Here is a 288,358-nt window from a genome sequence, read left to right as displayed (position 1 = left end):
CAAAAAATTACAAATGGTTGAAACAATTGATACTAGATGGAGGTTAGAACACAGGCAAACTAGAAGCAGACCATAACCAAGATGAGAAAGTGAGCATATTTTTCATGACTAACTAGACTAAGCGACACAACATATGAAATATCACAGTTAAGCAGATTCTATTTTAATCATTCAACAGAATTTGATGGTCCTCTAACCCACATGTCCCATGGTCAGTAAACCACACTTCAATCAATAATTAGGTTTAATGTTTTGAATTTTCAACAAATGAGCTTCCTTCAATGTTGTGGGCCTTGTGATTGAGGCTACATTTGTTACCTATGCAAGGTAGCAACCAATTTCAAATGTATTTACACAGACTTAATCAAAGAACTTCATTGTAAGAGTTTCTCATTGGGATACATTTTGCAATCACTTGCATGATTTGGTGTCTTCAAAACTTGTTCTTGTGTGCACGTGTGTATTATGTTTTCAAAAAATTGCCAGTTCTATGCTAGTAGTAGTTTCTTCTCACATATGTAACAAAATGGTACCACAAAGTATTCCATCTATATCGATAATTATGTTGGTATATGAACATCTTTCTGCAACTACATTCCTATTGGGTTTGAATGAAAATTGCATGCGGTAGCCACCACAAAGTGGATTTCCTCGTGATATCCAAATGAAAAGTAATTGACATTAGTGATTGTGCATGTGTTGATTTTATGGAAATAAATAATTTTTTCAGTTTTAAATAGGATCCAACCAAGGGTCTATAAAATATTTTGTTTTTTGACTCTCAAAAGTTCCATTTTTTTTTTTATTTCATGTTAATGTTAGGATTAAGTTTTTGCATGCTGACAACCTATGTCTTTAGGACATAACCTTTTTTCCCCTTAACCATATTAAATTAGTATTTTTTGTGTCAATTTGTATATTTTTAACAAATACAGTTTACTACATGTAGATTTTAGATATTTTTCTGTAAAGTTTTGCATTAATTATTCATACTCATGATTCTATATTAGAAAAAAATGCAATTTTCATATCAAGTACAAAGTGAGGTGGGTTGTATAAAAGCCTTGGCTTTCGACATTACAACTTCTTGTAATGGCTTTGTGTTGGGTCTTGTAACAACTACATGTTTCCTAAAAGGTGAGTTGTTGTGTCTATTTTGATTGCTGATAAATCCAATTTTTTTTGTATAATTCATTTACTTATGGTTAGTATTATTGGAACAATGACAAGTGGTGGATTTAAACATGTTTTGGTTATTGGAGCAGATGCTCTTTCTAGATATGTTGATTGGACAGACCGGAGCTCTTGTGTTCTTTTCGGGGATGGAGCTGGTGTTGTGTTGTTACAGGTAGACATCCTTTTTTAGCCTTGCAAATTAAATTACCTTTACAAAAGTCTCACTGCTTTGACTACAATAGCTCCTAGATTTAGTAATCCCTCTCTTTGTTAAACATGATTTTATACCTTTCTATTTATATGTAAACTAAAAACTTCTTAAGTATTTGACATATCCTTTCAAGTGTTGGTATTTTTACCTTGTTGTCGCTATAATCTTACACACTGGAATACATAATTAGATGTTATATTGATTAGCTCATTGTGGTTGTCACAATAACTGTTAGGGCTGAAACATCAACCATTTTGAAATAATGGCTACTTGCATAGCCTGCACAATTTGCATGATGACAAACTTATAGTTTTCAAAGCTCTTTTCTAAATCTATTTTCTTGAGCAAATTTGTCTTTTTACTTTAGGTACTGTAGATTGCCACTGTGTGACATATGCTATGATATAATTGCCTGGATAAATAGACAGAAGTGTTGTACAACATAGTCTTTTTTAAATATAAAGAAACAGTATTTCCAAATACAAAGTTTATTAATTAAGAACTTAGAATTATTTGTTAATTTATGATTAAATTTCGGTAGGGGATTTTGTGTACGCTGATATTGTGTTGTCTCTTTGGTTTCTATCAGGTAAAAATGGTTAATAAGGAATGTGTTCTTGAGCAGCAGGCACACATATTATTCTATTATTGATAGGAAACTCCATGATTTTCAGGCATGGCAACAAAATCTCAGATGTCAATGGGATATCTAAAGTCCATGTTGGATGATTTAATACTAGTGATGATTTTGATTCCTTTTTAGATAAAGAATGTCACGAGTCAAATTCAAATAAACAGAAGCAGCTCAAGAATGAAGGTGAAGCTATTGCTTTCTGTCCAAGTCAATTTCTTTTATTTGTTGGTTGTTGTTATGTTTTGAGTGCGGACTTGTGAAATTCCAAATTGCATGTTGGTTTATGTAAAGGGAATATATATATAAAAAAAAAATTATCATATGTCGTTCATGGTTTTCGGAGATCCATGTTACATTTGCACAGAAGTTTAGATATCATTCAGATATCTAAATGCCAAACAACAACAACATTGAGATTTTTCTTTCACTCAACCTATAACATATTGCATCTGTCTTCATCAATGTTCTTCTTCCATATGCTATTCACTTATGACATTTCCTTTGCAATATTTGGTGCATTTGCTAGTTATAGGTCATTTATAGATTATAAATGTCTTCAGAGTTTCACTTCTAATTGAGTATTCAACTAAACATATTGATTCTTTTATACATAATTATTTTTCCCTCCACCCACTTTTCATAACTTCCATAACCATTAGGCAGGGAATTGCAACTTCGATGTTGCTTTGCTTATTTAGTAAAATATTGCCGAGACTTCAATTTATTGAAAGTTTTAGAATTTACAATTTATGAAGTTTCAAGGTCTAATTTTTAAAAGTCTAATGCTTTAAAGGGTGCTAGCTCAATGGAAGAGCACTTGCTTCACAAGAAGGAGGTTGGTTGTTTAATTCCATCATGCCCTGACATCCGTATGGAATAGAAACTATCAATTTTTGGTGACGGAGGCTCTTTTGACCGTCACTAATGAGCTTTGGCGACATTTTTTGACCCTCACCAAAATATGAAATGGTGACGGTCAACGAACGCCACCATATATACGCATAAATAGTGACAGCCATCAAAGGTCCGTAACCATAAATCGTTGTTGTTGATATGAAATGGTGACGGTCGATGTTCGTCATTATAGTCATTATTCGTGACAGACCTTGAATGTCACCACAACACCTATACTTCTGGCAATGCGGCTTTTGGTGACGGTCATCGAATGTCACCATATATATGCACTAATAGTGACGGCCATGGAAGATCCATCACAATAAATCATTGTTGTTCATATGAAATGGTGACGGTCACTATCCGTCATTATAATCAATATTCGTGACGGACCTTGAATGTCACCATAACACTTATACTTTTGGTGATGCCACATTTGGTGACGTTCATTTTTTGGTGATGGAGGTTATGTTATGTCACCATTGCTCATATGAAATGGTGATGGTCGCTATCTGTCATTATAATTCATTATTGGTGACAAACTTTGAATGTCACTACAACACCTATACTTTTGGCGACTCCACCTTTGGTGACGTTTAGTTTTTGGTGACGAAGGCTATGGTCCATCACCATTGCTCATATGAAATGGTGACAGTTGCTATCCATCATTATAAATCATTATTGCTGACAGACTTTGAATGTCACTACAACACCTATACTTTTGGTGACGTTCAATTTTTGGTGACGAAAGCTCTTTTGATCGTCACCAATGAGCTTATGGTGACATTTTCCCCCCCTTATCAAAGTCATTTTTTCTTGTAGTATCATTTGGTGTGGGAGTCTGATCCGGTATAATGGCCTGATTGCCATTGTCTTAAGGATTTGCCTCAACTCTTGCTTGTCAGCATAGGAGAGTGGTTTGATTTGTCTTCGAGAAGTGAGGTTCGCGTGCCTGGTGAGTGTAAGTGTACTTGCGTTAATGGTTCTTTCACTGTGAGGGGGAAAAGGTGAAGGTGAGTTCCAGCTTGAAAGGGACCAGTCCCAACTCGGCTAGGAACACGCAACACAAAGGACATACACAGCTTCTGGTAGAGTAGTCCACTCGGATGCGGAAATCACAACATACAAGGTAAGATAACACGTACAGCACTCACGGATCAGTCCGAGACGAGTGCAATAGTTGTTACAGCAAGGTTCATGTTAAAGGTTTTTCTGATGTCCGATAGAGCAATCGACACGGACATGACAAAATTAACAGCATATACAACACATTTCCATTAATAGATTATGCATTACAACAAATGAATCAATTCAGATGTAGAACACATGGTTAAAGCAACATGCATTACAAGTGTTAAAGATCAGTCTTACAACAAATACAATACATGTGCGAAAACGTGTTGGCCATTTGACAGGCTTTTGAATTAAGTGAAAATTCCAAGATGCATCGTTACACCATACATCACTAACCCCGTCAGCGGGGCATTGGAACCACTACTTACTCCTCAAAGAAAATATTACAGACTCTCTTGGCTATGTGGGAGGAGCTGAGGTGAAAAGTCCTTTCATGTACAAATGAGTGGGGTATTTATAGCCAAGGGTCAAACTGACCCTTGTGGCTGTTCGACTACCCTCATAACCATTCGACTTCCATGACTTTCCTACTTACACGACTCTATGTTCACAAGTGGGTCTCTTGGACTTCCACATTACATCACATTGATTGAAAATAAGCCCATAGTGGAGATGTGGGCAACATGACTCATGACTTGACTTGACATGACTTGAAAAGATAATGACGGTACATTCGTGCTACTACTGGAGTGCATGCCGAGCTATAGTGCTGCTACGTGATGGATGTCTTCATGGTGAATAATAGCTTCACTTCTGCATGGCGAAGTGCGCGGAGTCTTCGATGGTCCTTGGTTCGCTTAATGCAGCTTTAGCATGTTCTTCCTTGCTTTTATATTGGAAGGCTTGACAGGGTCACTTGTTCATGAAGGTGCATGTTCGTCACGTTTGTCGGCTTCGCATGCTTTGCTCGTTCATCCGTTGGTGAACCTGTCCATCTACATGTGCTCCCTGTTCATCTCGTTCATCGCCTTGACATGTTTTGTTGGTGTACCTGTAGTAACTCATGATGAGATGACATCAAATCCAAAACCTCCTAGTCTACCATGACACATGATCATTCAAATGCAAGTGACCGGGAGAGGCAATAGGGTTGCGATGTAGGATGATGGCTTCGGGCAACTATTGATGAAAATTGTGCAAGAGTCACTGAGAGATGGATACATGCGATCTGAGTTGACAATGACTGACTACAAGGTCTAGCTCGGCTAGGAGGTAAAAATGCGCAAACTTTGGGAGGAATAGTCTGGGCTGCTGGAGGGAAAGGTAGGCGTGCTCTGCGCATTTTACGGAACGAACTGTTGGGAGGGGCTAGATAGCCAAATTTGTGCAATTTTCCAAAGGAACGGGCCGGGCCGCATGAGGGGTTAGTAGGGAGGGATTACGCAATTTTTCTGGGGAACTTCCGAGGAGACTGGAAGCCAGATCAGTGCAATTCGCAAAGGGAACTGCCAGTTGGCTACTGGGGTCACTAGCAGCCATATTTGTGCAATTCCCAGAGGGAAATGCCAGTTGGCTCCTGGATCACTAGTAGCCAGATTTGCGCAATTCCTAGAGGGAACTACGAGTTGGCTGTTGGGGTCACTGGCAACCAGACTTGTGCAATTCCTAAAGGGAATTGCCAGTCTGCTACTGGGAGCTGCTGGCTGGGAAAATTGCATTAAGGCCAGGAGGTCGGCTTGCTGATCATCTCTGCGCAATTTCAAAGTTGAGCTGACTGATGGGCAGTGGGAGGCCTTCTCATGAGCACTACACAATTTCTGAGATGAACAGTCGGTCGACTATCCGAGTGGCCAGCATGAGTGTTGATTGAATTGCTTGCGGGTAGCACAGCTTGAAAGAACTAGCTTGGTGCTTTTATGTTGTTCTGGTTGACAGTCAATCGAGTCAAAAGCAGGGTGATGGTCCGGCTATCAGTGAGGAGTCTGGTCGTCAGAACTTCAGCAAAAATGACTAAGTGTGTGAATAGTCGAAAGATGCATAGGTGATCATACGGACACACACTCGCATGACTTGACGACGAAACGACCAAACCATCCAGACACACATGTTCAACATGACTGACCGATGGTGTAAGTGACAAGCGCAAAACTCGTGATTGATCGTTCATGATCGAGACAACGCTTGCGCGATAGTGAATATGACTCTGTGTGTGAGTGCGACAGATGCCTTCATGGCGAACACAACAAACACATACGAAGCAAATACTTTGAGCATAACCAGAAAACGGTTGCAAGCATGACTTAGACATCAACATGCAGAGACTTGAGTGCAATAAACAAGCAAGGTGAATGTAAATATTTGCACGAGCTCACAGAGTGAACCCTAGTGTGTGCATTCATCAAGTGAAACTCTCCAAGGGAGGCTCTGAAATTGGTGCAAGCCAAAATTTTGTAGAGTGTTTGTAGCTGCTACAACACTTGGTGACACACTGGTAGAACTAGAGTTTCTCTGTTTCAGTTCATTGCTAGCACAGGCCTTGGTCTTTCAGGAAGTATTGAATCGTTGTGCAGGTTACTTCAGTTTCCCCACTTACCCCGTGGACATACATGGTTCACCCTTTGCAAGCTCAGTCAAACACAATCAAAATTGCAGCTTAGATTTCAGTGTTTCAAATCTAGGAAGGGTATTTTAGTTCGCAAGTTGAAGATTTTCAGAGTGTAAGCTTTCATCTCTGGTATTGCTCCGCTGCCAGCGGGCCTGTACAGTACCCTGGCAAAGTCACGCATGAACACACACATTGCTCCACTACAAGCGAGCCTAGTCAGTACCCCGGTGGAGTTGAATGCTTCACCTCTCTGTGCAGGAAGCCTTTCTCTTCTTTCGCCACTGTATTTTTTTTTAAGAGATATGTGCATAGGCAATTATTTATTTTTGGGGCGGAAGAGGGATCCCAACTTATTGAGAGTAGAAGAGGTTGTTCCTTCATAGAAGCATGTAATACCTCTGACATAGGTTTGCTCGTTAAGATTTTTCCCCTTCTCCATTTCTACTAATTGGATTAGCTTCAACACATAGAGCATAAGGCTGAGTACAGGCATGGGGCTTCCTAGTGTGGACACAAGTTCATGGTTGGACCAAAGCTTCCCTTACAGACGGTTTGTATTTTCCGCCAGCACTTCGTCGGTCGAAGGTTGTAACCAAGCACAGAGAAAATGGACACAATACTAGCCAAGTGGTGCAGTGTCACAAGTCTCTTCACATTTCAGCCACATACTCTATTCAAAATCTAGAACATAGTAGTTGGAAACACTTATTTCCAGAAACAAAAATAGTAATATATCGAACAAACAAAATGGACGTGAAAAAAAATAGTAATCATAATAAAACAAAGCAAAAGCAAAGATAATAAGAAAAGCAAACCAAATCAAACAAAAAGCAACAAAAGCAGACTATATACAAGGCATGGGCACAACGACCTATTGAACTAATGTTTGAGGACTTGGTCGTTTGACAAGAATATTATCAATCCTCCCATCGAGTGATTGCAAATGATAGGTGTGTTTGCCAAGTTTCTCGTGGACCAGTGCTGGTCCACCAGGCTCTGCTACCAGAACCTGGTGGCATTCCAGAAAACCTTCAAGTGAAGACAACACTACTTTCTCAGGTACTGTGTGCAGCATGGGCTTAGATGATGGCACGGGGTAATTTTTTTTTACTCTGAGAAGGGTTCAAGTTTCTAAAGTCAATGCGTAAGCGGATCTTCCTAGATTTCTTATGTGGAGGATTTAAATCAGAAAACCAAGTGTGATGATGAATTTTGCAAGTAATCCAAACACTTAAAATGTTAATCAATCTATTCAGTGAAAGGAGTACAAACAACATGCATGTGTTACCTGTTCTTTGTTGTAATGGCTTGTCTTCTCCTTTACCTGGAATCTCATGTTGGATTGTTCGCATGTAGTGGGTACTTAGGTCATCATCTACTCGTGCAGGCCCATCCTGGTATTGTTCGATCAAGCAGTCAACGATTGGTCACTGCTGCAGTGTGTAACTTGTACTGAGATTAGCCATCTTCAGATCATGGTGGATCCCCAAGTTGCTCTGTTTGCTCATAGTGTTGATCTTTTGTGTGTTCAACATGAGTGCTTCAGCATCATTGTTTGTGACTCCGAACTTAAAACAACTCGAAATCATGCATAGTTCATTGTTTTGGATGACTGAGATGCACTCGGTCCTTGAGTCATCATGTGTTCCTAATTTATCAAGACTCATTGTCCACAACTTGTCTGTACATGGACCGCTTGGTGTGCTGGTATTGCTGCTACTATCGTTGTTTCTACTACTGCTACTAACATAAAAACAAACTGTACAAGCTTCATTATCATCAGTTGGGTGAGGAAGGAGTCCCAACTGCTTATCTGATGGGGTTGGGGTTGGTCGTGTAAGATAACACTCCAATGTCTTTTCTGGGAAGCAGTTTCCAAACATGAGTTCTGCGAAGGCCAATGGTTCGTTCTCGCCATCAAGGGGAGTGACATTGTGTTTCATATACCTCTCGGATAACACCCAGATTTGGTTGCATTTTCCCTTGTATGAAAGCCACAGGTGAGACCAGTTTGTAGCAAAGTATCCATCTAGCTTGCTGGACCAGTCTCTGTTGAGCAGCAGACCATATGCTTCTGGTATGTCCACAACAATTATGTTGATGAACTGGTGGACTTGACTGTCATGGGATAGTCGAATGATCATGTCTCATAGTTCACCAATGGCTGGTACTGATGTTCTATCAAGTTGGAGGATTATCGTGGATGTTTCACTCCATTGTGCATTGATCTTTTTGGCAATGGAGAGCGGCATGACATTGGCTACCATGCCAGAATCAACCAAACAGTTATGGACATTGTAGTTGAAAACTTTGAATGAAAGCAAGAATGGGGGGCAAGCTGAGTTTGCTTCTTCCATCTGGAGTGTATTGAGCACAATGGATAGTGATCCGGGAGGTGTGCATGCTCCCTTGTTGGTAGAGGTCATGCTGTCTGTTTCCATTTATCCCAACGTGCGCAACAGGATATCTCACAGGCTTTGGACTTGGGCTAACTCGAAAAAACTGATGTTTTCTCGAGTTTTCTTCATGTCATCAACTATGTTGTAATCCAGAGGTGGTAGACTCACTGAGGTGTCCGGGGTGGAACGGATGCTCGTGTTGTCTGGCAGATTATTCTACAACTTGCTGCTCATGGATGTGTTATTATCGTCCCTTTCTTCCTGGACTTGCTTTGTGTTTGTTGCTTTGAGGCAGCCAGTAGATTGACCTTCTTTATCAGTTGTCTCACTTTCTCTTGCATCTCCTCAAGTGTCGAGGGAGCCCCTTTACTCCTAAGATTGTAGTGATCATTTTGCTTTTGGGGCTACTTCTCGGTGTTCGTCTTCGAGACTACTTGCGAGCACTGATATGCGTTCACCACATGCCCAGAACTTGGTGCTTCATCAGGTGCAACCTCTTCATTATCATCAGTGTCTTCCAGTTGCTCCTGTATGTCGCCATCCACATCGAGTGTATGAGTACAGACAGAGGTAACAACTCGCTTCCAATCTAAACAAGAGTTCTCGAGATGAAATTCTTCATGGAAGGAATAGTACTTAGGATCAACGCATTGATCGAGTTGGAACATAGGCTTTTGCGCAGATTTGGAGTTGAACTGGTTGTTGCTTAATGAGCCAGTTGATGAACTACTTGCATGTCTCTATCTGGGCGAATGACTGTTTGCAAATGTGCTCGTCTTTCGTTGCTTGAGTTCGGACATTTCGGTGGTCAAGTTCTTGAAAAGGCAAGCAAGGGTCTCAATGTCAGTTGCTTCCTTGTCTCCGCCTTTACTCATTGTTGCTTGGGGATTTTTGTTCGCATCCTTGGAGTCTTTCGTTGATTCGTCATCCTTGATGACTCCAATTGCCCGCAAGTCTTTCTCAACAACAATAGCCTCTTCACAGCTTTCTAACAGTGTTGGCTTTGCAGCTCGCTTGATGAACTACACAATGGTGGTTGGCAATGCAGTTGTGTAATAGTCGACATTGATGGAGTCATGAGGTTTGGTGTCTACTGCAAACTTGTTCAAGATACGCGTAAAACTCTTATTGAAATCTTTCACTTTCTCTTTTCCCTCCATCTTGAGGCTTCCCAATTCTTTGAGTAGCATGGCTGGAGTCTTGTCATCAAAAAAAATTTCAAGGAACATACGTTTGAAAGAACCCCAGTTCTGTATAGAGTTGGGTGAAAGGTTGTGATACCAAGCAGTTGCCCGGTCATCCAAGGTACACGGAAACAATATACATGCTACGTCGTCATAACATACTTGAAGGGTCTACAACTATAGGTAGAAGTTGTCTATGTGGTCTTCTGCCTTCACCATAATGTCAGGGTTAAACTTGATGTTCATTCTCTCCACTCGCTTCAGCATCTTGTGTAGGACAGCCGAGAGAGCCATTAGTCCCTAAGTCATCCTTTCAAGATTTGGGTCAACCATCTCTTCGTCCTCTTCTCCTTCTTCCTCTCCTTCGAAATCTGATGGTTTTGGATCTGAGTATGTCGGTTCGTTTCGGCCTCCACTTCCTCTATTGCCTTCCCCTCTACCTCCTATATCAGAGTTTGATCCCAAGACCACAAGAGTGCCTTGTTCGTCTTGAAAGAAGATTGGAGGTTCCTCTTCATCTTCAATAGCTTCTTCCAAATGTTCAAGAGTAGCAAGGACTGCTTCTTCTACCGATGATACAACAACCCCTATGGAAGTGGCTTTTGGCTTCTTCGATGCGTGTGGAAGATATTGTATGCCTAAGATCAATCTGACTGCTTTCGCGAATTGGCAAGTGATGGGACGAATGGAGCGAAGGTGTTGATATGAAATCTCATGTTCAATTCTAGGAGGTGAGGAGTAACCAATTGTTGATTCGTTGGAGAGGGAGTGTGAGTTACTGCCTTGACCAGATGGTTGATGAGTGAGTGTGAGGGGAATTTCAGCCATGTACAACTGGCTGCCCTACTTCTAGTGCCATAAATGTTTACAGTGCTAGACCCGCCAACATTCAGGGGATCACCCCAATATGAAGTCCCAACTAGACCTCACATAGTTTGGTGTGGGAGTCCCATCCAGTATGCTGGCCTGGTTGCCATTTTCTTAAGGATTTGCCTCAACTCTTGCTTGTTAGCACAAGAGAGTGGTTCGCTTTGTCTTCAAGAAGTGAGGTTCGCATGCTTGGTGAGTGTAAGTGTACTTGTGTTAATGGTTCTTTCACTCGAGGGGGAAAACTTGAAGGTGGGTTCCAGGTTGAAATGGATCAGTCCCAACTCGGCTAGGAACACACAACACAAAGGTCATACACAGCTTCCGGCGAAGCAGTCCACTCGGATGCGGCAGTCACAACATACAAGGTAAGATAACATGTACAGTACTCACGGATCAATCCGAGACGAGTGCAATTGTTGTTACAGCAAGGTTCATGTGAAAGTCTTGTCTGATGTCTAGCAGCGCAGTCGACACGGACGAGACAACATTAACAACATATACAACACATTTCCATTAATAGATTATGCATTACAACAAATGAATCAGTTCAGACGTAGAACACATGGTTAAATCAACATGCAATACAAGTGTTAAAGATCAATCTTACAACAAATACAATACGTGTGAAAACGTACTGGCCTATTGATAGGCTTCTGAATTAAGTGAAAGTTCCAAGACACATCGTTACACCATACATCACTAACCCCGTCAACGGGGCGTTGGAGCCACTACTTACTCCTCAAAGAAAAGATTACAATCTCGCTTGGCTATGTGGGAGGAGCTTAGGTGAAAATTCCTTTCATGTACAACTGAGGGGGGTATTTATAGCCAAGGGTGAAACTCACCCTTGTGGTTGTTCGAAAGCCTCATGACCGTTCAACTTCTATGACTTTCCGACTTACATGACTCTATGTTCACAAGTGGGTCTCTTGGACTTCCACGTTACATCACATTGATTGACAACAAGCCCATAGTGGAGATGTGGGCAACATGACTCATGACTTGACAAGACAATGCAGATACATTCGTGTTGTTGTTGGAGTGCATGTCGAGCTACGGTGCTGATAAGTGATGGATGTCTTCATGGTGTATCATAGTTTCACCTCCGCATGGCGAAGTGCACGAAGTCTTTGATGGTCCTTGGTTCGCTTAATGAAGCTTTAGCATATTGTTCCTTCCTTTCATGCTAGAAGGCTTGATAGGCTCACTTATTCGCGAAGGTGCATGTTCGTTGCGTTCGTCTGCTTCGCTCGTTCGTCTGTTGGTGAACCTCTCCATCTGCATGTGCTCCCTTCATTCATCCCGTTCATTGCCTTGACATGTTTTGTTGGTGTACCTGTACCTGCAGTCACTCATGATGAGATGACATCAAATCCAAAACCTCCTAGTCTACCATGACACATGATCATTCGAATGCAAGTGACCGGGAGAGGCAGCAGGGTTGTGATGCGGGATGATGGCTCCGGGCAACTACTGATGAAAACTGCGCAAGAGTCACTGAGAGATGGAGATAGGCGATCTGAGTCGACAGTGACTGACTGCAAGGTCTAGCTCGGTTGGGAGGCAAAATTGCACAAATTTTGGGAGGGCAGGCATGCTCTACGCATTTTCCAAAACAAACAGTTAGCAGGGGCTAGAAAGCCAAATTTGCGCAATTTTCCAGAGGAACGAGATGGGCTGCATGAGGGGTTAGCGGGCAGGGATTGCGCATTTTTTCTGGGGAAGCCCAGGAGACTGGCAGCCAGATCTGTGCAATTCGCAGAGGGAACTACCAGTTGGCTACTGGAGTCACTAGCAGCCAGATCTGCGCAATTCCTAGAGGGAAATTCCAGTTGGCTCCTGGGTCACTGGCAGCCAGATCTGCGCAATTCCTAGAGGGCACTGCCAGTTCGCTGCTGGGGTCACTGGCAGCCAGACTTGCGCATTTCCCAGAGGGAACTGCTAGTCCGCTGCTGGGAGCTACTAGCTCGGAAAATTGCATTAAGGCCGGGAGACCGGCTTGCTGATCATCTCTGCGCAATTTCAAAGTTGAGCTAATTGATGGGCAATGGGAGGCCTACTCATGAGTGCTGCACAATTTCTGAGATGAACAGTCGGTCGACTGTCCGGGTGGCCAGCATGAGTGCTGATTGAATTGCTTGCGGGTAGCACAGCTTGAAATAACTAGCTTGGTGCTTCTGCGTTGTTCTGGTTTACATTCAATCGAGTCAGAAGCAGGGTGATGGTCCGGCTATCAGCGAGGAGTCTCGTCGTCATAACTTCAGTAAAAATGACTAAGTGTGTGAACATTCGAAAGATGCATAGGTGATCATACAGACACACACTCACATGACTTGACAATTAAATGAACAAACAACCCGGACACTAATGTTCAACATTACTGACTGATAGTGAAACCGACAAGCGCGACACTCGTGATTGATCATTCATGATCAAGACGACGCTTGCACAACAATGAATATGACTCAGTGCGACAGATGCCTTCATGGCGAACACAACAAACACATACAAAGCAAAGACATTGAGCATAACCAGAAAACGGTCGCAAGCATGACTTAGACATCAACATATAGAGACTTGAGTGCAATAAACAAGCAAGGCGAATGTAAAGACTCACACGAGCTCATGGAGTGAACCCGCGTGTGTGCAGTCATCAATTGAAACTCTCCAAGGGAGGCTCTGAAATTGGTGCAGGCCAAAATTTTGGAGGGTGGTTGTAGCCGCTACAACATTTTGTTTCAACCATTTACCTTGGATAAGAGTCTCGAATCCTATCTGATCCTACCTTGGATTTTTCACCTCTTAACCCTTGATCTCATCCTCCCATATCAAGTGGATATCAAGCCTAGATTGATAAATGGATAAGAATTCAAGAACTACCTCCCTCATATTTATATTTACAACCATCCATGGACAAGGGGTTGGCTTTTGGAGATTTATTCTACACTCATGTTTTTTCTTTGAGAGTCATTATTCCATGCATTAGGGTGACATAGAGGCATACTTTGTGGTAAGGAAAGGACAAGTCAACTTGTGGAGCTCTTCTACAAGATCGACTCCTATTTTTGGTTGTAACTCTCTCCATTTCTATTAATACAAAGAGTAGATTGTTTTCCTATATATGATGTTATGATTTCATATATTTCAATACCATGTTGATATGTTGAATGAAGTGATTGGATTATGCTACATAGATGTCGTAGATCTTTGTCTTTTCTTGTTTTATTGCACAGGTTCAAATTATAGCCATCAAAGCTAGGATTAGAGCATACAAGCTGAGGAAGGAGCGAAGATTGCGATGGATTCTAGGTAGGCTTCATCCCATCATTCAATTACTTTAAAGAAGACATTGCGCCCTTTGATTTCTGTTGTTCTAGATTAGTCCACCAGGCCTAGGGAAGATACTTATGTCTGTAATCATAGATTTTGTATAACACACAGTAATTCATCCTTGAAGTACTTGATGTCATGAGATGAGAAACATTAATGGTTGACACAAATGTCTCTTCCATGCCTTAACCAACCAATGGTGTATGGTTGAGGGCATGGCATTATCAGAAGCTTCAATATCTTGATGACTTGAGTTCTTCTAGCTCTCACTATCAACAACGAAATGTAGTGGGGTCCCCTCCGCCCACATCTCTGAATGGAAGAGGTGCTCTCCTTATTCAAGCTCATATGGATCTTTTGGTTTTATCTTTGTTGTCACAATGGTAGCACTGGGTTTTCATTCGATGATATACTTGCATTTATCCTATTTTGAGTCAGAATTAGAGCCAATATCCATTTCTTTCTCTTTTCCCCACAACAATGATTGTTGCGAGAAACATTCATTAGTGTTGTCTCAAGGGCTTTTGTGGAACTCAAACCATTTTCTAGTGTCTTTTTTCAACTTCCAATTATCCTTATTTACTTATTAATTGGGTTGGTTTTCTTGAGATTGGATCTCCTTGCTCTATCTTTTGTTATAGGAGTTTTGGTTACCTTTTCTAGGCTTCTTTTACAGTGGATTCGTAGACCAGAATTCCAACTTATTCCTCTACTTCAATTTCTGCTTAATTTTGATAGCATATCAATAAGCAACTCCTAGTGAAGAGATTTCTAAGAAATCCATCTTCGTTTTTATGTACCTATGTATGCCACTACAGTACCTCAAAAACAGGTGTCATTCGAATTCTTTCATACCCAAGTTTTAGCACAGGGTATGGAAAATATTGGTGTACTCTAAGTTAACTTGGGGTCTTGGACATCAAAGTTAAATTGAAGGGTGTTTCACCTCTAAAACTGCTATTAGTTGAAGGTGACTTGGCGGCTATTAGAAGCTGTTGAAGGATTTGGGAAAAATTGTCAATCATCTCTTTCCTCTTTCACACAAGTGCTTCCTCGACCAACAACTTGATAGGATCTCATACTCTGTCATCTCTCTTTTCTTCCACCATGAGAGGGAATTTGAGTTGGAAAGAGAGATCACTCCTAAGTGAAACTAGCTTGAGACGTAACTTTCTATACCCTAACCTCATCAAGGACCTACACTAAGAAGCAACAGGGAGTAGCTTGCTTTGATACCATTGATCTAGGGTGTACAAGGAATCAAAATGAAAGGCTAAGACAGAAAATAAAACATCCACATATAGAAATGTAATAGAGTGAACAAAAAAATGAAAACCCAACTTCCATTAATAAATATAATAGTAGAACACTATACAACACAAACAAGTTATAATTGTGGTATTTACCTCTAAAGAGAGAGATATGGTGGCCACACACATTCATAAGGGCTATTATAAGAGGTTGAAACAATGATCTTTTAACATAAATAAAGAACCCTAGAGATCCAAAACTCTAACCCTAGATGATCAAGCACCAAAAGGTTTATGACCCTTAGTTGGTACATTGACTTCTCAGGGGCACAACTTTTGCATATAGTCCCCATTTGCAGTGCATAATATCTCATTGGAAAGATCTACCTGAGGAATAGAACTACCTTGAATTGCTAAAGAAAATCATTTAGGGCCTCGAAATGGCCCTAGAAGTCTGGGACGCAAAAACCATGGAAAATCTACCAAGAAGATATAGAATCATTGAGTCAATGGAAGAGATTGGTGGCCACTAATATCCATTTTGATCAACTTGGGCTCTAATACCATATGATCTATAAATAGTATTCCTATGGCCCATCCATCTTGCCAACATAAATCTCCACCTAGAAATTAAAATATATTGTCTTTGTGATTCACAATTAGGCCAAGTTAAAGCTTCCTGATATGAATTTGTCAACTAGGAAGAATGGTAACATTTATTATTTGATTTCTTTACTCATAGTACTTTCTTCAGGTGCCAAGACCAATGTACAACCACAAATTCAATTACACTTTGATTTCATTGTCAATAATAGAATATGTTATGAATCTTTACATGTTAAGACCTGACTCCCTAAGAGTATTATGTTAGTCGTATAATGCACTACAATTTTATAATTCCAAATAAACAATGCATTTTACAATTTAAATGTGCATGCACATCACCCGAACAAGCCACCTTTGCCCATTGAAAATACATATATATGCACTTGTTCAAGAAATATATATTTTGCAAAAACAAACCGATAACTCATTTATTATTGCAGTATGCATTCAAGAAAAGAGCATGGGTATTAGCACTTCTTTTGACATTATTTTCTCATGAAAACTAATGCAATCCACTTTTATGTTCATATGTGATGCCTATTAGTGATAAATAAAATGCACAAGTAGGGGAATACCTTGGATGCATCCATCTTGGAATTTAACGTGCATAACAACTCAAGCGATGGTTGTTTCTATTCATAATTGGTTTGCACGATAGCCTAAGATATTAATACATACATGATTTCATGCGCATAATATGATAATAGCAATTACTCAACTATATAGTTGAAATATGTATGAGTTTTGGCTTACAATATATGGATATAACACAACGTGGGCTATAAGAGGTATTCCCTAAAGAATTTAACAAATAATTCAATGCACATAGCACAACACACAAGCTTATTCCCTATGCGAACAATCCAATCAAAGGATAATAGAGTCATGGGTAAACCAACATTGCACTCAAGGACAAATCAAGTTGTAGCATGTGATTTTCATAAGGCACAAGCATGAAGTCAAAAGATCCTACAATCAACTAATAGGTTGTGAAAAACCAACCAATGATTCCATTAAAGATGAAATTGAGTTGTGGGTAGTTTGTATGCTTTGTGAAAGAGTGTAATACACAATTTAACGATATGCATATGCTTTACACAACACACAAGCAATTAATTTATTATGATAATTATTACACACTATAATTGAAAAAAGTATACAAGGAATACACCAGACAACAATTAAACACTATAAGATAATAAAATTGCCTTTAAGAATGATCAGATAATGATCAAGGACCTTAATGATAGCTCAAATTTCAAAGTGTTTGAAAGAGTGTCGAACTTGAGCGACCGGATAGATCTCATCTTCCTTATTCCGGCGCCGCAAACGGTTCGAAAAACCGACCCGTATGAAGGAGTTATCACAATTTGAAAAAGTCCGGTAAACTGCAATTTATGGACATTTGACCAAGATTAATTTGGTTTTTTGAAAATATTAAAAAGATTAGTATTCTTTGGAATATTGCCTTTTGGGGTAAGCACTAAACCTTTCCTTAAACATCTTTCTTTAAGTTTTGTATTGAGCACGTGGGTGGTAATCGGAAAGTGGGAAACGGTATCTCGTGCAAACAAAAAGTTGTAAACGGTATTCTTAATTTCACGCGATTAACCTTACCAGGCGACACGTAGCACAAGAAAACCACTTTTCCCGCACACTCTCTATCTGATATCGATCGTGCAAGAATTCACGGGAGATTGTGCAACATCTGTTCGATTGGATGGGTCACACCGACGGTGGAAATCGTATGGGTTAGTTGGTGAGCGGACGACGCGCTATCAGTTGGATCGAGCAGGATAGATCAACAGTGGAGATTCTGCTATTTGAAATGCGTTCGGTGAGGATTATACCGCCTCATATGTGTGCCCAAACAGTTAATGTAACAGTCACCTCCGACGGTTTAGTTTGGTGGAATGGATAAAAAGGGCGGTTATGCTAAATTTAACTGGAGTTAGGTGCAGTTCACCAAATTTGGTGGAGTATCCCTAGGGGATATTGATTAAATTCACTCCAGGAGAAGTTTCGACCAGAAAAAGAGAGAGAGAGAGTGAAACAAGAGGCTAGCTAAGCTAATTGGAGCCTTCTGAAGCCAATGGAACAGTCCAGAGAAGCTGAAGAAGTCATCTTCATAGAGATTTTCATCCAGGGAGATTTTGGAGCTCAAGGCCACCAAGGGTTGGAGGCAGTTGTAGGAGCTACCAGTACTCGTTCTCAGCAAGCCAATAATCATTCCTAACTATAAAGAGCATTCAGAATCCATTTCAGGGATTTGCAGAAGCATTTGGAGACTTCTAAGAGGCCGATATGCTACAGGGAAGTTTCAGGTAGCCCAGTACCAACCGTGGAGGAAGGCCTAGTTTGGGGATGCAATGCTCATTTTGAGCAAATGATCAGTCTATTGTTGGTGTCTGATATGTGTTGGAGACAGTAGATGAGGTTTCAGTGATAGTTAAAGAATTATGAAGGAGTTAGTGCCATCAAGAAGCTCAAGGTAGCTCAGAGTACTAATTAAAGGAAACAAGTCTAAGGGAGCTTAGATATGTTTGCAGAGTGACGACATCCATGACAAGGATATAGATGGTTTTTTAAGCCCATTGGTTTAGTTCAGTAACCTTTCAATTTAAGTGTGGAACTTGTAAAGGAAACTTTGCCATAATCCCAAAGAGCCAAGTCAAGATGACAAAATCTCAAGGAGACGTAGCCCACGATATTCAGGTGAACTCCTAGATTAAATATGTTGTTATGTGTGGTTGTTTATTTGTTGCATCATATGGTTGTTATATGTGTTTAATATCAACATAAACAAATGGACTTAAAGCACTTAAACAATTAAAAGAAAAAAGAAAAAGAAAAACACATACACTTGTTTCAAGTATTTAATTCCGCAAATGTCATATATAAGGTAGATCATTTATTTGTTTAACTGAGTGGGAGCATAACAAGTTATCAAACCCCCATTTCAGATCAGGTGGTATCAGAGCAAGTTGCTTGATTTACAGAGCAATAGGTTGCTTGTTTGACTTGAAAGGTGTTTAAACAGTACAAAGAATTTGATTGTTTAACTATTTGTAAATTCACTGTTGCTTGAGTTTAAGAAGGAAGAAGGGTTGAAGGCATTCTCCTTACCCAAAGGACCTCAAGGCAACCCTTGAAGCACAAGAGGGTTTGTTTGCAAAAGGCTGCTTGAATAAGAGTTTGACTCTACAGCCATTAGTTCTTTGAAAGCTTTGTGAATTTTGTTGAAGTTCTTTTGTTCATTTTGATAATGACAACTTCTACAAGTGAGTTTTCAAAATCCTCCTCCTTCACAAGATTCTTTGATGAAGACATGAAGCGAGACTTGTTCATCATGATGGATATGGTGAAACAAATGTATGAAGATGAAAGGAAGAGAACCAAACTTCAAGAGCAGTTGAATTCCATGAAGGAAGAGAAGCAGTTGCTTTTTGACAAGTTGCAGGAAATGGAGAGCCAACTTCATATTGCAAATATGAACCTAGAAAGGATGCATGAGTTGGAGACACAGCTCCTTATTGCCAAAGAAGCCTTAGTCAAGCATCAGTTTGAAGAAGAGGTAAACAATCCTAGTTTGTCTTCAATTTCCTCTAAGAATGTTTATGTTGGTTCTTTTGAAAAACATACAAGAGGCATAGGGTCCAAGTTGATGTCAAAAATGGGCTATGAAGGAAAAGGATTGGGAAAACATGCACAAGGCATTGTTGAGCCAATAATGGTTTAGGAAAGGCCTAATTATTTGGGCCTTGGCTATGGGAAATCTTGTGGAGAAAGTTCCAAAGCAGCCATGAAGGCAATTGAAACAGTTCCTAGAAGGAGTTTCATTTCAGGTTCTCTACCTCAAGTTTGTAAAGATTGTATTCATGGGGAATGCAATTGTTTGAAATATAATTTTCAAGAAGAAGGTGTTTATAAGCATGCACTCGAGCAAGGGAGTTGTGAAAGCTCTAAAATCATTGAAGAGATTGATGGTGTTCCGAAGGGAGCCACTTCTTCATTCAATTCACCTTCTCATGAAGGAAACAAAGGTGAAAGAGAAAGGTATAAATTTGATTTCAATCACATTTCTTTTGATTATGTTAAGCATGGTAAATTTCCACATAAGCATTGGAAAAAAATTGCATGTTCGTTTTGTGGTTTGGTTAACCATAGTGGGTCTAGATGTTGGAAGAAAATGGCCATACACAGGAAATTTTTGAAGAAAAGGAGGCAAGAAGCCAAAGGTCCATTGGACAAGGAAAATTATGTTGTAAATAGGATGAACATGTGTTGTAATTATTGCCATAAGCAAGGACATATTGCTGAAAAGTGTTGGGTTTTGAATCCAACAATGCTTCCACGAAATTTGAAGAAGGTGGAAAAAGAGAATGGAAAGGAAGTTTCCATAATTGATGTGTTTCAGGATGATTCACATGTTGATGTTGATGTGCAGTTAAAGAAAGCGCCTTTGATGTGGATTGGTAAGAAATGGTTAGAGCTCTTATCCAAATAAAGGTTGCATGTATTTTGATTTGATACATTTCTTTGCCAATGGAATGCAAGTTGCAGGGTTTTACCAAAAAGGTGAATGAAAAAGTTGAGTATGAGACTCGCTTTATTGCAGCAAAATTATGTTCATTTCAGCTTTGTAAGTACATGTACATATGATTGAGGATCTTGTACTTATGATTGTGCTTGAGAGAAAGTTGAAGAATGGAATACATGCATGAGAATGGTATGTATGAACAAAGGAATGTTGATGATTTCATTGTATTTGAACATGTATGTGTAATTGACTTGATGGTCGATTGCTTTGTTTAAACATGCATGCAATGTCATATCGACTTGGAAAAGTTGATTTTGTCTCCAAGATTGAAAAAGGGAGATAATGATGAAGTGTTTCACAAGAGGTGGAATTCTTTCTACTTTGAAAAAGAATCATCAAGTTCTTTTTGTACATGCTTGACTTGGAGAGTCAGTTGTTTGAAAAAGGTATGTTTTGTCAGCTTGTGATTTAGTCGATCATTTGTATACAAGATGTAAAGACATGATGATGATTCACATGATGTGAATTTATGTCGTTAAGTTGTTTTTTTGCATTATGTTGTTTTGACAAGATGTAAGAAGAAGATTTGCAGCAACAAAAGTCGCCATAGAAGTGGCTTGGTAAGAAGTGATTTGACTTCTTGACCCAGTAAAACATACCTTCATTGGTACATATGCAAATTTCAGTTAAGTATGCATATATTTATGATGTAATCTCATGTTTGTTTTAGCCAACTTGGGTCGATGATCAAGGAAGTGATGTTCAATTACCGTCTGTAAACTTCTCAACAGAAATTCTGAATGAGTTCGAGGAAGACAATTCTTAACAGAAGGACAAACACATCCAGGAAGGGAAGTGTTGACTACCTTCGAGTTTTGGTTCAAAAGAACTAGTCATGCAAGGCAAGTGTATGGAGGCTGAAAAGAAGAGGGTGTTGTACTCTCATCTACTGTACAGATCAGTATATCAGTCTTTTGGGGTCCAAAAGGTTCCTAATGGGGAGGAGTGATCAAATATTGATCAAGGACCTTAATGATAGCTCAAATTTCAAAGTGTTCAAAAGAGTGTCAAACCTAAGCGACCAGATAGATCTCGTCTTCCTGATTCTGGCGCCATGAACGGTTCGAAAAACCGACATCGTATGAAGGAGTTATCACAATTTGAAAAAGTACAATAAACTGCAATTTATGGACATTTGACCAAGATTAATTTGGTTTTTGAAAATATTAAAAAGATTAATATTCTCTAGAATATTCCCTTTTGGGGTAAGCGTTAAACCTTTCCTTAAACATCTTTCTTTAAGTTCCGTAACAGGGAAGTTTCAGGTAGCCTAGTGCCAACCGTGGAGGAAGGCCTAGTTGGGGGATGCAGTGCTCATTTTGAGCAAATGATTAGTCTATTGCTGGTGTCTAATATGTACTAGAGACAGTAGATGAGGTTTCAGTGACAGTTATAGAATTCTGAAGGAGTTAGTGCCATTAATAAGCTCAGGGTAGCTAAGAGTACTCATTGAAGGAATCAAGTCTAAGGGAGCTTAGATATGTTTGCAGAGTGATGACAGCCATGACAGGGATATAGATGGTTTTCTAAGCCCATTGGTTCAGTTAAGTAACCTTTGGAGTTAAGTGTGGAACTTGTAAAATAAACTTTGCCATAATCCCAAAGAGCCAAGTCAAGATGACAAAAGCTCAAGGAGACGTAGCCCACAATCTTCGAGGTGAACTCCTAGATTAAATTTGTTGTTATGTCTGGTTGTTTATTTGCTGCATCATATGGTTGTTATATGTGTTTAATATTAGCAAAAACAAATGGACTTAAAGCACTTAAACGGTTAAAATAAAAAAAACACATACACCTGTTTCAAGTATTTAATTCTGTAAATGTCATATATAAGCTAGATCATTTATTTGTTTGATTAAGTGGGAGGTTCTTGTAAGCATAACAAGTTATCAAACCCCCATTTCAGATCAAAGAAACCCAAGGGAAGAACTCTAACATCAAAAGACTCCAATTTACTTTATTTCTCAACAATTGTGTAATTACAATGGCATTTTCGCTTTATGAAGCACTACAAATTTCAAGTTTTTCTCAAAAATTGCATAATTACAATGACATTTTCCCTCTATGAAGCACTACAAATTTCGAGTTTAGGATTTTTCGTAGTAATCACTTTGCCTCTTCTAAAGAACCCCTTACTCAATGTTGTGAATGAGATTTTACAAAGTGTTGGCTTTGTTGCGATCAACTAGAAGGTCAAGCATCCTCAACTCTTTAGTTGCCTAACTCTAGTGCTCCTCTTCTCATTTTTTCCTTTTGTTGCTAATGTTCTTATCAAAGCTCCCTTTGTTATTTGCATTTATTTTCATTGATTTTTCAATTCATTCATGCTTCCATTGGTAATAAGGCACTTTAGAGATGAGGAATAATGTATTGAACAAGCATGGAGCCCTTCACACTATTACAATACTCTAACCTCATCATCAAATTCATATCCTCGAGGTTCTCTTATGTAGCCAATCTTATAGTCTTGTTAAATTTACTGAAATGAGCCATTTGTTGAAAATGGCAATAAGAAAATCCTAATTTAATATTCCCTTGAATTAAATTAGGAGAAAATTGTAATTCCACATCACAATACAACAAGAATGAGTTAACTAAGTTAGTTTCACTTAATTGGCTCAATTAATTCGAGTTGAGGGCCTAACTTGAGTCATGTAAAGTGGTTCCTAAATTTTTGGAGCCAAGGTTGAGTTTAATTTGAGTTGTAATAATTTAATTCAGTTAAACTAAGTTAAAGTCAGTTAAACTAGTTCTAATTGTTGGAGGAACTAGTAGGAGGTCTAGCAGTGGGGTACAACTTCGGTGTTGAACTAATTAACTGATAAATCAGCCATAATTAACTCATGCATGCATGAAAGTTGAGTTACCCAATTGAGATTGGAGTTCAAGGGAAGTGTACTATCAGTTGTATAAGTTTATGAGTCGTACAAGTGGTGCATGCAATCAGAGAAGGCCCTGTAGGGATTGTGCAATTCTAATTGGGAATTTCCCTAATTAATAGGGGGCTAATTCCTAAGGAAACAGTGCAAGGAAATAGGAGCTTGGAAGGTAGCAGAATTGGCTAAGTATTGGACATAGTCAACTTGTGAGGGAGTGCGATAGATTATACTTGTGCAGAGATTGTTCAGGCTTGAACAAGCATTGTCTTTCTTCTCTATTTTCTAACGAATGCAATACAAATGGGAAGGGTTATGAACAGTTTCTTTCCCCTTAGATAAATCTCTGATCATATGTGATTGAATCTTGTCTCGTGTTTATTTTGTGATTTCTCGATCGTTTAATTGTTTCCGCTGATGAGAAGAGTACATTCAAGTCTTTTGTTTTAGAAAAATACAGAAGTAGTTTGAATATACAAGGAATTTCATACATGGTATTAGATCTAGAATCGCAACAAAAGAGAATATAATTTGAAGTTTGTGCAGGAGGTTCGAATTACAAGATTAGTGTTGCAGGTTTTCTCCAAGACTGAGAAGATGACTTCCACCGGACTCAGGCTCGAGTATGCTCTAGAAGGAACCACAAATTTTGTGGCATGGAAGATCCGTATGGAGGTGGTATTAGATGATAACGGGCTACTATATTACATCAAGACATATGTACTTAAATCCCCAGCAGGATGCCCAGGATCTCACTCAGTGGAACAAGGATGTGGCTAAAGCGAGGAGGATCATATTGGAGGGAGTTTGAGATCATATTGTCTCGAATCTCCATGGGAAAGAAACTCCATTCACGATGTGGAAAACATTGACCGACTTGTTTGAGAAAAATAATGACCACAAGAAGCTGGCACTGAAGGACAAGCTTCGTAGCATCAAGATGCAAAAGAATGACACAATTTTGCAATACCTGAGCAAGTTTACACATTGTCATGATGAACTTGGTGGGGTCGGTGTGACCGTCCCTAAAAAATATTTGGTAGCTTTGGCTCTGTTAGGTCTTCCCAAGAGTTGGCACAGTTATCAAGATTTCGGTAATGGTAGAGAAAAATTACATTGTTGGTAGTGGTTATGGTCCGATCTAGTGCAGGAAGAAATAAGGAGGGATAACCGAGATGTGATCTCATCCAAAGAAGAGAAATAGGACCTTGCATTAGTCAGCAAAGGAAAGAAAGTCACGAAAATACTTCCCAAGGTGAGGAGGGCAAGAAGAAAGACTTATCCAACATCAAGTGCTTTTAGTGTCATGAATTCGAGCACTATGCCACGAAATGTCCACTAAAGAAGGCAATCAAGAAGGAGCTTGCAATAGCAGCAATAGATGAATCTATAGCTTCACAATTAGAGCTTGATTTTACTCTCATTTCATGCATGGAAAGCACTATAATTGGAAGCATGTGGTATCTCGACAATGGTGCCTCATTCCATATGATGGGGAATAGAGATCTCTTCAATGACTTAGAGGAGAAAGACCTCAAGCGGAACATTGAGTTTGGAGACGATGGGAGGTATAGTGCAACTGGTATCGGTGCAATTACTTTTCAGAGGGAGTCTAGCTCCCCTCTTAGACACAAGGATGTGATGTTTGTTCTGGGTCTAAAGAAAAATCTTGTTTCTGTTGCAATATTGGAAGGCTATGGTTACATTGTGATATTTAGCAATGGAAAGATTTTCCTTAGACACATCGCCACGAGACAGGTGAAGCAGATTGGTGTGCGAGTCGAGAACATGTGCACACTTGAGTTTGAAGATTCATGCAAAGCCTTGAGGAGCAAGGTATAAATGTTAGATACTTGGTGGTTGAGAGGGAGCATAATTTACCTCTCAAAATGGAGCCTCAGAAGCAGCCTCAGCAAGTTGTGGAGCAGCCACAATTGGAGAAGCAAAGAGGAGACAAAGTGGAAACATCCACTCAAGTAGAGACCTCTAGTAGGGGGGAATTTTGAGCTAAGTGGGTAGAGGGAGCACATGTAGCCATACCTCCAAGTGTGAGGTGGGGCAATGTGAAGCAATAGTCCCAAGAGTTGCAGAAATTTGGGCAAGGTCCATTGAGGTGTTTTTGTCTCATGGATCATTACCTTGCTACGGGGGCCCACAATATTCAGTAGCAGGAGGATCAATATCAATCAGATACTGAGGAGTGTAGAGCAGTGTTGAAAAAAGAGCAAGAGGCTACATAGTAGAGTCAGCAGTAGCACAATTTTCCCAATAGATAGTTGAAGATTGATTCAGTGATTATTTTCATTTTTTTTTTACGCTCTTCAGTTGTAGATGTTGTATTAGCAACATCAACAATGAGAAGTGTTGCATGCAATACATTCCAAAGGTGTTGGATATGGGTAGATGTGAATCCATTTCTTTTTTAGAGGGAGTGTTGAAAATGACAACAAGAAAATCTTGATTTAATTTTCCCTTGAATTAAATTAGGAGAAAATTGTAATTCCACGTCATAAGACAACAAGAATGAGTTAACTAAGTTAGTTTCACTTAGTTAGTTGAGTTAATTTGATTTGGGGACCTAACTTGAGTCACGTAGAGTGGTTCTTAAATTTTAGGAGCCTGGGTTGAGTTTAATTTGATTTGTAATAATTTAATTCAGTTAAAATGAGTTTAAGTCAGTTAAACTAGTTCCAACTGTTGGAGGAACTAGTAGGAGGTCTAACATTGGGGTACAAATTCAGTGTTCAACCAGTTAACTGATAAATCAGTCATAATTAACTCATGCATACATGAAATTCGAGTTACCTAGTTGAGATTGGAGTTCAAGGGCAGTGTACTATCAGTTATATAATTTTTCGAGTTGTACAGGTGGTGCATGTAGTCAAGAAGGGCCTACAAGTATTAAGCAATTCTAATTGGGAATTTCCCTAATTAATAGGGGGATAATTGCTAATGAAACAATGCAAGGAAATAGGAGCTCGACAAGCAATATAATTGGCTAAGTATTGGCTAGAGTCAGCTTGTGAGGTAGTGAGATAGATTATAATTGTGTAGAGACTTTCAGGCTTGAACAAGCACTATATTTCTTCTCTATTTTCTAACTAATGCAATACATATAGGAAGAGGTTTTGAGCAGTTTCTTTCCTCTTGGATAAATCTCTGAGCATATGTGATTGAATCTTTTCTCATGTTTATGTTGTGATTTCTCGATCGTTTAATTGTTTCCGTTGATGACAAGAGTAGATTCAGGTCTTTCGTTTTAGAAAATTACATAAGCAGATTGAATCTACAAGGGAATTCTACACCATTATCTCCATTCAATGTTTTTTGTGGAACTGTTTTAGAGAAGAGGTAATGTGAATTTATGACCTAATTGGTGGGGTTTCGTTCCTCTTTCAAGAGTTTATTATAGTGTATTGTCATAATAAAAGTACAATACAAGTAGATAAAATCTTATTTCTCGTAATAAGATAAAGCATGTGGACATTCATGCTCGTTATATAAGACAAATGGCACAAGAATAGTTGCATCTTTAGTTTATTGCAAGAAAAATGATCACATTGTTGATATATTTATGAAGCCATCAAGATAATATAAGTTTATGAAACAATTGGTTATGCTTGGAATTTAGCAAGTTGTGATTATGGGGGGTATAGATTGAATCTCAAGAGGGTTGAGTTGATGGGGTGTTGGAACAAAAGGTTCATATCACCTCTAGATATTTTGGAGATAGCTAGTTGATACTTAAAGGTCAACTTAGGACTTTACTAGAAAGGTTGACTCAATATATCCAAAGATGGTCCCAAATTAGTTGACCAGTGTGTAGGCTAAGGTAGAGGAGTAAGAGATCTAGGCGTGCCAAATATTATCAAGATTGACTATGCCTTCCTCGTTTTAAGGATTAGCTACACTTTAAGTTATATGTAGATAATTTGATGGATCAATCTATTATGAATGTCATTTTTCTTTTATTCTACATTTTGAGCTATGCTCACTTATGGTTCAATGCTATAAGCATATTTATTGTCACCACCTCTTCATGGAATTCATAACTCTTCACTTCTACAATTCCCTTGTTTTGCAACATTTGTTAGAAAATAACATGAAGGAACTAAATACATTTATAAGGAAAGGAACATGCCCATAAGGTTGCATGATGAAACATTATGTTTCTTAAAAAAAATTTCTTTTTTGAAAATGTACACCAACTTACTTATGTTGATACATCACTCATTTGGAAGGTTAAAGATATAGAAGAAGGAGAAAGAGAAGGATAAGATTTGAAGAAGGAGAGTGTCACACCTTAACAGGTGACCATGATCACAATATTTTATATGGCCAATTGGTACTTCATCACATCACTTGGTTATAATTATTTTGTGCATATACCTATTCTAATGTGATGGTAGTAATATATTACTTCATGTTCCATTATTATTTCAATGATTTATTGTGAATGTTAAGGCCTTAACCTTCATTCAATGTTAGTATCTTAGTTATGATTAGTGACGAGGTCTATTATTGCCATCCTTGATTACATATTAAACCACCATTTTCATTTAAAATTTAGCCCTTTTCCTTCACCATTTCCTCATTTTACCTCGATTTCTGCCATTTTATGCCACACCTAACATGGTTGGATTATGTGTGAAGGAATGAGGATTTTAATAGAATATTAACAAAATTATATGCTATGGTGTGCTTTGGATGGATAATGTGTGCTTTGTAGGTTTAAACAAGACAAACATTTACTTTCATGTTAAAAGAGAGGTTGTAGAATATCTTGTTAGAAATTACATGTTAAAATTTCTCTTTAGCAATAATTGTTGAAGAGTCTTTCACCAACATTGAGCCATTCAAATGAGAATGGCAGATGCTACAAATTTTTCTATACTCGCATAGTCGAAAAAGTATAGAAAAAAATTGCTACATCATCTTTTATCAATAACAAAATAATATGATTTTGTAAATATTTTACTTTTACCATACAATTGTATTAAATTGTTTTTTTCAACCCTATGGAGTTATGTCCATGTCATTGCAAGATCGTTCAACCTACTTAGCCTTAATATAGGGCAGAATTCGTGCAATTAGTTCAAACAATTTGGTTGTTGGTAGTTGTAGTTTGTTTTTGAACAGAAAAATGGTTGCTTTCCTTCATGCAAGGAAAGAACCGCTGCAAAATTGTAAATTAGTTGCATAGCAATTAGTGTTTTTTGTTGTTGTTGTATAAATTGTAGAATAAGAGAACCAGAAAGGGTTTAAATGTTTTGACTACTTTCGTATTTATGAATACATAATAAATATTGCTTCTGGATTATGGTTTAAGTAGCTAAGCGTGTACTTGTTTGATCACAATGAATTGTAGAGCAAGGATCACTCTACAACTATGGTGATTTTATTTTATTTTTATTTCTTTCTATCTTGTGCATTTATTGTTACCTATACATATGATTACTTAATGTAAATGATATTCATTGTAACAATTTTATGCTTCTAGTGTGTTTAGGACACATTTCATCTCAAGATAGATTTTTTTAGCAGAATTATGTAATTTCACGATAAGTTAATATTTGTTGTTGTTGTTAGTTATTTTCTTAATTGTTGTAGTTGCAATTTAAGTTATATTTTGATTTTAACTTAGTTTTTCTATAGTTGTAATTTGTTCTTATAGCATGCCTTGTAGTTAATTTTTATATTGTAGTTGCAATTTAATTTTTGTTTTCATTTTAACTTAGTTTTTTCTATAGTCGTAATTTGTTCTTATAACATGCCCTGTAGTTAATTATTGTAGCATCACTATAGTTCATTTTTTGAATCTATTTACCGGTCACTGTAATTTTACTTCCTGCAATTAGTTAGTGTTTATTTGAACTATTGTAATTAATTTATGTAGTAATAGATGAATTTGTTTACGTTAAAATTTAACTGTCAAGTTAAATATATTAGTTTTAGAATTGTACTATTTTAATTAGAAAATATAAACCATAATATGCCATCCAATTTTCCATTAATTCTTTATATAAATTTGTCCATAGTGTATAAATTTCTTAAAACCAAATAAGGCTTAGGAATTTAGGTTTCAAAATTGCATAAATAGTGCACAATGTTTTGAAAGCTTTCGATCCTGGATTGACATTTGAAGTAGGGATTTTCTTGCACATTCTATAAGCCTATTAGTTAGATCATCATAATGCTAAGTTACATCATTCTCATTTTACCTCCTATTTATAATAAAGGAGATTCATTTGTGTAAGAATCTTACCTTTTGCAAATATATATATATATATATATATATATATATATATATATATATATATATATATATATATAGCGTAAAGGGAGGTTGGCCCCTAAAAGTGGCTTCTTGCTAATTCACTCCACATTATTCTAAGTGTGTGGAGTTACTTCTTCATTCTCATTTTATCCCATTTTGGAATTTAATTCATAACCTTTGATTTCAAAGCCTGTGATCCTTAGTTTGGCTCATTCAAAATGGGTCATCCTAACTTTTTTGCTATAACTTATTTTATAGGAAGTTTCACATAGTGAAGCTTTTAGAAAACTGTGAAGACATAGAGAAGTACCTGTGATAAAATTTAATATTCTAGTTCACTATGAATTTGGAGTTATATGATGTGGAAGTTGGGAATTATATATTAATCCTATAAGTAGTCTCAAATAAGTGTGTGTGGGAAAATATTCACATATCATTCTATGGATATCCAAATTAAGTGTCACTGGTTTCATTGGATAGAAGATAGATCATTGCACTTTAAATCAAAGTTCTAAAAGTATATCAAAACAATTGGATATGTGGAAACAATACAAGAATGCTCTCCTCAAAAGTCTGAAATCAATAGGTTTTGAGAAATTTACCTATTGTAGCTACTACAACCCCCCTCCAAAATTTTGCCCATGCATTGATTTTGGAGCCTCCCTTTGACCATAAGAACTGTCTTTTCAACTTGCATCAAGTTTTCTTCTTGTTTTACTAGGTGTCGCAACGATTCATTTTCTCATGTTAATCTTGTGATGTATTAATTTTTCTTTCCTTATAATAGCTACTAAACACTCCTTCATGACAATCAATCCTTGTCGACGGTAGTTGCCTAACTTTTGAAGATAAACAAAGCACTTTGTGAAAACAAGTTGTCTTTCCTTGATGAACATTGATTGCGTGCCTTCCTTTGAGGGATTGTGCAATCCTCTGTCATAATGAATTGCACAAGTCCTTATTGAAGTGAATTATGCAACCTTCTAAGACTAGCAACTGCACAACCAAATGTGAGATCAAACTACATAATCAATTGTGGCAGAAAATTGCGCAATTCACTCTGAAAGCAAATTGTGCAACTCCTTGAGCCAATGAACTGTGTAGTTCCCATAGTCAGCCAATTGCACATTCCTTGAAAATAGGAAGTGCACACTTCTCGAGGACAACCATGCACACTTCTAATTAGCAGTGTAGCACATGTTTCTGAATTGATCACCTAACATGTGTCAATCAACTAATATTGGCTCCTTGATTTTAAGCATGTGCATCGAAAACCCTAACCATGATCTCGTGAGTGCTCATATATATATAAAAACCCATCCTAAAGCTCATTCTCACACTCATATTTAGAGCTCTAGCTATTCTCATGAGCATAAGGATCCTTGGATTCCATTTGCGTTGTTTTCCAAGTAAGTTTCTCAACTATCGTTTTTTGTCGCTTTTGCTTTCACAAGTGTCATTTTGTCTTGATTTTCTTATAACAAATGTCGATTCTACTATTATTAGCTTCTACAAGTGTTGTTTTAGTCTTTTGAACTTCTTTTCAGGTGTCACATCGCATTTCTTGTCTTTTTGCCTACTAGTAATGATTGTTGTCGGGTGTATTTATGCATGCATGTACTCTTCATTTCATTATCTTTCTTGCTCGATCTATGTGACATGTTTAGATGAATCTCGAGATGATCCACATCCTTCCTCTCTTCATTTAGTAGATCTAGAGCATGCCCTTTTGCAAGAGAAAATTGTGAAATTCTCATAGCCTTCTTCCCTCCTCAATTACACATTGTGCAATCTCTTCCTGCAGAAGCCTCCCCTTGCCCTCTGAAATTATGCACTATGCAATCCCTTGGCTCCCCAGCTGCACATTAAACAATCACAATCAGTAGTGAGCCCTCCTTGTCCTCTGAAACAATGCATTGCATAGTATAAGGCCTCTCTCTAGCAAAAACTATGCATTGTGTAGTCTTAGTCCTTAGTTAGTCTCCCTTGCAATCAAGAACTACCCAATCCTTCCTTAGATGTTGTGCAATATGCATTCCCAATGACCAATGATGTCAACCTCCCTCCCTTGTTCCCAAAACTACGCAATCCATCTTCTTAGTGTTTGTCTTCTGCTTCTAATTGATTGTTTGGTCAGTTGATATATTGCAAAAATAACTTGTTATCACCATGAGTGCATCCGTTTGACCAGTTACTGCAAATCCACGACACATCATTCTTTCATTATCCTCTAGCACCATGCCTCCAAAAAAGGAACATTGAAGGAGGTCACAGAAAGCAGTACTAGTGATGTCATGGATAATATCTTAATAGGAGTACATATCTTGTCAGACATCCAATGATTTATTTACAAATATTCTACTATCACATGGCTCACCATCAAAGAAGTATTCAATTCAAAGGAGTTCGCAAAAGAACTGGAAGATAGGGAAGTCTATGAGAACATCAAGTGATCAGGGATTCACAAAGTTTCCTACAGATATCTTGTGCTACCTTATGTCGATGTCATCAAATGGATACTGTAGGGTCTAAACACTAAGAACATGGTGCTCAATAATGTCAGTGGGTAGCAACTTGCCTCATACCGGCCACATGACTTCCACTCATATTACAACTTGCCTAAGCATGAGTAGTACTTGGATTCCCAGTTTTATGCAACTTGGGTTTATTTGAACACTAGAGAACTAATCAAGTCATGGTGGTAGGAACCAACAAAGTTTCGCGAGAAGCATGATAGTGCCTACAAGTTTAAGTCTCTCGGAACAATTTACTAGTACATGACGGTTATGAGTTGCAGGATCTATAGACGAAGCAATATTGAATCCTTTGACAAAGGATGGATATTCATGCTTTATCCTCCCGTCACAAAAGGGAAAGTATTCAATTGGGAAAATTTGTTGTCCAAAAAGGTAAAATCTAATCTAAACAAGGCAAAAGAACCTCCACAGAGCTAGAAACCATAGTTTTCATGTCTGCCTACTTACTGGATGGTATTTGTTCTCACCATGAATTCCCAAGTCTAGAATGGAGGTGGACCCCAAGAGAGCTCCCTATCAATGTGTATTGCAGATTGTTGTCAGTACATCTACAAAGGAGTGTACGATAAGCTTGTTGAGAACTTATTCATGGTTTTATACCATATGATCTTTGAGGAAGAAGCCCCTTGCATGTCCCATGAGACTAGGAAAGTAGTTGTCGAGATAGCAGATTGGTCTACCTCACCCTAGGGCACAGACCTCAGAGTGTTCAGTTCTTAGAAGCCTCCACATATTTTTCCAAGGTATGTGACAGATAAAGTGGTCATGCAGGAGGGCATTTATCATCTTAGCACAGGTCTATCTCAGTTGTTGCAGAAGGAGAAGAAAGCACCTTGGCCTTCCTTTCCTCTGCAAATGGGATCCTTTGAACTCAAAATATTAAAGGCTGCAGAAGCAGAAGTTGAGGAACTTATCAACCTTAAGTTAGGTGAGATGAGCTTCCACAGATATGATCTTAGAGGAGTGTGTAAAAGACATTGTGTCAGGTCACACTATGCCTGGCCTTGTGAGTCTTATTCCAAGAAGGAGGAAGAAAAGATAAAAAATTATTATGATGCCTCCCGAGCACATGCACCAGGAAATGAGGGAGGCCCTTCCAATGCAATTCATGAGCAGGATATTTTCCACGAAGGGAATCAGTAAGAATTTCCCCCTTCATTTAGCATTACCAGTGTAAGAGGAAAGTTGTGCATAATCCTGGAGTAGAGAGGAGTTGCAAGTTCAAATAAGATCCCATTATTATTAGAGAAGCCATTGTAGTAGAAAAGAGGAGAAAGGAGTAGAAGAATCAAGAATAAAGCAACAGGAAGAAGAAGAGAGACAAAATCATATGCAGAAACAAGAAGAAGAACAAATGTAATTACAAAAACAGGAAAGGAAATAAAGTGAAGATATGCAAAAACGAGAAGGGTTGAGAAAGAAAGAATAAGAATAGACTAGGAATAAGCAAGAAGAAGAATCCAGAAGGAAACATCAGGATGAAATATGGAAAAAATAAAGGAAAGAGGAAGAACAATAGAAGTAGCTTGAGGAAAAAGAGTAGCAAAAGCAATTAGAGGATGAAGCAAGCAAGTAGGATGTAACACCCTCCTTCCACATCTACCCAAGCAATCGATCAACCATGATAAACATGCGAAAAAGAGGCCACTATGATATGATTCAACCTCCTAAGTCACATTAAGGAAGTGGAACCGACAGAAACACACCATACAGACATTCAACATCAGCTTTAGGACCCTCACAAACCAATCCAATACTTTAGACAACTTGCCCTTGGGTTCCACTGAACTTTTGGACAAATTAAGCCTCAGTCACTCTCATGCTATAGGCATGACATCGTCCAAAAACTCAAAGTCGCTCTCACAGGCTTGCTTGCCAGTGACCAGAGACTAAATTTGTCAGTGTTATGCTAGCGACCCCGAGATTTGACCCATTTTTCAGGCCCATAGCCCAGGTCACTGCCCAGAATTGAACCATCTCTTCAGAGCAATAAAATAACATGGAAATGATAGTATTAAAGAAAATACTTGTTTAAGACCTTGACTGGACCCCTACTAGCCATGACAAGCATTTCATCAAACATATCATGAATATGTAAACTACAGGTGTAAATAATAGTTTTGAGCATAGGGTTCTCATACTTAGCTAAGAATCGCTAAGAACCATTGATGACTCAACACATCAGCTTTCATTCCATCCATTAGGTAATAGATACATTGATCATTCAATTACAAGTAAAAACATGGTGAAATCCATACATAGTTGTTGTCATAAAACACATACATAACCAGCATAATAGCAACAGAAATACTCATGAAAGTACAACCATGTAGACCACATATAATCCATCAAAATGCTCATGGAAATACAAGGAGAAATAACCTTTCATTAATGATGCAAAATCCAAACCTGGGATGGGACTTCCACATTCCACCCGACTGTAGAATGGTTGAGCCAAATTTCTCTTCTGCAATTCACCCTCATGCCATATTCCAAGCATGAATGTGGGATCTCATAGAACACATTGTTAAAAAACCATCCAGGGCTTCCAGAGGCCATCCAACCCAACCCATCAAATAGTGATTCCACCTCATAGTCATACATCACAAAACCATCATTAGATCAGTCTCTATCCCAGCCATCCAGGGCTCTAGAGCGTTTGTTCCAACCAAGGTTCCAAGACCAGTAACTCAACCCACAGCTACTACCAAGCTCCAAGATGTTTGTCCAACCAAGGCTATGGGACTAGTAACTCAACCCACCAAGGGCTCCAAAGTGTTTATCCAACCAAGGCTACAGGACTAGTAACTCAACCCAAGTTGTTACAGGGCTCTAAAGTGTTTCTCCAACCAAGGCTCTAGGAACTAGTAACTCAACCCAAGCTAAGGAAACACGAGAACCAACTAAAACAAATAAGGAAATAAACCCACAAACTCAATGGCTATCCAAAAAATGGCAAGGCTAGGAAATCCATTGTCAATATCGGCCATCCTCCATGCCAATGACAGCTCACAACCAACAAACCACGTGCATATGCCATGCATGCCAAAACTAGTGAAGGAAACTATTGTAGCGACTACAACCACCCTCCAAAATTTTGCCTTAGCTTCGTTTTGGAGCCTCCCTACCAACCTTTCACAAGAGCATGTCTTGCCTTGTCAAGTACACAAGCTTCAATGATTTTCTTGCAGAATGACAACTTGTCCATCAAATCTTCTTGCATCCACCTCACAGGATGTTTCACCAGACTTGGTCTAGCTACAAGCTGAGCAACTCACTCAAGAAATTGCGCAATTCTGGAGGGAAACCAGCCTTCCCTCCAAAAATTACACAATTCTGTCTGGTAGCTTGTTGGCTCCAGAATTGTGCAAATTTGCTTGTCACTGTTCACTAGAAAAATTACGCAATTCCTCCCAGCGGGACTCCTCAGCCTAGAAATTTCACAATTTTGGGCAGCAGTCAGCTGCTCTGCCCAGAAATTGCACAATCCCTCTGGGCAGCTAGACCAGCTTACTCCCAGAAATGTGAATTTTTTCCTCCTAGCTGAGCAAATTGTTCCATGTGCAGTTGAGTTGACTGGTTCCCTCCGGGACCAAGAAAAATTGATTTGCATGCATGGACTGCTTCTCCCAAGGCAGCATGCAAAGACATCCCTTGATTCAGGATTCTACTTTTATCAGCTGGAGGTTACATGCAAGGATCATTTCAGAAACCTCCCACCAAGTGTCACTTTTCCTAGATTTGTGGCGTGCGTGTCGCAACCTCGATTTTATCAAAACTCATCAACCAGACGTTGCAAAGCTCATTCCTCACATCGACCTTGCAGCTCTGACATCCCACATTTCATCTAGGAGTCGTCAGCACATTCAGCTCAGTTGTTTTGGGGTAAGCCCGCCTTCCATGTCTTGTGTTGCATTTCTGTCACTTTTTGTGTTTCGCTTTGTGTGATTGTTGTCTACTTGATTTCAGTGAGCACTTGTTGTCGTTTTGATGCATGTTAGCTTATAGAAGCACCGTTTCAGTTTTCGTTCGCATCTCACTGTTGTCACATGCATGACACTATTTTGCACGGATGGTCGTCGTTGCGGCGACTCGCTTCACACACATGCATGCTTTCTCGTTTTCTGAATCTTGCGCTTGTTGTTTGCATGAATGATCATTCACTCTTGTTTGCACTCATCTCATCATGCATTCACACTTCTCATGTTTTCAGTCACTGTTAGCCAGACTGGGCTGCCTTGGCCTGAACCGTGCCTTACCCGGATAGCACTATGCATTTCCAGAAGCAAAGGTTCTCCCTTCCCTCCAGAAATTGCGCAAGTCTAGCCAGGCACTAACCTCTAGGCTTGCATCGTGCAATTCTTAGAGGCAGTTTCCTGCTAGCCCCAAAAACTACGCAATGCAGTTTGCTAGTTGCATGTCACTGCTGACTGAAATTGCGCATTGCGCAGTTTCAGTCCTTAATACGCTAGGATGGACTGTGCATTGCGAAGTTCTACCAGTCAGTCAGCCTCCTGACAGCCCGCACTGTGCCTTGCACAATTTTAGCAGTCAATCTCAAGTTCGTTTTGTTTTTGACTGACAAATTGCTTGCCATGAGTGTTGCCATGTCTCCAGGTATCGCAGGTGTTCATCTGCCTCTCAACAGCGCAGGTACAATGATTTCCAATAGAGCGGAGTCGAAGACACCGTTCAGAGTACACTTGGGAATGCATTCGATCAAGTGTCTATGAACTTGTCTACCCATGAAGACATCGAGTTATTCGTAGACAAGGACATCAAGTTATTCACAGACAAGGACATCAAGATATGACGACAGCAGCATCATAGCAAGCAACACCATCAACAAAAGTTGAAGGCAGCATACGGGATTCAACGAACGCAAGAGGAAGGTTGTTGGCAACACATAAGCGGAACAAAGTTGCAAGCTCAAGTAGATCCACTTGTGATAAAAACAACTTTGGAGACTCGGGCTATGAGGTGACGGCGTGACATGAAGATCATGTGAAGGCAGAGAATGGAACAAAGAAGGAGCTGCATGTGCTGAAGCAGCAACTCAAGGAAGAACAAGAGCTGCATAGATGAGAGAATGAGTTGCAACAGGGGGCACAACATGCAATCACAGATGAAACTGCGCTTGTACAAGTTATAGATCCACCCCAGTAGCTGGCATGGAGTAGATAAGGTGAGCAGTGTTGTTGATTGCATGCAATGGAATTCAGTAGCATGCATTTCATTGTGTGCATGCATGTGATCCCACCCATTTGGCACACTCACTGAGGCGAAGACAAGAAGCAAGTCCAACTGGAGTTGAACATGCCTTTCGACAAGTCGATGTGCATGGCCACCAGCACATGCTTGGAGATCAGCGCAAACACTATGCATCAACATGTTGTCGATCCAGTCACACCAGGACAACCATGTGCATGCTATCAGACGAATTGGATGGAGGAACCATATTAGTGTACCCAGATGCAACAGAGGCAAGAGTTCGCTTCAGCAAGATGTCACCTTTAAGCGCATGGACACCATCACGAACGAACAAGCTTAGCATCAGTTTGCCACCATTGACCATCACAAGGATGTCAAGAGTTGGTCTCACCACAACGGTCCGAGTGTTAGTGATGTCTTGCATGGCTTGCTCAAGCCATTTTGTCTCACATGGGTAAATGTGAAGATTGTATGTAATGTCTTGTCACGTGTAAGTTCAAGTGTCGATAGTGGATGTAACAGTCATAGGGTAGATGAAGAGTCATGAGGTTAGATGAACTGTCACAAAGGGGAATGTCAAGGGCTACCCCACCCTTTGCTATAAATAGTCCCTCATAACTCATTGTAAGGGCTTTTGGTCAGCCAAGCTTCGATAGGAGTATCTTAGAGAAAGCTTGGACAGTATTGTAATGCACCTTGGCTTCTCCACTGCGCAGAGCTAGTATATCTCTTTGGAGGAGCAAGCGGTTGTGGCTGTAACATTCCACTATTGGAAGTAGCAGGTGTACATGGATGTATTGTATGACTGGAACTTACACTTCTTAATATAACAGAGCCAACACGTTTTCATGCATATGTTTTTATTGTAGTTGGACTATTCTGGTTGTTGTAGCAATGTATGTTATTTAACTTACGCATTTGTGTATGAACTATTTTGTATGAAATTGTATGAATCTTGTTACATAGGTGTTGTTGGTTTGAACATCACTTAGGATTGCTCGCTATCTTGATTTCCAGCCGGTCATGCATCTTTGCTCGTGTGTTCCCTTCTAAGCCGAGTACTATTACAAGTTTCCATGGGGCACACTCACCTCACTACCCATGTGTTAGAACCTCTAATGCACCTTCCTTGACTCGCCACAGTTGTCACACCCTTGCTACCAATAGGGACATCTTACTTGCCTCTGTGTGAAATCGCGGTCAAGGCATTACCGTACGACCCACTGTTGGGACTCCTAAACCAAACAATCTAAGGTCTAATTAGGACTTCTTACCAAGGAGATGCCATGACATGTTGGTGGGTCCAGCACCGTCAAAATTTTTGGTGCTAGAAGGAGGGCCAGATGACAAGCTGAGCTCTCATCATCTGTTTTGAATTTTCGCACATCTATCATGGAGTTTGTTATAGTTCGCCCTTTGAAATGTTCATCCAACAGACATATATTTCACATCGATAGGGAGTTCTAGTATCACTTGTCACAAATCACGTACGATGGTGAATACGAAGTGGCCTGGCTTGAGCACTTAGATGACTCCCATGCTCTCATGGAGGGCATAGAAGATTTTAATGAAATATAGGTATGTTCGCTGCTTGCACACACACTTCATGACCACCCATCAAATGGTGTGGCACACTACCTCATAACTATGTGCACTCATTCAAGCAGTCCAGTGATCTAATCGAATCTGTTTTCCACCATTTTGATACTGAACTACTTGATAAAAAATTGTTAAAACAATGGAAGGCCCCACACGAATCACCTATGGAGTTTTCGGAGCACTTTCATCTATTCATGTTTGAAGCCCCGAAAATTCAGATGAAATTTCAGTATCTCATGGACAGATTTGAATATTGCCTTATCCAATCCATCAATCCCAAGAAGAATTTCAAGCTCAAAACCTACTCAGCATACTTCAATGATTGATTTGCGCAATCACAGATGGACACGATCGTTGTCACAAGTGACTGTCCGTCGTCCCCTCATAAAACAACTCCACCATCACAGAGTGATGCGAGAGAGCATGAACACACATTTGTTCAACCGTCACATCCTCCCAACATCGCTCCTTCCGATTTTTGCGCAAGCTTGGTTGAAAATCCCATGGGTTATCACATGTATTTCTTACCTCAACCTCCATCCTCGTATTCTGATTTTCCTCTGGATTGCATTGTCTTGTGTTCTTCCATTCCGGACTCTACACCTATTTTGAACGAGGATCGATCTATCGACAAAGTTGGTGTTGCACAACCAACATGCACTGTCATTCATGAAGATTATGACTGGGAGCTTGAACATCCACCGACAGCAAAGGACCATCCCTGTCTGTCCGTACCTCCTCCATTTTTTCCTGACCTCCTTGGTGATCCTACCATCCCGGATTTTTCATGTGTATCTCCATCCACGGAAGCACCCATTGTTGATCATTCGCAGGACACACTGGATGTCAGTCTATCATCTGACAACGAAGAGGACCAATCATTCTTTGAACATCCACTTGATTTTTCATCTATCTTTTTAGGAAATGCAGAGGATGAACATTCTTGCTTCTCATCTACCCCTTTGTGAAATTCATCAAATCATGAGGATGTCGAACAACATCTTGAGTTTTCTGATCTTGATTGCCATGATCTCTTTAGCTCATCATCCGATCACGATGTTGATTCACTCATTGTTAATCTGTCTAAGCCACTAGTCTACAATGATCCATCTGTCAACGAAGTCGAAACCCCGCAGACTGTTGAGGCACTTCAGCCCGAGCTGATGGTTATGTCAGGCCCTCGCTGTCCTAAGGTTGGTTTCACTTCTCATCAGGAAATTGTTCAAACATGTGAGGCTCCTCATCACTCATATGTATGCATTGAAGATCAATCCAACACTCAGATTTCACTTCCTCCACTCGAACTACACGATCCCATCGCTCATGCATTGGAGGAATCTTACTCAGCAAGCACACTTGCGCAACGTAAGTGGTTTACCTTCCTCACGTGTGCTTGCATGTCACAGTCAAGAGTGTCTGTGTGCTTAACATCTGCACGTAGTGTCACACAGCATCATGGTATGTCCATGGACTACATGTCATGCTCTTTCACTCATTTTTGTTCCGTGGATGCTTGTAAGCTTGGAGTGTGTCTGTCTTCATTGTTATATCTTTCATGTATGCTGGTTCACACAGCTGTGTTGTTCACAAACCATGCCTTCACCAACATGGGTTAACCAATGCGCCGGTGGCTACATTGGAAGCATCACTTCACGTGATCAGGCCCATGCACTGTTAGCTTAGGAGTAGGAGTAGTGTTTTCTTTCAATTTGCTTGCTTGCATGCTTTGCATGTTTGTTTGTCTGCTTGCCTGTTTGCTTAATCGCTTTGCTTTCGCATTTATTTCTGCTTCTGCTTTTCTTTGTTGTTTGTTTGCTTGTTTTGCTCATAGGTTAGTTTCGCATGGAACCATGCATGACTCTTGAAATAAGTTGGGTAAAGTACAAGAGGCCTTGTGCAGCTATCACTACTTGGTTATCTATCATCCTAGCTATGTATGAAGAACTTGTTACATTTAGTCCATGATATGTCGATGGAAAATACATATTGTTCGAAATGAACCTTGGTGAAAACACAATGCTTGCGCGCTAACTAGTGTCACCTACTCTAGTTAGTTGTTTTTGGGTTAACCCTTGTCAGCTCAATCAAGTAGAGTAAGGTGAGGGGGAAAACCTTAACAGGCACATCAGAGGTATATAATAAACTACTTCTCTGAAGGAACAACCTCTTCTACTCTCAATAAGTCAGGATCCCTCTTCCGCCTCTGAAATGAATAAGTGTTATGCACAGTTATGAAAAAATGAAAAAAATGAAAAGTGAAAAATGAAAAAATAAAAAATGAATAAGGCGAAAGAAGAGGAAGGTTTCCTGTGTGGAGAGGGGATGCAAGTAACTCCGCTAGGGTACTGACCAGGCTCGTTGGTAGTGGAGCAATGCTTGTGTTCCTGCGTGACTCCGTCGGGGTACTGTCCAGGCCTGCTAGAAGCGAAGCAAAACCAGAGATGAAACTAAGACTCTGACGACTATACTGCTTGTGCACCAATATACCCCTCAACACCGATCGAAACAACTGTGTTGACTTCGCTTGGAATGTGCGTAAATTGACCAAGAGCTTGGCAAATGCTACATCTTACAATCAATCAAGTGTGGAAACCAAGACGAACTGAGAACTAAACAATACTTTCGGAGGTGTTAGACTTGCTTTTCACAAACAAGGTCCATTCATAGAACTGGAGCTCTACCAGTGTGTCGCCAAGTGTTGCAGCAGCTACAACCACCCTCCAAAATTTTGCCTTAGATTCGTTTTGGAGCCTCCCTACCAACCTTTCATAGCAGCATGTCTTGCCTTATCAAGTACACAAGCTTCAGTGATTTTCTTGCAGAATGACAACCTGTCCATCAAAGCTTGTTGCATCCCCCTCATAGGTTGTTTCATCAGACTTGGTCCAGCTATAGGATGAGCAACTCCCTTAAGAAATTGCGCAATTCTGGAGGGAAACCAGCCTTCCCTCCATAAATTGCGCAAATCTGTCTAGCAGCCTACTGGGTTCCAAAATTGCGCAAATCTGGCTGTCACTGTTCACTGGAAAAATTACACAATTCCTCCCAGCAGGACTGCTCAACCCAAAAATTGCGCAATTTTTGGCAGCAGTCAATTGCTCTACCCAGAAATTGCGCAATCCCTCTGGCCAGCTAACCCAACAACCTCCGAGAAATGCACATTTTTTCCTCCCAGTTGAGCAGACTATTGCATGCGCAGTTGAGTTGACCGATTCCCTCCGGGACCGAGAAAAATTTATTTGCATGCATGGACTGCTTCTCCCAAGGCAGCATGCAAAGGCATCCCTTGATTCAGGGATCTACTTTTAGCAATTGGAGGTTACATGCAAGGATCATTTCAGAAACCTCCCACCAAGTGTCGCTTTTCCTAGATTTGTGGCATGTGCGTCACAACCTCGATTTTATCAAAACTCATCAACCGGACACTGCAAATATCATTCCTCACATCGACCTTGTAGCTCTGACATCCCACATTGCATCTAGGAGTCGTCAACACATTTAGCTCAGATGTTTTAGGGCAAGCCCGCCTTACATGTCTTGTGTTGCATTTCTATCTCTTTTTGTGTTTCACTTTGTGTGATTGTTGTCTGCTTGATTTCAGTGAGCGCTTGATGTCATTTTGATGCATGTTAGCTTGTAGAAGCACCGTTTTAGTTTTCATTCGCATCTCATTGTTGTCGCATGCATGACACTATTTTACATGAATGTTCATCATTGCGGCGACTCGCTTCACACACATGCATGCTTTCCCATTTTCTGAATCCTGCGCTTGTTGTTTGCATGAATGATCGTTCACTCTTATTTGCACTCATCTCATCATGCATTCACACTTCTCATGTTTTCAATCACCATTGGTCGGACTGGGCTACCTTGGCCCAGACCGTGCCTTGCCCAGCCAGCACTGTGCATTTTTTAAAGCGAAGGCTCTCCCTTCCCTCCAGAAATTGCGCAAGTCTAGCCAGGCACTGACCTCCAAGCTTACATTGCGCAATTCTTGGAGGCAGTGTCTTGCTGGCCCAAGAAACTTCACAATGCAGTTTGTTGGTTACATGTCATTGCTGACTGAAATGCGCAATTTCAATCCTCAACATGTCGGGCTAGACTGTGCATTGTGCAGTTCCAACAGTCAGTCAGCCTCCTGACAGCCCAGACTGTGCCTTGTGCAGTTTTGGTAGTCAGTCTCCCGACCTCCCGGTGAAAATTGCACAACCTTCATGATCAGTCACACAGGTATTTTGCAAGTCAGTTCTCAAGTTCAATTTCGTTTTTGACTGACATATTTCTTGCCATGAGTGTTGCCATGTCTCCAAGTATCGCAAGTGTTCATCTGCCTCTCAACAACACAGGTACAATGGTTTCCAGGAGAGCAGAGTCGAAGACACTGTTTAGAGCACACTTAGGGATGCAGTCGATCAAGTGTCTATGAACTTGCCTATCTACGAAGACATCAAGTTATTCATAGACAATGACATCAAGATATGACGACAGCAGCATCACAGCAAGCAGCACCATCAACAACAGCTAAAGGCAGCATACCGGATGCAATGAACGCAAGAGGAAGGTTGTTGACAACACAGAGGCGGAACAAAGTTGCAAGTTCAAGCAGATCCACTTGTGATGAAAGCAACTTTGGAGACTTGGGCTATGAGATAATGACGCGACATGAAGATTGCGCGAAGATAGAGAATGGAACAGAGAAGGAATTGCATGTGTTGAAGCAACAACTCAAGGAAGAATAGGAGCTGCATAGATGAGAGAATGAGTTGCAGCAGGAATAGGTACAACAGGGGGCGCAACATGCATTCACAAATGAAACTACGCCCGCACAAGTTATAGATCCATCACAACAGCTGGCACAGAGCAGACAAGGTGAGCAGTGTTGTTGATCACATGTAAGGGAATTCAACAGCATGCATGTCATTGTGTGCATGCATTCGATCCCACCCATTTGGCACACTCACCGAGGCGAAGACAAGAAGCAAGTCCAACTGGAGCTGAACATGCATTTTGACAAGTCGATGTTCACAGCCACCAGCACATGCTTGGATATTAGCGCAGACGTTATGCATTAACATGTTGCCGGTCCGGTCGCACCAAGACGACCATGCTATGCTATTAGATGAGTTGGACAGAGGAGTTGTATCAGTGTACCTGGATGCAACGGAGGCAAGAGTTCGCTTAAGCAAGATGTCACCATTAAGCGCACAGACACCATCACAAACAAACAAGATTGGCATCAGTTCGCCACCATCGACCATCACAAGGATGTCAAGAGTTGTTCTCACCACAATGGTTCGAGTGTTAGTGATGTCTTGCATGGCTTTCTCAAGCCATTTTGTCTCACATGGGTACATGTGAAGATTGTATGTAACGTCTTGTCAAGTGTAAGTTCAAGTGTCGATAGTGGATGTAACAGTCATAGAGTAGATGAAGAGTCATGAGGGTAGATGAACTGTCACAAAGGGGAATGTCAAGGGCCACCCCACCCTTTGCTATAAATAGTCCCTCATAACTCATTGTAAAGGCTTTTGGTCAGCCAAGCTTCGATAGGAGTATCTTAGAGAAAGCTTGGACAGTATTGTAACACACCTTGGCTTCTCCACTGCGCAGAGCTAGTATATCTCTTTGGAAGAGCAGGCGATTGTGGTTGTAACGTTCCACTATTGGAACTAGCGAGTGTACATGGATGTATTGTATGGCTGGAACTTACACTTCTTAATATAACAGAGCCAACACGTTTTCATGCATATATTGTTATTATAGTTGGACTATTCTGGTTGTTGTAGCAATGTATGTTATTTAACTTACGCATTTGTGTATGAACTATTTTGTATGCAATTGTATGAATCTTGTTGCAGATGTGTTGTTGGTTTGAACATCACTTTGGATTGCTCGCTATCTTGCTTTCCATCCGGTGATGCATCTTTGCTTGTGTGTTCCCTTCTAAGCCAAGTACTATTACAGGTTTCCAAGGGGCGCACTCACCTCACTCCCCATGTGTTAGAACCTCTCGTGTACCTTCCTTGACTCACCACAGCTATCACGCCCTTGCTACCATCAAGGACATATTACTTGCCTCTACGCGAAATCGCGGTCAAGGCATTATCGTACGACCCACTTCTGGGACTCCTACACCAAACGGTCTTAGCTCTAATTGGCACTTCTTACCAGGGAGATCCCTTAACATGTTGGCGGGTCCAACACCGTCAACATAAACATACATGCAACTCAGTACCTGCAAGAAAATCTGATGTAGTTGTTGATCTTGATGCCTTCTTGTGCTTTCCCACTCTTCCTTTGCCTTATTGCTCCAAGAATCCAAGTATGCCACACCCTCCAAGAGTGCTCCAAGAAAACTCTAAGTCTCCAAGAGTATGAGAGAGAGAGAGAATAATGAGAGAGCTCTAAAACTGAACTGACGAAAGGTTACCAACTGATCCTCAGAAGCATTTTTATGAATGAGGCCTCTATTTTCTTTATTTTCCATTATTTTCTTTCAATTTCGTCCTCACATGCAACCTGTGACCTTTCACCTCCCTTTTCTCCTAATTTCCATTATTTTCATAAATAAATGTGCCAAAAATGCCCTTTTGCCTTTCCAAAGCCTTAGCCATTGCCTTTGCCAATTTCCTTAGCCATAAACAATCACAGGTGATCCCCATCACTAGGATTTTGCCCAACATTCAGCTTGGAATAATTGTATGATCATTTGTGGTTATTAATTTTCTTTTATTTACTTTTATTGCATGGAATTTTCACCAGGGTCATTACAAAACACTCCCCCTTGGGGGAACACCGTCCTCGGTGTTCAACAACATGTATAACCAAAAAAATGATGTAAACAAAATATATTGTTGATGGAGCTTTATAACGTAGCTTGATGCAGTATTTACAATGATCACCCTGTTGAGAAGCAAACCAACATGAAAACATAACAACATATCATCATAATGACATGACACCCATACTTCTTATTGGAGCTTTGTAACGTAGCTCATGGAAATATTTATATCCATATACATATGTACATAAACCAACATCATTAAAACATATACCAAAATCACACCAAAACACCAAGCCAAAATTGCTTTACCTCAACTGACAATCAAGGAAGGATACAAAGCCCGCATCTAATCTACCATCTCCCAATTAGCTTCATCAGGCACAAAGTGCTTCCATTGCACTTTATCTTGCTCAATTGCTCGGTTTTGGAGCATGAGCACCTTTTTCTGCAATATACACTAAGGCTCTGGCTAAAATTCTCCATCTGGTTCCACCTGCAATACAGACCAGTCAATCATGTGATCAACATCTTTAACATACTTCTTAAGTAAGGACACATGGAAAAAATCACGGGCTTTCATTGTCAGAGGTAGTGCAAGTCGATAGGCTATTGGCCTAATACTCTCAATGATACTGAAGGGTCCACAAAATCATGGTGCAAGCTTGGCACATAATCCAATCCACAAGGATATTTTCTTTGATTTGATGCGCAAATACACTTGTTCCCCAACTTGGAACTCCTTGAAAAACCTGTTCCTATCTGCATAACTCTTCTGCCTATCCTATGTTGCCTTTAGATTCTTCTTTATAACCTGCATTTCTTGTTCTATGTCTGCCAACATGTTAGGTCCAATCAATACCGAGTTAACTGGATCATTCCAACTGATGGGAGTGTTACAATTCCATCCATACAATGCCTCAAAAGGACTCATTCTCAAAGAATCCCGATACCCATTATTGTACGCGAACTCTACCAATGGAAGGTACTCTTCCCACTTTCGTTACTGATGCATCACATACATCCTCAACATGCCCTTCAATATCTTGTTGACCCTCTCTTTCTGTCCATATGTCTGTGGATGATAAGTCGTAGTGAAGGCCAACTTTGTGCCCAAACCTGCAAATAACTCCTTCCAAACTCTGGAAGTGAACTTTGCATCCCTGTCTGAAACAATATTCTTCGGAACACTGTGCAATCTGACCACATCTCGGTGAATACCTGTGCTACATCGCTAGCTGAAAATGTGGACTTCACTAGAATGAAATGTGCAACCTTCATCAACATGCCCATAATAACCATGATGGAATCATGTTGCAATCTCATTGTCTTCGACAAACCTATAATGAAGTCTGTGGAAATGACTTCCCATTTCCACTATGGGATCACGATCAGTTGTAGTAATCCACCTGTATGTTTACACTCTACCTTTACACGCTAACAATCAAAACATCTAACCACAAACTCTACTACATACCTCTTCAAATTCAACTAATAAGAAAATATCTTCACTATTTTTAGTGTCTTTGGGTAGCCTGGGTGACCTGAATAAGGTTTCGCATGAAACTCCCTCAAGATCACCTTCTTGAGCTCACTATTATTTGACACATATATCCTGCCTCTGAATCAGACCAATCCATATGTTGTAAGACAATAATCCATATCTTTTGCACCTGCACCTGCACTTGTACCTGTACCTGTACCTGTACCTGTACCACTACATGTACTTGTACCACTACCTGTACCTATACTGGCACCACTACCTATACCTGAAAATGTAATTTCACATGTACCTATACCTGAACATGTAATTTCACATGTACCTATACCTATGCCAGTACTCTATTGTAAGTTGTGACAATATCCATAAATATGTCATCCTACTATCATGCCCGTAAGATTATATCCTGTATATCTGTCCCATAGGAGCTCATAGTTGTTAAGTGATTTACCTGTATCTGCCTACTAAGAGCATTTTCCACTTTGTTCTCTTTACCTTTGATATATCGGATCTTGAAATCAAACTCATTGATCGTAGCCAACCACCGAGTTTTCCTACCATTCAGATTCTGGTGGTCAAATAGATATCGCAACCTAATGTGATCACTCATCAATGTAAACCTCCTACCCAGAAGATAGTGTCTCCACATCTTCAATGCATGTATAATCACTACTAACTAAAGATCATGCTTGGGGTAATTCTGCTCATGCTCGTTCAGTTTCCGCGACTCATAACATACCACCTGTCCATCCTACATAAGGAATCCACCAAGTCCTCTCTTGCAAGCATATGTGCATACTATAAACTCTTTGTCTAGATATGCAATCTTTAGCATTGGTGCATGTGTCAACAACTACTTGAGCTACTCAAAACTAGCCTCACACTCCTCTATCCATTCGAACTTCTTACCTTTCCTCTGCAATGATGTGATAAGATAAGAAATCTATGAAAAGTTCCTGATCAACCTCCTGTAGTAGCCTGCCAAACACATGAAGGATCACACCTCATCCACATTCTTAGGAGCTACCCACTCCATGATGGCTCTTATCTTTTCTGGATCTACTACAATGCCTTCCTTGGAGACAACATGCCCCAAGTAGTGTACCTCAATCTGAAAGAAACTACACTTGTTGAGCTTAGCATACAATTGATGCTCTCTCAACAATCTCAACATTGTTGCTAGATGTTCGACATGCTCTTCCTCATTTTTAGAATATACCAGTATATCATCAATTAACACAATAAAAAACTTATCCAAATATGGAAGAAACACACTATTCATCAAGCACATAAATGTAGCTGGAGCATTAGTTAAGCCAAATGGAACTACAAGAAACTCATAATGCCCATACTTGGTCCTAAATGTAGTCTTGTAAATGTCCTCTTCTTTGATGCGTACCTAATGATATCTGGATCTCAGATCAATCGTCGAGAACACTACTTCTCCCTTCAGTTGATCGAACAAGTCATCAATCCTCGACAACAGATACCTGTTCTTGATGGTCACTTTGTTCAACTTCCTGTAGTCAATGCATAATCTGAGTGTTCCATCTTTCTTCTTTACAAACAACACTGGTGCACCCCATGGTGATACACTCTACCTAATGTACCCCTTGTCCAACATTTCCTTCAGCTACAACTTTAACTCAACCAACTCAGGTGCACTGATCCTGTAAGGTGCTTTTGATGTTGGAGCTGCCTCTAGCACTAACTCAATAGAAAAGTCTACTTCCCTGTGAGGTGGAAAATCTGTAATGTCCTCAGGAAATACATCCTTAAACTACTATAAAACTGGGTACATGATCAACATATCTACATCCTCAACTTCCTTACCTTTATCACTAGAAATGTGCACAACAAATAACTTACACCCTTTCCTGCGGCTACGTTTTGCTTGCATAGATGTCACCATCCTAACTGATGTGGCTTTCTTATTTCCCTACAAGACTCTTGGTTCCCCATTATCATCAACACGCTCAATGGATTTTTCGTAACAGTCTACCTTGGTTCTATGAAGATACACCCAATCCATGCCCAACAACATATTGTATGAACCCAATGGTAATACATTCAAATGTGTTGCAGTAGGCATGCCATCCAAATCAAATGCACAAGCTCTCACCCAATGATGAACTCGCTCCTTTGTACCTGTAGCCAATTGCACTAACCAAGACTCTGCATGCAATTCCTTACTCAAACCACACTCATCCACCAAGACAGGACTAATATAGCTATAATGAGATATAGGGTCAATCAAAATATAAATAACTTGATCACAAAGCTTACCATCCATCTCAATGATAGATTCATGTTGCGCTACATGTTTGTTATCCAATGCTACATAGATACGCAGAATACTTTGACCAACATCTCCAATAGTCTGTTTCTCCTACGCATTGTATATCTTAGGCCTACCACTCTGGTACTATGGACAATTCCTCCTGCGATGATCTCCTCCACAAGTCCAACACCGCACAAGATCCTTATTATTCTCCTTAGAACTGTGTCCCTGACCTCTATCTGATGCATTGAACCTCTTAGGTGGTGCAACATTCTCCTTGTTACCCGAATCTTATGGTCTTACTCACTTTTAGTCCCATTTTCCTTTGTTCTTTGCATTACCTTTCCAATCTGGTTTCATCTCAGTTTTGCGCTTCGATTGTTCATAGCAATGCTTTAGCTTTCAAATGGCCTCCTCCAATGATCTAGGCTCATCGAATTCAATCATACCTTTGAATGCAACCATTAATCCACTAACGAATCTCTGAATCTTGGCCTTCTCCTCCGTGAGATAAGGCACATACCTCAGTAACTCTAAGAACTTGCTAGTGTATTCATCATCTGTCATGGATCCCATCTTTAGCTCATAAAATTCCTTCCCCCTGTCATTGAAGTATATTTATGACAAATACTTCTTCTTGAATAACCACTCAAACTCACTCCAAGTCAAATCCTCCTCATGAATACATCTGACATTCTTCACATCTTCCCACCAAATGTTTGCTTTACCTTTGAGACTAAATGTAGCCACTCTAGCTTTCATGTTATCTGAATAGTCATGCAGCCTAAATAATTTCTGCATGTCAAGCAACCATGCCTCTGCATCCTGTGATTTCTTCATCTCTCCATCAAATGTGGGTGCCTTTGCTTTCATAAACACACCCGGAAAATATCCCCTATCACTCCTCCTGTAAGGATGATGATGATGCATATCTGAATCAGAACTAGAATCATACCTGTGTCTATCCCCTCTCCTTTCCAGAGTGCCCAACAATCTACCATATTTGACTATGTCATCTCTATCTAACATGTGACCACCATGTGATCGACTACCATATGCCCCATTAGTTTTATCCTCCTTCTCATGGCTGATCCGACATGGTCCCTGTCACTACAAATCTGACAAACTCTAAAGTATTACTACATTTACCTCTGCTTGTTTCTCCTTTGCCTGCATGATTCTGGAATTATCTACCTTACAACTCCTTATCTATTCCTTTAAGCTTCTCAGTGTAACTGCCAAATCAGGAGAGTTCCCAACACCATATTGTTGTTCTGATTCATTGGGAGAGTCTTTGTAGTCAACCATCTTGCTAGCCATTTGATATTTCTTCCTACAAGGTATATCATGTTAGCTAAACCAAATCACAATAAACCAACGCACCTTAGTATAGCTTGGGGAGGATACCTTGTCTACAAGATCAACAAATCAATGTGATAAACACATAACATAATCGTGACAACATATAGAAACATAAAACATAAGAATATGACCATGCAACCATCATTATAACTAGGGTCCAGTCATCAATGCGTGACCTCGAAAACAACACACACCCTGACCTCATGCATGACAACAACCACTACATCACTGTACACTTGACCACATGCAAACGTGAACATGCATAAGAAATATGTAACCAACTACACACATGCATAAGCACATATGATCAAGCATGATTGGACGATACTTGAAATCATTCTTGCAAGAATGATACATGCAAGCAAGTATACAAGAATGTAACCAAGCATACTACAACAATACATGTAAGCGACATAAATCGACATGTAACCAACCATACACTGACAATGATGAATTCCACATAACAACCTCAAATTTCACATGACGACATCACTACAATCATGAACAACATCATGCAAATGAACCAAGCACATGGAATACAAGGGTGAGAGACACACATGCAATTGACATACATGCATGACCAGCACATAGCCCATCTAGTATGAGGGGTGAACCATGCTTTGGTACCACTCTATAACACCCTCCTCCCACATCTACCCAAGCAACCGGCCAACGGGGTAAACATGCGATGAGAGGCCACTATGATATGATTCAACCTCCTAAGTCACGTTAAGGAAGTGGAACCGATGGAAACACACCATACAGACATTCAACGTCAGCTTCAGGACCCTCAGGAACCAATCCAATACTTTAGACAACTTGCCCTTGGGTCCCAATGAACTTTTGGACAACTTAAGCCTCAGTCGCTCTCATGTTATAGGCATGACAGCGTCCAGAAACCCAAAGTCACTCTCACAGTTTTTCCTGCCAGCGACCAGAGACTAAATTTTTGAATGCTATGCCAGCGACCTTGGGAGTTGAGCCACTTTTTCAGTCCAGAGCCCAGGTCACTGCCCAAAATTGAACCATCTCTTTAGAGCAATAAAATAACATGAAAATAACAATATTAAAGCAAATGCTTGTTTAAGACCTTGACTGGACCCCTACTAGCCATGATAAGCATTTCGTCAAACATATCATGAATATGTAAATTGTAGGTGTAAATAACAGTTCTAAGCACAGGGGTCTCATACTTAACTGAGAATCGCTAAGAACCATTGATGGTTCAACACATTAGTTGCCATTCCATCCTTTAGGCCATAGATACATTGATCATTCAATTACAATTAAAAACATGGTGAAAGCCATACATAGTTGTTGTCATAAAACACATACATAACCAACATAATAGCAACAAAAATACTCATGAAAGTACAACCATCTAGACCACATATAATCCATCAAAACACTCATGGAAATACAAGGAGGAATAACCTTTCATTAATGGTGAAAAATCCAAACCCGTAATGGGACTTCCACATTCCACCCGATCGTAGAATGGCTGAGCCAAATCTCTCTTCGACCATTCACCCTTGTGCCATATTCCAAGCATGAATATGGGATCTTATAGAATACATCAATAAAAAAAACCATCCGGGGCTTCTAGTGACCATCCACCTCAACCCATCAAACATCGATTCCACCTCACGGTCGGACATCACAAAACCATCATCAGACCAATCTCTATCCTAGCCATCTAGGGCTCCATAGCGTTTGTTCCAACCAAGGCTCGAAGACTAGTAACTCAACCCACAGTTGTTGTCGTGCTCTAGAGCGTTTGTCCAACCAAGGCTATGGAACTAGTAACTCAACCCACCAAGGGCTCCAAAGTGTTTGTCCAACCAAGGCTACGGGACTAGTAACTCAATCCAAGTTGTTATAGGGCTCCAGAGCGTTTGTACAACCAAGGCTCCAGGGACTAGTAACTCAACCCAAGCTACGGAAACATGAGAACTAAACAAAAATAGACAAGGAAATAAACCCACAAACTCCATGGCTATCTAGGAAATGGCAAGGCTAGGCAATCCACTGTCAATCCCGACCATCCTCCATGCCAATGACAGCTCACAACCAACAAACCACATGCATATTCCATGCATGCCAAAACTAGTGAAGGAAACATACATGCAACTTGATACCTGCAAGCAAATATGATGTAGTTGTTGATCCCGATGCCTTCTTGTGCTTTGCTTCTCTTCCTTTACCTTCTTGTTCCAAGAATCCAAGTATGCCACACCCTCCAAGAGTGCTCCAAGAAAACTCTAAGTCTCCAGGAGTATGAGAGAGAGAGGGAATAACGAGAGAGCTCCAAAACTGGACTAACAAAAGGTTACCAACTGATCCTCATAAGCCTTTTTATGAATGAGGCCTCTATTTTCATCATTTTCCATTATTTTCCTTCAATTTCCTCCTCACATGCAACCTGTGACCTTTCACCTCCCTTTTCTCTTAATTTCCATTATTTTCATAAATAAATGTGCCAAAAATGCCATTTTGCCTTTCCAAAGCCTTAGCCATTGCCTTTGTCAATTTCCTTAGCCATAAACAATCACAAGTGATCTCCATCACTAGGATTTTGCCCAACATTCAGCTTGGAATAAGTGTCCCATCATCCATGGTTATTATTTTGCTTTTATTTACTTTTATTACATGGAATTTTCACCAGGGTTGTTACATATGAGTAGGATGAGGAGTTTGTCAGAGAAATAGAGGATCAAATACAAACCCAAGGCATGGATTTTGAATAAGAGACAGATAACTAAGAAGTTGATATTGTGCTTATCACAGAATAGATCAGAAGTCAGCCTTCACCTCCCCTTATTGGTGACCACATCCCATTCAATGAAATGGGAATATCTCCTCCAGAAGATGATATGGTCATGGATATTTCCAACCTTACCTTTGATTAGTTAAAGAACAAAATAGTGCGAGAAAGGCAGAAGTATTTTCCTAATGACCTGGTTCATCTTGTTTTTATCCATATGGAGAGGATAATTGTGTCCGGTACCAACAAGAATTTGAGAATAGTCGCAACATCAAATGTAGCCTTTGTAGAGGCAACAAAAGTAAACATGGATTTCTTGATGGAGGAAAATAAGAAATTAGCAAAGGATTTAGTTGTTACAATGCAACAAATCGATCATCTCCTCGCTGAGAATCAAATATTGTCTTCTGTTGATTCTAACTTGAGGGAGTTATGAACAACAATATTTTACAATATCCAATCCTTGGGAGACACAATGAGACAATTGTATGAGGATATGATCACCCTTCATAAGGCGATGGTGCCCTTGCATGCAATGTAGAAGCGATCGTGAGAAAGTGTCAAAGTTCTAAAGACAGTTTATGCAACTATCAATGTGATCTAAGAATGGGGTTGTAACAGCCATTAGTTGATTTTCCATGTAAATAAAATAAGATCAAGGTCATGGGACATGTATTCCAAGCTAAATGGTGGGGAAAACATTATAGTGGGCATCACTTGTGGTTTAATTAATGGCTATGGAAATTGGCAAAGGCAAAGAGGCAATAAATGGCATTTAATTATGAAAGTAAAGGAAAACAAGAGAAAAGGAAGGTGAAAAGACACAAATTTTCATGCAAGGGAAATTAGAAGAAAACTGGAGGAAAATGAAGAAAAATGAGACATCAATGATAAAAAGGCATCAAAGAAACAATTCACAACTTTTGTCAGTTCAGTTTTGGTTCTCTCCTTTCACACTCTCATCCTCTCATACTCTTGCACACTTAGAGCATGTTTGGAGTATGCTTGGAGCATTCTAGCATTCACTTGGATTAGAGAAATAAAGCAAAGGAAAACAAGGAAGTGCAAGGAGACAGTTGGATCAACAACTACAACAAGGATACTTTGCAGGTAACAAGTTGTATGTGTGATTTCATTTCTGGTTTTTGGATGCATGGTATATGCATGTGGTTCCTTGGTTATGTGTTGTCATTGGAATGGAGATTTGTTTGGAGTGACAATTGTTTCAACCTTGCCTTTCCATTTCCTGGATAACCATGGTGTAGTGGGTCCCCCCCATTTGGTTTTTCTTATTGGTTCTCAGGTTTCCTATGGCTATGGGTTGGAACAAACACTTTGGAGCCCTGAAACAACACAAGTTCCTTGGAGGTCGTGGGTTGAGTTAATAGCCCCTGGAGACTATGGGTTGGGACAAATGCTTTGGAGCCCTGGAACAGCTCGAGTTCCCTGGAGGCTATGGGTTGAGTTACGAGTTCCTGGAGCGCTAGACAACTTAGATAGAGACTGATCTAGTTGATGTTAGTGATTTATGGACCATATAGGTGAGATCATTGTGGTTGAGGGTTAAGGTGGTTTAGCCTCTGGAAGCCCTGGTTGGTTTTGTTTTGGTTTAACCCTTATGACCCCACATTCATGCTTGGAATATGCCGTGGGGGTGATTAGTTGAAAGAGAGATTTAGTTCAACCCAATCTATGGTTGGGTGGTATGTGGAAGTCCCTGACTTGGTTGCCATTTTCATATGTTAATAAGAGTAATTTTTCTATCGTGATATATGAGCAATTGCATTGGTTATTATGTTGATCTTATGATTGATTTGGCATGGTATCTATTCTGGTTATGTGTTGGTTATATTTTTGGTTATATGATGTGCTCTAGTTATGGATCTCTTTCATGATTTGATAAGTTATTGAATGGTTGATGAATGCATGGGATAACAAGTGTTGTTGCAACTAGTTAGAGATGGAATTGATCCTTCTTGGTGATTTTCATATGAAGTTCATAAGTTTGTGATCAAATACGCATTCATGACCCGCAACTTATATGTTTATTTTATGTTTAACGAAATGTCTATCTTGCATTAGACATGCCTAGGTCAAGATCTTATTCAAGTTTTGAATGGTTAGCCTTGTTACCATCATTGGCATGATTCTAGAAAGTTATAGGCAATTATGGGCAGTGGTCTGGAGGCTTGCCTGAAAAAGTGGCATAGATCACATGACCACATGCATAAAATAGGGAATTTTGGGCTATAACTGCACACACGCAGGCTTATGGGTGCGGTTGGAACCTCATAATCGCACACATAGTGTGTTAAGGGCGCAGTTGGGGAGTTTCTCTTGTGAAAATGAGTTTCAACTTGGGGATTGATCACCTGGGTGGTTTGCAGGTTCCTGAGTGGTCTGTAGTCATTGAGGGATGGTTGTAAGTTGTCAGTTAGTCGGCCCCACTTCCATAGCTAGAACTTGGAGGTCAGGTCATATCATAGTGACACTCAACTCATTTTTACCCTGGAGATCTTGTAAAAGTGGGTAAATGTGGGGTGATGTGTTACAGGAGCACTAAGTACAGAAAATGCACCATAAGTGTTGGTCAGGAAAACAAGGCAGGAAGCAAAATTATAAAGGGTCGAGGTTAGAATTCTTTTACAGGGAAACAAACAACTCAACACTTATGTGGCCAACATCATAACTACCTATTTGCGACTATATCATAGTTTGGACTCCTTGGTTAGAGTGCACAAGATTCCTTCTATTGGATCATTTGCAGAAACTAATGGCATAAATGTTGTTAGGAAAGAAATTGAAGAATTCTTGAACAATCTGAAGCATATGTCCAACAAAAAAGATTTGGAGATCACAAGGCAAAACATTCAACAGCTAGTAACAAAACCTGCCAAGTTAAACATGGAGTTGTTCTTGTTGTGGAATAATGTTCAAATTGATTCAAAAAATATCTATTCGGATGCAATGGAGGCAAGAGTCATAAATAAGCTAGATCTTCCATTGAAGTTTGGGGACATAGCAACACAATACAAGGCTTGGTACCACTATGTTACATCAGATCTACAAGTAGAGGTTGTCGAGCTAGAGTTTCTACAAACTCAAGCTTAATGTATAAAGTTTTGTCTTATTAGGCTCTAACCACATTTTGTCTTATGTGATTTTGTATTTAGAGAATAATAATAAATGTAAATATAAGTGGAATTCCAAGAGTCAAATAGGGAATATGAAGAGTCACTAATTAGAGTAAAGACAAAAGGATCTCAAGAGTCATGAGGGAACTCAAAGGCCATAAGAGGAGGTGAAAGGTCACCTTATTTGTTAAAAATAAACCCTCATAACTAAAGCAAAGGGTTTGGAACTTGAGATTTGTAGCCTTGGCTTCTCTAGTCTAACATAGGAGTGAGTATCATTCTTTGGAGAAGCAAGTGGTAGCTTCATGTTCCATTATTGGGGCTAGTGTCATATCATTGTATTGTATACTTGGAACTTTCACTTAATGATCATAAGCTCTTAGAGCCAACACACTTTCATGCATGTATCGTGGATGTTGTAAGACTATTCTTTAAATGTTTACGATATATGTTATTTCATTTATGCTAAGGTCAATGAACTATTTCGTTAGCTTTAATATATATCTTGTTGAATGTGTGTTGTACTTGCTTTCATGATCGTTATTATCTTGTGAACTAATTTGCAGGTTAATTAACTATTCTTTCATATGTGTGTGTGTCTCTTTTAGGATAGTACTATTACTTTTCTTCTAGAGGCTCACTCTCTTTTCCCTTTGCGTGAAGGAACCTCTTATGCATTACAATTGATATTCCACAAAGTTTACTCACTTGTTGTCACCAAAGTTATGTGTATGTCTTCTTATGTGTTTATTATAGCCAAGGCACATCTTTGAGACCAAAATTATGGCAACCAACCGTATTTCTAGTTATGGCTCCTACTTCAAACAATGTGAGGTCTAATTGGGACTTCATATTGGGGAGACCCCCTTACCTATTATCGACATCCAACAATGTCAAAATTACCATAACCCTTTGTTCTCATATTAGAATTTGCTCAAACCTATGGAATTTTAGAGAATACATATCATGATACCACAAACCGAAATTTTAAACTAAGAGGTCGATTAATTTTAGAGTTACATCAAGTGGAATGTTCACCAACAAATCAAGGTTTTAAAGGTATATTCACTTGAAGTTTGCATATTTTTTAATTGGAAGATCTATTCGAGATGATTCATAAGGGGTGGAAAATATAAAACAGAGGATAAACCTAGTAATTATTATAGGTCTCACTTGGAAAGAGGTTGTGTAGAATATTATGCATTTGCTAAACCTCTAGAGAACTCATCTATGACTTATGAAGAAAGTGAAGAAACACATAACCAAGTATCTAAATTTTGGAATCAATTTAAGGAACATGATAATAATTTAGTGAGACATATTGATTTGGCATCTTTGCAATTAGAAATAGAAAAGGATATGGATCAAAAGATAGAAAAAAGATAGAGTTCCTTAGAAGGCATGCTCATACATATCCTAGATGAAAGGCTCTCTAAAAGTGATAGTGACCCAAGAACCTTACGAAATTAAAAATAATACTCAAGTTACACCCTTCCATGAACAAACATATCTTAGGAGGATTTAACTCTAATGTTGTAGCTAATAAAGGATGGCCTCCTAGAGATATCCCCTTTCACAATATTGAGTTAAGGAAATTTGATGGATTGAATGTATTTACATGGGTAAACCAAATAGAGAAATACTTCGAATTGAAAAATATTATGGATGATATGCAAATGATTTCCTCAACATCTTTGTACATCGAGACAACCTATTGATGGTATCAATGGGTAGTTAAAAGGAAGCCTCATTCTTATCACTATAATTTGGGTTTATTTACGAGAGACCTAGAAGCGCAATATGGCAAAGTTTGGAACAAGATTGCTTTAGTTAATCAATGAGAATCAAGCACTTATGTGATGGCGAAGATTATTAGTTAGGATTCAATTATTGTCTATAAGGGTGGATGACATAAGTGACCAAATTTTGTTGGAAGCTTACATGGGTGAATTAAAAGAAGACATCAAAGATGAAGTTTGCTTAAAACATCCTAAAAATGTTATGGAAGCTATGCAATTCACTCATCATGGTCAATCCAAGAATAGGGATACAACTGAGTACACCATTCAAACATATGGGGAGAGCAGAGATACATTTGTGCATCATAAATAAATCCTACCTTAACCGTTCAAATATCACAAAAGGAAATGGATGAAAGAAGAGCAAAAGGACTATGCTTTGGTTGTAATAACAAATGGTCCAAAGGGCATGAATGTCAAGAAACAAAATTGTTCACCTTGGAAAATAATGAGGAGCACGAAGTAGAAACATCCACACAAATGGTTGAGGAAGAACTTACGAATTTAAAAAAGCAGGAAAAATATGTATAAATTTACCATAACATTTTGAGAGAATCTACATTCAAATTTTATAAATTGACATTTCAAACCTTCATTCAAGTTCATCATCAAAACCAAAAAGAGTCAAGAATATAGGAGGTTGATTTGCATAAAAGTACAAATATGCCATGTTGTAGAAGCTCGCATGCATACCATGATGAGGTCAACCTGGAAAACTATCGAAGTGGTTACAACACCAACCAAGACATAATGAGAAAATAAAAATAACAGTGAATTAAAAATAAAAGAGAAAATGTTCACAAAAAGAGAATAAAGACAATGCAAAGAAAAGCAAGAATGGAGAAATAATAAAAGACAAACAAGAAAAGTGTAGAAGGAAAAGAAACATAAAGGAGAGTGAAAAGATAAACAAAAGAAAGAAAAAACAAACCATGACGAGAAGACCAAAAATAAGAGGGGAGCCAAATAGGAGAATAAGCACGATGAGAGTCTTAACTAAAAAGGAAGGCCTAAAAGGGAAAGGGAACAAGAGAAATTAGGAAAAAAAAGAAGAAACAAGGAGAAATGAAAAAATAAATGGAAAGGGGACTCACACATAATAGATAAAACTACGAGGAAGACCTAAGAAAAAGAAGAAAATAGCGGGGAATCAAGCAAAAAGAAAAAACATATATATAAAAGAGGAGGAAAGGGAGAAAGCCCCAAACAATTATGATCTCAAAGAAAAGGTAGGAAACATAAGAGGAGATCAAGAAAAAAGGGGGTGGGGTTATGGGGGTGGACAACGAAGAAACTAGGTAAGCAAAAAGGGAAAAGGAGTAAGACCAAATCGAGGGAGGGAGACAACTAAAAACACCAATCACAAGACCAAGAAACAAGTGGGGGAAGGGATAAAGGAAAAAAAAGAGAAGGGGGAGACTAAAGGTTGTTGCCATTATTGTTATTGAACCTAATAGCATTAGATATTCAATAACAAAAAAATCTAGTTACTGCTCACTTCCCAACCATCATCCCTATTGAGATTGTGGGGATGCTTAATGATCTTGGTAGCCTCCCTTAACTTGCACTTAGTGCAATTGTCCTCCTTTGCAAGAACCCTTGCATGCTTAAGACATAAGTGATGCTTCATATTATGAGAGAATTCTACAAGGGTGGATGGGAAAATATGGTTAACCCTTGTGTTAACCTTATGTTCCTTGATCCTTAATTGAAAGTAATGATCTATTTCTCCAATGTAATTTTTTCCATATGGTAGAGGATCTCATTGACACCCTTGTACTGGCACTGGTCAATGGGGTAGTTAATATATTTCATCAATTTTTACGGTGTTGTTTGGGGGGGGGGGGTGGAGGGTTGAAGGTGGCAATAATGTTATTTCTTCTCGCAATTCTATCAAGAACATCTCAGATGAAAGGAAATACGAAATTCAAGGTGATTTGTTTATTTATGCTCACCTGACATAGGCAAGTTAGGAGGGAAACATCAACCATCAGGGACAACCAACAGATACACCCCACCCCCATGCACACAAACACCACATCTTGCCAGGCATGAAGCATGTAAGTAAGCAACCCTAGCTTATTCCCAACCATAACGGTACAACATGTAGCTCCAATGTGTAGGTCCCACCCCTTTTTTTAATTCTAGAGCTAGATTTATGAATGTTATTCCTAATGTGTGCTTCCTTATACCCATTCTAAATAATGTGTTTCCCCTCTTGCTCAAGGTGACCACTATTAGAGATTTTGAGAGGTCCTATGGTGTGAGTGCTAATGACCCCAAACTTTTGGGCATGGTGATGATTATTGGGTTATGTTATATTCTTTCCACGACTACCCCACGTGCGGGGGAAGGGGGGGGGGGGGGGTGGGGGGGCGCTACCCCCCTTGTCTGGGGTGGGGGGGGGGGCCCGTTACCCCTTTGTCGGGGGTGGGGGGGGGGGGGGGGGGGGGCGCTACCCCCCTTGTTGGGGGTGGGGGGGGGGTATGCGAGGGGGCCCCGAGAATTTTTTTTTGGACCCTATATTAGGTGAGTAGACCTACCTATGGTTTTGTTCATGGATTTCGCACATGGTTTTGGGCATGATGGTTTTCTATCCATGCTATTTTGTAGATCTGGTCAAGGGAACTACGATTATGTTCTAATACAGGGTTAATGGATGCTTCAACATGTATATATATGTATTGTAACACTGAAAAATCAATCTGATAGTCCCGGTTTTGGGATCAAGTGGAAAATTTATGTGTATATTTGTTTTATGTTTTATGCTCTCGCCATTGTTTATTTTATGTTTTTAGAATTCATATACAGGTAATTTTTGTACAGGGTTAAAACCTACAATGATCAGGCTCAAGATGAAGATATATGTTCAATACAATTATGAACACTTAATAAGATAGGGAACCATCTTTCTTCTTATTTGTCTTTACATCTAGGAAGAGGATGCTTCTCTTCTCTTCCACCTCCGTAGTGAATTGGATGTGCTTAGATTGGTTATTCATATGTTGGATGAATTTATCAAGTTCCCCCTACTATGCGGCCAAACAATATTAGTGTCACCAACATACCTTTTCCATATCTTGGGTTGAGTTTACAAAATAGATTTTGTGCTCACTACCTTGAGTGTCTTCAAGATACACTACCTAGAGCTGCTACATTTTTTATTTATATTTATATTTATTTAAATTTAAATTCATCGTCGTATTTTTAAGGTAGCATTGCTTCCTGTAGGGTTTCATTGACCCTCAAATTTTGAGGAGGGAGTGATAAGGATTGATTTTCCAACTTGTTTCCTACCCTATTCAGGTCTCTTAAAACATGTTTGAATTGAATGCAAGGAATTTAAGCGAGTGACCTCAAAATTCATGTGTAAAGGTGGTGAAGTGTGGAATCCAAAGGAAAGGTTCCTAAAGCAAGATGACAGATGGAATTATTAGTCACTTGTTATAATTAGAGATCTATTTGGTAAAGATCGAGCTATGATGATGCCTTGGAAGAGAGCTTACATTTCATCCCAATTGTTAAAGGCTCTGCCTAGGCTTCATGACTATCCTAGTTCTATTTGTCCTTTAAGGTTAAAGAGAACCCCCCTTGCACCTGCTACCCCTAATTTAGAAGCAACTTTATTAACAAGGAAACATTAAATGAATCTCACATCTACATGATTTGGAAATAATTCATTTTACCTATATGTTCTCCATGATTTATGTGAAAATAAATAAAAAAGCAACCAAGTTAAAAAATGAATTTACAATTATAAATATCTTGACACAATATTTTATTTAAGTTGCTAACATGTGAATTAGAAGTAACATTATAACAAATATAAAAATTGATGAATTGATTATTTTTTCCTCACCATTGCACATGCATCTAACCAAATCTCGACGTTGGAAGTCATCTCATGGAAATTCCTAGATTAGAAAACTTTCCATAACTTGGGCGTTCTCAACAAGTAAATGTTTAGACTTGTGGTATTATTGTGCTATAATAGAGAACTTGACTAGCTTCTCTATTATCTTAGAGCACTTAGAGTGTATTGGTTAATTGAGATAAACATTTTGAAGTAAATCACATTAATGTTTTTTTTCCTTTCCGAGGAAGGAATTAGCCTCCCTGTTAAAAAGCCAAAGGGCTAGAGTGAGATTACTAGTACCGGGCTAGCCCACAGGTATATTCAGTTAAGAGTTCACAAGGCTAGAAGTCAATACAACAACATTGCTAGGCATAAAGTCATTACAACAATATTTATCAAGACACTATAGCTTATCACATTACTAGTGGTGATTTGGACCTGGGTGAGGAAGGAGGAAACCATTCAAGATAACCCCAATTGACAATAAATCACATTAGTTAAGTTGAAAGCAAATACTTTTTAGCGTCTTAACTTGGCTACGAAACTTTAAGAATTGAAGAAATTTGGCCAAAAATACTTAACATTTTGTCAAAATGCTCGATTAAATTGAAGGTTGAGTTGGGACCTCCATTTTCCTTTAGCTTAAGTTCTAAGTTTGGGTTATTTAACAACTTCTATACTTTTCAAAATGTTAAATTTGTAATTTTTTTTTCTCAAAATGCTATCTATTAAATGCTTATTTGTTTTTTTTCGGTTTAATATTGATTTAGTTAAGAAAAGTCTTTCGTTAGAAATCACATAAGATAAATTTTTGGCCACGTGTTTTGAACCAACAAGTGCGGTTCATCATTAGGACCAGACGAAGAGGCAGACCATGACAAAGGCTTAAATAGAGAACAACGTAGAGACATAATTTCAAGTAACAAATATATTTGAACAATAATATTTAAATTATGAAATTAATTTATTAATATTTTAAAAACAAATATTATTCAGTAACAACTATATTAAATGGCTAGTTTTTGAAAAATAATATTTAAATTAATTTATTAAAACCAAATATTACTAGTTTTTGAAAAATAATATTTAAATTGTGATATTAGTTTATTACTTTATTAAAAACAAATATTAATAATATTTATTGATTTAGTTATTTATAATATACTCAAACTCTTTTATTTTTATTTTTTATTTTTCATAATTGATAGGAAATTAAATTTAATTCAATATAACTTTAAAACACAATCCTAAGGGAGGGACTATCTGCTTTGCAACTATTCTGCTTGTTGCTTTTGAAATTTGAGTATATAATTATCATGAAAAAACATTAGAAATTGATAATTCTAATGATGGGAAGGAAGCTTCACACTCTCTTTATCTTAATTTAGATCTCTAATAAAACATTGATCTATTCTATCTCTTTTAAAACTAAAATATTAATTTGTTCCACCTTTAAAAAAAAAGAAAAAGTAATAAATACCCTTAACGCAAAATGTTTTAAAAATGCAATAAATATCCTTAACAGAAGTTGTTGAGATATAAATTCTTAATAAGTATACAAACTATTCCATATAATCAAAAGTTTATAATGATGATGATGAAGAATATTGTCCACTAAGACTTATAAGGTCTACTGAACCTCAAGAAAGTAAGAGAGTAATCAAAATTTTGTAGCATATTATTTTTATGTTAAAAAAAAAAAGGTAAGAGAAGAGTTCCGAGATCATCATAATTTTGTTGACGTAAACAATCAAGAAGGTCGGTAATGTGATAAGTTTTTTGAAAATGAGATCGAATGTGGACATAAGATGGACAATCTAAGAGAAAGTGCTCTTCATCTTCAACCTTTTTAGGATTGCAAACGTGACAACTTCTTTCATCTCATAACATCAATGAGATTTCAATTTATGTTGTCCCTAAATAATCCCTGTTTCAAAAAGCATTTAAAAGTAACAAACACATATTCTTTATCATTACATCCACTTAGACTATTTTTATTCCTTCTTCTTTAAAAATGAAATATTAATTTATATTCCCCCCCAAAAAGGACAAATACCTTAATATGGGATGTTTAAACCCTAGGTTGAAATTTGAAATCCTTATTTAATGTAGTTTAGAGGTCTTTTCATGGGACGACGGGGTGGTTGTTTTAGTGGGATGTTATCCTTTTCACCTTATTTCAAATCCCACGAGGGGATACTATGGCCCATCATAATAAGATTGGAAGAATAGGCGTCCTGTTGGAGTTTGGGATCCTGGCTCTAGTTTTTGGTGGTCTCCAAACGTCTCAGTCCTAGGCTAAGCTATGAGTTTCTGGTATATCTAACTTACGGGTTGTTGGATATGCTCTTGGTATTATAGTGGCAACTACGAGGTTTGATCTCGGGCCTTGCCCATATTACTCCAACGAGTTACTGATTCATCATGGTTAAAAAAATATAGCTTAGAGTACAAGTTAATAGCTCGAGTGGTTGGGAACACGATTTGTTCTCGTATCTACCTAAGTTCAGTTCTAAGAGACATGTTTGCAGCGCTGTAATAAGGCTTAAGGAGTGAGTGACCCCTGACCGGTGTGGTTATGACGTCTCGATTCTTACTAAGTCACAAATTATTGATATATCTAACTTACAAATTATTGAATATACATATACTATTATAGTAATACTTGAAAAATTTAATCCTCAAACTTACCAAAATTACTCTAATAAATTATTAATTCACCATAATTAAAATTAAAAAAAACAACATATTACATGTATCCCAAAATTTATAATTGTGGCTCATGGGATTTGAAATTACATCGTGACTAAACAATCCAAGTTCCAAAAACATTTATAAGGACGACCATTACTCCCCGCGAAAGTATTTTTTTATCGTCATATGGCCATACACCCATTTTTTTTAATCACCATACTCACTTCATCGTCATGTTGTTAATCATCTCCTGAGTTATTTGTCACTGTAATTTATGTAATATCTTCCACTCCCGCTTAGTTTCTACTTGGGCTGCACGCGATTTCAACCTGGTGTAATCAAAGGGTTCCCTCTGTATCTAGTCGCGACTGTAGGTCGGTTCTCTCACCATGCTCTTCTTTTCTTTCTCTTTATTACTTTGGACCGATCTTTTAACTTCAGCAGTCGATTCAGAAACTGGACAACCGTGATTGAATTTTCAAAGTCTTATGACTAGGATTCTTAAACTGCCCTAATATAATTTTCTGAGGACTGTTTTATTGTTTCCGGAAATTGCACTCATTTTACACCTGCAGGGAGTTTATTCATTCAGGTTACTGAAATCGCAGACTTTTAATTAAATCATTCAAGCAGATGTTGTAATGTTGGTGAATTATCATCTTGCATACTTGACCGAGGTGAAACTGGGCAGAAGATAGAAGAACACTGAGTGCCATATACCCCCTTGCTGACTTTTCCCAGCTTTTCACGGAAACCCAAATGAGTTATATATAAAATTTATTTCCTCTTTTAAAGGGCCACATAATGCCATTCATCTATATTGATTGATGCCTTTCATTGCAACCCAATGATTGGTTAGTCGCCATTATCCCGCAGTGGTTGTGTCCTGTTTTCACCCCTGCATGATCTGAAATATGCTGGTGGTTTCCCTTTTTTTGTTTGTGCTTGAGTTGAAGAGTCTGTACGGTTAAAAATACTTTGGTTGAATTTCTGAAATCGCTAATAAATTTACAGCTAGGTGATATCATTTATGTCTTGCATGTAACCAAGGCCATTCTTGTTAAATTAAATAAGCTGATGAACCATGTTTTTTTTTCTTTGGTGTTGCATTGGATGGCTTTAGTGTTCTTACTCTGCCACCTAACTCATTTGGTCGTTTTAATTATGAAGGGAGAAAGAATGCCTTCTGCAGACAAAAACAAAGTAAATTGGGGCAGCAAAAAGAGGAAAAACCCCAAGGAGAAGGATACTGCAAAAGAAATGAAGAGAGCAGGAAAGGTAAAGAAGCACAAGACGGATACTACTGCTAATGAAGTCAAGCAGGGCACAAGAAGGAAGAAGAAATGCAAGTCAACAGCTGCTGCTTATGAAGACGACCCTGTTTTATCAGAGCAAGCAGATGGCTCAACATCTGTTTCTGTAGATGGGTCGGATTCATCCGATGATAGTGGCAGCTTATCATGTCCTAGTGACTCGGATAATGTTTCTAGTGACGAGTCTGACAAGACCTCCCCCTCTGATGATCAGGTTTGGGTTCTTATATGGTGTCTTTATTTTTATCCGATGAAAGAGGGAAAATTTTCTGTTTTTTTAAAACCATAAAATCGATAGCTTTTATCCCTTTTTTTTGGTTTTTTTAATATATGTCTAGGATTGATTTTTGACAAAATAATCACATGGTTGACAACCAGCTTGCCTTCATAAAACTCTATATAAATACGTAATGAAAGTGCATGCATGATATTCAATTCTATGGGTTCAAATCAAATCCTATCTTTGTCAGTCCCATTCTGTTTCTATTTTCACTGTTTTAGATTGGATTTGGTAATTTCGTATCTGTGGAACCTGTGGACCTCATGTCATTTTCCTACTCGTAAACATCGTTATTTCTACATGTGGATGATGGAATCATTTAAATGCTCCACTTTTTTTCTCTCTCAAAGGAAAACTTTTCTATGTTAACCAACATTATGAGAGAATTTTCACCACAAACCTTGCGGTTGCATATTTTGCAGCTGATAGAATATGTGATCTATGAAATATAAATTCATCATTTTCCAGGGCCTTTTTTTCAGTTTTCATTCTTATGTTTCATGGAAATGCAAACTTTCTTTCTACAAATTTTTGTGCCTGTTGTTGCTTTGATGTTGCTCTTGAATGACTTCAGTCAATGCCTTCATTTTCCAAATATGATGAATATTTTAAGTTGTAGGTTAATGCTCCATGTAGTGATGGCATCCAACCTTGTAAAATGAGAACTCAAGGGCAAAATCCCATTAAAATTGTTGAATTTCCATGAAAATTCTGCAACTGCTTGAATGAGCAATCTGAAAATAATGGCAGCTACAAACTGAAACCAAAAATTCTTTTCACCAAGACACAAAACTTCTCAACACACATAAGCAGAAGAATAATCACAGGGATAAAGGACAAAGTCACACAAGAGACAATTATTTTTCTAGGGAAGCCCAACTGGGAAAACCCTCTCTTTGCTGTAGTATTCTTTATTGGTAGAGACTGAACAATCTGATTTCTGTTGAAGTATGTAACTAGGTTCGGTCTTCATAATGACAGATGTAATCATGATTTTATATAATGAGAAAAATAAATTTATTATTGTTGATCTTGAGGCATGGGTTTCATGCTCAAAGAGATTTATTTTTAGGTCAAGCTCCCATTGTGAGCTCTTAGGGCTTGTCATTAAGTCATTAAGGGACCCATTTGGGCATGTTACATATTGTAAGAAGAATTTATTTCAGTCAAAGTCAAGTCAAAGAACTCTCCAAGACCAAGTCATAATGCAAAGAATAAGTCAGCCTTCACAAGCATCAAGTTGGCCTGGAGACAACTTCAAGTTGGCCTAAGAGTATGGAGGAGTCTATATATAGGAGGACTCAGCCTCACTTGAGGAGGCATTCATTCTGCATCATAAAGTTTGATCTAAGCAAGAAGAAGCGACCAAAAAAGGCAGCGAAGGAAGAGACTATATCCAGCAGAAGAAATTGAAAGTTTGTATCTGTTTTTAGGGCTGAAATCTGTCACATGTGCAAGGAGGAATTAGGGCATCCACTGATTGCAGAAAGTCTGAATTGCAGACCTTAAGGAAGCCGAATCAAGACAAGGAAATAATCTATCTTTCAAGTCGAGTTCACAAGAAGACTAACTCTAGTCAAGCAAAGGAGAAAAGGGGCTGAAATTGCCCTAAGTTTGTCACATGTGCGAAAGGTACAGTCAGTTGCAGTAGGCCTAGAGTTGCAGTCTAGGAGGCCGAGAATTTCAGCATAGTGTTGCAGGGTCGAAGGATGAAGTTGAAGAAGAGATTGCAACAAGGGTTAACTTTGACTTGTGGCAAATTGACTTGGTCTTGGAGAAGTTCTTGGTCAAGGGTAGGTCTTGAAATTCGTCAATTGAAGATTCTATAAGAAGAACAATTTGTGTGGGTTTTTCTCTCAGAGTTTCGAGAGGTTTTGACCTTCGCTGATCCTATATCTTGTGTCTTTTGTCTCATTGTTCTTTATGTTTTGGTGATTGTTTGATGAAGAAGAACACTAATAATAATCAAGTACAAGAAGAAGCTAAAGTAAAAATACGTCACAAATAGTTATCAAAAGAAATCACCTACACTTGCTGCCCCTAGATTTTTCAACATGGTATCGGAGCTAAGGTGACAAGTCAAGGAAGGGCAGCTTAAAGAAGGACACTCAAGGGCCGAAGCACTAAAAGGATCATCAAGAGCTAAGGTAGGGTAAGAGAAGGCAACTTGAAGAGAGGCATAAAAAAGAGTATCAAGAAAAGTCAAGGAAAACAGTGAATCTCCAAAAATACTTAAGGGCCAAATTCAAGAAGAAAAGTTTGATAAAGTTCTGGGCACAAAATTCTCAAGGTCTGATCTCAAAGATAGCAAGGAAGTTACAACAAACTACATCTCTCTCAAGACATTGAAAAGACCCAATCTCATTCCAAAGTCAAGCAAAAATTCTGGCTACAATTTCAGCGCTTCTCCAAGTAAGTAGATCCCCAAAAATTAGAGTGGTTGTTAAAATTGGCAACTAGGGCCAAACTCCATGTGGGTCATCTTATTTATGGTAGCTAATATTTTTCTTGGTTCCCTCTCATCAAGAGGTGTAGGATTGATCTAAAGATCATCCGATTCCGATAAGTATTTATGAAGATATGAATTTATTTTGACTATGGACAAATTGTCAAGTCAGCCAGCAACTTATGTAGGCTCAGAAGCCCAACAGTCATGTCTATTCAACCTCTATGTTTTAGTATAAATAGAAGAGGACTTGAACTCATTTGTCACACATACACTCACTCTTTTGATCTCACTTCATCCTGTTTTGGGTTTGATGAGGATGAGAGTTAGAGGGAGTGGCCTAGGGTATATGTTGCCCTAGATCTAAATGCAGTCATGGGAGAATAAGCTCTACGTTGCTCAAAAATGCTGGAAAAGCCGGAAAAGTTGGAACTGCCAAAAAGGCCGGAAACGCTTGAACTGCCGGACAGAAAAGCCGGAAAAGCCGGAACTACCGGAATCACTGGAAAAGACGGAATTGCCGGAAAAGCCGGAAAAGTCGGAACTGCCGGAAAAGCCGGAAAAGGTGGAAATGCCGGAAAAGCCAGAGATGCCGGAAAAGTCTTAACTGCTAGAAAAGCTGAAAAAGCCAGAAAAGCCGGAATTGCCGGAAAATTCGGAACTGCCGAAAAAGCCGAAACTGCCGGAACTGCCTGGAAGAGCTAGAACTGTCAGAACTGCCGGAATAGCCGGAGCATTTGTCTCCGAAGGAGAGCAGCATGCAAGGGACAACTAACTAACATTGGGACAGCTGTATGCTACTTAGCAACAAATACACCAAGCATGCAATATTACAGCTAGCATGCAACAACAAGCATACTATGGACAACAAGCATGCTAAGGACAACAAGCAAGCAAGGGACAACAAGTAAGCAAGGTGCAACCAACAAATAGGTCAGGATGGAAACATGGTGCAACAATGGCACATAATGTAGTACAGCGATGGGTACAGTCATGATTAATGAAGCATGACGAGATGCAACATAGTGATGATGGGTGCAGCATGGTGCAGCGCGGTGAGGTGCAACATGATGATGAAATGCAGCACAACGATAAGTGAAGGAGTCACCTTGGAGAATCAGTTGAAGCAGCATGTCTTCAACCGATTTCATGTATCATCTTCTTCGAGATGATCTATGCTCTTATCTAGATAAGTCAAAGTGTTGACTTCTGTTGTAAATGTATTATCTCTGTCTCTCTCTGCTGAACTATTGAAGAACATATAAGAAGAATTGATCAAGGTTTTCCCCACATTGGGGTTTGTCCTTGGCTAGCGCCACATCTTGTGTCCTCTTGTCTTGGCTTGTCTTCTGCGATTTATGTTTATGTTCTATCTGCAGTTTACTTTAATGCTGATGTGATTGCTAATCTGGAAAAGATATGAAGCTAACTGTGAAAATTGAAATAAATTGCTCTAAGCATAGAACATACCTAAAATTAACATGGTATCAGAGTTGAGGTGAAGACAATGCCCAAGAAAGAGTGAAAGAGCAATCAGCGAAGACAGTTGGGAAAGGACAAAAGGATTAGCGGATTCCTCATCCCTCTTCAAATTCACCGAGGGTGAAGTCGAAGCAGAGAATATTATCAGAATGGCGCAGCTGAATAAGGCCTACCTAAAGATCACTTCATTGGAAGACCGGATCTCAAGGTGGAAGGAAAGGCAGATAACTAGTTCGGCCATTATGCGAAGGAGTGTCCGAATGTCAGGGACACATCACTTGATGATGATAACAATCATTCCAAGGACATCTTCAATGATCAAAGGAATGACAAGTAATGCAGGTCATCAAGGAAATGGCCGACTCTTCATAGAAAGCAAGGAACCCCAGGTATGAAGAATCAAATGTTGTTTTTGATAAGATAAAGAAGTGTTATCTTGTATTGGCCCTCTCCTTCATATTCTTTGGGAATCTGGCTTATAGATTGTCGTGCTTCAAGGCACTTCATCGGATAGATGGGTGCACTCTCTAATTTGGTAGAGATGGAAACAACTTGGATCCGATGCCACCTATCTCAGAAGGGGTGTAGGGAATGTTATCCCTTAATTGAATGAGGGTAACTCAATTCATTTACAGAATCGCTTTTATGTACTTGATTGCAAGAAGAACCTGGTGTCCATTTCAGCAATGGAAGTCAAAGGTTTCAGGGTGGCACTCATCGATGGAAAGGTACGTGTTTGAAAATAGAATTTTCAAAGATGTTTTTGAGTTCAGGGTTGTATCAAGTTGCAGGAAGTCCATTGGGGACCATGTCCATTGACACATAGCACCAAAGGTCTGTGAGTCAGATGGTGATAGGGATGCTTGAATTCAAAAAGAGCATGAAAGTACATGTCTGAGATGTACCAAAGGAAAATCTTACAAGGGGACCATTCCCCTCATGTAGCAGGTCCACAGGTTTGGAACAACCCGAGGAGTTTGAGATTCATGATCGGGAATCTCATGTATACAGGTGGAAGAAAGCCCTCTATGGCTTGAAGCAAAACTCCTCGGGCATAGTATGAGAGGATTGATAGCTGTCAGATGAAGTTGAGATTCACTAGGAGTGAAACTGATCCAAACCATTACCCGAAGGTTGTGGATGATAGACCTCTCATACCGACACCTTATGAGGACGACCTATTTCTGACAGGTGCAGACCCTCTCATTTGCAGAAGTAAGAGGGAGTTGGATTCCGAATGTGGAATGATAAACTGCAAGCCTGTGACTACCTCGAGGATACTAACTTTCAAAAGATATATGGTAGTGATGTCGGACCAGATTTGGGAAATGCCTTTGAGTTTCATAAACTTATTCGCGTTGATGTTCTTGGTGAACTTCCATGCGGACATATGTTTTGTAGTTAGCATGGTGAGCTCATATTTGGTTTAGCCTCACTGGATTGGTGCCAAGAATCTTCTGCGATATCTTCGGGGCACAATTTCTCATGGATTGAGATACACTACCGGAAATATGAAACTGCATGATTATTCGAATGCTGAGTGGGCAGGCAGTGTGGAGGATCACTAGAGCACTTCTCAGTGCTGGTTCTCTTTGGATTTTGCTTCGATATCATGGATGAGCAGGAAGCAGAAATCGGTTGCTATAAGCACTGCTGAGACTGAATACATAGCTATGAGTATGATCTCGTGTGAAGCTGCATGGTTGCAGAAGCTCTTAAGTGAGTTGTTTGTACACATGATGAATACCACTGTGATTCTCTGTGACAACCAGAGGTGGGATTCGATTATTGAGGAATCCCGTATTTGATGATTGCTCCAACAGATAGACATCAGATACTGCCTTATCTGGGATATGGTAAGTCGATGAGTGAGGAGGCTCCATCACATTGAGACTGATGTACAGGTTGCAGACATTTTTTGTCAAAGCCCCGGGGAAAGGTCAAATCTGTCAGTTTCCCGAACGACTTGGAGTCATTGAGAGATCTTCTTATAAGGGTCCTGCATGTTGCATGCATTGAGCTCTGGGAGCTCTGGGGGGCTTGGGGTACTTATTGGAGCAACATACGACCACAGGGCGACTCACCCTCCCCTGGTGGTGCGCTATGGAACAGGATGATTCGTTCTCCTGTGGGCCAGGATGATTCATTCTTCGTGGCGACTGTGGAACAGGATGATTTGTTCTCCTGTGGGCTAGGATGATTCGTTTTCCATGGCGACTGTGGAACAGGATGATTCGTTCTCCTGTGGACCAGGATGATTCGTTCTCCATGGCGACTGTGAAACAGGATGATTCGTTCTCCATGGCGACTGTGAAACAGGATGATTCGTTCTCCTGTGGGCTAGGATGATTCGTTCTCCGTGGCGACTGTGGGCCAGGATGATTTGTTCTCCGTGGCATCCACTGACAAGATGGATCGTTCTCTTGTCGAGGCATCCTAGATTCCTACCCATGCAGTCTGGGACTCATGGGAAGTACCTCTCATCTGATCAATGAGCAGGGAAATGAGGATAGGGACCATAGTAGTTCTATCGATGGATGCATCGTTGTATCTACCGTACCCCCTATGCTAGGATGACCTCCATTGATCTGGGATCAATATGAGTGGTTTGAGACACTCTGTGATATTGATCTACCATACTCCCTATGCTAGGATGACCTCCATTGATCTGGGATCAATGAAACAGATCTGGGATCAATATGAGTGGTTTGAGACACTCCCTTGTGATATTGATCTAGGATTAATAAAACTGACTTCGGGTCAGTAAGAGTGATGTGACACACTCTCTTCAGATGATTTGACTTCGGGTCAGTAGAGAATGGTATGAGACGTTCTCGATCAATTCTTCTTCTTCATGGTTTAGCAGAGCAGAGCAGAGCAAAGTAGAGCTCAGTAGAGCAGAGCTCAGCAGATCAGAGCAGAGTAGAGTAGTGCAAGGCATTGATGGTAGAGATAGTACAGTCAGACATATGGATCAGTGGATGGAGTTCTCCTTAGTTGAGAGGGAGTGTTAAAATTGGCAACTAGGGCCAAACTCCATGTGGGTCATCTTATTTATGGCAGCTGATATTTTTCTTGGATCCCTCTCATTGAGAGGTGTAGGATTGATCTAAAGATCATCCGATTCCGATAAGTATTTATGAAGATATGAATTTATTTTGACTATGGACAAATTGTCAAGTTGGCCAGCAACTTATGTAGGCTCAGAAGCCCAACAGTCATGTCTATTCCATCTCTACGTTTTAGTATAAATAGAAGAGGACTTGAAGTCATTTGTCACACACACACTCACTCTTGTGATCTCACTTCATCCTGTTTTGGGTTTGATGAAGATGAGAGCTAGAGGGAGTGCCTTAGGGTATACGCTGCCCTAGATAACATGCCCTAGATCTAAATGCAATCATGGGAGAATAAGCTCTACGTTGCTAAAAAATGCCGGAAAAGTCGAAACTGTTGGAAAACCCAGAACTGCCGAAAAAGCCAGAAAAGCTAGAACTGCCAGAAAAGCTGGAAAAGTCGGAACTACCGGAACTGCTGGAAAAGACAGAACTGTCGGAAAAGCCGGAGCTGCCGAAAATCCGGAAAAGCTGGAAATGTTGGAAAAGCCGGAATTGCCGGAAAAGCCGGAAAAGCTGGAACTGCTGAAAAAGCTGGGGCCCGGAACTGCCGGAACTGTAGGGAAGAGCTAGAACTGCCAGAACTGCTGGGAACTGCTGGAACATCCGGAGCACCTGTCTTCGAAGGAGAGCAACATGCAAGGGACAACTAACATTAGGACAATTGTATGGTACTTGGCAACAAATACACCAAGCATGCAATATTACAGCGAGCATGCAAGGGACAACTAGCATGCAACGACAAGCATGCTAAGGACAACAAGCAAGCAAAGGACAACAAGCAAGCAAGGTGCAACCAACACATAGGTCAGGATGGAAACATGGTGCAACAATGGCACATAATGCAGTACAACGATGGGTACAGTCATGATTAATGAAGCGTGATGAGATGCAACATAGTGTTGATGGGTGCAACATGGTGTAGCGCGGTGAGGTGCAACATGATGACGAAATGCAACACAACGATAGGTGGAGTCACCTTGGAGAATCAGTTGAAGCAGCATGTCTTCAACTGATCTCATGTATCATCTTCTTAGAGATGATCTATGCTCTTATCTAGATAAGTCAAAGTGTTGACTTTTGTTGTAAACGTACTATCTCTCTCTCTCTCTCTGCTGAACTATTGAAGAACATATAAGAAGAATTGATCAAGGGTTTCCCCACATTGGGGTTTGTCCCTGGCTAGCGCCACATCTTGTGTCCTCCTGTCTTGGCTTGTCTTCTACGATTTATGTTTATGTTCTATCTGCAGTTTACTTTAATGCTGATGTGATTGCTAATCTGGAAAAGATATGGAGCTAACTGTGAAAATTGAAATAAATTGCTTTAAGCATAGAACATACCTAAAATTAACAGTGTTACTACATCATTGTTTCAAGAGGTTGAAGGCACCATTCAAGAAAAGCGCAATTTGTTTTGCATCATCACCAACAACAACCACAAAACCTAAGAAAGATAGATCTCCTTAAGAAATTCCATATTGCATCTTGTGGTGAATTGAATCCATGTAGCACTAAAATCACAAGCACCAATCATATATAACTCAATAAAGAATTCAAGAAGGCCGACCTTCCAAAGGAATTGCCTTGATACTCATCTATACATTTCTTGTAAACAATTGAACTAAGGAACTGCAGGCAGAAAATAAGTGCAACAAAAGGGATCTACATAATAAAGTTCTGTTGCAGAGAAGTCTTGTAGCCATCATGTTAGCAGAAAGGAGCTATAGTCAGTCTATATCTTAAGGAAACTCGTGAAGGAGCAGGTACCATCAAAAGAACAATAAAAGAAAGTCTAAAAGATTGCAAGAAGGGCAACAAAGATATCTTTGTGAAGGAACCATGGCATCACAGGTATGTATGATATTTCTATTATTGTTAAGGGTCCATCATAAAATGTTGTAGGGTTGAAGTTATGACTCTAGGGTTTGTATTTTGAACTATGGATGGCTCATAAGAAACCCTAGTATTTAGAAACTTGAATCTTAAAGTACTTGTTCCCTATGATGTGACCTCTAGGGTTTGATAGGATTCTAGGGCATGGGATAAACCCTATTGTGACATAATATAATCTAGGGTTTGAGCTTAAGAAACCCTAGAATGACCTCTTGATTGCATAAAAACCTACAAAAATAACTTAACATCATGTTTTGGTATCGTATTCTTTGCTTGGGGTACTTGTTAATTAATATTGCAAGTACAAGAAGTAAAGATGGATGCGTTGATCCTTTTTGACAAGCATGATGGATGGAGGGAACTATATGTTGAAAAATGTGTAACTGGTTTCGGTCTTCATTATTATGAAATGTATTCTTGTATATATAAAATGAAAAAGAGAAATTATTATTATTGGAGCATGAGTTTCATGCTCAAGTTCTTTTATTTTATAGGTCAAGCACCCATTGAGTGCTTCTAGGGTTTGTCCTAGGTATAAGAGTCATTGTCATATATGGAAGACCCTATGGGCACATTGTAAATTGTAAAAGAAAATTTATTTTGTCTTGAAAATGTCAAAATACCTCCAAGATCAAGTCGGCCTACATGAGCTGTCAAGTCGGCCTAAGTGAAGAGACATGTCCACCCTTGAAGGAAGCCTATATATAAGAGGAACTCGTCCTCCATTTGGATCATTCACTCACTCATCTCTCATACGAAGAAGGAAGCAATAGAAGGATGAAGAAGGAAGTGCGAAGAAGAAGTCGAAGTGTTTGGGTCTCTCTACTTTCTTTTGGAAATGCAAAGTTAGGGTTTTTGCACTCGGCAAGTCTAGAAGTTCGATTTTGGAAGCAGGAAGAACAAGAAGGCAAGCAAAGGTCTCTTAGGGTTTCCTACTAGCCCTAAGACTCAAATCAAGGCAAGCGAGGTCAAGGGAAGAGCAGTAAGAGGGAGATCGATGTCTCCTAGTGAAGCAACAACAGTTGCTAGGGCAGAATTTCAGATTTACTGGGGAGATTGCAGATATTGCAGCAAGAGGTCAAGGAAGACTTGATCTTGGAGGGTACTTGTCTGAGTCTAGGTCATGGTATTTGTCAATTGAAAGATCTAAAAGATAAGAAGAGATTTTACGGGTTTTCCCCTCAAGAGGAGGGGTTTTGGCCCTGGCTTGGAGCTTACATACTGTGTCATTGTTCTTACTATTTTGGTAGCTGTTTGATGTATTGCATATTGAACTAACAAAGATCAAAGCTAATAAGTAAAAAGCTAACACAAGCAGTTATCAAGTTAAGAGAATTAACATATACATTGCCCTACTGAATTCTCAACATGGTATTAGAGCTTTGGTTATCTAAGGGCATCATGAAGATCTCCTCTACAATGAAGAAGGTCATCAAAAGGATTGCAAGCCATCTCAAGAAAAACATCAAAAAGTATGGAGTCTCATATTCTCTTCAAAGAAGGAATCAATCATAGAAAAGGATGAAGGACTCTTCTCTGCTCTCTCTGGAACATTTCAAGACGAAGACATCTGGGTAATTGATAGCGGTGCATCAAGGCACATGACTGGTCACTCTCACCAATTGAAGACCTTATCAAAAGGAAAATCCGCTTACTTTGTGGAACTTGGAGACAACAAGAGCTATCTTGTGAAAGACATTGGATCATCATCCATAAAGCTAGAAGATGGAAGCAACATCCACCTCAACAACATTCTGTTTGTTCTAGGTTTGCACAAAAATCTACTTTCTATTTCAAGCTTAGAAGATAAAGGAGATAGAGTAGCCTTCATTGATGGAAAAGTAGTTGTATGGGCAAAAGACTCAAGCATAGAAAAAGCTAAAGTGATTGGTATCCGAGAAGGAAGGCTCTACAGATTAATATCTCCCATAAATCATGCCCTAGTTCACACTGAGATTAGTCCATGTGAACTTTGGCATAGAAGGTTTGGTCATCTACATTTCAAAATTCTTCCAACCCTAAATTCTATAGTAGATGGAATACCAAATCTAAAGGAGGATCATGAAGGTGTCTGCAAAGGATGTGCATTAGGCAAAAATACCAAGAAACCATTTGGAAGCAGTGCTTCACGGTCGAAAGAAATCTTGGATCTCATTCACTCTGATGTATGTGGCCCTATGACTCCAAAATCACTTGGAGGACATCTTTATTATGTCACATTCATAGATGATCACTCAAGAAAGACCTGGGTTTACTTAATGAAAACCAAGGATGAAGTATTCACTAAATTTCAAGAATTCAAAGCCGAAGTGGAGAACCTTACAGAAAGAAGGATCAAGATACTAAGATCTGATAATGGAGGAGAATATACATCCAAGGAGATCATAGCATTCTGTAAGGAATCTGGGATTAAGAGGGAGCTGATAGTTCCATACAATCCCGAACAAAATGGAGTTGCAGAAAGAAAGAACAGGTCCATTGAAGAAAGTGTAAAAGCAATGATACACGATCAAGATCTACCGAAGTTTCTATGGGGTGAGGCAACTAAGACAACAATCTACATACAAAATCGATGTCCTCACAGATCTCTAGACAACAAAACTCCAAAAGAAGTGTTCACTAGGAAGAAGCCATTTGTTGATCATCTCTGAATCTTTGGATGTCCTGTGTACATTCATATACCAAAAGACAAAAGAAAGAAGCTGGATCCTTTCGATGTGAAAGGTATATTTGTTGGGTATATTAACTCATTGAAAGCCTATAGAATCTATATGAAAGATGGACATCACATTGACGTTAGTCATGATGTCATATTTGATGAAAGTTTAGCATTCAAGAAATCAAAAGAACTTTCTATAGATTTTGATGACGAAGAACTTCCTATGTTTGAGGAAGAAGTTGACAAGGAAGAAGGATCTCACCATGATGAAGAAGGACCTAGTGAACCTATTCAACCTATGGTCACTCAAGAAACAAGGAAAAGACCTAATTGGTTGAAGTCTACACTACTTGATGTAGAAGGTCATGGGGCAGCTCAAGGATCATTTAGAGAAAGTAAAAGACCCAAGAGATACTCTGGGTATGTTGCATACATGACAAAATTAATAGAAGCAAAACCATCCACTTTTGAAGAGGCTATAGAACATCAAGAATGAAAAGATGCCATGAATGAAGAATATCAATCTATAATGAAGAATGGAGTATGGGAGATTGTACCAAGGCCTAAAGACAAATCTGTAGTTACTTCCAAGTGGATCTATAAGATCAAGCATGCAATTGATGGAAGTATAGACAAGTATAAAGCAAGATTTGTGGCAAGAGGGTTCTCTCAACTTGAAGGCATCGACTATGAAGAAACTTTTGCTCCAACAACAAGATACACAACAATTCGATCATTAGTCTTTCTGACAACATCGATGGGATGGAACATCCACCAAATGGATGTCAAGACCACGTTTCTGAATGGCACAATAGGTGAAGAAGTCTACATAGAACAACCCTTGGGATTCGAAATCAAAGATAGGAAGGCATATGTTTGTAGATTAAAGAAAGCATTATATGGCCTCAAGCAAGCGCCAAGGGCATGGTATGATAGAATGGATGCATATCTACAAAGACTAGGCGCCACAAAAAGTTATCTTGACTTTAACCTCTATATTAAGGTTGTAAACAATGAACCTGTAATCATTCTTCTGTATGTAGATGATCTTCTATTAACAGGTATAAAAGGTCAAATTGAAAAATGTAAGATGCAATTGGCAGTAGAATTTGACATGAAGGATCTGGGGCTGATCCATTACTATCTGGGACTCGAAGTTTGGCAGGAACCTATTGAAGTCTATTTAGGTCAAGGAAAGTACGTGATCGATATTTTGAAAAAGTGCAACATGATGGACTGTAAATATATGACCACTCCAATGATCACAAACTTGGAAAGACTAAAGAGTTTCGAATCAAGCCCCGTGGATCCTTCTAGATATAGACCACTGATTGGCTCATTAATGTACTTGGTGAATACTCGTCCGGACATATGTTTTGCAGTAAATATACTTAGTCAATTCCAAGTGGAGCCGAAGCATGATCACTGGATAACAACAAAACATATCCTAAGATATCTATGGGGAACCATCAACTACTACCTGAAATATGATAGAAGGAATAATGTTCAATTGATTGGTTATACAGATTCCGACTGGGGAGGCAATGAACAAGATGGAAGAAGCACTACAAGAGGATGTTTTAGTCTGGGATCATCTATGGTCTCATGGATGAGCATAAAACAAAACACCGTTGCTTTGAGTAGTGCTGAAGTAGAATATGTTGCAGCATGTGAAGTTAGTCGGGAAGCAGTTTGGTTAAGGAAGCTGCTGTCTAACTTATTTGAAGGACTGATGAACCCTACAGTGATACGTTGTGATAGCACAAGTTGTATTCGTTTGTTTGAGGACCCAGTGTTTCATGGGAAGACAAAGCATATCAACAACAAGTATCACTATATACGAGAGCTAGTGCAAAATGGTGTGGTGTAGCTACAATATATCTCCACTGATGAGCAAGTAGCTGACATATTGACAAAATCACTTCCAAACAAGAAGCTTGTATACTTAAGGGACAAGCTGGGTTTGGTGGATTTGTCCTCTCGGATTGAGAGGGAGGGATAGACACAAGCATTCTTGTCTTCACTTGGGAAGAAAGAATGGAGGGTTGGGTAACCATCTGGCATTCGATACTCTTTGAGAATGTGGTAGGGCATTCAAGACAAGAGTAGTCGTGGACCGATATTCTTTGAGGATTAGCTACCCAAGATAAGAATAGTCCAACGAGAGGTCATACTCTGGGAACACCTAGTTGGGGTATGTACCTTGGAGAGGTAGTGATGATGGTGTCTACACATCATTGGTCTCGCCAATGTTGTGCTCTGATCTTGTGGAGAGATAGAGCTTTTAGTCAAGGCCTTGCTATATGACAATGCTGGTCATTATGATGCTAGACAGATGGGTTACCAATCTGACTCTTCTTATGAGATCTCTTCAGATTGATAATGACCACGTACCTTCTATGAATACCTCGCTAGTTAAGAGGGAGTGTTGAAAAATGTGTAGCTAGGTTTGGTTTTCATTAGTATGAAATGTATTCTTGTATATATAAAATGAAAAAGAGAAATTATTATTATTGGAGCATGGGTTTCATGCTCAAGTTCTTTTATTTTATAGGTCAAGCACCCATTGAGTGCTTCTAGGGTTTGTCCTAGGTATAAGAGTCATTATCATATATGGAAGGCCCTATGGGCACATTGTAAATTGTAAAAGAAAATTTATTTTGTCTTGAAAATATCAAAATACCTCCAAGATCAAGTTGGTTTACATGAGCTGTCAAGTCGGCTAAGTGAAGAGACATGTCCACCCTTGAAGGAAGCCTATATATAAGAGGAACTCGTCCTTCATTTGGATCATTCACTCACTCATCTCTCATACGAAGAAGGAAGAAACAGAAGGACGAAGAAGGAAATGCGAAGAAGAAGTCGAAGTGTTTGGGTCTCTCTACTTTCTTCTGGAAATGCGAAGTTAGGGTTTTTGCACTGGGCAAGTCTAGAAGTTCGATTTTGGAAGCAGGAAGAGCAAGAAGGCAAGCGAAGGTCTCTTAGGGTTTCCTACTAGCCCTAAGACTCAAATCAAGGCAAGCGAGGTCAAGGGAAGAGAAACAAGAGGGAGATCGAAGTCTCCTAGTGAAGCAACAACAGTTGCTGGGGCAGAATTTCAGATTTACTGGGGAGGTCAAAGATATTGCAGCAGGAGGTTGAGGAAGACTTGATCTTGGAGGGTACTTGTCTGAGTCTAGGTCATGGTATTCATTAATTGAAAGATCTAAAAGATAAGAAGAGATTTTATGGGTTTTCCCCTCAAGAGGAGGGGTTTTGGCCCTGGCTTGGAGCCTACATATTGTGTCATTGTTCTTACTGTTTTGGTAGTTGTTTGATGTATTTCATATTGAACTAACAAAGATCAAAGCTAATAAGTAAAAAGCTAACACAAGCAGTTATCAAGTTAAGAGAATTAACATATACATTGCCCTATTGAATCCTCAACACTAGACGGACCCTTAGATCTTCAGACACTATTCATAATGTAGTTACAAAACTATGGATAACAAAGAGAAGTAGAAGATGGAAGATCTTTGCCATGGTTAAAGAATTAAGAATAGCATCATAATAAGAATAGCATCATAATAACATATTGTTGAAGCAAGAGCTCATACAAGGAGCTTGAAAGATAGCTAAAGCAAAAGTTTATGGGAGTCATCATTAGAAGGAAGTAGCTCTTGGTAACCTCATTAGAAACATAAGTACCACTTATGGGTAGAAGAAAGTCATCTAGTATAGAGCTCATTATACATCATTGGAAAGGAACATTTGCAGGATGAGTATAATCAAGATCCTCCATTAAAATCTTCATTAGAAGGTTCATCTCTTGAAAGAAGCAAGTGTCTCGCTGAGAATACCACCTTGGATGGGATTCACTATTTGGAAATGGTATGATGACAAAGGAATGCAACATGTCGAAGATGGTTGAAGTTCTCTCAATCAAGGAGAGAAAGTTAATGAAGGAAGCCTGAATGATCAAAAGAGGAAAAGAGGTATGTATGCATATGTTTAATGAATTAAGTCATGTCATCATATAGTTGCAGATAACATGGATGGATGATCTACCTCTTGAGTATGATCAAAGGAAAAATATCTCTTTTGTTGGAAGAATGCATGGTTCACATATTGTCTAGATGAAATCAACATAATATGTCCTCATCTGGAATATGAGGTGGTTGACAAGGATGAAGGAACTATGGATAGAAGTTTCAGGAAAGCAATATGTGAAGAAAGAAAGAAGAGATCATGGAAAACGTAACTATGGTCACTTAAAAAAGAAAAATCAACATCCGATAGCTATAACCATGAAATTTCCATGAGAAAGATATGAAGACCTTGGTAAAAGTCTGAAAAGAAATAAGACACTTGACATTGAATATCTTGGAGATGTGTCAATATGTATGCAGGATGTTGATATTGCAACAAGCAAATGTCATGATGAAGGGCCATCACAAAAGGTAATTTTTGATTTGATGTTCATTTTTGATTTTTGAACAATATCTGGATAGGCTAATACAGGGCTACCAAGAGAAAGGCGTGGATGTCATTCACAACTAGCAATTATGTGGTGGGATGGAAGATCCTAAAGGAGACATGATATGTAAAAGGTAGTTGTATGAGGAAAAGCAGGTATGGTTTAATGGATCACTCTCGGATGAAAGGAAGGATGACATGACTGCCCTGATTCGAGAAGGAAAGTGATGGATAGCTGATACCCTACGAAGAAGTCCCAAAGATGCAGGCTCCATAATATTAAAGATGAAATTCATGACATCGAATGGAGGAGCACTACAAGCAGTTGAAGGTCTCATGATCTCCACTAATGAAGAAAGAGCTGCTGCTGCTGGAAACAGGTCCCTAGTTAAGAGGGAGCTTTGAAGCAAGTTTTTGATTAAGAAGAAACTTAGAAGCATTTCTCTGGTTAAGAGGGAGCTTGAGCACATTCCTTTTATAGGAATGGGTACATTCCTTCATAGGAATGGTATATCCTCCCTAGTTGAGAGGGAGAGATAGACACATCATTCTTGTCTCCACTTGGGGAGAAAGAATGGAGGATGAGGTAAGCAATTGGCATCCGATACTCTTTGAGGATGTGGTAGGACATCCAAGATAAGGGTAGTCGTAGAGGACCAATATTCTTTGAGGATTGGGAATCCAAGATAAAAATAGTCTTGGAAAGACATACCCTGTGAACACCTGGGTGGGGTATGTTCCTTGAGAGACAATGATGAAGGTGTCTATAAATCATTGGTCTTGCCAGCATTGTACTCTGATCTTGTGGAGAGATAGAGCTGTTAGTCAAGGCCTTGCTATATGACAATGCTGGATGATATGATGCTATACAGATGGGTTACCAATCCGACTCTTCTTATGAGAATTCTTCAAATTGAGAATGTCCAAGTACCATGTATGAATTATGAATACCTCCCTAGCTAAGAGGGATTGTTGAAGTATGTAACTAGGTTCGGTCTTCATAATGACAGATGTAATCATAATTTTATGTAATGAGAAAAATAAATTTATTATTGTTGATCTTGAGGCATGGGTTTCATGCTCAAAGAAATTTATTTTTTGGTCAAGCCTCCATTGTGAGCTGTTAGGGCTTGTAATTAAGTCATTAACGTCATTGTCATGTATGAAAGACCCATTTGGTCATGTTACATATTTTAAGAAGAATTTATTTAAGTCAAAGTCAAGTCAATGAACTCTCCAAGACCAAGTCATAATGCAAAGAACAAGTCAGCCTTCACAAGCATCAAGTCGGCCTATAAAAATTTCTCATTTCCCACCCCGGTTTTCAGTTTCACCTTATTTCTCCAAAATAGATAAATGCCCTTTCCCATATCCATACATTCAACAACTGGAAAATAAATTTTGCTGAAAACACAAATTCTGGAAATTTTACAGAATGCTGGAAAATGCAGAAATATAAAAATCTGCACATACAAACAACCATTTAACTCATTTAAGCACAGTGATTTTTGGTCAAGGTGACCCTGGAAAAACCCCCTACAACTCTTGGGGAAAACCAGTTCAAGAGCTCTTTCTTATTTCTGAAAAATGCTTTTTACAGTGAGAAATATTCAGCAAAAAATCAGCGAGCAAATTTTACAACTTATCTTGTTTTCCGTGCCTCACAGCCAACTGGGAAAACTTGCAAACAACAAAACAGAACAGCAATAAATGTTGTACGGCCTCCTCGAAAAAATAGCAGTACAACTGTACAGATTTCTGCCCTCGACTTGCTGAAACTTAGCTGTACGGACTTGCTGAAACTCCGCTGTACGGACTTGCTGAAACTTCAACTTGCTGAAACTCCGCCTTGCTGAAACTCCGCCTTGCTGAAACTCCGACTTGCTGAAACTCCGCTGTACGGACTTGCTGAAACTCTGCCTTGGAATGTGTGCCAAGCTGCTGCCTCCTCCTCCTCACTGTCCAGAAATCTCTCTTGCTCTCTTGCTCTCCTTCTCTGAATCTGCTCATGAAAGAATGAATGACCTTTTTCCTCCTTTTTCTCCCTTAATCTAACTCTAAGTGACTTTTGGGTAATCCCTAAATCCAATGGCTGAAATAGATTGAGATCTAGGGCTGAGATTAAATGCTCATTTAAATCTCACTTTCTATTTTTTAATTCATCCCACTTTAATAAAGACCCACTTAGTCATTTATTTCCAAAGTCATTTTTCCTTTCTAATTTTACATTGACTTTATTAAAGTCACTTTAAAATTAGACTTTAGTAACTTTATCACTTAAAGTCACTTTTAAATTAGATTTGACTTTATAAAAATTATAAAGTCACTTTAGGAGAAAAATTAAATTCTTTTGGACACTTTTCCCTGGGCCAAAGATCAAAGCCTTAGGGAACCACCTGTCCTCCGGTACCAAATCTCAACACTCCCTCTTACCGAGGAAGGTGTTCCTCACCACACCCATTTTGTCTCTGAAGTAGTCATGCTTGCCCCGTGGTAAGGCTTTGGTAAGAATATCTGCAACCTGCTCATCAGTGGGAATATACTCAAGCTTCACAGCGCCCTTCTGAACACAGTCTCTGATGAAATGATATTTGATCCCGATATGCTTTGACCTGTCATGAAATACTGGATTCTCCGTGAGTTTAATGCAACTCTGATTATCACAGTAAATCACTGAAGGTCTCAACGGCTGACCAAATAAGCCAAACAACATTTTGTGAAGCCAGATGGCCTCACAACTAGCTAGACTGGCTGCCATATACTCTGCTTCCGCTGAACTCAATGCTACTGACTGCTGCTTCCGGTTGAACCATGACACTATTGCCGAACCCAACCCAAAACATCACCCTGAAGTGCTCTTCCTATCAGAAGCACAACTTGCCCAATCAAAATCAGTATAACCTGCCAATCTCACTCCATCCCCCTGCCTGTAGTCCAGACCATAATCCACTGTCCTCTGCAAGTACCGCAAAATGTGTTCTGCAGCCACCCAGTGAACCTTCCTAGGCTCACACATAAACTGACTCATCGTGTTGACTGCAAAACAAATATCTGGTCTAGTGTTGACCAAATACATCAAGGAACCAATCAGCTGCCTGTACAATGTGGGATCCACCAACTCGGAATCCGAAGCATGAAGCTTCTTCCAGTTGGTGATCATCAGTGTCGACATGGGTCTACAATCCTCCATGTGGAATTTGCCAAGGATGTCCACAATATACTTCCCCTGCCCCAGGAAGAAATGCCCCTCCTCCTGCCACACCTCCAAACCCAAAAAGTAATGCATCAAGCCGATGTCCTTCATCTCAAACTCCGCCGCAAGATCTCTCTTGCAGTGCTTTATGAGTCTCTCTGCACCTGTAATGACCAAGTCATCCACATACAGCACCAGAATGGGAGGCTCCTCACCTATCACAATATAGTAAAGGTTCGGATCTGCCTCACTCTTTGTGAAACCCATTCCCTGCAAGTATGTATCTATCCTGGAGTACCAAGCTCTGGGAGCTTGCTTCAGGCCATAAAGGGCCTTCTTCAGTCTGCACACATGGGACTCCTTCCCATGCACCTCAAAGCCCTGTGGCTGCTCAATGTACACCTCCTCCTGTATGAAGCCATTGAGAAATGCAGTCTTCACATCCATCTGGTGGATCTTCCAACCCATCTCTGCTGCTATCGATATAATGGAGCGGATCGAAGTATATCGAGCCACAGGAGCGAAGGTCTCCTCATAATCAACTCCCTCTACCTGGAAGAACCCTCTAGCCACAAACCTCGCTTTGAATTTCTCAATGCTGCCATCTGCAGCATGCTTTACCTTGTAAAGCCATCTGGAAGTAACCACGGATTTGCCCTCAGGCCTCGGCACCACCTCCTAAACATCATTCTTCATGATAGAAGAATACTCCTCCTGCATGGCCTCTCTCCAGACTTGCTGGCTAGCTTCTTCCTCATATCTAGAAGGCTCAGAGTCAAGGATGCTGGTAGTCATTGCCATATAACTACAAAACCTCTCAGGTGGTCTACTCTCTCTGATCGGCCTCTTAGGCTCAGCAACAGATGTGGCATCTCTCAAGGTGTCCTGAAGCCACTTGGGCTTCCTCTTCCCTGAGCGCACTTCTCCCATAGGAGAATGAAACTCCTCCTCCTCATCATCAGGAGCCTGAACTCCTGACTGTCTATCTGCTGTCCTCCTGCCTGCACCTGAACCTGTAGAAGCTAAGGTACCGTGTGAACTGTCCATCAGTGGACTCCCTAGTGAAATGCTCTGTGAACTGCTCTGCATGCTGCCCGGAGCACCACCCCTCTGGCTCGGCGAGCCATTGCTCACTGACGGACCTAACATCCTCATAGATGTACCTCCAGATCCTCCTGATCCCTATCCACTGGATCCCTGCGACTGACTCAACTGCTGCTGAGGGTCTGGCTGATCCAGATACTCTAACTCCCGTGACCTCCTAAAGGCCCTGTCCTCCTCGAACTTCACATCCTGCCTGACAACAACTTTCCTCTGTGCAGGAATGTAAATTCGAAAGGCCTTTGAGGTCTCACTGTAGCCCACAAAGATACCCTTCTCTGTGGTGGGCTCTAGTTTGGTCCTCTTCTCCTTGGGTATGTAGGAGTATGTGATGCACCCAAAGATACGAAGATGACAAATATCAGGCTTCTTCCCAGAAAAAGCCTCCTCCAGAGTCATGTGCCCCAAGGCACGATGCGGACTCCTGTTTTGCAAATAAACAGTTGTGTTGCAGGCCTCTGCCCACAAGAACAATGGCAACCCCTGATCATGTAACATGGCTTTGGCAGCCCCTACGATGGATCTGTTCTTCCTCTCCGCAACCCCATTCTGCTGGGGGTTGTAAGGAACAATGAACTCCCTCCTAATGCCTGCCTCCGCACAATAGTCAACAAACTCTCCAAGGGTGTACTCTCCCCATTGTCCGACCTCAGGGACATGATCTTCCGACCTGTCTGTGTCTCCACAAGAGCTCTAAACTCTTGAAACCGCTTGAAGACCTCACTCTTGGTCTTCAAGAAATAAATCCAGGTCCTCTTGGAGTGATCATTAATGAATAAAACATAGTACTCATATCCACTCAAGGAGACATGAGACATCCGACCGCTCACATCGGAATGAATCAAATCAAGTATCCCACTCGCTCTGCTGTCACTGCTGGGAAAATGGGATTTGGAAAACTTGCCCATCGCACATCCTTTGCAAGTATCAAAGTGATAAGTACTGAAATCTGGCACACCTGTAGTGATCTCCCGCAATGTCCTCAAGGCTCCATGATACATATGCCCCATCCTGCGGTGCCAAATCTCACACAGCTCAGAACTGCTAGCTCTGCTGTTGGTACTACTGCTCAATGCCAAAAGGGGCAGGAATGCAAACTTGTACACTTTTGCATGGCGTACACCTATCACTCTAGCTGAATCAGCTGGAGTGCCCCTGGGATACATCAACACCTGTCCTCCCCTGAACAGTACCTCATATCCTTTGTCCTCCAAAGCTGAGACGGATATGAGGTTCTTCCTCATCCCTGGCACATAAAGAACATTTGTCACCTTCAAGGGAGGTTTGGACTCCCTCTGAAATGTCAGTGTCCCCATCCCGACTGCTCTAACAACTTTGTCATCACCGAGTACTACCTCTATATCAGTGCCACTCTCTGAAAGCTCTGAGAAGTACTCACGGACTCCTGTCATGTGACGTGAAGCCCCACTGTCCACATACCAGATACCCAAAGATGCTTCGCTAATCAAGGGAAAAGCATGCTCCCTCTGAACCTGTGTGGCAGGTGATCCTGCACTAGAGGACTTACACGCAGTGAACGCAAACTCCCGATCAAAACGATCTGCAAAGTCCTCAACCTCTACTGAAGCTGCCATGCTCTGGTTCTTCCCCTTCTTCTTTTTCTTCTCCAGACACACAACTGCATAGTGTCCCATCTTTTGACAATTCCAACACTTCACCTTGGAATAGTCCTTCTGTGTGTTATCTTGATACCTTTACCTTTGCCCTTGCCCCCACCATTGCTTGTGGAAGCCTGCTTCTTCCCTTTGCCTTTCTTGCCTCCTGCCAATAGTGCTACATCCTCATCCTGCTCAACTGGCTTGGTTGCCCCAAGCTGACCTTTCCTGATCTCTGTCTGAATGCAATCATCCCAAAACCTCTCCCATGTGGGAAGGGTCTCACGTGCACAAACCCCATCAGCAGAGTTCATCCATGAACGGGGGAGGCCATTCACTGCAATCCGCACCAACTCAGTGGGTGGAATGACCTCTCCCACTGCTGCCAACTCATCTCTCACATTAGTAATCTTTGTGAGATATCCAACTGCTCTATCATTACCCATCTTAATGGTCTTCAGCTTCTCCTTCAGGACCATTTTCCGGTTCTCATTGGTACTCTGGTAGAGATTGGACAATGCTGTCCACATCTCATGGGCATTTCTCTTTCCTCTCACATGAGGAATGCAATGGTCTTTGACTCCGTCTAGAATTAGTCTCTCACCTTTGTTGTTCTTTTTATTATACTCAGCCAACTGAGTGGCATCAATAGGCACAACAATAGGGTTCTGTGTTCTCTGCATTCTCTCATTCCAAACGCTGTAATTGCTATGCCCATCCAACCTATCCTCCACCCTCAATCCCAATGACATCCTGCTGTCCTAAAACTGAAAAATAGCACTGCTGTAGTAAGGATAAAACTGTTGTTTGTGAAAAATTAGCTTGCTGGAATTTTCTGAGTGAAAAATCAGCAGGCTGTAATTTTCCTCCTTGTTGTCCCAAACTGCACTTCAGCACTCAAGCTCTGATACCATGTAAAAATTTCTCATTTCCCACCCTGGTTTTCAGTTTCACCTTATTTCTCCAAAATAGTTAAATGCCCTTTCCCATATCCATACATTCAACAACTGGAAAATAAATTTTGCTGAAAACACAAATTCTGGAAATTTTACAGAATGCTGGAAAATGCAGAAATATAAAAATTAGCACATACAAATAGCCATTTAACTCATTTAAACACAGTGATTTTTGGTCAAGGTGACCCTGGAAAAACCCCCTACAACTCTTGGGGAAAACCAGTTCGAGAGCTCTTTCTTATTTCTGAAAAATGCTTTTTACAGTGAGAAATATTCAGCAAAAAATCAGCAAGCAAATTTTACAACTTATCTCGTTTTCCGTGCCTCACAGCCAACTGGGAAAACTTGCAAATAGCAAAACAGAACAACAATAAATGCTGTACGGCCTCCTCAAAAAAATAGTAGTACAACTGTACAGATTTCTGCCCTCGACTTGCTGAAACTTAGCTGTACGAACTTGCTGAAACTCCGCTGTACGGACTTGCTAAAACTCCGACTTGTTGAAACTCTGCCTTGCTGAAACTCTGCTTTGCTGAAACTCCGACTTGCTGAAACTCCGCTGTACGGACTTGCTGAAACTCTGCCTTGGAATGTGTGCCAAGCTGCTGCCTCCTTCTCCTCACTGTCCAGAAATCTCTCTTGCTCTCTTGCTCTCCTTCTCTCAATCTGCTCATGAAAGAATGAATGACCTTTTTCCTCCTTTTCCTCCCTTAATCTAACTCTAAGTGCCTTTTGGGTAATCCCTAATTCCAATGGTTGAAATAGATTGAGATCTAGGGCTGAGATTAAATGCTTATTTAAATCTCACTTTCTATTTTTTAATTCACCCCACTTTAATAAGGACCCACTTAGTCATTTATTTCCAAAGTCACTTTTCCTTTCTAATTTTACATTGACTTTATTAAAGTCACTTTAAAATTAGACTTTAGTAACTTTATCACTTAAAGTCACTTTTAAATTAGATTTGACTTTATAAAAATTATAAAGTCACTTTAGGAGAAAAATTAAATTCTTTTGGACACTTTTCCCTAGGCCAAAGATCAAAGCCTTAGGGAACCACCTATCCTCCGGTACCAAATTTCAACACGGCCTAGAGACAACTTCAAGTTTGCCTAAGAGCATGGAGGAGTCTATATATAGAAAGAATCAACTTCACTTAAGGAGGCATTCATTCTGCATCATAAAGTTCGATCTAAGAAAAAAGAAGTGACCGAAAAAGGCAACAAAGGAAGAGACTATCGCCAACAGAAGAAATTGAAAGTTTGTATATGTTTTTAGGGCCTAAATCTGTCACACGTGCGAGGAGGAATTAGGGCATCCATTGATTGTAGAAACTCTGAATTGCGGACCTTAAGGAAGCCGAATCAAGACAAGGAAATAATCTATCTTTCAAGACGAGTTCACAAGAAGACTAACTCTAGTCAAGCAAAGGAGAAAAGGGCCTGAAATTGCCCTAAATTTGTCACACATGCGAAAGGTACAGTTAGTTGCAGGAGGCCGAGAATTTCAAACTGGTGTTGCAGGGTCAAGGGTTGAAGGTGAAGAAGAGATTGCAGCAAGGGTTAACTTTGACTTGTGGCAAATTGACTTGGTCTTGGAGAAGTTTTTGGTCAAGGGTCTAGGTCTTGGAATTCGACAATTGAAGATTCTATAAGAAGAACTCGTGTGGGTTTTCCTCTCAGATTTTAGAGAGGTTTTGGCCCTGGCTAATTGCCTATATCTCGTGTCCTTTATCTCATTGTTCATTATGTTTTGGTGACTGTTTGATGAAGAAGAACACTAATAATAATAAATTACAAGAAGAAGCTAATGAAGTAAAGTAAAAATCCATCACAAACAACTATCAAGTAAGAGAAATCACCTATAGTTGTTGCCCATAGATTTCTCAACAATTTCTTTACGAGGCAAACAATGACCTAGAGAACACACTTGTCCTCAACATACTAGGTGGACATAGCCTGCAAACACTCGACCTCTGCTCACCTGCATCCTTGCGCCGAGATAGTCCCGATTTCCTTCCACATAAGCTGCCTATTTCCTAGCGCAAGGGACTCCCTATTACTTAGGGCTAGACTCCTATATCCTAGCGCAAATCGGCAAGAAGGAAGCTCTCTACAAACTGCATATTGGATCCTCTAAAATACGTTGCCACAACCAGGCACTCTCTCACATGCAAACTTGTGCAAGACAATAATGATACAAGCTGTGCTTTCGTCCTTCCTTTGAACGCTCGATCCATGTTAAATTTGGTAGGTACAAATTTAGAACTTGAGTGGTTGATGACAAGTTAACTAAGTCGAACTGCTTGTCTAACTCATCTTTTCCTCAATCAAAGACTGAAGCTCCAATTCATTTTATCTAAATTTATGACTGCCACTTATTCTAGTCAAACTGAAGAAGGCGCACGTAATTGGTCCTCCATCACTACGCATGGATTTGTGAACTTATTCCCGCAACTGGAAGCTAGGCTCCACCATCTCCATGATTCACTCCATAGCCAAAGGAAAGAGTAGTCGTGGTCTTTCTTTGGCTAAGGCACACACACAAAAGACCTTCTTCGCTACACTTTTCAACACTCCCTCTTTGCGAGGAAGGTGCTTCTGGAAGAACCTCGTCCATTTGGATCTGTCTCCAAGACTACCACGTTCTCTGCTGCTGCAACTTCTCCCTCTTAACTAGAAGACTTCCCTGCTTTCTTTTGCAGAATTTGATCTGAAGACCTGTTATTTCCAACCATGCTTTGAAAGTCTACCACCTCAGTCATAAGTGCCATGTACCCATGGTACTGGGATATCCAACTCTCTCCTTATCTCCCTTAAACAAATCTTTTGCCCACTTGGCTCAAACTCTCCCTATGCTCAGAGTCACTGACTGAGTGGCTGCCTCCACTTGCCTGGGCTCTGCTCATCATCTTGTTGGTCGGCCCAACTGCCAAGTAGCTAAGACTCAAACTGAGATATTGGCCGAGGCTCCATCTTGAGAGCTATATCCTGCTCTTGTTCAACCATCACCTCTCCACTTCGAGAGCTTCTTCCCTTGTTGCTCAAGGCTGCACCTGTCTCAACTTGTAGTAGATACAAATTCTTCTTCCTTACACCTATCCGTGTCTTACATCTAGAAGCTAACCTATCCGTGTCTTACATCTAGAAGCTAAGTGCTAGAGGTAAGCCTTACCTCTGCTGAAGATGACATCATAACCCCTGTCCTCAAGGGTAGCTATCGAAAGAAGATTTTGCTTTAATCCTGGAACATAGAGGACGTCTCTGAGATGAAGAGGATTACCTGACTCCCTCTGAAAATTAACAATACTAGCTCCTCTAGCTGCATACATACCATCATCTCCTAGCTCGATCTAAAACTACATGTCCTTCTCCTTCAGGTGGCTGAAATAATTCTTGTTCTCGGTCATGTGGAAGGATAGTCCTGAATCAATATACCATACGCTGTTGTCTACTAAGGTTGCCATGCAAGCTATCAATTAGAAATATTTCTCGAACTAGGTAGAAAACACATCTACCTTTGCTGATACAGCCACATGATCCTTACTGGACTCCTTCTGATTAGGACACTTAGTGGCATAGTGCCCAAACTCATGGCAATGGAAGCACTTGATCTTGCTTAGATCCTTCTTCTTCTCGCCCTTCTGACTGGACTCAACTTCTCCTAATCCCTTCTTGCCCTTGGCTTTACTTTTGCCTGCCAGAGCAAAGTTCTCCTCGTCCTCTGTCTTCATCGATCTACCATCTCTCGTCCCTCTCCGGATTTCCTCTTGAACACATTCACTCCATAACCTTTCCCAACTAGGAAAATTTTCTTGGCCACTTACTCGTGGAAGCCATACCAAGAATTATGGAGTCCCAAAAGTGCAAGACTCACCAGGTTTTTTTCTGCTACTGTCAGACTACCACCTAGCTCATCTCGAACTTGAGTGAACTTTGAAAGATATGTGATGATGGGCTCATCCAGATACTTCTTAGCTTCTCCTTGAGAGCAAGCTTCTTGACATCACTGGTACCTTGAAACAGAACCAAGATAGCTTTGAACATCTCATATGCTGTCTTCTTCTCATAGAGATATTAGGAATAATATGGTCTCTGACCCCCTCTAGAAATCCTGTTGGCCTTGGTGTCATTCTTAGTATGCTGGTCCAGCAGTTGGGGATCTTGAGGTGGCTGTAAACTCTCCCACCCCATTATCTTCCAACACTATTATGATTCGCTCCTTCCATGCACAGAAATTCGAGGCTCCCTCTAAACTGTGATCTGACCTTAGTCCTAGGAATGCCATACTGCTTATCCAAGTAATTGTTCTACTCTGCTCTTCAAACTTTGATCTGTGCCTTCAAAATTTTTTTTTTGGTGCACAAAGATAACCTGACTTAGGGCTAAATCAAGCTGCCCTCACACAGTGACAAGTGTGCTCCTTTGTCACCTTACTTAGGGCTTTCCAATCAGCCCACTCACAGCTTCTTAACACCACTAAGGAAGACTGATCTAGGGCACACAAAATATCAGCTGCCACAAACCTTCTTGACTCGGCCACCTGTCTAGACACCTTCCAGACTTTCGGTCATTACCTTCATGCCTGCGGCCTATATCTCTTCACTTGAAGCAGCCCTTTATTACACCTTAAGAGACCCCTCTCCTGCTCACTGTCACCTGAGGCTACTCGGGCCTCCTTTCTTCACCTAAACAGGCCTTTCGGCCCTTCCTGTATCAGCAGACCAGGACCCTCGGCCCTCTTCCTACAGGAGATGTTCTCGGCCCTATACTTGTCTCAGGTCTGAGGTGTTACAGGCCTCTCCTAGGCCGCGCCCTTGACTACAGAACAGTAGTATCTTCCTTTAACCGAACTGCCTTTTTAAAAAAACACACAAACTGATCTCTGTGTGCTGGTCTTTATGTGGATCTCTGCTCTGATACCATGTTGAATTTCCACGAAAATTCTGCAACTGCTTGAATGAACAATCTGAAACTAATGGCAACTACAAATTGAAACCAAAAATTCTTTTCACCAAGACACAGAATTTCTCAACACACATAAGCAGCGGAATAATCACAGAGATAAAGAACAAAGTCACACAAGAGACACAATTATTTTTCTTGGGAAACCCAACTGGGAAAACCCTCTCTCTGCTGTAGTATTCTTTATTGATAGAGACTGAGCATTCTGATTTCTTTACAAGGCAAACAGTGACCCAAAGAACACACTTGTCCTCACTATACTAGCTGGACACACCCTGCAAACACTAGACCTGTGCTCTCCTTCTTCCTTGCACTGAGATAGCCTCGATTTCCTTCCACACAGGCTGCCTATTTCCTAGCGCAGGGGACTTCCTATCACTTAGGGCTCGACTCCTATTTCCTAGCGCAAATCTGCAAGAAGGAAGCTCTCTACAAATTGTGTACTGGCTCCTCTTAAATATGCTGCCACAAGGAACTCTCTCACACACAATCTCATGCAAGACAATAATGATACAAGCTGTGCCTTTGTCGTTCCTTTAAAGGCTCGATCCATGCTAAATTTGGTAGGTACAAATTTAGAACTCGAGTGGTTGATGACAAGTTAACTAAGTCGAACTGCTTGTCTAACTCATCTTTTCCTCAATCAAAGACTGAAGCTCTAATTCGTTTTATCTAAATTTATAACTGCCACTTATTCCTGTAGTCAAACTGAAGAAGTTGCATGTAACTGGTCCTCCAACACTATGCACGGATTTGTGAAGTTATCCCGCAATTAGAAGCTAAGCTCACCATCCCCATGATTCGCTCGATGGTCAAACGAAAAACTGATCGCGGTCTTTCTCTGGCTAAGGCACACACATAGAGAAGACCTTCTTTGCTACACCTTTCAACAAAAACGAGGTTTATTTATTACAGTGAGTAGTTAAAAGTTAAAACCTCACATAATGTCTATTATATTAAGTTGCTTAGTTATAAAATCAAAATCATATTAGAATGTAAATAAAAAATACAAGTGGACATGATTGCCTTGGGACAAATAGAGGGGGGCCATATGATATTACAAGTGGAGAAAAGTAAACTTATATTACTATTTAGCTGGTAATAAATAAAAAAGAGAGTGCTTTTCGGGAGAAAGTGACAACTCAGCTCCATGCATGCAAACCATACATATCCTCCATTTTCTGTATAAACTTTTTGAGATTGGGAAGAAGTTACTTGCCTAGATGCAAAAGTGCTCTATGGGGGAATATCTGCATACCAAATGTAGAAAATTGGGCAGGATAGGAGATGAAATTAACCCACTCAACCTAGGCAAAGTTACTATGTTCACCCAAAGACCTAGGGCTGTGTAGCAGCTTCAGGGTTTGAGCTCTGAACCCAATGGATAAACCCTCAGGATAGTGGCCTTTCTACACCACCTAAGGGAATTGTGAGAGCCACTGAGCTAAGAAGCTAATGCCAAAGGAAATTAGTGAACATTAATTTTGGGTAGATGTCTAGCGAAATGGGAAGGAAGGAGGTAAAAGACAATCTAAGAGTTAATTAAACTGGATTAAGGAGTGATTTATGTATATTTACTATTTAGTCCAAGGGGAAATTTGGTTATTCGGAGGTTGTTGCTTTTGGGTAGAGAAAAACACTCACTATGAGGTTGCATCAGAGCATTAATTTAGATGATATGAGACCTAGAAGGACTGATCTGCTTAGATATAATATAAGAGCACTGATTTAGATAATAAAGCCCCTGAGCAGGACTTCATAGTAAAAAAAATTGTATCTTTTGGGTAAAACAATACTTGTTTTGGACCTGGGAAAATCCTTTGTAAATTGTTTGAGCAACCAATAGCCAACTGTTGACAAAGAAATGATGCAAAAGGTACTTTGTTGAAACCATCCTCTGTTAAGAAATTTAGTCGGATCAATAATTTGATAGAACCCTTGCCAGGAGTCCTTACCATCCAGAAGGAAACTATTTGGTTGAATAACTGGTACTGCAAATGGTTGCACCTAGCTTGATTGAAGCTGCTCCATCTTGACTCTTGAGGATGAAGGTACTCTGCTCAAATTATTTATCGCAAAAGGGAAGAATATGTTAATATATAGAAAATTAATCTATGGAGGTTAATGTTTTAGGGCATCGTCCATTCTGCTACTGCATTATTGAGGATTACTTCCTGCTTGCTGTAATCACTCTGATTAGGAAGATTGCCACAGGAGGCATAATGGAAGTCTCTGGCTGAGTGTGTCAGTTAGTTGAGAATTGACTAGTTGCTGGGTCATCTACTTATTGGGCCATCCTTGTCATGCATGATGCACCTCCTACCCAAAGTGGGACTCTGCTTAGCACCAGATCTGTAGATTTGTATCAAACCCATCCCCTTTAGCCATCTGTCTTCCATCTTTGTTTATAATCAGGGACACAAAAACAATTGGTGATTTGGAAGAAGGGAAGCTGTGAATTGTGTCCCTATCCTTCCATCTTGAACTGATCCATGATTGTATTACTGACTATGTGTGTCCATTTGTCCCTTGAGACTTGCTATCTCAAAATCAAAAGCAAAATGTGGCCAGGTTTCTTGCATAAAATGTCTTATGGTTGTGTTTATTTGAGAACTTTGACAGTAGTTTGTCTGTTGTATTTGTGAAAAATCTGTAGTTCATGAAACAGTGATTGGTTTGAAAATTTGGATTTGCAGTTTGCATGTTCTTTGTTCATTATGATTATTATCTATATGGTATTATCTGATCACTATTATCATGTTGCAGAATGTTGTTTATGCAGATTTCGAGTTTTTTGATCCCAAGCAGGATGACTTCCATGGGCTTAAGAGTTTACTGACAACCTATTGTGATGGGGAGGAATGGGATTTAAATGGTTTCATTGACATAATTTTGGCTCAGACAACGGTGGGGACTGTTGTCAAGACAGATGAAGATTGCCTTTTTGGTGTTATCACAACCATTAACTTGGCAAGATATAAGGTTGGCATTTTTCAGATGAAGAGTTGACTTGGTTGTCTTTTATTTTAGGATTTTATTTGCTATGTGTTTGCAGTCATATTTCATCAGTTTTACCTTTTTTGTAAATTAGCGCTTGCTTCTCTGTTCTTATTTTCTCGTGCTGTACAGGGAACTATTAAAAAAATCACTTTTATCTTTTCAGTATGATGAAAGACATCATCAGATTCATAACCTATTGCTGTCTTCTGTTTTGGACATGTTTCTATTTTTCTTTTTTGAAATTATTTTTTGACATTTACGTTTTAGGCAAATTACTGTTCAAAGCAAATCGACCTCCTGGGTGTTTGTCGGTAGTTAAACCTGTTAGCATCAGTTTATACTTCATATTACAGCTATAGGTCAACCTTTACTTCTCATGGGAACTGTCCAATTTGAATAGTCTTTTGTTGAGTTATACTATTTTGCAGGTCTTCTTGCTCTCTCAGAACTTAAAATTGGATGCAAGATTTGTGAATAAATATAATGGGACCCATAGCCTAGGTAGAGCATTGGTATAGCTTAATGCTATATAAAATTTGTTTTCTCGAGGTGACACCAAAGTAGATATAAAGGACCATTCAAGACTATATGTGATGTCCTTTATTAGTTTCTATGTGAAAAAGTAATTGTCAAAATTGGACACAAGATTTGTCAATAAACATAATGGGATGCATAACCTGGGTTGAACATTAGTGTAGCTTAGGGCTATATAAAATTTGTTTTCTAAAAAATGATACCAAAGTAGATATAAAGGACTCTTCAAGATTATAGGCAATGTCCTTTACTAGTTTCTATGTGAAAAAGTTATTGTTAATGATATGCAGTTGAGGACCAAGCATTCTTTTTGTCAAGTGTAGCATGGGTTACGTGTTTACTAGGTTGCACAAGCTATGTCTGGGCTTATCTTGTTCACATTTGTCACTAAAGGCGTTCACATTCATTCCACAATTTGCAACACAGGTTAGACTTGTAAAATTGATTGCTATGTATAGTAATGGATGGAATGCTTCTGAACCCTGCTCCTATGTACAAGGCGGTCCCTTGAAGTTATAATGGGATCCTCTTAGAAAATAAAAGTATTATTGTGTCCTTTTGTGCAACACTTTATTGGTGAGTGATCACTCGGATTTGTTGGGCCTCCTATCCTGAGTGCTATTTTTATTATTTTGTTTTGTTTTTCCTGTACATGGTGGATGCTGTACTTTTTGGCACCTCAACCAACTTTCACATTTGTCATGATCCGTCATATACAATAGTTGCCAACCTCGAGCACTTGTATTACAACAATTGGTGTGATGTCTTCGCCGTAGTTTGGGTGCCTTTTCACTGACATAATCAAATTCAAGACAAGAAGTGTTTCATCCACCTCAACATCCTTAGGCTGTCCCAAATCAAGAGCAATAAAATCTGAATAGCTATTTTAGTATTTCATTAATTTATTCTCCATGCTGGCTGAAAATGGAAAATGTAGGTTTGTGCCTTTCGGCATCAAAATTTCATTGTCTGTATCATAGATGGGTTCATTATGGAAAAACCAACACTCTATCTCTTGTTACTGACTAATTTAGTGGTCTTGACAATGCCCTCGCAAGGCGTTAAGCTGGTACCACACAGGATAAGTGTCCACTTTCACCTTGGCACAAATTACCACTCTTTAAGTTCAAGTCATACTGAAGGCTATGGAGGCTGCCCTAACACACAAGAAAACTTCACCCAAGATGACTTGACTAGTGCCTAATGTTGATGTCTACGGTGAAGGTAGGAGTTAATTATCTAATTTATTGATCTTGAAAGGTAATTAAACTGCAGAAAAAACACAGACCAGCAAGCAAAATTTCACTCAAGCCTTCTCTCCTTCCATGTCCCTTGATGGATCGATCCAGTAATCTTCTCTCCTTCCATGTCCCTTGATGGATCAATTCAGTGTTCTTGTAGTAACTTGGAAATATCTGTGTGTATTTTATAAAGCACTATTACAACAAGCTTAGAAGAAGAAGCATAGAAGAATCGATACACAAATTGCACTTGAAAATAAATTTATTAAAATGGCATATAGTGATCTCACAACTCAACAGGTTCTAGCTTTATACAATATTTCCTTGTAATGGCTACTAGACCCCTCTCAAAAATAACATTTGTTTACTTCTCATCCATAAGATCGGAGACTTCCATTACATGAGATAATAATTTTATGCATTTAAAAATTAGTTCACCCACTAAGGGGCTTGACTTGATTTGGAGAGGCAACTATGCGGCTTAGGATTCCCACGCGTGGTTGACTAAGATAGATGATATGAATAGCAGCCCAATGACTAGCTTAGGAGGCTCCTAATGGCTAATTTGACTCACCTCTCGACTCCCACATTTGAGCTTGAGGGTGTATTGACGAGTTCATGAATTGGCTAAAGTGAGGAACACCTTGCATGGGTAGTGTTACGCCCAATGTTATCAAAACCGGACCGGTCATTGAACCAGTAGACCCCCGGACTGGGAACCAAACAAAAATTGGTAAAAAAACCAGACCAAAAAACTGGTCCAACCAAAACCACATAAAATATTCAAATTGTAAAGCAAAACAAATATATTCATGTGCATCAATATGAATCCAAACCATTTATACACAAATAAGCAAAAGTTTCCATTTATAAAGCCTGTAAGGGTGCACATAACCAAAATAATACAAAGTGCAATCCATATTTGAACCAAAAATGCATTCAAAAACAAGACCTAGATGGCCTCTAGCATCCAAAAAAATCATGCTACAACAAACACCTACATATCATCAAAATATTTGCCTATATTGGGGTCTTCGTTATTAATATCGCCCTCTAAGCATTAAAATAAGATAAAAAATGCTTAGCGTGTCGATCCAAGATTTTGTTTGAGTGATGGGTACACTTTTAGTAGGATCATGATAGAAGAGTTCAACAAACAATGCCACTAACATCAAGGTACATAGAGGGATTGGTGCTCTTGATTAAATGTTAGTTCGATGCCCTCATACATGACAAAATCCAATGGAAACATTGCAATCCCCCCACTCTTGAAATCCTGAAAAACTATTAAGTCTGCTGAATTTTGAGTGAGATCTAAAATTCTGCTTTCTCCATATGAATCCAATGAGGTCAGAACCACTCTCAAACATCTTGAGTCATTTCATGATAACGTTAAAAATTTAAGTAAAAAGATGAAAATGAAAGATAAAGGAGAATGCCACTTTTACTTTAAGAATTTAACATTACCATGAATTGCATAGCAATAGTAGGGCCATAGGCTTGAATTTCTGGCACACATTGTGGGCTAGGGCCTAGCCAAGACAAAAACTAAAAGAACAAAAGCAAAACATGCCCCACTCAATGCGTTCTACGTGGCTTTACTGAATTGGTACCGAACCGGCCAAAAACGGTTCAAGTCACCGGTCTGAACTGATTTTTGCCTCACAACGGTCGGACCGAATCATTTATCACCATTGTAAGCCCAAGGTCACTTGTCAAATCCTTGTAAAATACCATGTGAGGCCATGTATTAGGCATCCCAAACTTGGTGTCTTGTCTTTTGAGTTTGTATTCATTGTGATTGGTCGAGCCATGCCTCGTCCCTTGAGAGCTTCATCTTGGCGATCTCGTCCCTAATCAGATTGGAGGACCTTGGGAGGTTTTTCATGAGGACTCATGGTTCTATGGGAGCCTTGTCTTTGTAGGGGTGATCACTGGTGTATGGGCCAATCCAACCTATGCCGAGGTACAACTATGTCATTCCACATGTTTTGTGTCTATAGACTATGTAGGTGACCTTTGCCTTGGTGCAGTATTTCTAGTTACAACTCTCACAACATAACAATGTCATTTGTCAACTTTCATGTTTCCCAAGGCAATTCACTTTTCCCAATGCAAAATTATCAAGGTGGTCAAGAAGTCAACCTAGGCCCAAATTGTTGAGCATGACTAGAGGATTCCATGCCATGTGGAATTTTTTCAACTAGAGCATCTAGTGGCTAGTTATAGTCTAGTCAAACTTGGTCAACAATATAAGAAATGTTTCCAAGGGATTTTTAGGTAGAGCGTTGGGCAGAATCATGCATGCATTACGTCAAAATTGATCAGCTCGATGAGACAAAGAAAACCTAGGTGTCTGAATTTTGAGATCAACAACAGTGTTGGAGATCAGGCATAGGGGCAATATGACGTGGTAGTCAAAGTGATGATGTGGCAATGTCCTAGCAAATATGAGGAAACATAGACAAACCTTGTATAAATCAGGACATGCTGAGCAAAACCTAGGTTCCAGTTTTTCCAAGAGGGCTAAATCATTGGAGATGTACTGTTGTGGGCTCAAGTCGAATCTTTAAGGGAGTATTCAATGCCAAGTCAAAGTCAAAAAAAATCGTTGGGTCAAATCTAGTCATTGGAGAAAAGTCTACTAGCCGTTGTAACTAAATTGGACTGAGAAGTTGGAAGATGGACCTATTAAGTAGCCGTTACAACTAATTTTTCTAAAGGGATGCAGTTGTTTTCTTTTGGTCAATTCACACTCTTTTATGTGGACAAATCGACTCACTCATGGACCAAAAATGCTAGACATTGGGGGGAGTCATGATGCTACTTCATTTTTTGACCATTGAAGACCATTTTCAAATGGAAATCGTGAATTATTTTGGGCTGTGTGGACAAATTTGACCCTTCGGGGAAATTCATGCTATTTTGTAATATTTTAAGAAAATAAAAAATTACTAAGTCCTGGATTGTGGAAGACTAACAATATTTTAATAAGGAGAAGTCAACTAGCCGTTAGAATTTTTCTATAAAAGGCTAGACTCTCCTCCATTGTAATGGTTGTTGGTCATTTGAGACAAATGTTATCACAAATAAAAAGCTTATTTTTTGCAAAGTCTTGTAATTCTTTACAATTGTGGGATGGTTTTCGTCTTTGTTCTTTTTATTGTTATGGTTATGGTTATGGTTATTGGGCATGATTTATAAAAATTCTAATTTATTTCTGCATATAAGTAAATCTATCCAAAGACTAATAATCTTTGCCATCGAAGAACTAATATGCTACGTGGAGACAAGCGACTAGGGTTTCTTCTATTTGTTTGATCTTGCTTGCAGGTGAATCGATCCAAGAGTTTTGGACTTCTTTGAAGGAAGGCTTCATTATTCCAAGGATTTTTTTATTTCGCTGGACATAGAGAATAAAGGTCAGAGACGCCAAAGATAGACCACTCCTAAGGAGGGTCGAAATTTTGCAGGGTAAATTAAGCAACAATGGGAGCGATTTCCTCCGAGACCAAACCCACTTCCTTGACACAAGTCGAGCCTAACGACTTAGAAGGGCTTTGACTTCACATGCCAGCAAGAAGGAAGTTCTCAAGGCACAGGTATTCCAACAACCAAAAAAATCTGAAAAAAAATTATATTCTCTTTTATTTTTCTACATTAGGGTAGGGCTTTTCTTGCTGGTTAGTACTGTAATATCATTTTCAGCAAGCTATTTAATGGGAAGTAGTGTCAAATTTTTAGAGTCTAAGCTCCCACTTAGATACAAGTTTCATTTCCCATAGTTTTATACTTATCTAGTCAATTGATTGCAAATCTATAGTGGAGCGGGTTTTTTCTTGCTGTACTCACATTCTACAACCATCCAAAGTAAGTTCCCAAGGCCTATTGGTAAGCATCATCAGTTAGGACTTAATATTTTCAACTCTATAATCATTTATGGTCAATATCTTTGTGAAAGAGTTGAATTTTCTTTATTTGCGAACTGTAACAATTGACAATTTAAATTATGGAAATATTTGTGGGTAAGTGAATACAACTAGAAATCTGAAAGGGAAATTTCCAACCAATGTTATCAGAACTGGACCTGCAATCGAACTAGTAGACCCCTTGGACGGCGAATCGATCAGAACTAGAGCGAAATTGGTAAAAAAACGGGACCAAAAAACTGGTCAACCAAAAACACAAAATATTCAAATTTCAAAGAAAAACATATATATTCATGTGCATCCATATGAATCCAAACCATTTATACACAAATAAGCAAAAGTTTTCATTTATATAGCATTTCAGGGTGCACATAACCAAAATAGCACCGAGTGCAATCCATTTCTAAACTGAAAATACATCAACATGTTAGAGAAAATGTAACTAGGTTCGGTCTTCATAAATGTAATTTTGATATTTGTACTTATTCAAGAAAAGAGAAATTATTTTTGTATTATTTGTCAATGAGTTTCTTGCTCATTGAAAATAGGTTAAGCACATTTTGAAGTGCTTCTAGAGAGTCAAAATCAAAATGTAATTATGAAAAGACCCTTTGAGGGCATGTTACATCATGTAAGTCATCATACAAGGTCAAGGAAATAATTCCAAGCATGGTCAAATCCTCTCCTAGCACCAACGAAGTCTACAAGCAGCAAAAACGATGAATAAATGTGAAATATAATGCAACTGTCAAGTCGGCCTAGAAGACAGTCAAGTCGGCCTAATGGACAGTCATGTCGGCTTGAGAAAGGAGGGACAAACCTCTATTTATAGAGGCTGTCCACTCCTCATTTGGACATATAACACAAGCTCTGAAATCCGCAAAGAGAAGGGTGACTAGAACGTTGGAGGACAACCGAGTAAAGGTGGATAAGAAGTCTGTTAGGGCAGTGAAGAGACAAGGAAGGATAGCGAAGGTACAGGGCTATTCTCTAGGGCATCAACAACCACACGTGCGAGGGAAAAAGAGGTCTGTCTGCAGTCAAGTGCAACAAGAACCATCTCTCTGTTTTGGGCTAATATACAAGGGCTGTTAGGCCTCCTCATCCAACAAAGAAGGAAGAAAAGGAAAGCGAAGAAAGGAGGGATATTCTAGGGTTTCTGTCAGCACATGTGAATACTTCAGCAAGGTAATTTTTGCGGATTCAACAACAATCAAGGGCAACACAGCATAAACGGTCTCATTCAGTTGTGCATTAAGGTCCACAAGGTATCCAAAGAAAGGTGAAAAAGGATCTCTTTATAGCAAAGAAGAGAAGACCTAATATTCTAGGGTTTCCTAACCTAGAGGACAAAGTGCTGGAAGACAAAGTGCCGGAAGTGATAGTGCAGAAAGAGGAAGGATTTGACTCATGCTTGGAGGAGATCTTAGTCAAGGGTATAGGGTTTGACATTTGTTCAAATAAGAAGCTTCAATAAGAGAAAACTTACAAAGGGTTTCCCTCTCAAGAGTGGAGAGGGTTTGTCCCTGGCAGAGAGCCAAATTCTGTGTTCTTGTTATTTTGTTTTGGTAGCAGTTTGATGAAGCACACACATATGCACTAATAATAATAATAAGAAGTATAAGCTAACTAAGAAAAGTAAAAAGACTTCACAAATTGTTATCAAGTCTCAAAGAATCATCACAACACCACTTTGCCCTAGATTCTCTAACACAACAAACAAGCTCCACATGGCCTTTAGCATCCAAAATAAATAATGCAAGAAGAAATACCTTCATATCATCAAAATCATTGCCTATATTGGGATCTTTGTCATCAATATCACCCTCTAAGCAATAAAATAAGATAGAAAAAACATAGCATGTCAAGTCAAGATTTTGTTTGAGTGCTGGGTATGTTTTTTGGTAGGCTCATTATAGAGGAGTTAGACAATCACTGCCACTAACATCAAGGTACACAGAGGGTTTGGTGCTCTTGATTAAATACTAGTTCCATACCCTTGTACATGATAAAATCCAATGGAGCGTTGCAACCCCCCCAATCCTGAAATCTTGGAAAGCTGTTAAAGCCTGCTAGATTTTGAGTGAGATCTAAAATTCTATTTTCTCCATATGAAACCCAATGAGGTCAGAACCACTCTCAAACATCCTAAGTCATTTCATGGTAATGTTAAAAATTTAAGTAAAAGTGACATTCATCCTTTTACTTCAAGAATTTAACATTACCATGAATTGCATAGCATTAGTAGGGAATATGGTCAAATACTAGGCTTACCCTTTCATAAATCATTGCTTTGTTGAAAAAAAATTGTGTTTAAAGGGTCCTTGGCAGTGATGTACCAAACTGATCGGTTCAGTGAAAAAAGGTTGGTTTAGCCAAAAGTGGTTTAGGTCACCGGTCCGTATTGGTTTTGGCTTCAAACCGGTTGGGTTGACTGGTTCAAACCAGTTTGGTCCGGTCCTGATAACACTGTTTCTAACTAGTTGGAAATTGCATTTTCAACGAAAGATTTAATAGAGGGGAGGCCCTAAAGCCTCTAAAGTACCCTCTATCCTTCCTGCACTTTAGGGTGGTTTATCTAGAGGTGTCTTGCTGTCATGTCCCTTCCTAAATTAATTTGGAACAAGATTAATTATTGCTTTTTGGGGCCAATTTCGGAAATAGTGGGGCCCATTCGATTTTATTAGGAGATTATATTGTTGTGGTTAAGTTCCACGTGGGGGCCACCCACACTAGGGGAAAACACACTCCCTAGTTCGAATTGCATGGGATGGTTAAGTGAGGGCCCGCGATGGAGGGAAAATTGGAGGGAAAAGTGCTCCACGAAATCTATATAAGGAAGGCAACTCTCCTCATCTCATTCATTCTTTGGCATATCGATTTCTCCTTGGTTGCTCGAGCTGCTTAGCTGAGTCTCTTACTGCTCAACAAGAGTTCTTCAAGCGAAGAGCTCACCCTCTTCTTTGGGGGACTTCGAGTGCCACCCTAGAGAGGTTTTTCTTCTTCCTTCTGGAGGAGGATTTCATTGTGGTTTCCCACAGTTGCATTCATCTCCAGGTGGTGTGTATTTATGGAGGATGTAGTGAAGAGGAGGCCGAGTTTGCTTATGGTGTTTAGCAGTGGAGTTTGGTTGGGAGATTTTCTCGAGAGGAGGCATAGGAGGTTTGCTGCCATTTTGGAGAGTTTGGGAGTTGGAGGAGAGTGCTTCTTGATAGTGTGACTTTCGCACTTCCTGGGCCAGCGTAGAGGTAGCACTTGGTGCACACGTGGGAGGTAGAGCATCAGTCTCTAAGGCTGAACTTTGCCGGGGGAGCCAAGGGAGGCATTTGTGGAGAAAATTGCTGCATTTCCAGAGCTTGGGAGGAGGTTTTTGCTAGTATTCCTTGCAGGCTATATTCTTGAGCAGTTTGGAGGGCGTAGGGCATATTGGAGGCCGAATTTGGGAGGTTGGATTCAGACCAAACTCTTTCTGGGTTTTGATCAAGGAGCTTGGGGCTGAATTTGTAGCATTTTTTGACCAACAAAAGTGGAGTTTCTTGTAGTTCCTTTCCAGCCAACAATGTAGTTTTCTAGGCAGCGTAGAGCGTTAGAGGAGCAATCATTTTCCAGTACTTGATATCACTGTCTCATCACTTGGATTCTGTCACGCTTGCCATTGAGGCAAACCCAAGTGCATTCATCCATATTGAACTCGCTCCATTGATTAATAAAATGGCTCAACTAGTTCTACTTCTAGAGTTTTTATGAGCATGTACTGTTTGTTAAAATTTTCTGTGTTAAGAATTGTTTTTGCTTTATATATCACTGTTTGTTTAAGTTAGGCACATTACAGTGGTATCAGAGCTCAGATTCTGGCTTAGCCGTGGGAGAACTTTTCTATGAGTGAAGAAGACCGACAAAATATCACTTATAGAAGGCAAAGGTACTGGAGTCGGGAGAGAGAGTTGGAGATTACTCCAGACGCAAAAGATCGCGGGAAGGCAGTGGAAGATATGGGGAAGCCCAAGAGCAAGGAGGAGATTGCCTTTGACAACCTCTTGAAGGTCTTTAGCGATCTGCCAAAGGGGCAGAAGGAGATGCTGGACGAGATCAAGAGGCAGAATCGGGAGTGGAGCACTCATCGACAGTTTGTATTTGGAGAGACCTCAGGGGCCTCTCAGCAATTCGATCATCTCTCACCCATTGCGCAGAGTCCACCCTCGAGTGAGCCAACTCAAGCCACCCTACCTTCTTTTCTACCCTTGGTGCAGGGTGAAATTGGTGGAGGAGAGGATCCGTCACTAATGGGAGAACATTTCAAGGAATGGCAGTCCATGGGGGCAGACTTCAGAGAGGCTCTAACTTTCAGATATTTTTGCAAGCTCAAACAAAATGAGAAGGGGAAGGGCTATGGTACGCAAAATTATGAGCTGCACTGCACTATTGGGAAAATATATTTTCCCACCTATGATGGCACTACCAAGTGCACAACACGTGCTTGGATACAGAAGCTGGACACATACTTCTAGCTCAACAAGATGATGGAGGTATAAGCCATCAAGATGGCTACATTGCATTTGGAAGGGGAAGCACATGATTGGTGGTTTCATGGCTTGTCCACTTTGGGGCATGCCAGCGTGACCTCCTATGAGGACTTCACACAGAGAGTGGTAGAGCGTTTTGATTGGAGGGATCCAAAGGCTCACTTCAGAGAGTTGACTCAGCTTAGGCAGACAGGACATTCGTAGCATTATATTTTGGAGTTCTTGAGGGTCTCAATCATGGTGCCAGATTTGTTAGATGCTAGGAGAGTATACACATTTGTGGAGGGGTTGACAAAACCACTGCGGGGATTGGTGAAGTCACGTAGACCATCTACTCTTTTGGAGGCAGTGACTTGTATGCGAGACTTGCAAGAGGCCATACCCAAGGCCCAGGCACCATTTCCTCCATGCACTCCCTACACTCAGAAGGGAGGTGACACTAGAGCACCTGCAGCGCAGAGAGCAGCCCAAGGGCGAGGACAGTTGGATGATGAGACTAGGAGGGACCTCAGGAGGAGGAAATTGTGTTTTACATGTCGAGAGCCTTGGGCACCAGGCCATCGGTGCACAACGGGCAAGGCCCATTACATTGAGGTCTTCTCCGATAGTGACTGGGAGGACGATGTGGAGTTGTAGCTTGGTAGAGGAGACAGCGAGGATCCAACAGGTAGGGCACCACCACCACCACCACCACCACCACAAGGAGGAGCATCTTTCACACTAGCCGGGGGAGTCTTAGCTTCTTAGTGCGAGATTACCAAATTTTTGACCATGAGGATCAGAGGTACGATGTAGGGGTAGTGATAAAATTGGCAACTAGGGCCAAACTCCATGTGGGTCATCTTATTTATGGCAGCTGATATTTTTCTTTGATTCCTCTCATCGAGAGGTGTAGGATTGATCTAAAGATGATCCGATTCCGATAAGCATTCATGGAGATATGAATTTATTTGTGTTATGGGACAATTCGTCAAGGTCGGCCAACAACCAAACTGCCCCCACTTGTGCTCCACGTTTTAGTATAAATACAAGTGCCTTGCAAGTCATTTGAACACACAACTCTCTTGAGATTTCTTCTTCTCCACTTGTTTTGGGTTTTAGTGGAAAGAAGAATCTCTAAGGGAAAAACACAGTCCCAGAGGATGATGCCCTAGCTCATGAAATCCCTACGCATAGATCCAGGACGCTGTCATATTAAGAAGCAGACATGCACTAATCCTTTTTGCTATCATAGAAGATAACCCTTGTCTAATACGCTGTCCAACGGGAGACCCTCACCGCTGTCATGAAGGAGATTGATGTAGGCTCCCTCGCCGTCCTATAAGGGTTTACTATATGTGCCCTAAATTGCTGTGCGTTCAAGCCCTAGCCCTAGCCGCAGGTCTAAAGGAAGATCTATGTTTTGAGGCCACAACATGGGAGGCTAGGGTAGCATGGGTTGGAGGACTGTTTCATGGGTTGAACAAAGTCCGAAGTCTGTTCTTGAAGGCCGAGACAGGGAGGATAAGTTTCAGGGTTGTTTGTGGTGGTTCTTGGGTGGAGAAGCCTTGGGAGAGGTAGCGTAGATTGCTGTGGTTAGGACGCAAGCCCTACCTCACTGTTGAAGGGCAATGTAGGGTTTATTGAGGGTTGTTCATGCCCAAAACAACATCAAGTCAGGTGAGCATCTCTCCTAGTATAGGCTGCAGCCAAGGAGGGTTGTTTGGATGACTATTTAGGGTCTGCCAATATGCCCTAAACAATCACAACCACAACAACTATATTGCAGATCTGAAACTGCAGTAAGACATAGTGATAGTGTAGTAAGATGCATGGGCAACATGATGCAATAAGGTGCATAAAGAAGCATGATAAATGCAGTGACTGTTGTAGGCAGCATGGATGCAGTACAGTGCAACACATTGGTACAGCCTGGTGATGATGAGCATGATGCGAATAGTGCAAAAGGTATTGAAGCAACATGTTGAAGTGATGATACATTGCAGTATACATTGAGCATAGTCATGGGTACAGTCATGATTAGTGAAGCATGATGAGATGCAACATAGTGATGATGGGTGCAACATGGTGCAGCATAGTGAGGTGCAGCATGATGATGAGGTGCAACACAATGATAGGTGCAACATGGTGATGGAGTCGCCTTGGAGAATCAGTTGAAGCAGCATGTCTTCAACTGAGTTCAACTACCTCATGTATCATCTTCTTAGAGATGATCTCTGCTCTTATTTAGATTAGTCAAAGTGTTGACTTCTGTTGTATATGTACTATCTCTCTCTCTCTCTGCTGAACTATTGAATAACATATAAGAAGAATTGATCAAGGGTTTCCCCACATTAGCGTTTGTCCCTGGCTAGCGCCACATCTTGTGTCCTCTTGTCTTGGCTTGTCTTCTACGATTTATGTTTATGTTCTATCTACAATTTACTAGTATGCTGATGTGATTGCTAATTTGGAAATGACATTGAGCTAATTGGAAAAATTGAAATAAATTGCTCTCAGCGTAGAACATACCTAAAATTAACATGGTATCAGAGCTGAGGTGAAGACAAAGCCCAAGCAAGAGTGAAAGAGCAATCACCAAAGACAGTTGGGAAGGACAAAAGACTCAATGGGTTCCTCATCCCTCTTCAAATTCATCAAGGGTGAAGTCGAAGCAGAGAATAATATCCGAGTGGTGCAGTGGAAGCATCTGATGGCCTACCTAAAGATCACTTCAATGGGAAGTCCGGATCTAAGGGTGGAAGGAAAGGCAGATGCCTTACTTGCAATAAGTTCGGCCATTATGCAAAGGAGTGTCCAAGGTAGGGACACATCACTTGATGATGATAACAATCATTCTAGGAACATCGTCAATGATTGGAGGAATGACAGGTAATGCAGGTCATCAAGGAAATGGCCGACTCTTCAAAGAAAGCAAGGAACCCCAGGTATGAAGAATCAAATGTTGTTTCTGATAAGCTAAAAGAGTGTTATCCTATATTGGCCCTTTCCACTACGCTTTGGGAATCTGGCTTATTGATTGTAGTGCTTGAAGACACTTCATCGGATAGAAGGGTGCTCTCTCTAATTTGGTAGAGATGGAAACAATCGTGGGATTATACTTGGAGTCAATGCCACCTATCTCGGAAAGGGTGTAGGGAATGTTACCCCTCAATTGAATGAGGGTAACACGATTCATTTACAAGAATCTCTTTATGTACCTGATTGCAAGAAGAACTTGGTGTCCATTTCGACAATGGAGGTCAAAGGTTTCAAGGTGGCATTCATGGATGGAAAGTTACGTGTTTGAAAACGGAATTTTCAAAGATGCTTTTATTCTTGGGTTCAGGGTTGGCAATTTGTATCAAGTTGCAGGAAGTCCATTGGGGACCATGTCAGTTGACACATCTCTTTTATAGCACCGAAGGTCTGCTTATTATGGGGCCCTACCCGATGTGAGTCAGATGATGACAAGGATGCCTGAATTCAAGAAGAGCATGAAGGTACATGTCCGAGATGTACTGAAGGAAAATCTTACAAGGGGACCATTCCCCTCATGTAGTAGGTCCACAGGTTTGGAACAACCCGAGGGGTTTGAGATTCATGATCGGGAATCTCATGTATGCAGGTGGAAGAAAGCCCTCTATGGCTTGAAGCAAAACACCCCGGGCTTGATATGAGAGGATTGATAGTTGTCTGATGAAGCTGAGATTCACTAGGAGTGAAGCCGATCCAAACCTTTGCTTGAAGGTTGTGGATGTTAGTGGCTTGAAGCAAAACACCCCGGGCTTGATATGAGAGGATTGATAGTTGTCTGATGAAGCTGAGATTCACTAGGAGTGAAGCCGATCCAAACCTTTGCTTGAAGGTTGTGGATGATAGACCTCTCATACTGGCACCTTCTGAGGACGACCTCTTTCTAACAGGTGCAGACCCTCTCATTTGCAAAAGTAAGAGGGAGTTGGATTCCAGATTTGGAATGGTGAACTGCAAGCCCGTGACTACCTCGATGGAGCTTAACTTTCAGAAGTTATGTGGTAGGGATGCCGGACCTGATTTGGGAAATGCCTCTGAGTTTCATAAACTCATTCTAGCATTGATGTTCTTGGTGAACTCCCGTTCGGATATATGTTTTGCAGTTAGCATGTTGAGCTCATATATGGTTGAGCCTCACTGGATTGGTGCCAAGAATCTTTTGAGATATCTTCGGGGCACAATCTCTCATGGATTGAGATACACTGTTGGAAATGTGACGCTGCATGATTATTTGAATGCTGACTGGGTAGGCAGTGTGGAGGATCGCAAGAGCACTTCTGAGTGCTGGTTCTCTTTGGGTTCTGCTTCGATATCCTGGATGAGTAGAAAACAGAAGTCGGTTGCTTTAAGCACCGCTGAGACTGAATACATAGCTACGAGTATGACCTCGTGTGAAGCTGCCTGGTTGAGGAAGCTCTTCAGTGAGCTGTTTGACACATGATGGGTACCACCGTGATCTTCTGTGACAACCAGAGGGGGATTCAATTGTTAAGGAATCCCGTGTCCTTTGCTCGCTCCAAGCATATAGACATCAGGTACCACTTTATCTGGGATATGGTACATCGAGGAGTAAGAAGGCTCCATCGCATTGGGACTGATGTGCAGGTCACCGATATTTTGTCGAAGCCCTTGGGAAAGGTCAAATTCTTGACTTTTCGAGAACGATTAGGAGTCGTTGAGACTCTCTCCTAAGGGTCCTGTATGATATGGACATTGAGCTCTGGGAGCTCTAGGGGGTTTGGGGGTACATCTTGGAGCGATGAGCAACCATAGTGTGAGTGGTCCAGCCCAGCCTTCCCCTAGTGGTTTGCTATGTAGGCAAGATGAGTGGTTCATCCTTCTCCTACTAAGACACAATCATAGGGTGAGTGGTTCAACCTTCCCCTAGTGATTTGTTGTGTACAGGGTGAGTAGTTTAGCCTTCCCATAGTGATTTGTTGTGTACAGGGTGAGTGGTTCAGCCTTCCCATAGTGATTTGTTGTGTACAGGGTGAGTGGTTCAGCCTTCCCCTAGGATACTCCTTGCGACATGTAGGCAGGATGAATGGTTCATCCTTCTCCCGTCGAGACATCCTACCCATGCAATCTGGGACTCATGGGAAGTACCTCTCATATGGCCAATGAGCAGGGAAATGAGGATAGGGACCCTAGTAGTACCGATGGACGCATCGTGTTACTACCGTACTCCCTATGCAAGGATGATATTGATCTGAGATCAATGAAACTGACTTTGGGTCAGTAAGAGTGATATAACTCACTCTCTTTTGCAACTGATCTGGGATGAGTAAGAGTGGTATGACACACTCTCTTCATATGGGATTGACTTCGGGTCAGTAGAGAATGGTATGAGACATTCTCAAAGAATTCTTCTTCTTCATGGTTTAGCAGAGCAGAGCAAAGCAAAGTAGTGCAGGGCACTGATGGTAGAGATAGTACAGTTTGGCAGATGGATCAACGGATGGAGTTCTCCCTAGTTGAGAGGGAGCGTTAAAATTGGAAACTAGGGCCAAACTCCATGTGGGTCATCTTATTTATGGCAGCTGATATTTTTCTTGGATTACTCTCATCGAGAGGTGTAGGATTCATCTAAAGATTATCTGATTCCGATAAGTATTCATGGAGATATGAATTTATTTGTGTTATGGGACAATTCTTCAAGGTCAGCCAGCAACCAAACTGCCCCCACTTGTGCTCCACGTTTTAGTATAAATACAAGTGCCTTGCAAGTCATTTGAACACACAAGTCTCTTAAGATTTCTTCTTCTCCACTTGTTTTGGGTTTTAGTGGAAAGAAGAATCTCTAAGGGAAAAAGGCAATCCTAGAGGATGATGCCCTAGCACATGAAAGCCCTACTTATAGATCCAGGATGCTGTCATATTAAGAAGCAGACATGCCCTAATCCTCTTCGCTATCATAGAAGACAACCCTTGTCTAATACGCTATCCAAAGGGAGACCCTCATTGCTGTCATGAAGGAGATTAAAGTAGGCTCCCTCGCTGTCCTATAAGGGTTTACTATATGCCCTAAACTGCAGTGCGTTCAAGCCCTAGTTCTAGCCGCAGGTCTAAAGGAAGAGCTCTGTTTTGAGGCCACAACTTGGGAGGTTGGGGTAGCATGGGTTGGAGGACTATTTCATGGGTTGAACAAAGTCCAAAGTTTGTTCTTGAAGGCCGAGACAGGGAGGATAAGTTTCAGGGCTGTTTGTGGTGGTTCTTGGGTGGAGAAGCCTTGGGAGAGGCATCATAGATTGCCGTGGTTAGGCCGTAGGCCCTACCTCATTGTTGAAGGGCAACATAGGGTATATTGAGGGTTGTTCATGCTCAGAACAACATCAAGTCAGGTGAGCATCTCTCCTAGTATAGGACGCAACCAAGGAGGGCTATTTGGATGACTGTTTAGGGGTTGCAAATATGTCCTAACCAGTCACAGTTAGAACAACTATATTGCAGACCTGAAACTGCAGTAGGACATAGTGATAGTGTAGTAAGATGCATGGGAAGCATGATGCAGTAAGGTGCATAAAGAAGCATGGTAAATGCAGTGACTGTTGTAGGCAACATGGATGCAGTACAATGCAGCACATTGGTACAGCCTGGTGATGATGAGCATCATGTGAATAGTGCAAAAGGTATTGAAGCAACGTGTTGAAGTGATGATACATTGCAGTATACATTGAGCACAATGATGGGTACAGTCATGATTAGTGAAGCATGATGAGATGCAACATAGTGATGATGGGTGCAACATGGTGCAGCACAGTGAGGTGCAACATGATGATGAGGTGCAACACAATGATAGGTGCAGCATGGTGCAACACAGTGAGGTGCAGCATGATGATGAGGTGCAACACAATGATAGGTGCAACATGGTGATGGAGTCACCTTGGAGAATCAATTGAAGCAACATGTCTTCAACTGAGTTCAGCGACCTCATGTATCATCTTCTTAGAAATGATCTCTACTCTTATTTAGATAAGTCAAAGTGTTGACTTCTGTTGTATATGTACTATCTCTCTCTCTCTGCTGAACTATTGAAGAACATATAAGAAGAATTAATCAAGGGTTTCCCCACATTGGGGTTTGTCCTTGGATAGTGCCACATCTTGTGTCCTCTTGTCTTGGCTTGTCTTCTGCGATTTATGTTTATGTTCTATCTGCAATTTACTATTATGCTGATGTGATTGCTAATTTGGAAATGATATTGAGCTAATTGGAAAAATTGAAATAAATTGTTCTAAGCATAGAACATACCTATCTAAAATTAACAGGCAGCGTGTCTCAGTTTTAGTAGATAGTGGGGCCACCCACTATGTTGTTGATGCTTAGATGGTCCAAAGGAGGGGCATCACCACTGCAGAGTTTGAGGTGTTTTCAGTCCTAATACGAGGAGACAGGACTATGCAGTGCACTCTATATGTTCCCGCTCTGACAGTGACCATGGGGAACTATTTGATGACATACCACTTTTTTGTGGTGGATGTTCCAGACACCAATGTAATATTGGGTGTCCAATGGTTGTATTCCCTTGGACGAGTTACCACCGATTGGAAGTAACTTGTGTTGGAATTTGCTGGGTTGGATGGGAAGTTAGTGGTTCTTCGAGGCATGCATTCGTAACCCCCTCAGACAGTTTCGGCCCACATGATGGATGCTGATTTGAGGCATGGAGACATAGCATGGGTTGTAGAGTTGAGGATTTTAGAGGCTGGGAGGAAGGCCAAGCCACCACATCCAGACATACAGGCAATATTGGATAAATATTCGATAGTCTTTGCAGATATACGGTCGGGAAACCACCTGACAGTGGGTTCGAACACACTATATAGTTGGAGCCTGGTGTGCAGGCAGTCATTACTACACCCTATAGGCATCCCAAAGCCTATAAGGATGAGATCAAGAGGGCCATCAGGGAGTTATTGGCGTTGGGCCACATCAGACCGAGTTCTAGTCCGTTTGCTTCTTTGGTTGTGCTGGTGAAGAAGAAGGATGAGACTCTCCGCATGTGTATTGACTATAGGGCCCTCAACAAGAAGATGCTGAAGAACATGTATCCCATTCTGCGCATTGATGAGTTGATGGACGAGCTTAGAGGAACCAAGTACTTCTCTAAGATAGATTTGTGGTCGGGGTATCATCAGATTCGGGTGAGGGTGCAAGACATCCCGAAGACAACTTTCAAATATCATTATGGGCATTTCGAGTTGCTAGTCATGCCTTTTGGGTTGACCAATGCACCAACTACTTCTTAATTGTGCATGAACCATGTGTTTAGAGGCCAACTGAGGAGGTTTGTACTAGTATTCTTTGATGACATCTTGATCTACAACAGGACGTGGGAGGAGCACCTGCAGCACCTAGAGGCAGTATTGCGTATATTGGAGGAGCAACAGTTCTACGCCAAGATGTCCAAGTGCAAGTTTGCACTGACAGAGATGCTTCACTTGGGGCACATCGTAGGCGCAGATAGGGTCAAGGTGCATGAGGAGAAGATTCAAGCCATCCGGGATTGGCCAAAGCCTCGAGATGTGACAACGCTGAGGGGATTTTTGGGCATCTGTACCTATTATCAAAAGTTCGTGAACGGCTTCTCATAGTTGGCAACACCCCTTACTAATCTGACTAAGAAGGGGTCTTTTGCATGGACAGAGGGAGCTCAAGCAGCATTTGATCGCCTCAAGGAGGTGATGAGTTGTTGCTCGGTATTGGCACTTCCGGATTTTACATAGCCTTTCACAGTGGAGTGCGATGCATCGGGTGTGATGATCGGAGTAGTCTTGTCCCAAGGAGGGCACCCCATTGCTTTTGAGAGTTAGAAGCTCCTACCACATGAGATGTCGTATTCCATATACGACAAGGAGATGTTGGCCATAATGCATGCATTGGCCAAATTTAGACAGTATTTGGTGGGGAACCGATTTTGGGTGAAGACGGATCACAACAGTCTTTGCCACTTCATGGGGCAGCAGGGCCTCAATGACAGGTAGCAGAGGTGGGTCAGCAAGGTGCAGGCCTACGATTTTTATATTGAGTATGTGCGGGGGAAGCACAACGTTGTGGCAGATGCACTATTCAGGAGACCAGTAGGACTTTCACTCATGAGCATTTGCCATGTTTGGAAGGCTCAGTAATTAGTAGATTACTTCAAGGATTGTCAAGCGTGCGAGATCTTGGAGGGGAGTTATGTAGATGAGCGCTAGAGGGTGATGGATGAGGTCATTTATTACAAAGGGCACATATTTCTGGTTTCAGGATCCCAATTGAGGGAGCGTGTTCTTAGAGCAGCTCATGATTCTCCTTTGTCTGGACACCAGGGGTTCAGAAAGACTTATATGGCAGTGAGAGAGCGCTTCACTTGGAAGGGCCTCAAAGGAGACATGTTGAGGCATGTGCAGGAGTGTGAAGCTTGCCAGAGGAACAAAGGAGAGTTGACCCATCCAACAGGATTGTTGCAGCCTCTTCCCATCCCTGAAGGGAAATGGGAGAGTATCTCTATGGATTTCATCATCGACTTCCCTCGTTGCAAGGGAAGGATTGTGTTTTTGTAGTGGTGAATTGTCTGACCAAGTTTGCACACTTCTTTGCCATTCCGACACGATATTTAGCTTCACAGGTGGCATAGTTGTTCTTTAGGGAGGTCTTTCATCTGCACAGACTCCCTAAGACTATAATCAACGATAGAGATAGTCGATTCATGGGAGGATTTTGGTAGGATATTTTTAGGCTAGTTGGCACTGAGCTCACCTCAAGCACCAATTATCATCCACAGACTGACGACCAGACAGAGAGGGTGAACCAGTGGTTAAAGGGCTATCTCAGGAACTATGTGACAGGTTAGCAGAGGGCTTGGATTAGATGGTTGCATATGGGAGAGTATTGTTACAACACAACACATCACATGTCCATTGGTATGACTCCTTTTTGTGCTTTATATGGTTATGATGCTTTGTCTTTTGCAGACATTGTTTTTGGAGACAGCGGGCCTCGAAGGCCAAGGATTGGATCCTAGAGAGCCAAGATATCCTCAAGGCTCTTAAGGATAACTTACAGACAACTTAGAATCAACAAAAGATGTACGCTGACAGGCATAGAGTAAAGAAGCATTTTGAGGAAGGGGACTTGGTCTACCTTCGATTGCAGCCTTATCGGCAGTCCATGCTGAAGCAAAAGGGGGTTGAGACGTTGCAACTGAGATTCTTTGCGCCTTATAGAGTGATAAGGAGGGTTGGAGAGGTGGCTTATGAGTTGGAGCTACCACCAGGGAGCAGGATCCATAACATTTTTCATGTCTCATGCCTCAAGAGGTGTTGGGCTAAGTTGCACGAAACAGGGAAACGGGTACGAGTTTCCGAAACAGGCGCGGGTATGAAACGCAACCTCCCCAAATTTTGGAAACGGGGAAACGTGAATATATATATATATATATATATATATATATATATTAGAATTTAGGACATTTAAGAAATGTTATGTGCAATCATAAAGCATACATGATACATTATAATTTATTACATTTAAACATTATGATTAAATTTACATCACATTTACTCATGAATGATCACATAATGAAAATAAAAATATCAGAATATCCAAAAGCAACCTTTATTATATATCCAAATCTCAAAATCAACCTTTATTATATATTAATATATGAGGCTGCAAGTACAATAAAGACTATAAGGCTGCAAGAACTATAGAGACAAAAGACTAATCCTCATAAAAAATAGAAGCAGAACCATGCTCAACAGTGGATGGTGGTGCTGAAGAAGATGATGGGCCAATTCCACTTCCAGGATGGACCTCAATATTCAAGGCAACAAGAGAGAGATCCAAATTAGGACTTTCTGCATCCACATCCCATTCTTTAGAAGGACCACTGTTGTATTCTGGACCCCTACGAGATGCAAGGCGAAGGTTGGAGTGCACATAAACAAGATCCTTTGCCTTCTGTGAGCCCAACCTATTGTGCTTCACAAAATGAATAAAACCATAAGTGCTCCAATTCCTTTCTGCTGATGAAGAGCTTGCCACTTGTGAAAGAATACGAGTGGCAAGGTTTTGCAAATATACACCATTTGCTCCATGACAAATCCACCACCTAACTGGATTCATGGTGCTTCTCTTTTCCAAAGCTGATATATCTGCATAATCATCTATTCCTGCAGCAAAACTGGCAAATTCTTCCTTTACCTCCCTGTGTAGATGAGAAGGAAACATTCTCATAAGGGCTTTTTTCACCCCATTAGCCCCCTCTCTATCCTTATGGGCTGCCTTCCTCTTCCCATTGCTTTGAGAAATAAGCTCCTCATCATAAAATTTGGGGTTCGAGGCATGTGCTAAAGTGTGCAATGGAGTGGTGAAATTGTTCCACCTATCAACAATGATTTTCTTGACTAAACCAACAAAATGATCATCAACAAACAAAAGTTGTGGAGACTCTTGCGAAATGATTTCCATAGTTTTCTCAACCATGGAATCCATGCCATCATATACCTCTCCTAAGAAAGGTTGGTTAGTGTCAGCACTCCGAAGAAGCTCAAATGCAGGGGTTGTGAACTTTAGCAAGAAATCTACCTTGCTCCACCAATCCTCATCAAGGCACAATCTATGCACCATATATCCCCGCTCTGAATCTGCTTGTCTCCACTCAATCCAAAGTTGACTCACCACCATAGAAACTAATGCATGCTTAACCTCAACAAGGCGGTGCAACATCAGGAAGTTTGAGGCATATCTTGTCTCAACAACTTTTAACAACTCCAATTTGGAGTACTCTCGAAATATGGCCTGAGATTGGTGGTGGTTGGTGATGAATTTGGCAATCTCCCTTGCTTCCCCTGTGATTTCTTTTATCCAGGAAACTTTGTTGTCAATCTCCTGTAAGATCAGATTCAAATTATGGACAATGCATGGTGTCCAAAAGATGTGGTCATACCTCCCCTCAATAATTAATCCTGTAGCTTTGCAAACTGGTGCATTATCCGTGATAACTTGCACCACCTTGTTAGGCCCTATTTGTTCAATAGCTTTTATAATAACATCAACAATGAACTGTGCAACTTTTACCTCTCCGGAGCAGTGTTCTTCCTTGGTAAACATTGCTCCTTTGGGGGAAGTGGCAATGATATTTATCAATGGTTTGCGCCTTGTATCTGTCCATCCATCTGAGACTATGGTAACCCCAGAGCTACTCCAGGAAGAACGAATTGGTGATAAAATATCCTCCACAAGCTCCTTTTCATTTTTGAGAAGCAGAGTTCTGACTTTCTCATAATTGGGCCCCTTGTACCCTTGAGGAGATTTGTTAATTTCCCTTATCATATCTTGCCAGTAAGGAGAGCGAACAACATTGAATGGGATACCACATGCATAAATGCACCTAGCCACTCTGGAATCAGTTTCTTCTCTCGCTTGCACATTCACCAATTTAGCAATTCTGCTATCTTGAACTGAAGGGGATGCCCCTTTGATATTTTTGGCTGCTGGTTGTTCATGTTGGGCACCGACTCTCCTCTTTCTTACTTCAACTACAATCCTTGGCTCAATGTTAGATGAAGCTTGAGGAGTAGCTTGACTAAGCTCATCATGCCTTCTCTTAATAACATCCGCCTCATCTTGCTCTCTTTGATATGCCCTCCTTGCCAATGGGTCTGCTGTTTTTGTGCAACCCACAACCCCCTGTCCTCCATGCAAAAGATGTGCCTTCACTCTTGGGTAGGAGCCCTTGTACGAATTATTGCAAAGATTACATCGCTATTCCCATGAGCCACCACCTCCACATTTTTGAAGCTTCTGAACATGCCTCAAAAGAGGATAATATTCAGCCCTTGGGTTGGCCCTAGGGCTTGAACTTGCAACTACACTTTTGTTGGAAGCCATTCCTGCAAAAATAAATAAAAAAACAAATCTGTAAATAAAAAACGTTTTTCATATTTTTGGCAGCATAAAGCCTCGAAAAATTGAAGAAATAGTAGGAAAAAACTAAGAAAATGAATGTTGCTTACCCAAATTAATTTTCTGTAGCTGAAGCTACCCTAAAATGCCAGAAAAGACAAGAGAAATATGGCTATAGCTGAGCCAAGAATGCCGTAGCCGGAAACTCTGCACTCCAAATCTGCTGCTGCAATCTCTTTCTCTTGTTGCCGAAATCTCCTTTGCTCGCTGTTGAAAACACCCTAGCTGAAATCACTGCACTCTTCCTCTCTTATCCTTTGCTAAAATCGCCAGTCTCCAAGAGAAACGACTTGCTCAATTGTGTGATGAGAGAATGAGGCGAAGGTCACTTTTATAACTTGAGAGAGGCATCTAGAAGCAACTAGAAGCCACTTTAGTCACCCAATTAAAAAATAGAAAACAAAATAATAAAAAAAGAAAAGAAAAAGTCAATCTGCGTGGGGAAACTCCGCCGTACGGCCCGGAAACTCGTTTCTGGCTGTACTGGCCATGTTTCCTCCTCGAGAAACGGGCCAGTACGGCCGGAAACGAGTTTTCGGGCTGTACCATACGGGTTTCCTCGTTTCCGTTTCATTTCCGTACGGAAACGGACCCTGGACCCACGTTTCCTGCAACTTAGGTGTTGGGACAATAGGTTACAACAGCTGTGGAGTTGCCTTCACTTGATGATGAGGGGCACCTGATTTTAGAGCCGGAGGCCATCTTGGAGACTAGGGAGAGGAAGCTCAGAAGCAGGGTCATCAAAGAGTACTTGGTGCATTGGAAGAGCTTACCAGATGAGGATGCTACTTGGGAAGGGGAGCACATACTTGAGCATCTAGCATTGAAGTTGCTTGGGGACAAGCAACATTTGGGAGGGGAGGACTGTCATGTCCCTTCCTAAATTAATTTGGAACAAGATTAATTATTGCATTTTGGGGCCAATTTTGGAAATAGTGGGGCCCATTTGATTTTATTAGGAGATTAGACTTAGGAGAAAGTTATTTTGTTGTGGTTAAGTTCCACGTGGGGGCCACCCACACTAGGGGAAAATGCACTCCCTAGTTCGAATTGCACGGAGATGGTTAAGTGAGGGCCCACGATGGACGGAAAATTGGAGGGAAAAGTGCTCCACGAAATCTATATAAGGAAGACAACCCTCCTCATTCCATTCATTCTTTGGCATATCGATTTCTCTTTGGTTGCTCGAGCTACTTAGCTAAGTCACTCGCTGTTCAACAAGAGTTCTTCAAGCGAAGAGTTCACCCTCTTCTTCGGGGGACTTAGAGTGCCTCCCTAGACAGGTTTTTCTTCTTCCTCTTGGAGGAGGATTTCATTGTGGTTTCCAGCAGTTGCATTCATCTCCAAGTGGTGTGTATTTCTGCAGGATGCAGTGAAGAGGAGGCCGAGTTTGCTTGTGGTGTTTAGCAGTGGAGTTTGGTTGGGAGATTTTCCGGCGAGGAGGCTTAGGAGGCTTGCTGCCATTTTGGAGAGTTTGGGAGTTGGAGGAGGGTGCTTCTTGATAATGTGACTTTCACACTTCCTGGACCAACGTAGAGGCAATACTTGGTGCACACGTGGGAGGTAGAGCATCAGTCTCTAAGGCTGAACTTTGGCGGGGGAGCTAAGGGAGGCATTTGTGGAGAATATTGCTGCATTTCCAGAGCTTGGGAGGAGGTTTTTGCTGGTATTCCTTGCAGGGCGTATTCTTGAGCAGTTTGGAGGTTGTAGGGCATATTGGAGGCTGAATTTGGGAGGTTGGATTCAAACCAAACCCTTTCTAGGTTTTTGTGGGTTTTGGTCAAGGAGCTTGGGGCTGAATTTGTATCATTTTTCGATAAGCAGAAGTGGAGTTTCTTGCAGTGCCTTTCCAGCCAACAGTGTAGTTTTTTGGGCAGCGCAAAGCATTAAAGGATCAATCATTTTCCAATACTTGATATCACTGTCTCACCACCTGGATTCTGTCACGCTTGCCATTGAGCCAAGCCCAGGTGCATTCATCCATACTATTGTATTCGCTCCATTGATTAATAAAATGGCTCAGCTGGTTTTACTTCTGGAGTTTTTATGAGCATGTACTGTTTGTTGAAATTTTTTGTGTTAAGAATAATTTTTGCTTTATATATCAATGTTTGTTTAAGTTAGGAACATTACACTTGCACACTGTGGGTTGGCTATAATAATAAATCAACTCGCCGCCTTTGCATTTTAATGTAGACTTAGCAATTGTGCAATTAGAAAATTAATTGCATAATCTGATAGAGTATTCTCAGTAGACCAAAATCCACTATATATTAGATGATTTGGCTACTAATAAGTTGTTATAAATTTACTCTGTTTTTAATGTTTATTTATAGCAGGACAACAAGCAAGCAAAGAACACCTTTACCCATTTGACTCCATTCAAGGCACTGGTCATATATTAGAAGTAGTGGGAAATATTCGGGGAAGCCTCCCTTAGCTTAGGAGGTGTTGGGCTTTAAAGAGTGGGGACAAGGGCTGAGGTGACAATGGTTCTTCGCCCAGCATGTGCCAATTTAGTGAGGCTGTTGGGACCTTAGCAAGCTTGCTAATTGGATCGGTATCAAGTAGCTTAGCATTTTGCTTGAGGAAGGTAGTACTTGTCATGATGATGTCATCGAGCTCTTGTTTGACCTCCTTTGACCTAGGGTGTTACCTTTAGGCCACCCTTAATATTCCCAAGTGGGAGATAAAAATTGTGATTTTGCTTCGATGGGTGTTAGAACTCCAATGTTTTACCACTTTTGTGTTCTAGGAGGTTGGCATGTGTGATAGGAGGTTCCATGCATCACATGCAATGTAAATATGCTTTGCCACCATTTTCTCATGCATTACTATGCCCACAACCCCCATTGAAGATTGAATTTTGTATGAAATATCTTCTTTTTGCCAAAATTGCTATATTGCATGTCAAGTATACATCATGTTGATTATTTTGAGCCCTTGTTAAATTTTGGACTGAGAGCCTTGTGCATTGGGATCCGTGAAGCGCCTCGAGAAATGTGAATTTTGATGTGAATTGTGAGACTTCCATGTGAAGAACCAAATTATACTATACCATGGCCAAGGAAATGCGTATAGATTCTATGACACATGACGATGTGGAAAACACATAGGTGCACTTAAGACATGGACTTGACAAGCCCTACATAGTGCGATCACCCCTACAAAACCAATGGCTCCCATGAATCGTGTCCCAAAAGATTATCTCAAGGCCTCCAATCCTATCTAGGACAAAAGGAATTCTGTGTGGGGATTATTGCTTCAAATCCAGTTGGCCCAATTGCAAAGCCTCACTTGTTGAGGGTTTAGACCTTATGGCAACAAAGAGGAAGGGTTGCCATTGTCACCTCAACAACCTTCTTCCTACTCTTTAGTGGGATTTAAACCAAAAGTGAGGCTTCCTTAAATCACTAATAAGGATACTCTTATTACTGGGGCTCGAGGCGATGAATTTTAAAAGTTATTAAGTTGGATAGAGTACTAGCAAGACCAAAGATGGCCTAGATTTTCTATGCTAGGGTTCAAGTACTCTAAGCCTAGACCACTAAATGGGCTGCTATAAGTTAGGGTTTGGATGATATTCAATAATATGGCATTCAATGTCATATAGCAGCCTTATAAAATGCCTAAAAATGATATTCAACAAGAAAGGAACAAGACCTTCAAATAGAGGTTAGGTTTTGGCTAGGGTAAATAGTTCTATGGCTGTTAGACATGCATAAACAACAATAAAAGGGGTGACATAAGCCCTTTTAAGGTATACTAGACCATGCGCTATGCTAGATTTTGCTTATAAACAATTTATAGAGGCAATTCTTGAATTTTGAGCCACCCACATGCATTCAAATTGCACTTTAATGCCTAAATCTGCCCTAGAAACCCTAGCAGATGCCCTAGCAGTCTATGAGAAAGAAAAATAGATGTTTTTTTTTAGTTTTATGATGATCAACACACTATAAGACCAATGCCTTATCCTAATAGGGTTCAATGGAGTCTTTACGATCCAAATTCAAAGGAATGATATTGATGGAGTAAGGAGGAATGCCTAGGGCATCAACTTTTAAAACCCAAGTTATTGCTCTTGTGAGGGGAGAAATTAAATATAGGGTCTGCACGTTAAGAGTTTCCCTTATAGGTCTTAGAGGGGACAAATTTACATGCAATATTAAAGCGAAATTCAAGCAGTAGTAAACATTTAGTGATGGCATTATTGAAACCCTACTTTAAACATAAAGCATACAAAATATCAATATTAAGTCAATAAACTTACAAAATCCTCCCCAAAGGCACTTCTTTCAATGCCATAACAATGTCTCCATTCAAAAAGCACATCCTCTAGCAAGTCACACTGAGAAAGATCACATTTTGCCCAATGTATAGCAAAAAAGACTAGCTTGCACTTTCTTTGAGAGGAAAAGAATCAAATGTGTGATAATAAGAAAAAGAGACGGGGTGGCTCTATTTATATGATACTTATCCCACTCATTTTTATAATAGTTTAACTAATGAAGCCCTATTGAAAAGTTTACTTTAAGTGTTCCACAAGAAAGAGGTTACAAGCCAACTTCATAGTTCAAAAACATAACATAAATGCCATAAATGGCCACACGTGTGGGAGAAAATCCTCCTTAAGCATGATGTCATCCTCCAAATGAGCTATAAAAGCCAGAAAAAGGTGTGATATCAGCTAATGAATGCTCCACACTCCAAGATGTATCTCAATGATCACGTGCAAGCCTCTAAAATGCCTTTATGCCAACACGTCATGTCCATGGTGCGCGAGATCACCCTCAAAGGAGGCTCCAAAGTGATGGGCAAGCCCTCCCTTGTCATCTCAAGGATGACCGTCATCATCCGAGTTTTTGAACAATTGATGCCCTTCAAACAGTGTCAAGGCCCAGCTCAGGGGCATGTTGGGTCCATTGGACACATCTTCAATATCTCTAATACCAAGCTCCACCGGCTCAACGTTTAAGCACTCAGGTGTCTCTCAAAGTGTCAAGCATTGTGTGGGGTCACCAAGTAGCCCAAGGCTCTACTTTGGATGGACAATACTGCATCTACAAGGTTGTACTATCTCTCTGAATGGATGAAATGGCCTCTAATACTGTGCTGAGAAGGTAGGGAAATGGCCTCAAGAGACCTCTGTTGCTGTGATGAGAACCACTTGACAAAATTATCTCAATATCAAGTGAAAATCAACCATGGTTAGGTACAAAAACCATGGATGCATCATAGTGGATCATACTTAATGTTAGGGGCACAATAATACTTAACAGAAAGATCACCTTCAAATATCTAACTAGACCAAGTCTCATATAAGTGTTCCCTCATGTTAGGGATGGCTAGATGGAAAACTCTATTAGGTGTTTCCAACCCCTAAGGGGAATTGATAGGTCCCAAGTTGGCCCATCAATCTTGATGCAAGCCCAATATTTGAGCCTGCTTATCAACAATGCCCAGATTTCTTCCAAAGAGGTGCTTGCTTCAATCCCTACATAATTTTCCCCATCAGGATCTAATTCTTTGTACAAAACAAATTTTGGTGGGAGGAGCCAAAGGGCCAGTCCCTCTACGCGAGTGGATTGTATTATTTTTACAATGGGAGGCCAAACTCTACGCGAATTTGTAGCTATATATAACACAAATACATGTGTTAGACCTCTGTGGTCCAACTTAACCCTTAGGGTCGGTCTACGCGGCACCGTCTTACTCTGCTCCATTCCGATACCTCTCATCTTCCAATTCCGTTTCTACGCCTCCAATATACATGGGTGTTGTTGTAATTGATGCATAATCAATTCCACGTAAGCTCGACTCATAGAGCTCAACGCTTTAGCAATTGATGTTTGCGAGAACCGCTAGGGTAAGCTCATTGGGCGGGACCCGCTTTGCCACATTAGCCCGTTCAATTTTGCTCGACGTGTAGCTTGGGCGCCCCTCTTCATATTGCCGGGTGAGGCAGTGGAGCTGCCCCATTCCAACCTGGCGCCAACCTTCGATACAATATATAAATCCTCTAGGTAAAACAAATCTCTGGCCTGCTGCTTTTGTACATTGCGAAGGCCTCCGACACTCTCCTTCTGGGGATTCCCGTCGGGATGACGTGTCTCAGTCCCTTCCTTTGCCCAGTCACGCAGACTGGAATTCTAAACGAACCCGCCAGAATGATGCTTCGACGACGTGTCCCGATCCCTTCGTCTACTTGGTTGCACAGACTTGGGTTCTCACAGGGGCCTTCCCGGCTTAAAGAACCTGGCCCGAAGTTGTCAAATGATGACAATTCTTAAAGGTTCTGTCTCTCGCACTTGTTAATAGACGGATTCGACATTAATTTAAAATGAGTCACGAGACCTTGGGATTCAGGTTTTCTAGGGCCCTTGGTTCAATTCGCTTCTTATTGCCTCTGTGACTCCTTTACACAGGTCCGACCCTACAACTCCTGTAGGTTTCCTTTCTTAAGGTTCCGCGCTCCATTCAGGATTGTCCACACTTTTTTAACTCCAGATTTGTATGATAACAGTACTGTGCTTTCGTTCTGCTCTGCTCTTGGCTTTCGACTGCTTCTATGATTAAAATACTGTGTGCCTCCTGCGCGCGACGAGGCCTATCTCTCATGAGCTTTCCACATTGCACACACTTGTACAAATTCTCTGCTTATCAATAAAATACACCATTAAGGGACGAATATTCCACACAATAATTATATAGAATTCAATAACTGAACCAATATTCACACACTGTACAAAGGCCCTCTTTGGCCTGTTTTTACATTATTAGGCCCATTTTGGCCTCAAGCCACATTTGGCTTTACAAGCCTCTTGCTTGCTCTCTCTACCACTCCTTCTACTCTCTTCTCTCATTTTTATATATTAGAAATACATAAAAAGGATTCTGAATTAATTTAGTTCAGATCCAAAGGGTTCTCACCTAATCCACCAATCTAGGATTCTTAGATGCACAAAATTCTCACTGTTCTAACTTCTAACTGCCCTCTAAATTCTCAAGTATTCTCTAGTTCTTCTTCTTAAAAGAGATTATTACATATTTCTCTAGAATCTCTTTACAAACTTAGGAAAAATACAAATAATTAAATATTTACACTCAATTAGGGAACCAACTCCCTTGGTAAATGAAACAATCCCTAGGTCTAGTCAAAAGGATTTGACTTGGAAGTGGAATATTTTTGCACCAAATCCATGAGTGTGTGTGTAGATGGTGGCAACAGAGTGGGCATGACTTTAGGGTAGAGTGCCATAGCCAAGTGACCAATCAATGGTGGTTCAACATCACGAGTGTATAGATGTAAGGAGCGAACAATTGTGGAGGCATGAGTTACCCCTTCCCTTGGCCTGCTTTTTCCACCCCTCTGGTGCGCCTTTTACTTCTTTATGATAATGCTTTGCTTTGGGTCCATAGCCTAGGAACCCAAGCTTGCTTTTTGAGCTTTTACATTGAATACCCTTTAATGATGAGGTAGTTTATCGCTCTTTAGGGTTGGGACAATACAAGGGTTCCTTTTTATAGATTGAGCATCATGTGCTCGAGGAACCTATTGATGGCTAATGAGGGGGGTAGAGCTTATGTTAGGCTTTTGCCCATGTGCTAATCAAATGTCCCAACTATCTTTTTCATTTGACTATTTTTATTTCATTGTGACTTTCTTATGCTATTAATTTTCTTTTAGTTGAATTAACCTCTAGGGCAAAGTTTTTTGGCCTAAACTCAAGGATGAGGATGAGAGGGTGCCAATCCCCATGACCGATGACCACCAGCCTGAAGAGTGGAGATGGAATAATGGAAAAGATGGAAAGTGGTAAGTATAGGATACCATAGACACGCTACATCAATTAGAGCCTCCCTAGTAGTGCCCTTCCTAAAATATAAGGCCTCAGAGGATGTCCTATTGAGCTAGAGTCAAAATCTAACCTCCTAGGTGAAGTGAGGGAACAAGAATACAGTCAAGATCGGTTAATCATCTATATCAACCCTTGATTCATATTAGTATGCTTGAAACATCAAGTAAAAGCACATGATTACAAAATGGTTGAAGTACCTGCTGATGGATGACCCACCTTCCTTCAAGATGGCTTGTTGGATGGGAGAGAGAAATCTCGCTAGAGCAAAAGGTGGAGGATCTATGGCATCATGTCATGCGCTGATCATTAGGGCTGTTGATTGGTTGGCTATCCAAGGAGGAGAAGAATTCTCCTATGGGTTGCCCACTTTTTGGTGGGTAACAAGGACTAAAGAGACCAGGCATGGTTGACCATAAGAGGCCTTGGATACCATATTCATAATCATCACATGGCCTATAGAGCTTTGGGACTTGCATTTCATTCGTCTTACAATGGTGTTGTCATGAAAAAACATAGGGTACCTCCCTGGAGGTAACGTGCCCCTTCTATGTCTCCCAGTGGGCCAGAACGTGTTGATGTCATCATCACTTTGATTGTCTTTTTCATTGTATGAAGGAATGAGAGCACTTGAATATCTTGTCTTCCAAGGATATCTTTGCAACATTTTTTGATCCATATTGGATCATTATACTATTTGTCACCCATCCGATGCTTTCAAAGTGGAAGAATTGGAGGAATCAACTTAGAGGGTCATTTTTATTGGTAGGTCCCAATTTGGTGAATTGAGGTCTAAAACCTTTTAGAGGTAGTTTGGGGCAATAAACGAAGTTTTTTGGGTCCAAAAACTTAAGCTTGCATTAGACTCCTTGACACTGTTCTACACTTAGAGACCTTTCCAACAGTGTAAGAAAGATGACAAATGGAGTCCGTTTGCAAATGTTATGCCTCTCAGAAATTGACCTTCTTGTTTTGTTCACCATGATTTGAGAGGATGCCGTGTTAGTCCCGTTACTCATGGAAAAGGGGCTAGCCATGTGGAGACTATGATGAAGGCTCTAGAAAGGGCGAATTTGTAACTCTAGTTGAGAGTTGAAAGAGTCAAATTTAACCCCTAGCTGACTACGAGACTGTATTATAACCAAACAACTAGGAGGAAAAGGGGTTCCATTGCATTTGAGTGCATTTTGCTCCATAGTAGAGAGTAGTTGAGAGTGGATAGTGAGAGAGATCAGAATAGAGGGTATTTTTGTTCTGTAGCAGCCCACAGGTCTCAGGTAACTCCATAGAGACTGCCTTCTTGTTTGTATTTGCATCATTTCTATTCCAGACAAAAGAGAGCAGAGCTACCTCACTTTCTAGCTAGGTTTTCTCTCGAAAGGGTTTCCTAGAGCATATCTTGGTGTTCATTGTGGTTTATGAGTGACCGTATTTACTTGTTCTCTATTTTCCGCATAGAATCTATTGCATGCATAAACAACAAAACAATAACAAATTTGGAATCTAAAAGGAATTAACCTTTCATAGTATAGAATTTGGTTCATTTTCATAGAATAGTTGTGACGAATTGTCTAGTGAAATATCCATGATAGTTTATAGATCATATTGGTATCATAGTAGGGTTCTTTGGGTATTTTATGGGAAGTTGCAAGGGATCAGATTGGTTTAAGTAGAAAGTCATAAAACCCTAGCCATGGCCGACAAATCAATTTATTATAATCCTATAGATCTTGCAAAGGAGAGGTTTGCATAGTTAGAAGCACAAGTTGCAAATATAAAGTGTAATTTGAACCTCCTCTTGGTGGACCTAACCAGTAAGCTCGGGTTGATTAGAGAAGATGGGTGTTCCAACTTAGAGGTCAGATCAGAGGGAAAATCGGGGGATCAGGACAAACTAGAGGAGGAGTCCAAGAAAACTAAAAAAGAGAAGCAGAGTTCAAGCATCGTGAACCACTCAGTTTCTCTTCAAGATGTAAGTGAAGGTGTGTGAAAATGTAACTGTTTCAGTCTTCATAATTGTTGTTGTACTCATTTCAATATGTATCCTATGTAACAAACAAGAAATTAAAAGAAAAAGTTATTATTATTAAGGCATGGGTTTCATGCTCTTTATTGATGGTCTTCTAGGTAAAAGCACGTTCTTCATGAGTCAAAGGAGTCGACATCATGTTTATAATATCCTTCCGAGCAAAATGTATTTATAAAAAGAATTATTTTTGAAAGTCCTGGAATCTCCTAAAGTACAAGCTGGCTGTGGAAACATCAAGTCGGCCTAAAGGAGGGAATTCGACCCCTTAAGAAGGCTATAAAGGAGCAGTTCAACCTCATTCAACCAAGACAAAAATTCGATTATCACATATGAAGTTTCTAGCGAAGGTACCGAATTGAGCCAAAGGTATAGAACTGGGTAAATTGCAGGGTTGAGGCTGGTAGGTCAAAGTAGCTGTGCAAATTGCAGGGTTGAGGTTGGCAGGTCGAAGTTGCAGTTGGTTGGTGCAGGTTCAAGGAAGGACTTGTTGGAAGGGTTGACTTGGTACTTGGAGAAGGACTTGGTCTAGGGTTGGGTCTTTGTATCTCATTTGAAGCAAATTCTAAGAAGAGAAGAGTTTTTCTGGGTTTTCCCCTTGGAGGGGTTTTGCCCTGGCTGAGAGCCTAATTTTTGTGTCCTCTATTGTTATTGTTTCATTCTTGATATTTGTTTGATGAAGATATCTAACTAAAGAACATATAGAAGACTAATAAAGTTCACAAGCAAATATTAACGTTAAGGAAAATAAGAACTACAAGTTGCCACTTTACATTTTCCAACAAGGTGGATATCAAGTTGTATCAACGTGAGATAGATGCTTTGAAATTAAACATTGATTGCAACTATTAAAGGTTTATTTTAGTGTTCACCATATAGAGGAGGAATAGGAAATTTCATTTGCTCATTTGAAATTAGAGGGCCATGCCTCGACTTGGTGGGAAAGCCACATGAAAACCCTTAGGTTGGGCGGGCATCCTCCAATAACTAAGTGGGAGGATTTTGAAACCCACATAAAGTCCCAATTCTACCCTATTGGATATGTAGAGGAACAGTGGATCTGGGGGCATTACATTGGGTAGAGACAAGGACAGTGTACAAGAGCATGCCATAAAGTTCCAAAAGAGCCAATAATGTTGGTTGTCTCTCTCAAGAGCCCATATGTACTTAATTATATGGGCGGTCTACATAGCCATCTTCGAAAGCAAGTGATGTTGTTCAAACTCAGAAGGTGGATGAGGCTTGCATACTGGGCCCTGGCATGATACCTGGAAAACGTAGGCCAAAAGAAAGGGCAGTTAAATGGTTCAAAGCAGAAAGAACACGAGGAAGCTTCCAAGGAGGGGAAGAAGTGGAAAGGAGGGAAGGACAAGAAGACAACAACCATAACGCACTGGTCCAAAGAGGAGAAGTACAACCCTTGCAACATTGATGGTCACACAAAGGAGAAGTGTTGGAAATTGCATCCAAAACTCAATCCAAAGAAATGTAAGGACACATAGAAGAAAAATTTCATTGCTATAGATTCGAGTAATGAGGTGGAAAGCAACTTTGATGTGGATGAGAAGATTGTTTGCACACCAGTGTAGAAGGGGGTAAATCTTTGTAGCTATTAGCAATAGGAAGAGAAGGAAATGACCAAACTCTTCTATATAAAGATGCAGGTCAAGAAGACAAATATTGATGCTTTGTTCGACTCAGGATCATAGGTAAATCTCATAGCAACAAATCGAGTTAATGGACTTGAATTGGAGGTTCACGACCATTCTAGCCCATATCCATTGGGATGAGTTAACAAGGATGTGGAGATAAAGATAACCAAATAGTGTAAAATAAAATTTTCTATCAGTGATGATTTTAATTTTAATTGCAAATGAAGATGAAGTTTTATATAATCAAGTTGAGAGTGATCTTTCCTATTCCATTGTAAGGCCTTGGGAAGAGTTAAACAATGTAGAAATTTTGAATAATATGACACATATTCACAGAGATTATCCTGATTATACACTTATAAGCGGAACATGCATAATACATAACCTCCTCTACGTTGATCATCAATTTACAAAAGGAGAAACATTCACAGGCGTACATAGAAGCATCAATCACACATATCAACACAGTATTTTCCCGGGGAAAGCATCTCGCTAAAAACCCCAACTATCTGTATAATATATTGATTGAATCATGTAACAATACATAGTACAATACTCATCCCAAGGACTCAGTACTATCTCCTCATGCTACACACAATACAACTCAGATTTGATCTCCAAATCTCCCCCGCTGCTTGCCTGCCTCTCCAGCTCAATACCTGCTCAAGAACTGATGAGAATAGCTCACCAAACTCGTATTTCACCTCAAAATAGTCACTCACACTTTGTTGGACGTGAGCAAAGGCTACAATACTGGGCAAATACGTGAGCAAACTCATTGGCATACTCAATCCCTTGATTGTGCAAAATCTGGTGCACAACTATAGTCACAACTGATAGCAATCTGATTCTCTACCACCTGTCCCTGTTGAACTGAACATGCACTGACATGCAACTGAGTTAACTGATGTATTTTATAGTTGCATTATGAGTTAATAACTTGTGAATTAATTAATAACTAATTCACCCAACTCATCTCTAGTTTATTGATCAGTTAGACTAAATACAACTAGTTTAACAAAGCTAAACTGAACACAACTCCATCAACTGCACCTCCAGTCCACTAAACTCAACTCACTTGAGTTCTAACTGAAGTCCTGCATGCAAATATTAGTCATCCCATAGGTAACCACGTATTTCCCTCTGGGATCTGCATGTACCACATCCGTAGTTCATCCTGAAGTGCTCCAAGAGAATAAGATCAAGTTTATAGTCCAAATATTATTATGAGACAATAATATTTGACTTTTCTATTTTTGACAGCCAGTCTAAAAATAGACTTTGATCACTCACACTGTGATCATTCACACTTTGATAAAAAATAGAAGTCCATCTATTTTTTCCCAACTTGACCAATCATCCATAAATAGCAACCTGCAATCCATAGACATGATCCATATGTCTAAAAATAGACATAGTCTAAAAATAGACTTGCGCCAAAAATAGCCTTCAGGCCCACTTAGTGAAGGCGACTCTTTTCACTAAGCTCCACCATCTTGTTGCACTCTCAACAAGCATTTCTTGTTGCACACTTTTCAACACTCCCTCTCAACAAGAAAGGCTTCCTCTCAAACCCGATCCTGTAACTCTGGAATGTTCTCCATGCAACACATCTGGCCGGTCCACTTGCTCTGTCATCAAAGTCTCTGACTGCTATTGCCTCTGTCAACTGAAACTCTGCATCTCTGTGCTCTTCAGTATCTGACTGCTCTAGCCTCTGTCACTTTGATCTCTGACTGCATCTGTGCTGTTGCTGGTTCTATCTCCCAGCATTGCATCCGCACTGCACCTCCCAACTGACCTCCCCGTTGGGCTAGAAACACCCTCTGATGCTGAAGCTCTACCTACTGCTGACAAGTGCTCCCTCTCTGACATCTGCGCTACTGCAACATCTCCATGCATCTCGCACCATTGCACACCTCTCCGTGCCACCTAGCACTGTGCAAAACACTTTTGCCTCTTGCATTGCTGCAGCCTGCTAGCTATGCGCTGTCCGGGGATTCCCTGCACTATCGCTCTCTCTGCCGCTCCATCCGCATCTGTCTCTACCCAATCAGTCAGTTCCTGCTACTACACATCGGGGCTCCCGTAGCAAGGTCTCATCCAAGAGGTTGGGTACCTCAAGGATCTTGCCCCTCCTCCTTGGGACGATCAATCCACATCACCCCACCTCCTACCTGGAGGTATGGCTGCATGCGATCCCTCAGCCCACCTGGCTTGAAGTTTCCCCCTACTGGAGGTCTCTGGATGAGTAGATGTCTCTACTTGATCTCCTCTCAGCGTCCCCTGTTGTGGCTCGTCCACAATCTCCTGAAGCTGCTGCACCAATCGTGGCTCCTCCATAATCGTCTAAGGCTTCTTCTGGCTCTGTATGTTGAGAGGTAATATATGCTCCCTCTCAAGCACCAAGTCTCGATCATGACAACGAAAGCATCGCACTTTCGATTTGTCAACCTTCTTCCCATCATTGGAAGAACAAGATTCGGAAAGAGAAACCTTCCCCTTCCCCTTCTTCACCTTACTCGCTAAGGCACAGTTCTCCTCATCCTGCATGGATGAAGAACCGTCTCTGGTGCTCCGTCTAATCTCCTCCTGCATCAAATCCGACCATAGTCGTTCCCAATTTGGCAGTTTCTCCCTTCCATTCACCGAGTCTTGGTAGCTATGCCAACTCTTAGGAAGGTCAAGGAGTGCTAGACTCACCATCCTCATCTGACAGTCACCCCCACACTTCCCAGCTCATCCCGGCATTGGGTGAACTTCGTGAGATACTGGGGCATACTGTCTCCATTCTCACACTGAATGTTTCTGAGTTTTATCTCTTGCTTTGGAATTAAATTCGAATTCCACCAGCTCAAAACTCAACCGCTTCTGATCTAGAATTCGTGAGAACAAAGTATTTCTTGTACAGAGATTGACTGTCTGGGCATTCACCGGATATCTCACCTTCCAAAAGAAGGATGAATCCAGAGGCTACCTGGCCCGATTACAGACTCTGCTTGAAGAAATAAAATGTAAACACTTTCTGAATAATAGATCCAATGATCAATCCTCGCTTGATATCCTGTAAAAATCTCTTCTACAAATCAAGCAGCTCTAATACCATGTAGAAATTTTGAATAATATGACACATATTCACAGAGATTATCCTGATTATACACTTATAAGCGGAACATGCATAATACATAACCTCCTCTACGTTGATCATCAATTTACAAAAGCAGAAACATTCACAGGCGTACATAGAAGCATCAATCACACATATCAACACAGTATTTTCCCGGGGAAAGCATCTCGCTAAAAACCCCAACTATCTGTATATTATATTGATTGAATCATGTAACAATACATAGTACAATACTCATCCCAAGTACTCAGTACTATCTCCTCATGCTACACACAATACAGCTCAGATTTGATCTCCAAATCTCCCCTGCTGCTTGCCTGCCTCTCCAGCTCAATACCTGCTCAAGAACTGATGAGAATAGCTCACCAAACTCGTATTTCACCTCAAAATAGTCACTCACACTTTGTTGGACGTGAGCAAAGGCTACAATACTGGGCAAATACGTGAGCAAACTCATTGGCATACTCAATCCCTTGATTGTGCAAAATCTGGTGCACAACTATAGTCACAACTGATAGCAATCTGATTCTCTACCACCTGTTCCTGTTGAACTGAACATGCACTGACATGCAACTGAGTTAACTGATGTATTCTATAGTTGCATTATGAGTTAATAACTTGTGAATTAATTAATAACTAATTCACCTAACTCATCTCTAGTCTATTGATCAGTTAGACTAAATACAACTAGTTTAACAAAGCTAAACTGAACACAATTCCATCAACTGCACCTCCAGTCCACTAAACTCAACTCACTTGAGTTCTAACTGAAGTCCTGCATGCAAATATTAGTCATCCCATAGGTAACCACGTATTTCCCTCTGGGATCTGCATGTACCACATCCGTAGCTCATCCTGAAGTGCTCCAAGAGAATAAGATCAAGTTTATAGTCCAAATATTATTATGAGACAATAATATTTGACTTTTCTATTTTTGACAGCCAGTCTAAAAATAGACTTTGATCACTCACACTGTGATCATTCACACTTTGATCAAAAATAGAAGTCCATCTATTTTTTCCCAACTTGACCAATCATCCATAAATAGCAACCTGCAATCCATAGACATGATCCATATGTCTAAAAATAGACATAGTCTAAAAATAGACTTGCGCCAAAAATAGCCTTCAGGCCCACTTAGTGAAGGCGACTCTTTTCACTAAGCTCCACCATCTTGTTGCACTCTCAACAAGCATTTCTTGTTGCACACTTTTCAACAAACAAAAATCGACATGGTTTAGGATATGATGATGACAATAGCTTTCATATTCCAGATTACTTCAAACCTCTTATGTTTGTGAGTGGAGGATTTCTTAATAAAGAAATATTAGAAGTCAATGAGGAAAAATTGAAGTGCTATGTTCTCCATTCTTGTCAACATTGTGGTAAGCAAAATAATTTATTGGACAGACGTTCAAAGCAAAACAAACCTACAAGATTAAAGATTCACTATGGGTGGATCGATCCTTGGCAGTGGTCATCAACAACTAAGAGGCTATATTAGTCGGATTGAAGAATTCAATCTCGAGTAAAGACATCTTGCAGTGGAGAGTGAAATGAAAATGGTACTTTCTAGCATGTCAAAGGGGAAGTACAATGATGAAACCCTCCTAAACCTTAAGGGGGTAGTGTACAAATCAAGTGAAAATGGCCCAAAACCACCAAATCGAGTGAAGATGTTTAGTGGTAAAGCAAAAACTACTTGCTACAACAATGAAATGTGTTAAAATTGGCAACTAGGGCCAAATTCCACCTTGGGACAACTTATTTGATGAAGATGATGATTACATTAAATTCCTCTTTTCGAGAGGACCAAAATTGATATAAAGATCATCTCATTTCGACAAGTAGAAGTGTGATTTTGAATTTATGCACACACGTGCAAATTATTCAGGTCAGCCACATCATCATATAGGCTCAAGAAGCCCAATGGACGTGTTTTTTCACGCACAATAAATTGTATAAATACATGTAACCTCACACCTCATTTGGCGCCATCATCACTCACACATTCTTCTCTTTCTTTATCTGATTGGTTTGTACAACATTTGGCAACCTCTCTCTCCTACTCTTGTGGCAAGGAGGATGGATTTTCTGAGCATAAATTTCACGCCGAATTTTAGACTTAAGAGACAGGTTTGATGAGCGTTGACCGAGGTGTTTTTGCTCAAGTTTGACATCGATTTTTGGGTCAAGTTCAATTTTCTCAAGCCACATTGTTGGGCACAAAAATCGAGAATTTATGGGCTAGTTGACTTGCATTGACTTTAGGGTTGATTGTTGTTTGACCTTAGAAAAATTACAACAATTTTCTCTCTCCTTTGACCGCGTTGTTTTGAGCTAAAATTGACCTCCTCATCAAGCTGAGTTTGACCAAGGAAGACTGAGCTGCGTCAAGGAAGAATTGCTATTGTTTTGACCAATGTTGACTTTTTGGTTAGGGTTGAAGTTTGACTGTTGAAATTTACAAGGCTGTTTTGACTTTGTATTGGGCAAGTCAATTTGACTTTTGTACTCTCTCTTTGCTGAACTTTTGATTTAATAATAAGAAGATTTGATCAAAGGGTTTCCCCACATTGGGGTTTTTCCTTGGCATCCGCCAAATCTAGTGTCCTCTTGTCTTGGCTTGTCTTCTACAATATGTTTTATGTTCTATCTGCTTTTACTGTCAATGTGATTATTGTGATTGCTGTTGGAAATTGTTATTGCACTGCTAAGGAACATTGAAGTAAATTGTGCTAAGCATAGAACATACCATTGTTAACTAAAATTAACATGGTATCAGAGCCTAGGTGAAGACAAATCACAAGCAAGAGAGAGAAAAACAATCACTAAGAAAAGAGTTGTTGGACAAGAATATTGGTCTAGCTTCAATGACGACTACATCATACTTCAAATCCGAGGATAAGCTCAAGGACAAATCTGACTATCATGCATGGAAGATGACTTTCGATTTGACTTTGGAAGAGAATGATGCTATGGACTATGTAAAGGGAAGAGTGGTGGAGCCTCCTTCAAATGCACCTGCTATTGTAAAGACGAAATACAAGAAAGGTGAGGTCAAAGCTAAAATAATTATCATTGATTCCATTCAAAAGCATTTGGTTGCCTATATTTCTAATTTGGAAACATCTAAGGAGATGTATAATAAGCTGGTTGGGATGTTCAAAGTAAACAATGCAAATCATATACTCTTTCTCAAGAACAAGTTGAAGGACATCAAGATGGATAGAGAGTCTATTCAATCCTACTTAATGAGGATTACCGATATCAAGAATGATCTTCTATCTATTGGAGAAGTTGTTGCTGACAGGGAGCTCACTCTCATTGCTCTTGCATGTCTCACAAGAGCACGGATGTGTTTAACACTACTATTCTTAATAATGACAGGATTCCTAGTTTCGATGAATTATTGGCTCGATGCATGCAAGAAGAGACAAGGATGATGGAGAGAGACAAGCCTTCAAATGGACATGAACCCACTGCTTTCTCCGCTCATGCAAAGAGGAAGAACAATGCTGGTCCAAAGACACAAGGTCAAGGATTCAGGCAGGAATTCAAAGAAGGAAGAAAAGGAAGGTGCTACAATGGGACCGAATATGAATCAATTGAATTCAATGACTATTGTAGAGAAGCTGGCATTAAGAGGGAGACAACTGTTGTAGACACTCCCGAGCTAAATGGAGTTACTGAAAGAAAGAATCGAACGACCATGGAAGCCACCTATGCCATGCTTCATGATCCAGGTCTACTGAAGTTCTTATGGTGAGACGCTGCAAATACCACTATATATGTTCAAAATAGGTGTCCACATCAAGCATTGAATTTCAAGACACTCGAAGAAGTTTTCACTGGTAAGAAACCTGATGTTTCTCATTTTAGAATATTTGGATGTCCCATATATTTTCATGTGCCTAAAGAGAAAAGAAACAAGTTAGAAGCATCTGGGAAGAAAGGAACATTTGTGGGCTACAGTGAAACTTCGAAGGCATATAGAATCTATGTGCTTGGTCAAAGAGAAGTGGAAATAAGCCATGATGTCACTTTCGATGAAGATTTTGCCCTTGGGAAAGCCAGGGATCTCGCTACCCCAAGGAAGGACAATGCTGATGTTGGAGGAAAGCAGGATGAATCTCTGACAGATGAACCGATGCATGATGTTGAAGCACTGATGGATCCTATTGATCCACCTCCTGGTGATCCCTCTACGTCAAGGAAAAGACCTTTGTGGCTCAAAGATACTCTCAAAGATGCTGAAAGACATATTTCTCCAAGAGGGACATTTCGTGAAAGTAAGAAGCCGAACAGATACCAAGGGTACTTAGTTGCTATGAGTGCTATTGTTCAATCTGAGCCATGTACGTTTGAAGAAGTTGTGAAACACCAAGTATGGAAGGATGCGATGAATGAGGAGTACAAATCAATCATGAAGAATGATGTCTGGGATGTGGTTCCTAGACCCAAGGACAAGTCTGTGGTCACCTCGAAATGGCTTTACAAAATCAAACATGGAGCTAATGGGAGTGCTGAAAAATACAAGGCCAGGTTCATTGCTCGAGGCTTTTCTCAAAAGGAAGGAGTGGACTATGATGAGATATTTGCACCAATTGCCCGATACACCACTATCCAATCTATTATTGCTCTTGCTGCCTCTCAAGGATGGAGCCTACACCAAATGGATGTTAAGACTGCTTTCTTGCATGGCTCGCTTAAGGAGGAAGTCTACGTAGAACAACCTGAGGGGTTCGAAGTACAAGATCGAAGGACACACGTGTGCAGGTTGAAGAAAGCCCTCTATGGGTTGAAGCAAGCTCCCAAAGCTTGGTATGAGAAGATTGATAGCTATCTTATGAAGTTGGGATTTACAAGGAGCGAAGCTGACCTTAACCTATATTTCAAGGTTGAAAAGGACATGCCTCTCATTTTGGTCCTTTATGTGGATGATCTCTTTCTGACATGTTCAAACCCTCTCATTTATCAATGCTAGAGGGAGTTAGCTTCTGAGTTCGAGATGAAGGACCTAGATTTGATGCACTACATCCTAGGCCTGGAGGTCTGGCAAAATCCAGTTGAGATTTTCCTTTCCCAAGGAAAATATATTGTGAAGCTGCTCGAGAGATGTGGGATGGTGGATTGCAAGTCTGTTTCTACTTCGATGGAACTCAATTTCAAGAAGCTATGTGGAAGTGCTGCTGGGTCCGAATTGGCAAATCCTTTCGAATATAGACAACTTGTGGGTGCCTTGATGTTCTGGTAAACTCCTGTCCAGACATATGCTTCGTTGTGAATACATTGAGTCAATTTATGGTCGAGCCTCATCACATACATTGGATTGTTGCTAAGAATCTCTTGAGATATCTCTGTGGCACAATCAACTATGGACTGAGATACACTGCCGAGAATTTGAGGCTACATGGATATACTGATGTTGATTGGGCTGGCAGTGTGGTGGATCATAAGAGCACGTTTGGATGTTGCTTCTCATTGGGGTCTGCTTCAATTTCTTGGATGAGCAGGAAGCAGAAATCGGTTGCTCTAAGCATCGCCAAGGCCGAATACATTGCAGCTAGTATGGCCTGTTGTGAAGCTGTTTGGTTGAGGAAGCTCTTCAATGAGCTATTTGAGCACGTACTAGATACCACCGTGATCTTCTGCGACAACCAGAGTGGGATTAGCCTTTCAGAATCCCGTGTTTCACGACTGCTTCAAGCACATTGATGTCAGGTACCACTTTATCCGGGATATGGTACAATGGGGAGTAATAAAGCTCCAACACATCAGGATTGATGAGCAGGTCGTAGATATCCTCACGAAGGCTTCGGGGAAGGTCAAATTCTTAACCTTTTGAGAGAGACTTGGAGTCATGGAAAGACCCTCCCATGAGGGCCCCACTTGAGTTGGACATTGAGCTCTGGGAGCACCTGGGGGTTTGGGGTACTTCTTGGAGCTATGAGCGACCTTAGGGTGAGTGGTTCACCTTCCCCTATTGGTGCGCTGTTTATAGGGTGAGTTATTCAGATTCTCCTGTGATACCCCATGATGGTAGACATGTGTCTAGGGTGAGTGGTTCACCTTCCCCTACGATTACAGACACGTGTGTAGGGTGAGTGGTTCACCTTCCCCTACGATTGACATATGCATAGGATGAGTGGTTCACCTTCTCCTATGGCATATGAGCAAGATGAGTGGTTCACCTTCTCCTGCTGATGCCCCAACATACATCCTACCCATGTAGTTCGGGACTCATGGGAAGTACCTCTCATCTGGCCAATGAGTTGGGAAACGTGGATAGGGACCATAGCACTACCGATGGACGCATCGTGTATTGTCGTACTCCCTATGTCTAGGATGCATGGTGTTCAACAACTTGATCTGGGATCATTTGAGGTTCTACCTCTGGACTGACTTTTGTCAGTGGAGAGTGGTAAGGTCTTGTGACTCACTCTCGATCGATTCTTCTTCATTATTACTTCATGGTTCAGCAGAGCAGAGATGAGATGACAAAGACGATTGATGGATTGTCAGGTGGAATTCTCCATAGTTGAGAGGGAGTGTTAAAATTGGAAACTAGGTCCAAATTCCACTTTGGGACAACTCATTTGATGAAGATGATGATTGCATTAAATTCCTCTTTTCGAGAGGGCTAAAATTGATATAAAGATCATCTCATTTGGACAAGTGGAAGTGTGATTTTGAATTTATGCCCACACATGTGCAAATTGTTCAGGTTGGCCACACATCATGTAGGCTCAAGAAGCCCAATGGACGTGTCTCTTCACCCACAATGAATTGTATAAATACAAGTAAACTCACACCTCATTTGGCACCATCATTGCTCACACATTCTTCTCTTTCTTTATCTAATTGGTTCATACAACATTGGGCAGCCTCTCTCTCTCACTTGTGTGGCAAGGAGGACGGATTTTCTGAGCAGAAATTGCAGGCCGAATTTCAGACTTCAGAGACAGGTTTGACAGCGTTGACTCTCATTTAGCTTTTTGTTATCCAATTGGGATACATTAGGATGCTATTTGACACCTAAAAGTGTCAAAATGGTTAGTGGTCAACTCAAACCACCAGATTTAGAGAGCACTTCAGCAGTGATACTACATGTTCACCAATTAACAAAAAACACTAACTTCTTCTAGCTAACGTGGTAAATGATCAGAATGTGAAGTAATTCAGAAATATTTAGAAATTGACAACTGGCCACTTCTGGATTTCAGCTCTTTTCCAATTCATTCTAGATGAACTACCAAACATCTAGATTTGATGGTTTTTTAGGTAGATTTATCATTGAAGCTTAGATTAAAGGCTTTTGAAAGATTCCATATATCATCTTTTGTGTTGGTGTTTATTGTTTAATTGATATAGAGATATAGACTTGTGATTAAAGGGGGGAATGTTAGTCTATGGCTTACCTTACTAATCACCAAATTTTCTTGTCACCTTAAATTGTATTATTCATTTAGGATAATAGTGATTTATCCTCAAATGATGACTCAATGATTTAGTTAAGATTCCTAGCCTAGTCACCATGCAAGGTGTTAGAATCTAGAGCAATTCTCTCTATGAGGTGGCATCACCCATTGTGCTATATATTAGTTGCATTGGTGTGAATGTTTGTTGATATGGCTAGTTAGCTTTTTCTGTCATATTGGTGGTCCTGTCTTGTAGTGTGCTATTTCTTAGTACTTTAGACTGGTTCTCTTTTGGCACAAAGGGGAAAGCTAAGGAAAGATTTAATGTTCTATTTGAAATAAACGGGTGAAAAAGTAGAGCAATGTCAACCTAGTTGGGTGATTGAGTCGATCAAATTTTATGGATGGAGGCGTAATTAGGATGTTATTAACATGCTCTAATTAACCACATGGACTTCTCTAAGATGTGTAAGTTAAAGAGAGGGCCCTCCCAAAAGTGTGCCTCTTTTACAATTACAAGTCAGGACTAATAATGTGCAATAATGAACAATAAAAAGATAGTATTAGCCTTTCAAAATACAAAAATGACACCACCAAATCAAGTATCGAACAATGATAAATGAGTCACAAGGAGTGTTTCACTTTAGCTTTATTCTTTCTTTTTGGAAAATGATTGCCCTTCTCCCAAAGATCATTACCACAGATTTACTATTGTAACTTGAACAATCAAATTCAGCCATGAAAAAGATGAAGATGATGAAACTCACTTAGAAAATGCTCTTAAACTTCCTTGCTTTAGTTAGATCTTCAACTAAGCGAAAATTCTTCACACTTCTTTCATGCCCTTTTGGAAAATGAACTTTTTATTATATGTTTCTATCTTGATGAAGGCCTAATTAGGAAACTCCTATATGAAGCCCTACTAAAGTTTGTCAAGGGTATAAAAGGACCATGTGGTAGCCTCTAAGGATTAGCCACACCTTCTAAAGCCTTTCAAAAGCCCTTGCATCATCCCCTTTTCTCTATCTAATTGATCCATAGTAAATGATTTTTTCTCCTTCAAGACACTTGTTTGCATTAGGTCAAGGCTGACCTATGCATTAACTAATGGAATTTTTTATTATGAACTTTTTAAAGTTAAGGCCCCTCTTATTAGAGTTGACCTTATGATCAACCAATCTAACACCCTAATTCGTGTTTCAAATTGTGTTTGACCTTTGTTTTGCAAAGGTTTTCCTTCTTTAAGGTTATGTATTTCTTCCAAATTGTTGATTAAGTGGTCTTTGACCATGTCAAGGTATTTTAAGTTCACCCCAACAATGGGCATTCTCCAAATTTGCACACGAAAAGTTCCAAGAGGTAACACGAGTCATCAACACGGGTCTCATCATGGGTTGTTGACTGAATCACTATGGAGAGGGTGCTAGAAGAAACAATCAAAGGAGTAGGATCATCATTAGGTTGCAAAAAAGAGAGATCCATTTAGATCACTGGAGACAAATATTATGCGACGAGTGGGATGGGTTCTTGGTGGACAGTGGTAAATAAGCTCATCAAAGACAACTTCCTTTGTTCAATCACCTTGTTGGTGGAACTATTATATAGGTGATATACCTTGGACATTCACTGTAGCCCACTGGGGTGCAGTGTTGACTTGTGGGTTGCAACATGCATCACTTTTCTTTGGGAATATGGGCCCATGCGTGTGATCCAAGGTGAAAAGCTGAAGGTTTGTAACCATAACTGTTTCCAAAATTAGTCATATGACGAACATCTCAAGTCAGTATCTGTTTGATGAGGGATTGACTTTTGGCAAACAATGCCATGAGTTTTGAGAAATGGATGAAATTATCTTTGAAATATCCTTCTCCATTATCAATCCTGATAGATTTGGTCTTGTAATTGTTGCAATTTTCCAAAAAGGATTTAAATTCCTTGAATTTCTCAAAGGCTTCATCTTTGGATTGAATAGTATATATCCGAACAAGGGAGAAATCATGAATAAAGGTAAGGTGATCTTTGGCCTTATCAAGTGAAGGAATGGTCATAAGTCCAAAAATATCACTCTGAACCAGCTCAAGGGAGTGAGAGTTTTGCCTTGCTAAGTCTTGAGGAAAGGATTCATGATGGTGTTCTCCTAGCATATATCCTTCATAGACACCATTAGGTGGTTTAATCTGTTGAAGGGCTTCTACTATCCTTAAATGGCTCATGTGATGCAAGGTCCCAAAATTGGTATGACCCAAACTTTGATACCATATTTTGCCCTTGTCATCAATATTGGCCATCATTGTAGTGAATCCGCTTTGTTTTGAAGGGGGTGAAGGTTTCCCAAACTTATATGTATGGATTCATCACAATAGCCGGAAGCAACAACTTTAAAACCATATTTATGTCCTTTATAACCCATTGATCTGGCCAAACCTCCACCTTTTTGTTGGTGTGAGTGATATAATTATAATATATAGAAAGTAGATTTGGTCCTATTCCGAGAACATGAAGAGCTTTTCCAAATGGGGTGTTGCTGAGAAAGATATTGCCTCATCCAGAGACTAGTAGGGATGAGTTATCATGAATAATAATTTCCTCTCCTTTATATTTCTGTTGATAGTTGGAGAGTAAGTGCTGGTGTTTTGTCCTTATGCCTAATGGCTCCAGAATTGGCAACCTATTCTTGTGAAGAATTGGAGGACCAATATGCACTGTGAGGGTCCATCAGACATTGCTGCCTTTAGGGACTGAGATAATTAATTATGATATACTTTGAAAACTGAACTCAGAAATTTTGGGAGAAGAGAAGGGTGCATGCGCTGCCCTAGAAGGAAAATACTTTTTTAAGCTTGCTGAGAAGTCAATAAGAAAAGAAAAAACAGGAGGGCACTAGAGGAGAAAAGGGTTTAAACCCCTAAGAACAGATTGATGTCCTCAAAGAAGCCCTGAAAAATCCTAGCTGATACCCCTGAAACAGATGTAAAACAGGACTTGATACAGTAGGAAGATAATAGATTTATGGTGAGCACTAGCCTTGATACCATGTTGATTTGAGGTCATCAGGAGATAATAGATCTACAGTGAACACTTTAACAAATGCTAATGCAGTCAAGTAATCATGACAGGCTTATAACAAAATTTAATACAGATCACAAGAGAGATTACTCATACCATTGTGCACCCAAAAGAGATCAACCAGAACCATGAACAATTTCCATGAGAATAGCGAACCTTTTAGGAGTGCCCTTAGGCAAAGAATGGAGAATATTTTCACATAATGAGTTGATGCAAATGACGAGTGTAACCTTGTATTTATAGACATCCATTAGGGTTAGGGTGCTAGTGCCAAGGGGGTGACTAGGCTGACCTAGAGAGTCATAGAAAGATGTAGTAAATGGATAGATAGATACGCATGTGTGGGCTCCATAAAGCTATTAATATATCAATACGATGGATTGGCATGTGGCCTCAAGTGAACGTTAGCCACATGATTTCAACAAAAAATGACTAGAATGAAGGGTTGTTTAAAGAGATAATCAACAAACTAGATGGGCTTGTTGTTGCACAAAGTGTCTAGGCACCGCGACAATGCTGAGAGTAAGGGCTGTCACTCTAATACTTACTCACTCCGTTTAGACTGTCTCCTAGACAAGTCAAGGGGGGTAGTCCCTGGGGTGAATGAATGAGGATAGCCTGTGAAACACAGGCTCTAGGAGACTTGAAGATGGACAACTTGATGAATTTAGAACAAATCTTGGTCAACTGAGATGAATAGATTAAACACAAGACACAACCACATGATAGAAATGATTATAGACCAGTGCCTTAATATTCGATTAACCATAGACTGAACAAAAACAAGATATCCCAAGTAATTTATATATGTGGCAAAGCGACGATCATGAACAATTAAGTATGAATGCTCAAACTGCAATATATCTAGCAATTAAATCCCATGAAAACTTATGGAAATTAAATGCTAAACAGTGGTTCTAGATTAAAAATGATTTTCTGCAAATAACCCAGATCTAGAATTAATTATCTTTCTCCTATCGCCAATAATTTTTAAAACATTAATCGCACTTGACAATAGAAAAATATGACCACAAAATTTAAAATCTTACACTTAACACAAAAGACACCAAGGAACTTTAGATTATAATTTTAATTGTTCCTTAGGAAATTAATTTAATGTGGTAAATGAAGAGATTAAGTTTTTAATGTGATAAAAGTAAAATAAAAGGATTAATAAATCGAAATTTTAATGGGCCATGGGCCACATTAAAATTTTTAACGTATTAGCGCAAATCTTCTTTTAATTTAATTCTTTAGGAATCTCAAGTCACAAAAATGAAGATTTTTTTTTTTAAATATTTAAAATATTTAAATTTTTTTAGGTTTTTTAATGTTTTAGATTTTTAGTTTTTTAGAATTTTTTTATGTTTTTCAAATGAGAATAGAAAAGAAAAATCAAAACACATTTTAAAATCATAAATAAAAATAAAAAGATGTAAACTAAAAACAAATCAAATATAATAAAACCAAATTGAAAGTCAACCAAGACAAAAACAATTGATTTAAACGTGAAACCAAAACCTAACTAAAAAAAATAAACAAACAAAGAAATGAAATTTCAAAAACTAACCCTAAGCATACATAAAATACAAATGAAATGAATAAAAGAAAAGTCGAATGCTTTGTTTGTTGGTTGTGCGTGTACGATGGTAGGAGAAGGATACGCAGAGGAGAGCGAGGAAGGGAGCCGTAGATGGCAGTGAGGAGGGTTCGATGACAACAGGAGAGGGAAAACAAGGATAACAGTGAGGGCTTGCAGGGTTGCAGGCGGAGGAATGGAAATCGCAGGGAAGAGGAGAACGTAGGTGGGGATGGATGCAGGTCGAGAGGGAAAGTATGGCCACGGGAGGAGCGATGAGGACGCTGCAAGGAAAAGGACTTGGGTAGCAAGGGAAAAGGACTGTGGTTTTGAAGCAATAATTGGGAGGAGGTAACGTGGAGGGAGAAACTGCAATGGGATGGCGATGAAGCTTGAGATGCAATCAACAAATAAAAAGAACACAAACAGAACAAGGACTGCGGGAGTGCTGCAGGGAAGAGGAGAGGGCGCAGCAGATGGAAAAGACACGGATAGACAGCGTGAGGGGTTTGCAGATGAGCAAGGGTTAATGCCGCGGTTGAATGAGATGAGGGTTTCTTGTAGTTTTAATGGAGAATGTAGGCAGCAGCAAGGGCTGTGGGCCTTCCTAAAAAAATTTCGAAATTTTTGTAGTAAGAAGAATAAAAAGAACCTAGGGAGCATTTCTAGGCAGCCAACGGTGGCCTCAAGAAACCTAAAATAAACCCAAAAAATCGAATTCCATGTCAAGATATTTTTTATGCTTCTGATTTAGCCTTGAAACCTTCATGAAAAATTTCCAGATCTAAGAATTTTGGAACCCTTGGATTGCAAAAAAAAATAAAAAATTTGAATAATATTCTTGCAAAATTATGTTGATAAACCCCAGAGATCCAGATAGAGTTTCCAAAGGCGAAACCGGAAAGTTAGTGGATGGAGGTAGATGGATATTCAGGGAGGGCTCCTTGTTTGGGATTAAATGAATGAATAAGTGGAGTCGCCACCCAAACAAGTAAACACCCGGAATGTCCAGGTGTAGAAAGTGAAGATGAAAGGATTAGATGAGAGAGATGACGAGAGCTAGGATGGTGAGAAATGAAGAGACGAAATGACACCAGGAAAATGATATGAAATGCCGTAAATCCAAGGCTTAATAAATTGGTCCCCGGTGGCAACGCCAAGAAGTGTTGGCTTTGCCGGCTCAAATGAGAGATGAGAAATGAAAAGAATGATGGGGAAATGTCATTGCCGGGGATAGAGTTTTTCTGTCTTTGGTCCTCACGACATTTTCTAATCATCTCATCTTTTCCGCCATTCATTAACCCGTCAAGCGGCACAACATTTTGGGCGCCGTTGCCAACGACATTTTATTCTCGGTGTTTCAACGACATTTCCTCATCATTCTTCTCATTTCTCATCTCTCATTCGAGCCGGCAAAGCCAACACTTCTTGGTGTTGCTATCGAGGACCAATTTATTAGGCCTTGGCTTTACGACATTTCATATCATTTTCCCGGCGTCATTTTGTCTCTTCATTTTTCACCATCCTAGCTCTCGTCATCTCTCTCATCTAATCCTTTCATCTTCACTTTCTACACTTGGACATTCCGGTTGGTTACCTATTTGGGTGGCGACTCCACTTATTCATTCATTTAATCCCAGACAAGGAGCCCTCCCTAAATATCCATCTACCTCCATCCACTAACTTTCCGGTTTCACCTTTGGAAACTTTGTGAGATATTCATGTTCAAGTGGCGACTCCACTTCTTCCATTTCTTACAAAATTTTCTGCTAGAAGCTCGCTTCTTGTAGATGTTTTCATGTTCTTGAGCAAGGATCTCTCTCTGATATCCATTTGGCCCATCTTTTACCAGTTAATCAAATCATCATGGATTATGACTTGTTTGCTCCTTGTGATTTTACTAATATTCAGGGAGCTCCGCATGGTTATCCTTCTTTTTTTGTGATGCCATCGATGAATTTCCTCCTTTTCAAGGTGACAATGCTTTTACTGCCGAAACTCACCTTTAGAATGTCAGCCTCTGTATAAGCAAGTGTCTCCCATATTCCAAATATGAAGATGTGAAGATGAAGATTTTCATTCTTACCTTATCTGGAGATGCTTTTGATTGGTATGTTAAGTTCCCTAATAACACTTTTGATTCTCTACAATCAATCATTGATGCCTTTGAAGATAAATATGGAGATAAAGACAAAGTCAAAGAAAAAGCTGAAGTAAAGAAAACTATAGAAGTTGAAAATGATTTCAAGGAGTTAATTCAAATGGTTAAAGACATACAGTTAAATTAGGCTCAAGTAAGCAAGAATGCAGAAGTTAATCATGCTCAACTTATTAAAGATATGGAACTTAATCAAGCAACATTAACAACTGATCATGCCAGGGAAATTAATTCTATGCAAAGCAAGTTATAAGCCTTAGAGGAAAAGATGACGATCATGGAATTTAATCATTCATCAAGTGACTACCATGGAAGCAAGTTATGAAGAAGAAATAAGCTCGATTCAGAACAGATTGTCAACTATGGATGAAGAAATGACCATCATGAGATTCAGTTATAATAATCTGTTAGTTACCATGCAAGAAAATCATAAGAAAGAGATAAACTATATGCAAAACTGCTTCATGGGCATGAAAGCAAAGAATGATAAAATTATAAAGGACATGGAAGCTGGTCAAATATGTCTTCAGAATAGGTTATTGACCATGGAGGAAAACCATGCCAAGGAAGTCAATGCTATGAAGATGGAACACTCTAACCAGATGGATGCCATAACAATGGAAAAGATACATGTACATAAATTTTTAGCATCAGTCAGAGGATGAAAGAAATAAAGAAACGTTAACAGATCAAAGCCTCCCTGTCTGCTACAACAAGCTCCATCTTATTAAGAGGAGGTCATTTGTTCCATTGAAAAGTGGCTAATTGAAGGTGACCCAAATAAAATGGAAATTAATAAGAAACAGGTTGATGCTCACATGGTTGATCCACCGGTCATAACAAATCACGTTCATAAAGAAGTGCAAGTCACAGAAGTCTTGAACATTCCAAATTTTCCATACAAGTGTTTTTCGGATCAAGAAGGAAGTTGTATGCTGACCTCATCATCATCAACACCACAACCTGTCACAAAGAAAAAGCGCAAGAGAAAGAGAATGAGAAATGGTTTGATCCATCTGATGGCCGCGAGCAACTTGATTTTCGGATCGGAAAAAGTCCTACCATCTGCAAGATTGGACATGGCACATTTGAGGAACAGCCAATAGATTTACCTGAAAGTAGGCAAATGCTCAGTATGCACTATAAACGCATCTGATGCCATGGGGCATCTTTGTATTGTATTTCTAACCTTATATCCTGTTATTTCAGTATTTCATTTTGTAGTTAGATTTGTGTTTTTCATGTTATTAGGATAGTTAATAAATGAAGAGCTTATATCTTTCATGTGTGTAATGTTATATGATGATTTTTGGATGGACGCTACTTTTGTTATATTGTGTGTTGTGTGGATGCAGATTCTGGATTTTCACATTCCCTCGGTGCAACAACGTGTTCCCAAGTAGAGTTAGATGTTGACCACTACATGTCAACGACCCATAGCAGTACACCCCCTTTTTTCACAAAAAGGATAGCGCTTGATCAATGTGTTCGTGCCGTACAACTATCATCATCAGCTTCACTTCCAAGATGTTATGAAAACCCTTTCTGCATGTGTATAATGTAAATAATCTCAACAAATCCGTGTCATGTATGTAACGACTTAGGAAAACCTACTTTTCTAGTGACGATCTCCATTCTAGGAGGTTTTTTGTTTCACTGCTCCATTTTCGGATGGTCGGCAGAGTTTTCCTACAGTCTTACCCCAAAGCTGGAATGGATTTTGTCGCTAGGATCTTAGGTGAGTCCTAGTGTTCTAGATTGAGTCTATGTAAAAGTAATTTGGGAATAATCCTAACTATTTGGTTAGGTTATTTTATTACAAATTGCTTGGTTTGCTGGATTATATTTGTGTCGCAAAAGTGGGTAGTTTGTGAGGGTCTATTACAAATGGGTTTTCCCTCTTATGATGTAAAAAATATGAAAATCATGATGTAAAGTGTCTTGAGGGTTGGAAAAATAATTTATCCCCTCATAGGTTAATTAATTAAATTTTCTGGCAAAAAATTAATTAAAATCCTAAGCCAGAAATTTAATTAATTCTAGGTCCTAGGTAAATTTAAATTCTCCAAAGGCAAAATTCATCGGTTCTTAAAAATTGGATTTTAAAAAGGTCCTGGGCTAAGTTGCAGGAAACGTGGCCCTAGGGGTCGTTTCCCCAGGGGAAACGAAACGAAACGCGTTTCCCCGTACCGTACGGCCTGGAAACGCGTTTCCGGCTATACGACCACGTTTCCCGAAACGGAAACGTGGCTATACGGCCAGAAACGCATTTCCAGGCTGTACGGGCCACGTTTCCCCAAAAAAACAGTTTTTTTTTAATTTTTGTTTTTTTTTTAAATTTGTTTTTAAATTTTTTTAGGGTTTCCAGGATGTTCTAGAAACCTATTCTAAAGTTATAAAAGAGCAGTTTGTCTCATTCTCTCATCACACTATTCAGCAAGTCGTTTCTCTTGGAGACTGGCAGTTGTTTCAGCTAGGGTGTTTTGAGCAGTGAGCAAAGTAGATATATATATATATATATATATATATATATATATATATTCGAGTTTCCCCGTTTCCAAAATTTGGGGAGGTCGCGTTTCGTATCGCTTCCCGTTTCGTGCAACTTAGGTCCTGGGACTAAGGTAAATTAATTATTTTGCCAAATTTTAAACCTTTGATCCTTGGGGTTAAGTCAAAGTCAAAATTTTGGGGAAATTAACTCAAAAATTTAATTTTTGAGTTAATTAAAATGCATTTAATTGAAAATTTCGAATTTCCCCAAATATTTAAATATTTCGATGGATGAGATTAAAATGAATTTTAATCCTCATCAACGATCGAGATTGTTTTGTCGAGGATCACTCGAACTAGCTGTTGGAGAATTAGGAAGTCATTTGTCAGTTGATGGATCCGACCTTTGAGTCGTGTGCTTAGCAAGAAGCTCTTGTGTAATCTTTTTTTTGGATAATAAAGAAAGACTTTGGGGTTAAGTTTTGCTGGTGTTACTCTTCATGGGAATACTGTAAGATGTGTTGTTTTCATGCATAATTTTTTCTAAATCCATTGATGATAGCTTCTAAAGAGTGATTTGAGTATAGGTATCTTGCTCAGTTGTTGGGGTTTGAATAATAATCTAAATTTTGAACGTAATAGCAGGTATCTCTATTTGTCTGAGTTTTATTATTATTTTCTCGCTCTATTTTTAATGGCTGGATTGAGTTTTGCAGGGAAATCTTGATTTTAGATCCTCGGGCGTTAGGGGAAGTTTTCAGTTGGACCAGCCAACTCCCGATCCGTGTTTTCTGAGGAGCCCAGTAAAATTAATCCCGGGCTTATCATAAGATTTTTTGTTGGTGATGCACGAAGGGTTTCGAGTTAGCACCTCCTTAAAATTTAAAAATTTAATTTTTATGTGGGAAATTGATAGATCTGGTTGTTGAGAGCCTTAGATTATCAGATCTGGGAGCGGAGTTGGACTCATACTCCTCAGATCTGATAGATCTACCATTCTTGTGCATAGATTTGTAAATTATTTTTGGTTTTTTGACTTGGGTTTTTCTGGGTTTTAGTTTTTTATCATTGTACATATCGTTTGGGTGTTTTCTTGTTGTCGTGCAGCTACAAATCTAAGGTGGAAATTTGTGTAGAGTCCAGATCTAGGCCCTGGAGGGTAAGATCTGGATCTCTGGGGCTTATCAACATAATTTTGCAGGAATATTATTCATTTTTTTTTAACCCCAAAGTCTGTGTTTATTATCTAGAAAAAAGATTACACCAGAGCTTCTCGCTAAGCACATGACTCAAAGATCGGATCCATCGACTGACAAATGACCTCCTATTTAAAGATAAATCCTCTAACGGCTAGTTCAAGTGATCCTCGTCAAAATAATCTCGACTGTTGATGAAGATTAAAATTTCTTTTTATCTCATCCGTCGAAATATTTAAATATTTGGGTAAATTCGATTTTTTCCATTAAATGCATTTTAATTAACCAAAAAATAATTTTTTTGAGTTAATTTCCCCAAAAATTTGACTTTGACTTAACCCCCAGGGATCAAAGATTTAAAATTTGGCAAAATAATTAATTTACCTTAGTCCTGGGAACTTTTAAGATTTAATTTTTTAAGGGCCGATTAATTTTGCCTTTGGAGAATTTAAATTTACCTAAGACCTAGAATTAATTAAATTTTTGGCTTAGGATTTTAATTAATTTTTGGCCAGAAAATTTAATTAATTAACCGATGAGGGGATAAATTATTTTCCAACCCTCAAGACATTTTACATCATGATTTTCTTATTTTTTACATCATAAGGGGGAAACCCATTTGAAATAGACCCTCACAGACTACCCATTTATGCAACACAAACATAATCCAGTAGACCAAGCAATTTGTAATAAAATAACCTAACCAAATAGTTAGGATTATTCCCAAATTACTTTTATATAGACTCGATCTAGAACACTAGGATTCGCCTAAGATCCTAGCGACAAAATTCATTCCAGCTTTGGGGTAATACTGGTGGAAAACTCTGTTGACCATCCGAGAATGGATCGGTGAGACAAAAAACCTCATAAAATGGAGATTGTCATTAGAAAAGTAGGTTTACCTAGGTCGTTACATACATGACATGGATCTGCTGAGATTATTTACATTATACACATGCAAAAAGGGTTTACATAACATCTTGGAAGTGAAGCTGATGATGATAGTTGTACAACATGAACAAATCGATCAGGCGCTATCCCTTTTGTGAAAAAAAGGGGTGTATTGCTATGGGTCGTTGACACGTAGTGGTCAACAAGGCTCATAGCTATGTCACTAAATTTTCGAACTCCAGCAAAACTAATGAGCCCATCAGACACAAATAACTGGAGAAGTCAAGATCAGATGAAGGTCTTCAATCAAGTCAAGATGGAATTATTAAAATATGATTGGAAGGACAATAGAGGGGCTAGGATTTGGGTATATATAAAATAGAAGGAATTTTCACATCAAATCCACCATCTTGGATGCATGAAAAGATGCTGTAATGAGTCATTTCATTTTCTAAGGGCATGGAAATTACTGGAGTTGGGATAACAATCAAGGTTACTTTGTTTAGAACCTTCCAAATTCTTGGTCAGTGAAGATTGTTTTTTTATAGTGTAACTTGAGTGTCAAATAACCCCATTTTAGTCCCTCATGGCTACAGTCAGAGTCCCTCTTTAAAGGGCTCTTTGATATTAGGGCACATTTACGATTTGTTTTTATATGTTCAAACTGTTTGGACACTAATGGCATATGTGGCAGTGTGATGTCATACAAGAGTAATTAATGACTCTATGAAGTGTTTAATACTCATATTATTTCTCTTTTTGCCAAGAAATTTGGAGTGTTTCACTTGTTTCATCTTGTTTTTAAATTAGCTTATAATATAGGCATTGTCTAAACATGCTACGTTTTAGATTTTTTATGCCGGAATCCGGCGAATTTGTTTTGGCCAAATCCTAATTTTTGTTGTTTAAAATGGGTTTTTGATTGCATATATGGATTCAGCACCCTCAAAAACCCCTGGGGCACTTGGATTGTGGAGAGTTTACAACTCAAACTTGTGATTCCAAGAAATCCCTACCTAATTTTGGACAAATTAGACAAGAAAATATGCTGGAAAATCCTCCAAAACGTAGAACAGATAGACTACGGGTATAATATATCCGTTTACTTCTGTTCATAGGAAATAAAGCAGGTGAATCTGAATTCTGGTACCTGTTGCAAGGGATGTGGGGAGTGGGGTTTTGGTGTTAATGACAGTGAAGTATAGAGAGTATGGTTGGTATAAGATCAGTTGCCAGTCTTGATTTAGACTTTGGTAGAACCTAGAATGCTTTCTTTATATTTACTCTGTTGATACAATGAAGTAGGCACCTGCATGTATGCATAAAGAGAAAATGAATATCATTTAATGTCAGGAATGCTTTTTTAAATTTGAGCTTTTCTTTATTTTACAGGATCAGCGCTGCATTATGGAACTTCGAGATTTTCTCCTTGATAAAAGTTCTGAAAAGGCTGAGGCTGTTCAGCTTAACGCACTTTGGGAAAAGCATCCTCATGATGTGGGTCTTTTGGTTTGTGAACGCGTGGTTAATCTTCCGTTTGAACTTATACCACCTCTTTATGATGGCCTTTTTGATGAAGTGTCATGGGCTGTAGAAGATGAGGTGTTTTGTTTGAAACATTCCTCTGTTGTCTTTATTTTTGTACTTTAAAATCTTGTTTACTCTCCATACATTTGGAAATAAATACCATGCTTGATTAATATTCAGTAGAGGAATTAGAAGTTATGAATGTAGATCGGGTGAAGAGCAATGCTTTCTCTGTTTTTTTGTACTCAGCCAACACAAGAATTGCGAGATTCCTTTCGGTTCAAACATTACCTACTGCTTACTAGAGTGTATCAAACGATACCAAAAGAATGCAGGGTGGCAAAGACACAAAAGAAAAAGGTAATTAGCTGCTATTTCTTTTAATAATGGGCATCATTGATAAAAGTGGCTTTGGGATACATCCTCACTTTTGAATTGCTTATAGTTTGTAGGAGGTATCACAAGTGTTCTAGCATGCGTTCTTCTTTGTTATCTATTCCATTTTTAATTTCTCTAGCTTATGAATAAGTGTTCCATGGCTTAAATTTATGATGTTCTATAAGTGCTGGTTGAACATATCATAGTTGGTGCGTTATCATCAGTAAATTTGTTTCTTTTTGGTGTTGTATATAAATATTAGAGAAAGAAGGGCAGATTAAGAAACGGAGATGATCAAAACGATGACAAGGGTGAACTCATATATATTAAACCTGAGGATGAAATTTTTCATCAGGTATGTTGTGATGCATTGTAGAAATACATTGTCTCATCTATGCTGTTTTATGTATGTCTAATAAAACTGGAACACTGCTTATTCTTCTTTTTATGTCTGTCACGTGCAGCTAAGCTCCTGGTCCTTCACCTTTCCAGTTGGTGCGGATTATCTAGCTACACATGAGGTATTTTAGTTTGGTCGCATTCATTCATTATAATAAGAGGCATAGAAATAAGAAAACATTAGCATTATTCCATGTGCTGTACACCAGGAAGAATATGTGCATTCTACTATTTGGAAGAATATTGTGGTTTTAAGTTAGCTTTGGTCTGTTTCAAGCTTTGGCTGGTATTTGTAGTGGTACTGATTATCGCATGGAGGAAATATTTGTACTATGCATAACTGGTTTATCTTTGTTTTTAACTTGATTTCCAGCATATGCTAAATTAGGGCATACTGACTAGTTTTGAACATTATAGATCATAGTGCAAATATGGCCATGATAGCAAGGAAGGAAACAGCTTCTATTGATTAGATGACTATGTAAATAAGATAAAATAGGTGGCATGTAAATCAAAATTTTGCTATGACTGCTGCAAAAATGAAACAAGAATTAAAGAAATGTAAAAGTAACATGGGAAGAGCTCAATCAAGGGCCAGTTTATATCAGGATCAATGTCAAACCCAAAGATCATTTGAATATGGAGACATGATATGCCTAAGAGTCAAAGAAATTATCTTTTCATTCCCAGAAAACGTACAATTCTGACCACCTAATATTGTGGACCATTCAACACTCTAGGAAAAATAAATGCTTTTTCCTACAAAATACATTTACCAATAGAAATTGAAATTTATCGTGTCTTTGATTTAAGCTTCTTGAAAATGGCTGTCTAGATATGATAAGGTATTACTAAACCATGCCAATGTGGAAGAAATAGAACAAGAAGTACATGATCCATTAAGGATTTTAGACCAAACAAAAAGAAATTACACAATTGAGCTAAGTTGTATAGAATCAGTCTGAATTTGCATGCAGGTATGGATCTGCCAGATTTTTTAAATTACCAGGATTCGGATACGAGGAGACAACATATATATGTATGTGTTTCGTCAAAACAAAACATGAACCAGAAACATAGATAATTTAGATCTCGCAACAAATTTCACTCAAAATTGCTTGCTCAAACATTGAGATGCATACTGCAATGAGGAACTCAAATTTGTGTTTTAGAATGGGGAAGTGGCTATTTAATAGTCAAAAGTTAGGGTTTTATGGCTATGTTACTATTACCCACTAAAATGGATAACCCTATAGGAGAAAACTTTTTCTCCTACATTTGACAGCCAACAGCCGCTGACATTATGATTCACTTCTTAATAATGATATGCCATATGCCTTCGCCATCTACATCAGCCATGCACCTCTCACCACCCGACATTCCTCTTAAATAAAGGTGGGCTGCTACTCAATATGTACTTTGATCATTTTGCAATCAGATGCTTATAATTAATGTTTTGGGCATTTAGTACAGATAAAGGGGCGATCAAGATAATTGACCGATCTTGACTGTAATCTTGTTTTCTCACCTTACTAGGGGGAGTTAATCTTTAGCCCTAGTCTAGTGGGACCTCCCATGAGACCTTAGGGTTAATCGAGGGGCTTTACTTGGGAAAACCTGGATTGAAACAGTGTGTTGATTTTCCTTTTCACCATACTACACACTTTCCATGTCACATTATAATCCCTATATACCATCTCCATTATTTGGGTCTAACTTGTCTTTGGTTCATTGAGATTTGGCACCCTCTTGTCCACCTCTTTGAGTAGGGAAGAAAACATTGCCCTAGAGGTTGATGCAACGAAAAGAACGGAAATGCATAAAGTGGCCACAATGAAAGAAAAATAAAATAAAAAAGAAAAAGATGGTTGGAACATAAGTTACCACATGGGTAAAAACCTAGCATGAGCTCTACCCTCATCATTAGCCATCACTTGGTTCTTGAGCACTTGATGCTCTATCTCATCAAAAGGAACCCTTGCATGTCCCAACATTGATGAGCGATAAACTACCTCATCTTAAGAGATAAATTAAATGTTATATCATAAAGAGCAAGCTTTGATCCTTGAGCTATGCACTGTGGTCCGTAATACAAAGCATTATCAAAAAGAAGTAAAGGGTGCTTTAGAGGTTGAAAAAGAATGTGGACTCCCATTAGTTGGCGCCTTGACCATGGCACTTGGCCTTGAAGTCTCCCCCCTCCATTTCCGCTCACTTACACCAACACCTACTGATTGAAGGGATAACCTTGGAAATGCCACCCCCCCTTGGGGGCTGTAAGCACCTAATAGGTTTGACTATTAACCACCCCTACCAAGGTAGGGAACACCTTTACGAGACTTGGTCTAGTTAGATATTGGAAGGTGATCCCAATTTGAAGTATTATTTATGCTCTTTACATACAATTTTGGTCCACTTAGATGCATTTATGATCTTGGTCTCTAATGAATTGTTGCTTTCACTTGAGTTTACGTTGGTCTTGCCAGGTTGCCCACAACAACACATGCCTTGAGGGCACCCACTCCAGCCTAGGCCCTATAGAGAGATTGATGACTTAGCAGATGTAGGTTGCCCACTTGCAACAGAGTGTTGGGAAGTATGATGACGTAAGGAATTAGTATACATCCCAGAGTACCCCAGGACCCAGGACACTCATCTTCTTTTGCCTAGCACAGAGGACTCTTGATGATTGCACCATTGGACCCAACATGCCCTTAGGCATGCCTTGACACTACTTGATGGGCAAGCCATGATTCAAAGCCCAGATGAGGGTGGTCATCCTTAGGATGATTGAGGAGGGATTGTTGCACTTGATGGAGCCCTGACACTGGAGAGAGCAGGCACTACGTTGATCATTAGAGACCCATGGAGATGACATGGGGGGTAACCTAGCTTGATTTGGGACCTTTGGAGCTGCTTTCATGTGTAATTGAGGATTGCTCCTCAAATGAAGGACGGTCATGATGCTTGGAGACACTTTCAACCTTCCTTTCATAGTTTTAAAACTCGGACTTAGATTTGGAACTGGCCGAGGGTCGACTCGGACTCAGACTCGGACTCGATATCGACTCGACCTAGTTGATTTCAATGACTCGGTCTTTGTAAAAATACATTAAATAATTTTTTTTAAAAGATTTTCATCCATGTTTCCAAACTCAAAGCATTAGAATATAGAAAGAAGAAAACATATGATCAAAGTATGCTCATGAATATATCTATTATATCAAAATGGCACCCAGTGCATTGTCCAATACATGTAATATATAAAGATTAGAACAAAAACACATAACCAAGGAGGCTCTAAATGGCCTCTACAACAAAACATCACTAGTCACTATTGTTAGACAAGGCAACATCATCTGGGTCAGAGTTTGAATCAGATTCAGACGGGGAAACCCATGGCTCCTCCTCTTCATCAAGATCTCCAAATGCAACTGTAGAAGTAGTAACACTAGCACTAGATGCACACTGAGATAAACGAGCTATGCGCCTTCATTGTGGCTGTGTAGAGGAAGCACTTACATTTGGAGGACTTGGGGTTGGTACTAGTGGATCTGCATTTAACTGAATAGTTTGTAATGCATCCATCTCCAAATCAAAATCAACACCAATATCCTCATCAGGGTCAAACTTTGTTGGTTGAGTCTCCACTACCCAATCTGAGGATGGATCAATATCTTCCAACACAATGGGATTTGTATCAGGTCTTTTTTTCAGCAATTGGTTGCATCTTAGCTGGAGGTTGTATTGGACGAAGACTAGATCATTTAACCGTTTTTGTTCTAAACGATTTCTCTTCTTCATGTGAATCCTCTCAAAGACAGACTAATTGCGCTCACACTTAGAAGCACTGCAAGTTTGACTCAAAATACGGATTGCAAACTTCTGCAATTGAGGACATTGACTACCAAATGCCTCCCACCATTGTGCGGAAAAAAACATAGTTGTGTAATGAGTTAGTTCAACAAATTATATCCAGCTTTCAAATTATAAACAATTTAACAAAATAAGAATTTGAAAATTGAAATTGTTTACCTGGCTCATCTACTTTCCTTGCTAGGTTTTTTCCAAAGGTACCTGTGGCTCTACTGGAACAAGTGATCCTTTGGTGTATCTCCAGCTGCCCACTCTCATCAGGGACCATGTGCCCAAGGCACTCAACCAATCCATCTCTCACCTTCCAAATCAAATCTTCTCCCACCAGAGCTTTATAATGATACCTTGGGTTAAAAAAAAACCCAGCTGCATGTATAGGGCAATGGAGTTGATTGTTCCATATTTGATCAATGATTTCCCAAATGGGCCCATACTTAGCCACTCTATCCTTGTATGTTGCCTTTATTTGCTCCTTTGCTTGATCCATAGCCTCATAAATGAAACCCATAGCCAATCTTTCCCCATCCACCAACCACAACACCTTAACTAGTGGCTCAACAACTTTCACAATCTCTGTTGCCTTTTTCCAAAATATGTCTTCATTAACTTTCTTTCTTACATCTTTGCCATCCTGTTTGCGAGCCCATTGACATCCATTCCATTCATCACTGGAAAACATCCTCTGCAAGTTTTTATGTTGGGAAAGCATAGATTGCAATGTCAAAAAATGAGTTGCAAATCTAGTGATGGCAGGCCTAACAAGATCCTTACCCCCTGTGTTTTTCCTCATCAGGTTCAAAATCAATGAGTGATTGTAGATATACTTTATTATGCTTTTGGCATACTCTATAGTGTTTTTGATCCATTCTATTTTACCAACATCCTCAAGCATGAGGTCTATGCAATGTGCAACACATGGGATCCAAAAGATGGTTTTGTGTTTTTCCTCTAACATTTTACTAGCAAGAACATAGTTAGAGGCATTATCTATGATGATTTGAACAACATTAGCCACCCCCACCTCTTCAACAACTTGATTCAAAAGCTAAAACAACAAGTGTGCATCTTTCACCTTATCAGATGCATCAATTGATTTTAAAAACATGGTTCCTTGTGGGCAAAAAATAAGAAAATTTATAATGGTATGGTTCCTTTGATCAATCCATCCATCTGACATGATGGCACATCCTGTTTTCACCCATGAGCTTTTGAAATCTTTCAAATATTCCTCAATGGACAAACTCTTTTTGCAAAGGAGATTCCCTTAATTCATGCATAGTAGGGCCTTTGAAGCCCTCACCAACATCAAATATGGCATCACACATATGTTCATAATACAGTGAGCGAGCAACATTGAAGGGGATATCAACATCATACCACCATCTAGCTATGTAATCACATGCAGTTTCTCTCAATTCTTTCTTCCAATGGTCATCTAAAGTAGGCAGGATTTGATTTCTATTAGCTTGAGGACTATGTGCACTATCAGAGGGAGAGGAGGGTGTGAAATAAATTTTGATATCACCCTTCTTTTTAATTTTACCCTTACCTTTTTCTTGAATATACTCCAAAGAGGGAGGAACATAGCGAAAGGGGTTGGATGCATCAGTACAAGGGATAGATGAAGAGCCTTCATGATCAAAATTGGGGTTGGCAGCGATCATGTGTTTTAGACTCCTCTTTCTCCCTATTTCAACCTATATTCCTTTTTGCCTAGCTTTTCTTCCTCAAACTTCTCAAAATTTTTCTAGCAACTCCTTCCTAATTTCCCCAATCTACTTTGCTGGTGCTGCACATGGGACAATTTGGCCTCTAATACTAGCCAAGTGTTGTTTCAGCATGTGAATGCCCCCTCCACCTCCCTTAATTCTTTTATGACAAAATTTGCAATACATTTGATTGTCAATCATCTTAGCATATGCCCAAGCAACATTTTTCATTCTAGGAGCCATTTTTTGATATTTGGAATTGGAAATGAAAGGACAAAAGTCTGAAAATGAAAAGAAAAAAAAACAACTCTTCATTTCTTCTAGAAAAATTACTCTTTTCAATTTCCATATCTACAAAAAAAAACAAGGGCAAATTTGAGAAGTGAAAAAAAAACTTGTAGCCTCCTCAATGTTGCTCTAATGATTGCCCAAGAACCTCCTCACTGCTGCTCCAAAAACCAACTCCAACTCTTCACAAACTCCTCACAAATGCTCACACAAATGCAATGAGATAGTTGTGATGAAATGTGAGGGTGTTGGGTCACTTTTATAGGCTTGGGAGAGGGGTAGAGGCATTAGGGAAAAAAAACCAAAAAAAGAAACCCAACTTTGAGTTTGCCTTGCCGCCATTTTTTCCTGCTGCCCAAGCTGGCCGGTTTAAGATGGGCTCGACTGAGCCAACTGGTCCGTTACTGAACTGGCTGCCAGACCGATTTTTTGGTCAAGCTGGCCTAGGCAGGGCTTTGGCTTAGTCTACCAGGCCAAATCCGAGTTAGACCGACCTGGTTTTAAGACTATGCGTTTCACCATGACAAAACATTTGGAGCCAAAAATGGTCATGATGTCATCATATTAAAGGCTCACGACTCACACCTGTGGGTCTATTTTGGCATTATTTAATGTTTGAGCTAGTGGGTTAGCTTGTAACCCAAGTTTTACTTTATGTTTACTCATTATCAAACTTGTTTAGGGGCTTTTAAAGATTAAATGGAGTGATAGACCTCATATTTATAGAGGAACACTCCATTTCTTTTTAGCATCATCACTAGTGGATTAATTCAACCTCTTCTAGAGATTTGGCCTAGCTCTGGTACCTTGGTGCTCTTGTGGAGATGTGATCTTTGTGGATTTTTTCTATTGGAAACTAGTCCTTGTTGTGGAGACATCATTCATTTTGGGATAAAGTAAGATTGTTCATTGATTTCTTGTGAGTACTTTTCTTATTGAATATCTTTTATGGTTATTTTATGTAATGTATTTTGCTAGGGTTTCTATATTCCATGTCTAAATGCTTATCTTTATATGGAATTATTGGTGAAAATATTGCATGCTTTAATTAAGAATATTTAACTTCCCTTGAGAACCTCCTAGAGAGCTTTTCTCTTGTTTTTATCCTAAGTTACCAGGAGACGGATACGGATCCAGATCTGGATCCGGATACAGATATGGATCTGTTGGATTTTTGAAAAGCCAGGATCAGAATACGGCGAGGATATGGCAAGTACAAAAATATATAATAATATTTTTTGAAATTTTAAAATGTACATTTGATGTTTAAAATCAAAACCATTCATGAATCACAACATTAGAACTAAAATTATTAGACAATTTATGAATCTAAACACTGAAATGATGCATCTTGCCTCATACAAAGATGATAGTAGTAAAAACAAAATGAATGTTTCATCAATGATCACTTTATTAATATGATAATATAGAGTAGGTGTGTCTACAAATCATGAAATGGGTCTACATCATCATCATCTACATATTGCAACTCTACATCATGAATAGACGATTGTGCGCCAGGAATGTTAGAAGTTGTTGCAGAAGTAGGAAGTGGTTGTGTAGCATCCTCAAGTAGATTAAGGTGAGTCATGGCATTCAATGTCATGTTCAAGTCAGATATCTCAGGTTCCACATCCCACATCCTATTTGGACCTTTTTTATACTCTGAAGTAGAATGTGATAGAAGGCGAAGGTTGGAATGGACATATACAAGATCCTCAGCCTTCGCTGCTCCCAATCTGTTTCTCTTTACTGAATGGATGAAGCCATATGTACTCCAGTTCCTCTCAGCTGATGAGGAACTGGCAACCTGTGATAACAACCTTGTGGCTAGGGTTGAGAGATAAGTGCTATCTCCACCATGGAAGCCCCACCAAGTAATAGGATCCATATGCCCCCGATCATCCATGGGTATTGGATTTGAAAAGATCCCAGTGGATTGTACAAATGCTCCAAATTCCTCACGTACATCCTTTGCAATTCCAACTTCCCTATAGATTTTCCTCAAAGCTGTCTTATATCCCTGTACCACTTCAGAATCTCTGTTTGGTGCTGCTCTACTAGGTAAAGACAATATGTTGGAATGGTAATATTTGGGGTGTAGAGCATACGCCAAAAGGTGTAATGGCGTGGTCATTTTGTTCCACCTTTTTGTAACTATGTCTTTCACTTCATTGTAAAATACTAAAAAAGGGGTCATGCTCACTTGCCTTGATAATTTCCCGTATTTTCTCCAACATACTATCTATGTTTTCATAGACTTCCCCCAAGCAAGGCATATCTGTGTCAAATGCCCTAATCATGGTTAGAATTGGTTCTGTGAACTGCAAAAGGTATTGGACCTTGTCCCACCATGCATCATCAAGAATGATATACTTTATTCTTTGTCCTCTATCAGAAGTTGAAGTCCTCCATGATTCCCAAAGAGGGTCAATGACCATTGCCTGTAATGCTTGTCTGACCTCCAAAAGCCTCTTTATGACTAAAGTGTGGGAAGCAAAACGAGTTTCGGCAACCTACATAAACATATTGAAAAGTAAAATCTTAAATCAGACATAAAATAAATTGAACATTAAAATTGAGAACTCATAATGCATAACATTGATTAAAATTGGAGTACCTTTAGTAGCTCCAACTTTGCAAAACTCTGATATATGGCTTGGGACATTGAGTGATTGGTGATAAACATTTGGATCTCCTTTGATGCTACATATATTTCATTGATCCACTCAATTTCACCAATCTTGGCTAGCATAAGGTTCAATGAATGCACTGCACATGGAGTCCAAAATATGTGATTGTATTGACCCTCCACAATCAGGCCCGTTGCTCTACAAACCTTTGCATTGTCTGTGATAACTTGGACAACATTTTGTGACCCCACACTTTCTATTGCATCAATAAGAATTGTCGAGATGAACGTTGCATCTTTTTCCACTCCACTGCAATCAATGGCCTTCAAAAACATTGCTCCTTGGGGACAAATTGCAATAACATTAATTAAAGGGTGATTTCTTTGGTCTCTCCATCCATCAGAAACAATGGACACCCCTGTTTCTGCCCATGTATCACAGATTGATTGTAATTGTCTATCCACAAATTTTCTTTCTGATGTTAATAAAGTGGTGCGTACCTTTTCATACCCGGGGCTCTTGTATCCTTTTGGTGCTTCATTAACTGCTTTAATCATTTGTTGCCAATAAGGAGAGACACCAAATTGAATGCTAGTCCATTTGCATAGATGCAACGAGCAACATGCTTATCTGCAACTTCTCTACCTTGGTTATTGAATGCTGCTTCAAGAGGTCCTAGAGTAGGCCCTTTATTACTTGTGAGCGCTGGTGTAGATGGCAATGAAGACTTGGTTGTAGAGGCTTGCCCAGGGAGTTTTCCCTTGCTGAATTTCCTATCAACAACATCTTGCAAAGATGCATAAAACTTAACTTTTGCAGGACTCAAACCTGTCCCAGGTTGGCCATTTGGACCATTTGGACCATTGCATACTAACACACCTGTGTTAGTTTGCCCAGTGAGATGGGCCTTCACCCTAGTGTATGAGCCATTTTGAATGCTATTGCATTCACTACATCTCCATTTGTACGAACCAGCGCCAGAGTTTTTGCCAAGAATTTCTACATACTGCCATAAAGGAGATCTTGGATCTTTATTGACATTTATTCCTTCACTAGATTCATGCTGTAATGGTTCCATGTTTATCACACCTGCGTTGATAACCAAATAAAATTAATAAAATTGTCATTCTCAAAACAAAATTCTAAATTGTTATTCCTAATATATTATTAATTTATTATATATAATTATAATATATATGCATGTTTAGGGCAAAATAAAATTACAAAAAAAATATAAAATTCTAAATTATTATTTTATAATAAATAATTTAAAATTTAAATAAATAAATAATATATATATATATATATACATAATTTAAAAACTAATAAATTAATAAATATTAATAAAAGAACAATACACATTGAATAATTGATATAATTATTAAAATAAAATTATAAACATAAAATATTTTTTTAATTTTTATTTTCAACTTACAAGTTACGGCTTTTAATTTTATTTATAACTTACAGGGTATATTAATATAACCTATGGCCCACGGGCCTAGGACTTTTAATTTTTATTTATAAAAAAAATATTTTAATTTTTAGCCATATAATCTATAACATATAAAAAAAATATTATAATTTTTACAGGTTATATTAATATAACTTACGGCCCACGGTCTGACGACTTTTAATATTTGTTTATAAAAAAAAATATTGTAATTCTTAACCATATAACATTTAACGCATAAAAAAAATATTATAATTTTTAACCATATAAATCTTACCGCCTGCAACTCTGCGGGCCGACCCAAGACGCCCACACCTGCTGCTTTGCCCGACCCACGACGCGCACGGAGAACTAGAGGCACACGACGTCCACGCCTGCTCCTTTGCCCGACCCACGACGCCCATGGAGAACTGGAGGATGGCTCGCCTGCTCCCTCGATTCTGTTCGACCCATGATGCTGCACAGAGAACGCCGCACAGAGAAGCCGCACAAATGCCTGCTCTCACACGCCACACAGATGCTTGCTCTCCCACGACGCTGCCAACGAGACTCGCCCACGCCAAAATCGATTTCACTTTCACCCCTTTATAGAATTCCTTGCAGCTAAACTAGGAGAAACTAGAAGTTAAACGATAATAAAATTTCAATTAACTGAGTTAACTGAGGATCCAAACCCACTTAAACTGCAACATACATTTTATTAATTGATTGTACGGATCCCACCGTATCTGTATCTGTACCAGTTTCGGATTCGGGGATCCGAGGTTTCACAACTTGCCCCCTGCGGATCCAGTAATGTAGAAATAAAGTCATAAAGTGACTTTATAAACATAACGTGACTTTAAGAGAAAAAATGTCAGAAAGTGATTTTATAAACATAAAGTAGCTTTAAGTCATAAAGTGACTTTATAAACATAAAGTCATAAAGTACATTTGGAGTAATTAATGAAAAGGAAACTGAGGGTAAAAGGTGTCTCATGGGTCAATGAGAGATTAGATTTCCACCCTTGATCTAATTGTCTAAGATCTAATCTCAACCATTTGGTCTTAGGGTTAGGTCTCTCTTAATGAGAGAACAAAATGGAAAAAGGAAAGGTGAGAAGGCACCATTTGAACATTTTCTTCATGAGAATTGTAAAGGAGCAAAGGAAGCTGAGAGGAAAAAGTTAACAGAGGAATGACAATACAGCAAGTACAGGAGCAAGGACAAACAGTATGAATTTCAAGGTAGCCTCTAGCAGACTGCCAATGTACCAGTGTGAATTTCGAGGGCAGTAATTGCAGACTGCAGCTGCATGATTTTTGAGGGATTCAGGCATGAAAATTGAGAAGTTGCAGTGCTGCTATTGTGCTATCAGAGCAACACATCTCAGGCACAAAATTTGAGGTACTGCTGCACAAATTTTGAGAAGTTTTGGGTGTGATTTTTGAAGTTGGCACAAATTTTTGAGCAATAGAGCACAGAAAACGAGGAGCAGCTACAACACAGTGTCCAAGGAATTCAAGGCTTGAATTCAGGGAGATAAGTTCACTGTGCTTACTGTCATTTAATGCTGTAATGAATTCTTTGATAATAAACAAAATATTCCTTTCTGTCACTTGTTTTCCTTTCGGCGTTTTTCCAGGGTCATTGGACCAAAAATCAGTGTGTTAAAATTTGTGTGACTGTTGTCTTTATTTGCAGCGAAAGTGAAAGAGTAGAGTAGGCTTATGTCTTTCATGCTTTAGCAAATATCCATGTTTAAAAACAACATAAATCTGTGTTGGGTTGGGCACTAAACTGATGTGATTCCTAAAACTGAAACTGGGTTGGGCCTACAATTTTGTACACCTACTACCGATATTTACCTATTTTCCATCCATGGATATCCATACGATGTTTTCCTTTCAAATTCTTCTTTTGTGATTGTGAATATTCTACCGTTTTCAGTTTGTAGGCTGTTCAAAGTTTACGATGAATGTGTACCCTTTGTATTTAAGTTGATTTCTGCAGCCTGAACATTTATTCATAAGTACATATGGAGGAGAAATTCCATATTACTGAGTCTCCGTGTATTTCTTTTCTTTTTGACACTCTTTGCATTTCCTTGGAGTTGCATTTGCACTCCCACTTTGTATTAATACTGGATGTACTTTCAGTCCCTTTGACCTACCTTTGTGGTCATTCATTGGCCATTAATAAAACTATCTTATCTTGCCTTATTCACAATCAGAGTTTATCAACTTCATATTAGACAAAAATGTCTTCAAATAATTATTGCCAAGTATCCATATCCTGGGAAAACCCCCAGGCACTTATCATTTGGAGGATGGTACCTAGGGTAAATGTAATATTCCAAACGGGATATTTGATTGATTATGTAGAAATTTAACTCAATCCAATTTCACCATAAAATTTACTATTCGATTAACAAAAGATTGCCATGTAAAATATGACAAGTAGGGTACATGCAATTCAATAACATAATGAGCAGAAATAATCTCAGTTTTCATTATAATAAATAACTGAAAGAGTGTATATGATGATATAGCTGAAGTGGCTGAGATAGACAATCTGATCTGCAAAATTGATCTGCTCTGATGCTGAAACGGACTGTCCCACAACTGAACTGAAATCAATCACTGCACCTGTGAATTCTCGCTGAATCCACCAAGGATATGAGGTGGGTTTCCGTCCACTCTCACCAAGATCACGCGAGGTTTCCATCCTGGGGCTACTGCTGAAGTAGAGAACCGAGTTCTCAAACCTCTTCACAAGAAGAAATCACAAATCCAAGATGTCCTCCAATGACCTCCTCCTCTTTTATAGATTTGATGGACCCCTCTAGGACCTCCTATTTTATTATTATTTTAATCATGGAGCACTTTTAAAATATTATTTTTAATGCAGGAAAAGGGTAAATTGGCCATCATGTCTCCTTACGTCACTGAAACTCACATCTAACCACCCCATCATGTAGATATTCTTGTTCCAGTTCCAACGAGCTATTACACTAAGGTGTTTTGTCAAGTATTCCTCTCGGAATACCACCTTAAGCGTAATTTAACTGAGTTAGGCCCAATAATAACTTTGTTTTTTGAAAGTTTTCGGAATGCGCCAGAATGAAAGGAAAACTATGCGGATGATGGAATATACCAAGTGAATGCCATCAGACCTCATAGAAACTCCTCAAAACCCCTCCAAAAGCCCCTAGGTCCGCTGATGACACCAACCTGCGCCTATGACCTGTCTGCCCCCAACTCTGAATGCCCATTCTAACCATGTCAAAAGGAACACAAGAAAAAGTAACATTACAAATCCTCCTGCCCCAAGATTGCTTGACCTCAAGCAATCCAAACTTGTGGACCTTTTGGGTGGCCCAACGCAATTGAGACCCAATGCTCAGATCCCATACGAACCACTGGGTGATGTTCTGCCTTTGTGTCAACTTATCATGAATGGACCCCTCAATGCCTGGATCCCAAATTGATCTTTGACTATACCTGTCATCAACCAATCATCCTAGATCCCAATGCCACCATGGCCAATCATCGCCCAAGTCCCATGGTTCAGGCTATGTTTTGTCTCCGGCTATAGCTACTGCTCCATAAAGCGAATGCCAACTCATCAACTCTCTCCAATCTCGCCTCTGGCATAGGCTGAGGTCAACCCCACTCTGCTGATGTTGGGTAGTGCTACTGAAATACTGATGAACTGTCAGTCCACATCCCACCGCCCACTGAAACATGTAGTAACCCCCTCATCTAAGCGCCCCTACTGTATTGTGCCCTGGACTAAGGTTGATACTCCATCAAAAGGATACCAACTCATGATTTCCTGCTGATCTATGGCATGGACTCCGGTGAAGGAACAAGTCTACTATGTTGGTGTTGGTCCACGCTTAACTCCTGCTGCTCTACTTGGTCAATCGACAATATCTATTGGGAGAACCCTACCTCTCTCCCTACAATTGGTACGAGTGGTCAAACTGTGCTGCATGCCCTGTCTATGTACTCTTGGAGAGGGTTGTTGCCGAGAAACACTGTAGCTCTACTGCCTGCCACTGCACCTATCGGCAACTCATCAGTGGGTAGGCCCAAAGATGGGTGCACCACCATCTCTAGAAGATCCTCTCTCATATGTCTGAAAGCTCCATACTCCTCTGGTCTACTCGTCACCTGCAAAACTGTCTTGTTAGGTCCCAATGCCTCCTGATGACCAATATCTGCAAACACTACCTCCCTGTTGCCTACCTGCACATCTGCCTGCTCCCCTCCAATGGTTGGCCCCAAGGGTGTCTGCTCATCCTCCTCCATCATGGGCTCAATATGAACCTCCAACTGGCTCTCCCCAAAAGGCTCATCATGCATATTGTGCACATCATCTTCCTCAACCGACTCATGCTCCACCATATGTTGCTCATGCTTAACCATCATTGGTGTCTCATCATTCTGAGTGTCTCCCATAGGGTCCACTAACTGCTTACCATACACACCCGAATATAAATCTGGTATACTGTCAACAACTCCACATGACTCATGCTCCTCAAAGGCATCCTCGAATGAACCCATGGACTCATCCAAAGAAGAATCCTCACCTTGAGAGTCAGAAAAAATCTCCTTGTGCTCTACCTCTATCATCTCCTTAGTGTCACTCAAGCATGAGTGATCAGGTCCCCAAGGTCCCTTGCTAATGAAGCAAAGACCCTTCCTCCTCAGCTCTTTTTTGCTGCATGATCCACCAAACCTGAGTGACTTCTCTTTAGTCAACTGTCTCCTGAACAACCCAATGTTTTTCTCAACCAACCTTTCGGCTAATTCATAAGCAACATGTGAAACCAACTGTTCTCTCCTCCAAATGGTCAACAATTTGGCTCGCAACTCCCTGCAAATGTCATCACGATCTCCCATAACTGAAGACAAAATGGACAACATGTTTGCTTTGACCGTGTCAAGGTGACGTTTCTTAATGTTAGAGAAACATTGGAACATCTGCTAGATCAAGTCATCACACCCCAAATCAAGCATGATGTCATATGCTCTAACTGTGGCCATGATTTCTAGAACCTCAAGCTTCTTCCCAAAGGTAGAGCCTGCACTATTGTCCAAGTCCTAGAAAGTCTCTACTATCAGTTTGAAAACTCTCCTCATAACATCATCATTGTAAGGAGCTATAGGGGCAGTTTGTCTCATGATGTTACTGAGACAATATGCAACTGGAAGTCTAACCCCTTCACAAGGTTCCTCTAAGAACTTGTGTTGTATGAGAGAAAGCATAGCTTGTTAGAGCCCAAATTAGTTTTTTCCCTTCTAACTGGTTCACCTCAGAGAGGAGTGCATCCAGTTCATCCAGTTTGAAAAGGACTTTCCATGTGACCTTCATGTGTTTTAATTTTGTTCCAATTGCAAGGATTTTGTATCCAATCTTTGGCTCCTTCTACAAATCTCTTGGATGTTCATGGTTAAGAATGGCATGGATCTCTTTCGAGAAAGGTTTGTTGGCCAATTTTGTTTTCTGATCTATATTGCAGCCCATTGAGGGACTATTGTGTTGGTGCATGAGACGTTTTAAATACTCCATTGTTACAAGGCTTATGGCAATAGTGGCACACAAAACAGCTACAATAATGCAAGACTGGACATTTGACTATTGCAATGGAAATTTTGACTCAATACAAGTTCCAACAAGGTATCATATAAGATTCAACGACAGGTGATGAATGGTTGTAGTAATTAAATCTCAAACCTTTGTCAACAACAATACCAAACTCATTCTCAGAAATTCCTACTAGAAAATAACACAAGATGGTCAATGAGATCCCATATTTTAATGAGGTTCCGCAGCGAGAGGCTTCATGAAATGTAATGAGTGAGCACTAAGGTTCTAGTTGTTTTAAATCTTGAGAAAACACACAGTGGCAACCAAATTTCAACCCTCTACCCAAGTTATCATTAATCCCCAAATTCACACCATTCACTGAAAAGCACCTCACTGTTATGAACATTTATTGCAGCATACTATATGGGTGTCTCCTTAAATAGGTACATAGTACAGATCTGATATATATATATATATATATATATATATATAAGTTGCATGAAACGGGGAAATGGGTATGAGTTTCTGAAACAGGCACGGGTATGAAACGTGACCCCCCCCCCCAAAAAAAATTTTGGAAATGGGGAAATGCGATATATATATATATATATATATATATATGAATTTAGGACATTTAAGAAATGTTATGTGCAATTATAAAGCATACATGATACATTATTATTTATTACATTTAAAGTTTAAACATTATGATTAAATTTACATCACATTTACTCATGAATGATCACATAATGAAAATAACACTATCGGAATATCCAAAATCAACCTTTATAATATCTCAAAATCAGCCTGTATTATATATATGACGCTGCAAGTACTATAAAGACAAAAGACTAATCCTCATCATCATAATCCTCATAAAAAATAGGAGCAGAAGCATGCTCAACAGTGGATGGTGGTGCTGAAGAAGATGATGGGCCAACTCCACTTCTAGGTTGGACCTCAATATTTAGGGCAGCAAGAGAGAGATCCAAATCAGGACTTTCTGGATCCACATACCATTCTTTAGAAGGACCACTCCTATATTGTGGACCGCTACGAAATGCAAGGTGAAGGTTGGAGTGCACATAAACAAGATCCTCTGCCTTCTATGAGCCCAACCTATTCGCCTCACAGAATGAATAAAACCATAGGTGCTCCAATTCCTTTCTGCTGATGAAGAGCTTGCCACTTGTGAAAGAACACGAATGGCAAGGTTTTGCAAATGTACACCATTTGCTCCATGACAAATCCACCACCTAACTGGATTCATGGTGCTTCTCTCCTCCAAAGCTGATATATCTGAATAATCATCTAATTTTGCAGCAAAATTGGCAAATTCTTCCTTTACCTCCCTGTGTAGATGAGATGGAAATATTCTCATAAGGGCTTTTTTCATCCCATTAGTCACCTCTCTATCCTTATGGGGTGCCTTCCTCTTCCCATTGCTTTGAGCAATAAGCTCCTCATAATAAAATTTGGGGTTCAAGGCATGTGCTAAAGTGTGCAGTGGAGTGTTGAAATTGTTCCACCTATCAACACTGATTCTCTTGACTAAATCAACAAAATGATCATCAACAAACAAAAGCTGTGGAGACTCTTGTGAAATGATTTCCATAGTTTTCTCAACCATGGAATCCATGCCATCATATACATCTCCTAAGAAAGGTTGGTCAGTGTCAGCATTCCAAAGAAGCTCAAAAGTAGGGGTTGTGAACTTTAGCAAGAAACCTATCTTGCTCCACCAATCTTCATCAAGGCACAATTTATGCACCATATATCTCCGCTTTGAATCTGCTTGTCTCCACTCAACCCAAAGTTGACTCACCACCATAGAAACTAATGCTTGCTTAACCTCAACAAGGCGACACAACATCTGGAAGTTTGAGGCATATCTTGTCTCAACAACTTTTAACAACTCCAATTTGGAGTACTCTCGAAATTTTGCTTGAGATTGGTGGTGGTTGGTGATGAATTTAACAATCTCCCTTGCTTCCCCTGTGATTTCCTTTATCCATGGAACTTTTTTTCGATCTCTTGTAAGATCAGATTCAGATTATGGACAATGCATGGTGTCCAAAAGATGTGGTCATACCTCCCCTCAATAATTAAACCTGCAACTTTTCAAATTGGTGCATTATCCATGATAACTTGCACCACTCTGTTAGGCCTTATTTGTTCAATAGCTTTTATAATAACATCAACAATGAACTGTGCATATTTTACCTCTCCTGAGCAATCTTCTGCCTTTCAAAACATTGCTTCTTTGGGGGAAGTGACAATGATATTTATCAATGGTCTGCACCTTGTATCTGTCCATCCATCTGAGACTATGGTAACCCCAGAGCTACTCCAGGAAGAACGAATTGGTGATAAGATCCCCTCCACAAGCTCCTTCTCATTTTTGAGAAGCTGAGTTCTGGCTTTCTCATAGTTGGGCCCCTTGTACCCTTGAGGAGCTTTGTTAATTGCCCTTATCATATCTTGCCAGTAAGGAGAGCGAACAACATTGAATGGGATACCACATGCATAGATGCACCTAGCCACTCTGGAATCAGTTTCTTCTCTCACTTGCACATTCACCAATTTAGCAATTCTGCTATCCTGAACTGAAGCGGATGCCCCTCTGGTATTTTTGGATGTTGGTTGTTCATGTTGTTGAGTGGCACTGGCTCTCCTCTTCCTTGCTTCAACTACAATCCTTGGCTCAATGTTAGGTGGAGCTTGAGGAGTAGCTTGACTAAGCTCATCATGCCTTCTTTTAATTCCATCCACCTCATCTTGCTCTCTTTGATATGCCCTCCTTGCCAATGGGTCTGCTGTTTTTGTGCAACCTGCAATCCCTTGTCCTCCTCCATGCAAAAGATGTGCCTTCACTCTTGGGCAAGAGTCCTTTTACGAATTACTGCAAAGATTACATTGTCGTTCCCATGAGCCACCACCTCCACATTTTTGAAGCTTTTGAACATGCCTCCAAAGAGGATAATATTTAGCCCTTGGGTTGGACTTGGGGCTTGAATTTGTAGTTGCACCTAGGTTGGAAGCCATTGCTGCAGAAAAAATAAAAAAAACAAATTTGTGAAGAAAAAACGTTTTTCATATATTTGGAAGCATAAACTCTTGAAAAATTGAAGAAATAGTAGGAAAAAACTAAGAAAATGAATGTTTCTTACCCAAATTAATTTTCTATAGCTGAAGCTACCCGAAAATGCCAGAAAAGACGAGAAATATGGTTGTAGCTGAGCCAAAAACCAAGAACACTGTAGCCGAAAACTCTGCACTCTAAATCTGCTGCTGAAATCTCCTTTACTCACTATTGAAAACGCCCTAGCTAAAACCACTGCTCTCTTCTTCTTTTCTTCTTGCTAAAATCGTCCATCTCCAAGTGAAACGACTTGCTCAATTCGTGTGATGAGGGAATGAGGCGAGAGTCTTTTTATAACTTGAGAGAGGCATCTAGAAGCATCCACAAGATATTTTATTCACTCAATCAAATATTAAAAGCGAAAAAAATAAATAAAGGAAAAATCGTAACTTTAAGTGGAAACGCTGTCGTATGGCCTGGAAACTCGTTTCCAGACATATTGGCCACGTTTCCCCAATGTGAAACGTGGCGGTATGGCTGGAAGTGAGTTTCTAGGCTGTACGGTACGCGTTTCAGCGTTTCCGTTTCGGTTCTTGGCTGGAATGCCCTTGGGGTAGCATTTCCTGCGACATATATCAATCTCTCTCTCTCTCTCTCTCTATATATATATATATATATAATCCACACTGAGATCAACCACATAAATAGTAAGTTTAAATGGCACAGGAGAACCTGGGTTATTAGCTTATGTTCTCAATGCTGACCTACGTGCTTGACACAACATAGGTACAAGTTTATGGAGGACCGCGTCCCTCCTTCTAGCTCGAATCTCCACTTCAGAAATTTTGCCTTCCTACCGAGACACAATATCTTAGTAATGCAAAGACGACACTGACCTTGGTCTGCTAAAACAATGAAATATGTGCCCAAAAATTCTAGGCTCACGATTTTCCAACAATATCAATGGATAGACCCAGTTCTATCTCTGTATACAACCTTCATGGAAATCCGGGACAACTCGCTACACCTCTGTTGACCAATGATCAAAACATCCTTGATTTTTGTCACCGCAACCACTTAACGAGTTGCTGGTATTCCTTTAGTGGCCACAATCTTCTGTCGACGTCTCCGTTGACTCTCCCCTGTCACGTTGCGATCACGATCGTAGTCGAAGCCCCAATCTACAGCAGATCATGTGAAGTATTACAGGGTCGGCCAAATCAAATTTGTCTCCATGCATTAAACTGGACATGACCCTTCCACAAAAATAAGCTTCGTTCAACCAAGGAATAATCGACCCCGTCGTGGCAATGCACATTCTGCCCACGCACGTGATTTTTACTTGGCAACTTTGGTCGTGCAATACCTAATCAACTTGATGTGATGACTTTGTCGTAGAATTTCAGCCCCAATCAACTAGTCTGTAATTGGTTGCGTACTCGGCTCCAATGAACAGTTTGATTAGGAAACACGAGGGAAACTTGCGCAGTAACCCCCCCTCTTTCTGGTCTTAGATGCATCAATGCGTTAACAAAACTATTTCCCCAGCCATGAAAACTATATTCTTTGACAAATCCGTGTCAACTGATCAAGACATCATGTGGCTCATCTTCCTCCCAGCGTGCACTGTTCGAACCCCCCTGCAGGTACTGACACGAACCCTTTCCATTGATCGATCAATGTTATGGAGAATGGAACAACCCCTTTTTTCATGCGGATATCAACGCCTGTGAATGGCAAGTCGCAGATGGTGGACGGTCTCTCATTCAAGTTGTTACAACCTAAGTCCGCATGTCTCAACCATGCAACGTGACCTTCGTGCTTTTCTACACGTGGAAGTCATAATTCACTCAACCAAGGATGTTCTCAGCCACTGAAAAAAAAGGAACTCAGCCCAAATAATCACAACAATTGGGTCTCTACATTTGAATGTGCACTTGCTTGATGCAAATCCCGACGAATGCAACCATAACTCATCCTTTGGTGATGAGCGATTCAACTTGAAAAAAACCAATTTGGTCCGAAGTAATATGCCACCACCCACTTGAAGATTTAATAAAAGATAATTGGGCCACTCTTGGACTTTGATAAAAATTATTCACAGTCCCATTTTTTTTACAGTTTGACCGTTAGCATAAGTAATTTTGCCAAGTAATACTTGCCCACTTTATAAAATTGTCTTCTGCATCAAATGGTTGTAATGACTACTTTGAGGGTATTTTTTTTTCCACCCTAAAAAAACAATAATCCACGAACTGATCTACAATAAACCCTTAGGCTGGCAGGAGAACCAGCGCTGATACCACTATAATATCCCAAACGGGATATTGGATTGACTATGCAGAAATTTAACTCAATCCAATTTCACCATAAAATTTACTATTCGATTCACATAACTTTTCCCTGTAAAATATGACAAGTAGAGTACATGCAATTCAATAACACAATGAACAGAAATAATCTCAACTTTCATTATAATAAATAACTGAAAGAGTGTACATCATGATATAGTTGAAGTGGCTGAGATAGACAATCTGATCTGCAAAACTGATTTGCTCTGATGTTGAAACTGACCGTCTCACAACTGAACTGAAATCAATCACTGCACCTATGAATTCTGGCTGAATCCACCAAGGAGATGAGGTGGGTTTTCGCCCACTCTCACCAAGATCACCCGAGGGTTTTCGTCTTGGGGCTGCTGCTGAAGTAGAGAACCGAGTTCTCAAACCTCTCCACAAGAAGAAATCACAAATGCAAGATGTCCTCCAATGACCTCCTCCTCCTATTTTTTAGATCTGTTGGATCTCTCTAGAACCTTCTATTTTATTATTATTATTTTAATCATGGAGCACTTTTCCCTCTTTTATTTTAATTAAAATATTCTTTTTAATGTGGGAAAAGGGTAAATTGGCCACCATGTCTCCTCAGGTCACTGAAACTCACATCTAACCATCCCATCATGTAGATCTTCTTGTTCCAGTTCCAACGAGCTATTACACTAAGGTGTTCTGTCAAGTATTCCTCCTGGAATGCCACCTTAAGCGTAATTAATTGAGTCAGGCCCAATAATAACTATGTTTTCTGAAAGTTGTCGGAATGCGTCGGAACGAAAGGAAAACTGTGCAGATGATGGAATATACTAAGCGAATGCCATTAGATCTCATAGAAACTCCTCAAAATCCCTCCAAAATCCCCTGGGTCCATTGATGACACCAATCTGCGTCTGTGACCTCTCTGCCCCCAACTCTGAATGTCCATCCTAACCATGTCATAAGGAACACTAGAAAAATGAACATTACAGTGAACCCTAGATTCCTCAAGGCACAAGTCTAGGTCAACAACAGGGCTCAAAGATGTTGCAACAATATGCTCATTATGAGCCCAACACTGTCACTTATGGGAATAGAATTTGGATGGGGAGGATATCACCCCATCCCACAACTCAGAGAGTTGGATAGAGTGAATTGACAATTGTTGCCATATAGTTATATGTAAACTGAAGATACCTTGGTGAAAAGTTACAACAGAAGAATAGTATGTGCATCTCGTTCTTTTGTTATTCAGTTATATTCAGAGTGCAAAACTGTGTTTCATTATCATATAAATGTTGTGAAATATCCTCCCAATCCTTGGTTCATGCTTTGATCATATGGGGTGTGAAGGAAACAAATAGTGTTTTTGCATTCTGTAAAGGAAACTTATTTGAGGGTAAGTTGCTTCTGTTGTTTAAATGCTTCTACAACATTTTCCATGATATCGTACTTATGTTCTCAGAGCTCAGCTGATTGTCCATCTGAGCTCAAGAGTATGGGCAAGAATGCAACATATGAGCATCACTACAGCCAATTATCATTTATTGATTAGGCTTCCTTTGCAGTATCTTATAATTTATTATTCAGAATTTTTTGGTAAGTCGTCAATAAAATTTATAAAACTGGAGAGTAGTTTTGGTTAGCAGGCACTAATATTTGCTTTTTAAAGTCTGTACACATTTGATTTGCTCTCTCTTTATTCAATGGATATGCGTTTGAACTTATCTTTGAGAGGAATTATTAATTGTTATTGTTGATGCTGATATTTTGGCAGCTAGAAGATGTAAAGCCAATGCGCCTTCTAATGGCGATCAAGGTGGATAAAATTCAAACATTTCGGTCGCAGTTGAAAGCTCTTATAGATGAGTCTTAGTGGAGATGTTTAGAGAATTTTGTGAGTGAGTTTGAGGTATTTTGGAAAAATTATGTTTAAATCTCAGAAGCATCCTGATTTATTGATTTACATTACTGTGCATAATATGCAAGCAATAAGTTTGATTGCTGTGTGTGGTTGGTTAATGTTTCATGGTTTTGGTCATTTTGTGATAAGAAACATCGACCTAAGTTTTTTCAAGATTTTGGGCCATATTTTCCTTTCATTTTATGTGTAATTGTAGGACATCAAAAAACATTGATCCATTAAGAACAGACATTGTCTGTCAGAAGGATTTTATAATTGAAAATGTGTACAAGAAAGGCATTTTGCATTTGTAGTAGTTCTAAAGCATCGAGATTTACAGTTCCATTCCAGTATTTATTAGGGTAGACTAGGAAGCGTTTTGATTTTTGGGAATATGGGGTTAGGATATCTGTTTTTTGGTCTAGACTAAGATGAAAAAGATGATCTATCTATTGCTATTGCAACAACTTGCAATTCATGACAATGCTAAACCACACACAATCCCACAATGGTAACACCACAAACACCTCAACAGTCAATGTTAGCATCATAGGACCATTACACCTCTATGATGTGTACACCTGTAAGATGCTTAATGCAAATGACTGCCAACCATTGCTTAGTTGATATTTCCTTTTTGATGAGTTTGGAGGTGGACATCTGTTGCACTCATTAAATATTAATTGTTATACTTTTATTGCACTTATGCCCAAATGTGACAAGCCAGATTCCTTTGATGATTATAGCCCCATATCATTTTGTAATTGTGAGTATAAAAAATTTGCTAAGATATTAGCAGTAAGGCTCAAAGGAGTTTTTCTGAGTTTATTTCACTACAACAATTTTGATTTCTAGCTGGTAGACAAATTCATGAAGCCTTATGGCAGCTCACAAAGACCTTCACACTATCAGATCTAACAGGCTGCTTGCTTGCTATCGTTCTCAAACTCTGGATATCTCCAAATCTTATGGCAGGACAACCTGGCTATATTTAAGAACTATTTTGATACATGTGGGCTTTAGCTATCCTATGGTAAAGCGGATTATGGGATGTATCTCTTCTGCTTCTTTTTCCTGTGCTTGTCAGTGGTGCAGGTTCAGATTTCTTAAACCCTCGAGGGACTGCAATGTAATGACCATCTCGAATTACGGATAGAACATGATTATTAGCATTCATACGAGGCATGCATATGATAGATACATATGATGCATCGAATGTACTGGGCTAGTATACATATTAACTTATTATGAAATTACCCAATGAAAGATAAACAAATTAATTCTGGAAAGTTCTAAGTGAATACCTAACTCAAAATACTAAATATAATGAGTGAGGTACTTAATGTATGTAATGTCCCTTCCTAAATTATTTTGGAACAAGATTTATTTCTACATTTTGGGGGCCAATTTTGGTGAAGACAGGCCCATTTGATTTTTGATAGAAGACTTAGGAGTTAGAGGCAAGTTAATTTTATTTTATTTTGTTTTGTTAATGATATGTGGGGACCACCCACATAAGAAATACGCACTCCCTAAGCCAATGATTCAAAATGCATGAGAGGGAAGAAAAGGCAGGAAGAAAAGCTCCGCGAAAGTTATAAAATGAAGGCAACACACTTCATTTGACATTCTTGGCTTATCGAATTTGATTTTGTTGCTCGAGTTGTTTAGCCAGGTCACTTATTGTTTAGCAAGAGTTTTCCAAGCAGAGAACTCACCCTTTCTTTGGGGGACTTTGAGTGCCATCCTAGAGAGGTTCAACCATTATCACCGGAGGAAATTTGTAGAAAGATTTCCGACAATTGTATTCAGTTCATTGTTGATTTGGGGTAGCATCGGATGCGCCCTAGTCACGAAAATTGGTGGAGAGGCTAAAGCATATAAGATCTCCAATGCCCAGAAATGGTTTGGGCAAAATCTAACCAGTTTGGGAGATATTAAAATAATTAATATTTTTAATGGAATCCCTAAGTCTAAACTTAGGGAAAATAAAATATTAATGTGAATTAATATAAAAATGAGTTAGAATGGTCCAAAAGTCATGGATCAAGCCAGATCTAATCTTAGTTGTTGATTAGGGACTTAATCTCGGCCATTGAAATGTCAACGAGAAAAGTATAAGAGGAGGCTTGAGGGTCACTTGGAGAATACACCGAGTTGATCAAGAATTTGATTTTCTGGGGCAGGGCTTGCTAAGGAAATCGAAGGAGTGATCAAAGTTGCAGTTGAGGGGCAGTGAATACAAAAGCAGAGAGGTAGAGAGGGTACCGGGAGCATTAGCGCAGACGCCGGGGGAGGGTTGACGCAGAAATCAAGCCAGATCTAATCTTAGTCATTGATTAGGGACTTAATCTCAGCCGTTGAAATGTCAACGAGAAAGTATATGAGGAGGCTTGAGGGTCACTTGGAGAATACACTGAGTTGATCAAGAATTCGATTTTTTGGGGCAAGGCTTGCTGAGGAAATCGAAGGAGTTGCAACTGAGGGGCAGTGAATACAAAAGCAGAGAGGCAGAGAAGGTACCGGGAGCATCAGCGCAGAAGCCGGGAGAGGGTTGATGCAGAACCAGCTAGAGGTCATGCAGAAGCATCCAGAGGCCATGTAGAGGCAGCTAGGAGCTGCGTAGAGCTTGAGGAGGGCCAGTGTGGGAGACGCAGAGCCTCCAGAGGCTGACGCAGAGCCCCGAGAGGCTGACGCTGGGCTAGAGAGGCTGACGCAGACCCTAGAGGTTGACGCTGGGAGATTTCGTGGGGTAGATTGGGGCTGATATCTGTCTCCGACTGAGAGGTACTACTGCCGAGGGCATTCTCTGTTGGGTGAGCCATTTCTGGCACCCAGATTGTATTCTGAAACTGCTTAATAATAAAACCCTCAGATAGCTGCACCGGTTTTCCTGCATTGGGTTTTTTCGGGGACATTAGTCCAAAAATAACGGTGTCACTTGTGTGCTTGTTTTTCCTTTAGTTGATGATATGTATGTGTTGAGACTGTACTTGTATTTATTTTCAGTATTTACATGGTAAATAACTTGTTAATTAATAGAACAAGTAGGAAGAAATAAACTAGAAAGTACAGGAAGGATTTCTAATAGTTAGACTTAGAAATTCTAACATTCACCCCAACAGTGCGTATTACTGGAGGACGCAGTAGTGGATCTAGTGTGGCCATTGCAACATTCTTCTGGAGGGTTATTGCCGAGAGAAATTAGGAGAAGAAGGCTCAATAGATTTGTTGGCTATTGGGTGAGTTTGAGGGCTGGAAGTGGCAACAATATTCATGAGTGATTTTGCAGACTTTGTGGCCAGTGCAGAAGAGAGAAACTGGGCATACATGGGAGATAGAGTTTCAGCCATTGGGGCTATTGCTTGTCGGGAGAAATAAGGGAAGTATTGGTGGAGTTGATTGCTACATTTCAGGAGTGTCTGGGGAGGATTTTGCTGGTGGTTTGACAGACAGTGTGCTTCAACAACTATTGGAAAACGTAGGGCTTTTGGGGGTCGATTTTGGAAGGTCAAAACTAGGCCAAACCATTTTTGGGTTTTTCTGGGTTTTTGACAAGGACTCCAAATATAAATTTGCAGAATTTTCTGAGCACCGGAGGTGGGGTTTTCAACCGTATCTTTGCAACAGACAATGTAAAATTGTTGGGGATTGGGCAATGCCATTTTGGGGGTTGATTTTGGAAGGTCAAAACTAGGCCAAACCATTTTTGGGTTTTTCTGGGTTTTTCACAAGGACCTCAGAAATAAATTTGTAGAATTTTCTAAGCATCGGAGGTGGGGTTTTCAGCCATATATTTGTAGCAGACAATGCATATTCACTGGGGCAGCGCAGAGCAGTGGTTGGACAATTTTTGGGTTATCATTGTTTTACCTAGGTATTGCTCCGCTTGCCAAAAAAGGCAAGCTTAGGTGTATTCCTTCCATATATTAGTACTCTTGCACCAGTTATAATAAAATGGCTCATCTGCTTCCATATTTCTGATTGTTCTGGGTGTTTACTAAATTGTTTTAAAATTTTATGTGGTGTAAATTTGTTATTTGTTTGCATATCATTGTTTTTCCTATTTTGGAACATTACAATGTATGTACTACCATCATAATATATATATATATATATATATATATATATATATATACAAAATAGAAAGGAAAGACAATGTATTATATAAAAGAGGATATAATATATTTAATACAAAAATAAATTGAATACAATACATATTATATAAAATATACGAAGGAATTATAAAATATATTAATATAAACTAAAAGAAGAAATTATAATATACAAACTAAACCAACTAAAAAGAATCCATTATATATATTATGCAATAAAAAGGAGCATAATATAAAGTCACAAAGAGTTTTAACAATGAATACAAATAAGATATAGATATTTTATAAAAAAAGGATTGTTGTCAACCATTGACCCAAGTGGCAGATGCTGACTCAATCTAAAACTAAACCTTATCCCTTATCCCTCTTTGGAGGAACCTCGAACACGGGAATTCACTGTTTGGAGGCAGGGGGGAATTCTATTTAAGAAAGGCAAAGGAGGGATATATGGGGGGAGAAAAAAGAACACTGTGAGACTGGAGGAATGATCTGGAGGTCCAGGAAATTTGGAAAAAAAAAAGATGAGCCTTTGTTCTTGGAGTTTTGGGCACGGGGGCAGAGGACTTTGACTTCGAAGTCCTCTGGATCTAGGAACCCAAGAGGTTAAACCTAGATAGGCAAGGTGGATTTGGTCGGTTTGCTAACAGGAGTAGATTAAGAACAACGATAGCCAGAATCATCCAAACAGAATATCCAAGTAAGTACCTGTATTTAAATTTTGGTTTTAGTTCAATTTCTGGTTAATTCTCAAGTGTTTTTGTTTATTTCATTATTATAAACTAGGGCATTTCACGCAACAAGGATGTCCACTTTCTCCCAGCCTTTTTATCGTTGGTTGCTGAAGGCTAAGTGGAGCTATTATGGAGGTTAAAGGATTGGCTGTTTCAAAGGACTTAGTGGGTTCTGCTGTGTTATTAATGCACATGTCATTGGTTGATGATTTCTGTTGTTCTCTGATGGATCAGAAGGGGAAGCTAGGAAAATTCAGGAGCTTCTGAATCTCTATTGTGTAGCAACGGTTATGCAAGTTAATGCTCAGAAATCAGCCGTCTGTTTTAAAGAGATAAGTGAGGAGACAGTGGCACAAATAAAATCCTGGTTTCTTTACTGTCTCATTGAGCTCCAAAATGGTTTCAAATACCCAGGCTTAATACTTGAACCAAATAGCTATAAAAAGATGACCGTGGTTGGTTGTTGGGCATGATAGAGAATAGGATACACTTCTAGTGAAATAAGTGGCTTTCTAGAGAGGGCAGACTAACTCTTGTTAAGGCTATGTTGTAAGCCATACCGGTGTATTGCATTCTCTGGCTTGGATTCTGAAGGGAGTCTTGTAAAAGGTTTGTATACTTTGCTGTCATGTTTACGGAGGGTTGGAGGAGATGGTAGTAGCATTCCCTGGGCTAGGTGAAGTCTATAGCTCTTCCAAAAAACAAGGGGGGCTGGAGATTGAAACAAATACATACTTTCAGAAGGGCTTTGCTTACAAAGAGTCTTTGGAACCTCATCACAAAAGAGATGTAAGATTCCCTCTTTACAAACTTCTGGTGTTTATTTAAAATTTCCAAGTTTTTAGTTTGAGTTTCAGTGAAGTATTTCTTCAAACAGTTAGTCTACACTCTGCTGTAGGTGTTCTCTAGGAATTCCACTTCAGAAAATATACACAGTGAGCAGTATGTAACCAAAATAAGACCTGCCAAGCATTCAACTGATATATTTAATGTCCCAGGAAATTACACACAGCTGATATATGTTTTTCATCAAAAGAAACATCAACTAGAACAGACTCATTATATTCACTGTACAAACATATTGGAAGTTAAATTGTTTAGAGGAACCTGGGTACAATAGAAGATTGGAAGGAGTGCTTCAGCCCCTCGGCAACTTGTATACATATATCAGAGTTTATTTCACTGTGAACATCAGTCAGAATGTTCGAGGAACCAAGGATTCGACCTTTTTGTAAGACGGGAATGTCACCTTTCAACATTGCCTTCAGTCCTGTAACCAATCTGCTTGTGTATGTACTCTAATGGCTCAGTTTTTGAGTGAAGAACACGTCCGCCTCCAGCCTAAGTGCTCAGCAAATGACACGACAAGGGTTTCATTCACATAACCATAGCAAATCGTTCCATTCACTAACTGCACTTGTCCAGGCCAATGAGGGAAACACGGCTCAGTAGAAACAGAAGGAAACTCGGCCTCAAGGTTGCAGAATTAGTCCCAGCCACGAATGGAGAACTTAGTCCTTCCTTAAACAGTGAAACTTGTGCTACTTTAGCTAGAACTTGTCCCAGGAGAAGTATAAAGATAAACCCTCTTCTTGTCAAGGGATTCGACTCAGAAAACTAGAGGAACTCAACCAGATTCATCTGCAGAGAGTTGGGTCGACTTTCTTATCCAAATCGGCCAGTGAAAGACTAATAGACTCGGTCCTTGGAATAAGCCATTGTATGGAATACGTCCCAGCCTCATTATTACTCATTTCTTCAGCAAATCAATTCCCCCATGGCTAGGAGTTCGATGCATCTAATGGGTCTTCTTCAAACTAAAAGAATAAGATAGAAAATACTCAATAAATTCATAAAATCAACTTCTAAAACCTGGGTGCCTCAATTTTTCTTGCAAATCTTGTTCTCCATTGAAGCTTAGTGGTGAAATTTGTGTGATCTCACTCTCAAATCCAACTAGGGTGTTTAGTTTCAACACCGAAGTCAGTGATGGCAGCTAGGGTTCCAAAACCCTAAGCTTCTCCCCAAGAAAACTGTCCAAGAGCTCTTTCCTCCAAAACTCGAAATGCACCAACGAGGAGAGTCTCCTCATTTTTCTTCTTTTATAAACTTAGGATCACCTTTTTGCCGCCTTTTTATTAAATTAATATTTTACAAAGCCACTTTATGATATTTCACTTTATAAAGTTAAAGTGACTTTTCACTTGCCTAGGGAATATCACCCTTTCTCCTTTTTAGACTTTATAATGTTTTCCTTAGGCAATTTAAGTCCCCTTTATTAAATATTTCCCTGCTTTAGCCTATGGGAACCACATTAGGATAGCGGACTCCGTCACAAGCTTCCTAAGTGGTTGGGGACATTGTAGTCCTCCCCGCCCAGCATTGCTTGCCCTCAAGCAATTCCAATTCAGGATGTTTGAGCACCTGTTCACCTTTCTAGGTAGCATCTTCCACCGACAAATCCTTCCACTTTACGAGGTACTCCTTGATTGTCCTGTTCTGTAGCTTCCTCTCCCTTGTATCTAGGATCTTTTCAGGAACCAAGATCAATTCTCCTTCCTCATCCAATGGTGGGAGTTCTGTGGAAATAACATGTTGCCCCAAGGCCTTTTTGAGGCATGAGACATGAAAGACGTTGTGAATTTTACATCCTTCTGGAAGCTCGATTTCATAGGCCACTTCTCCTACTCGTCTCAAAATCTTGAATGGCCCATAGAACCTGGGTTTCAACTTTTCTGCCCCTTTTGTTTTCAGTGATGACTATTTGTGGGGTTGAAGACGAAGGTACACCATATCTACCACTTCAAAGTTGCGCTCCACCTTGTGCTTGTCTACATACAATTTCTGCTAATGTTGAGCCATATGTAGATTATCCTTGAGGATTTTAAAAATGTCTTGGCTCTTCTAAATCCAGTCTTTGGCTAGTGGTGCCTGACTGTCCCCAAATATCATGTCTGCAAATGTTGGAGCATCATACCCATATAATGCTTTGAAGGGAGTCATGCCAATGGACATGTGGTAAGTGGCATTGTAGTAGTGCTCTACCATGTGAAACCACTTCACCCATGCCTTTTGTTGGCCGGTTATGTAATTCCTGAGATAGCCTTCCAACCACTTGTTGACTATCTCTATTTTCCCTTCAGTATGTGGGTGGTAGCTGGCGCTTGGAGTTAGCTTAGTCCCCACGAATTTGAAAAGCTCCTGTCAGATTCTGCCCATGAACCTGCTATCCCTATCACTGACAATGGACTTCGGTAACCCATGTAATCTGAAGACCTCCTCGAATTATAGCTTGACCACCTGTGCAACTGAATATTTTGATGGTATGGCAAGGAAATGGGCAAATTTTGTGAGCCGGTCTATCACCACATATAAGCAATCTTTGCCTTGCATGGTGCACTAGAGGTAAGCCAGTGATAAAGTCCATGGAAACACTGTCCCATTTCTACTTCGGGATGGGGAGGGGTTGTAGTAAACTTGCTGGATGAGTGTGTTCTGTCTTGTTTTGCTAGCAAGTGTTGCACTCCCTCACAAATCTCAACACATCCATCTTGAGGCCTTTCCAGGTGAACCTCTCCCTAATCTTCCTGTAGGTCTTTAGATATCCTGGATGTCCTGCTAAGGGTGAGCTGTGAGCTGCCTGCATAATTCTCTCTTTGAGTTTTGATTCAGGCACAAGATAGATCCGGTCCTTGTAGTAAATAATGTCATTCATAACCCGGTACCTGTCATCATGGATCAACCCTTCTAGAATCTCACAAGCAAATTTATTCTTCGAATACTCCACCAACAACAACGACTTCCAATCTTCTGTCATCTCTATGAGTGAGAAAGTGGGTGGCATTCTCGATAGAGCATCAACCACTATGTTGTTTTTGCCCTTGATGTACTCTATCTCGAAGTCATAGGCCTGCAACTTACTTATCCACTTTTGTTGCCTCTCACTCAGTTCTTTTTGTTCCATGAGGAACCTCAGGCCGTTGTGATATGTTTTTACCTTAAATCAGTTCCCCACCAAGTACTGCCTGAATTTTGCCAATGCATGCATTATGGCCAACATCTCCTTGTCATAGATTGAATAGTGCAACTCATAGTCTCTGAGCTTGCGAAAGTTTGATTCTGCATAAGAACTGCTCCTATCCCTGTCCTTGAAGCGTCACATTCTAGCATGAATGGTTGGGTGAAATTTCTTAAAGCAAGCACATGGCATGTGCTCATCACCTCCTTCATCCTCTCAAATGTTTCTTGTGCTTTTTCTGACTAGCTGAAGGCTCCCTTCTTGGTGAGGTCTATAAGAGGAGCTGTTAATTGCGAAAACCCCTTAACGAATTTCTTGTAGTAAGTGTAGAGACTAAGGAAGCTCTTCAATTTTATGACATTCTTTGGGGTGGGCCACTCAATGATTGCCCGAATTTTCTCTTGATGCACTTGAACCCCATCATGACCAATCACATGCCCTAGGTAGAGCATCTTTGTCATGCCAAATTCACACTTGGACTCCTTTGCATATAATTCCTTCTCCTCTAGAATCCCCAACACCCGTCCAAGTGCGTCAAGTGGTCTTCCCATGTCTTGCTGTAGACCAATATGTCATCGAAGAAGACCAACAAGTTCTTCCGCAACTGCTTATTGAACACATGGTTCATGCAAGATTGGAAAGTCGCAGGAGCGTTGGTTAGCCCAAATGGCATAACCAAAAACTCGTAGTGCCCATAGTGGCACCTGAAAGTTGTCTGTAGGATGTCTTGCTCCCAAACCTGAATCTGATGATAAGCCAAAATGAAGATCAATCTTCAAAAAATATTTGGACCCCTTATGCGAACCAGTGTCCAAGGAAGAAGAACAAGGGAGAGGCGTCTGACTTTAAGGCAACGCCAACAAAGGCGGAGAAAGAAGTTGAGGAGGATGACAATTGTGCCATGAGTGCTCATGTACCTCTAGAGAAAAGCTGGGGAGACATCGAGCTATAGTCAACAGACTACAGGCGATGACGGGTAGGATCCTTGAGGTACCCAACCTCTTGGACTATACTTTGCTACGGGAGCCTCGAAGAAAGAGTAGCAGGACTGGCGAATGTCGGTAGAGACGGATGCGGATGAAGCAGCAGAGAGTGCTACAGTGCAGGAGTCCCCGGGCAACGCGAGGCTAGCAAGTTGCAACAGTGCGAGAGGCACGGGAGTGTTGCACCTGTGCAGGATGGCACAAAGAGGTGTGCAATGGTGCGAGATGCAGGGAGTTGTTGCAGTAGCACAGAGGTCAGTAGAGGGAGCACTTGTTAGCGGCAGAGGGAGCTTCAACATCGGGAGTGTTTCTAGCCTGACAGGGATGTCAGAAGTTGGGTGGATCAGTTACTTACTTCTCAGTAACTGAGTTGCAGTGCAGTAGCATGATGCAGCATGATGAGAGGGGGATGCAGTGCAGATGTAGTGTTGGGAGGATGGACCAACAACAACATAGATGTAGAGGGAGTTGTCGTACGGATGCAACAGTGGCAGTGGCAGGGCCATGGGCAACAGTACAGGATGCAACAGTGCAGAGGATGTTGGGCGGGGAGGCCTAGCATCAACACAGGTACCAGTGCCGGATAATCAGAGTGATGCTTAGTGTGGAGTATTACTAGAGCACAATCCTCGCTAAGAGGGAGTGTTGATTTGGGGTAGCATTGGATGTGCTCTAGCCATGAAAATTGGTGGAGAGGCTAAAGCACATGAGATCTCCAAGACCCAGAAATGGTTTGGACAGATTGTACCCGGTTTGAGAGATATTAAAATAATTAATATTTTTAATGGAGTTCCTAAGTCTAAACTTAGGAAAAATAAAATATTAATGGGTATTAATATAAAATTGGGTTAGAAGGTTCCAAAAGTCATGGATCAAGCCAAATCTAATCTTAGCCATTGATTAGAGATTTAATCTCGGCCGTTGAAGGACCAACGAGAAAAGTATAAGAGGAGGCTTGAGGGTCAGTTGGAGAACACACCAGAGTGATCAGTCATTCGATTTGCTAGAGTGGGGTTGCTAAGCAAAGTCGAATCAGTGATCAACAGCGAGGGGTAGTGAGTACTGGACAGAGAGGCAGAGACAGTACCAAGAGAAGCAGCAGCTAGAGCAGGCCACGCAGAGCCCAGCAGAGACAACGCATAGCTGAGAGGGACTACGTCATCCACGCAGAGGGCAGAGGGAGTGACGCAGAGGGTCCCAGAGGCTGCGCAGTGCCTCAGAGGGCTGACGCAGAGCAGCAGGAGGCTGACGCAGAGGCCAGAAGGGCCAGCGCAGAGCTTCAGAGTCGTTGGAGAGGGTTTCGTGGGACAAGTTTTCTGAATACTTGTTTCCGAATAGAGAGGTATTGCTGCCGTGTATTTTTCCTCTGTCGGGTGAGCCGGTTAGGCACCCAGTTGTACTCAAGGAAATAATGCATAATAATAAACCCTCAGAATTGCTACACCGGTTTCCCCGCATTGGGTTTTTCTGGTGACATTTGTCCAAAAATAACGGTGTCATTTGTGTGTTTGTTTTCTTTCAGCTGATGATTTGTAGATGTCGAGACTGTATTGTGTTTATTTCGTTATTTATATGTTTTAAATAACTTGTTCAGAATTTACAAGCAGAATAAATAAACCAGCATAATACAGATTAATTTTCTAACGGATAGACTTAGAAAATTCAACAGTTCGATGTTCTGAGCTGGGAGGGCTAAAGTCGAAGCTCCTGAGAGCAAATCAATCTAGCAGAGAAGTGACGCAATCTCCCAGAGGCAAGACGCTGGCCCACACAAAGCAGATTGTGCTAGGATTTTCGCAGTGCTTTCTAGAATTGGCCATTCAGTGGATCAGTTGTGACTTGAGGAACGAGGTAAACCCTCGTATGTATTTCTTGCTGTCGATATTTCTCTGAAAGGTTAGCCAGTGTGAGAGGCCAACTTGTTGTAGTCAGATTCTGCTTGCTTAATAATACAAACCCTCTATATGCTGCACTAATTTTCTCGCATTGGGTTTTTCCGGGGACATTTGTCCAAAAATAATGGTGTCCCTTTGTGTATGTCTCGTTCTATTTCAGTTTATGATCTGTATGATAGTGTAGTCTGCAGTAGTGTTCTTCATCAATATTTAAATAATTAAATAACTTGTTGAATGTAAAAACAGTAGGAGATGATAAACCAATGATTGTAGTTCTGATGTGTAGATTTAGAAATTTTCACACCAACCTCAACAACTCCTTTATGCCTTCTCTATCTCGTCTTTATAAACCTTAGGATGGCAATAAGGAGTGGTTATTATTGCCTGCACACCCTCCTCAATCTTTATAACATGTTCAAAACCTCTGTCTGGTGGTCTACCTGGAGGAATGTTGGCAATTTTTTTTTAACGTTTACGAAGTAATACTTGAATGTTGTCTGAGTGCTATTGTGGCTGCTCTAGCTGCTTGTTATCTATAATAAAACACCCTACTTCCCACTCAATATTGCCACGCCTAAAGACTGCCTCCATGTGGTTGGATGAAACTAGCTTTGGCAGGTACTGATGCATGGCCCTCAAAACTACCCTCACCATCTATAGGGTCATTGAACTCCATTTACATGTTTCGTTGGTCTGTGGTGTACTTCCTAATGTAGTAAAACCATTGACAAACCAACACCACATTAGTGTATGGTACATCCACCACAAAGAAGTCCTTTGTCACTGTATAGTTACCCATGGTGAGCTATAATTTGGGGATGTATTTGTTGCAGCCAGTGTTAATAATATTGCTGAGATATCACTGATTTTCATATATATCGCGATATTTTGGGCAAAACGAGATATCATCGAGGAAATATTGCGATATTTTCCTCTTTGAAAATATTGCAATATTTTCCTCTTTGAAAATATTGCGATATTTCCGAGACATCGATGATATCTCGGCAAAATATTGTGCGACAATGCAATTTATCGCTAGGCAAGCTAGGGTGTGACTACAAAACCAAAATTTTGAGTTTTATTTGCTCGTTTTGCTTTGTTAGTCTTGTGGAAGGAAGTTTGAAGAGCTTTGTGGTGGTTTTCAAGGAGGGATTGAGGATCAAACAACCATTATTATCACCAACCAATTTTTTTTTTTTTTTGTGGATCAAAGATTCAGTTTCAGTGAGACAAACCTCATTCTATGTTGCAGGAAACGTGGTATAGAGGTTCGTTTCCGTACGGAAAAGGGTACGAAATGCGGAAATGCGTTTGGTACGGCCGTGAAACGCGTTTCCGGCCGTACTGCCACGTTTCTCGAAACAGAAACGTGGCCAGTACGACCGGAAACGCATTTCAGGGCCGTACAACCCACGTTTCCTCTTTAACTTGTGTTTTTTTTAATATTTTTTTATTTGTTTTTTAATTTACTTTTAGGGTATGTTAGTGACTTCTTGTTGCTTCTAGATGCGTGTCTAAAGTTATAAAAGTGAACTTTTGCCCTAGTGTTGATATGCAGTTCATCAGGAAGTTTGAGGGATATGCAATTCATGGTAATGTTAAATTCTTAAATTAAAAGTGATATTCTCTTTTATTTTTCATTTTCGTCCTTTTACTTAAATTTTTAACATTACCATGAAATGACTCAGGATGTTTGAGAGTGGTTTCGCCCTCATTGGATTTCATACGGAGAAAGTAGAATTTTAGATCTCACTCAAAATCTAGCAGACTTATTTGTTTTTCAGGATTTCAAGATTGGAGGGATTGCAATGTTTCCATTGGATTTTATCATGTACTAGGGTTTGGAACTTGTATTTAATCAAGAGAACCAAGCCCTCTATGCAGGGGAAACTCCAATCAAGATCATGTAGGGCACTAGGGTATGAAACGTGTATTTAATCAAGAGCACAAAGGTCGTTCGACTATGTAGGAGGAGACTCCCAATACAACAGTGGTCCTTCTAAAGAATGGGATGTGGATGCAGAAAATCCTGATTTGGATCTCTCTCTTGCAGCCTTATAGTCTTTATTGTACTTGCAGCCTCATATATTAATATAAATAAAGGTTGCTTTTGAGATTTGGATATATAATAAAGGTTGCTTTTGGATATTCCGATATTTTTATTTTCATTAAGTAAATGTGATGTAAATTAAATCTTAATGTTTAAGTGTAATAAATTATAATGTATCATTTATGCTTTATGATTGCACACACACACACACACACACACATATATATATATATATTCGCGTTTCCCCGTTTCCAAAATTTGGGGAGGTCGCGTTTCGTATCGCTTCCCGTTTCGGAAACTCGTACCCGTTTCCCTGTTTCGTGCAACTTAGACCTCATTTCTTCCATTAACAAGTATGTTCTTAAAAAAACCTATGTTAATGATTTTTTTCATAGATCTAGGGTTATGCTTGCTTGCTTCTTTGCCTACCAACATTTTGCTTCTTTGTTTTTTGTCCATTTGCTATGATGTTCATGCCCATGAGCCAATGCAAGGGTTCTCTTTTTGCCATTTTTCATTGCAAATAATGTAGTAAAAACATTATTTTTTAAAATGAAGTGGCTGTTATTATTTACGTATGGGGGTTTAATGCCATTTTTTTGTTTTTTTGGTGCCCTAGGTTTGAATTTTGACGCTGTCCATTAATCCACTACAAATATGCCAAAGCCCTTGGACCCATTTTGGGAGTATGGGGAACCTAATGGTGAGACAAATTGGGCAATCTATCATGCAAATTGTGTGGGACCAAGATGACAGAAGGGGTCATGCGATTGAAATGCCATCTAGCTAGACTCCCTGGACATGATGTTGGGTTTTATATGGTTTCTAGTGTAGAGCTTATACAAAAAGCTCTTGAAGCAATTGATGTAAAAGACAGAAAGAAAGAAGAGGTAGAAATAAACAACGTTGAACGTGTAGGTAGATCTTTCGGGATATCTTCTTCTGAGTTTGAGGTTGAGGGTAATGGGAGGGGCTCCACAACGTCACCTGTTGATGTTATTGGGAGTGGGAGGTCATTATTTTTTGTTCCACGAATTGGACATGGAGCACAACCTTCCATAAAATCAGTGGTTAAAAAAAAGGAGAAGCAAGAAGCAGATAGAGTTATGAGGTGTCTTTTATGGAGTGACTTACCTCTCTGCATCACCAAAAACAATCCATTTTGGCAGCCAATGTGTGATGCTGTTGCTATTGTGGGCCTAACGTATAAAAGTGCTACAAATGAGGAGTTGTTGGGGCTGATCCTTCAAGCAGAAAAGTAGGACTTCAACTCTAGATTGGCGAAGTTGAAGCAGACATGGGAGGTGTCTAGATGCATAGTGATGTATGTTGGTTGGACAGATTGGAAGGGTAGGACCCTTTTAAATTTATTGGTACATTGTCCTAAAGGTACCATGTTTAATAAATTAGTGGATGCATCAACACATATGAAAGATGCAACATTGATATGTGAGTTGTTAGATGAGTTCGTCCGGGAGATTGGTGTGCAAAATGTGGTTCAAGTCATAATAAATAATGCTACTAATTATGTGGCTGCTAGCATGGTGCCATAGTATTAAAAACCGGAACTGGTGATTGGACCGGTCCACCTAATAAACCAGGTTTCAAACCGAAATCAGTGAAACCGGGATTGGTCAAATCTCAATGAATCAGTTTTAAAAAAAATACATGAAATAATTAATTTTTAATGAAAAAACTATTTCTAAGATCTAAAACCATGATTCCAAACCAATAGAGACAAAATTTGCAAAGTTTTCTCATTTGTATACCAAGTAAAGTTTACTATATCAAAATGGCACCGAGTGCAATACATCTCATCGACAAAATACATAAACAATGGGCCTCTAAATGGCCTATAAAGTCCAAAAACAATGCTACAAGCTATGGGGCCATTGGCCTCCTACAAGACTGTAAGTCTAGACTCTACAGGTACATATCACTGTATCAGTGATCAACATGATCATTCCTTATCATGATCAAACTCATCACCACTACTAGACGCAGGTTCATCAACAAGAGCTACATAAACATCATTTGGATCAGAGTCTGAGGATGCCTCAGCCTCATCTGCAACCTCAGTGGTAGCACCAATAACAATAGAAGTGGACCTACTGGAAGCACGAGTTGGTCGAGTTGCATGACAAGTGCCATTTGTTGACCTTGCCGTCTACACCTATCTACAAGTCAGTGAGAAAAGCCTTCAACCTAAGATACTGGATTCGTCCAAAAGCCCTATCAAATCGCGAATCCAGCGAATCCGACACGATTCTCTGCGGATTCGTGTCCAAACTTCATGACACGTCGTGTCCTATAACGTGTCCCGAATTTGCAGTGCGTGTCGCGATTTTTGGGACGTGTCCTGTTTTTGGGACTCGTTTCCAGTTGCTAGGTTAAAGGGGCGTGTCTGTTCGGTTGACTGCTCATTTTGCAAGTCAGTTGGCAAGGGATTGTGCTGTTGCAGCGAGGAGCGGACTCTCAGCAAGGAGAATCGACCACCAAACATCCACAGTCCACCAGGTCTGAGGTAAGTGGTCCACTTGATAACGCAGTGAGTTTATAAATTATAACACAGTCCTTTGAATGAACCCAAATCTCTGAGTTTTACCAGCAATGAAGGCTCCAGCGTCCTATCTCTTTGTATCAGCGGTTATACTGGCTCTTCAGAACCCACGCAGATCAAAAAATAGTGAGACAATGGACTGACATTATGCACAGAAATGTGTCTCCTTGTTCTGCGTCCAAATACACTAGGCAACTCTTCAACTCAGTCCCATACTGAAGTGCGTTCACCCAGCTATACACAGGAAGAATGTGGCCCTCCTTATGGTCACAAACTCAGCCTCTTTATGGTGTGAACTCGGCCAGAGGAAGGGAAAAAACTCGGCCTTCTATTTTGTATGCAACTCGTCCCTTTGTAAGAGGAACTTCAATCCTCTGACACCACTGAGTGTATATTATATGGCATAATTTCCATCAAGGTTCCTCTTCCTGCACTGTGGGCTTGCACACTAATTTTTAGATTTTCTTAGTCTAGTTTGCATCTAAAGTCTCGACTCTCTATGCATACATTGGGGTGATTTTCAAGCGTGGTAAGGTTTTACAGTTTATTGTTCTAGTCATTGGACAATTTGACAAGATAGAATCATTTTGGATGGTGTTTCATGAAATTCAGAAATGAGAACATGTGTTCCCTCATAGCAGTTCACACCCTTCAAAACTTCTGTTCTAGACCTGTTATCGTTTTGTTCTCTAAACGTGTTATCTGGATTCTGCACTTAATCTGCCTCATTAACAAAATGGATTTACACCTAATGTACTTTTTCATTAGGCCTTGAGACACCTGTTATCATCGAGATCATGGTTGCAACTTTCTAGCTAAGTAGTGAAGTCTGTGAGTGATATCTTTGAATCCAACATCTATTGTGAAGGTGCCCTTCTTGTCTATAAATAACAGGGCTGCAGTTACCAGCTTAAGACATGTAATTATGTGCTTGCAATTTTTTTCTATGTTTTCATTAAGTGTTGTCAGTGTAATACATTGAAATTTGAAATAAATACAAGAAGAGCACCTACAGCAGTGTGTTTATAAACTGTTTGATGAAATGTGCCACTGAAAACTCAGTTGCACATCATCTATGCAATAAATTGGTAATGGTAACAAATTACAATTCAAATTAGTGTTGATTCTTGTTCATTTTTTTTGCATTTTTAAATTTTTACAGCAGTTTGTTCATTTTTTTTACAGGTTGAGGTAACAGTGTTCATGGCTCAATCAAAGGCAGTAGTTAGGGGGCAAAGGAAGGGCAAGAATGTCATGGGTAGAGATGCCCTTCCTCCCCCAATATCATCAGAGTCTGCTGCAAGTAATGTTGAGGGAAGAGGACTTAAAGACAATGATAAATATCCATTGTGGAAATATGTCACAAGAGAGGATGGGCCAAACAACAAGGGAAAGGGAGGAGGCAATGTGCAATGGAAATGCAACTTTTGTAACATTTCTTTCAAAAGCACATATTACCGTGTGAAATCACATTTGTTGGCTATACCTGGTTGTGGGATTGGATCTTGTAGAGCTATTACTTCACAAAAGAGAAAAGAATTGGAAAAGGAGGCCAATGTTGGTATGGAACATGTGGCACTGGCTTCAAAATCAAAAACACCCAAGGGCAAGAATGAAGACCCCCTTCCATTTTTGAGGAAAGCCACCACCAAATTTCCATTTGAGAGTTCTACTTCTACTGGGGGACAAGCATTAAAAAGAAGATCACTTGGTCCAATGGACAGGATTTTCCAAAAAGAGAGACAAGAAGAGCTTGATCTCACCATTGCCTTCTTCTTCTATCAAAACTTCATATCATTTAATGTTGCACGTTCACCTTTATTTGTTGAGATGTGCCGAGCTCTAACTCAAGGGGCTCCAACAGGGTATGTGCCTCCTGGGTCAGAGAAGCTGAGAACCACATTGTTGACGAAGGCAAAAAAAGAGGTGCAAAAAATGCTTGAGCCTATTATGGCATCATGGCCAACATCTGGGGTTAGCAGTGTTTCTGATGGATGGATAGATCCAGCATGACACCCAATCATCAACTTCATGGTGTCTTCCTTGAATGGTCCAGTTTTCCTGAAAGCAGTGGATACACTTGGCGAATACAAGGATGCATAATTTATGGGTGAGTTATTTATTAAAGTTGTTGAAGATGTAGGTGTTGAATCTTGTGTGCAAATCATTACAGATAATGCACCTGTTTGCAAGGCGGCTGGCATGATTGTGGAAGCTAAATATCCACAAGTGTTTTGGACACCTTGCATTGTCCATTCATTGAACTTAGCACTGAAATCCATTGCTTCTGATGTGCTTTGGATTGGAAGCATTATTGAGGATGCAAGACATATCCGTAACTTTGTGCAAAATCATACAAATGCCCTCACTATCTACAAGGAGTACAACAATCTATCATTGTTGAAGATTGCTGATACACGGTTTGCATCTTCATTCATGATGTTGAAGAGGTTGAGGGAGGTCAAGACTGCTCTTGGGTCCATGGTTATTTCTGAGTTTTGGTCTTTTTGGAGAAAGACAGATCAGGCAGCCTCTAAAAGAGTGAAGGACACGGTACTAGATGATGCTTGGTGGGAGAGGGTAGATCTAATTATTCGGATCATGCACCCTATCATCTCTTTGCTTCGAGTTGCAGATACAGACAAACCCATCCTAGGAGAGGTTTATGAGGGATGGGATTCCATGATTGAGTCTATGAGGAGCATTATTCTACAGAGTGAGTACCCCCAGTATGAGACACAACCAGAGGCCTTCTGCGATACCATACATGATATTCTTGTCCGCAGATGGGACAAGAATTGTACACCTTTACATTGTTTGGCTCACTCATTGAACCCCAAATACTACAACCATGAGTGGCTGAATGGTGGACCTTCCCGCAGATTCCCTCCTCACATGGATGGTGAAATCTCACAGGGGAGGAAAGAGGCATTGAGGCGGATTTATCAGGATAGTGCATTGCTTGCTGAGGTGGAGGATGCCTTTGCAGAGTTTTCCATTGGCACTGGTCGATTTGGAGGTTATGATGTGATTAGAGACAGGGGGGTTAAGAAGCCCTATTCTTGGTGGGCAAATCATGGGGCAACAAGCCCGCCTCTTCAGCAGTTAGCCATGAGGCCCCTCTCTCAGGTGACTTCATCCTCTTGTTGCGAGAGGAATTGGAGCACATATGGGAATTTGCATAATGTGAAGGAGAGCAGGCTTGAGCAGTCCAGGGCAGAGACAATGGTGTATGTGCACACTAATCTTCGTCTTATTTACAGGCAGAGGGAAGAGTGGTTGAGGGGAAAGACAAAGATGTGGGATGTCTTTCCTGATGATATGGGTCTGGATACCACTGTTGAGTTGGCATCGACCAACATAGATCTCAGTGATCCAGTGCTTGAACCTGTTAGATTTGATGACTTAGAGGGGTCAACCTCCATACCAGCAGATGCAAAGGCGACTATGGATACAGGGGAGGAGGAGGATGCAGAGGAGAGCAGTGGGGACCATGATGATGGGGACAGTGATGCTGATTCTGATGCTGATTGATGCCTTGAGGCTTGTATACCTATAGTTGTTTTATATTTTCTATTTCTATTTGCCATTGGCATTGCACCAACACTACCTATGTAACAGATTTTGATTTGATGACTTAATGAGAAAACTACAGTTGTCAGTGTGTTTATCTATCTTGTAGTTGTAAGTTGTCTTTCAGTTATGAATTATGAATCATGATTTAAATTTTTAATAAATTTATCATTTATGTGACCAATACCACTGACATTTATTTGAATTTTGTATGTACTATGCATGCTAATTAGTAATAGGCATAGCTATAGATGAAGAATCAAGATCTATGTTTGAAACCAATAAATTTGTATCATTAAAAAAAATAAGTGTAAGAAATATGATAATATCTAATTTTTAATATATATATATATATATATATATATATATATATATATTTTTAAATATATATTATATATATATTTTTTAATAAAATAATACATAACGTGTCCTAACGTGTCTTGTTCCGGGGGGTCAGCGTGTCCCGAATCCGACACCACGAATCCCGAATCCTACGTGTCCCGAATCCCCGTGTCAGGTGACTTAGCCTTCAACCCCACAAGGTGTGGTTGGTGGTAGGGAACTAAGAGAAAGGACTGTCACACTAAATCCCTTCTCTCTCTGTTTAAGCTATCTCCTAGGTTAGCTAAGGGGGGTGGTCCCTAATGAAAAGTTAAGTTAAAGTGATATGAGGTTCTAGGAGAGTGTTATAGTGAAAATGGATTACTTTTAATGATCTATGAACAAAATATGATATGAGCAATAACAATGAAAATCATTAACATGAGGAAACCATAAAACCAATGCCTTATAAAGAATTTGCTCAACAAAATAAAAGATACATTTGCTCAAAGTAAAGATGGAATGCTTCTAATAATGAAAGAAAAGTAACCCTGAAATGCAAACAAAAGATGTTAGCACAAGATATTTGTAAGATATAAAATCAATTCATGAATCAAAACATATCTTGCCAAAACTCAACAATTAGAAAATTTACTTTGAAAAAAGTATAATAGGAGATGTTTGTTGAAGGAAATGTAACTAGGTTCGGTTTTCATAAATGTAATTTTGATATTTGTACTTATTCAAGAAAATGAAATTTATTTTGATATTATTTGTCAATGAGTTTCTTGCTCATTGAAAATAGGACAAGCACATTTTGAAGTGCTTTTAGAGAGTCAAAGTCAAAATGTAATTATGATAAGACCCTTTGAGGGCATGTCACATCATGTATGACATCATACAAGGTCAAGGGAACACCTCCAAGCATGGTCAAATCCTCTCCTAGCACCAACGAAGTCTACAAGCAGCAAAACAGTGAATAAAAATGAATTATGAAGCAAACTGTCAAGTTGGCTTTAAGGACAATCATGTCCGCTGGAAGAGGTGGGACAAACCTCTATTTATAGAGGTTGTCCACTCCCCATACAATGCATCATCAAGCTCTGAAATCAGTGAAGAAGTGTAGCCGAGTAAGGGTAAAGAAAAGACAGGTTTGAGGAGCCTCTAGTTCAACGAAGGAGAAGAAGTTAAAGCTGCAGTCAAAGGGACAGCTTCTAAGGTGAAAACCAATCACATGTGCAAAGAACAGAGCCATCTCTGCGGTCACAACAACAGTAATATAACAGTCTCACATATATCATTGTTTGGGTTTCAAACTAGGCTTACTAAGCCTCCTATCCAAGCGTAGAGAGAAGGACCTCAAGCGAAGTTAGAAGAAGCCCTATATCTACAACAAGCACCCTCGCACATGCAAAGATTAGGGTTGCAGTGCTGTCACACTCAGCCTACTACCATACTTCAAAAGGAACTCAAATGATCTAGGGAAAGAATGAATATCCTTAGGTGAAGGATATCATTAAGTAAGGGGTATCTCTCCTAGAAGATCTACTTGCTATAGAAGGAAGAACGAAGTGCCGGAAGAAGGTCAAAGTGCCGAAAGATAGAGGTCCATGTGCCGGAAGTGACAGTGCAGAAAGAGGAAGGATTTGACCTATGCTTGGAGGATATCCTAGTCAAGGGTCTAGGGTTTGGCAATTGTTTAAATAAGAAGCTTCAATAAGAGAAATCTTATAAAGGGTTTTCCTTTCAAGCGTGGAGAGAGTTTGTCCCTAGCAGAGAGCCAAATTCTGTGTTCTTGTTATTTTGTTTTGATAGCAGTTTGATGAAGCACACACATGCACTAATAAGAAGAAGAAGAATAAGATAACAAGAAAAGTAAAAAGACTTCACAAATTGTTATCAAGTCTTGGAGAAACATCACAACACTACTTTACCCTAGATTCTCTAACAATGCTAAATGCTAAATCAGGATGTCAATATGGAATTAGACTTGAGGATGAAATGAAACACTTATTACCAATTTGAAAAATCACAATACTTGCTTTGAAATGTTTATTGAAAATAAACTTTGCAATATAACAACTCAAACCATCAAGAGACAAATAAAGTAAATGCGATGGAAAATGTTGTTGGTTAATTTTATTAACTACCTCTACAACAAAATTGCAATTGAACTCTTCAATTCTCAGACCTGACCTTCGCCAAAAAATTTGGGTCTCACAATGAGGAGTCCATAGAGAAGTAGAGGGTCCCTAAGATGTCTACTTCAACCAACTTATGTTGGAGGTAAAATTTTAGTGAGGCTTGGGGCCTTCCTATACTAAAATGCCTAGATGAAGTGCAAATTGTGTTAATTCCCCAATTAAAATAATGCTACATGCAAATGCTTCAAAGAGAAATAAGATAGTTGCAAAACTTGAGAGACTAGAATGTAAATGAGTTCATATGTGTTTGCACCATTAAATGGAAAATAAACAAGTAAAATGGAATAGATTGCTTTAAGCTACAATTGTTTAAAAAAAATGATAGTGCTCCAATAGTTTCCATGACATATAGCATAAATTGACCAAATAGTGAAACATGTACATGAAAGAATTATGAAACAATTAAAACATGCCAAAGTATGAAGTTTTTACACATGAGATAAGATTTGCTCAAGTTTACAAGTTTGAAGCGTATGCATGTGACAATTTAAATACAAGATTATGAAAAATTGCATGTGGAGTGAAATGTGTTAATTTTAAGTACACACAAAATGAAATTAAGTGCTAGAAAACTAAGAAAAACTAGAAGCAAAATTAGTCCACCCACCAGATTTCCCTCCTCAAATGAGGAAGGGGGATGCCATGAGAAAAATCCCAAGCTCTCAAAACAGAAATTTTATTTTATTAGTGCTTGAGATGGGTTAAATTGACTCGAAAAGGCCGCCCGCAATATGAGAGAGATCTTTACAAAGTGCAAAAATTTAACAATAATATACTCTCTTAAGAATATACAAGAACAAGCTACAAGGCTTAAAGGCCTCCCTTGAGTGCTCATGACTTCCCTTGAAAAATCGATCCTTGAAATGTGTGAGGGGGTTTCGCATGCACACAGTAAGTAGTTTCTCAATGTCTCTCCTCAAAGCTCTTTGTTGTCCAATGCTTCAAGCTCATGAGTTGCAGAATGAAATCCAAGAGTTAGTCAAAAGAAACAAATTAGAATACAAATTTAATGTATAAAAATACTAGCTCAAGTTTTGAGAATAAACTCCCATACTTGCCTAGTTTTGATGATAGCTCTTGAAAAGAAAATATGACTTTGAAAAACTAGAATAAAAGAAGTATTTAAATGATGATCAAGTAACTATAGAGTGAAGAAACTCCCTCTTGCTTCGTTGGATGGAAGACTTTGGATTTGACGATGATAAAGTCTTGGATCGCTATGGCTTCAGGAGTTGGTTTGATTTTGTGAAGATTTCCCCACTTCTGTATGGATTCGAGCACACAAAACAAAAATATTTCCTACACACTTGAAAGAGATATTAGTTCATACATGGATTAGAGAAATATAATAAACAGGTTAACCAAACATTCTGTTAAAGAATCTAGGACATCTAGGTTATAATGAGATTCGTCTATCAATGATAACAATTTGTGAAGTACTTTTTACTTCTCTTATTAGCACAATCTTCTCTTCTTATTATTAATGTGTATTCTTCTTACTTCTTCAAACAATTACCAAAACAAAAGAGACAAGAACACAAGATGCTGGTTCTCAGCCAGGGAAGAACCTCTCTTTCCTAGAGAGGAAAACCTTCTGCAAATTTCTCATATTGAAGCTTCAATTGACAAATGCCAAACCCTAGACCCTTGACAAGAAGATCCTCCAAGCACAAGTGAATCCCTCCCTTCAGATCTGAGATCACTTCCTTAACACTTTGTCCTCCTTCCGATAATTGATAGCTTTACTGCAACAACCTTAGATTATATGCCCTAGAAGGAACCTTTTTCTTTTCTTCCTTCACTTGAAGTGATGACTTTCTTCACAAGAAAAAGGACCTTATTCTTAACCCAACCAAGCTTTTTTCTTTGATGTAGTTGCAAATCTTGGACAACAGCAGTATGGCCCTTCTTCTTCGCACGTGTGAGAGGATACCTTCAGTAATTGTTGTTTAGTTTGCTTTCTTTCCTTCGCTTGAGTTGTGTCTTCCTTCGCTTTGAGTAAGTGGCCTAATTGACCCACTTTTCCAACCCAAACAAGTCTCTTCGTATGAATTTCCTAGTAGGTCTGTTATGGCAGCAAAATGAACCTCCTTTCTTCGCACGTGTGATTGTAATTAGGCCTGAAATATGATTTGCAAACTCGACTTTCTATTCCTCCTCCTTCACTGCAATAGAGACCTTCTCTTGTCTTTTTCGTACCCTTTTCTAGCCCTGCTCCTTAGCTAATTTCAAAGATGACTTGCTGCTCCTTAGGTGAGGATGAATGGCCCTATATATACGAGTTTGCCCCTCCTTTTGAGCCGACTTGATCACTTTAGGCCGACTTGTCCTTGAAATTCTGAATTAGTCCTTTTTATGACGCGGACATGTGAAAGAGGCTTACGACTTTGCTTGGAGGTCATTCCTTGACTCTAATACATAAATTTACATGGTGTAACATGCATATAAGGGTCTTGAATAATTACATTGACTCTTGGACTTTCCTATAGCACTTCAACATGTGCTAGACTTATGCAATGAGCAAGAAACTCATTTTTATAAATGACAAAAATAATAATTCCTTTTTTTTACAAGTACAAAGATCAAAATTACATTTATGAAGACCGAACCTAGTTACACTTTCTTCAACACATTCCTCTGAAAATGACTTAGAAAGCCTATTCCTAGAATATTACTTTAAATCAATGGGTGTGCAAGATAGCTTGCATATACCAATCCAAATAAGATAACAAAATATAATTTAACGCTCATTCAATATGCAAAAAGAAATAAAAATAATAACAGTAACATGAAAATAAGTCACCTCATAACGCCAAGAGAACACAAGCCATGTAGCCCTAAAGTCTTGATTATATTAAAAATATGCAAGTGCAAACATAGAGTCTTCTCAATCCCAATAGCTCCTAACATGATACAATATGAGAGCCCATGGCTCCATTATATAGAGAGTTGGGAGCAAATCCCAATGTAGAAGTGATTAAACAAGTGGCATGAGGTGACAATCCCAAAGAGAAATTCGAATTTGTTGAATGGAGCTCTAATGCCAAGTGTAAAAATCGAATTCTAGCAAGTGGACTTCATTTTCTTTTTCCCTTATGTGCCAAATTTGAATTTTATGATGGAATGACAAGTGTAGATGGGTGGTAACCCATGTGGAGACAATTTTCCACAAAAATCTCCACCAAATATTCTCCCAAATCCTCCCAAATGTATGTTAACTTCGCAAATTCGAATTTCCAACTAAGCAACTTTCTCATTTAATGCCAAAAATTTGATTTTATTTGAGCACATGTCATTTCTTTGATTTTAGGAGTCCACACCACCTTGGGACTTCACTTTAACTCCTCCATAATTTTACACCTCATTTCCACAACAGTTAACATGTGTGGATATTTATTTTTCTCCATTTATTTAATTTATGGCTTAATTAATCGCCAGATTTCCCACTAAACTTGGGAAAAGTGGGTTTTGAGGGTTCAAAACACATTTTTAACCCTTCAAAGCGTGTCATAGTAGAAAGTTGAGGGTGAGAGGTGCAAATTTTATTACTCATACCCCATACAACTTCTCTAGATATCACTTATTACATTACAAATACAATTTTATTAGCGATTTCCGCAGTGCAAAAAATCTAATAAATAAAAAAAATGACTACCTAGACCTAACCAAATTTCACGAAATTTTGTGTGATCTAGTATGATAATATACATCGACTCTAGACACTAAGATGTGTTAGGGGTTCAACCTTCAAACTGTCACTCCGACTTTGGGGTAAAAAGTGAGTGAAAAAACCCAGAAAATTATCCGCCTTTGAAAAAGAAGGGATAATTAACCAGATAAAAAAAAACACTCCAAGGTGTACTCGATTGCTGATCGAGTCTCAACATCCTAGGCCTGTTATAGACTCAAAACTCATCATTACTAGTATCACTTATTACAATTCCCCATAGGGTGTGGAATCTGAGTACAAGAAAAGTGATGAGAAAATAGAAGTAGAGTTAAAAAACCTCGTTGGCTAATGATATCTGATGGTACAAGTGTCCTCTGGATCATCTTTGGGCATGGAGTCTTGTTAAAATATGGTATGCTCTATGCTTATAACAGTTTACTTATTTTCCTTATTATATTCCACAGATTAGCAATCACATGTACATAAAGTAAAGTGCAGATAGAACATTAAACGATCGACAGAAAACAAGCTAAGACAAGAGATACAAGATGTGGCAGCTAGCCAGGGACAAACCCCACAATGTGTTGGGAAACCCTTTGATCAAATCTTCTTTTATCTTCAATAATTCAGCAGAGAGAAATAGTACAATAAATGTGATTCATATCAGCAGTAGCAAACCCTAGATCAGCAGCATCAGCATTAGCGGCTTCATCATCAAACTAGGGCAGACGATATCTCACACACTGACCATCGGATCGGCTTGATTCCACCACCAAAAGTTGCTGCTTTCAGAGGAAGTTCAGATGAACCTACAACGCAGTTCAAATGAGGAGATCTTCTAGTCCACGCAGGTCAATTTTTACTTCTGCAATTGCAACTTCAGTTTCAGCAGCGTCCTTCAAACTAGGGCAGTCGATATCTTGCAAACCGTCCGTCAGATTGACTTGATTCCACCACCAAAAGTTGTGGATTTGAGAGGAGGCTCAAATGAACCTACAACACAGTTTAGATGAGGAGATCTTCTATTCCACGCAGGTTGATCTTTACTTTTGCAGTTGCAGCTTCAGTTTCAGCAGCTTCTTTCAAACTAAGGCAATGGATATCTTGAAAACCGTTTGTCGGATTGACTTGATTCCACCACCAAAAGTTGCGGCTTTCAGAGGAAGTTCAGATGAACCTACAACACAGTTCAAATGAGGAGATCTTCTAGTCCACGTAGGTCAATCTTTACTTCTGCAGTTGCAGCTTCAGTTTCACCAGCTTCCGGCTTCACATGTGTGAGGGAGAGACCCTTTTATGCGCAGTAGAGAAGAGACTCTTTTCTGCGCAGTAGAGAGAGAGATGTGATGAGATGAGTGAGTCCAAATGAGGAAAAGTCCTCGTATACACAACATTGGTGTTTGAATAGATGCGACTGTTGGGCTTCTGATCCTACATGAGTTGTAGATCGGCTTGATAATAATTCCATAATCAAAATAAATTCATATCTCCATGAATACTTATTGGAATCGGATGATATTTATATCAATCCTACACTTCTCGACGAGAGGAATCTAATAAAAATATTATCAGCCATGAATAAGATGACCCACATGAAGTTTTGCCCTAGTTGCCAATTTTAACAAGTCTTCATATAATCATCAGGTGCCACTCCAGTGGTCAACATTTGGCTCCTAGGGGGATATATGCTAGATATGAAGTGATAGTGTGCAAGAACTTGGAATCTACATCTATCGACAAAAGACATATATCAGTAGAATCCATTCAAAATATTATCAAATGAAATCAAGTATAGAAATGAGGAAATAAAAATTTATTCTAAGAGCATAAATGACAATTTGTTCATGAAATAAAACTAATTACACAAAAATGACAAGGGATAAGGTTAGAAATATGATACAAAAAGATGCCCCATGGCATCAGATGTCTTCGGTGAAATCCATCTTGAGAACCTGCCTACTCACAGGCAAGTCCATAGGTTCTTTTTTTGATGCGCCTTGTCCAATTCTAACTATCTTGGGACTAGGACTTGCCCCAATGTTAACTTGTTTGTGGCCATCAGATATACCAAACCTCTCTCTTTTCCTTTGCGACTATTGATGCGTTGAGGCTGGATCTTGCTCGAAACTGGTGGTTCATTTTTAATATCTTTTTTCTTTTTTCACTTTTTCCTTTTTTTTCTTGGTTAGTTGCGATGGTGGTGATGATGCAATTATTGTCAATCCTACTGCTTTGTCTTGAAAATGCTCTAATGGAAGATTTGAAGTACCCAAGCTTTTTGAGCTATGCCTAATTTTTTCGTTTTTAATTTGTTATGTTAGGGGGGGGAGAAAATTTGTCAACACTGCATCACTTCTAGTCTGGCATGATCTATAGATAATCTCATTGTTGGGTTTTGCTTGGATCTTCAACATGATATCTTTTCTCTAACTCCCGATCAAGTCTGACAAAGTATTATCAGGCATGGGGATGGTGGCATATGATAATTCCATTTGAAGGCTACCACGTAAATCTGATGCCCATTTTCTTGATAGGAGCATTCCCCATGAATCAGGAACATGAATCACAACAATATCCATAGTCATTATTCTGTCTCGGTATGCAGTTAGAAAAACTTGTAAATCTTTAATTATCCCACACACTTCAATTCTTTTAGAATTCATTGAAAATATGTTGTGATAGGGCCTAGATACCCTTAAATTCAGTTGCTCCATGACTTTCTTGGTCATGACATTTGATGAAGCCCCTGAAACAAGCACGCAGTTGTGTAAAAGAGGATCATTCACTATCAAAGAAACATAAAATGGTAGATGATCTTCGTTCCCCACATAATAGTTCATACTTTTCAATACAATTTATTCATCTTCTGGTTCATCATTAGGATTTTCTTCCCTTTGAGTAACTTGAATGACACTTAGTAACTTGGCCCTTTCAGATGGTATCTTTAAAATTTCTGCCACTGGAATAGAAACCTTTGCATTATTCACCCAATTTCCCAAGTCAAAATTTAATTTTGAAGTAGGAGGAGAAAAATTTCTGTGATTATTCCGGTCTTGAATATCCCTTTTTTGATAAGTCATCCCTTTGTGTTTTGGCCATAGCATGAATATGTTGAGATGTAGGTTTTTCCCCAAAAATCTTAGTGGCTTCATCCAAATTTGCAATCATATTGTTAACTCCAAGATTATTAGGCCTATGGTCAATCTCTTGATTTATTTCAATGGTGTATATCTGATCTTCCATGGGGAACATATTGATTTGACTACTTGTTCCTACATGTTCATCTCCCAACATGCTACCTTCCATAATTCTCTTTACATATGGACATGTGGCCTCTTCATGGAACTCATTACATGGCCTACAAAAAGGGGGAATTTGATCTACCATGTTGGTGGATTCCAATTGATTAGGAGGCCTATAATCTTGTGGAATCCCTTTATTCTTTTGCCATGTATCATTTGGACTAGGTTGGAATCTTTGCACTTGTGATCTTTCCATGGCCACCAACGTATTTTGCATGGCTTGCATTTCTTTAATGTGATTTGCTTCCATGCTCTTGATGAGTTGAGTTTATTCTTTAATAGGATCATGTGTAGTCTCTTCCTTGGCCTTGCCTTTGGAATCATTAGATTTTGATGGCCCTCTATTGAAACCAAGAATTTCAAATTTTCCTAATTGCTTTCTAGCCCTTTCTATCTTCAAGGCTTTAGATTGAGCTACACTTAGATTCGTAAGCTCCTTCCTCCTCAACTCGTAGGCAGTGTCAACCCAAAAAGCGTCTAGATATGAGCATAAAAGAAATTCATCAGGAGGTTTAACAATAGCATGCATGTTTTTAACTAATTCATTGAATCTCTTGTTAAACTCCTCCATGGTTTCATTCTCATTTTTCTTCATGTTGCTAATGACGTTGATCAAATGCCTATTTTCCTTCTTCTCTCCAAACTTATCTAAAAATGCAGTTAGAATGGCTTGTAAAGAGTTATATGAGTTAGCAGGTTGCTCAGTGAGCCAATCAAGAGTATCCTCTTATAAAGATAAAACAAAAAGTCTCATCTTCACATCCTCATAGTTAGTAGTGTTACACCATTTAAAGATATAACCATTAAATTTTTTCACATGTGATGTAGCACTAATGGCATTGTTACCTTGAAAGGAAGACAACTTTTCAATAGCCTTGTCACGGATATTGTGAAGATAGCCATTTATGTTAGTGAAGTCACAAGGAGCAAAAATATCATTCATGATGCTAGACTCTACTTGTTCTTGAAAAAGCAAATGAATATCAGAAATAGACTCTTGCCCAAGACTAGCAATTGCTCTACTATGAGAAAGTCTATTCAACCTTTATTTAAAAACCCTTTCAGGATCAGGAGGGGCTAACTAGACCACTTGAATTTCTCCTAGGAGAGACTCTTGCAAAATTTGCACTGAGTGGAGTTGCCACTTTAGCAAGAATCTAAATCTAAAGTTCAAAAATGCTAAAACCAAAATGTTCGTCGATTTCCGAGGTATAAGAAAGCTTGTCCCCGATGTTGACCCTGCCGTCTACACCTACCTACAAGTCAGTGAGAAAAACCTTCAACTCCACAAGGTGTGGTTGGTGGCAAGGAACTAAGAGAAGGGGCTGTCACACTAAAAACCTTCTCTCTCCATTTAAGCTATCTCCTAGGTTAACTAAGGGGGGTGGTCCCTAATAAAAAGTTAAGTGATATGAAGTTCTAGGAGAGTGTTATAGTGAAAATGAATTACTTTTAATGATCTATGAGCAAAATATGATATGAGCAATAACAATGAAAATCGTTAACATGAGGAAACCATAAAACCAGTGCCTTATAAAGAATTTGCTCAATAAAATAAAATATACATTTGCTCAAAATAAATATGGAATGCTTCCAATAATGAAAGAAAATTAACTCTGAAATGCAAACAAAAGATGTTAGCACAAGATATTTGTAAGATATAAAATCAATTCATGAATCAAAACATATTTTGCCAAAACTCAACAATTATAAAATTTACTTTGAAAAAGGTCTAATAAGAGATGTTAAATGCTAAATCAGGATGCCAATATGGAATTAGACGTGAGGATGAAATGAAAGCACTTATTACCAATTTGAAGAATCACAATACTTGCTTTGAAATGTTTATTGAAAATAAACTTTGCAATATAACAACTCAAAACATCAAGAGACAAGTAAAGTAAATGTGATGGAAAGTGCTCTTGGTTAATTTTATTAATTGCCTCTACAACAAGATTGCAATTGAACTCTTCAATCTTTAGACTTCACCCTCGCCCAAAGATTTGTGTCTCACAGTAGAGGGTCCTTAAGATGTCTATTTCTACCAACTTATGTTGGAAGTAAAATTTTAGTGAGGCTTGGGGCCTTCTTATACTAAAACGCTTAGATGAAGTGCAAATTGTGTTAATTCCCCAATTAAAATAATGCTACATGCAAATACTTCAAAGAGAAATAAGATAACTGCAAAACTTGAGAGACTAAAATGTAAATGAACTCATATATGTTTTTGCACCATTAAATGGAAAATAGACAAGTAAAATGGAATAGATTGCTTTAAGCTACAATTGTTTCAAAAAATATGATAGTGCTCCAATAATTTCTATGACATATAGCATAAATTGATCAAATAGTGAAACATGTACTTGAAGAAATTATAAAACAATTAAATCTTGCCAAAGTATGAAGTTTTTACACATGAGATAAGATTTGCTCAAGTTTACAAGTTTGAAGCTTATGCATGTGAAAATTTAAATACAAGATTAGGAAAAATTGCATGTGGAGTGAAATGTGTTAATTTTAAGCATGCACAAAATGAAATTAAGTGTTAGAAAGCTAAGAAAAACTAGAAGCAAAATTTAGTCCACCCACCAGAATTCCCTTCTCAAATGAGGAAGGGGGATGCCATGGAAAAAATCCAAAGCTCCCTCAAAACATAAATTTTATTTTATTAGTGCTTGAGATGGGTTAAAATGCCTCCAAAGTGTTGCCTACAATATGAGAGAGATCTTTACAAAGTGCAGAAATTTAACAATGCTATACTCTCTTTCAAGAATATACAACAACCAGCGACAAGGCTCAAAGGTCTCCCTTGAGTGCTCACGACTTCCCTTGAAAAATCGATCCTTGAAATGGGTGAGGGGGTTCTGCAGGCACACAAGTAAGTAGTTTCTCAATGTCTCTCATCGAAGCTCTTTGTTGTCCAATGCTTCAAGCTCATGAGCTGCAAAATGAAAGCTAAGAGTTAATCAAAACAAACAAACTAGAATACAAATTCAATGTACAAAAAATACTAGCTCAAGTATTGGGAAAAATCCCCATACTTGCCTAGTTTTGATGATGACTCCTGAAAAACAAATGACTTTGAAAAACTAGAATAAAAGAAGTATTTAAATGATGGTTAAGTAACTACAAAGTGAAGAAACTCCCTCTTGTTTTGTTGGATGGAAGACTTTCGAGCGGACGATGACAAAGTCTTGAATTGCTATGGCTCTAGGCGTTGGTTGATCTTATGAAGATTTCCCTCACTTCCGGATAGATTCCTGCACACAAAACGAAAATCTTTCCTACACACTTGAAAGAGATATTAGTTCATACATGGATTAGAGCAATATAATAAACATGATAACCAAGCATTTCTCTGAAAATGGCTTAGAAAACCTATTATTATAATATTACTCTAAATCAATGGGTGTGCAAGATAGTTTGCACACACCAATCCAAATAAGATGACAAAATATAATCTGACACTCATTTAATATGCAAAAGAAAATAAAAATAATAGCAATAGCATGAAAAAAAGTCACCTCATAACACCAAGAGAAGATAAACCATGTAGCCCCAAAGTCTTGATTTTATTAATGTTAATTTTAGGTAACAATGGTATGTTCTATGCTTTAGAGAAATATTACTTAAATTTTTTATAGGCCCAATATCAATATCTAGTTTAGCAATCACATCAACATGATAGTAAAATGTAGATAGAACATAAACATAAAGAGTAGAAGACAAGCCAAAACAAGAGGACACAAGATGTGGCACTAGCCAGGGACAAACCCCAATGTGGGGAAACCCTTGATCAATTCTTCTATGTTCTTCAATAGTTCAGCACAGAGAGAGAGATAGTACGTTTACAACGGAAGTTAACACTTTGAATTATCTAGATAAGAGCATAGATCATCTCTAAGAAGATGATACATGAGATCAGTTGAAGACATGTTGCTTCAATTGATTCTCCAAGGTGACTCCTTCACCTATCATTGTGCTGCATTTCATCATCATCCCGCACCTCACCATGCTACACCATGCTGAACCCATCATTACTATGCTGCATCTCATCATGCTTCATTAATCATGACTGTACCCATCACTGTACTGCCTTATGTGCCATTGCTGCACCAAGTTGCCATACTGACCTATGTGCTGGCTGCATCTTGCTTGCTTGTTGTCCCTAGCATGCTTGTTGTCCTTTGCATGCTTGCTGTTGCATGCTAGTTCTGCAGTTCCCGGCAGTTCAGGCTTCTGCCCTCTACATCAGCTTTCCTGGCTGTTCCGTTAGTTCTGGCTGTTCCCGGCAGTTTCGGCTATTCCCGGCATTTCCGACAGTTTCGACAATTCCGATAATTCTGGCTATTCCTGGCAGTTCCGACAATTCCCGGCAGTTTTGGCTTTTCTCGGCAGTTTCGATAGTTCCCGGCAGTTCCTATAGTTCCCAGTAGTTCCGGCTTTTCCCGACAGTTCTTGGCAGTTCCGGCTTCTGCCCTCTGGATTAGGGCAGCGTTATCCCTTAGGATCTCACCTCCCACTAAAACCCAAAGAAGTAGAGAGGAAGAGATCCCAAGTGTGTTGAAAATGACTTGAAGGCCACCTCTATTTATACTAAAACGTTGAGCACAAGTGGGGTTTATTTGGTTGCTGGCCGACCTTGACGAATTGTCCCATAACACAAATAAATTTATATCTCCACGAATACTTATCGGAATCGGATGATCTTTAGATCAACCCTACACATCTCGTTGAGAGGGATCTAAGAAAAATATCAGCTTCCATTAATAAGATGACCCACATGGAGTTTGGCTCTAGTTGCAAATTTTAACACTTTCTCTCAACTAGGGAGAACTCCATCTGCTGATCCATATGTCCGATTGTACTATCTCTGCCATCAGTGCCCTGCACTACTTTGCTGAACCATGAAAACGAAGAATTGATCGAGAATGTCTCATACCATTCTCTACTGACCTGAAGTCAGTTTCATTTGAAGAGAGTGTGTCACATCACTCTTATTGACTCGAGGTCAGTTTTATTGATCCCAGATCAATATCACAAGAGAGTGTCTCAAACCACTCATATTGATCCCAGATCAGTTTCATTGATCCCAGATCAATGGAGGTCATCCTAGCATAGGGAGTATGGTAGATACATTGATGCGTCCATCGATAGTACTACTATGGTCCCTAACCCCGTTTCCTGAATCATTGATTAGATGAGAGGTACTTCCCATGAGTCCCAGACTGCATGGGTAGGATGCCTCGATATGAGAACTAATCATCCTGTCCATAGGAGAACGAATCATCTTGCCCCACGGTTGCCATGGGAGAACTAATCATCCCGGCCCATAGGAGAACTAATCATCTTATTTCACAGTTGCCACGGGAGAACTAATCATCCTGGCCCATAGGAGAACTAATCATCCTGTTCCACAGTTGCCAAGGGAGAACTAATCATCCCGACCCACAGGAGAACTAATCATCCCGTTTCACAGTTTCCAAGGGAGAACTAATCATCCCAGCCCACAGGAGAACTAATCATCCTGTTCCACAGTTGCCACGGGAAAACTAATCATCCCGGCCCACAAGAGAACTAATCATCCTGTTCCACAGTTGCCACAAGAGAACTAATCATCCCTAGTTGCCAATTTTAACACTAGGGCAGTCAATGCTGGTCAAATGAGAGGTCAGATTGCCTCGATTTCAGTGCCCAGATCTGCGGTCTGCTAGGACAGAGACACCTCACCCAAACTGCAGTCAAACCAGGTCAACGCTAGAGGTCAACACAGTCAAACAACAATCCTGCAGCTCGATCAACATTGGTCAACACAATCAACAAAATCCGTCCTTCCTTCGCACATGTGAGAGACAACTACCCAAATATGCGTACCCAATCAGATGAGGAGAGAGAGATGTGTGAAGATGAGATGATGATAAAATGACTTGAGGTCTTCTCCTTTTATATGCAACGTTGAGGATGAGTTGGGAGTTTGAATCCCTATTTTTCTTGCTGGCCGACCTTGACAATTTGTCAATAATAAAAATAAATTCATATCCTCATTTGTACATGTCAGAATCGGATGATTTTTAGATCAATCTCACACCTCTCGGAGAGAGAAATCCAAGAAAAATATCAGCTGTCATAAATAAGATGACCCATGTGGAGTTTAGCCCTAGTTGCCAATTTTAACAATTAAAATTATGCAAGTACAAACAAACAAAGTCTCCTCAAGCCCAATAGCGCATAACATGATACAATATGAGATCCCATGGCTCCATTATATAGAGAGTTGGGAGCAAATTCCAATGTAGAAGTGATTAAACAAGTGGCATGATGTGACAATCCCAAAGAGAAATTCGAATTTGTTGAATGGAGCTTTAATGCTCATTGCTAAGTGTAAAAATCGAATTTTGGCAAGTGTACATCATTTTCTTCTTCTTTTATGTACCAAATTCGAATTTTATGATGGAATGACAAGTGTAGATGGGTGGTAACCCATGTGGGGACAATTTCCCACCAAAATCTCCACCAAATATTTTCCCAAATCCTCCCAAATGTGCATTAACTTCACAAATTCGAATTTCCAAGTAAACAACCTTATCATTTAATGCTAGAAATTCGATTTTATTTGAGCACATGTCATTTCCTTGATTTTAGGAGTCCACATTCCCTTGACATTTCACTTTAACTTCTCCATAATTTTCCACCTCATTTCCACAACATTTAACATGTGTGAATATTCATCTTTCTCTATTTATTTAATTTTTGGCTTAATTAATTGCCATATTTTCAATTAAATTTAGGAAAAGTGGGTTTTAAGGGTTCAAAACAATTTTTTAACCCCTCAAAGTGTGTCATAGTAGAAAGTTGAGGGTGGGAGGTGCAAATTTTATTACTCATACCCCATACAACTTCTCTAGACATCACTTATTACATTACAAATACAATTTTATTAGCAATTTCCACAGTGCGGAAAATCTTAAAAATAAATAAATGACTAGCTAGACCTAACCAAATTCCACGAAATTTTGTGTGATTTAGTATGGTAATATACATCGCCTCTAGACACTAAGATGTGTTAGGAACTCAACCTTCAAACCGTCACCCCGACTTTGGGGTAAGAAGTGAGTGAAAAACCTAGAAAATTATCCACCTTTGAAAAAGAATGGATAATTAACCAGATTAAAAAACACTCCAAGGTGTACTTGTTTGCTGATCGAGTCCCAACATTCTAGGCCTGTTACATATTCAAAACTTATAATTACTAGTATCACTTAGTACAATTCCCCGTAGGGTGTGGAATTTGGGTACAAGAAAGATGATGAGAAAATAGAAGTAGAGTTAAAAAACTCTATTGACTGATGATATCTGATGGTACAAGTGTCCTCTGGATTATCCTTGGGCATGGAGTCTTCATATAATCATCAAGTGCCACTCTAGTGGTCAACACCTTCCATTGGTTGTTGTCTTTTGCTTGATGCAACTACTAATTTTGGTTCCAATGGTGTTACCAATCTGTGTTTGGATCAACCCCCCCAACGCCATGTCAATATCAAAATCAACATCAAACTCAAGATCTTTAGTCTCCACCCATTTTGATGTTGGATCAATATCGTCCAACACAATGGGATCTAGATCAGGTCTTCTGTTCATCATTTGGTTGCGCCTTAGTCAAAGGTTGTATTTCATGAAGACAAGATCATTTAACCGTTTTTGTACCAAACAATCTCTTCTTCGTGTGTATGTGCTAAAAAACAGAGCAATTGCGCTCACAACCTGAAGCACTGCAAGTTTGGCTGAGGAATCTGACTGCAAACTTTTGCAATTGTGGACATTTGATCCGAATTTAAATAGGGACGCAAAAAATTGCAGATATAACGATAAATATAGAGATGCAACAGAATAACACTTCATTTCATTAATATTAGATACTGAAATATGCTTACAAACATAATGGCAATAAGACTAGCTCGGGCAATGGTAGCTTATCTCTGATAAGAGATGTGGCGGCTACATGTCTCTGACCTGTGTTACAATGAAGCTTGAAAGCCAATTTATTATTGAGAAACAATGAAAAACCATAAACATCCAAAAACCTAACCCTAGGAGATGAAACACCAAACTATGAGCCTCATTGGAGTAAGTTGGTACATCAACTTCCTGGGGTCGTTACTTTGGCATACGATCTCCGTTTGGCACACCCGATACCTCGTTAGAAGGATCTACAACTGCTGACAGCGAATACTGAGTTGAAAACTCATATTCACCGTCGATGGTTTTCCCAAAAAACGTTGTTTAGGGCCTCGAAACGGCTCCGGAAGTTCAAGACTCGAAAAATTGTCAAAAATAGTAAATTGTGCTACAATTAAGGAAACTAAAAAATTGAAAGAAACAATGGTGGGGGTCCAAGTGGCATAGGCAGGTGGCCACCAATATCCACTTGGAACAACATTGGCCGCCAAATGACTCCCACCAATGTGCTGTAAAGAAAAAGACTTTAATTTGTAACTTAGTTTATTTCATTACTTATTTACAAGTATTTACAGATAATTTGAATTCCAAATTGGTAAACATTTGAACTTTAAAAGAAAAACAAATTGGAATTACTTACTTGATTGATCCACATCTTTTGTCATCTTTGCCAAAGGTACCTGCTACCATGCTAAAAAGAGTAATTTGTTTATGTATTTCCAACTAGTTGGAATGGTTAGGGACCATGCGCTCTAAGCAATCATACAATCCATCTCTGACCTCCCCAACTTGCAGATCTCCTAGCCGAGCTTTATAATGATACATTGGGTTCAAAAAATACCCAGCTGCATGTATAGGATGATGGAGTTGATTGTTCCATCTGTTATCAGTGATCTCCCAAATACACCCATATTTAGTTAACTTATCCTTGTATGTTGCCCGTATCTGCTCCTTTGCTTGATCCATAGCCTCATAAATGTAGCCCATTGCCAATTTTTTCCCCTCCACCATCTATATCACCTTAATAAGGGGCTCAGTAATTTTCACAAGCTCTGCAAACCTTTTCAAAAAATAATTGTCAAAAACTTTCTTTTTGGTTTCTTTGCCATCTTGTCTACGAGCCCATCGAGATGAAGTCCAATCATTAAGAGAAAACATTTTCTGCAAGTTTTTTGCTGAGAATTAAGGTATTGCAACGCGAGAAAGTGAGTTGCAAATCTCGTAATTGCATGCCTAACAAACTCTTTGCCCCCAATGTTTTTCCTCATTAGGCTCAATACCCATGAGTGGTTGTTGATGTATTTTGTAATGCACTTGGCATGCTCTACAATGCTTTTTACCGACTCCACTTTTGCTTGTCCTCAAGCATGAGGTCTATGCAATTTGCAACATATGGAGTCCAAAATATGGTCTTATATTTGGACTCTAGCATCTTTCCAGCAAGAACATGGTTTGAGGCTTGTAATCTGTGATGACCTGCACAACATTCTGCTCCCCCACTTGTTGAATAATGCCATCCAAAAGCTCAAATAAAAGGGTTGCATCCTTCACCTTTTGAGATGCATCAACTGATCTCAAAAACATGGTTCCTTGAGGGCAAGAAATAAGAAAATTAATGATAGTGCAATTCTATCCATCGGTCCATCCATTTGACATGATGGAACAACTTGTTTTGAGCCATGACTCTTTGTACTTATCCAAATGCTCATCAATGGAACAAATCTCTTTTTGTAAAAGAGCTCCCCTTAAGTCATGCACAGTAGGACCTTTGAATCCCTTTCTTGTAGCTATAACAGAGTCACACATAGCTTGGTAATAAGGTGAGTGGGCAAAATTAAATGGGATATCTGCATCATACCACCATCTAACAATGTATTCAAAAGAAGATTCTTTGCATTGTTTTTTCCAATGGTCATCCAAAGTGGGTTGATGTTGAATTAGACTTAGTTGGGAGGATGTGGGATTAATAGAGGCAGTGGTGGTAGAGGATGAAAAATAACTCTGGATATTCATCCTCTTTGTTCCTTTAGATTGTTGGCCTTGATGATAAGACCCAAGAGCAAGAGGAACATATTGAAAGGGGTCATTGGTGGATGGAATAGAAGAGGAGTCTTGAATCTCAAAATCATCATACCCACTCTCTTTCATGACTTGTAAAATTTCCTTCTTCCTTGCAATTTCTTCTTGGATAGCCTTCTCCCTAGCCTTATTCTCCTCAAACTTCTCAAACTTGGCAAGGTATTCTGCCCTAACATGACCTATCACTTCCTTTGGTGCATCACATGGCTTTACTTCGCCTCTTACCCCAGTGAAGTGTTGTTTCAACTTGAGAATACCCCCACCTCCAATAGATTTATTGCAAAATTTGCATATCATTTTTCCATCAATCACATCATAATGAGCCCATGCACTGTCCTTGGCTTTTGGAGGCATGGTGGCTAGAAATATTTGAAATTTGTAAAGAAATCTACCAATTAAAAAAAATTGCAACTAAGAAAAATGGAAAACCTAAGATAATTTTGGGAAAAAAAAGGGGCATATTTAGCTTATAAAATTTGATAGCATAGAACTAGAGATTTGAAAACAATGTAACATAGAACACATAAAAAATTAAGTACATGGACAACAGTGAAATATGGATTTTTTCAAGTGAAAATCCTTACCTGGAAATGCAAACTAGCTTCCTTAGCCTCCTCTTGAAGATGCCAACTCTACTAACAACTCCAAACTATCTCCAAAATAGCTCCAAATCCAACTCCAAGCCTCCAAGATAACTACTCTAGCAAAAATTTGAACATTTTCCAAGCTCCCAATGAAAATCACAAAAACTCTAAAAGAGATGTGTGAGGCAAATGAGAAGGGAGATCTCCTTTTATTGGCTTAGAGGGGGTGTTTTTGGAGGGAAACAACCCTTAGTTTCCCTACAAACTACTTCAGAAGCTTCCAAAAAACCGCCTGGTGGGTCTGCGGTCGGCGTGGCAATGAACCAACCGGTTTATTACGGAATCAACCGATTTAACCATAAACTCGCTGGTTAGGCCCATTTTTTCTAAAAAATCGACAAAGTGGCGACTTAAATTGAGTTTTTTGGCCTGTCTGGGTGGTTTAGCTAGTGAACTGGCCAGTTTGACCGGTTTCCGGTTCAGATCGACCGGTTTTTAATACTATGCAGGATGCTTATGGAGAGGCACCACACATTGTTCTGGACTCCATGTGCAACATAATGTATTGATTTGTTGCTTGAGGATATGGGGAAACTCTCCTTCATCAAGAAGGTGATTGATATGGCTAGGAGCATCCCCAAGTTTATATATAACCATGGTTTTGTTCTTAGCCTCATGAGGAGATACATTAGAAACGCGGAATTGTGGTGTCCTGCAATCACATATTTTGCCACCAACTTTATTACTATTCAGTCTTTGCTTCGATGCTAGTTTGAGTTGAAGCAAATATTTGTTTCTGATGTGTGGCGTGATTGTAGATACAACAGGAGACAAGATGGGAGAGCCATTGCAAAAATGGTGTACATTGACACATTTTGGCAAGGAGTAAAAGAAGTCTCCTTAGTTAGTGAACCTATAGTAAAGGTTTTGAGATTAGTAGATGGGGAGAAGCTTGCAATGGCTTATTTGTATGAGGCCATGGATAGGGCCAAGGAGGCCATTCGTGCTTATTATGCAGACAAGGGTTTTGCTGGGCTTAATAGACAGATGATGTTATGGGATGCTATTGTTAATCGGTGGACAAGGATGCTTTATCGACCCATTCATGCATCAACACTCTTTCTCAACCCCACATTTTCATACAAATGCGGCTTTGATTTTGATAGCAAGGTGATGGAATGGCTCCATTCCTATATTCATAGGATGGTACCTGATCTTGAGTTTCACAACAAAATCAATCGCGAGATACAGTGTTATTAGGATTGTGTTGGCATATTTGGCTTTGATGACGCTATTCGAGAAAGGACCCTCTTCATGCCACATAAGTGACAAGTCATGACTAATTAGAATTTTCAATTTACTGATTTATAATTCTAGATTTTAAAAATTCAATTATGTTTTATTTGAGAGTTTAATTATGTTTTAAGTTTTTTTCTTTATTTTGTTATAGATATTTAGTGGCAAAGCTATGGTGCAGGGACAACAAATTTGCAGAAATTGGCCATAAGAATCCCGAGTCAAACCTGTAGCTCTTCAGGGTGTGAGTGCAATTGGAGTGTATTTGAGAAAATACACTCAAAGAAGCGCAATAGATATAACTTTGAGCTTCAACCTTCAATTGAGCAATGTGTATTTAAGAAAATACACTAAAAGAAGTGTAATAGATATAACTTTGAGTTTCAACTTTCAATTGAGCAATTGCATTTATTGTAATTTTAATTTATGACCCTCAAGTGTCAAGACTGATTAGTTTTTTTGACACTCTTACAGGTTGAGAGTTCTCACGCCTCAATGATTTAGTGTTTGTGCATTACAATCTCCAACTTTGAGTGAAGCAAATATATAAACCAATGGATCAAAATACCATTTCCTTATACAATATTGATGTATTGCCTCAGTGGAGGGTGGAGTCTGAGGTGCCCATCATGGAGGAGTCACCTATGTGGTTAGAAGAACCATTACTACAGGGGCAACAAGAGGAGGAGGACTCGGGGGAGGAGTAGGAGGAGGAGGAGGAGATTGTGGGAGCGTAAACGTCAACACCGTTTGCTACAAATATAGGAGAGCACAACTCCATACCCAACAATGTTGATTTGGGGTAGCATCGGGTGTGCTCTTGCCACGAAAATTGGTGGAGAGGCTAAAACACATGAGTTCTCCAACACCCAGAAATGGTTTGGGCAGATTCTAAATCGTTTGGGAGATATTAAAATAATTAATATTTTTAATAGAGTCCCTAAGTGAAAATAAAATATTAATGTGAATAAATATAAAACTTTGTTAGAAGGGTCCAAAAGTCATGGATCAAGCTAGAGTTAATCTTAGTCATTGTTTAGGGACTTAATCTCGACTGTTGATGTGTCAACAAGAAAAGTATAAGAGGAGGCTTAAGGGTCACTTGGAGGATACACTAAGGGAGACCAGTGAGTTCAATTTCTGGAGCGGGGTTAGCTGAGAAATTGAACCAGTGGTCTGGTGAGCAGTCAGGAGGCAGCAAGTACAGAACAGAGAGACGGGATCAACCACTAGAGATCAGCGCAGAGGCAGGAGAGGCAGACGCAAGGCATTTCAGGCTGACGCAAAGGCAGCAAGAGACTGCGCAGTCATTAACTGGGCCTGCGTGGGTGACGCAGAGAGGTCCAGGGGTTAACGCAGAGGGTCTGAGAGCCACGCAGAGGTCAGCCGGGCTGACACTGGGATTGGGAGAAGTGCTGGAGAATTTTTCTCTCTGTGGGTAAGCCAGTTTGGCACCCTGTTGTACTGAAGAATTGCTGAATAATAAAAACCTCCCTTGCTACATCGGTTTTCCCACATTGGGTTTTTCTGGGGACTGTTGTCCAAAATAACTGTGTCAATGTGTTGATTCTTGTGCATATGTTTGTTTCTGTATTACAGTGTGATATCTACAACAGTATTTATTTTAATGTTTATTGAAGTAATTTCATAAATAACTTATTGTGGAATAAGTAGGAAAAGTAAATCAATAGCTGTAGTGATAGAATTTTCACGTGGTATCAGAGGAAGTAATAAGAGAAAGGAAGGGAAAATCAATTATGGGTCGAGACAACGATGTAGAGGCATCCATGTCAGGGGACTCACACAGATTCTCAGAAGATTGCACAAGAGAAAGAGATTTCGATTTCTCTATCTTAGCTTCCAGGTTGGAAGAAGAAGTGGTGTGTATGACTAGTGCTACATCATCAAAAGTATGGTATATAGACAGTGGAGCCTTGTGGCATATGACGGGAATCAAGGAGTGTTTCTCAGAATATCGAGAAGAGAAGATGAACTTTCAGATCACCATGGGGAACAAGGCAAAGTGTACTCCAGTAGGGAAGAGTACCATAGTCTTTCAGACAAAATCAAGAGAACTGTTCCGTGCTACAAATGTGCTGCATGTACCAGGATTGGGGATGAACTTACTTTTCGTGTCACAACTACAAGGCAAAGGTTATGACGTCTACTTCATCAAGGAGAAGGTATATGTCAAATACCTGAGCTGGAAAAAGAAAGTGCAGAACGGGATCAAAAGTAATCAGTTGTATAGATTACAACTAGAATCACCAATGGCACTAATAGGCAGTCATGAAGACAAGGACTTGAACGAACTATGGCACAAAAGAATGGGTCACTTGCACCATGGAACTCTGAGAATTCTTAGGAGCACTGTAACAGGAGTTCCGGATTTGAGTACAGAACGAGATGATGTATGCAGGGGATGTGCTCTAAGAAAGTATGCCAAGGCAACATTTCCTAGGAGCAAACACAGAGCCAAGAGTGTACTAGGATTGATACACTCAGATATGTGTGGACCTATGTCCGTCAAAGCTCTCAGTGGTGTTGAGTATTTCCTTACCTTCATTGATGACCAATCAAGGAAAAATTGGATTTATTTTTTGAAAACCAAGGATGAGGTTTTCTGTTGATTCAAGGAGTTCAAGGCTCTGGTGGAGAATCTGATTGGGAAGAAAATAAAAGTTTTGCACTCAGATAATGGTGGAGAATATGTCGATAAGGACTTCATTGATATTTGCGCTAAGGATGGCATCAGAAGAGAGTGGACAACTCCCTACAATCCAGAGCAGAATGGGGTAGCAGAAAGAAAGAACAGGACTATTGTAGAAGCAGCTAGGGCCATGATGTATGATCATGATATGCCAAAATTCCTGTGGGCAGAAGCATGCAACACAATAGTCTATGTTCAGAACAAGACTCCTCATCGGGCAGTGGGTAAGATTACTCCAAAGAAAGTCTTCACAGGGAAGACACCTAAAGTCAGTCATTTTAGGATATTTGGGAGTATAGCATATGCGGCATACCCGAAGAAAAGAGGAAGACGCTGGATCAGACTGCGGAAAAGGGATATTTGGTGGGATATAGCGAGAACGCTAAGGCGTACAGAGTTTATCTTCCAGGGAGCAGGAAGGTAGTAGTATGACGATATGTAAAGTTCATGGAGGACAGGGCTTTAATAAGAGCTCGCGAGATGCCTTCTGAGGAGCAGCCGAAAGAGGAGCCGTTGGTTAAGCCTCTTCAACCAACAAAAGTAAAGAATTCTTCCTCAGGACAGGAAGATTCTCAGGATGAGGAGGAGTGAACAGAAGCACCTGCTGGCAGAGGAAGAACTAGCAGGGAACTTCGTCAGATTCTGCGAGATGCAGAGGACTTCATCGGTGCGCCAAGAAACAATAAGAGGGAGCGAAAACAACCAGATAGATATCAGGCATTAGTAGCTCAGGATGGAGAGCCTGCCAGTTTCAAGGAGGCAACTCAACATCAGGTTTGGCTAGATGCGATGGTAGAGGAATACAACTCCATAATGTTAAACAATGTCTGGGAGGTGGTACCAAGGCCTCAAGACAGATCAGTGGTAGGTTCAAGATGGATCTACAAGATCAAATACGCTGCAGACGACAGTGTTGAGAAATACAAGGCTAGGTTTGTGGCTAAGGGGTATGCTCAAAAAGAAGGGATTGACTATGAGGAGACCTTCGCCCCGGTAGCCAGGTATACATCTATTAGGACCGTGATATCTCTTGCAGCCCAGATGGGGTGGGAGATCCGTCAGATGGATGTCAAAACGACGTTTCTGAATGGGGTAATAGAAGAGGAGGTATACCTAAGTTGCAGGAAACGCAGGTACAGGGTCCGTTTCCGTACGGAAACGAAACGGAAACGCGTTTCCGCGTACCTTACGGCCTGGAAACGCGTTTCCGGCCGTATGGCCACGTTTCCCGAAACGGAAACTTGGCCGTACGGCCGGAAACGCGTTTCCAGGCCGTACGTGCCACGTTTCCCCAAAAAAAACACTTGTTTTTTAATTTTTTTTTTTTTTTATTTGTTTTTAATTTTTTTTAGGGTTTCCAGGTAGTAAATGTGATGTAAATTTAATCTTAATGTTTAAATGTTTATGTAAGTAAATGTATCATTCATGCTTTATGATTGCACATATATATAATAATAATTTTTAAATATTTTTAATATATATATATATATATATATATTATTATATATATTTGCGTTTCCCCATTTCCAAAATTTGGGGAGGTCGCGTTTCGTTTCGCTTCCCTGTTTCGTTTCGCTTCTGCGTTTCCCCGTTTCGTGCAACTTAGAGGTATACATTGAACAACTAGAGGGCTTTGAAACTCATGAGAAGAAGTCTCATGTATGCAGATTGAAGAAAGCCTTGTATGGGTTGAAACAGGCATCGAGAGCATGGTATGGTCAAATAGATGGCTACTTGCAGAAGATGGGGTTTGTCAAGAGTGACGCGGATCCGAATCTCTACAACAAGCCGCTAATCTTAGTATTGTATGTGGATGATCTCTTTCTTACAGGATCATCCAGACTCATTGGGGATTGTAAGAAGAATCTAGCCACAAAATTCAATATGAAGGATTTGGGACGAATGCACTACTTCCTAGGGTTGGAAGTTTGGTAGCAGAAGGGAGAAATCTTCCTTGGGCAGGGGAGGTATGTTACAGAAATCCTGAAAAGATTCGGGATGGAGGATTGTAGACCTATGGCTATGCCAATGATCACCAATTGGAAGAAGATTGATGCGTCAGAAGACAAGGATGTCGATCCCACCCTATACAGGCAGCTCATAGGGTCCCTGATGTATTTGGTCAATACTAGGCCAAACATTTGCTACGCTGTCAACACCCTCAGTCAGTTCATGGTGGAACCGAAGAGGGCGCACTGGGCAACAGTGAAACATGTTCTCAGGTATTTACAGGGAACAGTCGATTATGGACTCTTGTACACTAGGAGTAAGGATATCAGATTGAGTGGATTTTTTGATGCAGATTGGGCAGGAAGTCCAGTGGATCAAAAAGGTACCTCTGGGTACTGTTTCAACATTGGATCAAGAATGACCTCCTAGTGCAATAGGAAACAAAAGTCCATGGCTCTGAGCTCCTCTGAGGCAAAATATATGGTGGCAAGCACAGCTTCGTGTGAGGCCATATGGCTTAGAAAACTGCTTGTGAACCTATTCAGAAGGAATATGGAGGCGACTAGGATCATGTGCGATAATCAGAGTTGCATCAAGCTCTCTGAGAATCTAGTGTTTCATGATAGGTCGAAGCATATTGATATCCGGTGTCACTTTGTCAGGCACTGTGTCCAACGAGGAGCTGTACAATTGAGCTACACTCCTATAGGCGAATAGGTGGTGGACATCCTCACCAAGGCCATTGGAAGGACAAAGTTTGACTACTTTAGGGAAAAGATGGGGATGGTAAAGAACCTGTTTCAGTAGCAAAAATGGCAGTGATAACAACAAGGATGCAGAGGGAGTTGCAGTGCAGATGCAGTGTTGGGAGAAAGGACCAGCAGCAGCACGGATGCAGAGAGAGTTGTCGTACAGATGCAACAGTGGCAATAGCAGAGCCATGGGCAGCAGTACAGGATGCAGCAGTGTAGAGGATGTTGGGCAGGGAGGCTTAGCATCAGCACAAGGACCGATGCTGGATGATAAGGGTGATACTTAGTGAGGAGTATTACTAGAGCACAATCCTCGCTAAAAGGGAGTGTTGATTTGGGGTAGCATTGGATGTGCTCTGACCATGAAAATTGGTGGAGAGGCTAAAGCACATGAGATCTCCAATACCCAGAAATGGTTTGGGCAGATTCTGAACAGTCTGGGAGATATTAAAATAAATAATATTTTTAATAGAGTCCCCAAGTCTAAACTTAGGGAAACTAAAATATTAATGTGAATTAATACAAAACTGTGTTAGAAGAGTCTAAAAGTCATGGATCAAGCCAGAGTTAATCTTAGCCGTTGATTAGGGACTTAATCTCAGCCGTTGATGTGTCAACGAGAAAAGTATAAGAGGAGGCTTGAGGGTCACTTGGAGGATACACTGAGGGAGACCAGTCAGTTCAATTTCTGGAGTGGGGTTGGCTGAGAAATTGAACCAGTTGTCTGTTGAGTTGTCAGGAAGCAGTAAGTACAGAACAGAGAGACGAGATCAGCCACTAGAGATCAACGCAGAGGCAGGAGAGGCATACGCAAAGCATTTCAGGCTGACGCAGAGGCAGCAGGAGATCGCACAGTCATTAACTGGGCCTGCGTGGGTGACACAAAGAGGTCCAAGGCTAACGCTGAGGGTCTGAGAGCTACGCAGAGATCAGTCGGGCTGACGCTGGGATTGGGAGAAGTGCTGGAGAATTTTTCTCTTTGTGGGTAAGCCAATTTGGCACCCTGTTGTCTTGAAGAATTGTTGAATAATAAAAACCTCCCTTGCTGCACCGGTTTTCCCACATTGGGTTTTTCTGGGGACTGTTGTCCAAAATAACTGCGTCAATGTGTTGATTCTTGTGCATATGTTTGTTTCTGCATTACAGTGTGATATTTACAACAATATTTATTTTAATGTTTATTGAAGTAATTTCATAAATAACTTATTGTAGAATAAGTAGGAAAACTAAATCAGTTGTTGCAGTGATAGAATTTTCACAAACAATCATTATTTGACGTTAAGTGCAGGGTCAGGGCCTTCTACTGCTAGGGGCAGGCTTGACAAACAACCCATCATGTTTTCTTGTAAAAGGGGGAGAGGGCACTGATCTCAGACAACTAGCTGCTAGTTTTATTTGTTTTGCTACATATAACTCATGATGATGAGATACTTTTATTTATGTGATGTTATTTTGTATTGGTTCTCCTCATTTGAGTCCTTGATTGGACAATTATCGGGGATCAACAGGGTTTGGTATCGCTTTTGATGTGTCATTTTTATTTTACATCCACTACATCATATATATCAATGCTTTTTTTAATATTTATGTGCCACTGTGTTTATTTCATGTTGTTATTGCTTTATATGTTTAAAAATATGAAAAATATGAATATATTATGCATTTTTTATGTTTGTCGATATTTTACGATATTTTGCTGACATTTTCGTCGATATTGCCGAAATATGTTATTAGGATCCTCGTAGATATTTTTCCGATACTAATATTATCAACACTGGTTACATTCCATTTGATGTTTCTTGGGAATGGAAACTGTAAATCCATCGAACTCCTGTGTAAGAATCCCTGTCTGCTCCACCATCTCCGCATCTATTAAATTGTGGGAAGCCCCATTATCAATCAATACTGTCACCTTGTGCTCTGCTATAACGCCTCTGACTCTGAAGGTGTGATATCTAGGAAATCCTGACATAGAGGCAATAATAGGAGCTTTTCCCTCTGCATGTTAAGACTCGCCCCCAACTATCTGGTGCATTTGTTCTTTTACTAGCTCCTCATCCCCATCATCACTATCACTCTCCAAATATACCTCAATATAGTGAGCCTTGCCCACTTTGTCCTTGCTAGCACACTTGTGCCTCGATGCCCATTGCTCCTGACAGCTGAAATAAAGTTTCTTCTTCCTTAGCTCTTTTCGGAGCTCCTCATCCATCTTCGGTTTCCCGATCCACTCCTTCTGAAAGGTCTTGACTTCTTTGCCCTTTTGGGGGAAGGAAGTTTTAGGAGTGAATTTATTCTTGGAAGCGACATCTTGTAAGTTGCTGGTGTTGCTGATAGCTGCACGAAAAGTGGTGGGTTCAAAGCCCTTGACTCATCCACGTAGAGGTTCTGCCAATCCCTCTATAAAAAGCGTCACCAATATGGCCTCTGAGATGTCCGTAACCATGACTGCCAGCCTCTGAAACTCTGCAATATAAGCCTCCAGACTACTTGTCTATTTGAGCTATGCCAACTCTCTAAAATGAAGCTTCAGATTCTTCCTGTCAAATCGCTCAATAAGTCTCTAAGTGAACTTTGTGTATGAGGTGATGTAGCTATGGCCCATAATCACCAACCCATGGTACCACCACTCATGGGCCTCACCATCCAAGTGTAAGTTGGCCAGTTTGATAGCTTCCTCCTATGTCATCTGGTGCAGCTGAAAATAAGTGTCCAGCTTCTGTACCCATGATCATGCTGAACATTTGGATGACCCATCAAAGCAGGGCATGGTCCCCTTCCCCAATTTTTTCTGTAGCTCTTGATTTTGCCTTGGGAATCTCTCATAGGGTTTAGGCCTGCTTTTCAACTGAAGGTGGCATAAATCAGTAAAATTCATAGCAGCAATCCCGTTCCAATGCTTGGTACTGTTCCATATAATCGGCATAAGGGATTCCAAAATTAGCCTGCTCTGTTAAGTCCTCTGCTGTCTCTTGTACAAACTGAGGCATATTGGGTCTAGGAATTTTACTAGCAGTGTGTGAATGGCTCTGCAAATGGGTATGAGCATGACTGCCCTTACCACTGTTCGACTCTTCTCCATTCAATGGCTCCTTCCCAGTGGAGGCCCTTGTATTTGTCATCCCTTCCATCAAGTCTACACCATTTCTTTTTGGCCTTTAGCCAAGTCATTTATAGCCCTGAGAAAGCTATTAAAGGCCTATTCCTCCTTGTCTCCCATATCTGGTCCTTCAATCTCAGGTGTTTCCTCTATCTCCTTCCCCTTTTTTGGTGTCTTTTCACTCTCCGTATCAGGGATATCTTCTTCTGTAAGGGGAGTTGGTTCTCTGTAGGTGTGTCTCCTTCTATATGTTATCCCTGTATAAGGATTTTCTTCTGTCATGTAACCACTGTTAGGCTTCCCTCAGACAACACAGCTGTCCAGGAGCATGCTCTGATGCCACTGTATAATTCCCTCTTTACAAACTTCTGGTTTTTCTTTAAAATTTCTGAGTTTTTAGTTTGAGTTTCAGTGAGGTATTTCTTCAAACAGTTAGTTTACACTCTGCTGTAGGTGTTCTCTAGGTATCACACTTCAGAAAATATACACAGTGAGCAGTATGTAACTAAAACAAGACCTCCCAAGCATTCAACTGATATATTTAATGTCCCAGGAAATTACACACAGCTGATATATGTTTTTCATCAAAATAAACATCAACTAGAACAGACCCATTATATTCACTGTACAAACATATTGGAAGTTAAATAGTTTAGAGGAACTTGGGTACAATAGATGATTGGAAGGAGCGCTTCAGCTGCTCAGCAACTTGTATACATATATCAAAGTTTATTTCACTGTGAACAACAGTCAGAATGCTCCAGAAACCAAGGATTTGTCCTTTTTAGTAAGACTGGAATGTCACCTTTCAACGCTGCCTTCAGTCTTGTAACCAATCTGCTTGTGCGTGTACTCTAATGGCTCCCAGCAACTTGTATACATATATCAAAGTTTATTTCACTGTGAACAACAGTCGGAATGCTCCAAGAACCGAGGATTTGTCATTTTTTGTAAGACTGGAATGTCACCTTCCAATGCTGCCTTCAGTCTTGTAACCAATCTGCTTGTGCATGTACTCTAATGGCTTAGTTTCTGAGTGAAGAACATGTCCACCTCCAGCCTAAGCACTCAGCAAATCACACGACATGGGATTCATTCACATATCCATAGCAAATTGTTCCATTCACTAACTGAACTCGTCCAGGCCAATGAGGGAAGCACGACTCAGTTGAGACAGAAGGAAACTTGTGCTACTTTAGCCAGAACTTGTCCCAGGAGAAGTATAAAGATAAATCCCTTCTTGTCAAGGGATTCAACTAAGAAAATTAGAGGAACTCGATCAGATTCATCTGCAGAGAGTTGGGTTGAATTTCCTATCCAAATCTGCCAATGAAAGACTAATAGACTCGGTCTTGGAATCAGCCACTGTATGGAATACATCCCAGCCTCTTTATTACTCATTTCTTCAGCAAATCAATTTCCTCATGGCTAGGAGTTCGATGCATCTGATGGGTTTTCTTCAACCTGAAAGAATAAGATAGAAAATACTCACCCTGGGTACCTCAATTTTTCTTGCAAATCTTGTTCTCCATTGAAGCTCAGTGGTGAAATCTGTGTGATTTCACTTTCAAATCCAACTAGGGTGTCTAGTTTCAACACCGAAGTCAGCTATGGTGGCTAGGGTTCCAAAACCCTAAGTTTCTCCTTAAGAAAACTCTCCAAGAGCTCTTTTCTCCAAAACTCCAAATGCATGAATGAGGAAAGTCTCCTCATTTTCCTTCTTTTATAAACTCAGGGTCACCTTTTTGCCTTTGTTTTATTAAATTAATCTTTTTATAAAGTCACTTTATGATATTTCAGTTTATAAATTTAAAGTGACTTTGCACGTGCCTAGGGAATATCGCACTTTCTCCTTTTAGACTTTATAATGTTTTCCTTAGGCAATTTAAGTCCCCTTTATTAAATATTTCCCCGCTTTAGCCTATGGAAACCACATTAAGCTAGCAGACTCTGTCACAAGCTTCCTAAGTGGTCAGCGACATTACAAGAGACCCTGCGCAAGTCCATAATTCTTCAAAATTACATTGCTTCTGCATCTTTATTAGATTGGATAAGGAACCCTGAAAACATATACAGATAATTTCAAATTACTTTAAAACTAAGGTATTGGCTTTTCCTGTCATTGGAAATTTTCTTTCATGGAAGGTTGGTGATGGTAAGAATGCAAGGATTGGAGTAGATCCTATAAAGGGTTGCGGGGAACAATGAAAACTAAATCCTTTATTGATTAATATCCTCCATGAGAAAGGGATTTTCTCTTTGCATCAGATTGTGGATACTGCTGCAATACGTGTTTCACAACAGGGATGGAAATTGTCACAGACAATCAACCTTAAAGATAAATGGGTAGCTAGTTGGCAGTTGTATGTGAACAAATTGAAAAGATTCCATGTCAGAATCATAGATGAAGAAGACATATTATGTTCAAAGAATAAAATTACATGAAAATCTGGAAAATAAAGGCCCCTCTGAAGACAATTTTTTTCCTCTGCTTAGCATGTGGGATAAAGTTCTCACTTGGGAACATTTACGAAAAAGAGGAAGATAGGGCCCTAGTATTTGCTTGTTATGGATGGATGAGGTTGAAACGATTCCATGTTTAGTTATTAAATGCTTGTATGCACAACATATTTGGAAAGATATTGAACGGACTTACTGGAGTTGAAAATCTCTGGAGGGGCGCAACAATAGAAAAATGTCTTAAAGTCTGGTTTAAAAAAAGGAGTTAAAAGAGTACAGATCAATCCCATGCCTTGTACTATGGGGTATCTGTTTATCTTGAAATGCATTGATTGTGAAGGTAAACAAATGTCCTGAAGTTGAACTGCACTTGCTGGTTTGAAACATAGGCACAAAAATTATCAATATGATGGATCCAGAAGAGAAAGCTCAACACAACTAAAATGACAGAAGCCTTGATTCTGAAATATATCCAATTTTCAGATTTACAATTAGTTTTATGGTCTTTTTCAAGGATGCAAAATGATTACTGAGGTAAGATGTCCTAGGCAGATTGGTGATATTTACATTGATAAATCATGAACACGGGGTTTCTTTGATGGGGCAAGACGAGGACAAAATAATCATAGCAGTGCTGCTACCATTTTGTTTTTCTCTGAGTAGCATTTTATCAAATTCAGGACAGGCTTAGGAGTAGGTACTGATGACGTTGCCTATTCTCTTGAAATTGGCTTTACAGGTATTTGGGGACAACTCCTTGGTTATAAACTGCTTGAATGGAGAGATGCAACTACAATGTTTTGTTGGAGGATCTGGTCGGGAGGCTTAAGGAGGTTATTCTCATGTTTCAGACTATTTATTTCACTCATGTCTATCATGGACACAACAGTTTGGCTGGTGCACTGTCTAAGGAGGTGCAACAGGTGTGTGCTGGGAGAATCTCAAAATAGTATGGACTCAGTGAAACTCCAATGTTATCTGAGGTTTTATCATGTTGCAAGTACTTAAATGTAAATTATGACAGATTGTCATATGACTTTTTCTTTCAGTCAAAAAATGAAACAAGTTTTTGTGTTTTTGAGGTCAGTTTGGTGAGAATTCATCCATATTTTTTGTCTCCAGTCTTCACTGTATACAGGAAAAAAGATAATAATGTTACTTTCATCTACTTGTGCATCCATGCCAAGTGCATATAAAGAATGTGATTTCCATTCTTTCATTTCAATGGAAATTACTATTTTTTTGTGGAAGAAAAAATTGATCTTATACTTTTTAAATGATCTTAGATATTAATTATCCAAGATGTTTTTATCCAGACATTTTGGATAGTCATTTATTGCTGTGGTCAGTTTGTATACCCTTACGAGTAGCCGTTGGGGTCATTAACACATCTTATCACACATAAAATAACTTAAGAATAATCAATAAAATAAAAAAATATAAAGACAAAAGACAAACATAGATTTGTGAACAACCACCATACTAAAGGTGCTGATAAAGATCTTATTGTTGTGATTATCTGGTATAGCCTTACTAGAATATATTTAGGGGTCATTAAGAAACATACAATAGCTTAAGCACAAAAAATAAAATTAATATAAGAAAAACACAAATAGATTTGTGAGCAACCATACTACTGCCTTAAATCAACAATGCAAGACATCAAACCCATGCATATGAGACCAATGTAGCTGATTGTAAAGGAGCTGATAAAAATATCTGTAATCTAACTTATATAATAATATGATACATGATCTGCCTTGATGTCTATGTATACAATGATTAATCATTCAATGATGGCCTGTTTGTGCCCATAAAGTTGACCATCAACATAGAGACAAGTCAAGAATCAAGATACACCAGCATGTCGAATGCGCTGTAATAACACCTTAGATTAAAATACTAAAAACCATATATAATGTAAGGGCACGTTGTGCTTTTAACCTAAACAATAAGCCAGCTTTAACACTATATTACCCTAGTAAAAGAATGTTTTGTTTTGAAGCATATGTGGCTCAACACCATATGGCTTTGAAATGTGGAAAGACCAACTATAGACATGTTGAACATTTGAAACTAAAAGCGCTCACATGTTAAGCCAAAATCGAAAGTAACTGGTTAGAAAATTCAGGAATTCATTTGCAAATCTAAATGATGAAATTAATCTACAAAATCTCTGAAAAACTGGAAGCTGGAGCTGGGGGAGCTGTAAGGCCAAATTACATTTGAATCACAATGCATTGTGCAACATTAGTGAAGGAAATATATGATGATCTTAGTTGGCTATTAAATGAAAATTCTATATTTGTGGCAAAATTGAATATTGAAGTCTTTGGGAATGGGAAAAAGGAAAGTTTGGGTGCAACATTTGCCATTATAGAGCTTCATTTGGAGAGGATGTGCTAATGGTTCTACCACTGTGAACCAGTGGATCCCCTAAGGGTGGGGGCTGACTGGTTTAAAGGACTTCAATGTATATGCTCAAGATGTCCTTCTAGTGACTGCTAGTTTGAATAATGTAGAATTTGATACTCTAAAGTTTGAGGCAACAACTATAAGGTGCACAACTTGTTTAATCACCTTTGTTGTCTTATGTAACTCACTTGAGCCCTGTTATTATCGAGGCACGCAGATGATCCCTTTCTTTGGAAACTATGGAACTTTGAACAAGTTTTGAGGGAAGTTAAAGATGAAGCTTCTTTGTGCAATCTCCTTTGTGTAACTTGACATTTGTTCACGATGATAAAACTTGAATGCATGGCGACGCTGATGCACTAATAGGAGAGGTCTTTAAGGTGTTTGTAACACCCTCCTCCCACATATACCCAAGTAACCGGGGTAAACATGTGATGAGAGACTACTATGATCTGATTCAACCTCCTAGGTCACCTTAAGGAAGTGGAACCGACAAAACACAACCAAACTGACCATCCACACATCCTACAAAATCTTCAGGAGCTACCCCACCTTTCCAAGTGATCAACCCCTGAGGAAACTCAATAGTTCAAGGACCTAAAGCCCCAGTCGCTCTATTGCCAAGCCCTCCAAGTGACTGAGAGTCCCAGTCGCTCCCATGAGCCTACCTGAGCGGGACTGTAGCGTTTTTCTGCCAGTGCTATGCCAAAGATTGCGAGGTTTAAGGCTAAATTCCAGGGCTAAGACCTAGTCACTGCCCAAAACTTCATGGAATTTACATAAATGAAAAGAAACATAGAGACAATGATGCCAACACAAATTCTTGAACAAAGACTTGAATGGACCCCTACTAGCCATGACAGACATTTCGTCAAACATGTCACAAATATGCATTCTATAGGTCCTAATAATATATTTGAGCATAGGGGTCTTATACTTATCTGAGAATCACTAAGAAGCATTGATGCCTTATCACATTAGCTGCATTATCATCTATTAGGTCATAGATTCATTGCTCAATCATTTACAAATCAAAACATGATGAGAACCATACATTTTCATTGTCATAAAACATATTCATAACCAACATATAAACAATAGAAATAATGAGGATACAACAACCATAAATGCCACATATGGACCGATACATTTGCTCATAAAATACCAAGGAAAATAACTCTTATTAATGAATGCAAAAACGAACCCGGTATGGGACTACCACATTCCACTCAATCGTAGATTAGCTGAGGCAAGTCTCTCTTCATCCAATCACCCTCGTGCCATATTTCAAGCGTGAATGTGGGACTCAAACCAAAAGAACCAAGCAGAGCTTCTCGAGGTTAAATTACCTCACCCTCATCAATAGAATCAAGCTTTACCCCAATTCTCACTGGATCACTAGGCCATAAACAAGCATGGATGCCACCAGATTTCTCGACCTACACTGTGAGGAATTTTCCTGTTGCCTAATCTCTAGGCTTTACCACAATCCACAGTCTGATCCAGGGATCAATAGGCCATAATCTAGACACCACCCTCCAAGTTTTATCGTATATCCTGCCATTCACTGACAAGGATTTCTAGGCTTGATCAAGGGCAACCACCTCTAGGCTTTACCATATATCTCGCCATTCATCGACAAGGATTCCTAGGCCCATCGAGGCACACAATACTTCGCTTTACGCAACCCTCAGTCAAGTTCAGGGGTTACTAGGCCATTGGCTTTATTGTGATCCTCATTCAGATTCACAGATCACTAGGCCATGTTTTCTTTTCTCTTCTTTTCTTTTAGAGATCCACCTCACTTAGTTTCGAATCCATATAGAAATCCAGCTCAACCAAAACATGAGAACCCATCACACCATGGCTATCTGCAAATGGCAAGGCAATGCTGAAGAACATTGCCACACTTGGAAAAACTCATGCCCATGAGAACAAAGAACCAAGAACACACATGCATAACCATGCATGCCACATTTAGCGAGGAAATCGCACATGCAAATCGATACCTGCAAGTGAACCTGTTGTAGCCGCTTGATCCCGGTCTTCCTTAATCTTTTGCTTCCCCATTGCCTTCTTTGCCTTTCTTGATCCAATGTTGAAGTGCTCCAAGAAAAAACTGAGTGTCCAAGAGTGTGTGAGAGAGAGAATAGAGAGAGAACTCCAAAACTGAGCTGATCAAAAGCCATGAATTGATCCCCAAAAGCCTTTTTATAATGTAGTCTCTATTTTCTTCATTTTCCAATATTTTCCTTCATTCTCCTAACATGCAACCTGTAACCTTTTACATTCCTTTTTTCATATTTTCCATTATTTTCATAAATAAAATGCCAATTAATGCCTCATGCCTTTCCAAAGCTTTTGCCATTTTCCCTTAGCCATAATAACCAAAATGAACACCCACTAGGATGTTTGCCCATCATTCAACTTGGAATACGTGTCCCATGACCCTGGTTTTATTTTTTCCTTTATTAACTTTTACATGGAATTTTGACCAGGGCTATTACAGAACCCTGCGCCTTGGGGGAACATCGTATTCGTTGTTCAATGACACCTGCAACTAGGAAGACTGTTGAAAAGAAAAACATATTGCCTATGGAGCTTTATAACACAACTCATTGCAGTGTTTACAATGACCACTGTTGAAACATGACAAATATACTGTTTACCAGAGCTTTATAACATAGCTCATTACAATATTTATAATAACAACCACATATACTCATGCACATTTGCTTCAACCAACAAATAATCATATTGTCTATGGAGCTTTATAAATCCAACTCGATACTGTATTTACAATAATATACACATATACACATATGCACATTTGCTCAACCAACAAATAAAAGGATACAATACTCGTATTAGCAACAAGGGAGTCTAGAGGTTTACACCTCCACCCTCAAAAGTAGTACCATGATTCACCTCCTTCCCAGGAAGTCCAGAATCCACTGCCAAAGTCAAAGCTGCATCCAAAGTCCAAAGCTACAATCCTGCGCGACTTGTGTAAGGCACTATCCTAGGGTCTTCTAACAGATCTATTTTCTCTGGAATTTAAATGCAATAAGAGGCAATAATTTATTTTTTTACAAGACTTTTAAACAATGAAAATTTTACCATTTACATTCTAATCACTATAACTTATAGTGAACATTTCATTTCAATAATTTACATGAGTAATCTATGCATGGAGGAATACCTGTACCGGTGGCTGGTGGAGATCCCTTTGAGCTGTTGCTTCTGCTGAAACACTCTTGACTAACCCAACTGGATTTACCTCCCAGCCAACTAGGAAGTAATTCTTAGCCCAGGAAACCTTCACAGGTTTCCTAGCCTTCTGAGCCCAAATCCAACCAGATGTAGTGTGTGTGTTCAAGACCAAGATAAACAATATTTCCCTCCTCTCAACTAACCCAAGAAACCTCCACAGGTTCTTTAGGTCTCCAAAATCATAGCCAACTTAAAATCATAAGCCAGACCCAACATCCCCATTTTCTCCCTTTTTCCTTCCCCTTTTATGCTCTTCCTCTCTTCTCCACCTCAACCACCTCTCATTAATGTAATTAATTTCTCCTTCATCCTTACAGTTGACTTCTCTTCTCCCAAGTAAATCTGAGAGTACATTTGGAAATGTGATATGAATATAAAATTGCGTAATTAATGAGAGATGACCATGTTTTCTCCCAAGTAAATGTGAGAGTACATTTGGGAATGTGAGATGAATATATATATATATATATATATATATATATATATATATTGATAATTAGTAGGAGAGGACCATGTCTTGTCCCAAGTAAATGTGAGAGTACATTGGGGAGTGTGAGATGAGTATATATATATATATATATATTGATAATTAGTTGGAGAGGACCATGTCTTCTCCCAAGTAAATGTGAGAGTACATTGGAGAATGTGAGATGAATATATATAAAATTTGGAATAATGGAAGGAGACCATATCCTACGCAAGATTCAATCTGAGAAGACAAGTTGGAAATTTGAATAATAGAAATAATGAATTTTATATTAGAAAATAAATTTATAGTTTCCCAAATGAAAGTATTCGCTAATATTTCTCAATATTTTCAGGTAATGTAAACATTAATAAAATTTGCATGATAAGATTAAGTAGGGCATTACAACTTGTCCTCTTAGTGAATAGTTACCGACTCATTATTTCAGGGCACACTCTCAATGTGCGCCTGATTCCATCTGACAATGCTAATGACCAGAAACAAATGTATTCCTCGACCTTCCCTTTTCTGCTACATAGTCCCTTGGCCAATCTGGTCACCCCCTTCCGTGAGTCACTCACCTCCCAAGTTCCTTGACATCCCCTATCCCAGGTGATCCATCCCTTGGCAAGGCTTCCTCGCATCGGAAGGTCAACAACCACGACATATACCTTCCTCAAAACCATCATATCGGTCATCACATGCTCATGGCAATTAATGGACACTATTGGGCACCAGTGTCCCACAATGATTCTGCTCCTGAAGTGATTTACCAACATACTACTGTCTGTTTGAATTCCTTTGTTGTTGCTACTAATCCTTGCAGTTAGTTTCAACCACTCAATTAGACATTTCTGTGCTTCCTGTACCAAGCACATAACTTCCATTAGATTTAAAATAAATTGAAATAAATTCACACCATAACTCATTGGTAGCTCATCAATAAGGTACACTTTCAATCATGTTTATTTCCTGTCACAAGAAGTCAAACTAGCATCTTTGATCAAATCATTATGTATAAACATATCACATCCGGTTAGCTCGAAACACAACTATCATAGCTCAAAATCATGAATCGCACACAATCATCATAAACCAGAATCGTAGATCACATGTAACCGTCATAAATCAGAATCATAGATCACATGCATAATAAAACTGGAATAAAACACTGATACTTATCCTTTAATCAATTCCTAGCTTCTACTTGTATCCTTTGTCCATTCCATATGCACACCGGATCAATTACCACAACCAACAACACTCAATGCATTTTTCTTTCCCTCAATCATGTGCACATACACAATGTACATCATAACACATACAACTAGACTCGGTGTATAACAAAACACATACACCTACACCCGATGTACAACACAACACATACATCTATACCCAATGTACAACACCACACAATACATGTAACTACACCTGACGTACAACACAACACAATACATGTACTACACAAAGTACAACACAACGAATACACATGTCACAATACCACAACTACTCAATACACATACATAGCTCGTAACACATCATGCACGACATGCACACATTACCACACGTACACCAGTACCATATGTACATGTACACAACACCACCTGCACAATATGTGCACAACATCACATGTACATGACACTACCTACACAATGTGTACACAATGCCACATGTACACTGCACCACTTGAACAATGTGTACACAATACCAAATGTACACAACACCAGATGCACAACATGTACACGACACCACATGTACACAGTACCACATATATGTACACAACACCATATGCATAACATGTACATGACACCACATGTACATAGTGCCACATACACGACATGTACACAACACCACCTGCACAGAACACCACATGTACAACATGTACATATCACCACATGCATGCAACACCACATGTATAATCATGCACATAACACCATATATACATAACACCACATGTACATCATGCACACAACACCATATGTATATGGCACGACATATACATAACACCCTATGTAGACAACACCGCATATCCAACATGTGCACAACACCATATGCACACAACATCGCATGTCCATCATGCACACAATACAATATGTACACAACACCACATATCCGACATGTACATAACACCATCTAGACCCAACACTGCATATGCAATATACACACAACACCATATATACAACATGCACTCAACACCATAGGTACAATCACTAAATATACAATATGCACAACATATACACAATAGTAGCACTGCACATCCAAAACCACATTGTCTCTACCAAGTAACCTTGCTTCCAGTGTCTCTCTGCCATCCATGCTTATCCCAACATGCCGCAGATCATACTACTTTCATTTCGCTGATGTATCACTCAATATAGTTTGTCCATAACATAGACATAGTATAATCAACTCATAACCACATGATATTGACCTCATAAATTTTTCATGACTACTCTTCCTACTTGATTCCATGTAATACCAAGAACCTTTTTCATGCCCTTCACCTGCATAAGCAATCATTCCTCCACAAAATGATCCCTGAAAACCCTGTCAGACAGTGATATATATATATAAACATTAACATAAAACAATCACGATCGCTTCAAAAATGACATAAATACATACATGTATACATATATAGAGATTAACATATTCATGATCACAACATAATTACCAGATAACATAAGGTCAAAGTTAAGAGAACTCCATTTATCCATGCACGCATGCACAACATCGAGAACAACAGTTCCCAACATAGCTAAGGCATCTGACGCCCCAAGTCCATTTAATTTACCTTTTTTGTTGCCTTTCTCATAATTGTATGCCACCATCCATTTACACCAATGGACCCAACCAATCCAATTCACTATCATACTCTTGGCTTCAACTGTTCTTACTCATGCACTGAGCTTCGTCTGAGTCTTGCATCCCCTGTTGGGTTTCATTCAGCTCTCCCCAAGCTCCATTAACTTTCCTCCTTCCCAACCAATTCCAAGACCCTAGAAACGTAAAAGGCAAGAACACGAAACAAACCAGAAGAAAATCATGAAAACCAATAGCAATACAACACCACAAACAAAGTGGCATGATTATGCACTAGACACAATCAAGGCCGTAAATCAAGCGCAACAAATCACAAAAGACCAAAAACACAAGACTAGCAACAAACACCATGACTCAATCCCCATTGGTTCCCAGTGCTTCCAAAGGAAAGATCAACATGAGCCTTCTTCAAGATTTCATGATAGTCTCCTTGCCATGCAATTCTCTGTATCATACTGACATAAACACATAACTGTCAGTGTATAAACAAAGATAACAATATACCGGTTATCTTACATTGTTGTGTCAAACATGTTGCCTTGTAACTGAACTGTTAATTTTAGGTATGTTCTATGCTTGGAGCAATTTATTTCAATTTTCACAGTTAGCTCAATATCTTTTCCAGATTAGCAATCACATCAGCATTAAAGTAAACTGCAGATAGAACATAAACATAAATCGCAGAAGACAAGCCAAGAGAAGAGGACACAAGATGTGGCGCTAGCCAGAGACAAACCCTAATGTGGGGAAACCCTTGATCAATTCTTCTTATATGTTCTTCAATAGTTCAGCAGAGAGAGAGAGATAATACGTTTATAATAGAAGTTAACACTTTGACTTATCTAGATAAGAGCATAGATCATCTCTAAGAAGATGATACATGAGATCAGTTGAAGACATGTTGCTTCAACTGATTCTCCAAGGTGATTCCTTCACCTATCGTTGTGTTGCATTTTGTCATCATGCTGCACCTCACCGGGCTGCACCATGGTGCACCCATCATCACCATGCTGCATCTCATCACGCTTCATTAATCATGACTGTACCCATCACTGTATTGCATTATGTGCCATTGCTGCACCATGTTTCCATACTGACCTATGTGTTGGCTGCATCTTTTTTGCTTGTTGTCCCTAGCATGCTTGATGTCCTTAGCATGCTTGCTGTTGCATGCTAGCTGTCCCTTGCATGCTAGCTGTAACATTGCATGCCTGGTGTATTTGCTGCTAAGTACCATACAACTGTCCCAATGTTAGTTAGCTGTCCCTTGCATGCTGCTCTCCTTCGGAGATAGATGCTCCGACAGTTCCGACAGTTCCCGGCAGTTCCGGCAATTCCCAACAGTTCCAGCAGTTCCCGGCAGTTCCAATTGTTCCGACTGTTCTGACTGTTCCCGACAGTTCCGGCTTCTGCCCTCTAGATTAGGGCAGTGTTATCCCTTAGGATCTCTCCTCCTACTAAAACCCAAAGACAAGTAGAGAGGAAGGGATCCCAAGTGTGTTGAAATGACTTGAAGGCCACCTCTATTTATACTAAAACGTTGAGCACAAGTGGGGTTTATTTGGTTCTTGGCCGACCTTGACGAATTGTCCCATAACACAAATAAATTCATATCTCCATGAATACTTATCGGAATCAGATGATCTTTAGATCAATCCTAAACCTCGATGAGAGGGATCCAAGAAAAATATTAGCTTCCATTAATAACATGACCCACATGGAGTTTGGCCCTAGTTGCCAATTTTAACACTCCCTCTCAACTAGGGAGAGCTCTATCCGCTGATCCATATGTCCGATTGTACTATCTCTGCCATCAGTGCCCTGCATTGCTCTGTTCTGTTGAGCTCTGATTTGCTCTGCTGAACCATGAAGAAGAAGAATTGATCGAGAATGTCTTATACCATTCTCTACTGACCCGAAGTCAGTTTTATTGATCCCAGATCAGTTTCATTGATCCCAGATCAATGGAGGTCATCCTAGCATAGGGAGTACAATAGATACATTGATGCGTCCATCGATAGTACTACTATGGTCCCTAACCCCATTTCCTTGCTCATTGATCAGATGAGAGGTATTTACCATGAGTCCCAGCCTGCATGGGTAGGATGCCTTGACAGGAGAACTAATCATCCTGTCCACAGGAGAACGAATCATCCTGCCCCATAGTTGCCACGGGAGAACTAATCATCCCGGTCCACAGGAGAACTAATTGTCCTGTTTCACAGTTGCCATAGGGGAATTAATCATCCCGGCCCACAGGAGAACTAATCATCCTGTTCCACAGTCGCCACAGGGTATCACAGGGGAAGGTTGAACTTGTCATCCTGTACATAGTGCACCACCAGGGGAGGGTGAGTCGCCCTGTGGTCGTATGTTGCTCTAGTAGGTACCCCAAGCCCCCCAGAGCTCCAAAGCTCAATGCATGCAACATGCAGGACCCTTATAAAAAGGTCTCTCAATGATTCCAAGTCGTTCGGGAAAGTCACATATTTGAGCTTTCTCTGGGGTTTTGAAAAAATGTCTGTGACCTGTACATCAATTTCAATGCGATGGAGCCTCCTCGCTCATCGACTTACCATATCCCAGATAAGGCAATTTGATGTATATTTGTTGGAGCAATCATCGAATACGAGATTCCTCGATAATCGAATCCCCCCTCTAGTTGTCACAGAGAATCACATTGGTATTCATCATGTGTACAAACAACTCACTTAAGAGCCTCTGCAACCATGCAACTTCACACGAGATCATACTCGTAGCTATGTATTCGGTCTCGGCGGTGCTTATAGCAACCGACTTCTGCATCCTGCTCATCCATGATATCGACGCAGAATCCAAAGAGAACCAGCACTGAGAAGTGCTCTAATGATCCTCCACATTGCTTGCCCAGTCAGCGTTCGAATAATCATGTAGTTTCATATTTCCGGCAGTGTATCTCAATCCATGAGAGATTGTGCCCCGAAGATATCTCAGAATATTCTTGGCACCAATCCAGTGAGTTTCAACCAAATATGAGCTCACCATGCTAATTGCAAAACATATGTCCGGACGGAAGTTCACCAAGAACATCAACGCGAATGAGTTTATGAAACTCAGAGGCATTTCCCAAATCTGGTCCGACATCACTACCATATAACTTCTGAAAGTTAAGATCCTTGAGGTAGTCATAGGCTTGCAGTTTATCATTCCACATTCGGAATCCAACTCCCTCTTACTTCTGCAAATGAGAGGGTCTGCACTTGTCAGAAATAGGTCGTCCTCATAAGGTGCCAGTATGAGAGTTCTATCATCCACAACCTTTGGGTAATGGTTTGGATCGGTTTCACTCTTAGTGAATCTCAACTTCATCAGACAACTATCAATCCTCTCATAATACGCCCGGGGTGTTTTGCTTCAAGCCATAGAGGGCTTTCTTCCACTTGCATACGTGAGATTCCTGATCATGAATCTCAAACCCCTCGGGTTGTTCCAAACCTGTGGACCTGCTACATGAGGGGAATGGTCCCCTTGTAAGATTTTCCTTCGGTACATCTCAGACATGTACTTTCATGCTCTTTTTGATTTTAGGCATCCCTGTCACCATCTGACTCACAAACCTCCGATGCTATGTGTCAATGGACATGGTCCCCAGTGGACTTCTTGCAACTTGATACAACTCTGAACTCAAAAACATCTTTGAAAATTCTTTTTTTAAACACGTACCTTTCCATCGATGAGTGCCACCCTGTAACCTTTGACTTCCATTTCCAAAATGGACACTAGGTTCTTCTTGCGATCAAGTTCATAAAAGAGATTCTATAAATGAATCGAGTTACCCTCATTCAATTGAGGGGTAACATTCCCTACACCCTTTCCGGGATAGGTGGCATCGGCTCCAAGTATAATCCCACGATTGTTTCCATCTCTACCAAATTAGAGAGTGCGCCCTTCTATCCGATGAAGTGCCTTGAAGCACTACAATCAATAAGCCAGATTCCCAAAGAATCTGAAGGAGAGGGCCAATACAAGATAACACTTCTTTATCTTATCAGAAACAACATTTGATTCGTCATACCTGGGGTTCCTTGCTTTCTTTGAAGAGCCAACCATTTCCTTGATGACCTGCATTACTTGTCATTCCTTTGATCATTGAAGATGTCCCAGGGATGATTATTATCTCATCAAGAGATGTGTCTCTGCCATTCGGACACTCCTTCACATAATTGCCGAACTTATTACAACCAAGGCATTTGCCTTTCCTTTCACCCTTAGATTCGAACTTCCCATTGAAGTGATCTTTAGGTAGGCCATTAGAAACTTCTGCTGCGCCATTCTGATAATATTATCTGCTTCGACTTCACCCTCGGTGAATTTGAAGAGGGATGAGGAACCCATTGGTCCCTTTGTCCTTTCCCAACTATCTTCGGTGGTTGCTCTTTCACTCTTGCTTGGGCTTTGTCTTCACCTCAACTCTGATACCATGTTAATTTTAGGTATGTTCTGTGCTTAGAGCAATTTATTTCAATTTTCACAGTTAGCTCAATATCTCTTCCTGATTAGCAATCACATCAGCATTAAAGTAAACTGCAGATAGAACATAAACATAAATCGCAGAAGACAAGACAAGACAAGAGGACACAAGATGTGGCGCTAGCCAAGGACAAACCCCAATGTGGGGAAACCCTTGATCAATTCTTCTTATATGTTCTTCAATAGTTCAGCAGAGAGAGAGAGATAGTACGTTTACAACAGAGGTCGACACTTTGACTTATCTAGATAAGAGCATAGATCATCTCTAAGAAGATGATACATGAGATCAGTTGAAGACAAGCTTCTTCAACTGATTCTCCAAGGTGACTTCTTCACTTATCGTTATGTTGCATTTCGTCATCATGTTGCACCTCACTGCGCTGCACCATGTTGCACCCATCATCACTATGCTGCATCTCATCACGCTTCATTAATCATGACTGTACTCATCATTGTATTGCATTATGTGCCATTGTTGCACCATGTTGCCATACTGACCTATGTGTTGGCTGCATCTTGCTTGCTTGTTGTCCCTAGCATGCTTGATGTCCTTAGCATGCTTGCTGTTGCATGCTAGTTGTCCCCTGCATGCTAGCTATAACATTACATGCTTGGTGTATTTGCTGCTAAGTACCATACAATTGTCCCAATGTTAGTTAGCTGTCCCTTGCATGCTACTCTCTTTCGGAGATAGTTGCTCCGACAGTTTCGGAAGTTTCCGCTGTTCCCAGCAGTTCCGGCAGTTCCCGACAGTTCCTACTATTCTGGTTGTTCCCGGCAGTTCTGTTAGTTCCGGCTTTTGCTCTCTAGATTAGGGCAGCGTTATCCCTTAGGATCTCTCCTCCTACTAAAACCCAAAGACAAGTAGAGAGGAAGGGATCCCAAGTGTGTTGAAATGACTTGAAGGCCACCTCTATTTATACTAAAATGTTGAGCACAAGTGGGGTTTATTTGGTTGCTCACTGATCTTGACGAATTGTCCCATAACACAAATAAATTCATATCTCCATGAATACTTATCGGAATCGGATGATCTCTAGATCAATTCTACACCTCTCGATGAGGGGGATCCAAGAAAAATATCAGTTTCCATTAATAAGATGACCCACATGGAGTTTGGCCCTAGTTGCCAATTTTAACATGAACACATCCATGCCATCTCCCAAGGGACCCCAATTCCCTTTACAGATTTAGCCATAGATCGAAACCACTGTTATACTTGTCAAATACATGTTTAGGAATATAACATATATCCACATAATGTAAGACGAAATCAAGATTGCAAAAACTTCCTGTATGTAAAGCATTCATTCGTTTGGAATTGCAATTTCCAAACATAGCCAAAGGAATTCTCAGTCAATTCATTTCTTTTACCTTTTTACCTTGTTGCAATCGAGTCTTACTATGTACTACCACATCACTCAACTGTTAGTTATATAAACACATCATCTATTACCTTGTCACGCTAATACTATGCATATTTCCCTAGAACTGCTCACACATGTTGTTCACATGTTCCAAAGATCAAGACAACATACACACACACACACACACACACACACACACACACACATATATATCTATATATATCTATATATATATTTATTAATTTTAAATCAACCTTAACCAAGTCTAACAACCATGTCGTAATCAACAATCAACTCACATTCATATTTCATAATCCATAATGCTAAAACCATCACCTACTTAAACTCAAGTACATATCATCTGTCTTAACACATGTATTAATACAACCATTTTAAAACAAGATCATTTCTTCATGCAATCTGAGAGACACATACTCATATCATGCAAGTAATCAAACATTCAAACAACAGATAGATGACATAATAGACACCAAACACTCAAACACCAACTAAACGACATAATTAAACATTCAAACACCAAGTAGAAGACATAAACAAACTCATAACTTGATGTATCTCAACGGAGGCTATCTTGTCTGCACAATCAATCTAGGTTAACACAATATAACTTCACAACACAACAACTCATAAATAAGGTCATGATATCCATAACAGTAACTAGCTAACACGTTCACCTCATAAGTTCATAAGCAACAGTCATTCAAACATAACAATCATATTTGCATAGTTAGTCTAGATTAGTATGACATAATATCACAATATATTAACTCATACATGAATGTCATAACCAAATCATCTCCATAGGCCAATATAGGTTAACACAATACATATAACATCAAGATCTTAAATGCAATAACCCTAATCATCAAGTTAACTAACATATATCAACAAGAAGTTACTACCATGCATGACTATTCGACGAACGTGCATATGACTACATTGATCAATTAGCATCTACCATGCATGTAACCACAACAACAATAAAATGACAAGTACATAAGTAACCCTAATTCTTATAACAACCATTAACCACATACCTGCATACCAAACATACAAACCTATATGATGATCTACTCTTACCCCAAATCTAGTGCCACAATCTCGCTTTGATGATCTGCATCTCCTTCTCTATCTCAACCAACACATCAACATCATAACATACCAACAACATCATGATGACCTAAAATGAATACATTGACCTCATGGACAACAACCTTAACCATGACAATGCATGCATAACAACTTATAGACACTAACATGCATAACAAATGCACATACAATCGACATGCATTCATGACCAATGTATCCCAGCAACAACATCATCGACTCCTACTTGACAACACATCTGTAACAATGACCACCACCATGCATACACAACAGACACATAGTCCACAAACATAAAGAACACATATGCAATTGACATGTATGCATGACAAACACATTCCGCCCATCCAGTCCAAGTATTGAACCATGTTCTGATACCACTCTGTAGTATTAGATATCACACAAGGTGAATGGAAACCAGACACCACCCAAAGATAATGAAACCATGCTCTGATACTACTCTGTAACACCCTTCTCCCACATCTACCCAAGTAACCGACCAACCGAGGTAAACATGTGATGAGAGACTACTATGATCTGATTCAACCTCCTAGGTCACCTTAAGGAAGTAGAATCGACTGACCATCCGTACATCCTACAAAACCTTCAGGAGCTACCCCACCTTTCCAGGTGACCAACCCCTGAGGAAACTCAACAGTTCAAGGACCTAGAGCCCCAATCGCTCTTTTGCCAAGCCCTTCAAGCGACTGAGAGTCCCAGTCGCTCCCATGAGCCTACCTGAGTGTGACGGTAGCCTTTTTCTACCAGCACTATGCCAAAGATTGCGAGATTTAAGGCTAAATTCCAAGGCTAGGACCTAGTCACTGCCCAAAACTTCATGGAATTTATAGAAAGAAAAGAAACATAGAGACAATGATGCCAACACAAATTCTTGAACAAAGACTTGAATGGACCCCTACTAGCCATGACAGACATTTCGTCAAACATGTCACAAATATGCATTCTACAGGTCCTAATAACATATCTGAGCATAGGGGTCTTATACTTAGAATCTCTAAGAAGCATTGATGCCATATCACATTAGCTGCATTATCATCTATTAGGTCATAGATTCATTGCTTAATCATTTACAAATCAAAACATGATGAGAACCATACGTTTTCACTATCATAAAACATATTCATAACCAACATATAAACAATAGAAATGATGAGGATACAACCATAAATGCCACATATGAACCAATACATTTGCTCATAAAATACAAAGGAAAGGAACTATTATTAATGAATGCAAAATCCAACCCGATATGGGACTACCATGTTCCACTCGACCGTAGATTGATTGAGCCAAGTCTCTCTTCAGCCAATCACCCCCATGCCATATTCCAAGCATGGATGTGGGTCTCAAACCAAAAGGACCAACCAAGGCTTCGCAAGGTTAAACCACTTCACCCTCATCAATAAAATCAGGCTTTACCGTAATCCTCACCGGATCATTAGGCCACAAACAAGCGTGGATGCCACCAAATTTCTCCATCTACACCGTGAGGAATTTTCCTATCTCCTAGTCTCTAGGCTTTACCACAATCCACAGTACGATCCAGGGATCACTAAGTCATAATCGAGACACCACCCTCCAGGCTTTACCGCATATCCCTCCATTCACCGGCAAGGATTCCTAGGCTTGATCAAGGGAGACCACCTCCAGGCTTGACTGTATATCCCACCATTCACCGACAAGGATTCCTAAGCCCACTGAGGCACACAATACCGGGCTTTACCACAACCCTCAGTCTGGTTCATGGGTTACTAGGCCGGTGGCTTTACCACGATCTTCAGTCCGATTCAGGGATCACTAGGCCATGCGGTTTTTTTTTTTTTTTTTTTTTCGGAGATCCACCTCACTCAGCTTCAAATCCATCTGGAAATCTAGCTCAACCAAAACATGAGAACACCATGACTATCCAGAAATGGCAAGGAAACACTGAAAAACACTGTCACACTTGGCAAAACCCATGCCCATGACAAAAAGAGAACCAAGAACACACATGCATAACCATGCATGCAACATCTAGCAAGGAAATCACACATGCAAATCAATACTTACAAGTGAACTCGTTGTAGCTGCTCGATCCTATTCTTCCTTGCTTGATATTTTGATTCCTATTTGCCTTCTTTGCCTTTCTTGATCCAATGCTGAAGTGCTCCAAGAAAACTCTAAGTTTCCAAGACTGTGTGAGAGAGAGAATAGAGAGAGAAATCCAAAACTGAACTAACCAAAAACCATGAACTGATCCTCTAAACCCTTTTTATTAATGTCGCCTCTATTTTCTTCATTTTCCATTATTTTCCTTCATTTTCCTCCTCACATGCAACCTGACCTTTCACCTTCCTTTTCTCTTATTTTCCTTTATTTTCATAAATAAAAAATGCCAATTAATGCCTCGTGTCTTTCCACAGCCTTTGCCATTGCTTTTCCATTTTCCTTTAGCCATAATAACTGAAATGAACACCCACTATGATTTTTTGGCCACCATTAAGCTTGGAATACGTGTCCCATGACATTGGTCTGATTTTTCTCTTTATTAACTTTTACATGGAATTTTGACTAGGACTGTTACAACGTTGCTAAATTTGCTATTCTATTTTACAATGAAACATGATGGTTTAAGGTGTAAACTAGTCTTGTAAGGAGGCATTAGCTTTTGAGACTATGACTAGAATGGGGTAGTGGAAGGAGTTGAAGTGGGTGAATGAAGGACGATCACTGGAAGGGGGTGTTGAAGAATCTAGGGCAATTAATATTAGTAGGATTCTTCTAGGATTGATAACAATTTGTGAAGTGATTTTACAATTTATCTTAGCTTGATATTCTTCTTATTATTAGTGTGTGTGTTTACTTCATCAAACTGCTACCAAAAACAAAGAGACAAGAATACAAGATGTTTGGCTTTCTGCTAGGGCCAAAACCTCTCCTTTTTGGAGAGGAAAACCCGCACAAAATTCTTATTATAGAGATTCCAATTGACGAACACCAAGACCATAACCCTTGACCTACTAGGCCACTCCAAGACCAAGTCACCAATCCTTCTTCTTATTGTTGAGATAATCATCAAAACTGTTGCTTCACTGAGTTCATCATTCATGCACCTTCACTGAGATATTCATCACAATGAGGAGAACATAGCCGCTGCACCATATCTCCATCTTCTCTTAGATCATTACTGCACTTCTCACTGAGATCATCATCATGTTGATGAGACTTCCATACTGAGATATGTGAACGCTTCAATGATGTCTAGTGTGTATAGATGAGAGCTTCTTGTACTAGGATCATTATCATGATATATATGCCAAGGCTGTCCTAGTATGCTGAAACCGTAATCATGATGATAATCCAAAATGCTCAACCGAAACTGTAATTATGATGCTCAACGGAGATGCTATAATCCTGTACCCTGTCTGAGACACTGTCCTTTCTGGGCCATCCGAGATTGTGTACCACACCTCCGAAATTTCAGACAAGTTCAAGATTCTATCTGAGTTTTTGTAGATACCTCAACTGGGTATAAATAGTGGTTATGTCTCCATTTTTGAGCCAACTTTAACAAGTGAACCGTTGTGTCTTTTATATGAGCTGAAATGGAATTTTTATATATATTTGAGGCTGACATGATGTTCTCCTTATCATTTTTCTTGCAGACTTCTTTGTGCTTGTTTTGGAGGATTGTGCTTGGTCTTGGAGGGCTGCTCTAGGCTTGTATAAATTTTACATAGGCTCATGAAGAGTTCCTTATTCATGACTTTGACTCTTTGACCTTAAATATAAATCCTAAGGCTCTCAATGGGAGCCATCTATAAAACCTCTTGCTCATGAAACCCATGCAACAAGGAATAATAAATTTATTTTCTTGTTTTACAAAAATCATAATTACAATGTCATGAAAACCAAACCTAGTTACATTTTCTTCAACACTCCCTCTTAACTAGGGAGGTATTCATGATGGTACTTGGTCATTCTCAATATGAAGAATTTCTCATAAGAAGAATCAGATTGGTAATCCCATTTGTATAGCATCATATCAATCAACATTGTCATAGTGCAAGGCCTTGAATAACAACTCCATCTCTCTACGAGACCATGAGCTACAATGCTAGCGAGACCAATGATTTATAGACACATTCATCATTGTCTCTCAAGGTTCATACCCACCCAGGTGTTCAATGAGTATGACCTTCTAGGACTATTCTTATCTTGGGTTCCCAACCCTTAAAGAATATCGGTCTTCTTGCCTACTCTTATCTTGGATGCGTTACACATCCTCAAAGAGTATCTGATGCCAGATGATTACCCAACCCTCCATTCTTTCTTCCCAGGTGAAGACAAGAATGATGTGTCTATCATGTGTCTACATTTCCATTCATGGCCTTCATCTAGACTTACAACTGTTAGTCTTGGTCTAGTGCATGACACATGAAATAGAAAAACACAATTGTCACTCCTTTGTAATCAGGGGTGATTTAATTCAAACTCCCTCTTGATCAGGGACCTGTCAGAGCTCCCTCTTAGCTAGGGACTCTTCTATATATCAACAACTTCTTCTTCGTGGGTCCTTCAGCTGCTTGATCAACTTCTCTCCTTGATGTCATGAAATTTAGTTGAGCTTCTTCCTTGTAGGGCATTATCCATCCATCACTTTCCTTCTTGGTTCGTTATGTCATTCCTTTCTTCATGGAAAGTGGCCTTCTTGATACATATATGGAACCTTCGTCATATGGCTACTTCTTCCTTATCATGTTTCTTTCAGGAATTTCCATCCACCACATGAATGCTAGTTGTACTCATACTTACAACTCTTGTGCCAGTGGCCCTGCATGAACTCATCCATATATTATTCAAGAAATCAAAACACAACATTAAATCAAATTGTACCTTTCGAGATGGCTCTTCATCATGAAATATTCATGTAGGTATCAACATCCTACATACATGTTGACACATCTCCCAAAGATATCCATTGTCAAGGGTCTTCGTCTTCTTTTTTTTTTTTTTTTTCAGACTTCCATCAGAGTCTTCATATCTTTCTAGGAGATTTCCTAGCCAAATCTTCTTGGTGTTTTGGATGTTGATCGCCTTCACCATGGTTGCATATCTCACGATCTCTTCCTTCCTCACACATTTCATTTCCAGGAGCTTTCAATCAGAGTTTCTTATTCAAATACCTCATACTTCATATGAGGACATATTATGCTGATTTCATCTAGTGTGACTTATGCCTTCCTGCATTATTTCAGAGGAGAAGATCATTTTTCTGTTGATCATGATTCTCAAGATAGAAGTAACGATCCATCTTACCTACAACCATATGCCATGACATTATAATATTAAATACAAGCATACATACCTCATTTTACCTTTAGGTCATCTAGGCTTCTTCCGACATCTTCTTTGATTGAAAAGATCTTCAATCCCTCGATCTGCTTCATGTCATCACACCATCATCCCATGAATTCCATAAGTTGGAGTTTCAGATGAAACACTTGCTTCCTCTCTAGATTAGTGAACCCTCTGATGAGGATTCTATCAGAGAACCTTGAGGATCTTGCATATCCCCATCTTGCAGATGTTTCCTTTTTGCCTTGATGTATGATGAGCTTTGTCATGGATGACATCTTTCTTTCCTTCAATGTTCAATGAGATTCCCAAGAGCTATATCCTTCATGTTTGACTGCCATGGATTTTTTCCCTTTTTCCCTTCATGATTCCCATGGTGATGTCATGAGCTCTTGCTTCTAATTCTTCCATGATGCAATGATGCATCTTATTATCATTGTCATATCTTATAACACAAGATCTAGGAGCTTATGATAAGAGCTTTTTGTGAGGGATACTATCTTCCTCATAGGAGAGATTTGTTACTCCCTCTTTCTTTGGCCCTTTTCTTCAGCTTCCTCCATCTTTGAGCGATATGAGTTTCCAAAATATTTCTATAGCATTGAATCTTCACTATACTTATTTGTCTTGCTTGTGGACCAACCTTGCCTTCCTTTTCTGCACATGGTTGAGTTCTTTTAACCTTCAATATTTTTTCCATCAACTTGTCCTTCTCTATCTTGCATAGAGACTACAAGTTGCTGAATGAGGTAACCTTCTTGTTCATGGATATTTTTTACCTTGACAGTGCATCAATGATGGTTGTCTTCATTCCTAGATCTTATATATAAGACCTTGTGAATATATCCTACATCCTTTGATGCCTTTTTACTTTCATGTCGATCAGATTTCATTTGACCTTCTTCATTGCATCTTAAGAGAATGAGTTTATCATATACATCACTTTGATGTCTCCAATTTTGCTATGTGGGGGAACCTTTCATAAATATCCCTTTTCATAAATTCAGAGGAGACCTTTTGATGACTTCAACGACTTAGAGGACTATGTCTATTCTCCTTCTTCATGCAAGGAATCTTGATAACCCATCCAATTCATAGATGTCCTTGCAATCATGAAGTCATTTAACCAAACTTGAATATAGAATGAAAAGATTCTTACTTTTCATGTGAAGATGAAATCTTCACCTTGATGCTTTCTTGAATGATCTCCTTCAATGAGATTCTTGCTTGAGATGCCTCGTATAATATAGTTCCAGAACCTTTCTTGAGACTTCCTTGCATTGTTCAGCACCAAGCATTACTGCTTTTTATGATATGTTGAGATTATTTGATTCCTTGACTGTGAGGGTATGGAATTGAAATCAAGAATTTTGAGAGCACTATCATGATGTCGACCCGATATGTGGTATTGTGTTCTCCTTTTGAAGTGATATTGCTGTAATGTATGTTGTGACTGTATATGTTTGTAACCTTGTTGCAATGCTCCTCGTTGGAGTAGAACCTTGCTTGAGTTGACTAGCATGAGAAAAGATATTTGTGGCATTCGAGCATTGTTCAATACCAATCATCGAAACTTCTTAAGTCATTAAGATTGCTGTGGTATGACATGGGTTGTAATGACACCCAAATTTTGAGGCTAGCACCAAGACTGTGAAAGGTACTGTGTTTTCCTTTTGTTGTAGTGTAGATTAGGACTGCTTCTCGGATTTTCGACCTTCTCCAAGATGATAATATTTGACTTTGAGTTATCTTGCTTTGTAGTCATATTGATAAGGTTCTTGGTGACCTTTTTGATGATGATTGTGGAGAAAAGGTTCTTTGCTGATGTAGACTGCTTGTTGTAGACTTGATCCTTTATTCTTGACAAAACCCTTAACCTTACTTTGATGCCCTTCTTGAGGACTGATCCTTGTATGTCTCTTTTGCTTCCCTTCCTTTGACTTCTGCACCTTAGCTCTAATTCCATGTTGAAGAATCTAGGGCAATTAGTATTAGTAGGATTCTTCTAGGCTTGATAAAAATTTGTGAAGTGATTTTACAATTTATCTTAGCTTGATCTTCTTCTTATTATTAGTGTGTGTGTTTACTTCATCAAACTTCTACCAAAAACAAAGAGACAAGAAAAAAGGATGTTTGGCTTTCTGCGAGGGCCAAAACCTCTCCCTCTTGGAGAGGAAAACCCACACAAAATTCTTCTTATAGAGATTCCAATTGACGAACACCAAGACCATAACCCTTGACCTACTAGGCCACTCCAAGACCAAGTCACCAATCCTTATTCTTATTGTTGAGATAATCATCAACACTACTGCTTCACCGAGTTCATCATTCATGCACCTTCACTAAGATATTCATCACAATAAGGAGAACATAGCTGTTGCACCATATCTCCATCTTCTCTTAGATTACTATTGCACTTCTCACTTAGATCATCATCATGTTGAGGAGACTTCCATACTGAGATATGCGAATGCTTCAATGATGTCTATGTGTGTATAGCTGAGAGCTTCTTGTACTAGGATCCTTATCATGATATATATGCCAAGATTGTCCTAGTATGTTGAAACTATAATCATGACGATCATCCGAAATGCTCAACCGAAAATGTAATAATGATGCTCAACCGAGATGCTATAGTCATGTACCCTGTCTGAGATATTGTCCTTTCTGGGCCATTCAAGATTCTGTACCACACCCTCAAAATTTCAGACAAGTCTGAGATTCTATCTGAGTTTTTACGGATACCCTAGCTGGGTATAAATAGTGGTTATGTCTCCATTTTTGAGCGGAATTTAACAAGTGAACAGTTGTGTCTTTTATATGAGCCGAAATGACATTTGTATATATATTTGAGGCCGGCATGATGTTCTCCTTATCGTTTTTCTTGCAAACTTCTGTGTGCTTGTTTTGGAGGATTGTGCTTGGTTTTGGAGGGCTTCTCTAGGCTTGTATACATTTTACATAGGCTCATGAAGAGCTCGTTATTCATGGCTTTGACTCTTTGACCTTAAAAATAAATTCTAAGGCTCTCAATGGAAGCCATCTATAAAACCTATTTCTCATGAAACCCATGCAACAAGGAATAATAAATTTATATTCTTGTTTTACAAAAATCATAATTACAATGTCATGATATCCGAACCTAGTTACATTTTTTTAAACACTCCCTCTTATCTAGGGAGGTATTCATGATGGTACTTGGTCATTGTCAATATGAAGAATTTCTCATAAGAAGAATCAGATTGGTAATCCCATCTGTATAACATCATATCGATCAACATTGTCATAGTGCAAGGCCTTGACTAACAACTCCATCTCTCTATGAGACCATGAGCTACAATGTTGGCAAGACCAATGATTTATAGACACCTTCATCATTGTCTCTCAAGGTTCATACCCACCCAGGTGTTCACTAAGTATGACCTTCTAGGACTATTCTTATCTTGGGTTCTCAACCCTCAAAGAATATCAGTCCTCTTGCCTACTCTTATCTTGGATGCCTTACACATCCTCAAAGAGTATCCGATGCTGGATTATTACACAACTCTCCATTATTTCTTCCCAGGTGAAGACAAGAATGATGTGTCTAACATGTGTCTACATTTCCATTCATGGCCTTCATCTAGACTTACGGCTGTTAGTCCTGGTCTAGTGCATGACACATGAAAAAGAAAAATACAATTGCCACTCCTTTGTAATCAGGGGTGATTTAATTCAAACTCCCTCTTGATCAGGGACCTGTCAGAGCTCCCTCTTAGCTAGTGACTCTTCTATATATCAACAACTTCTTCTTCGTGGGTCCTTCAGCTGCTTGATCAACTTCTCTCCTTGATTTCATGAAATTTAGTTGAGCTTCTTCCTTGTAGGGCATTAGCCATCCATCTCTTTACTTCTTGGTTCGTTATGTCATCCTTTCTTCATGGAAAGTGGCCTTCTTGATACATATCTGGAACCTTCGTCATATGGCTACTTCTTCCTTATTACGTTTCTTTCAGAAATTTCCATTCACTACATGAATGGTACTTGTACTCGGTACTTACAACCCTTGTGCCAGTGGCCTTGCATGAACTCATCCAGATATTATTCAAGAAATTAAAACATAACATTAAATCAAATTGTACCTTTTGAGATGGATCTTCATCATGACATCTTCATGTAGGTATCAACATCCTGCATACATGTTGACACATCTCCCAAAGATATCCATTATCAAGGGTCTTCATCTTTTTTAAAACTTTCATTAGAGTCTTCATATCTTTCTGTGAGATTTCCTAGTCAAATCTTCTTGGTCTTTTGGATGTTGATTGCCTTCATCATGGTTGCATATCTCACGATCTCTTCCTTCCTCACACATTCCATTTCGAGGAGCTTTCAATCAGAATTTCTTAGTATACTACCTCATACTTCATATGAGGACATATTATGTTGATTTCATCTAGTGTGACTTATGCCTTCTTGCATTATTTAAGAGGAGAAGATCCATTTTCTCTTGATCATGCTTCTCAAGATAGAATTAATGATCCATGTTAGCTGCAACCATATGACATGACATTATAATATTAAATACAAGCATACATACCTCATTTTACCTTTAGGTCATCTAGGCTTATTCCAATAGCTTCCTTGATTGAAAAGATCTTCAATCCCTTGATCTACTTCATGTTATCACACCATCATCCCATGAATTCCATAAGCTGGAGTTCCTGATGAAACACTTGCTTCCTCTCTAGATTAGTGAACCCTCTGATGAGGATTCCATCATAGAACCTTGAGGATCTTGCATATCCCCATCTCGTAGATGTTTCCTTTTTGCCTTGATGTATGATGAGCCTTGCCTTGGATGACATATGTCTTTCCCTAAATGTTCAATGAGATTCCCAAGAGCTATGTCCTTCATGTTTGACTACCATGGATTTTTTACCTGTTGTCCTTCATGATTCCCATGGTGATGTCACGAGCTATTGCTTCTAATTCTTCCATGATGCAATGATGCATCTTATTATCATTGTCATATCTTATAACACAAGATCTAGGAGCTTATGATAGGAGCTTTTTGTGAGGGATACTATCTTACTCATAGGAGAGATTTGTTACTCCCTCTTTCCTTGGCCCTTTTCTTTAGCTTCCTCCATCTTTCAGTGATATGAGCTTCCAAAATATTTCTATAGCATTGAATCTTAACTATACTTATTTTGTCTTGCTTGAGGACCAACCTTGCCTTCCTTTTCTGCACATGGTTGAGTTCTTTTAACCTTCAATATTTTTTCCATCAACTTGTCCTTCTATATCTTGCATAGAGACTACAAGTTGCTAAATGAGGTAACTGTCTTGTTCCTAGATATTTGTTACCTTGTGATTGCAACAATTATGGTTGTCTTCATTCTTGGATCTTATATATAAAACCTTGTGAAGATATCCTACATGCTTTGATGCCTTTTTACTTTCATGTAGATCATATTTCATTTGACCTTCTTAATTGCACATCAAGAGAATGAGTTTATCATGTACATCACTTTGATGTCTCCACTTTTTCTACGTGGGGGAATCTTTCATAAATATCCCTTTTCATAAATTTAGAGGAGACCTTTTGATGACTTAAGCTACTTAGAGGACTATGTCTATTCTCCTTCTTCATGCAAGGAATCTTGATAACCCATCCAATTCATATATGTCCTTGCAATCATGAAGTCATTTAACCAAACTTGAATATAGAATGAAAAGATACTTTTCATGTGAAGATGAAATCTTCACCTTGATGCTTTCTTGAATTATCTCCTTCAATGAGATTCTTTCTTGAGCTTCCTGGTACAATAGAGTTCCAGAATCTTTCTTGAGACTTCCTTGCATCGTTCAACACCAAGCACTACTTCCTTTTATGACATGTTGAGATTTTTTGATTCCTTGACTATGAGGGTATGGAATCGAAATCAAGAATTTTGAGAGCACTGTCATGATGTCCACCCGAGATGTGGTATTGTGTTCTCCTTATGAAGTGATATTGCTGTAATGTATGTTGTGACTTTATATCTTTGTAACCTTGTTGCAATGCTCCTTGCTGGAGTAGAACCTTGCTTGAGTTGACTAGCATGAGAAAATATCTTTGTGGCCTTCGAGCATTGTTCAATACCAATCATCGAAACTGCTTAAGTCATTAAGATTTTTGTTGTATGACATGGGTTGTAATGACACCCAAATTTTGAGGCTAACATTGAGACTGTGAAAGGTACTGTGTTTTCCTTTTGTTGTAGTGTAGATTAGGACTGCTTCTCAGATTTTTGACCTTCTCCAAGATGATAATCTTTGACTTTGAGTTAGGTTTCTTTTTAGTGATATTCATAAGGTTCTAGGTGACCTTTTTGATGATGACTGTGGAGAAAAGGTTCTTTGCTGATGTATACTGCTTTTTGTAGACTTGATCCTTTATTCTTGACAAAACCCTTAACCTTACTTTGATGCCCTTCTTGAGGACTGATCCTTGTATGTCTCTTTTGCTGGCCTTCCTTTGACTTCTACACCTTAGCTCTGATTCCATGTTGAAGAATCTAGGGCAATTAGTATTGGTAGGATTCTTATAGGGAAATTTGTATTGGTAGGATTCTTTATATTATTAGTGTGTGTGTTTACTTCATCAAACTACTACCAAAAACAAAGAGACAAGGACACAAGATGTTTGGTTTTCTTCTAGGGCCAAAACCTCTCCCTCTTGGAGAGGAAAACCTGCACAAAATTCTTCTTATAGAGATTCCAATTAATGAACACCAAGACCATAACCCTTGACCTACTAGGCCACTCCAAGACCAAGTCACCAATCCTTCTTCTTACTGTTGAGATAATCATCAACACTGCTTCTTCACTGAGTTCATCATTCATGCACCTTCATTGAGATATTCATCACAATAAGGAGAACATAGCTGCTGCACCATATCTCCATCTTCTCTTAGATCATTACTGCACTTCTCACTGAGATCATCATCATGTTGATGAGACTTCCATACTGAGATATGTGAATGCTTCAATGATGTCTAGTGTGTATAGCTAATAGCTTCTTGTACTGGGATCCTTATCATGATATATATGCTTAGACTGTCCTAGTATGTCGAAACTGTAATCATGATGATCATCCGACATGCTCAACCGAAATTGTAATTATGATGCTCCACGGAGATGCTATACTCATGTACCCTGTCTGAGATACTATCCTTTCTGGGCCATCTGAGATTCTGTACCACACCTCCGAAATTTTAGACAAGTCCGAGATTCTATCTGAGTTTTTGTGGATACCCCAACTGGGTATAAATAGTGGTTATGTCTCCATTTTTGAGCCGACTTTAACAAGTGAACCATTGTGTCTTTTATATGAGACGACATGACATTTGTATATATAGTTGAGCCCGACGTGATGTTCTCCTTCTCGTTTGGCTTACAGACTTCTTTGTGCTTGTTTTGGAGGATTGTGCTTGGTCTTGGAGGGCTGCTCTAGGCTTGTATATATTTTACATAGGCTCATGAAGAGCTCATTATTCATGACTTTGACTATTTGACCTTAAATATAAATCCTAAGGCTCTCAATGGGAGCCATCTATAGAACCTCTTGCTCATGACCCATGCAACAAGGAATAATAAATTTATTTTCTTGTTTTACAAAAATCATAATTACAATGTCATGAAAAACGAACCTAGTTACTTTTTCTTCAACAGAGGAGAGGGTTAGGGGATTTAGGGTGGATGATGCGAGCATGTTGGTTTGGGAGGGGGAGTGTAAATGTTAGCGATTGGTGAGGAATGCTTGCACTTATTCTGTAATATTCCTTTTTAATTATTTTATATACTTCGATAATTTTACCTTTAAAATTTCTTTAGGATTTTTCCACATATAAATTCCATATAAAAATGCCTCAGAAAAAAATCAACCAGATGCAAAGATACACAACAATAAGCCGTTTATTTTATTTATTATATTAAGAAATCACATGCTGCCAACTGTTCTAAATGCCAAAATTGGTTTACTGGAAACCTAGCTTATGGTGATGCAAGATGTTGCAAAATCATGGACTTCTAGAGATTGTTGCAATTGGATCCATCTTTCTTTTTTTAGTGCTAATGGAGAATTTGAAATGATTCCCTTGTCAGACTAGCTAGGGTGGATGTTTCACCACTGAAACTAGAGAACAATTAGATCCCTAGGGAAGATAGTCACACTCATAAAGACAATCCACTCTCAAGGTTATAAACCCTCTTATAAATGCTCAGAGAACGACACAAACAATTTACCAAATCATCTACACATATCCCTTATGATCTCATGCTTCTCTTTTTTATTATGATGGTTTATCAGAATACCATGGGTCATTTGAATACCATGGGCCACTTTTCCTTTATTAAATAAAATGACTTCTTATTCTCTTTTCTTAGTCACTTTTAGTTAATTATTTCGCTTATAGCATGCAATAAATTTTAATTTGCAACCTAGGCTAGTATGATGCTCTCCTTTCCCAATGCTCGGAAAGGGGACATTATAGTCCTCCCTTCCTGAATTTGCTTGACCCCAAGAAATTCCAACTGCAACACCAAGATCCCAAAAGAATTTCAAGAATCCATGTTGCTTCAATGAGATGGAATCCATAACATATATGCCAGGATCAATTCATGGATCCGAAATGAATATGGAGAAGACTTCACTAAACTACTGTTGCATCAATATGATACTATTGATCCTAGTACCTATTTCCTTCCATTTTTTGCCCCTTGCCACACAAGGGAATAATCCACCTGGATCCCACTGCCAAATAGGGAATCCATCATCCCCAATTCTTGAACACTCCAACTACGTTATACCACTGGCTAGAAGTATTCTCCTCTAAATTTCCCATTTGATAGGGTACCAACTCATAATCCCCCTCTAGTCTAATTGATGGGCACCTCTATCATAGTAGATGTCAACTACCACCATAACACCTTTGGAGTCCATGACTCCCTAGAGAACGTTTCTCCCACCAACCATCAATAATCCTTGAAACACACTACCATCCTAATGTTATACTACTCTGATTATAACTGTGATGCTAATATGCCAAAGTTCTATCTCCTGATTCTTCATCTTGATATACTTGCCACGTTGCTCAAACAATCTGCAAGCTTGGATTCCTGCTTCCTCATACCATCTATCCATCCCATGCTTATCTGTCATCACCTTCTCTTTATGTGGGCTGAGCAATAATATGCAAGGTTTCTCAGTACTCTTCTACTCTGCAATTGTGAACTCAATGTATTGCAAGCCTTGATTATATACTTCTGAAAAGGGGCCTTGTACATCTCCCTCTTGCTCTTTCTAAAATATGTTGAATTTTCTACAAGAATTACGATAGATACAATTTTTTGCCAGAGAATTATTTCCTAATGATATTCAACCAATGTTTTATGCCACTACAATCATTGAACAATTACACTTCAGAAAATGTCAACAATAAAGGCAGTAGAAACAATAAAGATCATAGAAAGATAGTCGTGCACAATAGAGACAATAATTTTATCATGGGAAACCTAACCTTGGGAGAAAACCGAACTACTTTTTTTTTGGATGAATTATTCTTGAATAAGGTTTTTAAATTAGTAATTTGTTTAGAAATATGTGCCAATAATCCACTTCTAAATACTAGTCAAACTTGGTCAAACATCAACAAGCCAACGCTGGTCAAACCAAGCAAAATAAACATAAGTCAACATTGGTCAAATAGCTAGCTTGCAGTCAAACTTTGGCCCTGTGGTCAAACTTGGGCCTGCAGTCAATGGCTTGCAGTCTGCGGTCAAACTTGGGCATGCAGTTAATGGCTTACAATCTGTGGTCAATCCCTAGTCGAAAACTTGGTTAAAAATATATCAAAAGCTTGTTCACCAACCAAACAAACTTAATCAAACAGATACTCTTTCTCCGCACGTGCGACTGTGCAAGAATGCCAATGAGAGAGAAGAAACTTGCTCTTCATTGGTGGAGAAAAATGAGGTATCAAATCTTTTATTTATACTTGTCAAATTGGGGTGAAATAACTAAGGGACACACCCTTTTATTGGTTGGGTGGACTTGAATTCCTAGGCCGACATGTCACAAAAATAAGTTTTATTTTAATTTTTCTAAGGTAACTTGGAGACCCCTTTTCCCATGCAAGAACGCCTCTCGATGTTACAAAAATTCAACACTCCCTCTTAGTGAGGGAGGTATTCTCCTTAGCTGCAAATAGATTTCCCCTTCCTTATGAAAAGTTCATGAGCTTGCTATGTTGTTGTAGTTTCCCCTCACATGCATGTCTATAGATATAGATCACTCCATCTTGGGGTAGCCAATGTGAGTAACCTAGGTCATTTACCCCTAGCCAAATAAATTTGGCTTTTCAGGTAAATGTATCCAACTCCCCTGGTTAAATGAGCATGACCTAGCCAAATCAACATGGCTTCTTAGGAGAAGATCTGTGCCTGGACCATTCACCCCTGACCAAATTAGCATGGTCCAGTCAAATCAACATGACTACTCAGGTGAATGTATCCATCTCCCTTTCTCAAATCAACATGATCCAACGAAATCAGCATGGATTCTTACGAGATGGTTTGCTCAATCCTGCAAAAACATAAACACTCCCTCTCAATGAGGGATACATTCTGCATCACATGAAGCTTGTCTCTAAAGTATACAAACTGCGCTATAGACATGGACTTGGTGAGAGTGTTTGCAATCTGCTCCTCTATGGATATGTACTGGAGATTCACTGATCCTTTGTGCATCATGTCTTGGATGAAGTGATATTTGATCTTAAAATGCTTCAACCTATCATGAAAAACTAGATTCTCTGAAAGCGTGACACAACTTCGATTATCACAAAATATCAAGGCCATCTCAAGCTCGAAATCAAATAGCCGTGCAAGTAGCTTCGTCTTGACTTGCAACACTGGCTGCAATATACTCTACCTCTATTGCACAAGTGCAACAGAAGTTTGCTTCCCACTAAAACAAGATATCATAGCTAATCCCAAGTTGAAGCAACACCTCGAGGTGCTCTTTCTGTCCTTTTCAATCTTGAGCCAATTTGAATATGTAGATCCTTGCAACCCCACTTCACCACCCGAGACATATCTGAAACCATATCTAATTATACCTCATAGGTAACTCAACACATGCTTCACTACAACCCAATGTACATGCCTCATCTCAACCATAAACTGGCTCAGGGTGTTCATTGCAAAGCAAATATCAGACGTGGTGTTAACCATGTATATAAATGATTCAATCAACTTCATGTACATCATGTGATCCACCAAATATAAATTTGAAGCAAAATCACTTAGCTGTTGGAAATACTGAGAGGGGGGGTGGATCAATGTTCCTTAGCAATTAGCACTTTTAAATCTTTTCAGAGCATTAGTTAATATTCAATTATTATTAATGTTTATGCAGTAATAACAGTAAATAAAAGAACACAATAGACACAAGAATTTTAGGTGGAAAACCCCCTCTGGGTCAAAAACCATCGAACGCTTTTCTAATAAATTCTTTAATCTTCAACCCCAACTGAAATGAAAGCAACAACTTCCTAGAATTCTAGAAAAATATTCTTCTCCAACTCCCATGGGAAGGATTCCCCAATTCCCTGGTTTCTTCCGTAGTTAATCAAATGGATGCCCCAATATCCTAGACCAACCTACCACCCTGAAGTGTTCACAGGCTCCAACTTGTAGGTGACTTCATGCACTAGCCTAGCACCTTCCTGCCGCCCTATAATGATTGAAATGAGAAAAGAGTGTGGATTCCCGTACCATGGACAACGATCCACGATACAATATGATTTACAATGATTCTGACCGAACACCCAATCACGCTATGACCTGCATCCCAACCATGACATCATCCCAACAGAGACTCCTATACCTCCCAACAATGCCTTTTCGACTCTAGGCAGATTGATTCTTTTACAATAATGACTCTTCCAATGATGAAACTTTTACAAATGACTCTTTTACAACTTTACAATGATGACTCTTGGCCTTGACACTTCTTCACAATATACGGATGAATGTCATGTCTTCAAAGGATGTCTCGCTGCAATGCTTCCTTTGATTTGATACTTTGCTCTTGAATTCTTGCTTGAAGTTGTACTTGAATCTTCTTCTACCTACATGCAAAATTTGCTCGGCAAAACCAATCCCAAAACAAAACAAAATACCATTCAACTTATCTCTACCTGCGAAACACATGTAAGTGCATAATAATGAATAACTACAAATTAAAATTACAATGCATACCTGAAGTGTGCTTGTCACTTTTGTTGTTGACTTGTTGCAGCAATAGACAAAGACTCCCACTCTTGATATGGGCCTGGCTCTATGCAATACTATATCCAAAACTGACCTAAAGATATATACAATAAAAACTGATGATAGACCCTAGACTTGTGATGGACCAAGTTATAAGTACAAAAATAGAGACCATTCTATCAACTATGGCAAGACAAGTAACATGAAATTACAACATCATCTAGATTTAGCAGACTTGGTGTATCATCAAGAATATGTAACATCAAATGTGTAGTATCAAGAATAGGACATCCGAAATGTGGTATCAAAACTAACTGTGACATATCAAGACATATAGATATAACTGAGACCCTTTGTGTACTTACATTTTCCTACAAAAACATATGTCAGAGATGATACTCATATTTCAAATGTAAACACTAATCATAGATAACTTGTTGTAGGATACTTACCCTTGACTGTTGCTGTGTGGTCCTTATTGCAATGATCCTTGAATGCATGCTTTTTCTTGTCTTCTAGGAGCTCGATATTGAATCTGTTGTATCTATGTAATTTCGGATCTCTAGGGTCTAAAATTTCGTCTTGTGGTATCCCTTTGAGTCCTCTTTCCAACCCCATATGTCTGATCAATATTGGATTCTTCAAGAAAGAGTTATGCCCAATCTCCCACGATGACCTGATTATAGACTGGTTCAGTAGAGCAAACTTGTACGAAGTTCCATGTGTCACTGTTGCGAGATTCGACCCTGAAAACACTACTCAACAAACTATAGTCCGTCCTATTTCTGTGACTATTTATGAAATTTGAATCCAATTCTCATAGAGAAAGTTATGATGATTTTCCCAACGTCACATGTTTGACATGGAATTTGGGAGCCTGCAAAAACCATAACTTACTCAGATCATATCTCTGAAAATATAGAGAACCAAGATCTGAAATTCGGTCATGAGGTTCATCAATATGTCTACTCAAATGGGTTTTAATTTCAAGTTCTGAAGCTTCGCAGAAAAAACATTATAGCGAAAATAACACAATGATCTGTTTGAAGCCATGAAATCCCTACTAGAGGAGGATATGAGGGTCATTATTTATATGAATGTCTTGAGTTGAGAGGCTCGTCAACAAGTGAACATTGGAGGGATTTTAGGGGAAAAAAGGATTATTAATTAATTGACTATTCAATGACCACAACCAATTATGAGTGCCATGCCACAACCTCATAGGGTTTTAGCCCACTAACTGGGGTTGCTAACTTCAAACATGAATATCTCTCAAACCGTGAAGAATTACTTGGCGTGCCATATATCAACGGAAACATCTTGACGAGTAGAATCCATATAGAATATCTTTACTCAAAATAGAGTAAGTTGTCAAGTGAAAATTCCCTTGCAAGATCAGGGTAGCCCCTGGTGCTGCTTGGGTTGACATCATTGACAACCACTGATCAACATTAGCTTCTTCAAATTGATCACTATAGGTGTAGCCATGGAATTATAGTCCATCATACCAAATCTGTGAACAATGTACTTCCCTTGTCCGAGGAAGATCTCGTAAGGTTTCTGCCACGCTTCTAATCCCAAGAAATAGTGCATCAAACCAAGATCCTTTATCTTGAACTCTGAGGCCAATGTTGATTATTTGTAGGTCTTCTATATGATAGTTACTTATACTAACGTGAATTTTAGATTCTTTCATATTCATATTAATCATGAAGCAATTACACAAAATATATTCAACAATAGACATCAGGATCATAAAGAGAACCAAATCGAGAACACATACATTTATGTTGGGAAAACCCACATGGGGGAAATCCCAACAACCTTTTATTAGAGAAATCATTAAGCTCAACAGAGATACATCAATTCAATATAAAGTCAAACACAATCCTAGTCACAACTGGTCAACTGCCTTTTAGATGTGTCTCAAATCTCTCTATTTTGACCTAGATCTCTGCCTCAGATCAACCCTTTGTTCTGCCTCAGACTCGCCCTTTTGTCTTGCCTCAGACTCGTCCAATGTTCTACCTCATGTCTGACCAATGTATTGCCTCATATGGTCCATATTTTCTCTTTGTTGAAGATGATTAAGTTGCCCTTTTGGAGGAGGTCGAATCCTTATACTTTTCTAGGAGGCTGAATGGGTGTGACCATAGGGGAAAGTCGATCTGAATTTATGTTTTGAAGCCAAAACTTTAATATTTGAAATTCAAAATTTTGAAGCCGATGTGAATAACATGTCGTACATTAAATATTTTCATGGACTAAACTAAGCTGACATGAAAAACATGTCTTATATAATTCAACGGCCAAAAATGTTAATTATGAAGACGGACCATAACTACAAAATTCAACACTCCCTCTTAGCTACGGAGGTATTCATAATGACTATTAGATGTTCTCTTCTTGATAAATTTATCTAAGAAAAGGTTATAACAATTCACCTTCAACGTCAACTTCATCTAATTACCATAATTTGGTCAACAACTGCGACACATGGTAAATATAAAACATCAACAATCACCATAATTCTGGTCGGTACCTCTGACCTATGGTCTACCCTCACCATAATATTGGTCATTACTCTTGACACATGGTACATATTTAGCGTCAACTAGTCATCATGATTCTGGTCGGCGCCTCTGACCCATGGTAGACTGATTAGTCCTGGTTCACCGTCATCTTGGTCAATCTCTTTGACTCTTGGTGAAATCCTAGGGACAAACTTATTCCATTTGAGTAATCTGGTCCAAAATCAAAAGGCCTCACTCTAGGCCATGATGCTAAATGGGCTCACTCAACCTATCTAGAGAGTAATTTGAGTCTGATGTTGAAAGGCACCCACTCAACTGAGTGATCCTGAGCCTCTAGGAGCATTTTTCCTAATATGGTCAATATACTTGACATAGGAAGAATAAATTTCCTTTGCTGGACCATTCTCCCTTAACATAGTTGACACAGGAAATGTGTCTATCCCTAATGCTATCATTCTGAACCATTTTCCCTGATCATGGACAACTCGACCTAGGAAAAATGACTGTCCTAGATGCAACAATTTCATTACTCCCTCTTGCTGAGAGATACATGCTCAATCATTCCAATATTGTCCTCTAAGTATTCAGACTTCGTCCTGGAACAAAGGATTTGTTAACAATCTGCTTGATTGAAGAATAATACTTTAGCCATACTGCTTCCTTCTGTACCATGTCTGGGTACTAGATCTCACTGTGCTTCGACCTGTCATCATGGTCGTCACCTACACTTGAGTAAGACAATCCTGCAAGTAACCTTTGAAGCCATATGAGGTCTCAACTTTCCACCCAAGCTGCAATATACTCAACCTCAATAGTATTGAGTGCAATAGATATTTACTTCCTACTTATCCAAGAAATTATAACGGAGCCCAAACTGAAGCGATATACTAATGAAATATTTCTGTCTTCTACACTCTCTGCCCACTCTAAATCTTGTGAATCTTTGCAACTGTACTTCACTTGTTTGAGACATATCTCAAATCATAACTAACTGTCATAATCCACTGTAACATGTTGGTGCTTCAGCACATGTTGAGCTACATGCCTTGGATCAACTATAAACTGATCTGCTTCCTTTACTGGATCCATCACCATAGCTGATTTCGTCTCACCCGGATTGGGTGCTCCCTCTCACATTGAAACACATCCTACTGTGTTAATACTGTCTGATTCCTTAGCATGATTGACCATCATCTTGAATTTATAGGTCAACTCTCTCTGAAGCTAAAACAAGGTTCTCTGATCGCTCCCTCTATTACAAAATAAATTCTTTCTTGCAGAGCTGCTCCCTCTAACACATGAGTCCTTCTGCTTCCATCATAGACAAATCGAATAGGATCAACCTTGATCTATCAATCCAAAAATACCAAGCACACCATACTTGCTTGTGATCATACAAATTCTTCTTCAATCATGAGACTTCTTCTCATGTACCTCAAAGCCCTGAGATAGCTTTATGTACACTTCTACTTCCTCAATTACTTTGTTGAGAAAAATGATCTCTGCATCCATTTGGTGCAATTTTTAGAGAAATGATAATAATTCTAACATAAGTGTACCTGACAACTAGAGCAAATGTATTGTCATGATCCTCTCCCTCTTTTTAGGATAAACTTTTCAACTCTCGCTTTGTACCTGTCTATGTTGTCATTTGCTGCATGCTAGATTTGTTGATCCATTTGGAAGTCACCATTGAATTCTCTTCGCACAATCAAGGTATACCTCAAACTTGATGATATGCTTGCTCCCTTTGAACTAGGATCTCATTTAGTACAATATCTCTCAATACACATCATTGACTCCGGGAAAGTCCTCTCGTCACATGCTTTGCTTCAATCTTCTACTAGTTGCATCTACTTGCTAGAGTCTAAGCAACCTTTACTATGTACTTGCAATCCTCACTAGGAGGCCATGGAAGAACAATTACAACCAAGCAAATGAAACAAAGACAAGAGGCTAACTAATAGTAAAATAGCAACAATAATAATCAAGAAAGAGAGATATAAGGTACATATCTTTTGAGGATTATAGAGAAATGTCAAATCCCTCTTGATCTTAGCCTTCTTGCATCTATCTTGCAACTTTATCATCCTCATAAGTTCCTCATCAACATGATGTCATTTCTTCCTTGCATGAGCTGGGGTTTTTTTTAAGCGAAAATGTTAATCTAGGTCCAAATCTAGGGTTTTATCTACAAACGCTAGGATTTTTACATCCAAGACTTTTAGTCTTCTAGGATATACCTAGTTTCATTTTACACCTCTTGAAATTCCAACAGACTTTGTAATGTGCAAGTTCTCCTATCCATATCTCAACAAACAATCAAGGATATATCAATATTAGGCATGATCTCCCTTTCTCAAGAGTGCACACTTGGTCACTACTTCAACATTACTTGCAATGATACTCTCACAAATATGTATTCTCAACATAAACATTGATTTTTACCTTTCAATCCAAGAGATTATCCTTTATCAAGTTCTGCAAATCACTCATATTTCTTGAGAGGATTTAATCTTCATTGTAAGCTTGTCATATTCAATGAAATTCCTTCATCAAGGTGTGCTTTCTTCAAAAACATATTAGTGACAATGATCTTTTCCTTGTTGCTTTGATGTGCAAAGTATTGACTATCCATATAAAATATTTACAACATAGGTCATACCTTAAGCATCAAAAAATGCAATGCATCTTCCAGGATTTTAGTGCAAAGTCCATGGCACAAATTTAAGAGCTCGTAGTTTCAACATTTTGCTTCTATTACAATGAAACATCTTTAAGGAGGAACACAAGTTCATTTAACATTCAACCTTGGCCTTATCTTTCCTATAATATGATGTTGTAGTTTGAAATATCAAAAATATTTTCGTATGCTTGAAGATAATAAGTGTATCTGAGTATGGGTAAAGGGACTCCTTTAATAGTCATAGCTATCCTTAAAGGTTTCTTCAAGGATTCCTTACAGTCCCATGACTAGTTCACAAAGAGTTTTCAATCTTCAAGGTACACTAGGATTTATCCTTACTTTATTGAACTAGAGATCAATAGTTCCAAAGAAAACTTTAATACAAGACTTTTCAACCAATCATTTAAGTGGTCAATTCCTCTCACCGAGGTCTCTAACAATGCTTCCAAAGTAGACCTTTGATCCCAAATGAGATTTTAAGTAAACTGATAAAACATACCTTGCATTCCAAGCATCAAACTTTAGAATTTTCCTAGTCTCATACTCGTATGTGAACGACTCATCATTGCAATGTGCATTACATGGAAACAATGTGCTTTCCTTGGAACCAATAGAAATATATGTATTGTATCTTATATCAATTTTTGTATCCATAACATATCTTCAAGATAACATTATGATTTTGTGTCACAAGGAAACATAGTTGACTAGCTTCACAGGTTATTTATAACATTTCAAAGGCATATTATAGCTCCTAATCAAACTAGGTCTTGGGCTACCATTTGCACAATCCATAATTTGATCTCCAATCATAATTTGAATAATCCTTGCATGAAATATCTTCAACACATGGAGCAAGCAAGGCTTCAAAAATCATTATCAACATATGTTCATCTTTGATTGACCTATTGAGGCATTTAGGCTTATAATCCAAGAGATAAGGGCTTCTAAGCTTCCTGTTGTTGATCTTGAGGACACTTTCAACCTCCTGTAACATCCTGAGGTTTTTGGCCTTTTGCAATCAGATGTTTGAGGATGCTTTATCCACTTATTGAGGCTCTCGGTCTTATGTAATAGTGCCATAAATTTTTCAGCCTTCTGAACTTGGACTGAGGTTTAATTTTGACGATAACTTCGGCCTCTTCAGTGCCTGAGGCCTTTGGTCCTTTAACATGTGGACTGAGGCTTAGGGCTTCAACCTTATTTCATAAATCACAAACAAGTCTTTGTTCTTTTGACTAGGACTCCTTTCTCCACAACATACTTTTGGTCTTCCGAGATTTGACTAGGGCTTCAACCCTTTACTAGTATACTTCGGCCTTAAGAATGTATCATAGTATTTGATCAATAAATTTGAGATACTTGACCTTCTTGAATTCACACTACAATTAGACTTCAACCCTTTTACATAGATCCTTTGATTTTGGTCCAAATTATGATTTTGACTTAACATATATCATATAGGCATAATGAAGCATGTAGGGCACAAATAGATCTTGGTTTCTTTTGGATATACTCCTTCCTTTTCAGAACATAGACTGATATTTCAAACAAGTTGAAGGCTGCTCTCATACCCTAGCTCGGATAACATGTTGATTTTTCGTAGGTCTTTTATTTGATAATTACTTCTAATGACATTCACTTTAGATTATTTCATATTCACATTAATCATTAAGCAATTACACAAAAGATCTTCAATAATAGACATTAGGATCATAAAGAGACAATCACATCAAGAACACAAGAATTTACGTAGGGAAAACCCACATGGGGGAAAAACCTAGAAACCGTTTCTTAGAGAAATCATCAAGTTCAACAAAGATACATCAAGTCAACATAAAATCAAACAAAATCGGGGTCACACCTGGTCAATTACCCTTTAGATAAGTCTCAGATCTTTGTTTCATATTTGCCCTCTGTTTTACCTCAGATTCCCCCTTTTGTCTTGCTTCAAACCTGTCCATTATTTTGCCTCAAATCCATCAAATGTACTACTTCAAATGGTATAAATTCTCTCTCTGTTGAAGATGATTGAGTTGCCCTTTATATTTTGGAGCCAAAACCTTAATATTTTTAAATTCAAAATTTTGATTCCAACATGAAGAACATGTCTTATATAATTCAAGGGCCAAAAATATTAATTATGAAGACCAACCATATCTACAAAATTCAACAACTAACTCCTTCCTACTTGCAATGATCAACCTCTCTACTCAGTAAAGAATAAATCATATACATACAACACCAATATCAAAGGATCACCATCAACAACCAAGAAGTAAAAGTTAGGATCTGCAGCATTCTTAGTGAAGCCTAAGGTCATCAAGTATCCATCAATCCTGGAGTACCACGCCCTGGGTGCTTGCCTGAGTCTGTACAAATCCTTCTTCAATCTACAAACATGGGACTCCTTTGCATGTACCTTGAAGCCCCGAGGTTGCTCTATGTACACTTCCTCCTAAATCACACTATTAAGGAACACAGTCTTTACATCCATCTGATGTATATTCCAACCCATAACTAAAGCAAGAGAAATAATAATTCTAATAGAAGTGTACTTACCGACTGAAGAAAATGTCTCGTCATAGTACACTCCTTCCTAGGAGAACCCTCTCGCCACAGACCTCACCTTGTACTTCTCGATGCTGCCATTTACTACATGCTTGATCTTATAGATCGACTTGGAAGTCACCATTGACTTCCCTTCTGGTCTCGAAACTTGTTAGGGATAGAGTACACTACTCAGAAGATATATCTTCAAGGTTAGAAATTCTCTTGAAGGACCCAAATATCCTAAAGGAAGTTTGATGAATGCTGTGAAATGGTTTTAGTTGAGAGGCACAAACCAAAAGGTTGAAGGGAAAAAAGCTTGCTTCGTGGGTGTAGGAAATCAAGCATCGACACAACAAGATGGCAACGTCAACAACAATGGGTAACGAAGGTAACAAGTTGTGTGGTGCACAGATCCGACGGTAGGAGCATTGGGTGACCTGATGGCTCACACGTTTCCGTGCTGAGAAAGCGCACACTAATTAATTAGCTGGAGGGGTGCGGAGAGGGAAACATGGTGCCCTTTCATGCCCCTCACACTGATTCGAAACTTTCTACATTGATTTCTATAGGGGCATAGAGGTTGCCACATGACCCTCCACGTCGAGCTCCACCTACCACACAACCCTCCATGTGACATAGACCTGCCACGTCCTTGCCATGTAGGCATCCCACACCGATCCCCTTGCCACATCAAGCTAGGTCCACTAATCTTGCCAAGTCATCCACCCCCCATGTGCTGCTTTGCTACGTAGCCCTCACCATGTTAGCCTATGCAAACCTCAACCCTTCCACATGGCATGGCCCACATTGTGCTAACGTCATCTTGATGTAATCAAAATTTTGTGACAAAATCAACTTCACCTCGTGTTAGGGAGATTTAGTTTTTTTAAATAAAAAGGGTTTGGCGGGCCCATTTTGTTGGTTATTGTGTCTTATTTAGCTCCCCAACTCACTATGTGCACCAGTAAAGTGAATGCATCCAATTCCACATTCCTTGAGTGCGAATTTCACCTTGGAAACCATCAATTCATTTCTCTTCGTGGATTTGACCTGATTAGACCCTTTTTTTCGCAAGTTTGCATAAATTTGAGTCTAAATTTAAGCCCTAGCCACCTCCTCTCGAAGAAACACACACAAAAAGAAAAAATCCTTTCTTACAACAAGGAAACTTGTTCTTTCAATCCAATTAAGCTTCTAATTCCATTCACAAGCTGAATTTGCCTCTAAATTCACCAACTCCAAGTTGAATTTTCTAAAGAACCTAAACTTGACCACTCATGTGCGTTTGCCAGTTTACAGTTCAAAGTTTAAAAAATTATCCCTCTACCTCATTGACCTGTCTGCTTTAGCCACGTGGCACCTCTTTATTGGCTAATCGATCCCTTTGAGAATCTCCCTTTTGTCTTTTCCTAATTCTCAGTCAGTTACCAGTCCTTTTAGTAAGTTTCCCTTTCCAATGGCCTCTTTATCTGGTAAAAGCTATGTTGATGTCCAAATGAAGGAAAAAGCAAAGAACCAGATTTTTATGATGGGGACGTAGATATATCGGATCCTTTGATAACGATTTATGATACGAGGAAAACTATTCAGGTGGTTCAAAGCATCTCTGATGTAATAAGAGACCATAATAATCTATCTGCATTGAATTTGGTCCTTGTTGTTGTTCCACAAGTATTTCACTTTCCGGAAATGTTATCTTGGTGTGTAATTCAATACTTTCCAAATAAAAGGGTTATTATCTTATCTTAGGAAGGCAAGGTAATAATCAGAATAATACCAGATGCTATTGCATACATGCTTCTGTTTCCAAGCAGGGTTGGTTTGCAAAGGCTAGAGAAAGAGACACTAGAAGAAAATTGGAATGCTCTTATTCCAAAATTAAAGCAACAAATGGTTACCGAATATATCAAAGGAGGAGTGATTGCCCCCTTTGTCATCCTCCTTACCACATCACAAATTTTGACTCTATGCCAAAGTTGTCTTTTTCCATGGTTTCTCAAGTTCTCGGCCTTGATACTAATATTTCTGTAACCGAGACAATTCTAGGTCTATTAGCCTCCTTGTGTCATCTGGCCACCAAGGCCTGTACCAAGTTGAATTTTCTGCAACTTTTTCTTGACGAAATTCATTCCCAAATGATAGAATTTAGGGAGGGGAGGTCTTTCCACTAAAATTCCTATCTAGTTCAGCTATTCATCGACTAACAATATTTGCATCAAGAACATCTGAAACCTAAGATGGTGGATGAGCACAATGCTTTGTTACTAGTCTATGAGTGGCTACCAATGGTCAGAAAACCCAAAGAAAAACACAGTTTCTTCAATTATATATCCTCTTTTATGTCAGTTGTGTATACCCTTCTACATGGTGAACCATTTCCTAGAGGTCCCCAGTTCTTCAGGGAGAAGTTATAATTCACCCCAAATACCAGAGTCAATGATCAATACCTATTCAAGGAGTACGTAGCCATCAAATTATATGGATTTGAAGGAAAACTATACTAGTTGCCAACATTTTTGACTCCTCGCATATTTCCGCTCGAATACATTCCGAAAAGATTCAATAATAACAATGTGAATTTTACTTCCAGGAAGGAAGTGGTTACTTTCCACCTCCCTCATGAGGTAGGTCCATTTGTAGTCAATTCAAGGAATGCCTTGGATATTGTGGAGAATAACTTGGAAAGTTTTGATTTCCCACAAGCAGGAGCCTGGAATTATGATCCTCGTAATATCATTTATGAGATGGGAAAATATAAAGACCAAAGAAGAAGAGCTCAAGAGTACAAAAATGGAGCTATACCGGACACAGGAGAACAATGCACAAATTGTATCTGAATTGGAAGTTTTGAAGAGGAAGCATCCAATCAAATCCTCTTTCAAAGTTGCCAAAAGAATTACATGGGACATGATCATGAAGACAATTGACAAGCACTAGGATCATATGGAGTTGATCCAACAGAAAATAGAAATTGTCAGAAGGGGCCACATGGAGACGATTGAAACTAAGAACATTAATGGTGGTTTCCCCGCCAAGGCGGGATTGATCATAAATTTCCTTAATCATATGCCCAAGGAGGAGGTAGTCAAGGCAAATATTGACAGATCCAAGTGGGTTGTGAGAGCCAACCAGATGAAGAGAAAACAAAAGTTGGTGATACTGGTAGAGAAGAAAGCAGAGGCACTGTCTAATGAAATATAAGATTTTCAATATAGATGTAAGTGTTATGCAAGAGGAAATTCCCACTGTTATTTCATGGTAATGGGGATGTATATTCCAAGGGATCCCTTATGAAGAGCCTCAATGACATTAAAGAAGATAAAAAAGGGCTTCGAAGAGGAGGACCGTTCCCTGCATGGAAATGAAATCCTAAATATGTATGAAAACTATTTTGAAATTTTGTTGATGTTAAAGAGTCTCTTCATAGAGTAGGGAAAAGTGGATTATGTGTTGGAAAATGTGCAATGTGGAAGCTTATTAATTCAATTTTCCTTAACCTTAATATTTTCTTGTGAACTTAATTACTCTTCTTCTGTTCTTTAGTTAGATATTTTCATAAAAAATATCAAGAATGAAACAATAATAATAGAGGACACAAAAATTAGGCTCTCATCGAGGGGAAAACCCGATAAACTCTTATTTTCTTGTAGAATCTGCATCAAAGTGAGACACAAAGACCCAAGCCCTAGACCAATTCCTTCCCCAAGTACCAAGTCAGCCATCCAACAAGTATTTCCTTGATTCTACACCAACCAACTTCAATACTGCAACTTTGATCTAAAAACTTCATTACTGCACCTCATCCTGCATTTTCAAACTTGTGATTTTAACCTCGTAGCTAATCCAGCTTCCTCTTGAGACCTTCCTAGAGCAAGACGAATCCTCCTAAGGTCAACGAGGTCAAGGTAGGGTATTCTTCCCTCTAACCACAAGATACTGCACTTCGTCCTCCTGGAACTCAGACGTGCAAGTTAGACCTCTTTCAAAAACACAGAAAATCCTAGAACTTCGCACATGTGAGAGAGATAGAGCCTAAAGACAATATTTTTTATCCTTCTTCCTTCTCTTAGACCTTTTCTCTCCTTTCCTGCTTCTCCCAACCATAGATTCAATTTTTTTTGATGGATCAAACTTCTTGAGTGAGTGTGTCCCAAATCAGGTTGAACTGCTCATTATAATAGCCTTTATAAGGGGTCGAATTCCCTCCTTTAGGCCGACTTGTAATTGTTAGGGTCGACTTGTACTTTTGGATTTTCCAAGACTTTCTAGACTAAAAAATAATTCTTTTTACAATCATATTTTTCCCAGAAGGGTCTTATATACATGATAGTGACTCCTTTGACTCATGAAAATAAATCCTAAGACCTAAAACACCCTAGAATCATGAAGAATATGCTTTTACCTAGAAAATCATCAATAAAGAGCATGAAACCCGTGCTTTAATAATAATAACTTTTTCTTTTCTTCGCTTTTTTGTTACATAGGATAATATTGAAATGAGTACAACAACAATTATGAAGACCAAAACTAGTTACATTTTCAACATTATGAGATGTCACTACTTTAGAAGGGACCATTTTGGATGCACAATCATGCAATATTTCTTTGGACAAGGAATGAAAGGGTATGATGGATTTGTATAAATTAGCCATTCAAAAGGGATATGTACCAATGCCATAGGTGTCACTGACAAAGGCAGACTCAAGTTTTAGGCCTCCATAACAACAACAAGTACGACCTCAACCATTGACACCGACGTTGGCACAACCAAGTCTGGCACAATTGGCAAGAGAGAGAAGGACAATCCACTATAGCCAAATCAAATGGGACCCACCCTACAACTCACATATTTTTTTAGAAACTTCTAGAGGAAGTTAGTTTCAAGACAATTGTCATTTTGTAAAATATTCCTAGTGGTTTATGAATACCACTAGTGGTTTATGGCTAGGGTCTTGAGTCTTGAGTGCCTATATGTAGGCTTCATATTGATGTAATTAAGAGGAGAATTTTTTGGAGTAGGGGAAACTCTGTAATTTTTTTTTTCAAAATTTGCTCGAGTTTTTGAAGCTGTTGTAAGGAGGAATTCTGAAGTATGTCTTGGGCTGTCAATGCTTCTTTTTCATGTAATTCTAAAACTCACCTTGTAATTTGAGTTTTGCACCATATTAATACAATTACAGAGATTTTTCATGGCATATTATGTTGTAAACCTAGTTTGGTATGAAATTGAAATGTGATTGTTAATTAAAGGAAATTCTGAATCAATATGATTGTTTTCTTTAATTTTTGTAGAATTTATAAAGATTGTTGAAAGAGTATCTTTGTTATTTTTATGAACTTTTACGTGGGTTTTCAATGAAAATACAAAATTCAAATTACTATGTCTTCTTACTGCTGAATTTTTAATTGCTCAGTTTTCCATCTGATTTTAACGGGATGGAATGAATTCTTAATTGCTCATTCTAGTCTTTTAAGATATGTTCTGCAGTTTTCCCCTTTTAAAAAACCCTTTTATTTCTTTATGTCAAACCCAAAGAACATGGATTCTCTAACTGAAAACTAGTGGAAATTGTACCCAACATAACATTTTGAATTGTTGACATTTTCCCTTACCTGGATTCTCAGAGGAAATTAAAATTTTAAAACAAAAATTAAAAAAAATCTGATTGGAACGGTTGAAAATGGCTCTTTATGTTTCTTTACTTTTTGTGACAAAACTATATGAAGGAAACTAGAGTACACGAAACTTCAATATGAAATAAACACAAAGAATATCAACAAAATTTAAAGAAGAATTTACATAATCATTTAACAAAAATAACATTCACAATGAAGATAAATAATCTCTGATTTACTTCGTTTCAATTTACTCATTACTTATATTTTTCTTGTTGAAGCTTGAAATCAAGAATGAACACACATGAACATTCAAACCTAAAGAATGCAAAGATATATCTGACAAGACTAAATAAATGTAGCTAATTCTGTACACAAACTTTTCAACAGAAAACCAACATCAATAACAACAAATTAGAATCGGATTTAGATGTTCCTATGCTCTGCACTATAACACGACATAGTGTGACTCTAGGGCCCCAAAATCTCGTGGCACTGTTTCCGAGGATTGATTTGAATTAATTCCTTGGGATAAATGACAACCTTATCAGATTTTGTAGGTGGAAAAATTCTGAATTTATCAGTTGTGTATTCCACTTCGTGACTCCACTGTTCATGACATTCGCTTCGTCAACCACATTACTTTCATCACCACCATACCACAACAACAATTGCTTTTGAACTTGAGTTAACACATTGTACATACCATTACCAATTTTATTATTTTATTATTTTATTTTTTATTTGTTATCTCTTTGACACGTAATTCATAACATTTAGATTCACAGGTTTGCCTTCTTTGAGGAGGCATACCCGGACCGAAATCTCACACTTCTAGTTTTCAACCCTAAGCCTTTTGTATACACTCACAAAAAAGAAAACAAGGATTTACAGTCTGAAACCTCAAAGAATCACACCATGGATTCTGCATCTCAACCTTGTCCCACAGTGATTTCTCAATTAGGTCATCCCGTCAATACTCATATTGACACACTTCTTTTGAAACTAGCGAATGAACATCCCGAATTACACAATACTCTTCACACATTATAAACTCTACTTTCATCCACACCTTGCGTAATTCAAGAAATAACAAGGAAAACTAGAACCCTAATATCATATGCCGCTAAAGATATCATTCTACAACACATTATGGCTGGGCAAGGGCAACCTCACAACCAAAAAATCCACCTAACTAGCCCTTGGCTTGGGTGGCAGCCCGTTGTGTTCCCTTGGATTTGCCTCGGGTCTTACATGACATGCCAGAGAACTATTTGAAACTTTTACCTAGGTTTAGTGGTGAAAAGAAAGGGACCATCAAAGGACATATTAGTGCCTTCCAAGACTTCATCAACGACTTTATGGTGGCGGACGAGGATGTGTTCATGAAACTATTCATATAAACCCTGGAAGGAGATGTGCGAAAATGGTTTCATACTCTTCCTGCTAATTCTCTGCACTCGCGGGATGATTTAGAGTGAACATTCTGTACTCAATGGGTCGAGAAGAAATATTTTCAATATTACCTCACTGACTTTTCAACATTGAAAAAGAAACCTATATAACAAAATCCCCAATGAATTAGTTCAATTAATGATTCATACAAGCTATATAACAAAATTCCCTACGAAATCAAACCTACTCCTTTTGTTGTTATGGTGAGTTATGTAGAATTTCCAGTAGATTCAACAACTCATGTAATGTACTACAACACAAGACAAAAATCTACTCTACTCTCAAACAACAGAAACCAATAGATCGATGAAAACAATAATTGACAAGAGGAAGATAACAATGGCACGTAACACAATAATTTCTCTGGGGAAAGGCACTGCTCAAAAACCCGACTATCGATTGTATTAATCAGAAATTTGAGTGATAATACAAAGCTTGTTCTCACTAGAACGATTCCTGCACAAGTATGATCAACTCTCTGCCTCACAAGCTTGCTCTAGCCAACACTTAGCCATTCTGCTACTTGCCAAGCCCCTATTTCCTTGCGCAATTCCTATGAGGATGAACCTATATTTAATTGGGAAATCCTTCCTCCATAAATGCGCAATCCAAAATTAGGTCCTTCTGTGATTGCATGCATGATCATCATACAATTGATAGTACATTTCCCTTGCACTCTAGTCTCAACTGGGTCTTTCTCTGAACTGACATGCATGATTTCTCATGAGGGAATCTTCAATTAGCTGGAGTAGCACCTCGGATGCACCAGTGCACCAACTCATTACTAATCATCTACTAGTTCCACAAATAGTTAGAACTAGTTTAACTGTCTATAACTCAGTCAAACTGAGTTATCTAATTGCAACTCAAATAAACTCATCCCAGACACCTAAAATTTATGGAGAACATATACATGACTACAAAAAGACTTCCAACTCGAAATTACTAAGCTAATTATGTAAATTAAACTTAATTAACTATTACAAGTTGCTATGAGAATAGCATTAGATTTTAATTCTTAGTTTAATTTAAGGACAAATTAAACTGGAATTTCTTGTTGCCATTTCTCAACACTCCCTCTCAACAAGAAATGGATTATCAGCTACCCCGATCCTGTCTTTGTGAAAATTGAATTTACATCTTGAAAATTCCTTTGTGAAAATGTGAGCATCTTGCTCCTTTGTGGGAATGTACTCCAACAACATAATCTTCCTCATTACACAATCTCAAAGATGATGATATCAGATATCTATATGCTTGGACCGATCATGAAAAACTGGATTTTCAGAGAGTTTGATACAATGATGATTATCGAAGTAAATCATAGTTGGATCCATTTGTTGACCAAAACAACCAACCAGGATCTTCCTCATCCAGATGGCCTCACATGCTGCCTGACTTGCGACCATGTACTCTGCCTCTGCCGAACTGAGTGCAACCGATCTCTGTTTCGTGGTGTACTAAGAAATTGTTGCTGACCCAATACTGAAGATCCCCCCTGATGTGCTCTTCCTGTCAGATGGACTCCCTGCCTAATATGCACTATTGAAGCCTTGAAGCTTCACTCCCTTTGTCTGTTTGTACCACAATCCATACTAAGTAGTGCCCCTGAGGTATCTCAACACATGTTTTTCTGCCTTCCAATACAACTTGGTAGGCCTAACTATCGCTTGACTAAGTTGGTTAACTACATAACACATATCTGGTCGTGTGTTCACCAAGTACATGAGTGAACCCACAAGCTTCCTGTAAACAATAGCTTCCACTAATTCCCCCGAACTAGCATCCTCTTTCCTCCATTTACCTACTAGAGGAGTCTCCATGGGTTTGTTGCTCTCCATGCGGAACCTCCTGAGTATCTCATTGGCATACTTGCCCTGAGACACAAACAATTCCCCATCACCTTGCCATACTTCCATGCCCAGAAAGTAATGCATGAGCCCCATGTCCTTCATCTCAAACTCTCTTGCAAGATCCTCCTTGCAAGACTTGATTAGCTGATCATCACCTGTCAAAATCAAATCGTCGACATATAACACAATGATCAACAATTTACCTTCCACCACTATGTGGTACATGTTCACATCCGCTTCACTCTTGGTGAAGCCTAACCCGGTGAAGTAGTTATCTGATCCGAACTTATAGGAATGCAACAACTTAAAGATATAATCATAAACACAGAGATGCAGTAGAAAAACACTTCATTTCATTAATAAAAAAATGTTGAACTATGCTTACAAACAGAATGGAAATAAGATAGCTCAAGCGATGGTAGCTTATCTCTCAGAAGATATGTGGCAGCTACATGCCTCTGAACTGTGTTAAAATGAGGCTCAAGGGCTTATTTATTATTGGAAAACATGAGAAAACATTAAACAACCAAAACCCTAACCCCATGAGATGTAACACCAAGAGTTTGTGGGCCTAGTTGGGGTTAGTTGGGCAGCAAACTTCTCAGGTCGTAACTTGGTCATATTATCTTTGTTTGGTGCGTACGATACCTTGTTGGAAAGGTCTCTCTGAGTACTACAGGTTTTGCCATAAGAACTTGTCTATGGCTATGGGCCTATTGCAGACCCCAAAAAAGCGTCGTTTAGGGGGTCAAAACTGCTCCAGAAGTTTAGGACCCAAAAAACTGCTAAAAATAGTAAATGCTGAAATGAACAAGGAAATAGATGAAACTGACTCGGGGGTCTAGGTGGAATAGTGGGTGGCCACCAATATCCACTTGGATCATTCCTCCCCCTTAGGAAGCAGTGGTCCCCATTGCATGCAGAGCCTCAATGAGGTGAGGAACTTTCTATTGAACCTTGTCCCTGGTGAACCACTTGCGCTGGTGAAGGAGTTGGCTTACTTTGACAACTCAATATAGATGTATCCTCTGTTGGTGAGTGTTCTTGATATGTGTGTCCATGATTTGATTAATTGTGTCCTGTTCCACACAGTCCGAGTTGAGCTCTGTTGGTGCGAGTTGTTTTGCAATGTTAGATGTGTCAAACAATGGTGGAAAGTATGGCTGAAGGCGATCTACATTTTGTGTAGACAAAGGTACGGTGGGATGCTGAGCTCAAAGGCATTGTCATAGACGACCTTGGTGATGGTGTAGGGCCCTGTTGTGACCAGCAACAACCCCCCCTTCTCATTTAAGTGTCATCCGAAATACTAAATGTGTGGGGACCCTTAGTTAAAATTTAGGAAAAGCAAGAGTAGTGCTTAAATTCCTTTTTCGCAAATAAAGTTACCATCGTAAGCTTAGGAAACTCTTTGGAATACTTAAAACCTAAGTTTATGATAAGGGAAAAATCTTTAAAAAATCGCATCGTAAAACGGTAGTAGGACGCCACCATTCAAGTGCAATCCCGACATGTGCGAGATTGTGGTATTGAACAACTATCGCGTCGCAATAAGTAAAACTTATAAGAAATACTTCAGAATTTACCGATTTGCGATGACGTCGATCACAAGATCGCATATTGTAGGAAACAGGTTAACGAAATTTGTCATACATAAAACTTCTGCGATCTGTGATATTGCGATATCGCGATAAAGCGATGATTGCGATGTTAGGCCAGATCAACGCTGCGATGTTATGTTTGTACGATATTGTGATGTTGCGATATGCGATAGTGTGATCTGCGATGTTGCGAAGCAAATCGCAAAATCGCTCCATCGCAGATCTTTGGGCACGATATTCAAGAAAAGCTATTTTCCATAAGCTGACACATGATTATGCGCTTTAAATGCTAATAAAGGAGTTAGTTGTCAGTTATTAATAAAATATGAATGCGTGCTTTTCGAAGAATCACTTCACATAAGGTGGTGTATTTGATATGTCTGCGGCATTTAAAATTCTCCCATCACCCTTCCTGGTCATTCATTTCTACTTCACTTGTGAATTGCAGGAATGGAGTACGGAGGACGATACAAAGCAATACGCAGGTTGAAATGGGAAAGAAAAACAAAGCTCAGAGCTCCGAAGAAAAGGAAATGGCACCTTTATATACAGACATGGCTTGTAATAGAGACACGGGAATAGCTACGTGGGAAGGCATGTACAAGCTACTCGAAGAGGAGAACCACAGAGTAATGGAAGTTACTGCTGTTACTGGGTCACAGAGTTCTTCTGAAGAAACCCTAACAAAAGTAGCTTGCTCATTCCTACATCGGATAACAACGAGGCAAAAAATCCTCCCGTACACAGATATGGTCAAGTGGATACTTGATAGCGCAGAAATAAAAAATAGACAGTTCAAGGTTCATGGTCAAGGGCTCATCGGGTCATTCGCTGCGCAGGATTTAAAGCTCATGTATCATCTGCCTGAACCACAGGCAACTTATAACATGCAATTCATAGAGAAATTCGTGAAAGAGAACCAGAACCTGTCAGAAACCACCAAAGACTGGTCCAGAAAAGACGAACCGCTCAAGAAAGATAAACACGGTATGTACAGTACTGGTTCCCTCACCTCCCCATATTGTTTTGCTGCTGCCATGCTCTGTAGAATATTTGGGATGCCAGATATCAATAAATTTTCATCCGAATGGTTACCATTACTAGATGCTGCCACAAATGCTACTATTGTAGATTGGGCCAAAATTTTATCAGATAACCTAATCACGACTATTGTCAGTTACCGGTCCAAAAGGGCCACATCTCAAAGGATTTATCCTCCTTTTTACCTAGCTGCATATATTATGGATTCAATATGTTATGTGTCTAAATTCCCTGTTATGGGTTGGAAGTGGACAACTCAAGACCCCTTACCCATCCATGTCTATCATAAGGAATTGTGGGACTCTCAGTTCACCCCATACTTCTACCAAATTTGTCATGGAATTATGTTGCCCTTGTATAGAATGCTGTATGATAAAGATCCTCCGAGGTGCTCACCTGAAGCACAAGTAAACATCCTCCCCATCGCAAGGTGGTTCGGAGAGGAATTGTTCACTTATGTTAGGGTATTTGGAAGTACATCACCCCCTCATGTTCTACCTTTGTATATCCTTGATAAACTCCTAGCTCGAGAAATTGCATATCAAACTTGTGGAGAAGGTGGCCTAACTAAAGACTTAAAGGACAAAAAGAAGGCTATATGGCCATAGTTTCTTGTAGCTTGTGGGGCCTTTTCGTTATTTGATGTAGGTCACGCGTTCACTGAAGTATAGAATATGACGTGTTTACAACTATTTAAATTCCCGGGAAGACCATTTGACTCGAATGAAGTTGCCTAGAATTTCACAACTACAGTCAAGACAAAAGTGTTCGTTGGGAAAAGGATTTATTTGATGATATATTCCAACAAAAAATCACACTTCAAGAGATTTTGCTCGAAGCCCAATTGCAATTGTCTCCCAAAGATTTTCAAAAGTTCATGGTATACAGAGAAAGAATATTAGCCAGTATTCCTCTAGAGAAACTACGACTGTCTGCAAGAGAACCAACTCCAAGCGTTAGTCTCAGTGGGAGTTCAAGCACTAATGGATCTAAATCTAAATCGGAACAAGAAATGCCCGAACACTCTAAAAGATCTGGAAATGACCAGGATAGGAGCGAAGAGTTAGCCAAAGATACTGCTCAGTCAATGGAACTTCTACAACGGCAGGTTATTGCCTCCCCACAAAGAGATCCTCCTCCTCTCATAATTGAAGCACCACCAGTCACGACTGAATTAGATAAGGAATGCAAAACCTTCAATGAACTGATCAATCTTGAAGGACAAGCCCTAAAAACACCTGTGAGAAATACACAGGTAGCACATGAAGTAGTCATAACAATAGTCAACGATGTCTCTGATACAGAGCATATTCCTATTGCCCCATCTTCTGAGATTATACTTAACATAGAAGAAATTCTCCCTCTGGATATATTTTATAGTCCCCAACATAAAGCAGTGGTAAGAAGACAAAGAAAGAAAAGGAAATTGGAAAATACACTCTCTCAAGATGCAGAACAATTAGACGTCTTGTGGAAAGATCCCACCAGCAATCCTACTGAAAATCTCACCAAACTATCTCAGATCGCAGGAGCGTATGCCTCTGCGACTATTGATAAAGCATCGGAAGTACAACAGTTGTTGAAATAACGAGAAGATCATATACAAGTATTGCAACAACAATTGCAACAAGCCAACACCAATAATGAAGTACAGAAACAGCTTGAAAGGTTGCAACAGGACTTCCAGCAAATGCAGATAGGATATCAGAAAAGTTTGGATGAGAAAGGAAAGCAGTTACAAGATTTACAAGAGATGCACAAAGACGACCCTAAGCTCACAGAGTTTATTTCAGAATCTATTTCCTTGAATGAACAATTACTACAGTAGCAAGAAGTGTTGGGCCAAAAGATATCACAGTGGGGTTATTATTGTGAAACTAGTGATAAGATCACTAATCAAGTGGTCGATTTATGAAGTGACTATGATCTGATTGATAAACAGGTGGCTGAGTACTTGGCTTGGCAGGATGAAGATGAGGAAAAAAGAGCAGGCGCACCAAGGATAAATGAGAACCATAAAGAGCTGCTCTTTAACAAGTGGGACGATCAAATCAGGGAGGCAGAACAAGCGACAGAAACAACAGCCACGGCAGCAAGTAGTCTTATTGACTGTGTAAATGAGAATTTGCACAGATAAAATTTGATCGCAGAAACCACCCCAGGATATTTACCGAACAAACTACAACTAGAGGCGGAATGGAAATAGAGAGCGCAAGAAAAGGCAAAAGCAATTCAAGCACTGAATAGGTTAAATTGGGAACATTACTGGACATACTTGGTAAAGCCGCATAGTTAGTGGATGACTGTGAAGTGTATCATAAATGCGGCCGAAAAGATGGCACCAGCTCTCATCGATTTCGTTTTCTCAGCTCAGCTCAAAGCAGAAGTCAGCCAGCCGACTCTCCTTAAACCAATGCTGAATACATGCAGTTTTAAAGACCAGATACAAAAGTAGTTTAGTTCTGGATTTAATTTTCACTTTAAATTTTGCTTAGAAAAAGGGCGGTCATTTAAACCGCATCCTGAATTTTTGTAAATAAGTTATTATTAGATTTAGGAAGTAGTATTTAAACCCTTCTCATGCATTTAGAGAAGGGTCCAGAAATTTATCAAAAACTTGTCCTTAGAACATGCACTTTTGCACTCTCAGAGGAGGTTTTGGTGAATGAATGGATCAAGATTTGTTGATGTTTGCATTTGATATCTGCTACTGATGTTTCACTTCTGTACTTTTAGTGGATGTTAGAGAAAGGAGAGATAAATCATTGTTGCTTGAAGCTTATGAGTAGGACTAGTCATAAATGGTACTTTTATCTCTTGACCATTTCTGCCTATATGTTAAAGTGATATACAGTTTTTAGTTGGTTATGTATTATTGCATGAATGCTTGAGTTATCATTTGGCACTTTTGTATGGTGATAGCTATTTATTTATGCCTAATGTATGAATAGTTCATTATGCGATATGTTTTTCACAATTGTTTCGTCTAACTTTTTATGCGAAGTGGTTCATCTTGATTGATTTCCTTTCTTATAATCGTTGAATGATCTTTATTACCAGTTGTTATTTGAAATCTCTTTAGATCGCATAATAGAAGAATTACATCCCGGGTTAGTATGGATTTAGATGTGCTGTTTATTAGATTACAATAGAATAGAATTAGATTAAAGTTTGAATTAGAATATCTTAAATAGGAACTGTTAGATCTGCAACATCGAATTCTACACACACACACTTATAGATTGGGAAACTGGTCCCATTATCCCCAGTCGGACCCGCTATACCAAACGGATAAGG

General features: G+C 39.5%; 1 protein-coding gene across 3 annotated transcripts; it reads left to right on the top strand.

Annotated features, from left to right (window-relative positions):
• Positions 1–65,684: 65,684 nt before the first annotated feature.
• LOC149191433 (protein BCCIP homolog) lies at positions 65,685–233,033 on the top strand. 3 transcript variants are annotated; one of them, XM_089404273.1, is made up of 9 exons: positions 65,685–65,879; positions 66,676–67,032; positions 97,748–97,963; positions 156,035–156,244; positions 156,419–156,529; positions 156,810–156,902; positions 157,012–157,068; positions 179,652–179,771; positions 232,826–233,033. In XM_089404273.1, exons 2-8 carry the CDS (start codon positions 66,685–66,687, stop codon positions 179,748–179,750), a joined length of 1,134 nt encoding a protein of 377 aa, XP_089260399.1. In that variant the 5' UTR covers positions 65,685–65,879; positions 66,676–66,684; the 3' UTR covers positions 179,751–179,771; positions 232,826–233,033. The 3 variants fall into 3 exon arrangements, with proteins under 3 accessions (XP_089260399.1, XP_089260397.1, XP_089260398.1); XM_089404271.1 differs by having other exon boundaries at positions 179,652–179,786; XM_089404272.1 differs by lacking the exon at positions 232,826–233,033 and adding an exon at positions 227,815–227,925 and having other exon boundaries at positions 179,652–179,786.
• Positions 233,034–288,358: the final 55,325 nt, after the last annotated feature.

The sequence above is a fragment of the Pinus tabuliformis genome, chromosome 2_2, assembly GCF_031772625.1.
Source record: "Pinus tabuliformis cultivar Carrire ecotype Pingquan chromosome 2_2, CPIR1, whole genome shotgun sequence".
Lineage (NCBI taxonomy): Eukaryota > Viridiplantae > Streptophyta > Pinopsida > Pinales > Pinaceae > Pinus > Pinus tabuliformis.
Note: the sequence above shows the minus strand (reverse complement) of the source record. Positions and strands in the feature narration are given on the sequence as shown.

Coding starts and splice junctions, on each gene's coding strand:
- LOC149191433 (XM_089404273.1), top strand. CDS start 66,685: ATGCCTTCTGCAGACAAAAACAAAGTAAATTGGGGCAGCAAAAAGAGG. Junction 156,245..156,418: donor CATGGGCTGTAGAAGATGAG/GTGTTTTGTTTG, acceptor TTTTGTACTCAG/CCAACACAAGAATTGCGAGA. Junction 156,903..157,011: donor AGGATGAAATTTTTCATCAG/GTATGTTGTGAT, acceptor TGTCACGTGCAG/CTAAGCTCCTGGTCCTTCAC.